Source organism: Ambystoma mexicanum, chromosome 14 (assembly GCF_040938575.1).
Source record: "Ambystoma mexicanum isolate Mex_15411 chromosome 14, UKY_AmexF1_1, whole genome shotgun sequence".
In the NCBI taxonomy this organism is placed as follows: domain Eukaryota; kingdom Metazoa; phylum Chordata; class Amphibia; order Caudata; family Ambystomatidae; genus Ambystoma; species Ambystoma mexicanum.
In genome coordinates, this window is record NC_090940.1 from 529,709,279 (window position 1) to 529,997,636 (window position 288,358).

At 45.3% G+C, this 288,358-nt stretch overlaps 1 protein-coding gene across 2 annotated transcripts; it reads right to left on the reverse strand.

Annotated features, from left to right (window-relative positions):
- Positions 1–54,642: 54,642 nt before the first annotated feature.
- Positions 54,643–192,242, reverse strand: DLK1 (delta like non-canonical Notch ligand 1). 2 transcript variants are annotated; one of them, XM_069637767.1, is made up of 5 exons: positions 191,970–192,242; positions 164,174–164,240; positions 93,007–93,137; positions 58,558–58,699; positions 54,643–55,644 (listed from the first exon to the last, which is right to left on the reverse strand). In XM_069637767.1, the coding sequence occupies exons 1-5, from the start codon at positions 192,043–192,045 to the stop codon at positions 54,900–54,902; spliced, it is 1,161 nt and encodes a 386-aa protein (XP_069493868.1). In that variant the 5' UTR covers positions 192,046–192,242; the 3' UTR covers positions 54,643–54,899. The 2 variants fall into 2 exon arrangements, with proteins under 2 accessions (XP_069493868.1, XP_069493869.1); XM_069637768.1 differs by having other exon boundaries at positions 164,174–164,237; positions 191,970–192,237.
- Between the last annotated feature and the right edge of the window lie 96,116 nt (positions 192,243–288,358).

Below are 288,358 nucleotides of genomic sequence, written 5' to 3' on the forward strand. Positions count from 1 at the left end.
AAAAAGACTGCAGAAGGTGAAGTTACATGAGGGTATATGGTCTCACTTTCTCCAGATTGTTTTGTACCTCTGAGTTGTATGATGCAGGACCTAATGTAAAGCACGGCTTGTGGGGGCGGGGGTGATGGGGACCACGCATTGCCGCTAAAATGATGTATATTCAAATGCCTGCTGTCTTATTATGTTACAAAATAACACTACAATGTAGACACATAAAACAATAAGCACATCTACTTAAGTACTGCACAAATAACTGCCATATGATGCAATTATCAGAGCATGTCGTGCCACGGTGTACATGGTGATAGTAGCCTGGCGTATGATGTACATAAACCGCCAGAAGTGTGAGTAGTACCTGGCAAATGCCAACACAAGAGGCTTGTTTCAAGTATGCGATGTAACTCCATGTACAGCAATGTCAGCCTCAGGTGTGTGGCGGTTCCTAGGTTGTGGGCTCCTGACTGTGGATTGTGCAGGGTGCTTGCTACAGGCTGATCTGATGGCAACACCCCGGAATCAGAGCACGATGACAGCTGCTAATTGAACACAGCACTTGGGTTTTCATTTCCAGAATTATGAGAAGTGGGAGAGTGGCATCAAAAAGAGGTACATGGAATCAAAGTCAACCTGTGTTCTGTGATGCAATACTTCTTAAATGAAACGTAAATTCACGGCACTAAAGCTATGGATTAAAAAAACGAATATATGTATATTTTTTGCCTTACTTACTTTCATGTGACATTGGCGCCATCCAGTGGAAAAATAACAAACTGCTTTTATTTCGTAAACTGATGGCGCGAAATGTGTGTTACCATTGCTTTGTTTTTTTTATCACCTTGTACAAATTCATGACATAAGTCCTGGATACAGCCAGACACCTGGAGTTCCATTTTGTTTTCTCAAAAAAATCAGTCACAGTGTAATTGGAGCGATGGCCGGCAGATTGAAGAGAACCTATTTATTCGTTTCATACTGACTCAAGAGTATCCCGTCAAAACTGATTTTCCAACATATTAGTAAAAAAAAGTCACAGATTCGACTTTCCAAAAACACATAATTTAAAAACCATGTCATTTATGGTTGTTCGCCAGATATATATAATACATGTACTCATTGAAAGGCGGCTTCTCCCAAGTAAATGGTTTCTTCATACTTTGAGCGATTCGTCATATGCAGGGGAACATTTGCAGATGGCGTCAGGTGGAGTGTACATTCCTGCATACAATTGCACTGAAGGGGCGTGATTGCGCCGTATATATGGCATGTTCCAATACTCTCTAGAGCAGAGGTCTGCAAACTGTGGCTGCTTGACTAGTGCCGATGGAAGATAATTGGAGTTGCAGACCAAAACAACAGGAGAGGCGCAGGTTGCAGACCGGCGATGTGCGGGCGTTTCTTAAAATGCCATATCATCTAATATGAGTCCGAGTTTGCTTTGATAGCCCTTCTCTCGAGAGCTCTGGCATTTGCATTATATATGACCTTATTTTCTTGTATTCATCGTCTTTGTTGTTCGCCGCCCTCTCTCAGCTTGCATGGCAATATGTTTAATAAAGTCAGCCCCTCATTGGGCCAGTTTCAACAATCATAAGTCGCCCTAAGAACATTTATTTTTAAAAGCCTCAAATGATTCACGTTTAACCTCGATTTTCTATACAATGTTATAACTTTGTTGCCCAACGCCCTGTTTTGGGTAACAATGAGTCCCTTCCGCTAGACTGCATGTCCTGTGTCCTCTTTGGGAAGAACCCGTTTCCTCCCTGATTGCTGAGTCTAGAAGTGGCTGCCAATTGGATCCTGTCCCGTCAAGATCTGCAACGGCCATTCCCCCCTTTATCTGCCCATCATTCCCAATATCATCAGTTAATCACTGGGCCAAAGTCTGGTGCCCCAAGTCCTCAAGGCGGCAAGACCTGTGCCTTTATTAATAAAAACGCTGAGTCCTGCCAATCTCACTAACCTGCGCCTTATACTTCACCTTGCCCTAGAAGAAAAAAAGACTAACACGGATGAGCGAACAGTGACATTTCAGCATCTGAGGTGAGCGCAGATGAACCAGAACTGCAGCAGATTCAGCAGGAAAGTGGCAATATAGGATATTCAGTAACTCTATTAAGTCTGAGTCGATTTGAGGTTTTAGAAAAGTTAGAGGAGGAGAGTGGTCCTTTTCTATAAGGTCTGGCTATGATGTGAATTCTCAGTAAACTTTACAGATGGATACGGTGTAACCGAAGAATAGCGTTTTTTCATTTCTTCTTAGTGCTTAAGCCGCTACAGGTAGTTTGTTTGAATGTCAGAAGTGCATGCCGTTGGACTAGAAGTAGCACAGTTTACATATCTTTGAGACTATGGCAACACGCATTTATTGTCTGTGGGAAGCTTTATTTTAAGGAAGATTACAGTGAGTGGTGTAGACAGTGGAGGCATGGTTTGGGTTTTTGGTAATGTCATAACAGGACTATGAGCAGTTCAGTCCCATTTTATTTTGAAATCCACAGATCAAGGTATTGTCTAAAGCTGTAGATGAAGATCTGAGAACGATGGGTTTTAATGTTTTATTTGATGAGTTTTTTTTTAATAAATGCTGATGCATTCCCACATAAGGAAGGGAAGTTAGAGTTGTTTTTAAAGTTAAGAGAACATAAAGAATAAATGTCTGTCCACATGCTCTGGGATTGTTGATGTGCAAAGGCAGTCTGGACAAGAGCCAGTGGTTTTCTGCTGAAACATGCTGACTTATCGAAAACTGAAAAAGAATTTGGTAATTCAGAGTCTGCATAACAAGTCTTGGCTGAAAAGAAAATGGATTGTGATCGGGAATGTGCTCTTTTGTCTTAAGATGAACATTTGGAAAGCCAGGAACTTTCTAGGATTGCCCAATTTGCTGTTGCCAAGAGGACAGTGTGGAAAGTAGACAAAATTGAAATACATGGCTATGTCAATCGACATTTGAAGTTACATGTCGGCTCATGAGAAGCAACACATGCAAAATGGAAATGACATGACAGTGTCCACTGTATGGTGGTGAATTATAGGAGTAAGGATGTCGGATGAATTTCCCAGGCTGCAACCTGGGGCTGTGCTCAAGGCTTTGAAAGAATTGCTTCCACGGACTAGATTTTCTGAGGCTTGCCTCAAGGTACAGAAGACCGGGATAACATTCACTATTTCTGTATGGCTTTCCCGATGAAGTCTCGATGAAGATGCATTTCATTAGAGGGATAGAAGGTGTTTTTTTTAAAACTAGTAATGCTGAGAAAAAATGTCACGTTCATATTCACTTTTTAAGAACGTTCTTATTTATAGTAGTTTTACTTATTTTTAGCATATGCTTGTTTTAGATGACTTGTAGAATTTGTGAATGTTAAGTTTTTCAATACATCATGGCAGTTGTGTGTTTATCTTCTGATACATATTTTCTTTAAGAAAATGTATGTCCTACTTGCTTGCTGGCTTGTAGCTAGAGCAAGCTGTGGTTCGATGGAGTTCACTGGCTCGATCGGTGGTCGAGGGAGGAGCAGTGATGTTCTGCTTCTGCCCGGAAGGTCTGGCTTGACCGTGCACCAGAGCTGGGGCTGACACGGGCAGGCTGGGAAAGGGATCACTTTATCAGACCTTTAAGTTCAGGTATTAAAATGGTGGCTCAGGTATGTGTGTGACCGCTCCTTTTTTATTGGCGGCTAGGTTGCCTAACAAAGTCACGGATGCCCTATACTCTAGCAAGTTCCTGTGCCCAAAGGTACAGAAGCCTGTTCGCTGGTTTCTCTTGCTGAGTGTGTGTGGGAGCACGACTTGTGGGAGTGTTGATTCTTTTCACATGATGTTGCTTTCCTGTTGCACAGCCACTCGCTCTACAGTAAGATTTTCCTTGTGTTTTGTTTTACCATAGTCGTTCCATCTTTTGTAAACATTCTTTGCAATTGCTGGGATGGTTTCAGCATGCTTTGGTGTCAAGCAGAACTTGTTTGTGCATTTTGCTTTGCATTCAAGGTGCATGCCTAGAGACTGCCCTTGGGTGGTAGCAGTGAACGGTATAAATCAACATAACATAACATAACAATATTGATGAAAATTATTTTGTGGTATCTAGTTTAGAATTTAGTTCAAGGATGCTGCTGTGTGGTTTGAAACTTGAAGTGAGTGATGTTTTCTGCTTGCTTGCTTTGTCAACTGGAAGAGCATAGAGTGTAGGTTGTGTTGGTTGGACTGCATTCAATCCATTTTGTTATGTCTTCAGCGGAAGAAAGGATTTGGAATTGTGTTATTTCAATGTTCAATCTTTGCTTGAAGCGTGAATGAAAAAGTTTTGATTTGGAATGACATGGTTTCAGAGCATGAACTAGTAGCACGGTTATAAAGACATGTGGAGAGTGTTGTGAATGTTGATGGCGTTTGCCATTGTACTATGGGAGCGTATCTGAATTTGGCAATAGATGAGAAAGGTCAGGGTGGTGTGAATTTTTCCCTTCTCCCCAGGGGGGAGCCACCCCCTTTGAGGCCAGGGAGTTGGGCCAGCTCCGCAAGACCCAAGGCCCTGCATAGGGGTCTGGGCAAAGGGGAGCTCACTGGGAGTGAGTCCCTTCTAGGGGACAAGGACTCTCATTCCCCCCTAGGAACTCCCCGTGCAGGCAACACTATCTGCCTATATGGGATTGCCTTCAATCACAAGTGATGTGTCTTCCTCTTCTTTGGCTTCCGGTAATGGTGTATCAAATACAACACCTGAAGGAAACCGTACGGCTCCTTTGAATGCAAGCCCGTATGCACCAGGGACGAACCAAGAGAGGGGAGAGAGAGAGAGACATACACAGGGGAAGCCTTATGACGTAGCAATGTCTTGGATTGGTGGAGCAGTGTGGGGCCACGGAGTCTGCAGCAGCTCCCGAAGGAGAGAATGCGGGGGACAGGTGCTGGAGACCTGGCGCAACGTACAGTGGAGAAACCGCTGCCAGAGCGGAAGGTTGAAGACCGACCTAACCAGTGGCCTGGCCATGGAAAAGCTGTGGTGGGCCTGGGGCTCGACCAACAACGCTGAAACCAGAGCAAGCGGATGAAATGAAATGTTCCATCGCCAGCCATATGCTGAGCACACCGACACAGTGAGATGCCGATAGGGAGTCGGCACAGGCGAACAGAAAGAGGAGACCAGCAGTGGAGAAAATTGACCTGTGCCAATGTCGAGCCTTGAAAATCCACCCATCAGAAGTGAACGTACCGGGGTGTAACAGAGAAGGGGGTGGCAACTGGGACCACATAAATTGAGTGGAACTGCAAGGGGCACTGTAAATCATTGAGAAAGCACAATGTAAATTTGGGGAAACCATAAGCTAGTTACCAAGGTATAACTGTGGAGAAAACACAGAAGCCACTATTGAGATACTTTGAAAACTGCTCTGACTTAATTGCAGGCAATAATCTGTGAAAGCAAAATGAGTGAAAGGGGAACCCAATAGAGAGGCCCTAGTACTGGTGGTGCCACACCAACATTAAGGGTGTATGAAAACCCAACAGGCAGAGGGTCAACTTTAAAGAGTCCAAAGGACTAATAATAAGAGGAAGGAACGTACAAGTCTATATCCAGAAGGATATTGCTAGCTCTCGCACAGTCTGGGAAAGCCAACTTATAAATGTACAGCAAGAACTACAGAAAACTATGAAAGAGACACTGAGCACCAGGACCAATAATTTCCATAAACTTGTTTTCAGTAAATGGCAAAATCAGACCTGTTGCTATTGAAAATCCTGAAGCTCTGAGAGAGACAGTGAATGGGAAGGTGCCAGAAGATAAATATTTTGGCAAACTTTAGCTATTAGTTCTAATGGTGGGGTCAGATAGAAGCAGGTTTTGGACTAAAGACATTTTTCTTTGGACCTTTAAAAACAAATGAGCACCCTTAGTTTGGGAATATTGTAAGGGAGGAAGGGTCTCCCAGGCCCCCCTTAATTCCTAATGACTCACATGATATGCTAATTCCGCGGTTGACAGCGCATCTCTGGCCAAGGTGTGAGGTAGCCATTGAATGACACATAACTGTGTATGGCCTATGAGCCACGAGACTCCATTTTGTGTAAACTATCAACTCCATTTTCTACTAGGCCGCATACACGTAAACACTGAATGCAAGCCTGCACCTCTCCCCTTGATTCTCCTCGCACAGCCAGCGTGCCAGCCCCCATCTCCTCCCATCTGCCGTCTCCATGGCTGTCCTGTTCTCACAGAAGCTTGGACGTGAAGTGTAACGAGCTAAACACTGTATCTCTCTTCTTCCTTTTACATCATTGCCCTGTGTGTGACCGGGCCGAAGCCTGGTCCTGGAAAAAACCATCCATCTCCACAAATCTGCCTCTGCACTAGCAGACTCCTTCTAAAGAAATATAGACCACAAGCCCCCTAACACCACACCGTTTTGACGTAACAGTTGCATGCCCCTAGCCGGTGTGCCACTCCAGTTCACTCCCTATCACTAATCCCATGTGGCCATGTATTCTTCTCGTACTAACAAAGAGTAAAACATCTGCAGTAGATCCAAGGAGATTCTTGATTAATGTTCTTTTGAAATACTGTGTCAGATAAGACACCTTGTACCCTCACTTTTTATTGTTCAGGTCAAAAGTCTAAATGCTATAAATTGTATGTTGAGATTTATGAGTAATACTAAAATATGTGTGGGCAAAAGGCCAAAAGTTAGATAGAAGGAATTACAGCAACGTGGACATCGCCTGACCCCACATCCCTCCCAGATGAGCCCAGCTGACCTGCGTGCTCCAAGGAGATACAATCTGAAGCCGACCAATCCTGAAGCAACATCCCTACATGAATAATACTGTCCAGTCCCCTTTGCCCAATGAACATAACTTATTGTATCCCCTATAGTAACGATCATAGATGATGTGTTTTTGTAATATAATGTGTACTTTTCGTTGTTTGGGCAGAGCGCTCTCGGAGTAGCAGAGTCCTCTGCGTGCCCCATTCTAGGCTTATCTTTTGCATCAATCGCAATTGGTCCTGGTCTCATTCCCTACTGGGGTGTGTCCATTAGTGTCTCTTATTTGGTTATTACATTGTAATTGTGGGGAATGCCAGCTTTCAATATTCCCATAGCAATAGAGTGAATTAGGCCTTTTTTCTAATTATTTAAATTTAAGCATGTTCAACGTGCGTCTGGGTCCTTCTTCTGGCCCTCCACAATGGGTTGAAACATCTTCCATCTTGCTTTAGCTTGATAGCTAAAAGTGCCATTTTGTTTTATAATGGTCATCCAAAGTTATTTCATAGGTGCAGAGAGGGAGGACATCTTGTTGCGGAATGAGAAAAACAGGTGGAGGGTATGGTAAACGATGACTGTAAAGTAGGATGACTGCCCATTCATATGAAGATTGTCCAGATTTCTTTTCAAATGCTTTGCTGAGAACGAGCGATCAAACAAACAAGAGAATACATTGTGAAAGAGGAGTCTGGAAAGGAAATGAATGAAACAGTTGCAGACACTGTTCATGTGAATGTGTATGCCAGTGCAATGTGTGAGGAACTAGAAAACCAGAATGCAGTTGTTGTTGAACTAATGTTGGTGTGGAAGAGGAGTTGCTTGAAAGGGAAGAAAGAGGAATCACATTCTGAGGGTATGTCAATTTGGGATTTGCCATCAGGTTTGGATGAAGTTGAAATTGCTGGGCACTACCATATAATAAAGACAAAACAACTCACTTTTGTATTTCATCACTATCCTTTGGGTGTATTTGGCCTCAGCCAATGTGATGTCGAGTATCCAGCCCCACCCTGGAGGCCATCTTCAAATTCTAACCCCGTAGTAGATACTGATACTGTTGGCTTTCTCTCCCTGAGGTTGACGGTGAGTGCATGTGAATGCATGAAAGATACGAATGCTGGAGAACGGGAGTTACAGATAAGAAACATGCTCTTTTTATGGATTCACATGCTTAGAATAGAATATTCAGCAGCTTAACCCTCCTACACAGATGGGGCTTGGATCAATGTCTCCCTCTAGTGGGATTCAATTTACCAAAACACAGCACCTAAAGGAGACCAAACAAGTTACTTACCCCTGGTAACGTTGTTTTGACTGGATGTACCTCCCACATATTCCTCATCTTTCGATATACCCATAGTTAGCTTTAGCTGCCTCGGAATTATTCTTTTTCAGCAGTGGGCACTGCGCATGAATGCCCGTCAACTCAATGTCCCTCGAGGGCCTCCGTCCGATGTCGATGTCACCACTGGTACATACAGCGCGTGCAGGGACCGTTAGCTTTAGCTCCATTTTGATACATTCCCGCAATTCTTTATGTTGTTATCTTGTGTAAGACTGTATTCTGCCTGGAAAGAATGTAAAGTGTAACAACATGGAAATTCTACTGCGGGGTAGTTTGAGAGGGGCGAGGAGGAATATGTGGGAGGAACATTCAGTCAAAAGACCATTACCAGGGGTAAATAACTTGTTCTTCGAATGGATTGTGTTCTCCTACGTATTCCTCATCCTTTGATAGACCCCAAGAGCAGTATTTATTTTGGATGAGGGAGTAAGAATTTAGAAGTTCCTTATGGGTTTGTATGAACATTATGTAACACCACCTTCCCAAATCCTCCTTCCTGGCCTGAGGAAGAGACCAGAAAACAATGCTTTGTAAAAGTATGAACGGAGGGCCATTCGCTACCGCACAAATATCTTGAATTGGGACTCCTCTTTGTGAAGCAGAGGATGTAGCCACGCCCCTGGTCAAATGCGCTCTGAGAGCCTCAGGAGGATCTTTTCCAGCTAGTTTATAATGGCCAGAATTGCCTAAAATAACCCACCTAGTTTGTTATGTCACTGCCATCCCCAATTTTTGGCCTGTATAACCAATGACGAGTTGATCATCCTGTCGCATGTTGACATTATAGAAATATAAAAATGAAGCGCTCGACTAGGGACAAGCCTGTGCAATCTCTCCTCCTCCTTTCCAGAATGGGGAGTTGGACAAAAAGAAGATAGGACAATTTTCTGAGTTAAAGGAAAATTCAACACAATTTATGGCAAAAATGTGGGTTTAACTTTAAGGACCACCTTGAAGAAAATTGTATGAGGAGACTTGCAAGACAAGGCTTGGGGTTCACTCACCCTACAGGCTGATTTGAGATCCACTAAAAGAATGGTTTTGATGGTTAACAACCTTGAAGGACAAGAATGAATTGGTTCAAAGGGAGTGCACTTGAGAAATTTTAGAACCAGATTACGGTCCCAAACTGGAACCTGTAAAGGTATCGGAGGGAACATATTTGCCAGTCCCTTCAGAAATTGTATCACTAGTGGCTTTATGGAGAAAGATATCTCTTCAGACGAGTCTTAAACATTCACAGTGCTGCCAGATATCCTTTAATTGTGCTAACCTGGAGCCCGAGATTAGCCAGATGCTACAAGAACGATAACACCATAGGTGTTATGCACATAAAAGGGTCCACATTATTTTCCCTGCACAAGCTGCACAAAATGATCCAACTGCAGCAGTAATCTCCATTACTTCATCCGGGTGACCCCAATCCTTATATCTCAACCTCTCAGATACCATGCATGAACGTTGAATGTCTTGACGTTTGGATGGAGAATCTAAACTTATTCCCACGTGAGAAGATCCTCTCTTTTGCAGAAGATGTATTAGAGGGCAGATGAACACGTCCAGAGGGTACAGGTACCACATCCTCCTGGCCCAATCTGGAGCAATTAGGATCATGGATCTCCCAAACTTTTTCAACCTCCTGTGCATGTGAGGAATGACTGGGACAGGAGGAAACGTGTACAGGGGTGGAAACTCCCAGTCCACTATGAACGCGTTCCCTAGAGCTCCACTTGGGGGAAATTCCCTAGAGCAGAACAGCTCACACTTCTGGTTGGAACTGGTCATGAACAGATCTACTGAGGGGTTCCCCAAAGGGTGAAGATCTCTTGAAGGACTTCCTGAGCAAGTTCCAACTCGTGGAGCGTCTGCCGCCGCGCTCTCCTCTACGGCTAGGTGAACTGCTGATAGGGAGATTCCCTCTTGAATTGCCCAGAACCAGAGCTGCTTTGCTTCTCTGCACAGTCGCAGTGACCCTACACCTCCTCTCTTGTTGAGGTAGTACATGCCACCATATTGTCTGTCATTATTAGGACCATCTTTCCCCATACAGAGGACAGAAAAGCCTTCAGAGCTGGTATGATTGCTCTCAGCTCCAAAAGATTGATATGTAGTTTGGACTCCGATGGAGACCAACGATCGCTGATTGTCAGATCTTAGCAGTGGGCTCCCCACCCAGCGAGTGAGACATCTGTAACTACTGTTATCTCTGGCCAGGGTTGACAAAAAGGTTCTCCCTTCAGAATGTTGTCCTCGTAGGCCCACCACAGAAGATCCTGTGCGACTCTGCTTGGAACCTGAAGAAGGTCTGACATTCTGCCTGAGAATTGGGATCATTGAGTCCGGAGAGCCCATTGGAGGAATCTCATTCTCAGGCGAGCCACTGGCACCAGGAAAATGCAGGATGCCATGAGGCTGAGCAAACCTCAAAAAGTCAAAGGCCGGGAAACGTTGGGCACTCTGGAATTTCCATTATGAAAGTTTCCATCCCAAAGCACTCAAAGAGAATCTTCCTTTTGGACAGTTTCTCCGCATCAGAAGGAATTGCTCAAAAAAGTCTCATTATGTGGTTGAAGCTGCTAAACTAGAATCCAATCTACTCTCAACGGGCTACCCCAAGAAAATTGTCAACCAGGGCCTTTAGAGGGCTTTAAACACCAACAGAGTTGACAGCCTGGAACAGCGCCAGAGAACAGCACAGGAGAAACTAGTGTGTGTTACCACTTATAATCCATTAAGCATCTTTATAAGAAAAAAGTGTGAACACATGGGCGCATACTCCAGACCTCGGATTTCGAGCTGGATAAACTCATTTTTGCTTTTAGAAAAAGCCAAAACATCAACCAAAAACTGATCAAGGCAAAACAGGTTAAGGCAAAACATGAGAGACCTAGCGTAGTGAACAGAGAACAGACCCTCTGGGGCCTGCCGCCAGTTATAGGCCATTTCAAATGTGGCCAGTGTTCAGCGTGTAGTCACACGAAAAACATTAAAAGCATAGAGTTCAATGGTATCCTCTGGAAATGTAATAAATTCAGCAATTGCAAGACTAAATATGCAATCTATGAGAGTAAGTGCCCTTGCAATTTGGTGTATTTCTGGAAGACAAAGAGAGCGGTTCGACAGAGGTGTTATGATGTATTATAGTTTGCATGATGTAAATAGTTCTATGTTCTGATGCATACGCATCAGTGTGTGATTCTGGAATGCCCTTTCCAGAATCATACACGAAGGTGGTGAGAAGTCTGCCTACCTGAGGACTTCCTTGTTACAATAAACTAGATCATATATCCATAATCTATTGAGTCGGTGAACGGTTCATTTATTACAAATTGTCGACGAGGAGCTGTTCGCCTTTACAAGGGAGTCCCTGGCCGTGACCGAACATCTCTGTATCAACGAACCCAACCGCGAGTGAACAGGGGCCGACTGCGGAATCTCAAACATCACGTTGAATAAGATAACAGAAGTCAGGACTATAATCTAAGTGCGGCACCGGGAAAAGAAAAAAAAAGGTGATTCTGGAACGCCCATTCCAGAATCATACACGAAGCGTAGCTGGTGGTGAGAAGTGTGCCTACCTGGGGACTTCCTTGTTACAACAAACTAGATCATATATCCATAATCTACTGAGTTGGTGAACTGTTTATTTATTACAAGAGGATATGAGAGCACCGCTCGTGTGCCAAAGACAAGGTGTCGGACAAACCTCTAGTGGAACACTTTGTCTAAAAAGCACACACTATAGAAGACATATTCTGGTTGATCATTTGCATAGCTCTCAACCTTTTTCGATGCAAAGGCGGGTGAAATCACCCGATTTTGTGTTTGGCGGGTGAGAGGCCCATTGAAATGAATGGGCGTGCACGAGGCTTGGCGGGTGACTCACCTGTTTACAAGGCGGGTGACACCCGCCAAAAGCGGGTGAGTTGAGAGCTATGTCATTTGGCAGGTGAAAGAAACCCCAGTGGGGAAGAGCGATGAGCTGTTACAAAAGATGACCAGAGATTAATACAGAAAAGTGATACTGTCAGGACTGAGTTAAACGTGTGCCTTGAGTGGGGCCCTTTACTAACTAGGAAATACACATTTCTTAGGTTTGATCTTTAAAAAGCCCATATCTGAAAAGAGTTCCTTTGAGCCTCAAAATGTTGTGTCCATATTGAAAGATGACTAAGCCTGCACTATCTGACCAGGCCGACCTAAAAAGTATTAAATAAGATTTTTTTTTGGAACACATAGAATATGAGATCTCTTACAAACCGTAACACAAGTTTTTTTGTGTTGTGACGTCTTAAACACAAACACACATCAGATTGTTAATATGCAAAACGCGGTTCATTAACATGGGATCTGCTTCGGCGCAACATACAAAATGGAGGCTTTGTCCTTTGTTGTGTGGTAAGGGAGCAAACCATTAACAATGTGCAGCGGTCTAGTTACTCACGAGCGCCTGTAGCGACATCCTTAGGAGACACGCGAAATGTCCCATGAGTGAAAGAACTTACCTCCGTTACGGCTCACGGCGCAGTAACCCACGGACACGTTCTTTCAGGCACAAAGCGAGAAGCGATATGGTAAGTGAACTATAGAACTGTGATCTATACCTTTGGTATCATTAAGATGCTGCAGAAATTATGTGAAAGTGGTAACCAGGTCTTTTTGAATATCTTTGTGCTACGTATACAGAAACTACAAAACATTTTGCAGAACACTCGAAAGAAGTAAAAAGTGAACTAGGTGCCGGGTGTAGTAGCTACACATTGTGAATCGGGTTCGGCACAACAAAATCTAGAAGATATAAAAAAAAACAGTTCAACACGAGCATGTTGGACAATACGACACAGGTTTGATTGTGATTATGATTGGTCATTTATAACATGCTTAATGGCCAGAGGTTCCTAAGCGCGGACCCAGGGATCGAAACTGTGTTGCTCCGCGAGCCTTGCTTCCAAGGGGAGCGCATCACCCCTGAGCTATCCTCCCGAGGTTGTGTTTTTGTTCTGAATAGGTTAAAATAGAATGGAAAGTTTCCCATGTGGGTGAGAAGAGATGATTATATTGGACAGTGAGGCTTTTTTTGCAGGAGGCAGTGGCATGCCGTGATTGAGCCGATATAACTATTATGAGCTCTGCAAAAGAGTGCTATTGAGTGTAAAAGCATGAACAATAATAGTGCACATTGTAAAGCTTTCTAAAGAGGCAAGAGAGAGAAGGACAGATAATCTTCTTTTTTTCCCCTCTGGAGTGCACCGCTCAGAGTGTGTCTTTGATTGTCCCTCTAGAATGCACCGCTCAGAGTGTGTCTTTGATTGTCCCTCTAGAATGCACCGCTCAGAGTGTGTCTTTGATTGTCCTTCTGGAGTGCACCGCTCAGAGTGTGTCTTTGACTGTCCCTCTAGAATGCACCGCTCAGAGTGTGTCTTTGATTTCCCCTCTGGAGTGCACCCCTCAGAGTGTGTCTTTGATTGTCCCTCTAGAATGCACCGCTCAGAGTGTGTCTTTGATTGTCCCTCTAGAATGCACCGCTCAGAGTGTGTCTTTGATTTTCCCTCTAGAGTGCACCGCTCAGAGTGTGTCATTGATTTTCCCTCTAGAGTGCACCGCTCAGAGTGTGTCATGGATTTTCCCTCTGGAGTGCACTGCCCAGAGTGTGTCATTGAATGGAAGAATACACAGAATTTAGAGTGGGGATCCTAACAGCCGGAAGAGAAAGTACAAAAGCACATTTTTGTGCCAGTTGTTATGAGTAAATGCTGGCATTTAAATAATGGCACGGGACTAACAGAAGGATCCTGGTTTGTTGCAGGTTGTCTGCTGCAAAGAATGATACATTCAAGTGTCGAACTTATATGTGACACGGAAGCAAAATGAAGATTTGTGGGAACATCATTATTTGCAATTAGAGGGACTATAATGTCAGGTCCTAAGTAAGTGATTTGAACTTGTGCTATTATTCTCTGTGTGAAATTTTACACTTTGCAGTGAATGTAATGGTCGATTTTGCTGTTTGACTGATTGTATGTATTACTTATACGAGTTCTGAAAAGAAAAAAGAAGGCTTTTCGAGTCTACTTTCAGAAGCAGTGTTGATATCCAATGAGCTAGGGCAAACATAATGTATGTCCTGATGAAGACCTGAATAGAGAATGACAGGGGCACTCCATGAAGAGATTAGACCATGAATCTATAGGCTGAAACATGTCAGTGTCGACATTTTGTTGTTTTATAAATTGCATTGTATCACTAATTCAATTTTGTCTGAGACGAAAATCACAGATGCCAGCATCACATTGGGTTTTCCATGTATGACATTGAGATTTGGCTAAATAGATTACTCAGGTGACTGTCTGGTATTTGAATGGGCAGACTTTGAGTATAAAAGGTAACTATAGTCGAGACCAGTGCATTGTGCTGCAAGTGAAATTGCGCCAAAGTACGAATTAGAGCAATATGTATCTAATAGCGGTGCATATACTAACCCGCACCACCTAGCTTCTGCCTAACTATTAGTTTCATTGCAAGAGGTGTGTCTACATCTTGTCTTGAGTTGTATATTTCTATGTGTGTGTTTTTAATAGTATTATGAATCGATGAAATGTATATTTTTGAATGAAAGGTTAGCTTGCTCCTGAACAAACGGCATGTTGAAATTGAGAATGATCTGAATGGTAGCAGAGGAATGGCAGGCCACACTGAGAACTCATTGTCTCCTTTACGTGCTGTATTTTGGTGGCAGTTTAATGGAGATAGTAAGGCGGTGTAACAGGAGAAAGGACTACCTTATTGAAAAATGCGTTGTAGGACTGTTCTTCTAACTCTTGCTTCTTTGTTGTTCTGCCCTTCTAGGCAGTAATGTTTCACAAAGGTGTGCAGCACCACCCAGGTAGCTGCTCTGCAAATGACAGCCAGCGGGATGCCAGCCCACATTGCTGCCAATCCCCCTACTGCTCTGGCGAAATGAGCACGAAGTAGCCCATGCAGTGGTCTCTTCGCTTCCGCCTGACCTCTGGAGATAGCAGACGTCGCCCAGAGCACGAAGTAGCCCATGCAGTGGTCTCTTCGCTTCCGCCTGACCTCTGGAGATAGCAGACGTCGCCCAGAGCACAAAGTAGCCCATGCAGTGGTCTCTTCGCTTCCGCCTGACCTCTGGAGATAGCAGACATCGCCCAGAGCACAAAGTAGCCCATGCAGTGGTCTCTTCGCTACCGCCTGACCTCTGGAGATAGCAGACATCGCCCAGAGCACAAAGTAGCCCATGCAGTGGTCTCTTCGCTTCCACATGATCTCTGGAGACAGCAGACGTCACCCAGAGCACGAAGTAGCCCATGCAGTGGTCTCTTCGCTTCCGCCTGACCTCTGGAGACAGCAGACGTCGCCCAGTGCATGAAGTAGCCCATGCAGTGGTCTCTTCGCTTGCGCCTGACCTCTGGAGATAGCAGACGACGCCCAGAGCACGAAGTAGCCCATGCAGTGGTCTCTTCGCTTCCGCATGACCTCTGGAGATAGCAGACGTCGCCCAGAGCACGAAGTAGCCCATGCAGTGGTCTTCGCTTCCGCCTGACCTCTGGAGATAGCAGACGTCGCCCAGAGCACGAGGTAGCCCATGCAGTGGTCTCTTCGCTTCCGCCTGACCTCTGGAGATAGCAGACGTCGCCCAGAGCACGACGTAGCCCATGCAGTGGTCTCTTCGCTTCCGCATGACCTCTGGAGATAGTAGCAGACGTCGCCCAGAGCACGAAGTAGCCCATGCAGTGGTCTCTTTGCTTCCGCCTGACCTCTGGAGCTAGCAGACGTCGCCCAGAGCATAAAGTAGCCCATGCAGTGGTCTCTTCGCTTCCGCCTGACCTCTGGAGATAGCAGACGTCGCCCAGAGCACGAAGTAGCCCATGCAGTTGTCTCTTCGCTTCCGCCTGACCTCTGGAGATAGCAGACGTCGCCCAGAGCACGAAGTAGCCCATGCAGTGGTCTCTTCGCTTCCACATGATCTCTGGAGACAGCAGACGTCGCCCAGAGCACGAAGTAGCCCATGCAGTGGTCTCTTCGCTTCCGCCTGACCTCTGGAGACAGCAGACGTCGCCCAGTGCACGAAGTAGCCCATGCAGTGGTCTCTTCGCTTGCGCCTGACCTCTGGAGATAGCAGACGTCGCCCAGAGCACAAAGTAGCCCATGCAGTGGTCTCTTCGCTTCCACATGACCTCTGGAGACAGCAGACGTCGCCCAGAGCACGAAGTAGCCCATGCAGTGGTCTCTTCGCTTCCGCCTGACCTCTGGAGATAGCAGACGTCGCCCAGAGCATAAAGTAGCCCATGCAGTGGTCTCTTCGCTTCCGCCTGACCTCTGGAGATAGCAGACGTCGCCCAGAGCACGAAGTAGCCCATGCAGTTGTCTCTTTGCTTCCGCCTGACCTCTGGAGATAGCAGACGTCGCCCAGAGCACAAAGTAGCCCATGCAGTGGTCTCTTCGCTTCCACATGATCTCTGGAGACAGCAGACGTCGCCCAGAGCACGAAGTAGCCCATGCAGTGGTCTCTTCGCTTCCGCCTGACCTCTGGAGATAGCAGACGTCGCCCAGTGCACGAAGTAGCCCATGCAGTGGTCTCTTCGCTTGCGCCTGACCTCTGGAGATAGCAGACGACGCCCAGAGCACGAAGTAGCCCATGCAGGGGTCTCTTCGCTTCCGCATGACCTCTGGAGATAGCAGACGACGCCCAGAGCACGAAGTAGCCCATGCAGGGGTCTCTTCGCTTCCGCCTGACCTCTGGAGATTGCAGACGACGCCCAGAGCACGAAGTAGCCCATGCAGGGGTCTCTTCGCTTCCGCATGACCTCTGGAGATAGCAGACGACGCCCAGAGCACGAAGTAGCCCATGCAGGGGTCTCTTCGCTTCCGCCTGACCTCTGGAGATAGCAGACGACGCCCAGAGCACGAAGTAGCCCATGCAGGGGTCTCTTCGCTTCCGCATGACTTCTGGAGATAGCAGACGTCGCCCATCTAGCGATGCCTTGCTTGGACATGCTCCTGGAGGACCGAAAGCTACAAACAATGGCGAAGAAAGCGGAAACTGTTTTGTTCTGTCTATATTAAATTGTATGGCTTTACAGAGACGTACAACATAATATCGGTAAAGAGCCTCTTTTTTGATATTGGGGGCCTGATTCATGAGGGACTGGTCAATTGAGAAACATACACAAGTGAGTGCAGGTCACCCCACCCTTTAGCACAATAAGGTAATGGTAGTAATAATAAGGTAATAAGGTAATGACCAACAGGAGGACCTGCGTATAAATCCCTCTGTCGTTTTTGATCAGGCAACAATCTAGTGGACTGATAAAACAAAGACTATTCACAATTAATAATGCACTAATTTTAAAACAACACATAAACATATATCCACTGGCATAACTAAAATGCTCAGTATAAATATCACAACATGGAACAGAATGAACAGAGATCAAGTGTGGTTAGTAGCTGATGTGATTTCATGTACTGTATTCATTATCAGCACATTTCATTAATGACCAATGAAATGTGCTGATCCATGTTGTGATATTTATACTGAGCATTTTAGTTATGCCAGTGGATATATGTTTATGTGTTGTTTTAACATTGGTGCATTATTAATGGTGAATACATTTTGTTTTTATCAGTCCACTAGATTGTTGCCTCATCAAAAACGACGGAGGGATTTATACCTCAGTCCTCCTGTTGATCACTGCCATTACGGTATTGTGTTAAAGGGTGGGGTACGCTGCACTCACTTGTGTATGGCTCTACAGGGATCCAGTGAAGGAAGGGCTGGCTCCGCTGGTGTCGTTGGATTTGAGAGCAATTCTGGTAAGGCTATCTGCGAGTGCAAGTTGATGAGCACCTTGATGTGATATGGTAGGTTATTTATAACGCGCTTAATACCCAGAGGTTTCTAAGCGAGGACCCGGGGATCGAACCTGTGGTGCTCCGTGTCGTCTTGCTTGGATGAATCACAGATTAGTGCGCAGGATGACTTTATGTTTTGTGTTAAAAAGATAAGGTTGTTTTATAGACTGCGCTTACATTTCTGGTGTTCTCCTGAATGAAGTTATTGCTACGAGAAAGGCCACTTTCCACGACACGTATCAAACGTGCCTTCGTAAGCACTGCTTACACTGTGCTTAAACGCCATTGTGCTGCCATTTTGTTTTTGGGCAGATGCGTACGGAAAAGTGCCTTCATGAAGAGTTTTACCGCCCTAGCACCATAGAGCATCGTTTGGCCTTCCCTTCTATCAGACCTGGAGATTGCGACCAGATGCACTTTAATTGACGAGTGCAATAGGCCTAGCTTAGTAAGTATGGCAACAGTCAGTTGGGAGCGATCTTTATAGGGTCCAGCTGTTGCTGCACGCACGACGTGCAGAAATGAGTCCATTGGCACTCGTAAGTCCCGTTTGTGGACTTCTCTCTAGCCGCGTTTAGAATGTCTCTACAATCTTGAGGCATTGGTATATGGCCACATTTTATGAAGTCAGGAGCCATGCGTTGAGGCAAAGGGATCCTGAATCATGATGGAAGACTTTGTTGTGTTGGGATAGCAAGTCTATCGCTCTGCCCAGGGGAATTGGTTGGTCTCTCAAGTACCAGGTATGTCTCGGCCACACTGGGGCGATAAGGATCATTGTCAGCATGTGAACCACTCTGCACATTAGTGGGAGAGGGGGGGAAATGCGCATGTGAACATCCAATCCGAGGACAACTTGAAAGCTCCTGCCAGCGAACCTTCCTGCAGGTACTCACTAGCGTATTTGCACACTTCTTGTGCTATCGAGTTGCTAAAAGGGCTATTGGTGGCCTGCCCCACCACCTGAACACCTTTTTCAGCTGTCCGTCTGATAGCTGGCATTCGTTGCATTGGTTCACTGCCCTGAGGGCTGGTCTGCTATTTGGATTGGTTTTCTTGGCACATGGAAGACTTGTAACGAAATGCTTTTGCTGTTTGCCCATTGCCACAATGCCTTTTCCTCTCATGACAATGGGCTTCATTACGAGTTTGCCGATCCGGAAACAAGGGTGCTGGTAAGCTCACTGTCACCCTTGTTTCCGGGTCGGCAAACTCCGAGTCTGCCTGCCGTGGCCGCTTTGCCAGACAGGTCTGACCCTGGCGAGTGCTGCGGCCACAGTAGGCAGACTGCTCACGGGAGCACCAGCACCGTTGCTAATGGTGCCGCTGCTTCTTTGTCACCACACCCATACAGTCCCATAGGACTCTATGGGAATGGGGATTTATAATTTGCCAGGCACCTGAATTCCCGGGTTCGCCGGACTCAAAATGAGCCAGTGCCCCGGAAAGTTAGGCGCCGGTAAAATATTACGGGTCTGGTGGCCACCTGTGGTTAGCATCGGCAGGGTTACTGCCGGACACGTAATGAGGCCGAATTGCATGGACTGGGTCCCTCCTTGTTTCTGTATGTAGTACATGGTGGTGGTGTTGTCTGTAGACATCCTCACCACTGCCCCTTTGAATGTTTACTAGAAGGAACGATGTGCTTGAAACACTGCCGTTAGTTCCAGAACATCTATACCTTCTGCACTCCATTCCCCTTTTATGGATAAGTTGCCCACATGGGCCTCCCTATCCCGTCAAGGATGCATCGGTTACCACCATCTGTGCTGGAACGGGGTATCCTGTAAAGGCATTCCTTTGATTACGTGAGCAGGATTGGCCCACCGCTGTAGCTGGTATGCGAGATGTGTTGTGACTTTCACCTTGTCGCTCCATGTACTGCTTGTTTGCCACCATTTGACTGATAGACATTGCTGTAGTGGTCTCACATGAAGTGGAATGCATGATGACATTGTGGCCGGTAACTGCATGCATTTTCTCATTGTTAGGGTGTGTCGTGGCTGGAACACCGTTGGGAGGCGGGGGATCATCTACCTCCTTCCCTGTGACGGGTGTTCCCAGATCCTGTTGGTGTCGAATTGCACCCCCAAGAAGACCAAAGTGTTTGAGGGCTTTATGTAAGACTTATAATTGATGGCGAATCCTAGCTGTTTGAGGGTTCTAAAGTCGAAGATAGGTCTCCACTTTTTGTCTGGATTTTTCATTACAAAAAAGGGGGGAGTACACTCTTTTTCCGCTTTCGCCCATTGGGAAACTTTCGGTGGCCCTTTTGACAAGCAGCTTTTGTAGTTCTTCCATCAGGACGCGCAGATGATGGTACTGCTGACTGTCAGGTGGTATTTGCGGTGGAGTTTTCTTGAATTCGAGAATGTGACTTTTTTGAATTATGTCTAATACCCATTTGTCTGTGGTTATTATCCTCCAATGGTCGAGATGATGCTGGCGGTTGCATCACACCCTCTGTTGTTTTGTGGGGGCTTGATGGTCAATTGAGTCAGGCTGGTTTCTGCTGCCTCGTTTTTTGGGAGGTTGTACTTTGTCTTTTTCTTTAAGGTTCTTTGTAATCCTTTAGCCTGCACATGTGTTCAAAAATCCATGCATTTGCGTTAACATTGTAGCATTCTCTATCTGCTTAAATCCTGTTTCTGCAATGTCAACCTACCTCATCATTAATTGTGTGGTTGGATGCTTCTTCGCCCTTGTGGAGTACTGCCTGTGCTTCCTTCTTCCTTCCGCTTATCCTCCAGCAGATGTTCAGGTATTGGTGCCATTCTGTTCCACATTCTGCAATCATACATCGGTGTGACTGCTAACAAATTAACTGCTTGAACAGTCGTTGTTCCAATAGCCAGTACCTTTTTTCCAAAAGCATTTATCTTCCTGCTTTCATTCTCTGGTGGGACAGAGTATTCAGAACCTTGTGTGTGCACGTTTCGCCCCGCCGCAGCATAAAACACAGATTCTGGATTCGGTGGTGATGTTAAACATTTTGGGAAAATATCTGGCACCCTAAATGTTAGGGAGAATTCTCTGTTTAGGCTGAATTTCCTAACCTAGTGAGTCCCCCAGCAGCTTTGCTGGATTTCTGGAGTTTGTTGTTTCCATCCTGCCAAGAGTGAGACTCTTTTTCTCCCACTCTTGGACATGAATGTGTGTAATTCCTTTGAGTGTCAATGTGTTCTATGGGCTATGGGGTCTTTTACTCCATAGGGTCTCATATGTTTTACTATGTATGTTACCCCGCACCCTCCGTGTCGTAACACTGGGGCGTCCTAGAGGATCCCCACCATAGACTCCATACCCGGGGACTGACTACTGTCTCCCCGGGCATGTAAAGTCACCATTGGCTTTACTAGACCTAAATTTACTAACAGAACTAGTACAAACCATCCTATTGTGGACGTACTAGTAGGGGTAATTCGATTACTCCTGGGTCTGTTATTCGAGGGGGCACTGTCCTGTCCCCCCTCGTCGGGTTTTGGCTGGTGGCAGTGGAAACTACTTGTTATATTCGACCCCGAATATAACCCTATGGGATTCTTCCCATTGTTGGAGGTTAATACTTTTTCTCGTTAATCTCTAACATACCACCGGTTTATTTGTCTTAAACAAATCTATCGGTTGGTATTTTCTGCCAGAACTCGGTTTTTAAAATGGCGTCTGTGTTCGTCTCTGTGACTCCTAAACCAAAGGTTGAGCCCTTTGTTCCACTTTTGGCGGGCTTCTACACAGAAGTCCTCCAAAGTGGTGCCATTCTGTCTAGGTACCACAGGGGGTGTGGGAGGGGGTTTAGGCACCCTGGACTGAGTTGCCTTGCCAACTCAAGTCGCACTCTGGTGTGATTGTCCCAAGTGGTGAGCCACCCCGCTCACCACTTAGCGTGTTTTGAGTGACAGCTAGGCTGAATGAATGGGGGTTTTCTGCATAAAAGCAGGGCTTTTGGGACTGGATCTTCAGAAGTCGCCACAGGACCTAAGGATCCGACGAGGGTAAAGCTGAGCCGACCTGCAACGACGACACCTCTGGTGGATCCCTGCGGAACCGACTCACCACTTCCCGACGACAGAGGAGATCTCCCTGCCGGAGAGTCTCTTCCCCGGACTGGTGGGAACAACCAGTCCCCTTTGCTTTTTCTTCGTTCCAGGACGTAGTGGTCGAATTGCCCGTGCAGAGCACCCCAGCAACCGGATAGCCACTAACCCCTGTACCACGACCAAAAGGTGGTGCCTTGTGCCGGAGCACTCCGCGGCTGGTCTCCTCCCTGGTGGTGCAACGATCTTCAACTTTCCTTGGACGACGAGATAATCTCTTCTCTTGGCAAAGCCCCGACCTGCACCCACCACCAGGAACAACTGCCCCCGCCGGAGCTGTCTCTCCACAAACAAGGTACCGTGTCCACCTGGCTTCCCTTGTGTCGGTGAGCGTGAGGTGTCTTAATCCTCGCCTCTCCATTGGGTCGCCTCCAAGCTTTCTTAACTTTCTGTCCTGAACTGGTCCAACCTTTCTGTGACAATTTGCGCCAAAGACTCGAAGTGCATTTACACTGTGATACTTTTTGGAACATTTCGCCTTGCCTCTCTCCGAGCGGGCCTGGCCTCTGGACTTTGCGATCTACAGTAGACCCTGCCTTACTTGCCTTGCATTTGTTCGTAAAAGTGTTGATACTGAGTTGATTTCATACCCTACCTTTTCTCTCCCGTCCTAACGATTACTAGAGTGCCATCTAGGTTAAAGCATTCACCTCTGCTGCAAATAAGTGGTGCCGTTGAACCTAGACTTGTCGAATTATTGTTAGGGGGATTGATTTACTTATAGTAATTGTGATTGAAGTGTTTACCGTACTAGTGCCAGAGTGTTTTCCATAGATGTGTTTTTATAAATAAACAACTATATATCTTTACACCAAAGCCTTGTTCCGTGTTTGCTTGTTCTACTGTGTGAATTGCCCTATTTTGTATACTCCACATACTGCCTAACTCTTCTTGAGGGAAGTCTGACTGCTCAGCCACAGCTACCAAGTGAATCTGTGTGGTACAGACTGCTACCAAGTGGCTTTACTGCCAAACACTTGTAGTCCTAAGCCTTTTGCAGTGGTCCCAGAGGGAACTGCACAGGTTTCCGCCTAACATTAAATTTCTTTTCTAACCTGCTTTTGAGTGCTGGCTCGGAGAATGTTTTTTTCATGAGGTGGAGGCCCTCCTCCCACACGTGGTCCAAGATGGGGATGGGCATGACCGACTTGCATTTTCTTTTGCTTTAGATCAAAGAGAAAACAACCTTTCTTCTGCTCGGTAGGTGTCACACCAGATTCCTCACAGGCTTTTGAAATCGTATTGTGAAAAGCTCCCGCCTCATCTGGACAGGACTGTTTGGTTCCTCCTCTGGTACCAGGTCTATACATGTGTCGCCTTCGTCCCATTGGTGTCATGTCAGAGAATGGGTTAAGGTTGAGTCAGTATCTGCCACGTCTCCCTCGGTATCTGTTGTGAGTACCTCATCTTCTTCCTGTTCTCTATATGAAGAGTAAGGTTTTCTGACCAGTGAACTGTGCAGAGAATATTGCGGTTGCTCCGTAGAGCCACAGGACTTTGTTGTAGATCTTTTATCTATAGTATTTATTTATTTTTATATCCCGCCATTCACCCGTAGGCCTTAAGGCGCTCACATAGACAAGACAGGAACGAAAAACATAAAGCAGTGAGAAACCAGTGTCCTAGAGTGAGGTTACAGTCGGGGGACTAGTCTGTCCCTCCATCAATCAACAATGTCATAAGTTGTATTTTGGAGATAAAGATAGACGCGCAGTTCTTAAGGTCCGGCGGGAGAGACTTCCAAATAGTAGGAGCCCAAAAAGTGAGATTTGTTCCACCAATTTATTTAACTTCAATCGTGGCTGATGCAACATTCGATTTCCATTAGAGCGGAGGGTTCTTCTTATCAGAGCTTTTTTTTTATCTTGTTGAGAAGGTAATTTGGTGCATTTCCTTCTAGGCATTTGAACACCAATACGGCTCCTGTTCAGCTGGGAGCCAGTGCAATTTTCTCCTCGCGAACAAGATCTTAGAACACTGTGTTTCGGCCAAAGACAGCCCGAACAGCTCCATTTTGTATTGTTTGCATTTTCTTAATGTTGGTTTTGGAGGTACCCATCAAAAGGCCTGTTACAGTAGTCTAATTTTGCATTAATGATCGCCCCAGCATCATAGCCATGTTTTGTTCTGTCAGATAGGGGTGAACTTGACATAGTAGATTAGAGTAGAAAGCACAAGATTTCAAGTATGAGGTGTGCCTCTTGAAAGACAAATGGGAGTCAAAGTAGAGTCCTAAGATTTTTACATGCTCTGATAGTAGAATGTTATTGTTATTTATCTTAAAACTAGTGTACTTCTCATCTAGATTTTTTTAAATGTATTTTTATTTTTTTATTTGGTTTTTACAAAAACATTACAAATTACATTTTCATTACAAAAAACTTAAAGGAAAGAAAACTTAAAATACCTAACAAGATTACAAACAACATCATTTTGTAACGCTGAAAACGCTCTCTTAACACAGAAATGACTACCATGATTATCAGAAATGAGTTAGGCCAATTAGAGTTAAAGAATTTCATCCCGGCTCGTCTTGCGTTTCTAGGAATTTAACCATTGTTCCTAAAAAGAAAGTTAGTGCTATGGTTAGTTTGCGATCTGACTCATCGAACATTATTTGCCACCAGTCTTTGGCGCTTATTGTTGGCCTTTCCGTCATACATTTACCAAAATGAAGCTTTCTTTCCTCTCTAAAAACGGTACAGAATACAACAAGGTGTTTTAATGTTTCTTTAGCAGCGTTACACAGACGGCATTGGTTTGATACTGTCTTGTCTGTTGGCCACAAGTATGCTTTTTCTCTTGTTTTAAAAATATTCAGCCGAAACATCATGTAAAGACGCCTTCTCTTCCAATTAGGAAATAGTTTCCAGGCACTATGGATCTCGTTTTGGCCTCTTTTTTCGCAGGGGACATTTTCCATAAGAGTGTACATCCTTCTGCGGTCACTTGTCTCACACCAGTCTCTTCTCCATAGTCTTTTTTTCGCACAGTCAGGGTTAGTGTGTAGCATATCGATATCGGAGTTCAGGTCCGCTACTATGGATTTACTTGGTTGTACCCATAGGGCCTTAAAGGAATGGTTCACCCAAAACATTTTATTGCAAAAAAAGATGACCAATAATAAAAAAAATAGATTGGCACTTTTTTTTAAGTCCCTATGTAAAATTTTGAGCAAATGAAGCTCAAAATTTACAAAAGGAAGCACATGGGGGCATCCATTTTGTGAAATCAATGCCCGCCTGTGCTTGCTTTTGCTTTTGCGGCACTAATGAAGGAAAAGCCAGCCAGCTGTAGTAAACAAAAGCTACCACTGGGTGTCTTTTCCTTCATTGCTGCCGGGACTCGGAGGACACAGACCGGAGACTACAGGCAGAAAAGCTGCAGCTGCATCTCGGTAAGTGCTATTTCTTTTTTTAAAAATAAGCACTCGCTTTGGTTTTTTTTCTAAGTTTTCCGGGCTGGAGGAGCCCGGAAAACTTAGAAATAAAACCGCAGCTTTAAAAATGCTTTTGAAGCTACCGCAAACATAAATACAACGTTATTGTGTTTGAAAACGCTGCGGTTTTTCTTTCTAAGTTTCTCAGGCTCCTCTGGCTCGGAGGAGCCTGAGAAACTTAGAAAGAAAAACTGCAGCGTTTTTGAAACACAACCGCGTTGTGTTTCTGCGTGCCGTGGCTATCACTTTGGGTCTCCGGCGCTCCCACAGGGGAGCACCGGAGACCCAAAGTGAAAGCCAAGGCAGGCGAAAACACAACGTGGTTGTGTTTCCATGCCGCAGTGTTTCTGCCTAAAGCTGTTTTCCCATTTGGGGGCTCTCTGGCTCCCCGTGAGGAGCCCGAAAGCCCCAAATGGGAAAGCAGCTTTAGGCAGAAACACAACACGATTGTTTTCTGAAATGCTAAATGCTGCAGTGTTTCTGCCTAAAGCTGTTTTCCCATTTGGGGCTCTCGGGCTCCCTGTGGAGAGCCCGAAAGCCCCAAATGGGAAAGCAGCTTTATGCAGAAACACAACGCGGTTTTTTTCTGAAATGCTAAATGCTGCAGTGTTTCTGGCTACAGCTGTTTTCCCATTTGGGGCTCTCGGGCTCCCCGTGGGGAGCCCAAAAACCCCAAATGGGAAAGCAGCTTTAGGCAGAAACACAACGCGGTTGTGTTTCGAAAACGCTGTGGTTTTTCTTTCTAGGTTTCTCAGACTCCTCCGGCTCGGAGAAGCCTGAGAAACTTAGAAAGAAAAACTGCAGCGTTTTCAAACACAGTAACGTTGTATTTATGTTTGCAGTAGCTTCAAAAGCTACCGCAAACATAAATACTTTTTTAAAGCTGCGGTTTTATTTCTAGGTTTTCCGGGCTCCTCCAGCCTGGAAAACTTAGAAAACAAAACACAGCTAGTGCTTATTTTAAAAAATAAATAAATAGCACTTACCGAGATGCAGCTGCAGCTTTTCTGCCTGTAGTCTCCGGTCTGTGTCCTCCGAGTCCCAGCACCAATGAAGGAAAAGCCACCCAGTGGTAGCTTTTGTTTACTACAGATGGCTGGCTTTTCCTTCATTAGTGCAGTAAAAGCAAGCAGAGGCGGGCATCGATTTCAAAAAATGGATGCCCCCATGTGCTTCCTTTTGTAAATTTGATCTTCATCTGCTCAATGTTTTACACAGGGACTTAAAAAAAAAAGTGGCAATCTATTTTTTGTATTATTTCCCATCTTTTTTTTGCAATAAAATGTTTTGGGCGAACCATTCCTTTAACAAAACAGAAAGGTGATGGCTGGAAGGTTTTGAATTAATCATAACCACGGGCAAAGCTCTGGGCAACCCTCCAGACCATCATTTTTCAGCCTGCCAAGCCATTACAGTTCGGGCTGGGCTGCTACCATTGGTAGTATCAGACTGATTTGCATATAGCTGGACCCCTTTTGCAATGGTGCAGACGGGCTAAAAAACGGTGGTGTCAAAGGTTGAACAGAGCAACGCCAGTGGTACAGATTCATTCAAACCTTCCACCCATCACTTTTGTGGTCACTGTTTGTCTCACTATGTGAGAGAGGGTATGCCCAGACGTGGGTCCCTTGCTCGCTGCGCCATAGGGAACCAAGCTGCACCTCACTGAGGAGGCCCAACAAGGCCAAAACATGTCTGTGGTTGCTTGTGTTTCCGTGCAGAGGGGACCTGGCCTAGCAGTTCGGACTGGGCTGCTACCATTGGTGGCAGTATCAGACTGATTTGCATATGGCAGGGCCCCTTTTGCAATGGCGCAGACGGGCTCAAAAACGGTGGTGTGAAAGGTTGCCCAGAGCAACGCCAGTGGTACAGATTAATTTGAAACCTTCCACCCATCACTTTTGTGGTCACTGTACCCATAGGGCCAACATCGAATTCTGGTTTTTACTTCCTGGGTTTTCCAGGATCTTATCGCAAGATAGCTTCCATAGTCATTTTCCGGAAAAGCGAGAGCGTGTTCCAACACACTCTTGCGTTAATGGAAATCAAGCTGAATTCATATCATATACATACTGACGGAATGCCTCTTGGTAAACCAAGTACTCTGGACCAGAAACTATTTTCCAGTGTGTCCCATAGCTCAAAGGGACAACCAAGGACACATTATGCGCCGTATATCAAGGCTGGAACCGCTTTTTGTTTGAAAAAAGCCAAGACAGGAAGTAATGAATATTTCCCATATTTTTTGTTTAGCACTGTTTTTTGGCTAGCGAGCTGTCGACATTTCTGTTTTGTGCTTTCGACCCAGGGAGCGTCATTCAGGCTAACACTAATTTGCCCCCAGGTACCTCGTGTTCATTGTAGATTTTAGATGTATTTTGTCTATGTGCCAGTGGAAGCTCAACAACTTAGCTCGTTTTGAACCTCGCAGGTCCCGAAGCACTAATATTTCAGATTTAGCTACAATAATGCTTAGGCCATTCATGTTGATATACTCTGCAAAGGCATTTAGTTTTCTCTGTAGGCCAACTGGTGTTAAGTCTAACAAAATTAGATCGTCGGCATAGAGCAAATGACTTACATGCGAGCCATTGATTTTAGGTGAGAAGGATACCGTGCAGTTGATTGTTTGGTCAATGTCTGAAAGGAATAAACTGAAGATAACGGCAGTGAGAAGGCAGCCTTGCTTGACTCCGCACTGCGTTTGTATTGGGGCAGAAAGTTTTCCAGATCTGATTCTAATAGCCGTATTGGTGTGCAGTTCTTTTATTGCAGCAAAAAGACTCGGCGGACACTTCCAGTTGATTAGTTTAGCCCACAGCAGTTCACGATCTATGCTGTCAAAAGGGCGTGACAGGTCAATTATTGCTAGGTAAATCTTCTGCCCAGATCTTATTGCTTCCATTTTAAAAATGTTAACAATAAAAAGATTCAGACTACAGCCTACTCCCTTGACAAAACCGGTTTGTTTGTCTCTGGTCGACGTAGTTGTTGTTAGCACTCCAGCTTATCAATTTGTTTTTCAAAAGTGTAGCGTAAACCTTACTCAAGACATCGAGTACTGCAATTGGTCAAAAGTCTTTAGGATTTTACCTATTACCCATTTTAAACACCGGAACAATGACTGCATTTTTCCAAATCTTCGGTGTTGCACATTCAGTGGTAATTTTCTTAAACAATGCATAACAGAAGTCTGCCCATATTTCAGGGCTTTCTTTAAGAGTAAAGTTTGTAAAACCGTCCGGCCCAGGAGCTCGAGATGTGCCTAATTTGTTGCTTATCTCGTGAATGTCTTCTTTTGAGAATGTCAAGTCCTAGCGCTCCAGTAGTGGTATTGGCTGATCTTGTAAGGAGCTTCCTTTCGTGTATAACAACTTAAAGTGAGTAACCCAGTCTTTTTCCGTTACCATATTTACCTGCAAAGCGGTTTATGAGCCTGATAAGTTATTTATTAGGGACCAAAACTTGCGTGTATTATTGTATCTTTGAGAGCATTACTTCAGCGTCTCTCTGCACAATCATGATTTTATGTATTTTAAGCCAGTTTTTATAGGTTTGTTGTATAGCTTTGATCTTGTGGATGTGTTCACACCCAACTTTTTTGCAGCATGCTCTAACGTCGCTTCTCATTTTATGCTTTTTTTGAAGTACCTCGAGATCAAACACATGATTATTTGAAAAATGCCCGTTTTTGAGCCCCTGTTTTTTTTCCTTATAGCTTTCCAAGATATGTTGCTTTTCAAATTGGCAGTTTCCATTTTGGAAGACAGAGTTTATCGTTTTGATCTCTTCCTCAGTTAATCTTAGACATACTCGATTTGATTCAACAACTGAGTCATGAGACCATTTCTCTTGTTCTTTCCAAACTGAAACAGCAATGGAAACAGTTACCAAATTATGATCACTTTCAGACATATGTTTCACTTGTAGCTTCTGTACATGAGTGTGCACACTCTCGGAAACAAAAAAATAGTCTAAAATAGACTCCTGGTTTGCTCTCTTCCAGGTCGTTCGTGCTGGTATGTCTCCGATAGTGTTCCCATTAAGTATATACATATTTCTGCACTCCATCTCTGTGGACCATTGTTCAACAGTCATAGACAGGGCTGAGGTGTTATGTTGGTTTTTTGAAGTTACAGCGAGGCAGGTTATGTTTAAATCACCACATAACACGATTTTAGCCGCCTCTTCCCTTTCATAAATGCTGTCTATGATGTTTGTTATTTGGTCAATAACCACCGAGCCACTATTGGCTTTATGTTGCCAATAGATGTTGATGATGTAAAGGTGTTCCTTTTTTTTGTTTGTTGGTGGTTTCTGCCTGCCACAAGGTTGTCTGCATATATGGCGTGGGATTGTGTTTTTCACTGATTGCGTAAACAGAAATTTTACTCACTAGCGTCATGAGGCCCACCATCCTTCTACCCTTGGCTTTTTTAATAGCCGGGTTAAAAGCAATTTCAAAACCGACTATGGTCGGGCAGTTTTCCTGTACACACATAATGTCCAGATTTTCTAACCATTTAGGATGTCACAAGTGAACGTGCCCACGAGTGTTCCAACAGGCGACGTTGATGCAGTCCTTGCAGTTTGTATTTTGGCATTAGCTTTTAGTTTGTTCAGCCAATGCTTTTAATAACCAACTTCAATCCCTTTCTCTCATGCTCGAGGTTGCAATGGTTGCAGTTTTTGAGTCATTCACAGAAGATCTGAATTTGTGAGCAAAAGTTATTTTGATTGGGACAATTGGCTGAATCAAAGGTGTTTTGAATACTAAGAGGTTTTTTCCTGCTGAATCCTCGGTGGTAGATTTTCCTGAATATGCATGTTGAGTGTTGTTTTTTACACAAGGCTGAACATAGGAATCTGTTCTTTCAGGGACGATTCGGTCTGTCATCAGTGCTTCTTTCTGTTTAGTTTCAGTAATCTCAGTTGCAGGTGCTTTCCTCAAGTATGTTTCAAGTATGTTTCACTAATGTCAAAGCCCATTGAGATTAACACCGGAGCAGCTGTATAATCTTACAGTGTCATTCCGTTTTTCTTTATTGAAATTCACGACTTTTATTTCGTTTGACTCGATCTTTCACAAAGTTGGTACATAATGTAGAAGTTGCAGAACGTTTTGCTGATTTAAGGCTAGCTCATCGTTGCTATGTTAAATTCGTTTTAATACTAAGCAATATTTTGCATATGATTTTTCAGTGACCACAGCTGTGGAGCAAACCACTGGTCGGCTACTCCCCTGTCCGTCCAGTACAGTATTCTTTTGAAAATGGTCAGGTTTCATCCTTTCTGGTAATTCCTTAGAGTGTGTCCTGGCCTGAGAAGTACTCGCCGTAGTTTGTTCTTCTGCCAGTTTTCCCATTTTTGGGCCATCGTCATGAACACGGAGCTACCGGGCCCCAACGGCCTGAGTTCCATAGGTGGGACAGCCACAACTAAGGTACACACATGGGACCTCCCGTCTGCATCAGACAATAAAGGTACTATCGGCGGTATAAACTTGTCGGTCAAGTCTATTGGTGTGTCTTAAGCTGGAAGAGTGTCCACTCCTTCCTCGTCCTCATACGTTGACAAGTCAAGTAGGTTGATTGGGTTTTCGGTATTGAGGGGTGGTGAGTCGACACAGTCTGTGAGGTTCAAGGGGGTAGTTTCATTTTACGAAGTGTCTACACCTCAATATTGACCGTGTGGTTGCTTCACAGTTTCCAATTCTTTGGGAGGAAGGCTTGCATTAAGATCTCTGGGCAACTCTGCCTGTAGAGTCATGCAAGAACTTCCGTGAGTTGTTACTCAAGAGTCCTTTCTTCATTTTCACATTTTTAGTTTCCTTTGCTTGTGCTACTTTCACTTCGACTGACTTTACCGCATGATTAGGTTTGCAGTTAAATATAGGGAATGCTCCAGTCTTTGCAGTGTCTGTTCCAATGACTCCGAGCCGCGGGCTTGTCGACCTGTCAGTTATACCTTTTGAAGAAGATGTAATTTGCACATCTGTGTTTGCGCAATTGCTTGCAGATTTTTCGCTCTTTAGAGCGTCAACGAACGACCCTATTTCGTCTTCACCGATCAATTGTTTTGGTTTTTCATTAGAGACTTTCTCAGCTTGGTGTATTTGCATAGTGGGTCTCTGAGTGATCGCTTTTTGATTGTTCATGTCATGCTCCGACTCTGGGTCAGACAGCCGAATTTCGTTGAAAGGTGAAACTATCAAGGGGGCCATCTCACAGTTAGTTGTTTGTTGTTTTTGTAGCACTATGTTTACCTATTTTATCGAGGAGCCTTTCCTCATCTCTCTTGCAGGGTAAGCACTATTTGTCTCAAAATTACAGACTGCCGGTCTGACAAAACAGTTATGCGGTTTTAACAGAGCAAGGGCTTCTTTAGCAACCTCTGCCAGGAGCCTTTTGTCCTCGCTGTTGTTCCATTTTTGGTCTACTAAAGCAGCAAGCGAACAGTCAATTTTATTTGTCGATTCGTAAATCGTCTGTTAAAAAGGTTATTATCACCTTCAAAGTTGATCATTTTAGAGTTCATCAGGGCGACCAATGTATACAGGTTATGGACGCTGTCCTTTAGTTGTTCATACATCTTAATGAATGGACAAGGTCCATATTAGGATTGGTTTAAATTCCTGAATTATTTTATTTACAGAATCTTCTAAAATTGAGCACACCGCAGACTTGCGAAGGGGTATTTTATGTTGTAACCGTCATATTTTAGGAAAGTCTCTTTCCATGATCGATGATTCAGTAGATGAGGTGTCTGTTGAGGATTCAGTGGCACAGATTGACCGAGGGCGTATGACTGTTTTAGGTCCATTTGTGCCGCTTTTCACAGCCACACTTGAGTTTTGGCTGATGTTCAGCTGTTTTGTTCTGTTTTTTTACCACTCTTTGTTGTGAGCAGTTGATCCCGGTGGAGTCACTGTCATCTGGACGCCAACGTTTAGTGGAGCCAGTGTAGGGCATGTTGCACTATGATTTTTAAATTCCACCACCCGCTGGTATACGACGCTCTGTCACAATTGGGTCTGTAGTTTTTTTCTCAGATCTTGATTGATTTAGGTTGGTTAAGACCTGTAATAGTTTGTCAACGACCTCAAGTGAGTTTTTCTTTGTAGGTGGTTTTATTTTTGCGGCACATTCATGTTAGTTGGCGTTAAACATGCCAGTATTGTCCGCTGCGTAGCCAGACTTCATCTGGCTTAACCCTGCAGGATACACCACCGGACCTGAGGTGTCAGGCACTGCGGTCTCATCAGGCTGTGTTCATCCTGTTGTGAGGTATGTGGGTTCTGAGCGTTTGGTATATATCCACACCCCTGTGGTCTAAAACTTGATTGCATGTTTCATTTGGACAAGGGGACTCTTCCGTATTTTCAAACACGTCGTCCAGCTCCATATCTTGTTGCAGGCTCAGGATCATAGCAGAGTTTGGTTTCATTGCAGGGAGTACATTGCACGTCACCAGGTCCTTTTCCTCGTTTTGTGATGCAAATGTACAAGGAACCGCGACATTAGTACGGTTCTTTGTGAAGCCTCCGGCTGCAAATATTGAGAACATATCCCCCTCGAACGTCGGTGTTTCCGAAGCCGAAAAAAATTGTGAGTTGCAAGTTGATGGCACATTTATTTTGTGAGCTGTTTTCAACTGACCAGGCTGGCCAGGCTGTGACGGCGACGCGAGCACCCGCAGTGAGAGGACACTTGGGCTTTCAGATGCACCGGGCTCCCTCCAACATACATCTACATTCAAGTCCAGGGTAGATTGTGAAGACAAGGGCAGTCCTAAAACATCCGCTTCTTGAGCCTGGACCTGGACAGCCCTAGGTGATGTTGGGACTGTGCATGCTATGGTTTCCGTGAGCGTGACGCCAGGGTGAGCTCTAGGCTTTTCGCTGAACATCGTGATGACTCATGAGGCAAGAGTGTCTGCAAAATCGTTAAATAATCTGACAGGAAATATGTGCCCTTTACATGAGGTGGGTTTTAGGCTATGGATGACTTCAAGTACTTCATTCTCTGACCCTTTTTCAAATGCAAAAGATGTGAGGCAATTTTGCTCTACAGTGACAGATGACTTCGGCCCATTTTTGATGTCAGGGAACATGTTCACTTGGGCTTTGATGGCCTGTTGGTGTTTCTGCGTTTTTTGAGTGAAACCATCGTGTATAGCCTGGCACCAGGCATTGTCTTCTTGGTTCTGAGTGTCGGTTGGCACGCTTTTTAATTCCTGCAGGATTGTAAAAAGTTCTTTTGACTGTGATTTTGCCTGCGGTATTCTTTCGTTAAGGTATTTAGCTTTGGCTTTAAAGATTGTCTGTTTATAATCATTGGCAGCCTGTTTATATATGTTGGCTGATTCGGCTGTGGGCACTTTCCTCCAACCTCACTCTGCTTTCCACTTAGTTCTTCTAGCGTTCCAGATTTCGGAGAAGAACCAGTTATTCGGGTCTCTGGATTTATTTGTTTTAACCATTTTTAAAGGGGTTAGAGAATCAAAAGCCTCTCTAATGGAGAGGGTGAGCTTTCCTAGAAAGATGCAACCTTCTAAGGCTGACAATAGTGGTACTACTTGCGCTTTGAAAGTCTCCTTGGTTACGTTCCTACAATTCCGGGAGTGTATAGATGGTTTGGCCTTTGTTGTAAGAATGCTTTAGAGGATGGTATAACACAATCGAAGGTTACATGCAAGTGGTCTAACCAGGCACATTCCTCGATTGTGATAACGGTTGCTTTTATATTTTTTTACTATGAGCCAGTCTAAAATATTACCACCGCTATGAGTTGCAGATAGTACCAACTGCTGTAATCCAATGGACTCATGCGATAGCTTTAAGTCCTTTGCTTCTTCATCCGATGGGTTATTCTCCCAGAGATCAAAAACTCCCAGGATGATGAAAGCAGTGGATTCTTTGGAGGCATTGCCTATAAGAGCTAACAACTGTTCTTCAAACAATGGAGTTGCTCTCAGAGAACAATATAATAATAGCATGGTAAGGGAGAAAGTGGGATTAATATTTGATTTTTCTAGCATTGCTTCACAGTTGTCCATTTCTGGGATGCTAGAGGTATAATGCTTCAAGGTTTGTTTAAAGAGAATGGCCACCCCTCCCCTGCTACCCCTTCCCGATCAGCATGAAGAGCAGAGTGACCTACTGGAGTAGCCATTTTCATGGCATGATACCTTGTTTTGGTCATCCAGGTCTCTGTGAGAAATAGTATATCAAGGTCTTGTTCAAGGACAAGTGGCATGTTTGACTAATGATCGAGTATTTAGCAGGCAGCATTTAAGCTTTCCATTTGCAGTTTTTTGGTATGTCTGTACATGCCGAATTATGTAAGTTATATGAGAATGATCGGTTGCCTCCCATCTGATTGAGGGAGCTCCTCATTTACTTTATAATTGTGTAGAGATTGTGTGTAGCTTTTATTTGGGACATTAATATTGTTAAACTTCTTGGCCATAGCCAAGGGAACGGCTTTTTCCTGAACTGCTGTCTCTCCTGCCCCATGGGCCTTGTAAGAAAGTTCATGGAGCAGGTTATAGTAAGCCCTTTCAGGTATTGTGGAAAGAGCAGTGACTGGGTGGATTTGGCTTGGAGAAAGGCTGTGTGACTATTTATTTTCATAGTTGTCCACTCTTTCTAATTGACCAATTTCTTCTGCATGTTCTGCTGGATTGCCCTCCCCATGGGCCTTTAATTGCAACTCAAGGACTACATTTGTAGGCTTGGCATAGATGCTTGTGATGAACAAGTCCTTGCAGGAGATGGTCTTCTTGGCTTTATGTTCGACTTGTGTGGTGACTGAGATCTTCCCTGTTGAGAACATGATGTTGTGGCGGAGTTATTCTTATTCAGTTAATCTTATTCACACCCCCCCCCAATCTGCCTAGTGATGTTGGGAGTGTGCTCTTTGTACCTGCTTGGCTCTGAACTGCAGATGGTCCTCCCAGGAATAACAGCTGCTGCATCTCAGGTGCTGTGTGTTCTTGTGCGGGTGGCAGCTTCTTAGCAAATTTGCTACGAATGATTGTAGTAAGGCCAACGCTTGTAGTGACAATAGCATCTGTAGATTTATAATATCCAGGTTTTCGTAAATCCTAGGCCTTAGACGTGCTACTGGTTCTGAGTGTGACCTTATTGCGAGGCTATTAGCCTAGGTGATAGAGGAGGATCCAAATAATGGTCCTCCGAAAAACCTGGTGAATACCCTTGCTCGAACTCAGAGTCTATCTGATGTCCTGACATTTGCTGTGGAAGGATTGAAAAAACAGTTGTCAGCAAAGGGGATTTCTTGGCTTCTGGTGCTAATTCTTTTTGAGATGGTTGTGGGATTGATTTTAGTGGAATCTTAATAATTATAGGTTCCTCGTGTTTGAGTGGTTTTCCCCTTTTAGAAGAATTTTCTTTCAAATGATTTGTATTTATTTGTATTTGTTTGAAATGTACATAGCGCCTTAAACGAAAGCATTGTACATAGCATTAAAACGGTACAATAAAAGGAAGTTTAACAAAAGCAGTCAGTTATGTCAACCATGCCAGAGTAGATGATATTTCAATGATTTATGAAAGACAGAGATAGAACGAAGAGGAAGAGCATTCCAGTGCAAAGGGGCAAGAAGAGAAAATGTGCAAAAACGTGACTGCGCACATGGAGGACAAGGAAGTACAAGGAGAAATTGAGAACTAGAGTGGAGAGAACGAGGCGGGGAATAGAACAAAACCAGAGAGGAGAGATAGTCAGGTGCAAGACCATAAAGAGATTTGAAGATGAGACACAAGAAAGTGAATTTCAGTTGAGCTTGGAAAGAGAGCCAGCCAAGAGTGAGAAGAGCAGAAGAAATAGAATCACGTAGAGCCAAATGAAGAAGTATACAAATAGAGGCATTAAAAACAGATTTCAAAGGAGCAAGTCGAGTAAGGTGAAGACCAAAGAGTGCAGAAGAACAGTAAAAAGGCATAAGAAAATTAAGGGAGATATCAGTAGCTTAGTAGCATCAAAAGTAAAGAAGGATCAGCCTTTTCAAACGTTATATAAGCCAGATAAGGTTTGCGACAGGTGCCCGAAGATACAGAAATTTGATGTTTTAAAGATTGAGCAGTGGCAAAGTAAAGTCCCAGATTACCAGCAGTAGATGAAATAGAAAGCTGTGAGGGGTGAATAAAATAAAAGGAGGAGATAGAGGAGAAGGAATGATATTAGAAGGAAAGAAAAGAAGGATGTTCTTTAGGCTATGTTTTGTTGGTTTTTCCTTCTTTTTTGCAGTCTTGGGATGAGACAGCTACTTTTTTGTCGCATTACAGTAGAGACAGATCTGTCTTTATTAGTTTTCTTGCTTGATGTGACTCCCAATGATGATTTTGAGGTTTTCTTGAGTGTCGTCGATGGGGCAGCCAACAAGGGTTTCATAGCGTCTGAGAGTGGAGTCGTTGATGAGCGTTTAGCTACGATGCATGTACTGTGGATGGGGCTGGTGTAGACAACGTCAATGGTGTTTTCATTGACAGTGCTGCCGTCAACAGGATTGTTCTTGTCGTCGACAGGGTTGGTGCTGTCGTCGACAGGGCCATGAGGCCTGACGCCACCGTCGACCGGTATGAAGCTGCTGGCGACGAGTCCTTGTCCAATGTGTGCATCGTAAATGGGTTCTTTGATGTCGGCAGTAACTTCATGGACAATATTTTGGCTGATCCGCTGTGTGGCTTATCGCCCATCATTGAGGTCATCGTCAATTCTGTCGTCGATGAACAGACACCTTGCAGAGCCAAATTTTTTAATATCCTTTGCTTTTTAGAGGTGGGTGGAAGTCATTCCTCAGACCTAAGCCATAAGCAAAGGGTTAATCTTCCCCCTGATAGCCAGGCTTTTAGAAGATTCTGCCTCTGAGGGAGGGTACTTTCTCTCATTCAGCCAACAAACAAGGCATCTGTGCCTGTCTCTCAATGTTTCAGCTGTGAAAGTACGGCAAATTTCGCAATCTTCCAGTGTATTGTTGGGCTAAAGGCAATAAATACACTCTGATTGTCTGTCACCCTCATAAATATTTTTAATGCCACACGTTTCACATGGCTTAAAAAGGGATTTTTTTGGACTTTCCCTCCATCTCCATCCCTTCCCACTTATCTGTTGTAAGAAGAATTAGCAAAAACAAAGAGGTGATGGCTGGAAGGTTTAGAATAAATCTTAACCACTGGCATTGCTCTGGGCAACCCTCCAGACCATCGTTCTTCGCCTGCCAACCTATTACAGAAGGGGAAAGACCATATGCAAATCAGGCTTGGTCCCACCCCAAAAGGGGCAGTCCAGTCCGAACTGCTAGATCACATCCCTTCTGCACGAGACCACAAGCATCCCCAAACATGTTTCGGCCTTGTTGGGCCTCATCAGTGAGGAGTAGCTTGGGTCTCTAGGCCCAGCAGTCACGGGACCCACGTCTGGGCAGGACAAAGACTGATATGTTTTCGATATTTCCCCTCTGTGAAAGATAGTGAGCTAAAGACTCTGGGTATGTCTCTAGTAACCAGGAATAATGTCTGGAAGAGGGACTCCCAGGACCCCCCCCCTTGATTTTTGCGTAAGAGGAATTAGACCAGGATGAAGAATGTTGAAGTTTCCTGCTGAATCAGAGGAAATATAGAAAATAACAGTTCACTCGCAGGAGAGAAATGGCTAGAGACTCGACATCATGATATGTGGTTACAATCTGAAGATGGCCTCCAGGGTGGGGCTGGATATTCGATGTCCTATTGGCTGAGGCGAAATACACACAAAAGGACAGTGATGGAATACAAAAGTGAGCTGTTTTTTTCTGTATTATATAACGTAACACTGAGGTTACTGAGGATTCCCAGCCTGATGACGGGGAATATTCGAAGCACGTGAATCCATAAAAGATCCAATGCTGGAGACCAGAGTATGGTAATGGGGAGATAAAGGTGCTTAAAGGTGATTTCAAAGTGCAGTCAAGCACAGACTAGCAGACTGGGCTGCTAAACCCGGGATACTAAACGGCAGGGATATCAGAGAAAACTGCTGCAGGAGAAGCTGCTCACCTAGAGAAAAGCCTCATTATACCCAGGTGGTGAAGTGTGGTCATGCACAGACTTGCAGACTGGGCTGCTACACGGGCTACTTAGCGGCAAGGGAGGCAAAACAAGGCCGTGCAGGAGAGGCTGCTCACCGAGAGAAAACCCTCATTTGCCCAGGCGCCAGCAAAGCGCGGTCAAGCACAGACTTGCAGACTGGGCTGCTACTTGTGATGCTAAGCGACTGGGGAGGCAGAGCGAAGCACTGCAGTAGGGACTGCTCACCTGGAGAAACTCCTCATTATCCCCAGGCACCGGTCAAGTGCACACCAGCAGACTGGGCTGCTGGGAAGTGGAAGAAGTAACCAGTGAATGGTGAGCAGTACCATCTACTTGTCTAAGAAATATTTACATCGGACTCCAGTCTCCCTTTGTGCTATTGAATTATCAAGTAATTTGGCTTAAATTCTCTTATCTGACTTCCTGTTGAGATGTGCTTATATAGCCGGATTGTAGATGGGCCTTAGGAATATCTACTTTGAAAAGACAAGAAGGGTGAATATAGGAAGCACCTAAACTGGAATTGCTTCTCTCCTCTTCCCTTGGTTTCCTTTTGATATGAGTCTACTCCATTCACCTACCCATGGGTCCCTGGGTTGGGGCAAGCTCTGTGCTAACTCTCGAACAGGTGGAGGGGACGGTGGGCAATGCCTTTGGGCCTCCAGCAGTAAGCCCCTTGAGAAACAAACTGATTTTTCATTGTTCAGATTTGTATATTTTATATTGTAAGAGGCTCTTAAAGGGTTTTTATTCTTTGTATATGAAGTGTCTTGTTTTGGTGGTGTATTTCAGCTGGATTAGCTTTATTGTTTATTGTGGCTTTATATTATTTTATATTTTCCTTTTTTGGACTTTGCTTTCTGAGTGATAATGGCAAAACCTGCAAGGCCATAATACAGCTGAATCCCAACGCAGGTAAAACCTTTAAAAAAAATACCTAGTAAGGGGCCTTGTCAGAATCCACCAAAGACATCGCTAGATGCTTATGTCAAGGTTATTTCTGAGAGACCAGACGTGAAGATTTAAAGTTAAAAAAAAGTATTAAAAAATGGTATGGGGACTGTGGGTTATTCAGCTGTGTCTCCCCCCCCCCCCCCATGCCAGGGACCGCCGCATTGTGTTCCAATCCGAACCTTCACCTGCCAGCCCTATGCTCTATCGCAACCCTCTTTTCTATCAAATAACCTTGCACAAGGACACGCCTTGCCCCAATCAAAGCTGAATATTTCTTCCTCTTCCTCTGAGAAGACATTCAATGCTTGCCATTCATTGCTACGTTTTGTCCTACTAAAACAGCCGTGGTACCCTCACCCCGTGGTTTTGCCACCACTTTTCTCAGTTTCCTCATTCCAGACCTGTTAACTTTCCTTTCTAAGTCCCAAGACCTATTCTCTTCCCCTGCCATCCTGATCACTTCTTCATCGAAGGTACAAGGGTCCTGTGCCCTCATCACTCCCAGTCCTCACACCCTGCTGTACTACGTACCCCCACAGTTATAGGCGGTGGCTGTGCTCCCTGTATGGCTGCCACCAATGACCTGCATGCAACTCCACACCGTTTTTCTCTCCTTTCCACTCTTTCTGTCTACTGCAGTATCAACATCTCCACTGCACCCTCTTTCCCATCCTCTTCCTTTGTTCACTGCCACTGTTTGGTCCATCCTCACATCATTTAACTTTTTCTTCCCTTTCATCTTTCGCAATTTAACAAGGGACCTTATTTCGGGGACACCAGGGGTCGCAACTGCAACCTCTGCGGTCTCCCTCGCTACCCCTGTGGTCTCCCTTTCTACACCTAAAAAAAGAATGTAAAAAAGCTGGTTTTCTTGTTCAGGCCTCTTAAAAAAAACTGGGGTTCCAGTAGTTTAACACTTTGAGCAGTGACCCTAAATAAGAAACAATGGGAATACCAATTTGTCTTTCTGGAATTCAAAACAATAATTGCTAGACTTATTAAAGTTTTATTTTAGGCACACTTCAGGGGTGAGTCACTGATTTAGTCTGCTCTTAAACACCTCAAATTCGCAACGCAGACACAAACGTCCAAAAAGCATTTAGAGGAGAATAAGCATCCATTTCATATGTATTTCGCTTTTTTTTGCAAGTTGCAGTTATAGCATGTTTTTTCCAGAGGTTGTCTCTGTTACGATAATCATAAGACATTCCATCTCGATCGCGTGACAAAATCCTTGTGCCTAAAGGCTTGTGTTCAGTGTAGAAATGTTTGACCATAGTACATAAAGTGGCCCTTGATTTCATTGAGCCACAATGAATGCTTTGTTGTAATGTGTCTACCTTTCCTATCTCCGTGTCATGCTGTTCAGGATGTTTGTTTGCATGTATGAGGTAACGAGTGCCCAGTGTATGGGATGCAGAGTGAGTGCGCTACTTTTCTTGCGCTACTCTAAATTCTTTAATACACAGTTATGAACCCCCCTAATGGTATGTATTTTGGCAATTCTGAAGCCTGAAACGTAGATCCACGCAGTCTTCACCATGTGGTCAACTTTGCAGCAGACCTGCAGATGAACTGGCCTGCTGTTCAATCTCAGTTACCAGTTTAGTGGAATCCACTACAGAGTGTAATTTGCTTTCTGACTTTGAGAACATTCAGACTTGTAATTGCTTTACCATAGCCGGTAAGATAGCTATAGCCAGTAAGATAGATCAGTGGGTTGAGCAGTCACTGCTGCATTGTGTGTCTGATCTGAAGGTTGCAGGTTTGAATTCCTGCAAGACCAACTCAGCCTTTCATTCTTCTGAGGTCGTTAAATGAGTACCAACACAGGTTGGGTGATATTGTATGTATATTTGTTTTATATTAGTGCTTAAACGTAAGTGCTATATAATAACACATCATTATTGTGTGCTTGCATTCGCAGTACTTTGGTGATATGGGCCTATACACTCTGATATTAATGGTACATAAGGTGATCTATTGCTGTATGAAATGTGTATCACATTACAGTGATAGAGTAGCCATAGTTTTCACAGTATACTTAGTTTACAATGCTATGTGATGCCACTTCCTGTTTTGTCAAGGGGTGAAAGGATGTGTTCCATCGCTTCCTGTGATGTCACTTCAGGGTGTGGTCAAATGACATCACTTCCTGTGATGTCAGAGGTCAAGGGTTGTGTGATGTCACTTCCACTACCCCAGGCATTTTGGTGAAATGACGTTCCTGAATTTAACCCTAATGGCTCTTATCGCTACCTGGGGGCCAGCCACGTTACTACTTCTAGAAGTATTACCCTACCTTTCTTTCAGAATACCAAATAACCTCACCCTCATCCCACTCAGCACCCTCAGATGCTGGCTCTCGCCATCAGCCTCCCCTGCCTATCATTGCCGTACCCACCCTCTTTCTCTCAATCATTGCCTCAGTCAAATTAGGTGCCCCCACCCACATATTTTCTCTCACTCTTCTTCTTCTCCCTGGGCAGATTGGGCAACATACAGGTTAATACCACTGCCTGAACCCCAGCTAGAGCAGCCCTTTTTCCAGCCTGCCATTACTCTTCCACTGCTCCTACCTGCACTCTCCTACCTGCTGCCTTAAATAATGCTATAGTGGCTGCAATCTCCTCTCTTTATGGAAATGCTCGGTGCGCCACCATCACTTGCAAATTCTCCTGGTAAAGGCTGTCTCTGCTTGGACACTGAGCTTTTGGTGGGAGGAGGTGACAGCCCATTGACCAATCAGCAGGATCAGGGCGTCCTTGTCATTGGGTCTTTCCCCGCACCCAGTCTGTCCAGGTGCTCCGCCTCTGTTTTTGCTAACACCAGGGTGTTTGTAACGCTCACCTGATTCCCGTAGAGGCGCCGGGCTTGACTGGGCGTATACCGTATCTTCAAAGGTGATGTGTAACACATGGCTGGCTCTTTGGGCTGGACCTCTGTGCACTGTATGTCTGACTCGAAGGGTAAGATGTCTTAGGTAAGGGAACGCCGTGCTCTCCATCTGCCTCGGGGCAGGGTGCTGTAACCAGTTTCTTCACTGGATAAGGGGAGCAGGCCTCTTGACTTCAGAGGACTGCTGTCCGTCGTTTACTGCACGAACGGTAAGTTTCGAGTAATTCTAATGTCTTTAAAAGTCTTTTGTAATGATGTCTCTTGTTTTGCAGGGTTCCGGCGATGGCGGATGACGGGCTGAAGTGAGTTGAAGATGGAGCCCGTGTGATGAATAGAAGCGCCCGGAAGCACGTAAGTAAGCGCTTGTTGCCTGCTTCACGATGCGCTCTAACTGTCTTTTTATTTTGCAGGTACAAGTTCGGAGCGGCTGCAGGGTGCCGGAATACCCACTGGGTTAGATGTGGAAAGGAGTAATGGCACGTGAGTATTAAAGGTCCCCAATGTCTTTAAACGCACCTTGTTTTGTCTTTCAGATGCGGGATGCAGCGCCGAAGGCCTCCGGAGCGTGCGAAGAGTTGGTAAGCTTTTGTCTTTCAGATGCCGGAATGCAGTGCGAAGACCCCCGGAGCGTACGAAGAGTAGGTAAGCCTTTGTCTTTTAGATGCCGGAATGCAGCGCGAGGCGTTGGTGACAGCCGATGGACCAGGTAAGTGAAGCGCTGTCACTTAAGACCGTAATGCTAACCTGTTCTTTCTTGTCTTTATAGGTGTTGCTGAAGACTGGATTCAGGATGGTAAGCCTTTTTCCTTAGGCCCAGGATCAGATGCAGAAGACACGATGAGCGTTCTGCTGCAGAGGATGCAGAATAACGCAAAGCAAGATTCATCCATCGGGTGTGGTTTAAATAGCCTCCTGTAGTGCTTAGGTGTCTCCTTCCACAGCCACGCCTAGGTAAGAAAAGAGTTCCTGCTTTCCAGAAGAGTTCCAGTGTTCTGAACCTAGGGAGTGGCTCCTGCCCCACCCAACAGGAAAAGTAGTTCCAAACAGAAGAGGATCAGAGGCTCAACTGGCAGGCAAGTAAGCAGCATGGTCTGCTGCAGGTAAGTCCACCCAAGCATTATGAGCCCGGCGCTTCCAGCGCTGGGACTGGGCATATTTATGAGCCTGGTGCCACTGGCGCCAGGACTGGGTCCAAAAGGTCCCAATTGGGACTGGTTGGCACTCGGAACCTGGGTTATGGATCTGCTTCCAAGGGAGTTGGGAAAACCCTGACCTTTTGGAAGCAGAAATCATGACAGTACCCCCCCTCAAGGCCCCTCCCTAACCGGGCTTCTCCGGGGGTTTTGGCTTGTCAGGAAATGTTCGGTGAAATCTTTTGATTAGGCGAGGAGCTTGGACATATTCAGCAGGTTCCCAGGATCTCTCTTGGGGGCCGTAGCCTTTCCAGTCAATTAGGTAAAATAGTTGAGATTTGGAGATCTTGGAGTCCAGAATGCTTTTGACTTCAAACTCGAGTTCTCCATCAACTAGGATGGGTTTTGGAGATTTAGTTAGTCGGGTTTGAGGTTGCACGGGTTTTAATAGAGAGACGTGGAAGACCGGATGTATCTTCATGTGCGGGGGCAAGTCCAACTTGACCGCTACTGGGTTCACTGTGGTAGTGATGGAATAGGGACCAAGGTATCTTGGGTTGAATGTGCGTGGCCCTTTTAGAGGTAGATATTTGGTGGATAACCAGACTTGATCCCCTACTTGATATTGAGGGGCTTCCTTCCGATGTTGATCTGCTCTTTCTTGTATTGTTCTTTAGCCCTTTGAAGGTGAGAAACAGCTTCCTTAAAGGCTTGGGTGATTGTAGAATGCAGGTAGTCTACTGCTGGTGTTTCAAGATCTTGGAGGGGATCCAACTCCGAGGTTCGAGGGTGACTGCCGTATAAAAGAAAAAACAGGGTTTTCCCAGTTCCCGAATGGACAGAGTTATTGTAGGCATATTCGGCTATCCAAAGGATGTCTTTCCAAGTTTTTTCAGTTTGTTGCAGCATGCAGCGTAAATACTGTTCCAGCGTTTGATTGGTCCCCTCGATTTGTCCGTCGGTCTGAGGGTGGTGACTGGTCGATAGTCTCACATCAATTTGAGCCGACCGACAGCAACTTCGCCAAAAATGAGAAATAAATTGACTACCTCGATCCGAAATTAGAACCGAAGGAAAACCGTGCAGTCGGACGATGTTTTCGAGAAATTCTCGGGCCAGAGTTGCTGCTGTTGGCAAGCCTTTGAGCAGAATGAAATGCGCCATCTTGGAGAATAAGTCCACGATTACTAGAATCGTATTGTATCCGGAGCATGGAGGTAGATCGGTGATGAAGTCCATAGAAAGCGTATGCCAAGGGCGAGGTGGGATGTCAATAGGGCGTAAGAGGCCTGCTGGTCTTTCCTTTTGACTCTTGTTTTGGGCGCATACTCCACAGGACATTATAAAGTCTCTGATATCTTTTTTCCAAGACGGCCACCAGAAGTAGCGCTTGATCTTTTCTGAGGTCTTGGCCATACCGGGATGTCCTTCCATTAAAGAATCGTGATAACAAGAGATTACTTTTTTCTGTAAATCTGTGCTGGGCAGGTATAATCGTTCTTGGAAATACAATAAGTTGTCCTTTACTGCAAAGTCCTTTCCCTGCAGATGCCAATTCTGTATGTCTGCTGGAGTTACAAGTTGCCTGGCTTTATCCTTAACTTCCTCTATGGATTGTGTGGCGATTACACCCAGAATTCTTTGTTCGGGAATGATTGGTACAGGTTTAGGGTTGATCAAGTGTTCTTCCACTCCCATCCGAGAAAGGGCATCAGCTTTACCGTTTTTTGTACCAGGTCGATAGGTAATTATGAAGTCAAACTCGGCAAAGAATAATGCCCAACGGAGTTGTCTAGAGGATTGGGCTTTTGCGGTTTTCAAATATTGCAGGTTTCGGTGATCCGTAATCACAGTAACGGTGTGTCGGGCCCCCAGCAGATAATGCCGCCAAGCCTTAAAGGCAGACTTGATAGCCAGAAGTTCCTTGTCAGTAATCGTGTAATTGATTTCAGGAGGCGAGAATTTGCGGGACCAAAATGCCACGGGATGCAACTGATTGGTTACCGGGTCCTTTTGTAATAGAACTGCCCCCATGGCAAGGCTTGAAGCATCAGTTTCCACGATGTAGGGGAGTTCGGGGCGAGGGTGTTTTAAGATTGGTGCAGAGATGAATTTAGTCTTCAAATCCTGGAAAGCTTGTTCCGCCTCGGTAGACCATTCAAAACGTTTGTTTTTCTTTAACAAGGCAGTGATGGGCTGGACTATTCGAGAAAATTCGGGGATAAACCTGCGGTAAAAGTTAGCGAAGCCTAACATGCTTTGCACACCTTTTACGGAGGATGGTGATGGCCATTTGAGAACTGCATCGACCTTCTTTGAATCCATACGCACTCCGCTAGGTGATAATATGAATCCCAAGAATTCAACTTCAGTCACGTTGAAAACACATTTTTCCAACTTAGCGAAAAGTTTGTGTTGACGCAATCTTTCGAGGACCATTTTCACGTGTTTCCGATGTTCAGATTCCGATGAAGAATAAACGAGGATGTCGTCAATGTAAACAACAACACACACATCTATGAGCTCTCTGAGGACATCGTTCATAAAATATTGAAAGGCGGCCGGGGCATTGCAAAGCCCGAAGGGCATGACCTGATATTCAAATAGCCCATATTTGGTGCGGAAGGCCGTCTTCCATTCATCGCCCTCTTTTACTCGTACCAAGTGGTAGGCTCCTCTAAGATCCAGCTTTGTATATATGCATGCTTTTCTGACTTGGTCCAGCAGTTCAGGGCTCAAAGCTAACGGATATCTATTCTTGACGGTGATCTGGTTCAGGGAGCGATAATCTATACAAGTTCTAAGGTATCCTTCCTTTTTTGGAACGAAGAACAAAGCTGAAGAAGCAGGGGACTTGGAAGGACGAATAAACCCATTTGCCAGGTATTGATCCAGGTATTGTCGAAGGTGAAGGTTCTCAGGCTCGGTGAGGGCATAAATTCTACTACAAGGAGGAGAAGATCCAGGTATCAGGTCTATCTGACAGTCATAAGACCTATGAGGAGGTAGAGAGTTAGCCTGATCCTTCCGGAAAACATCTTGGTATTCTAGGTATTCGGGAGGTAACTGGGGAGTCTCTGAAGAAATTGCTGCCAGTGCAACACCAGGTGGAGGGTGACAAGTAGAGACACATTCTGGAAACTGGACCGTTCTTGCTCGCCAATCGATCAGAGGATTGTGATTCTCTAACCAAGGTATTCCTAGAATAATCTGAAACTGAGGAGCCTTGATCACATCGAACACGATCTTCTCATGGTGTCCATCTTGACTTACTAGCGTCACTTCTTGAGTGGTATGCGTTACTGGTCCGGAGGCTATCTCCGTTCCATCCACCGTAGTAATGACATCCTTTACAGCCTTGGGACAAAGAGTTAGATTCATCCTCAAAACCATTTCATGATCCACATAATTGCCGATGGCACCGCTGTCGACGTAAGCTTCAATTGCATGTAATCGAGACGGATTGTCAGGGCTAATGAGGACCATAGGTATCACGAAATGCGAGGTCACGGAACTGGTTTTCACGCTCGGCAAGAGGACCCCTATTCTTGTCGGGCGAGGTTGTTTCCCTGCTCAGAGTTTGTAACTTTGGTAACTGCAGCTCCTACTGCCTTCTTGGCAGGTTTCACCGGACAGTCTCGAAGAAAGTGCCCTGAGTTTCCGCAATAGAGGCATAATTGCAATTGTTTTCTCCTTTCCCGCTCGTTTTGTGTTAGAGGACCTTTCAGGCCCCCTATTTGCATGGGTTCCCCGGAGTCTACTCCTTTGGAAGGAGTCGGCGGTTTGGAAAATACTCGAGCATCAAACTTGGAACGATCGGCCTTCCTGTTCTGCAGTCTGTGATCTATTTGAATGACTAAGTCTATATAGTCCGAACAATCTTGTGGGGGATTCACTACTTGGGCTAACACATCTTTGAGCTCTCCACGTAGACCTCTATAAAACAGCGTAATCCTTTTGTCCTCAGGCCATTGAGTTTCCACTATCAGTCTGTTGAAAGACGCAATATAAGCCAAAAGGTCTTGATTACCTTGTCGCAACGAAAGAAGCTCATTGTCCAAGGCCTGCCCCTGTGAATGTCTTGCGAACAGTTTTTCCATACTGAGCTGAAAAGCTTGAAAATCATGGAGGACCGGATCATCTTGATTTACTAGAGGGATCGACCAGTCTGCCGCATTGCCACTAAGGTACGAAAGCACGAAAGCTACTTTAGCTTGATCAATTGGAAAGGCTGCTGGCCGGCATAAGAAATGCAACCGGCACTGATTGATAAATACTGCAAACCTCTTTGGGTCACCAGAAAATCGTTCGGGCGGAGCCAGAGGTACATTCCCAGGTAGGTTGATCTGCACTGGATTCATAGAGGATGTAGAAGGAAGATTTCCCCCAGATGCGGGTAACGGGGTCTGTCTGGCTTGTGACTGTAGCAATTGTCTAGCGAGATCATCTGTTCGCTCCTTGGAAATAATCAGTTCCCTTCTTAGAGCGTTCGTTTCCTGACGGGCTGCATGCACTTCTGCCCTTAGTTCCCCAAGTAACTGGGCTAGCTGGTCGGTATCCGAGGTTTCCATAGCGCCTGGACGGGAGTTTTGCGGTAGGCTTTGCGTTCTGTAACGCTCACCTGATTCCCGTAGAGGCGCCGGTCTTGACTGGGCATATACCGTATCTTCAAAGGTGATGTGTAACACACGGCTGGCTCTTTGGGCTGGACCTCTGTGCACTGTATGTCTGACTCGAAGGGTAAGATGTCTTAGGTAAGTGAACGCCGTGCTCTCCATCTGCCTCGGGGCAGGGTGCTGTAACCAGTTTCTTCACTGGATAAGGGGAGCAGGCCTCTTGACTTCAGAGGACTGCTGTCCGTCGTTTACTGCACGAACGGTAAGTTTCGAGTAATTCTAATGTCTTTAAAAGTCTTTTGTAATGATGTCTCTTGTTTTGCAGGGTTCCGGCGATGGCGGATGACGGGCTGAAGTGAGTTGAAGATGGAGCCCGTGTGATGAATAGAAGCGCCTGGAAGCACGTAAGTAAGCGCTTGTTGCCTGCTTCACGATGCGCTCTAACTGTCTTTTTATTTTGCAGGTACAAGTTCGGAGCGGCTGCAGGGTGCCGGAATACCCACTGGGTTAGATGTGGAAAGGAGTAATGGCACGTGAGTATTAAAGGTCCCCAATGTCTTTAAACGCACCTTGTTTTGTCTTTCAGATGCGGGATGCAGCGCCGAAGGCCTCCGGAGCGTGCGAAGAGTTGGTAAGCTTTTGTCTTTCAGATGCCGGAATGCAGTGCGAAGACCTCCGGAGCGCACGAAGAGTAGGTAAGCCTTTGTCTTTTAGATGCCGGAATGCAGCGCGAGGCGTTGGTGACAGCCGATGGACCCGGTAAGTGAAGCGCTGTCACTTAAGACCGTAATGCTAACCTGTTCTTTCTTGTCTTTATAGGTGTTGCTGAAGACTGGATTCAGGATGGTAAGCCTTTTTCCTTAGGCCCAGGATCAGATGCAGAAGACACGATGAGCGTTCTGCTGCAGAGGATGCAGAATAACGCAAAGCAAGATTCATCCATCGGGTGTGGTTTAAATAGCCTCCTGTAGTGCTTAGGTGTCTCCTTCCACAGCCACGCCTAGGTAAGAAAAGAGTTCCTGCTTTCCAGAAGAGTTCCAGTGGTCTGAACCTAGGGAGTGGCTCCTGCCCCACCCAACAGGAAAAGTAGTTCCAAACAGAAGAGGTTCAGAGGCTCAACTGGCAGGCAAGTAAGCAGCATGGTCTGCTGCAGGTAAGTCCACCCAAGCATTATGAGCCCGGCGCTTCCAGCGCTGGGACTGGGCATATTTATGAGCCTGGTGCCACTGGCGCCAGGACTGGGTCCAAAAGGTCCCAATTGGGACTGGTTGGCACTCGGAACCTGGGTTATGGATCTGCTTCCAAGGGAGTTGGGAAAACCCTGACCTTTTGGAAGCAGAGATCATGACAGTGTTGTCACTAATGTTGAGGATGCCATCCAAGTCAGCCAGGGCCACACAAATGATATTCAGGAATACCTCTGCCACAGATGATACATGAAAACTCAGGCGTTTGTATCTATAGAGGACTCGGTGTGTGGTGAAGGTGGTTATGTACCGAGAATCCGGATGCAACACCACTTGATGCTACACAGACGGAAGGTCCAGTTTTGAGAAGAAACGCGCCCCCTGCAATTCTGCAATGATGTCATCAATCGTGGTGGTGATGTGTCTTTCGCGTTTAATGGCCTTATTTGGAAGCCTCATGTCCACACAAATCCACACAGAGTCGGGTTGCTTGGGCATCCTTGCAATGATAATCTGAGACACCCAGGAGGTCGGGCCATCAACGTTCTCGATTATGACTAGTTCCACCAGGCTGTCCAACTCTTTATCAATGAGATCCCACAGATCAAATGGGACTTGGCAGTGTTTCAGCGCAATCGGTTGTATCGATTTGTCGATATGCAGCCTTCACCGGGTCGCCCGCCATGCAGCCCATTCCCTCAAAGAGCTGGCTGTATTTTGCTAGCAGCCCCTGCACGTCCTCCACATACACCGAGTATGCAAAACTCACAATGCCAGGTGCGTCAGCTGCCACACAACTCAGGAGGGTGTTGCTGCTGACGCTTGTTACGTAGAAATGGGCCTTGATGGATGACCCTCCATGCTCTATATTGGCTACAAACGCCCCAGCCTGCGGGATCGGCTGCTCGCTGCCAAAGGTAAATATGCACATCCTCGGCTTCTGTAATTTGGTCAACACCACCATGGCATCATAGTGCACCCTCGCCGTTACATTAACAGATGCCCCTGTGTCAACCAGGAACGGTACTGTTGATTCATTAACTCTCACCAGGCACCGTGGCTGTCTCCTCTTAGTGGTACGCAGAGCACTGATGCTCAAGTTGAAAAAGATCTTATCCTCCTCTTCTTCACCATCTTTCTCGTGAGGGGCGCCGTCCTCCACCTGGTCTATCTGGAAGACATTGGGCGGGTGCTGTGGCCTTAAGAATCCTGACTGCACTGGCCCCCTTGGTATCACCACCAGCACCAGAGCCCTGCACATGCAGGCATAGTGGTCAAAAGCCCTCCAACATACACAGGGTTCCCCTGCACCGGGCATTGTGCGGGGTTCGGCAGGCCATACCCACACTTTGTACATGATTTGAGGGCCCTTGCTCCCCTGTCCAGCTGGCCTCCGCTTGGACGTCTGGCTCCTCTACTGCCTTGACCGCGGCCCACAGCACATACCTCCTCCACCTTCCTTGGACGCACAGCCACATCCATCCTTGAAGCACGCACCTCTGACACCTCTTGGCAGCACCCGAGTTCCAATATGTGAGGAAGCGTGAGTCCAGGCTCTTGCACCACCTGCCTGCGCAGTTTGCCAGACGAACATCCCTGTATGAGTTGGTTTCTAACCATTGTATCAGGATTATCCCAGGCACACGACAGGGATATACAGCGCAGCCGTCCATAGAAATTGTTCACGGACTCATCGTCCTTCTGTCTGGCACTGTACATCACAAAGCGCTCATAACCCGCGTTGGCAATCAGCATGAAATGCTCGCATAGTGCGCCTTTGGCTGCCGCATACGTTGCATTCGCAGTTGTCAGGGACTAAAAATCTTCATGCACTGCCCGTCCCGCTGAGTAGAGGAGCATAGCCACCTTGCTGTCCTCATCCGTCTCCCCAGTGGCCCGGAAGTACATGTGTAGCCTATCAATCCAGAGTCTCCATCTTGGTCCAATGCTGGATAGGGCCCCTGAGATATCAAACTTGAGCATTGGTGTGAGTACCCTCTGTTGTCTTAGTACATACGCAGCGACTGGGCTAGCTCGTCCTGGCAATGGTGCTTGGGCTCCTGCACCGACAGCAACCTGGCCCTCCATGGCAGCGAGTGCACAGGCACCCCACCAGGGTACTGGGGCCACAACTCACCAATGTGCTGCTCCAGACAAAACTGCATTAAGATGTTGAGTGCGATGATGTTGGTCCTACACACCCCTTACAGCTACTTCTAATGATCACCTTCCACCACCAAACAGCCACCAATTGCTCTGCCTGGCCACTTCTCCAAATGTCCAAATATTGGGCATATAGCCACTTGCCACTATAACACCCTAGGGCTACAAACATATTAGCCCCCTCCACCAATGTCAAAACAGCCAGGAAGAACAGATTGGATCTCCTAGTCCAAAGATTGTGTTTCCAAGAATTGAGAGGGTTGGGCCCAGGGGACAAAGAATAAAGGATAGTAGGCCTCCCCCAGCTCCTCACCTCACACTGGATGCATCAGAAGTGTTAAAAACACTTCGGAACGAAGAATGTACAGCACAATGCTGACCCCTATGCAGGGATTCCAAAAATGTATGTGGGGGGCACACTAGAACTCCTGGTAGGAGCCACATCCCTCGCCACTGCGCGCCCAAAATGGCGGCCAAACTGCATGGTCACTGCCGGCTGTGCAGCATGAAAACCAGAGGAAGATTTTCTGCGTTTCTCACCGCCTGGGTCCGCAACGGTTCCCTCGCATCGTCGCCACTGTTGCGTGTGGCCCGGCCTCTCTCAGGTCCCCATGGGCCCCCCTGTGATGGAGCACACGCAGAGTTGTGCTTACAGTCCGGGCTCCACGGTCGCTCTGACGCGGCCGTGGAACACCCTGTTTATTTAAAGCACATGCGGCCGAGTTAGGTCACTCTGCCACGTGTGTATTTCCTTAACGGGGCAGCCACCTTAATATAGACCCACAAAAGCAAACAGGATGTGCTCCCTGGCAGGCCCGTTTATCGTGCAATCACTGCCTCAGCTCTAGGTCTCTCCCTATAAATGCAAAGAAAACACACACATTAGATCCAACCAGTGTTTCCACCGAGATGAAAGCAGATTATCTAGATACGGTTTTTACCAACTTTATCGCATGGAGACTAACCGGAAACCCTAGGAATGATGCAATTTGGGAAGCTGTGATAACCTGCAGAAAATAAATGTGGTAAGTCTATGCTAACTAGTATGGTGGCCCAGTCTGTACCAGCAGATCCTAATGGAAGCATGTGTTAAAGCTCTAACTGGGCTCCAATTAATCTGTGCAGCTAGCACACTATGACTTGCTGTGCTAAATGGGCATTAGGGAAACAGGCATTGGTCGCTTATTGTGTATGATATAGCATGGCATGCGGTGCTAATTAGGCATAATAGACCTCATTACAAGTTTCGTGGTAATTCCGCTGTAATCTGCCAAAGTTATCACCAAACACAATTATTGTTAGCGCTCTGCAGTCTACCAGATTCACTGCGAGATTACAAGTGGTGGCAGGGCGGTGCAATTCTGAAAATATGAAATGGGGGCACCACTATACCTTTCTCAATTTTAGAACAATTAGGTATCATTTAGTCACAGGACACCCAGTTCACACCAGAGCTCCTCTTAACTTGGAGGGAACAAAAGGCACAAGACTACTTGCTGGCATATGTCTGCTAAAAACTGGTTGACCCCATGCAGTGATGGCTTCCTCCATTTATTTTTGTTCAATAGGTGTTAACATATTCTTGAAGTGAATATACTACACACCATGTACATAAAAAAGTTATTTATTTGCAGACACAGGTACTAGTCCAGTAATGAAATACATCCTGAGGGACATCTCTGTGATTAGCAATGTGTACAAAGTAAGTTACTTAATGGAAATCTCTACCCATCAAAACATATCCACATGTATCCATTAGGAGGTGTAATTCACTTACCTCAACTGTGCCTTGTTTTTTTTAAAATAACACCTAAAAAGGAATGAGTTAAAAAAAAGTTTTGGTGTAACAAACAAGGGGATGTTTTTGGCAAAATATGTTGCAAATAATGCATTTGAAAACATACTTGCTTAAAATTGGTGCAATAAGAAAGTAGGTTGTGTACTTAAGAAATGCCAATAAAAAGAAAATAAATAAATAAATAAATGAGTGTAGTAACTTATGATTACCGGCCCACAGAGGTCGATAAAGTGGTCCATTCTATCAAAGGAAGTGGCAGATTGGAACCATGGGCTGGCACTGCGGGCGTTACCTTATAGTCCTATAGGCCAGCCTGAGCCTGATTGCGACATTGATATTTTGGTTGGGGGAAGAATTCAGGGAAGGGGCTGGCAGAACATCATTGGAGGTTTGAGACAGTGTTTTAAAGGAGGAGGTGAAATAAGTGAGGAGGCTGGCAGAACACTAATGGAGAGAGGAGGCAAAGTCTTTCAAGGGTTGGGGGCGAGGTTCTATGTCATTTCATCAACGGGTTTTATTTTGATGGGTTTTTTTCCAAGTATTTTTTTAACAAAAAAACTCATCGAAATTGATTTTTATTTTATTTTGGGGGTGGTTCTCCCTCCATACCCCCATCCCCTATTTTTTTTTACTTATTCCCGACCACCTACCCCTTATATATACCTTTACAGCGCCTCCCCCTCATATATTTTGATGAGATATTTCGAAAAATGTACTTGGTAAACAACCATCGAAATGACATCCGTTGATGAAAGAACGCTATACCGGGGGCGAGAGGAGGTGGTGAGACCATTGGAAAAAGTGGAGGGGAAAGCCTGGAGAACGATACTCCTGCGAGTAAGCGGGTGTCCCAGCAAATCCCTGAAGAGGCTGTGGACCCAGACCAGAAGGACATCCCGAGGAGAAGCCTGAGCCCCACCAGGAACGGGGTTTAGGGGGAAAAAGGTGGTTGGAGGGATATGTCGTGGTAGTGGTAAGGATAAACGGGGGCCTCCATTTACAGAAGGCCAGGAGACGGTCCTGAGGCTACGGCACTCCAAACCCAACCTCCCCGGCTCAAAGACTGTGGAATGTCCTCAGTCAACTCGATTGCGACACATATTGGACTATTCCAGCATGGGTGGACAAATGTGATGAGAGCTATGAGAGCACTTGATACAACTTCCCCCAAGACCCTCTGGAGTCCATGCCTCTTTGCATAACCACCATCAGTTTAATCCTGACAGCACAATGAAAGTTAGGCATTTTGGCATAATGCACAGCCTAAGGAAAGCAAAACGACTCCTTAGCACAAACATATTTTTAATTTACAAAAAATAGCTGATTTTTGTTAGCAAATTGAAATCATCTCTAATAACGAGTTTATTTGGGGGATGAGAAGTGTAACTTTAGCATCACAAAATACGTGTATCGTCATCATCTAAACACAGCACGGACATTCACAAATATTTGCGCAGAATAATGAGAAACTGCAAAGCTGCAAGGTACAGTAGCTGTGCATTGAGTGTTGGCGAGCTGTCGCCGCGCTGCCGGGCAAGCTCAAATCGCTATGAAGCTTTTGCTGTGGTTGCTCGTGTTGATCTTCTCCGGGTAAATGACTTTGACGGACAGCTCCTCGCCGCTGCTGGATTTCGTCTGGCATTTCTTCTGCTTCTGCAGTAAGTGGCTGTACTTGGCATTGGCCAACCAAGTCTCACATTTGGAGAAAAACACTATCCCAGTGGTCACCAGCACAACGAGGCAAGTGAGCAAGCCCAGGACAATGAAGCAGATGACTTGGCTTTTGTTGAGAAAGGGGTGGGCGTGTTGAATTGTCTCTTTCACGGTTATCTTCAGCACTTCGTGCTCCTTGTGGTGCTTTACGTTGTGATTTGTGTTTGGGGGCAAGTGGTGACTCTGTCCATGTTTAGGGCCCGCATTTACAGGTTTCAGGCCTGTGTTGTTGTTGTAGCGCGTGCACGTTTCCCCGGTGAAATCTGGTGGACAGGTACAGACAAATCCTCTCACTGGATGCTCGTGGCAAGTTCCTTCGTTTCGGCATGGATTGCTAACACAGAACAGCCTAGGACTTCTGCAGGACTCGCCGGTGAAATGGGACGGACATTGACACCGGAAACCAGGCCCAGCGTTGCTACAAATTCCCCCGTTCTTACACGGATTGGGTTCACAATGGTCTTCGCCGATTTCACAGAAGTTGCCGGAAAAGCCTGAAAGACATTGGCAAGAGGCATATGGCGCGAAGCCGTTGGCGTCGACGCAGGTTCCTCCGTTTTGGCAGGGAGAGCTTGAGTTGAATATGCAAATAGAAAAGAGATGGGTAAGAATAGTTAAAACAAAGTCACAGGTGACCTGTGGTCTATTGTTGCTGTACAATATCAAATACATTTGAGCAAGATTAACTACTGAAAAGCGTCAATGTTTCACATATCGAGGAATATATACTAGAGGTTGCAATGAATGGAGAATATTTGTAATCTTATTTTGTAAAGCTTATTTTGAATTTGATTTTATATTGAATAACAATGCAGATGATGCAGCAGGCAAAGCATCTTGGGCTCTCTAGAGTTAAGCACACCTTTTGCTTAGTGATTCAGGACATTATAAAGTGCGATTTTACTGATGGCTGAGTTTTCAGAGTATGGCTGCAGATCCATACTTCAGTTCAGAAGTGAGATGACGAGTCCTCTCCCTCTCCACTCTCTGAGGTGAGGGGACAGTCCTAGAGACATCTTCTTAGGAACCAGCTCCATAAGGAAGCACCAAGCAAGTGCCGCATACAATGCATCTTCAAGGTGCAGAGTTTCACCTCTCTCTAGCTTGATCCCAGAGTACAAATGCAACCTGAATACAATTTGTGACAAATCACGGCACGCGTTGGCCTGTACTGACTAGTCAAACTTACACCTGGCACCCGCATCACCATTTGTCAGTAGTGACATACAGGAAATAATGAGGAGCAGTCCATTGATGACCTTTGGAAAAAGAGCTACTCTTGTGATACTGTCATGTCTCTGGGCCAGTGGTAAAGAATGTTTTTCCCCACAAAATGGTAAAGCAGTCCAGCTACACACTCCATCTGGCCCTCTTCCAACACCAGTTTGAAACCAATGGCCACCCAAAGGCAGACAAAATTGCTTCAACTTCATGACCCCAATTGCATAGGATTGGGCAAGTCGGATTGCCTTCCTCAATTGGAATGCGTGTCTCTAAAATCGGCTAAGCCTCCTTGTGCAACTTCCCGGAGCTATAGCTGGCAACTGCCTCGATGCCACTAGAAGGTCATTCCTCAGATTTCCCCTTAGTGATGGTGGTGGAGAAACCTGCTGCTTCCCTATTTAAAAGGACAGGATTTCCTCTTCGCGGTCGCGCAGCGGTGGCTCTGTTATGCTGTCCACTTCACCTGGTGAGATTATACTCTGGTCAGGATCCTAGTGCTTAATGCTTGCATTCTTGTGTTTCATCCCCACACAGTGATCCTGATGTAAAGCCACTCCATGCCATCATTTAATCCGTTACTGTTTTCATTCCTTTCCACTATATATACTTTATCCCTTCTTTTTCTGGCACCAAGCCCATTCTATTCCTGTGGTCATGGTGTGGGAAAACTGCACAACCACTTTGCCGGACCGTAAGCCATCTGATACCTAGAGGTTTCTCAGGAAGGTGATGAAGGCCTTTGAAACTGTCTATGGCTCGGGTGGTAGGATGGCCCTGGCAGGTCTTTGCAGGCTAGTCTTATTGGTGTACATGGTTCTTACGGAGATGCATGTTCATATTGAGATTTGTTGAGATTATTGCTGTTCCGCGGCACGGTGACACGGGGCCTATCTGCATCAGGGTATTCCCACTGACTAGAGGCATTGGCATGGAGGAATGGAACCATGATAGATTATCACGATATGATATGATAACCCATCATATCATATAACGGGTGGGGTCTAGGAGTTTCAAGGTGCAAAGACTCTTTCAGTCCTCCTGGTACTTCTCCCCTGGTGGCAAACCATCAAACACTCTTGACTGGAGGGGCTCAGGTACTAATACTACAGGTATTTTTTTATTAAAGGATTCCATGCATTAGGCTTCCAGCGGACAGACCAGATGGGTGGCGTCACCAATGAACCAGAAGGACCATAATATTCCCTCTGAGAGGTCAGAAAATAGAGGCACTCTGAGAAAATCTACTTCAGTACTAGAAAGGACTTTTGGAATGGTATGCTCTTTTCTGACAAGGAGGTCCTGCACCGCAGACAAAGTATAAAGTCATTCTTTGATGGTATCCAGTGATTCCCTCGAATATAAAGCATCGAATGCAAAAGCCAATATTGGCTTTGGCACACAACAGAATAAGCACATGAAAAAGTGGTTCCTACAGGAGACTTGGGGAAATCCTTTTGGAATTACTGGAAGGAGAACTTCAGTTTCTACACTGCACTGCATCATGGGATCTGTGCTCACTAGTCCCCTTGTGTGCAAAATCAGTGTCTCCGAAATCTCCCATGGCACTGGCACAGAGATGAACTGGACTGGCAGTGGCTGCATTCTCTGAGGCAAAGAATTCATGACACCCTGGCAGCGGTCAGCCCTTGCTCGATGCCTGTCCTCTCCAGTTAACAACATAGACAAGGCTCGCCCCTGCAGAAGGCCGGGCTGACCCGGTGAGCACAAATATTTATGAAAAAATTATATTTTATATTTCATCACCACTTGGTTATAGAATTATTTCCCGAAGGTTCATGTAGCAGTGTGAGTTGTATTTTGTTCTATACCAGGGCACCCAATTTGGGACTTGTATTTTGAAGTTCTCCACCTGGAATTATACTGAAACAAGTTGAATGTCTTTTGGTTGAGGAGCTTTTTAAACAGAAAAGTTGCACTGGTTTATTAAAGGGATATAATGCTATGGGTATCCAGTCAATTGCACTGTGACGGGATCTTCCAAAATACAGGTCCCTCGCCTTCCATGGGAGGTGAATGTTAATAGGGTTTGACCTTGACCATTAAACTTATACACTTTACAATCTGGCTTCTCTCCATCAACAAGTAGGTTATTCAAAGGAGCTGGCTCTAACAGAAGCAGAAGCAAAGGATTATGTATACAACATGCACACCTGTGTGTGCATAAATCAGAGGAAAAAAGCAATTGAAGCTAGCGAACATAAGCACAACAATAACACAAATATGCTGCAGTGACATTTACCCATTTGTAAGACACGGTCCTTTTTTTACATGGCATCTTTTCCCGGTAAAGCCCGGGGCACACAGGCATATATGCCCACCGTCTCCTGTCTCAATGCACGTGGAGTTATTCTCGCATGGCGTTGCTGCACATGGGTGAATATCTGAAAGGAATACACACACAACATACCAAGAGGCATTATTTTAAAGACAGTTTGTACTTATTTGCAGTAGATTTAAGGACGCTCGACAAACTAAAAACAGAAATTCAAAACAATACCTCATTTCTATAAACTGTGCATAAGGTCATTGGTTTTGTTTTGGAGAAATACATGGACCTTCATTTCAAGCCTGTGTATCCTATTACATGTGGTTGCAAGAGTCTGGTTGGTTCCCAGTGGTGCTAGAAGCATCTCTCTGGTGCTATATCACGTGGCCTGGTGTATCTCCAAGCCAGCCTTGCAGATACTTGCCCGTAGCTCTGCTTTGCTGACAGGAGACTGGTGGGCGCCCTGCATAAACGGTGTTAGAAGTCAATGCAAGTTCAGGTTTGATGTTAGTCAGTTCTTTCGGGTGTCTCCAGACTCCTGGCAGCAGGTAACAAAGATTTGGGAAGGCACCTCAGACCCAATGAAAGATAGTAAGAGCTTAGGGAAATGAATTGATGGGCGTTTCCAGAAAAGCAGCAAGAGCGTAAGATATCCGAGTGGATATCGGAAAGAGACGCAGAACCCGTGCTGAGTTCCAGTCTGCAGCAGACTCGCGCTCTTACCTATCCCTTGCTGTTTGCCGCTGTAACGGAAGCTGGTTCCATTGAGGAGGCAGGCTTTTTGTTAAAACCCCTTCCCAGGAGCGGAGCGCCGCAGAATCAGTGCTGAGTGGCAGTCAGCGGCAGAGGAGTGGAGTGGAGAAGACCAGACTACCCCGTTGCTTGCCAGCAGGGGGTATTTTTAACCACACTTGTAACTGAAACAGTATCTGCATGGTGGCGTTTGGAGTGGGAGGAGCAAGTTATATTAAGGCTTCCTTGCTCCTATGCCCATCTGCCTGTATTTCCCCTCATAAATCTTTCTATTGCTGGTGGGACTTGTGTTGCCGCAAGGCAGGGCGGCAACTGTTGGGCCGTGAACCACCTCGGCAGTAATTTCCAGTTCTTGCCCACGGACAGAACGCCGAAGCGGCGGGCAAGCAGTGCAACTACGATGCACGCTGAAAAACACGTCACTGTCACCCCGATAGTTGCTGTGGGAGATGAGGTGGTAGTGATGGAGTCCATCTGTGAGGAGGACAAAGCTTTGTTGTTATTGATAGCTCCGGTGTGACAGGAGGTGAGGGATTCCGTGTTGAAAAGCGCGGCGAAGGATTTTGAAGAAAACAGCGCAACCCTCCTCCAAAGTTCTACACACACTTGTCCACAGAAGACCTTTAGAGTCTCTGGTGTGGAATCTGCTGACAGGAACAGGGCAAAAATGACTAGTTCCTTCTCCATCCTTGAGGAGCCACTTGTAAACATTGAAGGCCTGCGTGCCGAGCTTGTGTCTGAGCTCACGGCTTCAGTGACCTGTCTGGGCCGCAAGATAATTGAATCTGTAGCTAATTCCTTATTTCCTTGCCACCCGGCTCAAACCATCTAGCCTATCAACCCCGAACTTCATGCCAGGGGGCACTCACCAGTTCAGGGCCTGGGTGAGAAAGGTCTACCCGGCGCTTTATCTGGCGCCATTATGTTGACTTCTACAGACACACAAGTGGACATACCCGTTCCTTTTTGGACTTACTATGGCATTTCTTCTCAAGTAGCCCCTTAATTTGACTTCGACGAATATTACCATTGCCTCGATTGGGGACCTCAAAAATTCTCTGAATGATATTGTGGCCACCTGTGCTGCGGCCGCAATGTTTGGCATTTTAGAAAATGTGTTATTATTCTTATGTGCAAAATGTAATGACTTGGTGAATAGACTTTCTAGGCATGATATTATACTGAGTGAGGTGGCTGGCTCCCTTGGCCGGATTATTACAACTGCTGAGGTGCAAGCCACCACTTTAGCTTGTCAGCTCTGTCTGCTTTGCCGAGCTGCTCCAAGGCCATTTAACCTGTGGCATGGGGGATCAACCAAACCCTAACCCGCAGGGTGTTGCATCTGCTGTTGCGTGGTACAGACGTAAGCCTAAAAGAGCCATTAGGGAGCCAGTACAGTGGGAGGACTTGTATACCTAAAAGAAAACGAAAGGGCGACCCAACACGCCTGTTAAGTCAACCGCCACGACGCCGGTGGCAATTGAACACCAGTCGTTGTCGATGTCGGCTAGGAAATCGAGCAGGGTTACTTCCTCTAAAGCTGGCGTTATGGGGTCTTGTAATGAAAGGAACAATAAGAAGTCTAGGGCTGCATCTTTCGGCCACTGTGTGATTAATGTTTCTTTATTGAAGAGGGGAATGAGGATGAGGTGATTTTTCTCGCTAGTAAGGACAAGGGAGACAAACGTTCCTATGTGAATGTGGTGCTGGGTTGCTCCAAAGAAAATCGGCAACCTAAAGTCAAGCTGCGTAAGGTCACAAGAGATCAGGTGCCAAATCTGAGGACCAGCAGCGATGATTGTGATGAGGTGGTGTAGTGTTGAGTGGCTCGTTTGCATGGTAGAGCCTGAGTCACGTGGCGCCGCCATTAGTTTCGCGGTGCAGGCTGAGCACAGCAAAGCTGTATCCAGCTTGCATCATGGTCCCCTCGTGTGTGAGAACTCGAGCAAGCCAAAGGTCCTTCGAATCTGTAGCCTTTCTGTAAGGGGGAAATGTTTCGCTTCAATCGATCTAGATTGATGGAATTGTTTCAGGGCATCGGACCTTTGCGTTAAATTAGCAGTGAGGGCGTGCATATTGTTGACGGGAAAATGCTAAACACGCTAGCTCGTACATTCACTTCCAGGCAGAAAACAATAGTGATTATATTTTACAACATTCTGTCTTGCTTTCAAAAAAGGGATATGAATGTGCTATAATTGAGCTTGAGGAAGGTAGGAATATGACCACTAGTGCTTCTGACACAATGACATGCACTCAAAGGTATGACAACTCTTTGGGGGTGGGGAACTTGTTACAAATGCCAGGTGGTGAATTGAACTTTAGTAATGATTTTCGTTGACCTGCGCACTCTGTCAAGGATGACTTCTGAGGGCCTGTGTGATGGAGCGGGTAGCAAAAACATGGCACAAATGGAGTCTGAGGCGGGGTTCCACTGGGTAGGTCTAGCCAACCTTGTTTGGGGAGAGATGGTTGGCTGGCTCCTAGTCCTTCGTTTATGTTGGCTTCATGGAACACATGGGGAAAGTCACATCTGCAGGAGCAGGATGGCCACCTAGCAGTCATTAACACCGTTTGTGTTATTGCCCTACAAGAAACTGGGCATACTGTGCCAATCGGCATTGATGGGTGGTGCATTATATCCAAATTAGCCAGTCAGGGCGCGAGGGGCAGACCTGAAGGAGGATTGATGAAATATCCCCTGCAACTGGTGGAAGTGCCCTGTGTGTCCAATTGTGTTCTGATGGGCAGAATCCTGAGAATCAGAGACATTCAGCCTGGGGAGGTGAGGGAATGTATTGTCATAAATGTGTACGACCCTCCGTACAAATTGCCTCATTGTGAAATTCTCAAGGAGGTGGAGACCAGAATGAATAATATTGATGGTGATGTGCCCATACTTGTGTGTGGCGATTTTAACTCCAGGGTTCCGCGTGACACACTACAGGAGCGGTGCGAGATTATGACTCCAGGGAAGCCATTTCCCCCTCTGACAAACTTGATAAAGACTGTAACCGGGGAATTGGCTGGGCGAGTTTGCTTTACTCCCTTGGCTTCTTTGTGGCTAATGGAGATTGCCCCATCCGACTGTCCACCTCAATTCGCTAGGACAGGTAACAACTCTGCCATTATTATTGACTACATGTTTGCCACAAAGTCCCATCCTTGATAGCAGATGTGTGTTTTTCACATACATAACAGCGATCGCTGCCCAACCATAGTAAATCTTGCAATGAAAGGAGTCCAAATCAGCTTGGAAATCCAAGGGTCCTTCACAGTGGTTTTGAAACTTAATCGAATTTCCTGGAGTACAAACAAGATAGGGGAGGTTTCTTTAGTGGCACAAGAACTTCTGAGAACATTCTCCCTGGAGAGTGCACACGTCCTCTTCAGATAATACCGAATCTGCCCGAATATCGAATCTGCCCGATTAGCCCTAGGGTACTGTGAGCTGTGTGTTGAGAAGATTAAAACTAGCATCACCACCAATATTAGTGGCTTCTCCAGGAAAGGAGCGGGCTTCCAATCTTGTCATCAACACTCATTCAATAAAGTGATCAGGGATAGGAAAGGGCTTCTCCAGAGAGACCTTCTGAAGACGGCTAAGCTACAACTTAAGGCGGTAGACGATGCCCACACAGTAAAAAAAAATCAAAGGCCAACTACCACACTTGGGTAAAGATGTGGATTAGGTCCTGAGTTTGTGCTACCCCCATTGGTCTATACTGGAGAGTCAATGTTGGAAGACATCTTCCACCAGATTGTGTTATGAGTGTGAGGGAAGACTTATGCCACACGTATGTCCTGAAGAAGGTCGGAACTATGTCAGGCTGAATTTGAAAGCCCTATTTGCCGATTGAAGCATATGTAGACTTTGTCAATAAGCCTGGGTTTCTATTGTACAGAAACACACACCATTAGGGCATATGGGTGTGGAAAAACAAAATACTGTGTGGATATATAAAAAGGGTTCTACGCAAGGGTTGACTTTTAGTATTGTTCAAGTTTACATTGGTTGTGTGATTGTGAGTATGGGTATGAAAGGTGGAATGAATTTGTGATTGATTTTTATAAATTGCATGGTTTTAGTAGCTTTGTGTATTTTGTAATACATTTATTTTTTGTATTGAAATAATTTGTTAGTTGTATCTTTCCAACCTCATCACATAGGTCCATTTCTTGTATATCACTATATTGCTTACCCGGAGGACCTTCAGGAGTACAGGTACCCTTATAATTTATATAACGACATAATGAGAGACTGTGTTGTCTTTGTGGAGATGAATGCTTAGGAACTGCGAAGCATCTCTTGATGAAACGTACCTCTCTACATAAGTTGGGACAGCAAGTGTTGAGGTCAGCAGACTGGTGGGGAACTATACCGCTGATGAAATATATGGTCAACTGTAATGTGCTGCAATAATGATGATGCCTGTACTTCATATCTGGTAAAATTGTGGAAGCAACCTAAACAAATAGTTGGGGATACAACAGATGGTATCTATGCATATATAAGTGAGAAATAGACCGTGATGTTCTTCGCCTGATATTCTTTCTCTTAATTAGTAGGTCTCTTGTATGTGACTGTTTTATCCTTTTTCTACAAATAATGTGTCTTTGTTGTGTACAGTATTAAAAGGTAGACTTTCGTTAACAGTATAACACATGCAATAAAAAAATAAAAAAACGAAAGGGAAGCCTGAGTGTGCAGGTGTCTAACAGAGGCGATATGTGTCTCGTTGCACTGAAGGATGGACCACAACTCAACACCAAGGGGCAAGCTCTCCGAAGGATGTTTCCTTCTTGTGCTTATTTCATGCTGTTATTGTGTGTTCTCTGGGTTTCTCTCACCCTGTTATTGTACCCTCGATCTAAACACCATCTTTCTTGGAATGGGCACACTTTCATGCCAATCAGCGTAAACCTGGATCATACAAACAGATTATACGCAGGCTGTGCTCATTTGCACCACAGTGCCTCTTTTCAGAGATACAAGAACACTTGCTTTGCCATTTCGGTAAAGGAACCTATTTTGGTTGGTTGTACATTGGTTTTGGTGTACCTGGTGCTGTCAACATTTTATAAGTAGTCGTAAATGGCCCTGCATGCCTTCCATGCCGTAATATTCAGTTATAGTTCTTCTGTTTTAAATCCTGGACTACCCTCTGATTAAAGCTGGACCGTTCATTCTCATATCATAATGCTCATTTGGTGCATTGAGTTGGACCCTGGACTTTGACCCACAGGAACCCTGGTTCTCTGAAACTGACAGAGTGCTGACTCCATTGTTGTCATGGAGTCGTGACAGGAGGAAGTGGGATGGAAAGCAGGTGGGCACGGAAGATGACAGGATTGGTGTTTTAGTTCATTTTTTGGGATGGTGCGAGGTCAAACATCAGGCCGGTGAGTATTTGTCAGGTAGTAAGGTATTTAGGTATTCTTGTGATTTTGGGAGTTGAGGAGCAGTTGAGGGAGGTGTCTATGGCAGTGGCATTCAAACTTGGGGGCCTGACGGATGTCTGGGAGAGAGGGGGTAATGAGGGAGTACAGCCACTTCTTTTAATTAAGCTTTATAGACCTAGCTGGAGGGCCGTACCAAGAGTTATGAGCCCTGAAGACCATGTTAAAGGCTGGAGCAAAGCAAGGGCATTTAACGAGGTCTTCAGGGTCCATTACTCCCAGTACAGCCTGGTGGCATGGTCTATAAAGCTATTATGGCCCTTGAAAAAAAAAAAGAAATCGAAAAAATGATCTGCCTGGTGTCATTTCTGGGACCTGTCTAGATCCCAGCAACCATTTAATTGGAGGGAGGGGCAAAGCTTAGAAAAAGCCGGGCTGCATCTGCCAGGCTGTGGCACGGTGAAGACTAAAGGCAGTAAGGGGGGTGGAGAGCTGCCCCCCAACCTAACCCGGCAAAGAGTGGGGAGAATGTTTTTACATGTGCCTGGGCCTCATCTGTCAGGTGCAGCCACAGCGCGCAGAAGAGCGGCGATGTCAAGGGGGCCTCCGCCCCCCCACCCGATGAAGATAAGGAGTGGGGAATGGGGTGGGCCGGTCCACATCTTTCAGGTGCGGTCTGGGCAAGGAGGAGATCCACATTGGCAGCCTGGCTGTCAGAGCTGCACCCCCATGAAGAGAGTGAGAGACTACATGGCTCTCAACGCAGCGCTCCTGTGAGGACAGGAAGTGATGCCCTGAATGCCACGTAGCACTGGCAAAATGGTTGTCAGCGCGGTGCTCCCTCTCGTCACGAGAATGCTGTGTTAAGAGCCATATAGTGCTGGCAGCATGGCTGTCAAACGCGTTCCCGTGATCAGGTAGCACCGTGCTGAGAACCATGCTTTATTTGCAGCGAGCCGGGAGGATGGTGAGACCTTCCCTCATTGGCTAATCTCCCTTTAGACAGATTTTTGGAGCTATAACGACTTGTGTAGTCCGGAAATTGACCAATGCAGCAGACCAATGTTCCCGGAACATAATATAAAATACATTGAATAGAAAATATAATCAGTTATAGCTTGGGGGGGAGGGCAGAGACAATATTATTATTCCAGGAAGGGCTAAGTTTATAAAAGTTTCAATACCACTGATCTAGGGTATGTATGCTACTCGCCTTCCACCCCTTCTTCACCCTCTGCAATGCTGGCTCATGGGTACACTGCATGCGGTGGGGTCATAAAAAACTTAAAATTGTAGATGGGCAACATCTTGGTGAATTTCACCTCCGGGCTCTTTCAAACATCACAGACAACTCAAGCTTCACTCTAGTTGGCAATTAGATGCCAGTCGAAAGCTCTTTTCTGAGTATATTTCCAATGTTGGTAGTTATCCATGCACATTTATAATACGGAAAACTGGGCAGCGCAACTCTTTGCCCTCATGAAACAATTAAAGGAAATGTGTGTAGTCCGATACGCGCAGTAAAGACAGGGTGCATAGGGTACAAAGGCTGGCAATGTAACAAGGGAGACGCGCATAACTTCTCCCTGGTTTGGAGCGCCCCAGGTTGTGGTGACTTTCTTCAGAACTCCACCGCTTGCCTGCATGGGCCAGACCCATTACTTCCACGTCCACTCTTCCTCGTCCCAGTACTTACCTCATGAGGCACCCGCCTCCGACACAGGACCTTCTTCTATTTCTTCTTATTTCTATAACTCCTCCCCCACACCCACGTCACTTAGTTTAATTTTTCCTGCCTCTGGCAGGTTGGGCTTGTTTTCTTCCCTGCGTGGGGCGCTGGGGAGCTCCGAATGCTGGCCCCCTGGTGGGGCTGTGTGGCGGGGCCTTCGGCTCCCTCAGGTGTGGCAAGACTCCTGGGTTCCCTGCGGGGCTTGGGACCCGGTCGATTCAGGCTGCCTTTCCTGGTTTCTGCTGGGCTTTGGCCAGCGTAGGGCATCGTGGCCCGGGTTAAGGTAAGGAGGGGCATGTTTTCCTGTTGCATGGCCATGCTGCATGGGCGGCTGAGTGCGGATTGGCGGCTCCTTTTTCTTGTTTGATCCACGTGCTCCGGAGGTGGGTGGGCTCCACCTCTGGTGCTGCAAGCAGTGTTACCATAGGAATTAATTGATGTTATTCCTATTGGTTGTTGTTCTTTCTGGCCTCTATTTGAATGTGGGAGAGGCACGTTGGCAATTGTTTGTATGTGGAGCCTTGGTTCAGTGTGCAGGGGTCTTTGGTGGAGCAGGCTTCCTTGGTCACTGTTTTTGGGCTTACTCAAAATGGGAAAACATTCTGCAAAGAGCAGGCATCTGGTCCTGTCTTCTTCTTCTTCGTCTTCCTCTTCTCCTGAGTTACACAGAAAGAGATAGAAGAAGGCTAAGCGTATTTCCCTGACCAGAAAGGAGTTGAAGAAGCTGCTTAAGCATCATAGAGGGAGTCGCACACATGCTCATGGACACAAGGGCAGGCGTCTGTCTTCCTCATCCTCCTCTTCTTATGGCTCTGAGTCATCGACCTCTTCTTGTTCCTCTTCGGCTGATGCTGAAGGGAAGTATCTGGACAGAGAGGGAGTGGAGGAGGTGCTGGCTCGAGTTGGGGATTGCATGGGATTTTCAGAGCCCCTGGTGCCGGTGGAGGGGGCCGACCCTTCTATTCGCCAGTATAGGCATACACCTAGGAAGGGATTGCCATTGGTTTCCGATATCGGGGATAAAATCCTCCGGGAATGGAATGACCCGGAGAAGATTGCAAAGCCCCGCTTCATGTCCAAACTTTACCCATTGAAGGGCAAGACTTTGCTGTCTGATCTAGTTGAGGTCGACGATATCCTCGCCAGCCTGGTGGGTAGCTCCTCTATGTCGGCCAAGGAGGTGGCCGTCTGGGATCCAGTGGACCGCTGAGTTAATTCAGGCCTTAAGAAGGTTCATGCAGGGGCGCATCTGGCCCTTCGAGCAAATATCTATGGTTCCTACACAGCTGAAACAGTGTTGAATGGTTTCAGGGGGTTGAAAAAGGCTGTCAATGAAGGCTCTGATTGTGCCCCTTTGCTTACAGACATGCAGAGACAGGTTGAGCTTTTGGCCGATCTGGCTTTTGATGGGGTGCGTGGCTCAGCCTTGGCCATGGGGGCTGGTGTATCTGCCCGGAGGCATTTGCACCTAAGGGACTGGAAGACTGATGGGTCTCAGAAGGCGGCTGCCCTGAAACTTCCTTTCACTGGGTCCAGGCTTTTTGGTGATTGCCTTGAGGATAAGGTGCACAAAGTTTTTAGGGCGGACAAACATGCTGACAAATTTCGACGCAAGCCTCCTTCAACGACCAAGCAGTCTTCCTCTGGGGCTGGTCCAGTGACCAGCAGGTCTTTTCCTGGCTCCTCATCACATTCTTTTCGGAGAGCTAGGGGGGGTCGGGGTCCTCCACGCTCTTCACATCCTGGGCCGGCACCTAAGTCCTGATGGTTTGGAATTGCCAGTGGGCGGGCGGCTCTGGCAGTTTTTTCCAGTATGGGAAAGGTGGTGTTCCGACTCATGGGTTCTGGACACAGTGCACTGGGGGTATCGAGTGCATTTCCTGTCTCCTACTGTCCAGCATTGCATGGTTCGGACTGTGGTTTCCAGGTCTCGGCTCAAGAGGTTGGCCATGGACGCCGATCTCTCCGAATTAGTGTTGAAGGCGGCCATCATGCCCGTTCCTCTCCCTGTTCAGGGTCAGGGGTTCTACTCATGGGTGTTCCTGGTCCCCAAACCTTCGGGGAAGTACTGTCTAATTCTGGACCTCAAAGCCCTGAACTGCTTCGTCCAAAAGGAACACTTCAAGATGGAGAGTTTACAGAACATTCTTCCGATGTTATTAAAGGGGGATTGGATGACATCTCTGGATCTCCAGGACGCTTATTACCATGTGACTCTCCGTCCCTGGCACATGCAGTTCTTCCGCTTTGCAGTGGGATCCCGACATTTTCAGTTCAGGGTGCTCCCGTTCGGACTGCGATCTGCCCCCAGAGTTTTCACCAAGCTGGTAGCTCCCCTGGTGGCGCACTTACATCTGCGGGGCATTCAGATATTTCCCTACCTGGACGATTGGTTGATCAAAGCGTCCTGCCGGCAGACTGTCATTTCTCATCTCCGATTGGTCTGCCAGGCATTGCAGGACTTGGGTTTCCTGGTGAACTGGCATAAGTCTCAACTGGAGGCTTCTCAGGATCTAGTTTTCATTGGTGCACAGGTTTGCACCAGGATGGGGAGGGTGTTCCTGTCCCTGGAGAGTGTCCGTCGCTTGCTGGCTGTGGGTTCTCAGGAGGCAGTATGTCCCGGCCCGCCTATTGCTGAAATTGCAGGGGCAGATGGCTTTTTGCGTGTTTCTAGTTCCCTGGGCCCATCTTCATCTACGCCCCCTGGTGTCCTACCTTCTCTCCCACTGGCTCTCTTCATCTCAAGCCTTCGAGGCCTTGATTCCGGTGTCCCCAGCGCTGCTGGTCTCCCTGCAGTGGTGGTTGGGGGTTCCGAAACTACGGGCTGGGGTGTCCCTGATCATTCCTCCTGTGACCACACTTACTACCGACGCCAGTGGAAGGGGCTGGGGAGCTACGTTCGGGGGTCCTCTCTGCTCAGGGGTTGTGGGATCCAGAAGAGAGCCATCGAACATCCAATTGGCGAGAGTTGTGTGCCATTCTCTGGGCTCTGGTGTGCTTCAGGAGGTTGCTGGTGGGCCGGGCAGTTTTGGTCCGGACGGACAATACGACAGCTTTGGCTTACGTCAACCGCCAAGGGGGTTCCGGCCGCTCCTTGAATGCCCTGGCAGCTCAGATAGGGGCATGGGGAGAATCACATCTGGTGTCCCTGGTGGCTTCGCATATCAGGGGGGTGGACAATGTTCGTGCGGATCTTCTCAGCCGCCGGTTTCCCTCCTTGGTGGAACTGGTCCTGTCGACTCAGGTTTTTGCGGAGATCTGTTTCAGGTTCGGGACCCCTGTTCTGGACTTGTTTGCATCTCCAGCCTCAACAAAAGTTCCCCTCTTCTGCTCTCGTTTTCAGGCAGAGGGTGCGAGGGGGGTGGACGCCCTCTCTGTGCAGTGGCTTCAGGGTCTCCTTTATGCCTTTCCACCTATTCCTCTTCTGCCCCGGGTGGTTCAGCGCATCAGAGTGTCCAGGGTGACTGTATTGTTGTTGGCTCCGTTCTGGCCCCGCCGGAGTTGGTTCCCCTCTCTGTTGGAGCTTTGGTGCCGGGAGCCTTGGCTGGTTCCAAAGTGGCCTTGTCCCCTTCTGGGGGAGCTGCGGTTGGGGGTCCGCCAGATACAATGGGCAGTGTGGATATTGCGCAGGCTAGGCTGATATCTCAGGGGTTTTCTGGTCCTGTGGTGGTGTCCATAATGAATGCTCTTAGACCCTCCACTCTGAAGGCTTATGGCAGACATTGGAGCCATTTCCGGGACTGGTGAGGGCGGTCTGGGATACCTCCCCTGCGTTCTGGCCTCCCTGCTATCCTTCAATTCCTCCGGGATGGGTTTGACAAGGGCCTGGCGGTTTCCACGCTTCGCTCTCAGCGTAAAAAAAAATTCCCCTCAAAATTCCTTTTGGGGGACTCTGATGGGCACTTGGATGGTGAGGTGTTGGTGGGGAAGTTGCTCAGGGGTTTTTCTTCTTCCCGTCCTTGTACTTATAAGGGGCTTCCTCCTTGGGGTCTCCCTCTTGTCTTAAAGTTTCTTCAAGGGCCTCCCTTTGAGCCCATTTCCGAGATTGATATGAAACATCTGACGCTGAAGACTGCCTTTCTAATTGCCATAACTTCTGCCCGTAGGCTTGGGGAGATTGGGGCTCTGTAATGTCACCCCCCTTTCCTGAGGGTTCTGCCGGACTCGGTGGTGCTGAGGTGTGATCCGAAGTTTCTCCCTAAAGTTGTTTCTAGTTTTCACACCTCTCAGGATCTGGTTCTCCCTGCCTTTTTTCAAAATCCGCAAACGCCAGAGGAAGTGGCTTGGCATAACATTGATGTGCGGCGGGAGGTGTTGGAGTACTTGGCTAGAACTGCCCCTTTCTGCCACTCTGACAGTCTTTTGATTACTTTTGGCCCGGCTGGGGCTGGGCGTAAGGCATCTGTAGTGTCCATTAGCCGATGGATTCGTGTTGTGGTCTCCATGGCCTATGTGGCTTCTGGCCTGCCTGTGCCTGCGCACGTTCAGGGGCGGTCCACCAGAGGTTTGGCAGCCTCATGGGCCGATGCAAGGGGGGTTTCTCTACAGGAGATATGTAGAGCTGCCACTTGGGCTGATCAGAGCACCTTCATCAACCACTGTAGGTTGAATGTCTCCCACTCGGGGATTGGTTCCTTCGGGGCTGGAGTTTTGTCTGTGGGGATGTAAATTTGGAGTTATTAAAGGTGTGTGTTTCTGCACTGTTTTGACTCTGTATCTCATTGGGACCCTTTTCCCCGTTTGTTGCTTTGGTATACCTCATGAGGTAAGTACTGGGACGAGGAAGAGTGGACGTGGAGGTAATGTTCTGATTACTGACCAGTAATCTTCATTACTCCTAGTCCTACTCTTCCTCGTCACAGTACTGACGACCCTCCCTGCGGGGAAGGTCCCATGCTACGGCTTGGTAATATGAAACTAAGTGACATGGGTGTGGGGGAGGAGTTATAGAAATAAGAAGAAATAGAAGAAGGTCCTGTGTCGGAGGCGAGTGCCTCATGAGGTAAGTACTGTGACGAGGAAGAATAGGACTAGGAGTAATGAAGATTACCAGTAAGTAATCAGAACATTATCTTTCCTTAACCAGGCAGCGTGGAGTCTGCGTGATGACACGTACACGCTAATGAACGGCTAGAGATGCGTGTAGGAAACCCCAGCCGCACCCCTCTGCCCCTGGGATCAGACTGGGCATTTGGTGCTGTGCTGTGATGTGAATTCATGTTTTACAAAAAAAACGCTGCCTTTGGGCTTCCACTCAATGGCCAACTGGGCTGCATTTCACGCAGTGCTACCTGCACAGAAAACTGATAACATACAAGTGTATCCTGTGCTTAAAGTGGGCCGGGGCCTGCTGGGGCTGGGCCCCGGCAGTCTCCAAAAAGTGGGACTGAGCCGGGGCCCTGCCGGGGCCCCCGTCCTACCGCAACATTGGCGGGATGCATTATCCCGTCGCGGCCGCAGCCGTGACGGGAGATGCTCCTGCCATGAAGTCAGGCGAGCTGACAGAAGTGGCAGCCGGCCACAGCGACACTGTGACTGACTGCAACTTCCGGCAGTCATAGTTACTGCCTTTGGTGACCCCTCGCGCGAGAGGTCACCAGAGGCAGTTACTGTCCCTTTGTTTCCCCAGGACGCCGAGGCGTCTTTAACCCTCGGCGAACCTGGGGATTCCTCGACATATTTCGAGGTTTATAAAAGGTGGCTTGGAAAGTACACATTTCAAGCCATTTTTTATAAAGCTTTGCCAACGGACAATTTTGTCCGTAGTCAAAGCTTTATAAAAGATGGCTTGAATTGTGTACTTTCAGGGCCATCTTTTATAAACCCGAAAACATGGCCTGAAAACTAGGCAAACCGTAAGGTACGCACACAAATATATATACATGTTATATATCTGAGTGCGTACCTTACCATGGTGTGTGTATTTTGCAAGCCATCTTTTATAAACGTAGAAATATGTTACAGAAAAGATGGCTTAGAAAAGTCATGTTTAGAAAAGATGGCTTGCATAGTACACAAACCATAGTAAGGTACGCACACAAATATATAACATTTATATATATTTGTGTGTATACCCTACGATTTGCATACTTTTTTAGGCCACGCCCCTCTCGATTTCTTACCCCACTTAAAGCCCTGAGTGTATCCCATGTAATGCCACATGACTTGCTGCTGGGATCTTTTTAAAAGGGTGTTCAACACTCTTGCAGGATGCCAGCTGTGCCGAGGGGTTCTCTCTACCGCCTATGTCAGTCTAGATCTGTTGCTGACCTCACCAGAGATGATGGCGCTATAAACGCGCGCACATTTTCTGCAGGTGGTAAGATGAAAAACAGCCAGACCCCCTTAAACAGTATTCGCAATGCAAAACAACTGCAGATTTAGAAATTAAAGTACTAGGCATGCCGGTTTTATCACCAGACAGGCCCACTTGAGAGTAAGTGCCGCGCTGTTACTTTAAAATGAAATGCTAAGTTTAAATAACGGAAGTACTCTCTGAGGGCAGGGTTTGAAAACCCTGCTTAATGCCACTTTCTTGATATCCATGGTGCACTGCTTTTGCCAGCCGCTATGGAGCGCCCCTTCTCTGCTACGCCAATGTGTGTGTGTTATTGGTGTAATTGCAAACCTGTTTCTGCGCATAATAGTCTATGCGCCGGATTTACAAAATGTTTTCCAATGGGATTGTGACATTGTAAAATGCTCCGATTTACTCTCGATGGGCCGGATTTACCAAATGTTTTCCAATGGGATTGTGACATTGTAAAATGCTCCGATTTACTCTCGATGGGCCGGATTTACCAAATGTTTTCCAATGGGATTGTGACATTGTAAAATGCTCCGATTTCCTCTCGATGGGCCGGATTTACAAAATGTTTTCCAATGGGATTGTGACATTGTAAAATGCTCCGATTCACTCTCTATGGGCCGAATTTACCAAATGTTTTTCAATGGGCCGGTGCCATTGTAAAATGCTTTAGTAAACCAGGCCGTGTCTGCAGATCCTGGGAGGATCCAGAGGGCGACACGCGCTATTGAATCTGCGCAGCGCAGCTTTGGTGCACGTAATGCACGTGGTAATGGGTCTATGGATTTTTCCTAAACTGCAGCCCAGTTCTTCTCACAAAATTCGATTTGGGAGAATACCTTGGCTGGAATATGCAAAGAGCAAATTAGGCGCCACTGGTGCTAAATATGACGCTTCACGCCAGAATCTTTTCCTAATAATGCCAAAAACTAAACCCGTCGTACCCTGCTAAGACATTATGCTCTAGGATGGGAAACAATAGAATAATTGCAGTGCAGCAGCAGGTTACGCGTCTTAGACTTCATCTGTTGCCATTAGCAACTACTGGTGGAAAGGCTTACAATATTCTGCCATTGACCCTCATCCCCCTCGTATGTGGAGACATTGATGCCTGGGTGGGAATTCCTTATTCCTCTGTCAAAGGCAAAGATTTTGGTTCAATGGCCGCAGCTTATTTGCTTCTTCGATTGATCCCAAATAAGCTTTTATTTCATTTCCCTGGTGTTTTGTATCACGCCACGGGCAAAGTAAGATGCTTCAGAGCACTGTGAAAGGAGGCAAGAGGGATGATGAAAAGGGGGTTGGTGGAATGTCTGGGCGAAAAGAGCAAATTACTTACCCCTGGTAATATTCTTTCTGATGGATGTTCCTCCCACAGATTCCTCATCTTTGATATATACAATATCCTGCTTGCAGCTTTGGAAATTTTCCGACAGTAGAGGGCACTGTGTGGGTGTGCAAGAAGAGGTTAAAAACTTGAACTCGAGGTCCCTCAGCGGCATCTATTCCACTCTCTACACTGGAATAAATGACACGCACCACACCGGTTGCCTTAGTTCAAGTTTTTAACCTCTTCTTGCACACCCGTCTCAAAAATGACACAAATACCCAGACGTTGAAATAGAGGATGATTTAAACAATAGAAATTCACTGAAGGATAAAGTGGCAGGTTGGGAGGGTGATGAGGAATCGATGGGAGGAACATCCATCAGAAAGAACATTACCAGGGGTAAGTAATTTGTTCTTCTAATGCATTGTGTCTTCCCACGGACTCCTCATCTTTGATAGACTACCATAGCAGTTTGAATATGGAGGTGGGATCAAGAAATTGCTATTGATTTACACTATGAATAACAGCTTTGCTAAATTTAGCTTCCTCACCCGACACAGAATCAAGGCAGTAATGTTTAGTAAAGGTGTGCAGCAAAGACCACGTTACAGCATTGCAGCTATACCGCAACCGGCACTACTCTTTGAAGGGCTGAAGTTGTAGCCACACCTCTTGTAAAATGCACTCACCCCCTTAAGTGCCAGGCTATTATGCAAGTCTATGCAAAAAGGATGAGAATACTCGTCCTTGGCACTTAATGAGGGAAGTCCTTGCCAGCTAAAGTGTAAACCTCAGAGATTTGATATATGATATGTTATTTATAACGCGTTTAATACCTAGAGGTTTCTAAGCGCGGACCTGGGGATCGAACCTGTGTTGCTCTTTGTTGTCTTGCTTCCAAGGCGAGCATGTTGCCCCTGAGCTATCCTCCCAAGACGTAAAATGATCCATCAAGATAGGGTATGTTTGGTTTCAGCCCGTCCAATCTATGACCCATATAGCCAACAAAACGTTGGTCATCTTGTTGGACTTCAGTAAGCCTGCTAATATAAAAGCTTAATGCTCTCTTGGGATTTAATCGATGTAGTCTCTCCTTATCTTTGGAAGGATTAGGAGGCAGATAAAAGGCTGGCAGAGCTATTCTCTGTGGCAGGTGACATTCCACCGCTATTTTAGGCAGAAATTAAGGGCAAACCCTCAAAGCCACCTCATCCTTATCAAAAGGAGTAAATGGTGGTTTGCATGACAAAGCCTGAAGTTCGCTCACCCTGCGAGCAGAAGTGATTGCTACAAGTAAAATAGACTTCAAAGTTAACATCATAAGCGGGCATGAAATGAAGAGGATCAAAAGGGGCTCCCCTTAAGAAATGTTATACTAACTTAAGATCCCAAACCGGGACTATGAACGGTACTGGTGGGAAGATATTAGTCAGTTCCTTTAGGAATTGGATAACAATGGGAATCTTAAAGTAAGAGCCTGTTCAGGTGAGTGCTTATACATGTATCGCACAGCTAAATAACCTTTTGCAGTAGACATCTGAAGCCCCTGATTGGCCAGATGAAACAAGAAAGTTAATGCAGAAGGTGTGTCACACGTGAAAGGGTAAATATTTTTAGCCCTATACCAGCTGCACACATTGTTTCAACAGCAACGGTAAAGGGCTTTCATTGCTGGCCTCCTGAATGAAAGTAACACCTCTATCACGTCTTCCCAGGAGGTCCCAATCCCTATACCATACCTTAACCTTTCAGAAACCAGGCATGTAGGTTCAGGGTCCTGATTTCTGAGTGAAGAAGACAGCCTCCCTCTTGTGAGAGCAAGTTCACTCTCTGGGGAAGATGAATTGGAGGGCAGCTGGACATGTCTACAAGGCCTGGGGACCATATCCTCCTGGCACAATCGGGAGCAATCAGGATCATGGATTTCCTGAACCTCCTGACAGGGACCTGCATCCCCCAGAGCTCCACCTATGGGGACATTCCCTGAAGCAGAACGGGTCACTTTTCCTTTTGATACTGGACACAAACAGATTCACTTGAGGGGTTCCCCAAAGGGCGAAGATCTCTAGAAGGACTTCCTGAGCTCACTTCCACTTCAGAGTGCCTGCAATTGTGTTTTCTTCTCCGAGTACGTGAACAGCTGGTAGAGAGATTCCTTCCTGCAGTGCCCAACACCAGAGCTGCATTGCCTCTCTGCACAGAGGTAGTGACCGGACACCTCCTCTCATGTTGAGGTGATGCATGGCCACTTAGTTGTCCATCATTATCAGGATGCTCTTTCCGTGCACAGAAGGTGGAAAGTCCATTAGCGCCAGTCTGATTGCCCTCAGCTCCAACAGATTTATGCAAAGTTTAGACTCAAATGGAGACCAACGACCGCTGTCACCAGATTGTTCATACAAGCTCCCAAACCCATGAGGGAGGCATCCGTAACTATTGTCACTTCTGGCCATGGTTGCCACAAATATTGCCTTTTCATCACATTCTCCTCACAGGCCCACCACAGGAGATCTTGTGCGAGCTTGCTTGGTAGCTAAAGAGGGTCTGTCATCCTGCCTGAGAATTGTGACCATTGGGATCTGACGGCCCATTGAAGGGAGCTCATCCTTAGACGGGCCTCTGGCACCAGGAAAATGCAGGATGGCATGAGGCCAAGCAACCTCAAAAAATGGAAGGCTGGGATATGTTGGCCACTCTGAAATTTCTTTACCTTCTGCAAGATATGCTGAGCCCTTACTTCCAGTGGCAAAGCTTTCCCCAATGAAGAATCCAGGACCGCGTCAACAAATTGGAGCTTTGAGAAGGTGTCATGTGGAACTTCTTGAAGTTGAGGGAGAAGTCCAGTTTATGGAGGGAGTGGCAGGTGCTACAGAGATGTTCTAGAGCCTGTTCGGGAGACTGAGCTCTGAGGCCCTCCTTAGATTCGCTGCCACCACCGCCATCATCTTGGTGAAGACCCTCGGGCAGAGAGGAGCCTGAAAGGCAGAAAGAACTGCCGATGGTGAGCCTCAGGTACTTCCTGTGCTTGGGATGTATGGGCACATCAAAGTAAGCATACTGAAGATCAAGTGACGCCATCCAATCCTGGAACTGAAGGGCCTGGAGGATCTGGTCGATGATGGGTCACAGCCCCCCATCCCTAGTTCCTCTCCGCTACAGGTATCCTATCTAGTGCACCTTTATCCAACATGCAGAGAATCTCCTGCAGAAGGCATGGATCTGTTTCCCGTAAAGGACTGGCTACTTGGTAGACAACCAGGGGCCTTTTTAAGAACGGGAGACAGTAAACATGGGCTACTGTTTGCAGTGTCCAAGCATCCGAAGTGATACTTCGCCATTCTTCTAGATGCTGTGTTAATATGCCTGTCACTACAGTCATGTGCACCAAGGACTTAAAGAGGTTTTGTTGCTGTGGCTGCAGTGGAGAGCAAAGAGGCCCAGGTTGTGTGGGTTGTTTTACCTCCATGTCCTCATGCACCATGAGGCAGTCTTCTCTGTCCTCTTTGACCCTTTTGTCCCCTTGTTCTGCCAACTGATGAATAGAACCAAATGGAGTGACCCCTCCAACTCTAAGGTCGAATGGCCCTGATGTGGCTGGCAAATTGCCGCTCCTAGCGACTTAGCAGTTGCTTTGGATGCCTGCATCTTCTCCAAACTCTCAATGGCCTTAGAGCCAAATAGTTGAGAAGCATAAAACTGCATATCCTGTAGCCTAATCTAGTCATCTGGGGCAAAACAAGATTTGCATAGCCACGCAAACCTTCTAGCCACGTGCTCGCCGCAATAATTCGACTCACACAATCAGAAGAGTCTAACCCCGATTGTAATGACTGGAACATTGCATTTTTACCATCCTGGACAATATTGAGGAATCCTTCCCTCATTTCCCTTTCAGGGATATGCTCTGCAGCTTGAGCTAACACATCCCACCCAGTGTGCAAGTATTTTGCCAGAGTGCATGTAGTGTTAATTGCATTTAACGCCATGCTCCCCGCGGAAAACACCCTCTTACCCGGTGCATAACATTTGTTATCGTCCCTTTCAAGAGGAATTGTCAGGTAGCCTGTCGAGGAAGATGTAGCCGCTTGCATGACTAGACTTTCTGGAGTAGGATGTCTGGATATAAACTCTAGATCTATAGCTGAATGCCTGTCCTTTCTAGCCAGATCCTTATTGACTTCTGGTGTAGTTTCTGGATTCTTCCAATTGTCAGGGATTCTGTTCTCCAAAGCCAAATGAAATGGCAAAACAGGATCCTTGGGAGGACGCTTATCTAGGATGACCAATAGATCATCCTGCTCAATGTTTCTAACAGGATGACCCCAGCCCAAATATTCCGTCCCCTTATCCATTACAGACCTATAAGAAGCATCTGCACGACCTGTAGAATCAGGGGTGGCAAAATCCACTTCAGGTGAAGTGTGAAAACCACTGACATCTTTTAAGCAGTCAGCCAGGTGCTGCACCCTAGAGTCCTCAGATATAAGCCCTTCAGACACATTTGGAGTACCAAACTCCAACCCAAAAGGAATACTTTCCTCCTCCTCTTTTTCTTCCTCATAAAACCTTTGAGGGGTCTGAAAAAGAAGATGGTGATGGCTCGACGCCAACTCCTTCGATGGAACAGAAGAGTGAGGTCATGGCTTCGACTTCCCTCGAATCATTGAATCATATGACGCCTCTTCCGGACGCCTCTTGAACTCACTGCCCGGGCTCTTAGGTGCGTGAGTAGCAGTCCTCAATGACTCCCTATCATCCTTACTAGGTCCAATGGGGTCAGAAGCCTTTTTATGATGTTCCTTTAAAGGGCCTTGAGGGGCCGCATTCGTGAACACCTCTAGCATTTGGAGGCAAAATTCCTGCCAATCAGCTTTGGAAGCTGAGTTGCTAGGAACATTTACCCTTTTTTTCGGTCAGGTGAGGATTTCGACGATGAGGGAGAGCAATGGCGTCTCTTCTGCGATTTTTTTGTGAGAAGACGACGACTAATGTCAGGAATCACTCCTCAATCTAGAGCGCTTGGAATGTATGCATCGCTTCTTAGCTCACTGAGGTGAGCTATTCCTCATGCCTATTTTATTGGACAATCACTTTTTTGACGGGGTTTATCAAAGGAGATTTGGATTGTGGCCTGCCTAGGGCGAGCTTCTCCTTCCACTCCTTCAAGGCCTTAACGGTCAAAACTGGCTAGACCCACAGTCATTGACCCTATGGTCCACCACTATACACCAGAGTCATATCCTGTGCAGATCAGTAATTGACATTTTTAATCCACAGTCTGCACAACTCTTGAATCCGATCTTCGGAGTTGAGAAAAACACAGTTGAAAATTGAAGAGGTGATCAAACAGTTTGAAGTGTGCTCTGTGTGGAAAAACAGAACTGACAAAATGGACAAGGTGCATGCTATTTATTCCGGCATGAATGTCACGACCGAGAGTGGGATGGAAGCTGCTGTGGGACCTTGAGTCAACGATGCATGGTGCCTTCTGCTGTCGAAAGGTTTCCAAAGCTGCAAGCAGGATATCAGATATATCAAAGATGAGGGATCCCTCATAGCACACAATCCATTAGAAAGGCAGGATTGGTAGAATCAGAGACCATACAAACACTGTCACGGATGGTGCGTACAGCCTCTGGAGGCAGACCTTATTCATTTGGATAGGGAACATTTAAAACGTGCAAGGTTAACCAGCAGAGAGGGTGATTAGTGGTTCTATGTGATTAAACTGTAAGGGAACATTATTGAGCCTGGGGAAAGGCCTTTCAGAACTGATGGCCTCTTAGTTTTTTTTTTAGTTTGCATTTTCTATTTCTTAGTGGATCCCAGAACTTCAGGTGGTTCCAGTGTTAATTCCTTGGGATGGGTATTTCAAGGTTCAGGGCCCTCTGTGACTATTCATTTATTTCCTATCCTTTTGGGGTCAGTGGGCTGGATGGGTGTGTTTATTATATGTACCCGACTGCAGTGTTCTGAAAGGGGAAGAGGCTGGAGAGAAGTTACATATACCCTCAGGATCCCAGCACTTTTACTGAGATGGGTTTTCACATTTGGGATAGGATCACCACATTTTAAATTGAGAAAGTTGATTTCAATACTGCTCTTTTAAGTAGTAATAAAGTGTGCACCCCAAAAAATAACAGTGAGAAAGACGAAACAAGTGTCCTGGGTTTGTGTGGTCCTGTGCTGGCGACGTGGCTTGTGAAGTGCCAGGACTGATGTTGAATTTGCATTTGGTTGGCTCACTTCGGTAATGTCGCAGACAGGACAAAAATGCGTTGGAATGGACGCTGCTCAGAAGAATTGCCAGTGGTTATGAATGCAGTCATTCAAAGCTTTCCATGTCTCAATTTGTGATATGAATTCTAAATAGAACCCATTGGAGTCAACAGTGCATAATCATGCATTAGCTCTGCACGTGCCGATTCACCCTCGTGAATCTCAGTCTTCCAGTCAGTCTCCTTTGTTCTCTCAGGGTAAACCCATAACAGTAATATAAGTTGACTAAATATCTATATTATGCATAATAGTGTCCTGCACATCTGACATTGCTTTTTTTATAGCCTGCTTACTTTGATTTTAATATTCTTATGTGGTCCTCTGCATCAACACCGGTATGCTGCAGAGGACGAATTATAAAAACACAAATAACTGAATACATTATTTTGTTGCTTAATCTCGTTGTATATGTTTGTCGATTTATCAGCGGTCCCTTTTTTCTGCTTCTCAATATTTGAAGCATAAAAATCACTGAATGACTAAGTGTTAGATCTCTCTATGGCCGATGGTCTTGGTGCCGCCGCAGCCGTGTTCGATTTGCTGCCGCAACTGGGGTTTCCAACATGGCTGCCGGCTTGCGCCATCATTCTTTGCTTCCTGATTCCTCTCCTGCTCCTCTGGGTGTCGCGCCCACCTTGGGCTATGTGACCCTTCTTATGCCGACAGTTCCTGATTGCCCCTGCATCGCTACTCCCTTAGAAGACGCTCCGTCAGTTTGTGGTCCAAGGTACTGTGCATTTTGATCCTACTTTACTTCCCACTTTCATCAATCTGTTCTTACCTTGAGATTCCAGCCTTCCACGGGTTTCTCTGCTACTGTTCTACGAAGCCATCACCTTCGCAGTTCTGCGTCTCAGTACACGGCGTCGGATGTGAGTCCGGGCGTTCATTCTTATCGGAAGGGGAATCCCTTTCCTGCTTACAGCAAACTCTAACTCTGTGTCTACTTTCAGAATCAGCACCCAGCAAACAAAATCCCTGCTCTCTCACTCAACGTCTCTGACATGGAAACTTCTAGTCAAGGCTGCGGCTCTCCCGCAGTAAGTAGGATAAAGAAGGAATTAGCAAAGGATCTTTTCTCACTCTTTCTTTGAATTCCAGGGAACTATCCTTTTCTTTGACCAAAACGTCCTGTCATCTAAGCCAGAATCATATCCTCAGATGGGGGAGCTTGTTACACTATTTACAAGTGCCATTTCCATTTCTTATCGCTTCCCATACCTCTACCTTTCATCTGATTTATACTTACGATCTGTGCTTTCTTTCTATTAAACAAAGCACACAGTCAGCCCATTGGGATCCAAGGTTGAAGTTATCTGAGGAAAGAAGACAACAGTTCCAACGTTCTCAATTCCAGACCAGGGGTTTATTACCAATGCTCTCCACTCCCGACCAGGGCTTTCTTCCCCAGAGGATTTCCCTAGGCAGTTTTCCTCTATCCGTTACCTGTTCCATAACAGGCGGAGGGAGGTAAAGTGCCGAGGGGAATTTTCCTGTTGTCAAGGGCGATCTGCTGACGAGGTTAGTGTCACTGCTGTGTACCTTGGTTATAGACGTAACAGATAACAGATATTAACAGATTGAACACTAAGGCAAGTGTGCGGTTTGGCAGCAGACACTAGTCCTGAGAAGTGTATTGCAAGGCTAATTGTTTGGACACACCTACCTACTTTGAAAATATGAATTATTCACCCCTTGCATGTTCATGCGTGCGCGTCCAGCAAGTGAGCAGAAGTGTGTGGTTTGGCGGCAGACGGCGGTCATGGAAAGCAGATTGCAAGGCTAATTGTTTGGACACACCTACCTACTTTGAAAATACTATTTATTCACCCCCTGCACGCTCATGCCCACGCGCTCACAGCCCGAAGTGTGCAGTTTGGCGGCAGACGCTGGTCCTGAGAAGCGGATTGCAAGGCTATATATTTGGACACACCTACCCACTTTGAAAATACTATTGTTTCACCCTCTGCGCGCTCATAGCAAGTGAGCTCAAGCGTGTAGTTTGGTGGTCCGGTGGTCGAGCGGCCATGGGGCTGGTAAGATTTTTATGCTTTATCTGTTGGGGTGTTTTATTTTTTCAAGAGAATATCAAACTGAAATCAACAAGTTGCTCAGCAGAGTGTGGTAGTGTTGACCTCAGACTACCGTTATTGTGAAAATCCACCGAATATTTTGGTAAATTTATACTGTCACTTGCATCGCTGTTTCACCGCCCTGGGGAGCAGAGACTACAGTTTGTTTTGTTACATCAGTGTTGTGCAGAAAGAAACTTGCTACCTCTGTGTGTTAGAAATAGGACAGACATTTTCATCTTCATATTATACGATATATAACTGTTCTGGGCTAAGGGAGGGTGTCTGTGGTTTTATAACTTTGAACCCTCCTTGCTATTACTGCCTACATTGCACTGCTGTCCACGTGCTGTGAGTCATGTGCTGTGTGCTTCATGTTCTCCGGCGGGTGTATAGCATGTACATCACTCATGTAGAGTGTATGTATGATCTGCGAAGCAGGAAGCAGCAGGATGGTGGTCAAAGGGAAATCCATTAATGTGATTTTAGAACACCTGGCTCCCACCCCTATGGAGGAACGAGTGGCTGAGGTAGGGGTGAGTGTCTTGCTGTCGCCTGGATTATTAACCAGCGAAAGGTCGCCAGATTACCAACCAGAGAGGTCTGACATGCTGTCCTCCTCCTCAAGTTAAAAAATAGAAGGTTTAAAACAAGCTACACAAATGAAGTTGCCGTTGGATAAAAGATCAAGCACTAAGAGGAAAACCTCTACCTCCACAGTAACACCAAAGGGAACTTTGCTGAATCCAGCAAAACCAGCAATTGACTTAACTGATGGATCAGCTGATACAGGTGAGGTATTTAAGGCATCCAAAGCAGTAACTACTGAAACTACTGTCCAAATTAAAGCCCAAGCGCATCATAAATCCAATGATCAACCACCACAATCTTTGACTTCAATGTTTAACCATTTTGATATAGATGCTTTAGGTGTAAAAACCCAGAAAAAATGAAAGATTTCTTTATAAAACTGGGAACAACGTCGCCTAGTAGAAACAACATTCTTTTGGAAAGACAATTTGAAGCCTGGTCTGTGAATCTCAGACAGAAGTCTCCAGGAAGCATTGCCAGGAGTGGAGAGAGAATTGCCTTCACAGGAGGAACAGAATTCTGTTGTGATTGATATCAGTGAAATAAAGTCTTTGGGGGAGGTCGGGATCGACTTGATCAGTGACCCGGCCTCTGTCTTAACAGAACACTTCACATTTCATTCAATTGACTTCGCTGAGTCTGAGTTGCGGGGTGATCTACATGACACCTTAAAAGACATGGGTGATGGGGTGAAATTGAGCACCATATCTATATCGGCACTGAATCGTGTGTTGAGCTCTTTTCTACATTTATATGAGAATACCAAAGAATGTAAAATACACTCTATCCGCAAATGCCTTGCAGTCGAGTGCGATACACTTGGCTGTCCACATGTTAAGAGATGTGCTGGAGAAACAGAGAAATAAGAGCTCAATGCAACCAACTAAAACATCTGTGTCTTTGGAAGTCTTAAATCAGAAAATGGAATTGATTGCAAACTCTTTGGACATCCATCAAAGCCTTATCAAGAATCATCTTCAAGTGATTGCGGTAAAGGATGAACGGGCAGAGGAAGTTAATAAGGCTCAATAAATGAGATTGTCAGTTGGTAAAGCCTTAACATCAGTGCAATTTTGGAGAAGAAGGACTTCAGTTGAAGATCCAGCTCTAGTCGGCTCAGAGACTTTGATGGGCCAAGCTACAAGTGTTCATTTGGTAAATGAAACCATAATATACTTTACTACGGACTAAAGTCAAAATCTTGGTGATAATGTGCAACGAAATGGGAAGAAAAAGAAAAAGTGTAGAAAGAAAACCAGGAAAAAAACTCAAAAGGATCAAGAAAATATTTGAGATTCCTGAACTTATCTCAAAATGTATGGTTGTTGAAGAGCAAGAATTCAACCATTGTGAAAAGGGGGAATAAATGCGGCGCGTGCCTCAGGAGAGTGATGTTACGAATAAATCACAGACTCTTGATACTCAGGAGGTATTCAATTGTGACACATCTGTACAAACCACTGAGTTTCAAATCATTCAGACTCTAAATGACAACAATTTGAATATAACTAAAAATATGGCGCTTCAAACAGATATTGGGAAAGAGAAAAGTGATGCAAATTATGATAAGACTGCATGTTGCAAACTCAAGTGGATTTGAGAAAGGTTGACCCACAATCTGAGCTGACTAGAGACCTTTCAGTGATCTCCCATAAACTACTACCAGAGGGATGGGCTCTGATATTTCATAAAGGAAAAAATAAACTCAAGGCAGTAAAGGTTCTGCCACCATCTCATATTGTTCCATCACCAAATCAGGTAGAGGTGGAGAGATCAGTGTGCACATCGACACAACTATAAGTTGCCCAAACAACACATCTACAGCCCCATGTTCCAAAAAAGGGTGCTCTAATGTCTTGTTAAGGGGAAAAAGGCAATCCAGAGGAAGATCTCCAAGGAATGAGGAGTTCTCCAAATTTTTCTTTGCACGCCCGCATGCCTGGTTGGAACATATGGTTGACCAGTGAGAAGAGATGGTCCTAAACAGACAATCAATTTTAAGGATAATGAAAGATGTGTCTGGCCTACATCTATTATCCACACATGACATAGAGTATATTCACTTTCCCTATGGAAATCTAACTAAGATAGTGGAAACGGTCTTCACCCTCATAAATTCTCTGTTGGCGGCGAAAAAGGATTGTTAAAGTTGGGATTTAAATTTCAGTGAACAAACCCAAAGAGAGAAGAAGTGTGGTAAAAGATAGGTTTTATAACAAGCAGAATGAGGCTCCCAGCTGGACCCATGAGCATGATTCGGTGAGGTCGCAGGTAACTGAGAATGGAGGAGGGGGAATAATAAGAGTAATGTTTGGTCTTTGTTGCCAGGGATTTTGAAGCAGGTCTTTCAGAGTCAGCAAGAAAATAATGCGTTGCTTTAGTGAAAGGTGAACTCAATGTACTAAGTTGGAACTCAAGGGGATAAAGGAGATTTGTAAATGAGATTACCAGCAGTGCCATTTTTGGCTCTTTCGATCTGGTAATGCTGCAAGAAACTTGGTTGCAAACTGAATTAAACATTGAGGTTTTACTATATTGGGCCAATTGGCGGTAAGTAGTTAAGGGGGACATCCCTCTGGTGGTCTCAGAGCTGCTTTGCTCAACGCAAAAATTACGAAGATGGTGAAAATAACAAATTTTCCTTATGGTATTCTAGCAAACAAGCTTAGTCACTAATTTAATAATCTACTGAAGAGTATGGTTGTTATGAATCTCTACTATAACTCTGTCTGCTCCACCTTGGATAAGTTCTTGGAGGGTATTGTTGAAGTGTTGTCAGACACAATGGGCCTCCGGGATGTCCCTGGTATTTTAAAGCAGGAGATCGGAATTCATATTGCCTAGCCCCGTTGTATACTCAGAAGAGAAAGGCATGAATGTGGAAAATTGAAAGAAGTGGGCTAACTTCTTTGAGGAGTGGGATTTGGTTGTTTACAATGGGGGTGTGGAGGGTGATCTAAGCGCTGCTTTTATGTGGGAAGTGACAGAGCTAAATCTCTTATTGACTACATTTATCTGTTCAAAGATCTGTTTGATTGCTGTGTTAGGATGCAGATTAGATCTACACAAAAAAGTGACCACAAAATGCTAACTGCCAGGTTGCTTGGAGGGAGAAATGTGGTGGTTAGGGGTCAGCACACAGAACTACTGGTTAATGAGGGATGTAACATATTGGCAAGTTTCAGTAAAAAATGTCCGTCGACAGAACACAAATTTGAACAAGTATGTGCAGTTTTTAACAACTGCCCAATTGATCTTAGACTGCACTCTAGATCATTTTCGAAGTTTTCTGTGGGAAACCCGGATAAACCTCAGATGGGCAGGAACATAATAGAGAACTTCTAATAAATCTTAGAGACTTGAATGGTTCTGTGTTTTTGAAGCAGGAGAAATAAATGTTTGCAGTCTACCGGAATTGTAATAGGTCCAATAGGTATTTAAAATTCCAAGGGGAAGTAATGCTTGAAACCCTTATTACAAAAAACTCCCAAAATGTTTGGTCTCTAGTGAATAATGGGAAAGCATTGCAATCAAACTGTCAGAGCAATTGCGTTTCGGAAGATCAATGGTGCACACATTTTAAGAAACATTTTAGTAAAATGAATCATGAAGTGACCAGCAAATCTTTAAATGTCCCATTGGTCCAATTGTTTTTCTCTGGGAGTTGTGGGAAACCTCATAAAAAGATTGTCCGGCTTGAGGGCATCAGGTCCAAATGGACTGCCCAAATCCATCTTGAAAGTAGATCCGGCTACTTGGACCATGATTCTACATCTTCTCTTTAAAAACATCATTGAAACTAGGTAATGCACAGATAGCTGGAAAACAACTGTAATTATACCAAACTATAAGAAGGGGGATTGAGCTGATTCAAACAACTATCGCCCGGTCGCCCTTTTGGATGGGGACAGCAAGATTTTTGATGATATCTTGAACAAAGCACAAATTGGCTTCAGAATAGGTATGTCAACCACCTTAAATGGCCTAATAGTGAATATGCTGAGGTACAATTCCTGCAAGGTGGGCAACCCCCTGCAACCCCTCTATGTGGCCATGATTGACCTCTCTAAAGCCTTCAATACTATTAATAGAAATTGCTTGTGGGGTAAACTGAGAACTTGTGTTATCCCGGCTGGCCTTTTAGCAATCTTGGTGAACCTGCATCAAAACACAACTGTTCTGGTGAGATTGGATGCTTAGGGGGATCTCTCAAGACCACTAAGTACGGAGAGGGGAGTGAGGCAGGGATGCTTCCTGGCTCCCTACCTCTTTAATTCGTATCTGACGGATCTAACTGAGACGTTATGTAGACATGCCTTTACTAGCCCTAAGATAGGTAGGCGTAAGAACAGCTGGATCGCATACCCTGATGATATTCTACTCTTAGATCTCGCCACTCGTGGAATTCACCCACTGTTAAGGGTGATGAGTAGATATGCATCCGAAATTGAGCTTGTGATCAACCCTGAAAAAACGAACATAATGAGGTTTTGTAATTTGACTAGGAAAGTGACCCAACTTAAATTGTCCATTGATGCTCAATCCATCTCTTCATTGTTGGAAACCATCTTACTTGGTTTGAGACTTGCGGCTCATCCTAATGTGATGATGCTGGACAGCAGGATTAAAACCAAGATAGATCAATTGGATGCTCAGAGGAAGAGTATTAATGGTGCTTATAGCAAATTTTCATTGATTCCATTGATACATTTTATAAGGGCAAAGCCATTCCTACTTTGACCTTTGGTATGGACATTGAATCTCAGGCCTGGAATCCTGTTTGGGAGTGAAGCCTGCCCTCTACTCACCCACGGGCAATCGCCCCGAACCATGAAATTTCGCATCCCAAGGCAAAAATGCCCCCAAGGGGCAATTGCGCCCCGGGCAGCTGCCCGCTTCGCCCGGGCCAAGACACGGGCCTGCTGACAACCTTCGATCACCTAGACACTGTGCTGTTTGTGTGCATTTTTCACTTTGGTAGGCGTGGCTCATGCGTTCCTGTTGTGTGTGGCAGCATGCTCAAGGTTTTTGTGGGAACACACCATTTGCATCCGTTTTTCCTTGGTGTACGTGCTTCTTTCCCGTTTTACGTCACCTCCTCTTAATTCTCATTGGGGTTATTCATGAATGTTCACCTAATGTGCATGCCAGTTTAGCAAATGTGAATGCCATGCTTTTCAACACATTTGCGGGTGTAATCTTGCATATGCCCAATACAGCTTTAATAGAATCGGGACCAACGCATGCTTTTTCAGTTAGCTTGTTTCATCAATATGTGTCTAATAATGCCCAGTGTCGCTGCCGTCACCACAGATTGCTGGATTGTTTCTCTCCGCAGATTTTTAGTATTTGTTTTTCTTCAGAAATATGAAAACACCTTTCTGCAGGTTTGCACCTACATTTCGCAGGGGTGGACTGCCTCTACTGTGAAAGCAACTCTGAATATCCCTGTGGATCACGAGGTACACTCCAGCTCGTGCAGTTTGCAGCAGTGCCGAATCTGTGAGTTGGGGTGGGGGGCGCATGGCCAACATGTCGCCAGTGCAAAAAAAAAACCTGAGAAATTAGATATGGCAATATTGCATTTTATTTTATTTAACCATGTAGAAATATGCGGCAGGCCGCTTTAATGTCACAATTTCAACAAATACCAGAACTGAATAAAAGCATTTAATTTATGAGCTCACTAATTGGGATGCAAGCCTGGGTACAGGGAAGTTTCTAGTCCATAGGCCGCGGCGCGGAGCCCATGACAGTTTGCAGCAGTGCTCAGCAAGGGAGCCGATTTATGAATTTCCCAGGGGGGGGGAGGGGGCAAATACAGGAAGTGACATCACTGGCAGTTATAGAACCGCAAATTTGCATGTATTCGCCAAATTGGTGCAACGGCGCACAGGGGGTGGTGGCGCACGCAGTGCAGAACAGTGGGAACATTGGCTAGCATGTACTGCATATACTAAAGTCTAGTAAGAGGGAGATTTAAGCCTTCGAGTTGCATTCCAGTAGCCCATCACTGCGCCTACTCCACCCGTCTATAATCATCCAGGTTGTAGTAGCCATCAAACGGCAGAGCAACACAACTAGGATGGGAGAATGAAATGCCGTCCCATCCTGTGAGTGTGTCAAACGTCAGAGCAAAGACTGTGCGTGTGCCTCCTACCTTGGAGCACAATCTCACTAATTTGGTGCAAAACTCACAAGTGGGAGCATGGGAATCCCCTGCGTGTTGTGGGCTGCAGACGCTGCATCACATGCTCACTTCTTCAGTGTGAAACTCTGGCCAAGGCTCTTTGGGCACGCATTCAGGATGGGTCTCACACCTATAAACAGTGTGATATATTTAGTGGGCACCTCACTCCTTGGAGCATAGTATCAACCGTTGCTGGTAATCTCACAACTGAACGTACAGTTTCACTCTTGCTCATCTCAGTGACCCCATGTATATTAATGGAGCCAGTCTCCCATCTGGGAAGACAATTATATTTCTGTTAAAAAGACTCTGAATTCTAACTCTAGTTTTCTCGATCTATAGATCCATACCATATTCATTCAATGTGTGTGCAGGGGTGATAACTTGTGTCTGAGAGAGCTCATTCTTTCATTCAGGAGAGATAAAGGGGTAACAACTCCCTGTATGTGGGATCAGGCTCATTTTGCCCCATGGCCCCTCCGGAGGGAGTGAGCAGGTTTTAAGACCCTGCTGATTCGGCTATCTGACAGGCTCGAGCCTTCTATCCCTTGCCCCATCACGGCTCCCAACATCCTGAGCGGCAGCTTATGGACAGCAGGCAGCTCCGGACATGCCTGTTGCCAATTGAATGTAGACAGATCTACTATTTAGACACTGGGAGAGCGCCATGAATCCACATTGGTGATGAAGAAGCACTCAACGTACAGAACACAATGGTATAGTGTTGCAGTCCTGCTGAGAAATAACAATTCTGAGCATGTGAGCAGTAGGCTGGATCAGTGCTGCCCCATAAAAGGTGTAGAAGCCTCTGTGAGAAGTGGCAGTACTGTCCCAAAGGTGAGAAGTGTAGTATTTCACATTAACTATGCTTAAGTACTTTGGTTTATTGAATAGTGCTGCTACATTCTGAGTAATTCCATTCCTTTAAATATATGAGCTCTTGTATAACCACGACAGTGTTGAGTTATTCTGATGATGACAGACTTGCTCAATAGTTCTGGTTCTGTATCATTAAATGTACTTCAGATCTTTAGAGTATCGGAAAGGATACCTCAGGGGCAACGTGCTCGCCTTGGAAGCAAGACGACACAGAGCAACACAGGTTCGATCCCTCTGTCCGCGCAACACAGGTTCGCTCCCACGATCCGTGCAACACAGGTTCACTCCCTCAGTCCGCGCTTAGAAACCTCTAGGTAGTACACGCATTATAAATAACCAATTAAAATAAAAAGAAATACATCTGTTGAGAAGTGCTGGGGCCTTGTCAATAAGAGTGTAGCAGCTCAACTGAGAGGTGCTGATGTTGTCCCATCAAAAGTATAGCAGCCCCACTAAGATGAACTAGCATTGCCTCAACAAAAGCATAGTATTATCGCTGAGAAGATTCAACAATTATAGAAGCCCTGTTACAGCAGTACTATCCCATCAAGAGTATAGCGAGCTAACTGAGGAGTACCAGCATTGCCCCATTTCAAATATGGCAGCTCTACTAGAAAGGGCTGGCTCATAGGCCTCCGCTCACCACCCATAGCATTCACCCTCAACACGTGTACACCCAGAGACATGCAAACAGTCTCATTTGCCCTCTCCCTGCCCCTGCTCCCTGCCCCCTCCCTCGCTTTGCATCTGTGCCTCCATTTCTAAAAATCCTTCTGGGTTGGGTGTACCTCTAAAAATCCTTCTGGGTTGGGTGTACCTCTACATCTGTGCCCCCCTCTTGCTAAGAGGGGGGCACAGATGTACAAATACACCAAACCCAAAACGATTTTTAGAAATTGAGGGACAGACTTGTTTTGCATCTGTGCCTCCATTTCTAAAAATCCTTCTGGGTTGGGTGTACCTCTACATCTGTTCACCCCTCTTGCCAAGAGGGGTGCACAGATGTACAAATGCACCCAACCCAAAATGATTTTTAGAAATTGAGGGACAGACTTGTTTTGCATCTGTGCCTCCATTTCTAAACATCGTTTTGGGTTGGGTGTACCTCTACATCTGTGCACCCCTCTTGCCAACAGGGGTGCAAAGATATACAAATACACCAAACCCAAAACGATTTTTAGACATTGAGGGGCAGACTTGCTTTGCATCTGTGCCTCCATTTCTAAAAATCGTTTTGGGTTGGGTGTACCTCTACATCTGTGCAGCCCGGTGCACAGATGTAGAAGAATACCCAACCCAAAACGATTTTTAGAAATTGAGGGACAGATACAAAGCAAGAGCATCTTGCTTTGCATCTGTCCCACAATTTCTAAACATCGTTTTTCCCCGGCTTTTACCAGGGCCGCCAGAGAGAGACACAGTATGGATGGAACAAAGGGCCCTCTATACTGCGTCTCTTCTCTCCGGCCTGGGGGTTGGTTTGGGGGGGCTCAGCCCCGACTCCTGCAACCCCCCCGTACTCGACGCCTCTGGTGCTCAGCGCTGCCAATTACACACTGGGAAGTTAACTCCTAACATGATTGAAAAAGGAGTTAACTTCCCTGTGGCTTATTGTTTATTGACCCCTGCTGCTTATGAAATTTAGCAGCAGGGGTCCCGCCGCCGCTGCAGGGATTGAAAGGAAGAAGGCTGAAGGGCCGGGGATGTCAATTGGAGGTCGTTTGTGCGCGATTGCTTGAGTAGCTGATGTGCTCACGTTAGGACCCGGGGCAGGCACCTAACATGAGCACAACAGAGGCAGCGCCAGCACCTGCTACCTCTACTCGAGCAATCGTGCACAGCCCAAGGCAATTTAGCTCGCCCAACGGCGAATGCGCCCCCATGGCAAGTCGAGCCCTCACCAGTCTGGGCTATTTTGCGCCCTGGGCAGTCGCCCGCCTCACCCGGGCCGCCGAGAAACAGGCCTGCCTACTGGGGACATTTTGTCTAGCCGGACTCTGGTCAGGGCTCCAAAGGAGGTGCGTTCTGCATGTCAAGCTGAGGTTAGACAATCGCTGCGACATGTTATGAATGAGTGTCCAGGAACAAGAGAACTGACAATTTCTTTGTTTAGCCGCTTTGTACATGATCAGGAATGGCTGCAGACCGAAGATTTCTGGTATAGACTGTCCTCAGGCCATGAACTATTCTTATCAATTGAACTCATAAAAGTGTTGAAATTACTGGACCTTTATAAAGATGCTGGGTCACATTGAACTAGTAACCCTCAGGACTGGTTAGAAACGGCTATCTTGTTTTATGTAAATCTGGGTTAGTACATTACGGTCTATTTAAGATGGTGATTTATTTTGCATTTTGTGAAAAGTCAAATGAATGAGTGTAACACATTAATAATAAAAATAAAAAATATATAAAAAATCACTACATGACTGATGCACTCTTTGGGAAGGAAGCACGGCACACCAAGTTGGCACCTGTACATTGTTAATACTCCATCTCGTGTTTTATCCAAAGCCTAAAAACCGCAAGCAGGAATACATGTATGAAGGCAGGTGTGACATTTTGCGACCCATTCTATTACATGAAATTGCAGCGCTGTTCATTTATCTTTGACAAAGCCATAACCTCGCGGAGATATTTCCTGCAGTCAGCAGGGACTACTTACGGGGATCCGTGGAGGGCACTGTTTCGTTTCCTAGAAAAGCTTCACAGTAAATTGCAGGTTGCATGTCATGCTCAATTGGACGAAATGCACTCGCTGCGATTCGTTTTATTATCTGTGCAGTTTGATTGCAGACACTCCGCTGAACCGTTCCCCTTCGCTACCACTAGATGCCACTCTTGCACTTTCAAAGGCAACAAAGGCGCGCAATACTAAAAGCAGTTGCAAACCTCTGTCGCAGAGGATCCCCACCCATCCTTCTTGACAGACGCACTGCCACGGGCTGGCGCACGTGCCGTGTAGGCAGCCGGGAAAAGGCACGCACTGCTCGCAGAGTTCCCCCTGCCACCCGGGATGACACCTGCAAAAACCAACACAAAGAAAAATACTTTCAATATAAACAAGGAAGCACTGATTCGGAAAGAAAGAAAACGATTGCTGTGTTGCAAATTGTGATGGCAAACGAGTGTTTTGGAAAACCCAACCGGAAATATTAATGAGCACGTCAGTCAGTTAATTCATTGGTCATTATTGGGCGACCTCAGTCGTTGAAACATTAATATGTAAGACAGGCCTCTTGCCAAATGAGGTGGTGTATTGCCAAAACGCACCTGACCATTAGAGAATTGCCCTCGGTAAAACTCTCGTTCCCCGAAACTGCCTCAGTTACCATCCACATCACCTACAGCCCACCATGCCCACCCCAATCCTTCGATGAGGACATATCCTTCCTTCTCGCTGACAACTCTAAACCATCCTCCAGAACTATTATTTTTCTGGGTGACTTCAACCTAGGTCTCAATGACCCTGCAGAAGCTCATGCCTTGGCCATAAACAGCACGATCGCATCGCTAGGACTCACGCAGCGCATCACCCACCCCACACACAACAAAGGTTGCACACTAGACAGGTTTGCGGATATGAACGTTAGGACCAATATCAAAGCCAAATATCTATGCCCCTGGTCTGATCACAATGTCCATCCCCAAAATACACCACGTCCACAGCCCAACCGCAATTGGCTCCAGCCTCGCGATCGAGAAACACGTGCAACGTCACCCTTGAGAACATGCTCCCGATGCTACGTCCTATCTACACACAGCATGGGACCCCTAACCTTATGGTAGAGCTCTACAATCATACTCTCCATCTTGCGATAGACAAAGTCGCTCCCCTGAGCACACGCAAACCAAAACCAACAGCTCACCTAAACTCCTGGTATACACCCAACCTCAAAACACTACGGTCCACCAAGCGAACCGCCGAGGCCACGTGCAAAACCACACCTTCAAAAGCTAATGAAGACCAGTTTCTCATAGCAGCAAAATCCTGCAAACAGGCCATTCTCCAAGCGAAGAACCTCGCCTACAACGAGCGTATATCGAACGCCAAAACAGGCAGAATCTCACATCAATCCCTCAGAAAGTTGCTTATGCACACCTCATGTTGCACCAACATCCAAAAGGCACTCGTGGACAAAATCATCCAATTACAAAATACAATTGCCTACAAAAAACGACTCCTGCCAGATACCATGTCTGACACCAACATCCCACTCAGACCCAACACATTATTTGAGTTTAGACCAGTCTTGATAGCGGAAGTCACCAAAATCATTAAAGGTATGAAACCTTCGAGATGCCAAGGCGACATCTGCCCTGCCCCCTTTATTAAAGACCGTGTGGCAGAACTCGCCCCTTTCCTCACATCACTCATAAATCACTCCTTCACTGAAGGTATCGTCCTGAATAATCTTAAAGATGCCTGGGTCCTCTAGCTCATAAAAATACCCTCACTAGAATCTAACATTCCCACAAACTACCATCCCATCACTACCGTCCCTTTTCTCCTCAAAATCCTAGACAGAGCAGCATACTTGTAAATACATGAACACCTTGATCGGACAACCTCCTTGGCCTACGCCAATCTGGCTTCTGCCCAAAACATGGCACCAAGACAACACTCCAAGAACTGAAAATACAAACGGATGAGATCATAGGTAATGGGAATCTAGCCATCTTACTCCTGCTCGACACCTTTCATGCCCTCCACACTCCTCTGGTCCCCCATGATGTTGTGCCATGCCCCCCACCACCCTCTGGTCCTTTGTGATGTTGTTTCATGCCTCCCTCCCCCTTCTAGTCCCCCGTGATGTTGTTTCTTGCCCCCCTCACCCTATGGTCAGTGTAATGTTGTTTCATGCTCCCCCTCGCGTCCCCCGTGATGTTATTTCATGCCCCTCATCCCCTCTGGTCCCCTGTGATGTTATTTCATGCCCCTCACCCCCTCTGGTCCCCCGTGATGTTATTTCATGCCCCTTACCCCCTCTGGTCCCCTGTGATGTTGTTTCATGCCCCTCACCCCCTCTGGTCCCCAGTTATGTTGGTTCATGCCCCCCTCCCCCTCTGGTCCCCTGTGATGTTGTGGGTAATTAAGGTCGCTGTCGCACCCCTCATAGCATAAGAACCTTCCGCCCCGTTATCCAGAATCACCACGCCCGGGTCCATGGGCAGTTGTCTGCCCATTACATCTTTAATATGCCCCAATATTTATTTCCAAAAGATTTGAGACTTACAACGAGTCTGCCACCTGTGCCCCAAGCTCCCCACTTCCCCTCATCCCCTCCAGAAGCGAGGGGAGGCAAGGGGAGATATCTTATTTGTTCTGTCAGGGGTGAGATGCCACTGGAAACACATTTTGTACCCAGATTCCTTTATTGTACTACATTTGGATGCTTATGTACTCTTTCCCAGATATGCTTCCAATTCTCTGTGCGATAGATACCGCAAGTTCTCTTTCCCATCTTCCTATAGAAGGTAATTTATCGGCAGGAGTGTCACCATCGAACAGTTTACACAACTTTGAAATCATCATCCTCTCTATCCCATCGTCAGTGATATCTCTAATCCTGTGGGTACTCTATCCCCCGGCCCCGCCTGTCGCACCATCCTGTTTATAATCCAGTGTTGGATTAGTTAAACGGAAACGTTCCGGTTCCCCCAGCATGTCATATGTCAATGGTCTACCTTCCTTATAGAGATCCATGAGATGGGTTATCCCCTTACATTCCCAACTGGCTAGATAAGTTCCGCTCATCCCTGGTGTGAAGTCTGGATTGTGACTGATTGGTGAAAAGGGTCCCAACGCCAGTTTTATCTTTCTTAGTCTTTAGGATCTGTGACAGTGGAATAATGAGTCTTCTGTCGAGGCCAATAAACGTCCTCTTGCATGACGTGCAGTCCCCTCCAGAAAGGGAAGCTTATAGAGTGGGATCGACATAGCTCCCTGCTCCAAATCCTTCCTCCCTGTAATTCCCCGTGTGAATGATCACTCGAGCATGGGTGCGAGCTGTGCACCTAGCAGATAGCTCTGGACAATAGGGATACCCAATCCCCAATAAAGGAGTTCTTGTCAGGATCGTTGTAGCTATTCTTGGACATTTCCTGTTGCAAATAAAGGTAAATATTTCCCCCTGCTATCTTCTACCCCATTAATACCTAAGGGCAATCCCCAACTCTGGACGGGACCGGGGAGAAACATACGATACAACTGGTTTTATTTTATCTTCTAACCATTGCCATCAGAATTGTTACTGGGATGGTATTAACCACATAGCAATCTCTTGGCAGTGACAACTCCTGCAGGCCCACCTCTTTACATCTTCACTTGTCAGCTTCCATAGTCCGGCATATTAGCATTGTAGAGACCGTTGTAAGATGACGGTAGCTTTACCCCCATGTAATCTATTTTCTCAGTTTCCCTACCCAACGGGAATTTCCTAGCCGGTTCCTCCACTATTATGGGGTTTTCATTCACATTAAGCCCCATAGATTTTGCATAATTTGTTGTGAACCTTGACCCCAGTCTGAATCATTGCAAACTCATAAATGCTAAGGGCAACGTTCATTGTATCTTTCAGGAACAGTAGAACGTCATCGGCACAAAGTGCAATCTTCTACTGTAGTCCCCCACTCCCTACATCCACAATTACCTCGTCTGCTCTAATCAAACAGGCTAAGGACTCCATGGCAATTGCAAAGACCAAACGGGATATAGAGGGCTGACTTGAAGGGTGCCTCTTGATATTGTATTGAGGGATGTTAGAACTCCATTATCATTTATCTTTGTCAAAGGGATTTGAAAATTAGCCAACACCATGTCTCTGAATCTGGGACCCAACCTAAATGCCGCTAATGTATAAGCCAGGATTTGTCAGTCTATTCTTTCGAACACCCACTGTTCATCCAAAGCGATCACCGTAACCCTTTGTCCCAATCTTCTTCCCCAATCTATGAAATGTCCCTCTCTATGTATATTATTGTGGGTAGATCTGTTATTAATAAATCCCGTCTGGTCTGGGTGTGTCACGTCCTGGAGAATCGGCATCAATCAAATCATCAATATTTTAGCATATCACTTTGCATCCCTATTGAGGAGTGATATTAGGTGTTATCTTGAACTTTCACTTGGCCCCTTTCCCGGTTTAAGCGCCAATACCTTTGTTGACTGAGCAATATCCTGTGACATTGTCTAGTTTTCAGAATAAATAACTTCATCAAAGGTTGCGTCAGGACTCCTTTAAACACTTTATGGTAGGCATTCGTAAAGATGTCCGGGCCAGGGGTCTTATTACGGGGCAAAGCATCAATTCCCTACCAACTTCCTCCTGGGATATGTGTCTCTCTAGTGATTCTCGATCCAGCCCTGATATTTTAAGTAGCCTTGCCTCAAAAACTAGGTCTCTCTGGAAAACCGGATCCAGATCTTCCCTCCTCATTACCCTCCCATGGCATTCTTCCATATGTTTTGCTTTAGCTGCCTCACCACGCTGCAGTACACCCCGATCATCTTACAACTCAGCCAAATAGTTTCTTGTTCTCTGCTCACGCAGCTTAGCTGCTAAGAAATCGTTTGCCTTATTACCCAGCACGAAATATGACTGTTTAGTGTGCAGAATCATCTGCACAGACCGATCAGCCAAATGCTCCTTGAGTTGGCATCGTGCCCTAGACAGTGGCCTCATAGCCTTCTGTTTGTGTTCCTTTTCTGCTAATTGGACTATCCATTCCAGTTCTATCCTCAAACCTTCCATTGCTTTCCTATATGCTGCCATTTCACAAAGAATTCTCCCCTAATTGCTGCTTTACTTGCATCCCATATTAGTCTTCAATCCACCCCTCCACCTCAACCTCCCTAAAATCGTTCTGGAGTGCTTAACATATATGTGTCCGAATTGCTAGATCGTTCAGTATGAACCAATCAGATGCCATGCCTTTCTACTCAATACCGGAGCGGTACGTGCCAGTATTCTCACTCTGACCGGGGTGTGATTTGATGATAACTAACCCCAATATTGACCAACAATGCCTTTGGTACTATGGTAGCAGAGATCAAAATCATGTCTATTCTGGAATAACTGCCGAGAAGAATGTATATTCTCGGTCGTCTTGGTGGAAGAAGGGATAGGTCTCAATCAGCCAGAGTTCCCTGAACAATCTACCCAACGCACTACTATTCTGTTGGTCTGCTGTCATTGGGGGGGGGGCATTTTATCTGTTGTAGGGTCCATCACACAATTAAAGTCCATGCCCCCAATCACTACCTGCCCTCACAGAGTCCACCCAACCTTCCCAGCAGAGTATGCACATGTTGATCCTGGTGTTCATTTGGGGCATAAGCTGCTACCAATGTGAACATGTGCCCCTCTAACAGACCTTTAACAATTAACCCTCTATCCTCGGGTTCCCTATATATGCGCTTTCTAACCCATTGTATTCCCCTCCCATCAATAGGAGCAAAATACTATGTAGGGAATTATTTAGGTCGCTCATCCCGTTTCAGTAAATGTGTTTCCTGAAGGAACACTATGGATGTTCTCATTTCAATTAATCTACATAGAATCAAATGCCTTTTCTGGGGGGAGTTAAGACCCCGAACATTCAGGGTCACAAAGCCAAGGTCCCCCATTAGGCTTCAGAAATGCTATATTGCTTCTGCCCTTTGTGTGGTATCTGAAACATAATTCCTTTTTGCCATTGCCTGTTTCTCTATGTCTATGACCAAAAATTCAACCAAACCACCAACATGGTACCACTAAACTTACTCATGTGAAGCACAACCCAGATCTAGGGGCAATTTCCTTGTCCCAAGCCCAGCCGAGAACCCACCCCCCCAGAACCCCATGCTCAATAACACTATTTGAGTATACTACTACCGAACTCCAAAACTCCAAAGAAACCCCCTGTTACCCCTCCATATAGCTTCAGGGTTCCCATTTTCATGTGAAGCGCGCCATTCTCCGCTAACATCCAATCCCATCCCGCCACTAGTGATCCAACCTTCCCATCCACCGGAAAGTTAACTTTTCACAGAACGTCAAGTTCCCACCTGAAGTTGCTCTTCTCTACACTGCACTCCATGCTCTGCACATTCTTTTCTTTCTCGACTTCTTCTCGGCACTCTCTTCCATCTTGTTACATCTCCTCTATTTGGGGGAGCATTCATTTTTGGGCTGGGCACCGTCAAGTCAATTAAGTCTGCAATCTTCTCTTTCTTTGCGATGCTATATGACTTTCCTTCATATTCAAATATAACTCTACACAAATGTACCCACAATATCTCACACCTTTATCTCTAAGCCAGACCATAACTAGTTGCAGACTCTTCCTCTTCTCGAGTGTCGCTTGAGCTAGTTCCTGGAAACTTTAAATGGAGGCCTCTCTAAAATGGATCGTCTCCTGTGTTCTGGCTTTTCTCTTATTCTGTTCTTTAATCTAGAAGAAGTTGACCCGCGTACGAACATCATGGATCAAGTTGTTCTTTTGTTGCAGCTTAGAAAATACTCGGTGTGTCCAATCCAGAACCATGTCGACAGCCTCAGAACCATCTAAGGTGTGGCGGAATAACGTGGTCATATAATCCTCTAGCTTTGTCTGTGATCCTCTTTTGGAACTCCCGAATCCGAATATTACTCCGCCTCATCTGGTTTTCCGCATTTTCCTGTATAATAAGAATAAAGTCCATCTGGTGTTGAGCCTCTTTACTATTTCAGTTAGCTCTGCATGTTCATGTGCCTGATCACAAAGGGCTGATTCCACCTCCTTCAACCTGTTTTCAGACTCTCTCGTGCCTATCTGGGTATGACATTGACTTGGCCAAGCAAGTTGCGTTCTCTTTCATATCTTTTTTGATCTCTGAAAGCATGGCTTGCAAGTCTGTTTTTGTGGTAGGGGGAACCTCACTACTCGGCTGAGCCTGCAGGGAATGTATCTGCACCATTGCCGGTTGTTGATTCTTCTTCACACTTTCTTGTGCCTACCTGAGGCTTTCTATGTCTCCTGACTGTGCGTCCTTCTGTTTCGTGAGGCTTTGGCCATTGCGATATCGATGCAGGATCCCCACGAGCCAGTAGAGTCTTTGATCCCTCACACAGGGGTAGATGGGTGCAGACCTCTCTCTCCCTTCCTGGTGGTCAAGTTGACCCCCCCCGTCCGATGCTCGAGCCCTTATCAGCGGGTGCTGTCTAACTTCATAGTACCCACATGTAACTTCAGAGCCAAATACCATCAGATTCTAAGGGGCCTCCCCAAGTCGCTGTAGTGCTAACTGCATCAGGCATCATTCATCTCATTCGCTGCAAGTTCACTAGTTTGTATTCTCAACTAAGAAATCAAAAGGAATCACGCGGTCGGCCACCCCGTTCTTCCCCGCAGTCACAGCCCCAAGCAATCACTCCACCATAACTCCTCTGACCTCTGCTCCCTGTTAGAGGACTGGCCGCTCTCTCTTGTCGTAATCGATAAACCTCCATCATAGAGCCAGCGCATCATGAGTCTGTGTCCTTTTGTCGCTTCAATATTACTAGGGGCTAGACCTCTCCCCTGCCATACTCTTTCTGGACCTACAGAAACTCCATATCCACACGCTCAAACATCTAAACCTTCCAATAATAGCAGTTTCCATTGACATATCCTCCGGCGCTCCGGTGCAATCCACCATCCACGTCAGATCTTCTCGTTCTTCTGAGCAGGTTTGCTCACCACCGTTCTGGAGAGCTTACAAAGATCTGAAGCACTCGCTGCTGCCTCTCAGCTGGCAGGCGATGGTCCTCCTTCAGTTGTCCCCCTCATCTCCACTCTTCATGCTCAGTGCTCCAGGACCCGGGTGCCATCTTGGCTTTCCCTCTCGCCTCATCGCTCATACGAACACCGCAAAAGCTTAATGAAATGTGCATTCAATTTCTCTTATCAGGATCTCAGCCGCATCCTGGGGGTCTCATCAGGGTCCACAGTCAGTTCATCATTCAACAGTGTATGGGGCTCTGGTAAGTCCCGGGCTCATGGAGCACACAAGGAGTGCATCTTCATGGCCTCCATAGTTGGCCACGCCCGACAAACTCCATTTGTACTACCTCTTTGTTCTTTGCCAGTGAGTTGTCAACCAGTTTATTCAATACGTCACCCCTATTTTTCCACAGCTGTTTGGGAGATAAGCCATCGCTTCCTCTGATCTGGGGGCAATGCTATTAAATCTGGCCCACTGAATGTGAGACAAAACATGTGCAGAGTTATTTCCTAGCTTCAGACAGCAGTGAAACTATTTCCATCCCCAGCAATGTCAGTTCCTCAAGAGAACCCATGTGTGTCTCGTTAGCTAGAGTTATGCCCAACTCTTCACGCTTCTAACATCTCTAATGCATTCTTACACGCATCACTGTTCTTTACACCCACAAAGAGAAAATAGGCAAAGTAATGGGCCTCCCTTCTTGTGGCCAGGATTCTTCTCAATTCCTACTCCACACATGAGATAAACAGTTTAAAGGTTCTGCTGAGGTGGGACTTTATCTCTGACTTGATGAGAATCTGCTTCTCGGTCTTCTGTTTCTCCTGATTTATGACTTTGGTTTTTATGTCGTTTGTATTGTATGTTGTTGTTGGCACCACTGTGCCTCCAGGCCTCTCTTCGGAGCCTTATAAATACATATAAATAAATAAAATAAAAAAGTAAGATACAGAACACAGCATTAGCGTACATTTGACAAGGAAAAATTGATACTTCAATACAAATCCCAGGGGTTGGAAACTTTCTGGGCACCCTGGGAGAGGCCTGAAGGTGGATTGGAAATATGGCTTCCCCAACAATGCTCCGCTTCCAGCCGCCCCCACTAGGCCCTTTGCATTCTCAAATGACATGTATGGACTGAACCTTCATTCCGGTCTAACAAAACATTTACTGAATTATCTTCATGGAATAGCAAGTGAAATATCAATCTGTATTGACTATTGATCACTCTCCTTCCTAGAAACCACAGCAATGGGCACACGACAATGAATCCTAATGTAGCTTAAGGGTCCATCCACTCTGCCCATTGTGAACTCTTTACCTATCACCAGTTTCACTACTTTAAGCATGTTCACCAATTCCTCTACAACCTATCAACCAAAGGGCTGCAGCTCCCATGGGGAAACTTCGTGCAACACTGTAGATGCTTCTTTTTTACGGTGGGCATTGAGAAAAGCTGGTTTAAATTGTCTAATCTGATCTAATGGAGGAATGAACCCTGTTAAATGTGAGCTGGTCTCCAACACATCCCCCATTAAACTTACTTGAAAGGATTGTGGGTCAAGGGGCAGGAGATTTTGCTTTCTGCACGCAGTGAGTGGCTGCATTGCCCAACGTCCTTTGCAGCATGAATGCAGCATCAGCAGTTAGCTCCCCATGTACACAGTCCTTTCCGAAGCTTCAAAGAAATAGCTGAAATTCAGGTATGGGTTGGTGGTCTTGAGTCTCACCTAACCTTCCCCTAATAGGACCACCTACTCCTGGCAGTGTTAAATGACTGAATGTTGGACTTGACTGCGCTACACTGCTGGCTTGCAGGCTGCACTTCACCAGCCTGCTGCCGCGGTTTTCCTTTGCTGCTACCATACTGTGTATATATCCTGAGATTCCCTCAACACTCGAGCCCATAGAAGGCCACGCCTGCATATTTAATCTGAAATCCTCTTTGTACTGAAACCATGCAACCTTCGCCCCTGTACTGCTTGGAAGCCTTGTTTATACATGAACAAAGGGGCAGCATCCCATGGGTACTTTTCCGCCATTATGATATGATATGATAGGTTATTTATAACGCACTTAATACCCAGAGGTTTCTAAGAGTGGACCGGGGATCGAACCTGTGTTACTCCGTGTCATCTTGCTTCCAAGGTGAGCATGTTGCCCCTGAGCTATCCTCCTAAGACGACGGAGGATGTACACATTATGGTGGACATCCTCCAAAAACTCTACAGCTACTTTGTTATGTTAATTTTCTTCCTGACCCACTTGTCATTCTTCCTACCATCATCTGTTTAGCCTCCTTAATCAGGTCAATTCCCACCTGTTCCAATTCAAATCGTGAAAACATATCATGAGCATCTGTGAAAGGAGAAGGTGCGTTCTCTGAAACAGACGTTTTTTCTAAAGTGATTCCTTCATTTTTCGTGGAAAGCAGCATTGTGAGCAGGAGCTCTTGCTGCCCCCTGCTTCCTGGAGGAGGCGGGGCCTATCTCGCACACGTGACAGATCACGTGTCTACAGGCGAGCATTAACTGCCGCCACAACCGCCCTCGCGGCGTAAGCCCTGGTGGCAGAAGGGCTGGTGCTGTTAGGCTGTTTGGCGGCTTTGGTGCTAGAGCTAGTAACAGAGTTATTTCTCAGTACATACACAAATAAGTGAAAGAACTTACACTGATCGCCAGAAAGTGGAGACTGTGGGCCACTGGCCTTTGATCCACTTAGTACCGCTCCTACTGAATATTATCTTTCTGCTCCAATTCTCGTAAGCCTGATGATTTTAGCAATCAGCAGTTGAGGAGAGCGGAGTATTCCAGGTTCTACATTGCCCTGAAACCGGTCACGCCAACGGATTCACGTGACCATATTGTGGCAATACCGACAGGAAGAACTCCTGATAATCATCAAAGTGCGACCCTTGCGGCGTAAAGGACGCTGCTATTTGTGCGAGAGGTGCAGTTGTGGCCGGCAATAGGCGTGGTAAGTGCACAAGTTTATAGGAAATTCATTACTTACTTAAGATCGACAAACTTAAATGGAAATCACTAAACCACGCACTAGATTACAGGGTAAACTAGAGGAATCCTTAATGCCTATAAATAAAATGACAAACCACCAAGTACCCCATGGTACTTTATTGAATAGCTTGAAAACAACAAATTCCCATAATATGATCAATGGGAAACCGCTGGATCAGGCGCACATGGACAATCTAAAGCATGGATCGCAATATATTGGTTGCGATAAAGGAGACATAAAGACCATACGATCGGACGCTGTTCCGAAGACTGTCACTGATCACAATTGTCCAGCACGTCACGATACTAATTCACTTACTCATCAAAATATGTTGGGTCCCATCCAGAGAAACGATGATAGCCACCTAACGCCCCTTCAAGACCGTGCGAGAGCAGCCAAACAGCAATGGCAAGCAATATACTTGCCTATTGGCACAAAAAGTGATGAGCCCAAAAAAACGCTCCAAATCCGAATTGCACGTCTTTCACTTGACATCACCGAAATTGATGCAATTATGGACTCACAAGAAAAAAGAAATGAAGTAATTGGGGGAATGTACACGCCAAAGCAAATCGGACAAATTGATACTTCGACCCCGATTGGCCCAACAGGATTCGTTGCTCCTATCAAAGAACCTTTGACTTCTGCAGCGAAAGAATTGCCTAAGTATAAAGCGGATGAAATGACTTCCTCTTCTACAAATATGAAAACTGGAAATATAAGTTATTTTCCGGAATACCAACAAAGATTGCCAACGACGATGCTAGATTTACAGAATACATTGGTAGCGGTTCTATCTACAGCTATGATCCCGTTTCTAAAGATCGAAGAAGCTATGGTGGATTCAATCAAAGATCAAGCAACACTGTTGGCAATGATACTGACCAAGCAAACCCAGTTTGAATCCCTCATAAGTACTATTCAAGAACGATTAAAATATGAAGCAGAATCATCAAGAACATGGCAAAATAGATTAGCGGAAGTGGCAAGGGCTGATAGAGTTGACAAACTGACTTTAATGGACACAGATCCAACAATCACTAAAAAAATGGTTGATGACAAAGTAAAAAAACATGCCCAAGTGATGAAGCACCCTATCTGTGCATCTACACAAACTCAGACAGAGAACCTACCAAATGTGGAGATGAGGAAAATGGATCAAACGACACAATATGAAAATCAATTACGCTCAGTTGCATCACAGAACTCTCAAGTATTTGCAATGCAAGACAAAAGTGAGCCACCCCCTTGTAGCCCATTCGATATCTTTGATCTCTCGAAACGGGGACTAATAGGTCAAGATGTATCGATCAAATCGGAGAGCAAAAAGACTACTAAAAATCCACAAAATGGGTCACGTGCCTTTCTGAGAAAATTACAAACTACCCTGAAAACGAATAATGAAAGGACAAAGAAAAATACAAAACTGGTGGGCACTAATCAGACCACTATCCAACAACCTATCCCGAAAACAGGAAAAATGAACAAATTACAAAAGGATCGGCCACAAGGCAATCAAACAGTGCCTGAACCGTTAGATGCACTCATAGATGTAATTAATCAAGAAACATGCATCAATTCTACAAACTCAACCAAACCGATAGATATATCGACGGAAGATGAGTTAAACGACTGCAACTCTATTTCTATAAACTCACAAGACGAGTCCCTCATTGTAATAGATGAATGTCAAGATTCCTTAACAGATTGCTCAAATAGCGAAAGCACCGAAGACGAACAGCAAACTAATATCTCCCTGGCATACTCAATAGTTTATAATGAAGAAATATGGCCATCAGAAGAATCAGAAAGCCCAACTAAAACCAGTAGAAACGTGGCGGCTCAATTAAGTCCTAAACTGGTCAGACCAATCTTCAAAAACCCGTCAAATGCCTCCTGTGCATACAGAATAGCTATATACCCGATGAGTTCAAGTACAGAAGAACCGGTTATATTAAACAGATATAACTTTCTGCGACTATTTAAAGCCATTCCGGAATTGACTAAAATTGAAACTGGACATATTGAGTTAGTTCTATTTCCAAACAAGCAATACCTGGAAGAAGCCCACATTGATTTTTACACTCACGACATCATGCAACGTGTCCTTGACACTAAACACCAATTGGCTATTTTGGGATTTCAAATAGAAGAAATCATGGTCTCACGATCGAGGGCGGAAAAAAAATCAAGAACGCTAGAGCTATTCAGCAAAAATATATTTAAAAATCGAAGCATACAGAACAAAACTCAAAAACCCCCAAATTATTTGAATGACTCAAATCCTAGGTCTCATAACCAAGATAAATTACAACGGGTGGTGTGCAAGCAATCTGAAACAACAAGAAACATCTCCAATGCTAATGTGAACCAGAGTGCAAAGACAACATACTTATAACAACGAAAAGAGGTACCTGAAACCACCACAACCTTATGTTCTTGGAATACGAGAGGTCATAGACATCTGTTTGATAATGAGTCGTCTTTACTTGAACAGTCCGACATCATTTGTTTACAAGAAAACTGGCTGAAAGAGGAAGTACTATGTGATGGTTATAGAACGTTCATGAACCCAGCTATATCCTCACAACAGGGAAGACCGGCGTCAGGAATGTTGGTATTAACAAAAGTCAACCCTTTGTGGCGAATAATAGAAAGTAAAAATATTCACCCTTGGGCCCAATATCTTTCCATCAAGATGCCATCAATCCATAACACCATTGTACCTAACACTGTAGAATATACTTGCCTATCGATTTTCAATATATATATTGGAACCCTACTGCTATGGCTGATAATAAATTCATCGATTCCATATGTGAAGAAATTTATCATTTGAACAGCAGTAACAGCGGGAATGAAATCATCATAGCAGGAGACTTCAATTTTCATCTCTTCGACAAAGAAGGAAACCAATTAGTTACCAACGAAATGACATCGAGAGCTAGAAAATGGATTAAGGAAACAAGGCTGCGTAACATTTTCTTGAGTGCTCAACCAATGAATGATAAAGGTATCCCGTTGTCGACTTGGTCACGGGAGAACTCAAATTCAATAATTGATTACATCTTTATAACAGAAGGAATTCGGAAAATTACAAACTCGACTACGAATTCTCCACACCCAGACAGCGATCACCATCAAATTTTTATTTCCTGGTTATCAGAAGTATCAAGTGATCAATGTTTGATTCTACCTGAACTTGAAATAAATAATAGGTTGAACCGACTGCGAATTAAAGAACAACAAACTCAAGAAATAGCAGTCCGATTTGAAGAGGCCCAGCTTAAGGATCATGTGAAACTAAATTACAGATGGATCTTAGAGAAATACCAACAAACAACATCAAGAAATCTAAAAAGATGCAAGCAATCGCATACTCATTATTTTAATTTAGAAATTCATCTAGAAAAAAAGAAACACTATAAAAGTCTGCGACAAATAAAGAAAAACAGAAGAAACTATGAAGCCGAAATAAAAAAGGAAAAACAAAAATACTCCAACTTAATGAAATCTTATAAAATGGCAATAAAGCAACACGACGCAGAAGAACTTTTGAAAGCGTTAAATCATAAAAACACACGGCACCTGTGGTCTTTGATGAATGATTCATCGAAAAAACAATCCATGATTCAAGAAGTTGAATCTCATACATGGGTTAAGCACTTCGAAAATCTATACAAAAAACCTAAATACCATCGAACAACAGACCCACAAGATGATACTGACGACTGGAGCTTGAAATGGGACTTAGAGGACATTACCAACACTATCAGGTGCCTGAATTCATCTAGAGCTCCTGGACCTGATGGGCTAGCCAACAGCAACCTTAAAGCAGATCCAGAACACTGGGCCAAATTCTTTTTCCATCTTTTACATCTGATAGAAAAATCTAAAGAGATTCCACGCACATCGTCTGTAGCTGTTTTAATACCAATCTACAAAGCAGGTGATCGGAAAAATCCGGCCAACTACAGACCAATTGCCCTGCTGGATCCGTTAGGAAAATTATTTGCCGGATATCTACAAAAAAAATTAAACTGTTGGGCCATACAGCACGGAAGACAAGCAAAAAGGCAAACTGGCTTTGTCACAAAAATAAGTACCAATGTCAATCTGTTGCTATTGAATATGCTAAAATACGAAGGGTTGACGAAAGCACATCAGGTCTATGCAATCTTCATAGATCTAAAAATGGCCTTTGATTCAGTTAATAGACAACTTCTCTGGTCCAAATTGGCTGCGTGGGGCTGTCCATCTACTATTCTGAACCCAATACAACAGCTGTATTCGAATACCTCCATCCGAGTTCGACTTACAAACAACGGAAAGGTAACAGAATCAATTCTTACTTGGAATGGGCTCAAACAGGGATGCCCCTTGGCTGCTTGTCTTTATAATCTCTTCACCCACAATTTTGAAGAAAAAATTTCACCATCCGATGGCGAATCCTCCTAAGATCAACAGTGAAAATGTTCAAACCCTAATCTTTGCTGATGACATTATCATCTTGGACAAAACTGTGAAAGGTCTGAATATACATTGAACAAAACTCAAAATTTCATGAAAGAAAATGATTTACAAATCAACATCAACAAAACCAAGATAATGAAACTTATAACTGAAAAATCCAAGAAGCAATGAACTCCAAAATTCTATCTGGAAGACAAAGTGATTAAGCTAACCAAAACAATAAAATACTTAGGTGCAATAATCAATCCATCGGCGAACGAAAAAGAATGGCAAGAGAACATTGAAGAAAAAGCAGCATCGTTAGCAAGGCAAGGCCGTTTTTTTCATCGCAAATATGGCACTTACTCTGCAAAAGCTACAACTCTACTATATAAACAAAAGGTCATACCAATCTTGACTTATGCGAGTGAATCCCTGATAAACCAACATCTATTGAAATGGTCCAAATATGAAGCTATTTTCTGGAGAAAAACCCTTGCCTTGCCAAAGTCATTTCCGATTGCCAGAATCAGATATGAACTTGCCTTGCAATCTATTCAGTCCATAGTGCTATGGAAACAAATGGACCTCCACAGAAAATCATTTCAGAGGAAAATATACCATTGTCGGAAATTTTTAAAGAAAAAAAAAAACAAGCATTCCAAGTTGCATCTCTAATAAAGTGGACAAGTTAAATTAAGCAAAAAATGCAAGAAGAAGAAATCACAGAGGAAATGTTAAGAAATAGACCTCAATATGCAAAACAAAAAATTCAGAAGAATGATTGGATAAGAACGATCGAAGAACAAACAACTTATAAATGCCATTTAACCAGCTACATGGAAGCAAGAGCACTCAACCAGTTGCCTTCTTATCTCGTCCAATTCCCAAGTGTGAAAATTCGTGATTTATTCTTGCGCTTTCGGCTGAACATTTTACCCACATGTGAATACTTGGCTTTAACAGACCGAGCCAAAAATATTTCTCCTGTCTGTCGATACTGTAAAGATCCAATGGGGAAAGAAACTTTATTCCATCTAATCATGGTGTGCCCAGAACTAAAAAAATAAACGAGATCTATTTAGAGATTTTTTTTAAATCTCAGAGCAACAAATGACAGCAGAGGAGAGATGGGCAACACTGCTCCAAGGAAACCATCAGTGGCTGATCATCACAGTGATCAACTTCTGGATTGAGATCGATAAAGAATTATAAAAGAAAAGCCGATTTGAATCACAGTTTTAAAAACCTTTTTGTTATGAAGACTCAAAAAAATGGAAAAATGAAAAGTTTGACAAATCAAACAAAACATTAAAAAAAAAAAAAAAAAAAAGAAAACATATCATTGACCTCCTTGTTCCCTATTTTCTCCTTTATAGCCAAAAGGCTGCGCTGAAAAATCTAGATGACTTTGTTACCATGGGTGCTGCCCCCAGACCTATGCACACTCAAGTTGTACTTATATGCAGTCCTGTTGAATTCTGTACCCACACTTATGTTGATGCCCCAACATACTGGTCCCGACACAGTGCTGCCAACTGCTATCGCCTGTGCTATACTCCACAAATGTTTGGGATCTGTTGAGTCTACTCAATCCTCATCTGCAGGGGCTGCACCAGGCCTCATCGTCTGCTTGTGCTGTGTACCTAGTTGTAGACCTCCACTAAGGTGGCCCATCATTGGTGGGGGGGCATTGGCAGTCAGCACCTTTGTAGGGATGACACATGGACACTGACACCAGGACTTGGGTTATTTTACTCTTGTATTGAATTAGGCATACAATGATTACTTCTGTAAAGGGTTTCTTCACCCTTACAGCTTTTCCCAGTTCTTCATTCTATTCTGTTTGATTAGGGGTTTCTTCCTTCCTTCCTCTTGGCTCTTCCTCTTCCTCTTGGCTCTCAGCTCTCATAGGCCCCTCATGTAATGTTCTTTCTGGTCGTGGGCCAATCATCTTTGATCCTGTATCGATGGTCAGCTCGCCCTTTAACTAAGGAAGCCCCGCTCCCTGCCATGGCCACCATCCTGTTGCTATATGCCGCCTACATCTCTACCCACCTACATAGGCTTCCCAGACTGGGAGACACCGCCAACCGAGACGTCCAGCCTCTGTCCTTGCAACACTGTGCTCTATGCCAGGAAGGTACCCCAGGTAAGTTGGCTGAGACTGGAAAGTATAGGGCTTTTTGTGCATCATGTGTGTTGGGTTCGCAGTCCCTGCGGTGCTTGTCGCGGCCGATTCCGAGGTGATGTCTACAGCGGATCTCCTGGCTTCTCCTGCAGAGTCCATGAAGGATGCTGTGGCTTCACACCCTCTATTTCCTACTTTATTTACAGCCCACCCAGTGCAGTTGGATGAGGAACACTGCTAAGCCAGCCCATTGTTGGTGTTGTTTTGGGGCTATAACGGACATTCTGTAAAGGAGGTTTGCTACCTAGTGCCACGTACTAGGACTGTAAGAGAGGATTTGGGAAGGAAGATTTTGCTTGGTGGTTGCTGTACTATGGTTGAAAGGGTCCACTTGTGTCACTGCGATTGCAGTCTAACCCCTGCAATCCACCCAACGCTGTCACATATCCAGCACCGGTTGCTTGCTGTACTGCCTGTACCGACACTTGATTGGTCCTCTCAGTACTATCTGCATCGCCCCACCCCCGACGTCCCTTGGCTATCATTACAGCCTAGAGAGCCACACCTCTAACTGAGTCTGGCCTCTGTAAGCTGCAAGCCCCTTCCGACCTTCTTTTAACAGCCAACATGGCCGCCATTTGAAAGTCCTTTTTGGTCTAAGGTGACATAATCTTGAAGTGGGTTTTCTCTCCGTTATCTCCGTTATCCACAGCCTGGCTATCAGAGGGAGTAGACTACTGCCAGTCAGCTGCCGCCTTTATGTTTGATGTCTGATAGTCTAGAACCTTATCATCAGTAGCATAAGTAGCGGATGTGCATGCGTGCAACCACTGCTGTTGATTCCATGCTGAGCAGCTCTGAGACTGTCAGTTTCAGCATTTCTAGAGCATTTTCAAGACCTCCGGAAACTGTTGAGTTGAGACGTCACGTGTACGCACCAAATGTTTCCTCATTCTCGGTAAACGGAGAGGAGATTTATCAGGATGTCTTTGCTTTGTTTGTTAAAGAGAGTTCAGCTGTAAGGGAGATGTGTGTCCATCAGGGATTGAAGGCTTTGGGGGAAGGGTGCCTTAAAGGTCAGCTACACAAGGTACTCCTTCCGTCTTCCAACATAATTTAACAGTTGATAGAGACATAGCAGGGTATTATTTATTCTTGGTTTTTAGATTTCCATTTTCGAACACTCACGAATATAAAAAGAAAACGGCTTTTAAGTAATCATTGTTTAAACATCCGCGCTTCATTTCTTTCAGCAAAAGTGCACTGTCTCGACGAATTCATTGAACTCTTCTAGTTAACCGAGCTTCCTAAGATCAATATTTTAAAATCAGAATTTTAAAACATCAGTTTTGGAAACCTACTTATGAACACGTTTTGGATACATGTCATTTAATGCTGTTGAAGCATCAATATTTTGTCTCTAACAGCTAAGGTATTTGGAGGTATTTTGCCTCAAAAGCTGGCCAACATTGTGATAAATAATAATTTGCGAACTTTTGAAGCATTTCCTGCTCGATTTAGCCTGCTTCTTTAAAAAAAATATGTATTTCTACATTTTTATTAAAAATAACAAGTGATACAAACCTCATAAACAGATGAAGAAGAGGAAGTGAAAAAATGCACAACTGCTTTGCACAAAATGCGCTAGGTCAGCGGGTGCCTGCAAAGGGCATGGCTACACCGGAGTGCATCATTAAAGCGGACCGTGTGTATGGCAGCCAGTGCCTTAAGTGGCACTACAAACCGAGCCGGGGCTCATCGAGGGGGCGTGGCCTAACAGCGGGGGCCTTGATGGCCCGTTAGGCCACGCCCCCTTGACGATCCCCGGCTCAATGGGCTACTGGCACCCCTGCTAGGTAGCCTGTTGTAGAGATTAGGGGAGAGGGTGCTGATCTCTGCATTTATATTCTATAGGCTTGCCTGGCAGGGGATAGCGGCTCCCTATTCAGCCTTAATGGTGGTACTGCCCCTCGCCAGCTGGGGAGGGGCAGCGTCACCATCAAGGCTGAAAGGGTGAGGCCACTGGAAGCAGAGCCTTTTTCCTAAAGACGGAAACTCCCGCGAATCCGCGGGAGCTTCAGTATTTAGAAAGCAAGGCCTCTGCTTCCAGCGGCCTCACGTTTTCCCCATAATGGTGGTGCCGGCCCACGTGCATTGCTTGATTAAAGGGATGCCTCGCAGGTGCGGCGCCACCATTATGGCTGAAAGGCATTTTTTTCAGCTCTCGCACACGAGCGAGAGCTTCAGGCTGTAGAAAAAAATGCCTTTTTGTGTAGTGGCCGGGGCTGCCAGGGGAAATTAGTGGGCCCTGGCAGGGCCTGCCTCAAAACGAAATTTCAGAGCCTGCCGGGGCCCCGGCAGGCCCCGGCCCACTTAAACATTGGCAGCGTTCATTATCAGGGCACTCAGACATGAATGCCCTAATGAGTGGATGGCTGACTGCACCTCCAGCCCACCCTGCTGCAAACATGCGACATAGCGATGGCAGGTGGAGGGGTGAGCAGTCACACTGTGCATGCTGTAGTCATGTTTTTCTGCCTGGGACTGCGGCACTTTCAAGGCCCAGTTCCAACCCACCGTTGCGATGCTACTAAAGTGGCCCTACCTCGTCCCCATTTAAGTCAGAAACATACCTCAATATTTTTTCGATAATTCTGCCCCATAAATGTGCGCTCTGAGGCCGTTATAAAATGTGTGGCGCGTTCTAAAAATTAAAATAAATAAATAAATGTGCATGGGAAACTTTTAATGGTATTCCCCCCACGCCCCCTTCCAAGCACTGTAGTAACCGATGATAACAATTCCCAATTAAATTGTAACCAATGTGTCGCCCTCGGAAGAATGAAGGGCTGAGTCAGCCTGGCACTGGAGTTGACGACTTTCAGACTTTTCTTCACGACTTTGGTTTTAGATTCTGAGCGCTTCAAATATTTCAAACTATGCTTCAAAGTAAAAAAAAAAAATAGTGTAGGATTTGCAGTCACTCGAATGGGTAAGGACCTTATTTCATGCAACATAAAAGCAGATGTGAATCTGTTCCTACTAACTTCTCTCTTCGCTGCTTCGGTCATTAATATTGTGAGAATTACATCAAAATTCTGTTAATACCTTTGCAGTCAGCATCTTTCAGTTCGGTTGTACAGTTTAAATCACTGTATAAGCTAGCAATTTAAGAGAACATGAAATGATATCCAATAAACAATTTCATCAGAGAAGCAAATGTGTACAAAATGTGAAGAGAAAACATATGAGACTCGTTGACAATATTCTTTTTGGATACGAGATAATCCGCTGCTCCAAACGTTTCCTGCCTGATGTATCTCGCAGGAGTGAAATGGGAGGGCCTAACATATTATGTAGCTGCAAATGCGGTTCCAGTTCTCTCGATTGGCTGCCCTAGAGTGAGTAACCCCTAAACTAAAAAAGGTCTTGAGGACCAATTTGATTTCATCCGGGGGAAATTCTTTGAAATATACCAGTGATAGCCGATCACCCAACCCACCAGAGTCCCTTGGAGCGTAACCGCACAGAACCCTGCGTCTTTCCAAATGTTTTGGACTACGACTCCCATGATCACTCACCTTTGACTATGCTGGTTAGGACTGATGATAGATGTTCCCCAAAACATCTGGTGAGCTGAAGGTTGCAGACGCCAGAGATAGGACGAGAACAGCGCTGTGTATCTTCAGATTAGTTAGTGACTTCCTTGTATGTACTGAATTTGTCCTATGTGATGGGTGCACTTCCGGTTGTATGATGTGTATCTCAGTTTACCATTTGTGCATTCCCCTTGTTATCGATTTGTGACTTTCTGTGCCTAAATGGATAAATCCCAATAAAGAGATTTTGAAAAAAGAAAATAAAAACAGACCTTTCTACTCGATGTATGACACTCACACAAACATCACTGATCTCGAATTGTTGGACATAAAGTACGATATGCAAATACCCTGCCACGGCAGTCGGGGAAAGGGAGGCCAGAAAGGCATTTAACCTATCGATGTGAGAGGCCACAAGCGCCTGCACTATGGTCTGGAGGTCCTGCGGCGGGATGAAGGCTTTGGTTTTGCCAAGAGTGGAGATTTGGAGCCAAGCAGTTTGGGCCTTAAAATAGAATAGAAAATATTTATTAAGCAAAACTTCCTACCAGCAAAACCAGTTTCAAGGGGCACATAAATACACATGTAATCACACACATTAAATTAAAGACATAATCAACATAGAATTACATTATACCATAAACACTGTTCCAGCCTCCACTCAATGCAGCAGTGTTCTGCGATCTTAGCGATTCATGGAATAAAAAAGAAGAAGGCAACAGATACTTTTTTGATCTGTTCTTAAAGCTTGGCATGGTAGAACCGTTGCCCATTAGGATTGGCAGAGCATTCCAAAGGTGCTAATCATTTTGCCTCAGAAGCTTTTTTTGTTGCAGATTTAGCCTTCTGCAGTAGATCTTTCCAGCTTGATCTGAGCACCTTACTGGGAACATAAGGCTTTACAAATCTGGCCAAATATGTAGGCGCCAGTCCCTGGGTGACTTTCCAAATGAGAGTTAGAACTCTGATTTGAATGTGGGCTTCCATTTTCAGACAGTATAGTAAAGTGCGGGCTTCAACGATGTGCTCACACTTTTTGAGCCCGTAGGTCACTCCTACTGCACCATTTGTGAACCGCCTGCGATTTTGCTGTACCCAGTATTGAATTCTGGAAAGAACCACTGCTTGAACCACAATCTTTCAGTACTTCATTTCTAGGAAGAAGCCACATTTACTTATGTGAAAGTGGGCAATCCAAGCTATAGCGCCCACCTGCGGAGCAAAGGACAATTTACTATCCATTAGCACTTAGCTATATTTGTATGGAAGGACAGGCTGTTGTTAAAGGTAAATCCTAACGATTTTGCTGAATCCAAGAGTTGTGGATCACATCCTTCTATGTGCATATCACTGAGCCCATATGCTACATGCTTAAAGTGCTTTCCTCATATTTGTACATAGTTGAAAATGAAGTTCTCTCAAACCTGCTATGCATTTGTAGGGACATGGACGGTGCTGCACATTCCATATTGGAATGGATACCCTGACTGGAATGTGGTGATGTGTTAGGATTTGGATCTTAGGCAGTTGATGTGAGGGAGGCATTGAGTGAGAGCCATCTCAACCGGGGGGCTCATGCATAAGAAGCCGCACACCTGTACACACCAATCAGTGGTATATCTTCCATCCAGGCCTTTGTCATCCTTATAACACTGTTGATGAGCTAGTTGAGTTACCTGAGCGAGAAAAGTGCTGGTCCAGTGTCCTTGATTTGAGCTCCACATTGGAGTTCCCATCTCAGAGCAGTGGCAGAGGTAGTTTTTGATGCTGGGGTGCTGATAATAGGGTGCCAGTGGGAAGGTGAGTGACGGACTGGGCACAAGAGAGATAAAAGGGGGGGCAGTTACCCCCTGCCATCACCCTGGCTCTGCCACTGTCCGTGAGCTTGTCACAGGGTGCTCTTCAGCACCAAGGCTGCCCAAGTGGACTGTGCATTCAGGGCCCTCTTGGTAACTGTGTGGCTGGGTGGAGTGGGACCATGAGAGGATCCCTAAAGAGGGGCGGACTGGGACCTCCTGAAGCCTCGGTACCTTAAGTGCTCCCAGTGTGTATTTGGCACACTGTGAACACCAACCGCAGAGGCACCCAAGGTAGGGTGACCAGATTTTAAAATAAAAAAACCTGGATGGACCATTGAAATAGAAGTAGGACTAAAGTAAATGCACATATAACTTTAGCCCTACTTCTATGTTGCTGGCCAGTTGCGGGAGGCGGGGACTGGGTGTGCAAACATGCACACTCCTCTCATTGGAGGAGAGTGCCGGGGAGGGAATGGGGGAGGAAATTGGTGTGCGAAAAGCATTTCACTCCCCCATTTACACAGGAAGAGGACCGCCGGGACCCGATTTCGGGATTCCGAAATCGGGTCCTGGCAAAAAAAGGCACCATGACCAAAACCCTGGATGGGGTTTATCAAATAAAAAAACTCTTGTGGACCCCAGGACTTCCAGTGATTTCCCCAGAGTGTCCCGGGAAAACCCGGACGTCTGGTCACCCTTAACCCAAGAGCACCTTTCCCAGCACAAGCCTGGGTGCACCACTAAGCTCACAGAGAATTCACTACTAGAGGAAAGGACCTCTAAGTGCAATGTACCATGACCCAAGAACAACAGAAATGGTTTCCGAGCACGGAGATGGGAGCCACACAACATGCAGCAGGGATCGGGCACTGCATGCAAAGATTATAAAGGTACTTAAGAGCTCCAATTTTTATGTGCAGGGAAAAGGAAATGTTGGGCTGTGTACAAAGTAATTTACATAACTGGAACACAAAATCTGGAGCTCACTCTTGAAACAAATAAAAAGGGGGGAACTTTATTCTTGGTAAACCTAAACACACTAATGTCCATATAGAAGGTAAAGTTTATGTAAAAGCAGAGAATAGGAGGAGTTGTCACTGATTAGCCTACCCCCTCAATTTTCTGGATAATCTCTGCGAGCAGACAGTGAAATGGGAGACATGGAAAGAGGACTTCCAAGACTATGTTTTAGCAATACATGGCCCTTTCTACATGTGGAGCGGTGTTGCGCTCTGCTCATGCACAGTCTGGGGTTTGAACGTAGGAGGATTTTGAGGAGCCTGCCAGAACTACACTGACTGGTTGCAGGTTAAGCTGGGAGTGAATCTAGCGGGGCAGTGTTGCTCAATGCCTATGAAATGATTCTCTGCAAAATAGACAAACACTTTGAAAAGAAGTCCAGTATTGTCTTATTGAGAAATTACATCAGAACTAGAGAACAAGGGAAAGGACAATCTATAGAGGTTATCATCACAAACCTATGAGAATTGGCCAAGAAATGTAACTTTGGGATATCCTTTTATCGAACGTCTAAGAAACCAGTTTATGATTAAAGTGAGGGAAAGCAAAATAAGAGTAGAGCCATGGACAAAGGGATATCCTAGCTCAGATGATGTTTTCTAGATTGCAAAAATTATGGAAGACTTGATGGGCTGTGTGCATGAACTTGACAAAAATGAAAGTGGCGAGAGAAGGTGGGTGTGGTTGAGGGTGATTTTAAAGACATCAAAAAAAGGGGGGTAAACTAAAACGGGGACTGATTCACTCAAAAAAGGTGGGGTGCCCAAGGCCTGTAGCTTGAGTGGCGACTGCAAAGGTGCTGATAGTAACAAAGGGTTTTATAACAGCCAATGTAAGAGGTGCTTCAGCTGTGGGAGCACGTTCCATTTTACAGAAACCTGCGATGCTGGGTGCAGTCTTGTTCATTAATTGCTCAAACAGAATCTCCTTTTAACAATTTCTCATGGATTTCTTACATTTCAGGTTCATGGGTATAATCAAGGTCTTCTAGCCAGGACGTCCTAAATAACAGTGTACACATAATATTACATGCACTCTACTCTAGAATCATGTCTTTAATTATTCTATCAAAACAGAATTGGCAACATTTAAACAATTTCCTAAATCATTTTTTGTAAATAAAACATTAACTCCTGTTACATTTAATGCATTTCCATTTTTCTCATGTTTAATGTTTTCACAATTCACACTTGTTAACAATATCTAAAAAACACATTCATTATAAACATGTGTTTTTTTTAGATATTGTTAAGAAGTGATCTCATGAGCTATAATCACACGGGGAGACCAATAAGTGATTTTACTTCAAGTTTAAGAAAACCAAATTAAGGAGATACTCTATATGGTTCCTGGCAGATGACTAAAGCACAGAAATAGTTTATTAAAACAATTAGAATACTTATTTACTATATATGGCAATATTTGTGCAGGTAATCAAACTGGATTGGCCCATGAGAAAGGATAAGAATATCCTAAACGCTTTGGGAACTTGGAGAAATTTCTCAATCCTAAAAGAGAAAACACAATTTTGAAAATGGGTATTGTGGATTGTTAACTAATTATTAATAACCCAATTGCATGAATTGGTGTTACTTTAAAGTTTTTGGATGCATGATTTATAAGAATTGAGGAAGTGCAATTATCTTTGTTAGGTGAATTGTGCACAAATTAAAAATGAGAAAAATGGAAATGCATGAATTGTAACAGGATTTACTGTTTTATCCATAACATATTATTTAGTAAATTGTTTATAAGTTGCACATTTTGTTTTGATTGAATAACTAAAGAGATGATTCTCGAGTGGAATACATAGGACTAACACTGAGTTACATTGCTGTTAATATTAATTTTAGCACGTTCCACTTTGACAACTCGGGTACCTGTCCTGACTTTAGGGCCGAGTGCCACAGATGTGGGGAAGAAAGGGTGCTTTGTAAAATCTTTTCGTGGAAGAGATTTGTGAAATTAACATGGAATAAGAAGAAGACATGTGTGAAGATCCCTTGAAGGAAGAGAGCGAAGGGTTTGTGAGTCAGGTGTATCCCAAGCCAAGGAAGGATGAAAAATTGTATGCTGTGGCGATGGTCAATGGCCCAGGGGTGCCAATACCGATTCCGACTACACCATTATTGATCAAGCAGTATGGTGGTGCAATACTAAAGGATAAAACATGACACCTCCCTATGTGAGGTACAATGCATATGGAGGGGCATTCAGAGATCATGGGAGTGTTTCAAGCAGAACTGAAAGTTAAGGGCAAGAAGACAAAGGCCAGGGTGTGTGTGTCAAAGAAGGGAAGTAGTATGCTCGGTTGGTATGAACAAAGTGAGATGGGATCATAATTGACCCTAGTGTTCCAGGGCATGTTGCTGTAGTGGAGTGGGTTAATTAAGGTAATCCATAGGAGTTATATGGCGAGGGTTTTAAAGATTCCCTTGGATGCTTGACTTTCACCATAGGCTAAAACTCAGTAAGAGTGAGGAATGTACCAATAGAGCTGAAAGAAGAGGTATTGCTGGGGCTCAAAAAGCTAGTGAGAGGAGCAGCAATAGAAGTTGTGGAGGTATCAAAATGGGTGTCGCCTGTAGTCGTCAACAGGAAGGCCAATGGTCAGGCCAGGCTGTGTTTGGACCTTATGGGGGTAAATCGATGCATGGTGGTTGACACATCTCCACTCCCCAACATGGGAGAGCTAGTAAGTATGGGGGCAGATGCTAAAAAGTTTAGCGCACTAGATTTGGCGTTAGCGTATCATCAAACGAACCTCCATCCCAACTAAAGGGACTGCACTGCGTTCATTACACATGAAGGAACATACAGGCTCAAGAAGATCCCTTTTGGGCTAGATTCGTTCTTCCAAAGGGTCATGCATAACTTACTGGGAGCTATTGAAGGAGTGGTATATTTTCAAGATGATTTCTTGGTGACTGGTTCCAATGGTAAAGAGCATAATCAAAGGTGTATGGAAGCACTTCTGATCCTTGCTAGGGCAGGACTTACTTTGAGGATTTGGGCAGTCGATGTGAAGGAGGCATTTCGGGAGCACCATCTCAGCCGGGGCCCTCATGCATAAGAAGCCACATACCTGTATATACCGATAAAGTGGTATAGCTTCATCCAGTCCTTTGTCATCCTTACAACACTATTGTTAGTCAAGTTGTTGTTTAACGGAAGGACCAATAAGGATGAATTACGTTTTCGTTGTGTTACATTTGAGGTAGGCTGAAGACATCCAGGACCGGTTGATGTCAGGTAATCACAGAGACGACATATATCCTGTGGGCTTTCTACGCTCATGTACAACTGAGTCTTGTGGTTGAAAAATTGGAGTATGGTTAGCAAACACCAGAAAACCTATGGTTGGTTTATTAACATCTGCAAAACCTTCCACTGATCAAACCGAAATGTGAAAGGTAAATAAGCCATGTCAGCTAACTCACCCAGGCCGCAATGCCACCCAGTAGCCCTTGCTGGTAGTACAGCCCCATTTTAGAGCCACACGAGCAAGTCATTGGAGAAGGAAAGGAAAATTAGACTAAAGCAGCAGAAGTGAACAGATGAGTATTAAGAAGCTGATGGAAGATGAGCACATCTTCCATCAGTAAAAGAAACAAAGTTGATGGAGATGTGGTTCCATTCATGAGCAGACAGACAAGAAATGGACTGGCTTCTACGACCACCATGAAACCGCAGGAATACACGCAAGCAAATCATGGGTTGATATTAGAGCGCAAAGATGTTTAACCACCAAGAGGAAGAGAGGGGAGGAAGACTAGAGGATTTAATATAGTTTTAAACTACTCTAGTCAAGAATAGAAAGTACTTGTTTCTTCCATAAAATGAACCTATGCTCCCAACTTCCACAGGTTAAGTATAATGCTCCTGCCTCAAACACCTATTTGGACCGCCAAGGACAAACTCTGTAGGAAATTCTGATGCAAACATTCTGCAATACCAAGCACACACTGATTCACTGCAACCCTCCATGGCCCATTCTGATATCAGTGGAGTGAGTTCAAATTTCCAACAGTACTACCAACCAATGATACTATTACCTTAGCATATGATAGCGATGTGTAGAATGTCAGTTACATTCAATGCAAATCTTTTGTGTGTATGGGCTTTCTCAGAATGCCACCAAGCACTTAAAAGTAACCACTGCAACATTATGTCATCACATTGTCGATCTGACACTTAAAAATCTGAAAACTTGAATCCATGTCACAAGTTTATATCATATGCTCAGAATGTGGCACATTTTATATTGGCAGGCTGGTGTAAAATTGGCAGGTTGCAGGAAAGAGACAGTGTATGAGACTGCGAGGAGTCAGGTTGTCATTAATTGCACCGTTTGTGTTATACATTTGATAGGGAGAGTCCCAGATGTTACTCACTTGACAAAACAGTGTTTGTTCTGCTCTTCTTTTTTGGTTTAATGCACATGTCCATTTAATATCATTAACTTTATTGATCATTATCAATTGAATTGCGATGTTGAAAATATTCCACTACTCTTTATTTTAGCATTTATTTACAGCGCACATAACCCGCTAGTTGCATTGCAGGTTATTTATAACACGCTTGTTATTTTATTTTTTTCAAGCATGGGTCCGGGATTCAAACCTGCGTATGCTCAGCAGGGTCTTGCATCCAAGAACCCGCACGTTGCCACAGAGCTATCTCCCCGTCCCTGTTTTCCAGATCTCCAAGTACCCACACACCCCACACACCAACACTCCACACTCACCATTTCCTCATCACAAGTTACACTCCAAGACCTCTCACTCTGCCAGTCACTCGCACACTCACATGCTCTGTCTCGCTGCCAAGTCAAAACTCGTACTTCTCAGTCCCACCTACAATCCCAACCATTTCCTCCTGCAGTCTACAGTCCTTCAGTCTATCTCACTCTGTCTACATTTTGCATCCTTTCTCCCATTCTATCACACTTTACCCCATCCTTTCTCCCATTCTATCACAGTTTACCCCCATCCTTTCTCCCATTCTGCAACTCGCTACCTCCTTACGGCCATATGCTCCCTCTCTGCTTTCTTGCCCACCGTTCTCCCTCGAGCCCCCTGCTGCCCTTCCACTCCCCCTCTGCTTTCTGGCCTGCCACTCCCCTTATGCTTTCCGGTCAGCCTGCCCATCTCTGGCCCACCGTTCTCTCTGCTCTCTTGCCCACTGCTCTCCCTCTGCTTTCTTGCCCATCACTCCCCATCTGGCACATTGCATGCCCCCTCTCTCTCTCTCTCTCTCTCTCTCTTTCTCTCTCATTTACTCTCATATTGTGACTATTTTTAGAAATGTAGTTTTTGGGACAAATCCTCCAAAAATAGGTCAACCATTTAACCGAGGACATGCTGTTTTTAAAAGACCCGTTTTTTAAACTGAGCGGGTCACCATATTCTCAAAGGTGACCAGCATATTTCCAGGAGGCTGAGCTGTAGCGCAAATGACGTGCTGTTCAACTGCTTTGAATACATTTGTGTTGTGAGTGCTCTCCTATCACTAATGTACTAAAGGCTTGCTGCACCCACGTGGGTACTGGGAGCACATTTCACAGCGACAGGTTCATAAAGGGCCTATCACTGTGAATGTGTGATCCAAAAGAATATTTCTAATCCTGCTTGAGGACTGGAAACGCAAGTGAGACTGCAGCAGTTCATACCAGGTCAGGAAAGACCCTCCTGCGCCTATTCCAAACAGGTGCATGGGGTTGATATTGATATTGATATTTTATTTCTATTGCGCTCGTACACAAGTGTTTCAGAGCGCGACAAGGCACGGGAGGGGAACAGGGGAGAACAAAACAGCGATCTTACTAGGCCCGGTGACATTGAGAACGTGCAAGTGCATGGGACAGGGGGAGGGGAAAAGTGCATGGAAGTGGGGAGAAGTGGAAAGTGCGGAGAAAAGGAGAAACAGATCAATAATAATAAATAAATAATAAAGGCAACAAACAGTGGTAGTGCAGCCAGCAAGTGGTAAGTGCTGGGTTAAAGCAGCAGACAGGGTGGGTCTGATAAGTGTAGGAAGTAAAAAGGGGGGACTGTATGGGTGCAGATACCAACCCCAGTGCAAGGGGTGGCCCACAGGCAGTGCGGGAGGGTGACAGGGTGAGCAGGTACCTGGGTCCGGAGGGCAGAGGGTGGCCAGGTGCATGGTGCCAAGAGAGAACAGATCAGCAGGGGATAGGGGGGCGAAGGCAGAAGCAAAGAGGAAGGTCTTGAGGTGCTTCCGGACCCGGAGATGGTTCTCCTCAAGTTTTAGAGTGGCAGGGAGGCTGTTCCAGAGGGAGGACCCAGCCTCCATTTGCCTTCATTTTCTGCGCATTTAAAAGCACATTGTGTTTGTGAATTTGGGATGCGCCTATACGCAGAGGGAGGAAAGGCCATCTGCATGGCTGCATAATGGATGCACCAATTCCGGTGTTCTTTATGTCTTGGGCTACTACATTTTTGGCGCAAGCGTTATTATGCTCTTCTGCAACTGATCGCTTGCGCCAAAAGAAGTTTTGAGAACCTGGCCTTTTGTGTCTTTTTTTTTAACTGCTGTTTTCGCAGCATTTCTGCGCCAGCCCGAAAACGCAACAAGCTGAAGGGTCTGCATGTTGACTATATGGGCCAAGTGCAGCCTCGAGCATCTTTACATGAATTCAAATCATATTGCAAAGATTGTGTTTTTAAAAATAGCTGCCTCTGGTTCATTGCGAAGAGGAACACAAAATCACAAGTAAAATTGCCTTGAACTGAAAATGGGCACAGGGCGCCACGTATTTCTTCATAGAAGTCCCTACCAATGCAGCTTTTACAAAGCGAAGGAGCAAATTGCCTAATTTAAATGAGAGCTAAAAATGCCAGACTTCAGGGGTGTGAATCTTTGCATTTCGCTGAGAATGGCTGCCATGGTTACTCTTTGCAGCCTTGGCTTGGCAGTGCAATGTTCTAGGTCTGCTGTGAAACTACAGACTTCAACATTTCTTTTGTTCCTGATTCTATTTATTGCAGTTCCTCTAGTTCAGACATTGCAATCTACACCAGATCAATATAGTGAGGGTCCTGTTGTAGGCTACAGTCAGCATTCATTTACAGTAGTGTGTCTTGCACAGCATGCAGGGGTGTGAGCTTGGCCTGGTGTGTGCTAGCCATTCCTGCAACTAGAGGTGCCATTTGATAGGAAGGCCTAGGTGCCAAATGATGGTTCTACCTGGCCATAAGGTGGCAACAGCTGGCAAATTCTGAGAGTACAGGGCATATGATGGCAGTGCCCTGTCGAATGCCTATCTAACAGCCAAAACTGTTGGTTTTGCCAATGGTTTATTTTTGTTCTTGGTGCATTTGGATGGTGCTATAGCGCCACCTATGTGGCAAAACATTCCTAACACAAAAGAGAGACATAAAGAGGTTGTAGAAGCAGGATATTTGGTTGGCATGGTAACTGGGAATGGCAGGCATGAATTTGCGCCATCACAGAATGCAATTTTCTTGGGTCCATCCGCCCTTTAAACCAACCATTTGCCTTAAAATGGTTGTGCCAATCAGGGGTCCTGTTGCAAAGCATGTGCTTTCATTGGCCAGGCAGCTCAGTGATATTTCTGTTGCTGGCTGCTCCGCCAGCCTGTGGGCCACCTGCCTTCTCTGCATGTCTCCTCTCCTGTGAGCACCACCCTTTCCCTGTTCCTGCCTCTCTTCCCCGCAGTGATAACTCCATCCCACTAACACATGCTGCCCGGTCCCGTATTGTCAAGTCCACGTAATAGAAATGCCATTACGTTTGTTTTTGCCCAAAGTTGCTTATAATATTTGGAGGTTGCTTGTCTGCTGATTGCAGCAGATGTGTGAGTGCAATTGGGACTCTTGACTCTACAAGTAATCCCGTTACCACATTGCTTCGGCTAAGCAGAGCGTCCTGGGCTGCCGGCAGCCCCCTTAATGAGCTAAGATTAAACAGTTCCTGCCATCTCGTGTTATCAGCCCGCCCTTAGTTTGCATATGTTTAGGCCTTCAGCACTGGTGACTCCTCCACAGCGTTGCCCAGACAATCATTTAAAGTAACTTGACACACCTTCCTTTAAAAGGGTAGTCATGATGAATGAATGGTGAAAAAGGAAACGATTTTTCAGGCTTGCATTATTTTTGCATTCTGGGACTTGTAATTTTCCATTCAGGACGAGAAAAATAAAGCTCCAAAATATTAGTTTGTCTGAAATGTTTGTCTTAAGATTTTCACTTTGGAAGGTTACATTAATATGAGATGTGTCTTTTTTCAAGTAAACTCTGTTACACCGCTCAAGTTTCCCATGGCCAGGCATGTACAGATCATCAACTCCTACTTTTTCCCATTGGATTCTGTCATTTTTCCCCCATTTGAAATTTTAGGAAAGCTACAAGTCCCAGAATTCCAAGCAAAAACAGAATGGATGGCCTTCTCACGTATGGCCGTGGGAGACTTGAGGGCGCTGCTCTATAAGTATTTTTTCTAGGCCTTGACATCCAAAATGTTTATATTTCTAGCAAGTGGGGCTTGGAAGGTATGTGTTCAAGTGCCTAAACTGTAGAGTGGGTACATATCCCTCCCTCACTGCAGAGGCGTTGCTATGGGAGACTGGGGGGCCATAGCCCCAAGTTTTATGGTTGTAGCCCCGGATAGAAGCTCAGGGATTACAGCAAAAAGGGCTAGCTAGCCCCCAGTCCCAACCGTCCCAAAATTAGCGTAGCCCGGGATCTTTTCCCAGACCTAGCAACACCCCTGCCTCACTGTTTAGCCAAAGTGTGTAATCATGGGAGAATATTTCAATCTCTTCTAGTATGGGGGACTGACCACAGCTGAGCCAATGTTCATTTCCTCCAATATTGCTGCCAGTCACCAAAGTTAGATGGGCTGTCCAGAGTACTGCCCCACAGAAGCAACATTGCAACTCTTTGCTTTACGCTGCTATGTTATGTTAATGAGTCTACCATTTTTATGGTGTCTTGAAGTTTCAGGATATGACGAAAAGGCTATGGGGCTAATTTTCTTTTTTTATTTTTTTAAAAATGTTATTTAGTTTCTTACAAAACTTTTCAAAACAGAGAAAATAATGTCCAAGCAAGGGTTCATATTTCCATCCTTGTCTTCTTGCTCAGATCACAGAGTAATTTCTAGCAGTTATATTCATTATCTTTCCTGCCATACAAGTTTTTTTATCCATTTCTTTCAGGAATGATATTAACGCAAAAGTTATTTTGTTGTTAGAACCATCATAGAAGGCACTCCACCATTCTTCGGGTTGCCATGTTGTTCGTTTCAAAATCTCTGTTCCCAGGAATTTCTGTCTCTCTGGCTAAGGGGCTTATTTAGGAGCAGCCTAAGGTTGCTTTGTTAATATGTTGATGCGTGAAGATCTGAACAAACAGCGCTCTCAGTAGCGCGTACTTTTAATATATTTTGTGAGTTGTCTGGAGCAGTGGTTCATGTGTGCTCCAGGTTGGTAACATACATTGTTTGTATTCTTGTGGTATGTCAGAGTGGTGTATAAGGAGTGTGGAGAATTGTGCTGATATATTTGTGGCGGGTTAAGGTAATATTTAGCGAAATTTTGTTTGGCATGTTCCATTGTGTGACCTGTGTTGTTTTGGTAGGAAAGTTGTGTGTAGAGATGTGTTGTTGGTTAGGGACGGTGTCCAAGGATTGTCAGGTGGTTACTGTTAACATATTGTGCCCAGCAAACCACCTAGCAAATGCAAACAACCTTTTTCGCTTATCAGTTCTGCACATTTATTTGCTTATATCAATGCAAAACAGACTTTCACCATCTTTTATGCCTTGTTGTACCATATTATGACATGTTAGGCTAAGTGTTGCCAAATGAAGTGATACTATGCCATGGCAGAAGTATAGGGCCTGTGGTTTCCAAACAGTTTCCCAGGACCTCTCTTAAGACTGACTTCCCTAACTGTAGCACCTCTCAGTTTACATGGGATTATGATGCAACGCAGATGGACATGCACTATCAACAAGCAAGTGACAAAGCCAATCAGGCCCCACATGCTAAGCATCATAGAAATGATGGACCAGAGGAGCAGCTCACAAGGGAGCCAATGATCAGACGGCTGATGGACCAGATAAGGACAGCAACCTACCAGGGAGCCAAGGACCAGGGAGGCGACGAACCAGAGGAGAGGGACTCACCGGAGAGCAAAGGACCAGAGGAATGATGGACCAGATAAGGACAGCAACCTACCAGAGAGCCAAGAACCCGAGGAGAGCAACCCACAAGGGAGCCAAGGACCAGGGAGGCGACGAACCAGAGGAGAGGGACACACCGGGGAGCAAAGGACCACAAACATTTTCACTGTTTAACGTTGTTTCGTGCCTGTCTACCGCTGGGATACCAGCTAACACGTGATGAGGCCTTAGTCTTATATAAATGTGGCCAGCGATGTAGGAGGAATCCTGGTGCACCTCATGTGCAGGTCCCATTAGCACGGATCTCCCCAGACATTAAGTTGGCCTATCTCCGCACCCCCTACATTTGTTCCCACAAATTCAGCGAGGCAGGGATTTTAGGGTGCGTTGCTGGGTGGCGGGCCTTTAGTAAAGGCCAGTATGATTAAGAATATTTGGATTTTAGTTTTCATCCTCGGTATCATGGTATAGACCTTGCCCTGGAAAGTTCTGTAGTCTTTTAGCGTCACTGTGGGTGGCGGAAGCAGGCTCAGTGTGCCACTTTGATAGTATTGCAGTGTTGTGGTGTACACAGGTAAATTCATTAGCGCTTCACCCTGTTCAATAAAGAGGGTGCTTTATTCCCATGATCAAAGCGAACTTCTGCGGGCAGCTGCAAATGCCCACAGAGCTAGGATGGGAATAACGAGTAAAATGAAGTGGGGGGAAAAAAGCACAGATTCCTGCCGAGCTCTGCCTGTTACCAGCACCTCACCCAAGTATCACATCAAGAGCTGGGACAGAACTTAGAAAAAATGCTTTTAGAACCATGTTCTTACGGGCCGGGTTACTAATAGCAATAAACCTCTCACAAGGGGGGCATTAACAATTCAAGTAATGCCCCAGGGACTTCATTAAGGCCCTCGGTTCTCTCGGGCCTGTAACTATAGGCCCCTGGGCAGTACCTGAAGTGGTAATGCCCCCCCTTCTCGGGGTGTATTGCTTAAGTGGTACATTTAAGCCTGGAGGCATTTTAGGGTCTCCGAACTGCTGTATGATGGAGGCGAAGCAGCCATCAACACACGTTAGCTTATCGGCTGGCAAGGGGGTTGAGGTCAAACAAACGTGTGCACACTTGTGCAATGTGACTGAATTGTACCACGGCCCCAGTTATGTGACAAATTGATGTCAATTTTTCAGTGGATATTGCAGTGGTTCATGGTTGTGGTTGAAGTGATCTTGGTTTTCTAAGTGCAGTAGTGTCAAATCCTCAGTACCGGTCTTAAAGTACGCGATTTTGGCCGCTTCAAGTAGGAAGGGCATGTTTTTGTGCTTGCAGTACCCATAGAATAACCCATAGAATAACCATTCATAAAACAACTAGGGGCGTAAGCTAGGAAGAATGCAGAGATGACCTGTTTGGTTTTGGTGAATTTTTGTGGCGCAGGCCACACATTTGCCAAAACCATTGTTACAAAAGAGCAAAGAAAGAGAGAAACAGGCTTTTGAACTGAGAAAATCTGATTGGCATAGCAACCAGCAATGCCAAGGAATAAAATGGCCAACTCAATAAAATATCTTTTTACAATCTCCGGCGCTGCATTACCAAAGGAGGAGCTCCCTAACAACATTTGCTCCAATCAGCAACTTTGTGAGTTGCAAGTCGGCTGGCCTTTCCATTTCCCAGCTGCGTGGTGATTTGACTTTTTGGGCTATTTTTGATCTACTTTCGGCTGCAATCTTTTTTTCTGTTTACTAGTCATACTCGTCCACTTTTTCTTTCAAGTTCAGTTGTCTCAGATACTTTTAAGGGTTGACTCAACCCAAAAAACCTTTTTCATCTTCTCTTCCTCCTTTGTTCAAACAGTCCCACCATTCAATTATTCCAACATTACCAACATTGCTAATTTCTTCTCCATGTTATCCCTTGACTGAGCATACATCTCCATCCTCACCCAAGGAATGTTCTCCTTTCCTGTTCCTTCACACCCTATTTAGCTCTTGGTAAACTAAGTATCCTCTACTTATCAAACTCCACTTATAGTTTTTGATTTCCCATGGAGCGGACTCGTTCTTTTGGTTTGGCTTGTCCTTGTGTGTGGTATTGTGGCCGAGCGGCCTCAGGCACTGGATTAAGGTTCCAGCCTCTATAACAGTATGGGTTCGAATCACACCGCTGTCAGCTGTTTTTTCGCATAATGTTGCCATTGCTTCGGTGAGTGTACCGTGTTGAATTATATAATGTTCCTCTGAACAAAAGCAAGCTTGATGGGGACTTTTAAGTGCCACAAAGTAAGATGCCATCTTGCACAGAAACTAAAAGGAGGGTATTGGGGCTTCTTCCCCTGAAGGGGGGAGGGGTCTGTTTCCACGGTCCTTTACATGGGCAACCAAGCTCCAAGCCCCGTATCAGTAATTCACCGGATGGGTGGGTCTGAGCTTTGCAGCACCAGCGCCAGGTGGGCTGAGGCAGAACTGTGGACCGAACCCTCTTTGAAGGGGGAGGTGGTGTCATTTTTCAATCGCCATGTTCTCAGGGGTGTGTATTGGAGCTGTATAGAATCCTGAAGCTGCAACATTCAAGTTACATTCAAGTTACAGATCACCTGTAAAATACCTCATTTTCGCTGCTTGAAACACTTGTGTATAGGCACGTTATAAATGCCATATCATATCATGCCTAGGAAAGTAGGAGTAGACACATTCTGCCCACTCAAATACGTTGTGTGCCTAACAGTTCGTGAGGGTAGGAAGTTGGTGGCATATGATGGGGTGTGAAGTGATGGCAAAACCTCAAAGTACTTGGATGCTGACAAAGGGGCAAGTATGGGCTGTCACTGCTATGGAGCTTTGCAAGCAGGAGACACAGCTCTAGCTCGAGTGTGGAGCTGAGTTGTTCAGCCTCAGGCTTCCTGTGGCTCTGCATTGAGGCTCCCTCACTGGGCTCCTGCAACCGCAGGGCCTGACTCAACGGGACATGTGTTTCTTCCTGGTTCTCGCCTCCGGCGTTGAATCTGGCTTCTCTTGAGGGGTGAACATAATCAGTAAGGGGCTCTGTGGCCGCCATGAGTTCTCTTGGCTTGGCTCCCACACCATCGCCATACGCCACTTTGCTCTGTGCAGGGCTGGCTAGATTTTCCAAGTATAAAGCAACACGTGATACAGTGACGATTGTTTAATGGGGCAAAACCACTGCACCCCTTTGAGGGGTTAGTATGAATAAGTGAAAACACCAATTTAAACGTGAACAGCAGAATGATTTCTGAGGGTTAAAGGGTTACCTTGTAACCAAAGGAGGGGATCATGGGATGTAACTTGGGTAGGGCAATTGTTAAAAACCGATAGATCTCCCCTTTTTCTCCTCTCTTGTCTCTCACTCACTTCGACTCTCACACAGTCACCTGCTCACTGTCTCTCGCTCTCACCTTTCCATGCACCCCTACTCTCGCTACCATCTTTCCTCTCACACCCTCGCTCTCTTACCTATCAGCTTCCAGCCTCTACCCAACACCGCCTCTTGCTCTCCTTTGCTAGCACCATCTCCTGACTCTCTTCACCCTCTTCTCTCTCCCTCCTCACAAGCTGTCTCTCGCCTTACGCTCACTCTTTTCTCACACTCTTGCTCTCTCTCCTCACATCCCTTCCCTTGTCTGTCTCCCATCTTTCACCTCTCTCTCACTGCCACCCTCGCATTCTCGCCCTCTCACTGAGACCCTGGCATGCACCCTCAGCACACCTCTCTCTCGCTCTCACCTTTCCTTGTAACAAGACTTTTCTACCACCCTTCCTCTCAAACCCTCACTCTGACTGTCTTGCTTTCAGCCTCTCACTCACACGTCTTGCTCGACCCCTTGCTGGCGCCCTCTCTCTTGCTCTCCTCACACTCTCCTCTCTCCCAACTCACACACAGTCTCTCTACACAAACCCAGTCTCTTCTCACCCTCCAGTTCTCTCTCTCCCCGTCGGTCTCCTCTTTTCTTCCTCACTAGCTTGCACCCTCAAACTCCCACACGTTCAGTTGCCCCTTGCATATACCCTCATCACATTGTCTCGCCCTCTCGCCTTTCCTTGCACCTCCACTTTCTCTCTCATCCTTCCTCTCGCACCCTCGCTCTCTTACTATCCCGCTACCTGATTCTCTCACTCACACTTCCTGTCGCCTCTGTGAGCAACATCGTTCTCTCTCTTGCCGTTTCCACTGCTTGGCAGTTCTCCTGTTGAGTCCTTTCAGGCGCCCTCAGCTTTATTCGAACATATATCCACAACATCCAACTATCTTCTAGAAATTTGACATGCCCTACTTTTGTATCTATCGCCATTAACTGCCATTGTTTCAGCAAATGTCTAAATACTTAGCACTGTTAAAGGGTCCCCGGGCGTCTTCACTCTTTTGTGCTCCGACAGATGTCTGAGCTTGGACATATTACTGTGGCCAGATTCCAGTAGAGGACGATGGATTCATTACAGAGCAGAAGGAAAGGCCTGGGCAGTCTGGAGCATTGCCTTTCGGCAGGCTGCCACATTCCATTCATTATGATATTTTTAACATTGCATCTTTTATATATTACTATAAAATTAATACTATGTTACTACTGGTATTTTCCTTTTTGGTACAAAGCAATGATACCATATGACTACTAGTCTTTACATGTGCATGAACGAGACAAGGTAAGCGCTTTAATGCATGGCTATATGTTGGGATGTTGTATTGATTAGAAGTTAGGTGGTTGAAGGCACACTTGCTTAATACGTTTTTATTACACCAGCAGTGGCTTGATATCGTCAATTCATCTATTTCATTTCAGAAAGAAGCTTTGGCTTCTTGGCTTAGGCAGAAATGACACTTTATAGAATAGAGGGAAACTTCAGCTGAGGCTGAAAGCTTGGTGTCTGTTAACTCGCCCAACGTTCTCCAAATCCCCCCAAAAGACCCCATTCATGATCTGTAATGCTTGCATTGCGCTCTGCTGCCTGCTCTGGCACGTGCCCTCAATGGGGAGGGCCCTGGCGACCGTGTGAGGTCAGAGACCACAGTCTCTGTGCAGTGTTTCTGAGGAGCTCCTGAAGCCTGGCAATTATGCTGAGCAACACCATGGAACTCTGCTTCGGGAGTTGCAATTCGATAAGGAATCAGACTTCAATACTGGACAAAGCACAGGGTTGTGGTTCTCCCATGTTCTTTCCTAAAATCTGCCCAGAGAATACGGCGTTACTTGTGCATGGTGGCGGCACATACATATTGGTCCTAAGCCACACGGGCTCTCCTACTCAGCGCCGGATGCCTCGGGCTTACCTGAGTGTGAATAGTTCAGAGAGCTTGCAGCTGGGAGACCTCAATTAGAGGGTTTGCTGCTCAGATGCCCCCATTCATGCAACGTCACTGCCTCAAAGAGTTCCACGTGAGGGGAAGGTGGTGGAGTGTGTGCTGAACAGTGGTGTGGGGGTGGAGAGCAGCCTTTAGGATCCCCTGCCACCTCATCAGTCCCCCCACTTAATCTGTCGATTGACTAGTGAGCCCCCTTCGAGTTCACCAGAAGACATGGGGGACTCAGAATGCCCCGGGCAAGCTGAAGCGAGCGATTCCTGGTAGTTTGGAGGCAGTCCTTTTTAAATCACATAAGGAGCCATATGGATACCCTCCACAAAGCGGTTCTAAGAGATATTAGGAATGGGAAAGCCCTTCTTAGGGGGAAGACACCATTGTAAAAGGCATCTCCACTTCACGTGTTGCCTAACGCTGGAGACCCCTGTTCAACACTCATGTAATCTCTCAGAAACATACTGGAGGGCACAGAGCATACCCTGAGGACAACAGTTCAGCCGTTCTGCCAGTGGTGGGCCGGACTGTAGGGAACTCTGGAGATTTCCCGGTGGGCGGCTACCCCATGGGCCTCTTCTGCATGGGGGCCTTGATGTCCTGCTCCTCTTACCTTCTCGACCAGTCACTAAAGTCCTTTCCTTTCATGTCTCCACGTGCCCCACAAATTGTTATCAATCTTCCAGTATGGTTGTTCATCAATTTTAACAAATGCTTTATATATATATATATATATATATATATATATATATATATATATATATATATGGAAGTTCTTTTTAATACCTATTTAGGAACACATGTGCTTTAAATGCACTATTTGGAGCCATTTTGAAAACGTTTTTGCACAGGTAACACCCAAGCTCTGATTGGTGGGTTTTGGTTCCTCGCACAGTGTAATCTGTTTCCAGTTTTGTGTCTAGACCACCCCTGAGAGCTCCAATCTTTGTGTACAGCGCAACGAGAACTTGTCGGATAAAATCATTAACAAAGCAACTTTTCTAGAACAGGTGGCACTTCGAGGACTTTTGCAAAAGGCTTATCAAAGTGCTAGAATAAAGAAGATATACAGCTAGAAATAAATCATCTACTGCGAAAGAAAAATAGATCTAAACAAATGTCCTCTGGCATTCATGTTCAATGAGGTCTTACATGGGAAACACATGGTTTCTTAGAAGATAGTTCAAAACGCAGCAGTACAAATACTAAGTCACTCTTTTGACTCTCTTGAATGGTGTTCTACACCAGGGGGTCTGCAACATTTGACTCTCTAGGCGTTTTGGACTACACATCCCATCATCCCCAGACAGCAGAGTCAATGGTGAGGGATCATGTGATTTGTAGTCCACAACGGCTGACGGGCCACAGGTTGCACCCGGGATGTAACATTATTTGAGATGGCCCTGAAACGTCGGGCAGAGGGTGAGGCTGCCCACTTTACCGTTAGAAGGTACAGCTATGGCCTCCTCAACAGATGATGCAGTACACTCTCTCAGTCGGTTACTAAGGCCGGCTCAGACTTACACGTCCCACTCTGACTTTTTTGTCAGCCATAAACAAATCAAATAGGGCATTTGGCTCTGGGTCACTCAAAGATATTCCTTTGGAAAACCGGTTTCTCTTATTAGCCGGAATTCGTGTGAAACAGATGGTTGGGGGCGATGGCAGTGGGGCTAGAGGGGCTCCAATGCAGGATGATCCACAGGGAGAGAGCTGGTGATTCAATGTGGCCAAGGCGAGGGGGTGCAGGAATATCAAATACTAAGAGTCTTTTTATCCCTGCAAAAGGCATGGATGTTTGCCATCAAACCACAGCAGCCGACTTTTTTCCTCGCCTGCAGCCTCAGTTTCTATTCCGGTCGGTTCAGGAGCAGAAGTTACCTACAATGAAGGCTACTTCTTGCACCCTCTCCACTAAGCTGTCTCAGCGCAACGGTAGGTGTATGATCTGGGACTTCAAGTTGAGAACATTGAAAAAAAAGCCCAAAGAAATAATGTTTATATATTCGGAGCACAACAGGAGAATGAAGGACTTTCTACCATCCTGATGGATTTGATCAAAAACTACTTCTAGGAACTCTTTCAGGATGTGATTTCTGTGTCCACAACAATAGAGACTTTAGCTGCACAACGGTTTCCCCATAAGGAGAATCCCAGGATTATTTTAGTGAACATTGTCAACTACTCATTGTGGGGGGCGCTCACGAGCTTGCGACCAAGATGGCCACTGGCCTCTGAGCTCCATGTTTGGGAAACTGGAGAAGGAGGCCCGAGGCCATTGATTTCGACCTGTATAACTATGGAACGGTGGGGGAGGACGTGCGATACTTCGGAGTCTGCATCGGTTAAATTCCTGCGATCCAAACACACCATTCTTGGGAACGTCGAGAGGCCGGGGTATGTGACGAGACGCACCGGGCCTGCCGCCGAGTTGCTCCCACCCCGCTCCTCATTGAATGCGCTGGCTGATCCCCGAGCGAGGCGGCGGTTGGGAAAAAGGTGAGCTCAAGCCGGCTGCCTGTTGGAGCGAGGGAATTTGAGGTTCCTCCTGAAGATACGAACACCTGTTGGCCCTTGCGAATAATTATATCTGGCGCTCTCCACGAGTGCTCGAGTGGCCTGAACCATTGCCTGCGAGCGGGGCGTCTCGGAGGCCCGACACCTTTTCGGGAAATTGGTGGAACTGGCGTGAATGGCTGTGGATACATCAGCAATGGAGGCTGGTGGCTTCATCACGATCTCAGGTGGGTTGGCAAGTGGGGAGATCTCATGCACACGAACATTGGTTGTTTCCGCAAGCAGCAGCATTATAGCCTAGTTGCTGAGAGAAGGGTGGAAGCCCCGGACACAGGAATAACTATTGAATCCGGGTATCATTGAGTATCTTGCCAGAGATGTTGACCCTCGCAGTGGCTTTGACTCAGTTACTTTTACCCTCTGTGCGCTTGATGAAACCTATAACTGTGCTGCCAGCGGGGTTGTAAAATTGGTCCGCGTGCTACTTGAGAGGGTGAGGTGTGCCATTGATCCCAATAACTTCTTGCATTTGCTTGGTGATACAAGCCCACCTTGTTGCTGGTTACGCCTATGTCCCTTTGTGCTGATTGGCTGGGGACCGTTAATCATCCAAGGCAAAGGGGAATAAACTACTCATTGTGTAAGAAGGGGGTGGCTGCTTAAAGGGCTTAGTCTAACATCCCTACTGGGGCATTCTCCTACTTAGTGCTGGCTCAGGAGCCCCCTTATACCTATAAGCGACATAAGGAAAACAGAAATGGATGCTTCAAAGAAGAAAGGCTGTGAAATGTATTCCCATTGCAGATTGAGAGGCAGAATAAGACATTCTTTTTTTCAGGACGAATTGCTTTTTCGGCCACTTAGTGTCTGGCCTGATGCCTTTGATGCAATATGGTTTAACAAGGTCTAAAATACGAATAAACTGATATCATTATGTTGTACTTGCTCTTTCTAATGGACTTACTCTGAACGTTTATTCATTAGTGAAAGATTGGGGCTGAATTAATGAATGTTAGGGCTCTGTACATTGTAATACTTTTCTTTGCCGTGCCCCTGTACCAAAGACCATAGTGGACCCTGTTTTTATCACACACCAGAACCCTCTATGGGTTTGTGGGACATTATGATACCAATACAATGATGGTGTACATTCACACACTGACTTTCTGCTGGAGTTTACTGTACTGTTTCATATTGTCACCTGGATTCAAAGAAGGCATCTGGAGTCAATGTAAGTCGTGGGTAAGAGTTATCAATGGGCACCCATGTTTATTTTATTTTAATTGTATTTTTTAGAGCACAGACCTAGCTTGAGAACAGCCGAGTACCCTACATGATGTTTGTAGACAGAGTTTGGGCTGGCATCTTTTTCCAATAGCTCAGTACTGTCAGTTGTGCTGTGTGTGTTGGTCTGTGTGTCCATTGGAATTAGTTATTTGTCTGGTGTTGTTGAAAGAATTGGGGAATTGTGGGGGGGGGGGGCACTGTGAACTGATTGAGTTCCAGAAGGTGGGTGTTTGCACGACAAGAGAAGGATTGTTTGTGCGTCCTGACTTTGTGGGCGATTTGAGGTTTGGGCCAGTTGGTCGATTTGCTGGGTGAGGAGCGTTTGCCACCAGAAATATGGAGATAAACCACCAGATACCCTGATGTGCTACTCCTGACGGCTTTGTAGATGACACATGCAGTCTTGAACAGTATCCTGGGATGAGAGGGAGCCAATGTAGATTGCACAGGATGAGGGTGATTCTGTCAAATTTACATGTACTGTAATAAAACGTGCTGCGGCATGGTGGACTGCTTTTAGAGAAGCCAAGTGAGTAGCTGGCAACCTTGTTAGGAGAGCATTTCCCTCGGTGATGCGTAAAGCCAAAACAGCCTGCACTACGTTCAGGAAGTTCTGGGGCAGCACTGAAAGCCTCTTCTTGGATATTTGGATCCCAAAAAAGAGATTTTATTCTTGCGGAGTGTGTTTTCCAGGATGGTTGGGTGGTGGCTTGCGGCAGTGGTGTCACTGTGTGGGAGTTTAAAGCAAAAATGGAGTGTGCATTTCTAAAGAAACCCATTATTACAACTGATGTACTGTAATTTTTTTTTTATCAAAATAGGTTTGTAAAAGAAATGCCAAATGCTAGTGGATCGGATTAAAGTAGTGGCCTTGAAAGTCAATGGGCTGGAGATTGAGGTGAAAGACAGATGTCTTAATTAGGGCGTTAAAGAAAAGTAAAGATGATGTTTGTTTGCCCATATCCCTGTGGAGGAAGGATAAACATTTTATTTCCAAAATTATCTTGGGTTAGCAAAGGAATGTATTCTTTTGGGTCAACTGCTTCTCATCGTGTCACAATATTATTAAGGATTACCGCCGGTTCGACATGAACAAGATCGACTGAGCGGTGGATTATTATTCAAGTGAAGGTCTTGGAGTAACCCTTCATGGTGGACTCTTTATGGACCAGTGTTGGATGATCCCACTGCCCTGTCTCTTTCAGTCTCTTTATTCCCTCAGCCCTGTAATATCAGAAGTCTTTAATGTGGCCCTTACTAGTTTTGATAGCTCTGAGTAAACACCCTTAAAATTCCCCAGCAACGATCGAGGTTTATCCAAATCTTGACCCTGATGATATGCAGTCACTCCAGCAGCTTCCTACGCTTTACTAGCAGACATTGATGCAGTGCAAGGTTGCATTACTATATGACTTGAAGCAGTCTACATTATACACTTTCCGATATCTACCCAACCTTTCTCTAGAATCACGTTGCCATGGGTATCAAGATAAAGTCAAAAGGAAGTGAAGTTGCTGACAGGAATAGGGGACATTTTAGCCTTCCACTGATGTAGGAAGAGTATCTAGCAAAAATGGTGTAAGTCTTTTCAGAGCTCATTTAACACTGATTCTGCCTCCCTTAAGGTGGCCAGGGGTGCATTTCATTCCACCCTTTAGGATAGATTCCGTTCAATGGGACTTCAGTAGAGGAGAGCCATGCAAGCAGTACCAATAGTTCTAAAGAACATGTTCATACAGATGCAACATATCTTGAATAGAACTCACAGTTCTGTGGGTCTAATGAACTAGGAGTAAGTAGGGGTGGAGTTGAAAGCCACCTTGCTCCAAAGAGAGATCATGCATAATATAAAGCTTATGCACAGCAAGCATATGGGAATGGTCTGAACGTTTGCAGAATATTGGCTAAACAAACTAAAGGAAACATCACAGCTAATAATGTTCAAGTGATCGGGGCCTCTGATACTGCATGCGTAATTACCGCACCTGAGGAAATATATAGGTTCTCCTGAATTTGCATAACTCCTTATATAATCCTACTTCCCACAACATTATAATAACGTCATAGGAGCCATTGACCGTATTCCAGAGGTGGCAGCTGTCAGCGTCACTGCTACTTTATAGAATTAGGAGGTGGCTGCAAATATGCAGATTTCAGTGGGGAAATCTCCAGGTCTGGATTCTCTCAGCTTTGAGATGTACAAAAAATGTGTGTCGTAGGGTAAACTATACCAATATGTTTCATTTTGCTTAGCAGGGTGAGCATCCTCTGGTGGGCTTGAAATAGGCTCTTATTTTGACTTTACCAAAACCAGGAAAAGATATAAGAATGTGATATTCCTATCGCCTTCCGTGAGTGGGCAGAGAGTGTGAAAGTACTGCTGGCTGTCCTCTGACTCGATCCTGAAAAGGCCTTTGACCTGGTGAACTGGGATTTTTCTCTGGCCAGTTCTGGATCTGCTGAACAGATATTCTCTCCCTGTTGACAAGGTGTATTCAGAATGTATTTGTGAGTGCTAACTTTGATCTAGTTTCTTGGTGTAGTTTGGCAGTTTATGTAGCAGGAGTGAGGCAGAGTTGCCCTGTCTGCAGTATTTTCATGTGGCTTTTATTCAACTCTTGGATATACCGGAAGAGATTTTCCTAAATTTCCTACCCCAACCTGTACCTAACATTAGGCTGTATGCTGATGATGTAGTCCCAGTACTAAAGCCAGGAATATTGAATATTCAAAGGACCTTGCAAGGGATTGAAGATTGCCTTGGGTACCAGGGAAAAACATCTAAACCTTAAAGACAGAGGTAATTTGAACACATGCAAACAGCTCTTATCTTCCGGACAAATTTAAGATTGGGGGTTACCTGGTACCCAAAATAACCCGTATCTAATGATTTTCTCTTCAAATAGCACATTATTTGTCTTAATTATAGCCCATGGCAGAAATGTCTTCTATTGTTTCTCAGTTCTATTAATTGGATCAAGATAACAGTCCTGCCTTTGTGTTTCTTTTTTATGTCTTTAATGTTTCATAGAGATATTTTTTTATTAAGTAAATAGTGCAAATGCAAAATTGATCTGGGGAGGAAAACAGAGTTTCATTTGCCTCAACAGGTTATGTGAATCAACACAGGGTGTGGGGATGCATGGCTCTCCTTGATTTTAAAGTGTTACTTCTTGGCATTAGCAGTTCAGTACTTACAGCAAAATATTAATCGAGAGCAATGTGGACCATTTGGTGTCAAAACATTTGACTGTCTGATTTTGCCAGAAGGTGGAAACATTTTATATATATATATATCAAGCCCTGCCAACATAGAATTAAAAATAAATATAGGCTGATCGAAAAAATGCGCAGAATCTGGCAAGCAATAAGATTAAAATTTGTGTGCGTCTGTAGAATTCTTTTATTTTTCCTTATTGTGACCCCAAGTGGAAATGGCAGGAATAATACTCAGTGTGCCTATGATGGGTGTATTTTTTAATATTTCTCCAAATTATGAGACGTTATCAGGTGAAATTTCAATACAGTTTTTTTTTAAAACATTTGCAATTGCAAAATTTCATGATGGAATAACATCTTACATTTTGGAATTCCCTCAGGTTTGAAATACACAAAAAGGTGTAGCATATGGTAAACTATTGCCAATTTGTTTAATTTTGTTTTGCAGGGTGGGTATTCTCTGGAGTCTTTGAAATAGACTTGTGCTGGGATCATCAGGTTTAATGATAAAAAGGTGGGTATTTTGGTTGGGTGTACCGAACTTCAGCTTCAAGTAATTAGTCAGCCGAAGTTCAGCTTAAAACTAGGTACTCGTCTTCGGCCGAATACTTACTCAACCCCCACTCGAAGCCAAAGTTACACCCCTATTTGAAAATAGTAATCTTTTCAAAATCTGTTGCAGTGTAATCATCGTGAGGTTACAAATAAACAATTTTGCAAAATGAGTATGGAGTATCAGGTGGTTTTAAGCAACACAATGTGCACACACACACACACACACGCACACACAAACGCACGTACACACACACACGCGCGTGCCAAGTAAAATTGCCCTGACACCTGCAGCATGGTTTAATAGTGTGTTGTGACTTTTTCTGCAGCGTGTTCTGTTCCTGAGAGAAGGCAGGAGACAGTTGTCAGGTTTCATAATGCTTTTGTGATTTTAGGGTATGACTGGGAGATTGCATTTGTGAGAGCAGTTTTAGCTGCTGGAATGAGCAGTACCTGTGATTGTCGTCCCCTTTTCCTAGCCCTGACGGGGCTCATTTGCCTCCCCCCATTGGTGTGCAGGCAGAGAGGGCAGGGAGAGGCCTATTCAGGCGGCTATTCCCATACAGCATCCCTAATGTCGGCTTGTGGTCACGTGGCCTGCGGCAGGCTCAGCTATTATCCTGTGTAAAGGGAGCAGCCACAGACACAAAAGTGTAGGGAGGGGTGCAGAGCACAATAGAATTTTCCAGAGCCTGTTTGCTGTGCCGCCTGTTAAAAGAAGGATGGGAGTGAGGAGGAGGGGGGTCCATCTGATCAGCAGCTATGGAAGTGGATTTGCTGGCAGGTTTGTCAGTTGTCATTAGGAGCAGATGACAGGGGCGATAAGCCGCTGTGTGTGCACGTCCTCCCCGCTATGGGCATGTTGGTGCTGCCGGCTGCTGTGCAGGAGGGCCCTCGTCTGTAAGACGGCCTGTGGAGCGCTCCCAGAGGTGCCATGCTATAGAGGACCTATCCACTGGCCGAGGCTGTTCTCGATGGCAGAGATATGTGTTCATGAATTGCCCGGGCTGTCCTCCGCGTCTGCATGGATCGCTCATCTGTTTGTTGCAGAATTGCCTCTCCCTTATTTAATTTAATACAGATGAAAGCATTTATCTTTCTCCTAGTTACCCGGATGTTTTGTCACTCTGTTTTTCCAATGAGTCATATAATACTTTTTATTTCCATTTTCTCATCAATCTAAAGAAATCAATCTTTTCATGCAACAAATTGCTGCTATGTTGTGGCACGAAAGAAAGTTACGTTCGAATGTGGATCATTGATGTGTGGATTTATTAACCACTAGGTCTTTCTTGTAGCACCCAACATTTTTGTTGGATTTTTTCTTTTTCCCTCTTCTGATCTGTCTTGGTCTAAAAAAGAGACGTGTCTGGTCGTCGTGGAACCCGATGCTGTAGATAGCCCACGCTTTCTTTGTTGGTCTAATTCAAAAATGTCCGAACCTGCATCTAGGACTGCTTATAGCTCAGTGCTTGAAGCATCAGACGATGCTGTGTCTGATGCTCCTTCCATTGGCTCTGTGGGTTTTCTTGCTTCCTGGTTATCAAATCTCAGGGTTCTTTGTTGGTAATATTCCTACCAACTATAGACTATATCCAACTTATAGTCTTGTGTATCTTTGCTACATTTTCTCATTTTCTTGGCCTCCAGCTCCTTTTTGTATTTATCCAATATGTTGTTAGTGTCATCCAAAATGGTAGATATGTGTTCTTATGTCAAACCTGTGCTGAGAGTAGCTTTAATAGTGTTGATTTCTTCATCAAGAATACTATGATTCTGTGCTAGCTCTTCAATTGTTAGTAATAATAGGTCCAACAAGCAGTTATTCTGTATTTATCGCCATCGTTTACCAAAAAGAGGAATTTCTTTACAATGGGAAGGTTCTAGAGACACTCTCAGACCCGGGGGATCCACTGTGCTTGTAGGTATTGGGCTAATGTCGTGGCATGCAGTTTGAGATTAATTCCCCTGTGTATTGCCCACTCTAGTTATTTAATAAGTGCTTCAGCTGTATCTGATGATACAAGTTCATCACCGTTTGTTTTGATCAGTCCGAGAATCCTCCGAGCCTCGTCTTCGCTAAACCCCAATTCTTCTGCTCGATTAGCTGTAGTAGAATCCATTTGTGCAAATTACATGATCTTTTTTATTCGATGATTATCAATCGGATTGTATTCCTTTAGGGAGTGTGTACTGCCTCCAAAAAGGGTCTGAAGTAAAAACATAAACACTAAACGGTGAGGTGCACTACGTATAGATTACTCTTAATTATAGTTTCTACTTTTTATTTTTGTTTGGTTCTATCAATTTCAGGTGCAATTTGGTAAGCAATGGGTCCCACCTGCCACGTAGGTTGCATTACACCCCGTTTCTCTGGTTTCTCATAACACCTAACTGGACCAGTAGCTTGCCAAGAACATTAACAGAATTGAAAAAGCAGATGAAATCAGTAATGAAGCCCTAAAAGGGCTTTCATTATAAGAAGAAGCAGCATGAGGAATTTATGAAGTTATGCCATACGTGACTCGTGTATTTTCTTGCTATCACTTGAAGCCATATGTGACTCGTGTATTTTCTTGCTATCACTTGAACTATTTATTGGAATGTAAATAATGGATCCCTTATGCTCCTTAAAATCATGATTCTGTTATGCACTGCTAATAAAAAAGAATTATATTGTCATCATGCTATAAGTCTTTTTTTATTTTTTATTTGTAATCTGGGTTGTACTCAGACAACCTTGCACAACAATAAATAAACTTTCATTAGTCAAATAGGGACATTACAAAACATCACAAGACCATACTAGATTATCAACAATGTAGAAATTGAGCATTATCTAAAACACACATAACATCATCAGAATCAAATTATCGATATTTCAAAAGTATCAAATTTGCTTCTTGTAAAATTTTCATCACAGCGATTGTGACTAAAGTCTCTTCCCGTCTAGAAATCCTATTACAAAAATTACTCGCCATCTAAAACTACAGAATTATGTATAAAACGACTCAAATATTGGGATTGCAGTCTTTGTGTATAGTGTGTACTGGATGCTGTCACCAAATTGTGATATAGATTTTATGTACAAGGTTCCGACAGGGAACTATCTCATAAGTATTAGCCAAAGGCGGCATGTGCGGCTCGGGAGCTGGTCCATTTTGTAAGTAGTATTTAACATGCTGTATACATTGAGAGGTTGGAGAACTCAATAAAGCCTGTCTGGTGCTCAAACTGCCAGGGAAATCTATGTAAAAAAAAATGTGGGACTTTGACTGTAGCCCAAGTGAGGCCATATTATAGAAAGGATTGTAAAACACCAAGTTACACATGCATCTCCATGCACAGTATTGATGCACTGTATTGTTTGCAGGGTATGCTGTTACTGCCTCCCATTTCCACTCTGCAAAGATCTTGCATGCTGCTTTGGGAAAAATATACGGCAGGGACCTTCCATCACTCACTGGCAATGCAAAGGCCAGAGATCGTGTTGTTGCTATGCCCAACGAAACATTTATTCTACTGCCTTATTTTTTTTTTAAAAAAATCTAAAAATAAGTGTATTTCAAACAAATGTGTGCACAAAGTTGCAGCTTGCACAAAAAAACAAAGCCGTATAATCCAAGATATTGTTTTCACACAACGCGTGCACAGGACAGTTTACAACGAGAGGTAGTGGGTGGCTGTCCATGTCAGTGCTGGTCTCCTCGTATGGGGCTGGATATAAAGAAACGACTGCTGCCTGTGACTGAGAACTGAAATGAAGGAAATGAAACTGACAGAACGTGGAAGGTTCCTTCCCTTTTGTGACCATGGGACGGGCTCTGAGCTGCTGCGCTTCAAGTAGCAAGTGAGATGAGAGATCAAAGCGTTTTCAGCATGTGAGGTGGGGGGGGGGCTGCTGAGAGCATGCAGCGAGAAATCCTGGAATTCTGACAGGTTGAGGACCTAATGAGCACACGCCGAGCTGGAATGGAAACCACTGTGGGGCCACCCCAGAGAACCATTAAGGGAAAAGATGAAGGTGAAACCATATTCTGAACAGGCTGGCGATATGCCATGGCATGAAAGCCAAGAGCTGTCTTCTTAATCAGGAATTCTTGGATCGCTCTTGAATCGCGAGATAATGATTTGTCAGCGAGAGAGAGGTTTGCCATAGAGACTCCTGCTGTCTGCATGCAGGGCTGGGACAGAGAAGCGTGGAAGGAGGAGGAAGCATTCAAGTCAAAATATTCCTCTTTGCCAAGCTTGATCAGCGCCACCAGTTTGCTTTGACACAGCTTGGGAAGGCAAAAAACACAGTGACATTTGGTCTGATTCTGTATTTTTGCTTTAGGATAGCTCAGAGGCCACACACTTGTCTTGGAAGACAATGAGGAGCAGCACAGGTTGGAAACCCAGTCCTGGCCTTAGCGACTGGACTCCGGCATGAAGTGTGATATAATAAACAGATTTTGAAGTTGAATATACAGTGGTTTGTTGAATACAGGATTGAGAAATAGATGAGCTGGGGGGCTTTTTTTTTATTCATCAGGCAAGTTATCCTGATATGGAAACAAAAACCATTGGTATATTTGCATAATGTACTAATTGTGAGCTTGTAGCCATGTAATGGAGATCTCAGGTGATAACGTAGTGAGATACCTCAGCAAGCTGAGTGGCTGCTACAGAGATTGTGTGTGTGGGGGGAACTTTGAGGGACCTAACTATGGAGCAACAGAGCACTGTACTACAAGGGGCTTCAGTACTAGTGCACACCCATACGTACACTATAGAAAGACATCTTTTTCAGGGTACATTTGGCGGCCATGGATAGCGAGGGACTAACCCAACTAATGGTTATACGTTCAAACCGGCCACTCTTGAAAACAAATTCTGAAAGGTGCTACAAAAATATATGACTTATTCATAAAAAAAGCAAAATATACGGTATCACACAAAACACACACAATGGGGGTCAATCCAACCCTGGCTGTAAGGGGTTAACAGCGCCGGTAAAGGTGACGGAGCCGTCAACCCTTTACCGCCTCATTACGAGTTCTGCTTGCAGGACCCGCTGAGGACACCTGATTTTACGAGGTGGCCTTAGCGGGTCCCGCAAGCAGCCCAGCATGCTAACAGCGGGCCGGTCATTAACGGGCCCGTTGTTAGCATGCTCCCCATTCCCATTGAGCCCTATGGGGGCTCGAATGGGAATGAGGATGTACCGGGTCCGGGTTCCTTGAATGAGGAATTACCGGGCCCTCCAAGGTCGGAATGGCCCGGTAATTCCTCATTCAAGGAACCCGGAGCCGGTACCCGGTAAGGGGGTAGCCATGCCGCTATAGAGGCATGGTTACCTCCTACCTCGTAATGACCCCCAATGTATAGCTATGTGAAATTCTTCATTAATCACACAACATATGAACAACAGGGAAACCGTGCATGGGCGGGAAGTATAGTGCTGTGCCCAAACAAGACATTCCTGCCTTTTTATGGTGAGGGTAAGTGAAGGAAAAGTCAAAACGTTTAAAAAGATAATTACAAAAACAGTAAAAAAAAAAATAAACCTGGATGTAGCCTTTTCATTTGAAAGGTTTTGACTAGTGCCCTCCCTTCTTGTTACTTCACTCGCCCAGGAATTCATGATCTAGGCTGGGCACTGCACCTCCCGCACATCCTATAGTTTCCCCTTTCGTGGTGGTGATTTGGGATTTATGATGGATTGTACGTCTCTGGTGTGACTCCCCACATCTTTCTTGTTTTAAGAATAATCAAATGATATAGATATTCGTAACACATTTGAGAATTGTTTTTCAAGACATGCTAGTTTGAATTTATACCCATTAGTTGGGCTCGGCTCCGTTAAAATAGATAGGGTTCGTCCCCTACATGTATGCATTCCAGGAGGGTAGCTCAGCGGGCGAGGTGAACGCAGAGCAACTCAGATTCAAATCCTGATCCTGTGCTTAGATACTGGTTTTCCCTTATTAAGCACGTTATAAAAGTTTAATTAATTAATGGGGTCATTTTATGATGGAGGGTTTGGTAAACCAAAATTTAAAAACAACAAGGCTTAAAGCATTTACTCCTTGGTTTACGGCTCCAGGACATTTTTATTCCATTTGAAGGCAGAGTATGGACCAATTCGTAGTGACCGCTTCAGCCTTGCTTTCCTACTCAGTCTTCAAAGTTCACTTTGTTTTTTTTACCTTTATGAGATGCAGATGCAAAATGAAAGGATTCTATGGAATCCGGCCCTATTTAGCACATGCTTAAAGCAGGCAGATTCCATAGGAATCCCTTGTAAATATGGTGTGCAGTAATAAAATCACAGCAAAAAAGTCACCTGTAAAAATAATCGTGGCCATGGTTTGACCCGATAAAGGTGTACCGATTATACCATTTAAGGGGAGCAGGGGTTTTGGGAGTGTCCCCCCACTTCCCTTAGATGGTATAATGGGTACGGGGGTGTCCCCCACATCCATTACATGGATTGTGATGCCAAAACCACCACTTTTTTGCCGCCATTTATTGTATAAACATCCATTTTTGCTGCGATTTTAACACATGGAACCGTAAATATGGCCTGCAAAGCATAATTTGCAGGGAGCATCCAGGCCTTTTTACAAAAAGAAAGGATAAAACCAAATAGTAACGCTGATTGCCCTAGTTTCTCCTAGTTCATTTGAAAACGTTTAAACTTGCATGCCAGGGACCCAGAAGCACCTAAATTCTATGTTCCTGTTTCCCTGCATGCAATTAACACTTTACATAAAATGATCCCCTTAATATCTTCAAAGGAAGTAAGAACGCTTGTGTTGCTCCTTAGAGAGCCTGGAAGAGTACACTGGTTCAGGCTTCCCTTGTGGCGTCTATGAAGACACGGGGTAAGAGGGTGACGGAGAGGACACACTGGCTAGGGAGTGGCAAGTGGATCCTGTCTTAATGCATTTGATGGTAGATCTGGGGCTGTGGCCTGGAAGCTTTCTCCCTGTGAGTTTCACACAATCTGATCTTCCTAACTCCACTTTGGAGGCGCTGAGTCTGCATCAGTGGTTCTCTCCCTTGAAAGCAAAGTCTGGTCTCTTGTAAAACTCATACAAGGCCCGAAGGCGGCAAGTCACATCCTTCTACATTAACAGCCCCTTTCAAGGAAGATCTTCCCAGAAGATGCTAGAGATGGCAAGACGTTAAGGACATGTGCCTTTCATGCCGATTTCAGATGGTGGTGGTCATTTCCGGGGGGGGGGCTCCAAGCGGAGCCGGCTTTGGCTTCTACATCTGGCTGGCAAGAAGAGGAAAACGCTGTCTCGTGGGAAACTGGACTGCCCTGAATAACCAAAGCTACCCGGAGGATAAACGGTGGAGATGGGACACAGAACTAATTAAGCTTTACCACTCACTTTCCTGGTTCATGCTCTGAACCGTAACACACTAATGTGGCCTGATAGCACTGTATAAGCTGCACTTAGCAAGGACATTCTCCATAACCAAACATTTTAGTGTGTAGATCTCTGAAACGGTCCTATGAGACATACATGCGAACAGACTGCATGCCATTCAGAAGATGCTTCACGGGTCATCTTTTTTCTTTGGCTTTTGGGAGTTGTAGTCCTGGATTTGTAATGGTTAGAAAAACACCGCAAATCGAGGATCATAAGGAAAAAAGCAGGACATGAAAAGTAGGTCCTGAATGACATGGGCATCTTGGCATGTGGGCTGGTATTCATTTCGATAACTATTTGCCAGCAGAAAGTGTTGTTGCCACGCTGATATCTTTCTACTCCCCTTACATGTACATGGATGCTGAAGGACTGTAGGAGCATGAGGGAAGGGAAGACAAAGGGAGATGTATGTACCCTGTGCGTGATCCAGGAAAGACTAGCATAGACTGAGAAACTTCTTAGTGGAGTGCATTGATATGCCTGGAGTCTCATGTGGGAAGGGCAGACTCTGTTGAGCTTGTGCATGCAAGCCATGGAGCTCCAACTACTACTGAACTCTTATGCGAGATCTGCGACTGTGAAAAGACCCCTCGGCAAGGCCATCCACTGCTGACCTAGGAATTTCTGGTCAATTTCCTTTAGTTTTGGCACTGGAGGGCATCTTGTCAGTGGCTATTACCCCACACTTGGGAAAGACAAGGTGGGGGCCAGGCTGGAAGAGATTAAGCAGTGCCTTTCCTCTTCCACTAGAGCACTTGGGCGAATGGTCTGCCTTGGAGCCCATCTTGGTGGCTGGGCATACCTAGGCAAGCCAGACAGAGGGTAGATAACTGTCCTATTTCCGGACGCTTAACTCTCTTCCTGACCCAATGGGTCACTATGATGCTCTCGTCAATTCCCTTGAGAGGATGGCCCGTGGGAGGTTTGAAGTTCTTGTATATATCAACCTCTGCAGAGACTTCACCCCGATAAATATCTCCCTCCCTCTCTCGCTCGCTGAGAATGGAGCGGTTTTCCTGTGACACTGTACTCCTACGTTCCTACCTGTGGCAGTCAGGAGTTTCTCGGTAGGCTGATTTGGCTGCTGCCGTGTGGACGCAGACTCGCCTAAAGATTGCAGCGTTCTTTGAATTTGCTCGTTGCTCCCCTGTCCTTAGTATCCTAATGTTCCAAGTCTGTAATGCTCTTGTTTGTGATATTTATGTAACTCATTGGTGGTTGTAAATGCAGGTATATTTTTGAATAACTGTAGTTTAAAGGAACATCGGAGCCTCTGCAAGGGTTGATAGTGTGTTTGCCGAATGCTATGTATGCACCCATCACTCAGGGGCTCTTACACCACAAATGTAGCTCCATGAATCCTTTCTTCAGTCTCATGTTGAAAGATCTCTAGCATTTCATTTACTCTGAAAAATGTCCCCCAGTTGCACTGTGCTTATTCTCTCCCCAGTTGCACTGTGCATATTCTTTTCCCAGTTACACTGTGCTTATTCTCTTCCCAGTTGCACTGTGCTTATTCTTGTTGCACTGCGCGTATTTTCTCCCCAGTTGCACTGTGCTTGTTCTCTCCCCAGTTGCACTGTGCCTATTCTCTCCCCAGTTGCACTGTGCTTATTCTCGTTGCACTGTGCTTTTTCTCTCCCCAGTTGCACTGTGCTTATTCTCTCCCTAGTTGCACTGTGTTTATTCTCTACCCAGTTGCACTGTGCTTATTCTCTCCCCAGTTGCGCTGTGCCTATTCTCTCCCCAGTTGCACTGTGTTATTCTCTCCCCAGTTGCACTGTGCTTATTCTCTCCCCAGTTGCACTGTGCATATTCTCTCCCCAGTTGCACTGTGCGTATTCTCTCCCCAGTTGCACTGTGCTTATTTTCTTCCCAGTTACACTGTGCTTATTTTCTCCCCAGTTGCACTGTGCTTCATCTCTCCGCAAGTTGCACTGTGCTTATTCTCTTCCCAGTTGCACTGTACTTATTCTCTCCCCAGTTTCACTGTGCTTATTCTCTCCCCAGTTGCACTGTGCTTATTCTTGTTGCACTGTGCATTTTCTCTCCCCAGTTGCACTGTGCTTATTCTCTCCCCAGTTGCACTGTGCCTATTCTCTCCCCAGTTGCACTGTGCTTATTCTCTCCCCAGTTGCACTGTGCTTATTCTCTTCCTAGTTGCACTGTGCTCATTCTCTTCCAAGTTGCACTGTGCTTATTATCTTCCCAGTTGCACTGTGCTTATTCTCTCCCCAGTTGCAATGTGCTTATTCTCGTTGCACTGTGCTTATTCTCTCCCCAGTTGCACTGTGCTTTTTCTCTCCCTAGTTGCACTGTGCTTATTCTCTCCCCAGTTACACTGTGCTTATTCTCTCCCCAGTTGCACTGTGCTTATTCTCTCCCCAGTTGCCCTATGCTTATTCTCGTTGCACTGTGCTTTTTCTCTCCCCAGTTGCACTGTGCTTATTCTCTCCCTAGTTGCACTGTGCTTATTCTCTTCCCAGTTGCACTGTGGTTATTCTCTCCCCAGTTGCACTATGCTTATTCTCGTTGCACTGTGCTTATTCTCTCCCCAGTTGCACTGTGCATATTCTCTCCCCAGTTGCACTGTGCGTATTCTCTCCCCAGTTGCACTGTGCTTATTTTCTTCCCAGTTACACTGTGCTTATTTTCTCCCCAGTTGCACTGTGCTTCATCTCTCCGCAAGTTGCACTGTGCTTATTCTCTTCCCAGTTGCACTGTACTTATTCTCTCCCCAGTTTCACTGTGCTTATTCTCTCCCCAGTTGCACTGTGCTTATTTTCTTCCCAGTTACACTGTGCTTATTTTCTCCCCAGTTGCACTGTGCTTCATCTCTCCGCAAGTTGCACTGTGCTTATTCTCTTCCCAGTTGCACTGTACTTATTCTCTCCCCAGATGCGCTGTGCTTCTTCTCTCCCCAGTTGCGCTGTGCATATTCTCTCCCCAGTTGCATGTGCTTATTCTCTCCCCAGTTACGCTGTGCTTATTCTCTCCCCAGTTGCACTGTGCATATTCTCTCCTCAGTTGCACTGTGCTTCTTCTCTCCCCAGTTGCACTGTGCTTCTTCTCTCCCCAGTTGCACTGTGCTTCTTCTCTCCCCAGTTGCACTGTGCCTATTCTCTCCCCAGTTGCACTGTGCTTCTTCTCTCCCCAGTTGCACTGTGCTTCCTCTCTCCCCAGTTGCACTGTGCTTCTTCTCTCCCCAGTTGCACTGTGCGTATTCTCTCCCCAGTTGCACTGTGCTTAATCTCTCCCCAGTTGCACTTTGCGTATTCTCTCCCCAGTTGCACTGTGCTTATTCTCTCCCCAGTTGCACTGTGCTTATTCTCTCCCCAGTTGCACTGTGCCTATGCTCTCCTCAGTTGCACTGTGCTTATTCTCTCCCCAGTTGCACTGTGCCTATTCTCTCCCCAGTTGCACTGTGCCTATTCTCTCCCCAGTTGCACTGTGCTTATTCTCTCCCCAGTTGCGCTGTGCTTATTCTCTCCCCAGTTGCACTGTGCGTATTCTCTCCCCAGTTGCGCTGTGCTTATTCTCTTCCCAGTTGCACTGTGCGTATTCTCTCCCCAGTTGCGCTGTGCTTATTCTCTCCCCAGTTGCGCTGTGCTTCTTCTCTCCCCAGTTGCACTGTGCTTATTCTCTCCCCAGTTGCACTGTGCTTCTTCTCTCCCCAGTTGCACCGCGCCTATTCTCTCCCCAGTTGCACTGTGCTTCTTCTCTCCCCAGTTGCACTGTGCTTCTTCACTCCCCAGGTGCACTGTGCTTATTCTCTCCCAGTTGCACTGTGCTTATTCTCTCCCCAGTTGCACTGTGCTTATTCTCTCCCCAGTTGCACTGTGCCTGTTCTCTCCCCAGTTGCACTGCGCTTCTTCTCTCCCCAGTTGCACTGTGCCTGTTCTCTCCCCAGTTGCACTGCGCTTCTTCTCTCCCCAGTTGCACTGTGCCTGTTCTCTCCCCAGTTGCACTGCATTTCTTCTCTCCCCAGTTGCACTGTGCCTATTCTCTCCCCAGTTGCACTGCGCTTCTTCTCTCCCCAGTTGCACTGTGCTTCTTCTCTCCCCAGTTGCACTGTGCTTATTCTCTCCCCAGTTGCGCTGTGCATATTCTCTCCCCTGTTGCACTGTGCGTATTCTCTCCCCTGTTGCACTGTGCGTATTCTCTCCCCAGTTGCACTGTGCGTATTCTCTCCCCAGTTGCACTGTGCTTATTCTCTCCCCAGTTGCACTTTGCGTATTCTCTCCCCAGTTGCACTGTGCTAATTCTCTCCCCAGTTGCGCTGTGCTTATTCTCTCCCCAGTTGCACTTTGCGTATTCTCTCCCCAGTTGCGCTGTTCTTATTCTCTCCCCAGTTGCACTGTGCGTATTCTCTCCCCAGTTACGCTGTGCTTATTCTCTCCCCAGTTGTGCTGTGCTTATTCTCTCCCCAGTTGCACTGTGCTTCTTCTCTCCCCAGTTGCACCGCGCCTATTCTCTCCCCAGTTGCACTGTGCTTCTTCTCTCCCCAGTTGCACTGTGCTTCTTCTCTCCCCAGTTGCACCGCGCCTATTCTCTCCCCAGTTGCACTGTGCTTCTTCTCTCCCCAGTTGCACTGTGCTTCTTCTCTCCCCAGTTGCACTGTGCCTATTCTCTCCCCAGTTGCACTTTGCGTATTCTCTCCCCAGTTGCACTGTGCTTATTCTCTCCCCAGTTGCACTGTGCTTATTCTCTCCCCAGTTGCACTGTGCCTATTCTCTCCTCAGTTGCACTGTGCTTATTCTCTCCCCAGTTGCACTGTGCCTATTCTCTCCCCAGTTGCACTGTGCGTATTCTCTCCCCAGTTGCACTGTGCTTATTCTCTCCCCAGTTGCACTTTGCGTATTCTCTCCCCAGTTGCACTGTGCTTATTCTCTCCCCAGTTGCGCTGTGCTTATTCTCTCCCCAGTTGCACTTTGCGTATTCTCTCCCCAGTTGCGCTGTTCTTATTCTCTCCCCAGTTGCACTGTGCGTATTCTCTCCCCAGTTACGCTGTGCTTATTCTCTCCCCAGTTGTGCTGTGCTTCTTCTCTCCCCAGTTGCACTGTGCTTCTTCTCTCCCCAGTTGCACCGCACCTATTCTCTCCCCAGTTGCACTGTGCTTCTTCTCTCCCCAGTTGCACTGTGCTTCTTCTCTCCCCAGTTGCACCGCGCCTATTTTCTCCCCAGTTGCACTGTGCCTATTCTCTCCCCAGTTGCACTGTGCTTCTTCTCTCCCCAGTTGCACTGTGCCTATTCTCTCCCCAGTTGCACTGTGCTTATTCTCTCCCCAGTTGCACTGTGCCTATTATCTCCCCAGTTGCACTGTGCTTATTCTCTCCCCATTTGCACTGTGCTTATTCTCTCCCCAGTTGCACTGTGCTTCTTCTCTCCCCAGTTGCACTGTGCTTATTCTCTCCCCAGTTGCACTGTGCGTATTCTCTCCCCAGTTGCACCGTGCTTATTCTCTCCCCAGTTGCACTGTGCGTATTCTCTCCCCAGTTGCACCGTGCTTATTCTCTCCCCAGTTGCACTTTGCTTATTCTCTCCCCAGTTGCACTGTGCTTATTCTCTCCCCAGTTGCACTGTGCCTATTCTCTCCCCAGTTGCACTGTGCTTATTCTCTCCCCAGTTGCACTGTGCCTATTATCTCCCCAGTTGCACTGTGCGTATTCTCTCCCCAGTTGCACTGTGCTTCTTCTCTCCCCAGTTGCACTGTGCCTATTATCTCCCCAGTTGAACTGTGCTTCTTCTCTCCCCAGTTGCACTGTGCTTATTCTCTCCCCAGTTGCACTGTGCTTCTTCTCTCCCCAGTTGCACTGTGCGTATTCTCTCCCCAGTTGCACTGTGCTTATTCTCTCCCCAGTTGCACTGTGCGTATTCTCTCCCCAGTTGCACTGTGCCTGTTCTCTCCCCAGTTGCACTGTGCTTATTCTCTCCCCAGTTGCACTGTGCCTATTCTCTCCTCGGTTGCGCTGTGTTTATTCTCTCCCCAGTTGCACTGTGCCTATTCTCTCCCCAGTTGCACTGTGCCTATTCTCTCCCCAGTTGCACTGTGCTTATTCTCTCCCCAGTTGCGCTGTGCTTATTCTCTCCCCAGTTGCGCTGTGCTTATTCTCTCCCCAGTTGCGCTGTGCGTATTCTCTTCCCAGTTGCGCTGTGCGTATTCTCTCCCCAGTTGCGCTGTGCTTATTCTCTCCCCAGTTGCGCTGTGCTTCTTCTCTCCCCAGTTGCACTGTGCTTATTCTCTCCCCAGTTGCACTGTGCTTCTTCTCTCCCCAGTTACACCGCGCCTATTCTCTCCCCAGTTGCACTGTGCCTATTCTCTCCCCAGTTGCACTGTGCCTATTCTCTCCCCAGTTGCACTGTGCTTATTCTCTCCCCAGTTGCACCGTGCTTATTCTCTCCCCAGTTGCACTGTGCCTATTCTCTCCCCAGTTGCACTGTGCTTCTTCTCTCCCCAGTTGCACTGTGCTTCTTCTCTCCCCAGTTGCACTGCGCTTCTTCTCTCCCCAGTTGCACTGTGCCTGTTCTCTCCCCAGTTGCACTGCGCTTCTTCTCTCCCCAGTTGCACTGTGCCTGTTCTCTCCCCAGTTGCACTGCATTTCTTCTCTCCCCAGTTGCACTGTGCCTATTCTCTCCCCAGTTGCACTGCGCTTCTTCTCTCCCCAGTTGCACTGTGCATATTCTCTCCCCAGTTGCATTGCGCTTCTTCTCTCCCCAGTTGCACTGTGCTTATTCTCTCCCCAGTTGCACTGTGCTTATTCTCTCCCCAGTTGCACTGTACTTATTCTCTCCCCAGTTGCGCTGTGCATATTCTCTCCCCTGTTGCACTGTGCGTATTCTCTCCCCAGTTGCACTGTGCGTATTCTCTCCCCAGTAGCACTGTGCTTATTCTCTCCCCAGTTGCACTTTGCGTATTCTCTCCCCAGTTGCACTGTGCTTATTCTCTCCCCAGTTGCGCTGTGCTTATTCTCTCCCCAGTTGCACTTTGCGTAATCTCTCCCCAGTTGCGCTGTTCTTCTTCTCTCCCCAGTTGCACCGCGCCTATTCTCTCCCCAGTTGCACTGTGCTTCTTCTCTCCCCAGTTGCACTGTGCTTCTTCTCTCCCCAGTTGCACCACGCCTATTCTCTCCCCAGTTGCACTGTGCTTCTTCTCTCCCCAGTTGCACTGTGCTTCTTCTCTCCCCAGTTGCACTGTGCTTATTCTCTCCCCAGTTGCACTCTGCTTATTCTCTCCCCAGTTGCACTGTGCCTATTCTCTCCCCAGTTGCACTGTATTCTCTCCCCAGTTGCACTGTGCGTATTCTCTCCCCAGTTGCACCGTGCTTATTCTCTCCCCAGTTGCACTGTGCATATTCTCTCCCCAGTTGCACCGTGCTTATTCTCTCCCCAGTTGCACTTTGCTTATTCTCTCCCCAGTTGCACTGTGCTTATTCTCTCCCCAGTTGCACTGTGCCTATTCTCTCCCCAGTTGCACTGTGCTTATTCTCTCCCCAGTTGCACTGTGCCTATTATCTCCCCAGTTGCACTGTGCTTATTCTCTCACCAGTTGCACTGTGCTTATTCTCTCCCCAGTTGCACTGTGCCTATTATCTCCCCAGTTGCACTGTGCTTCTTCTCTCCCCAGTTGCACTGTGCTTATTCTCTCCCCAGTTGCACTGTGCTTATTCTCTCCCCAGTTGCACTGTGCGTATTCTCTCCAGTTGCACTGTGCTTATTCTCTCCCCAGTTGCACTTTCCGTATTCTCTCCCCAGTTGCACTGTGCTTATTCTCTCCCAAGTTGCCCTGTGCTTATTCTCTCCCCAGTTGCACTGTGCCTATTATCTCCCCAGTTGCACTGTGCTTATCCTCTCCCCAGTTGCACTGTGCCTATTCTCTCCGCAGTTGCACTGTGCTTATTCTCTCCCCAGTTGCACTGTGCTTATTCTCTCCCCAGTTGCACCGTGCGTATTCTCTCTCCAGTTGCACTGTGCTTATTCTCCCCCAAGTTGCACCGTGCCTATTCTCTCCCCAGTTGCACTGTGCGTCTTCTCTCCCCAGTTGCACTGTGCTTCTTCTCTCCCCAGTTGCACTGTGCTTATTCTCTCCCCAGTTGCACTGTGCGTATTCTCTCCCCAGTTGCACTGTGCTTATTCTCTCCCCAGTTGCACTGTGCTTCTTCTCTCCCCAGTTGCACTGTGCTTATTGTCTCCCCAATTGCACTGTGCTTCTTCTCTCCCCAGTTGCACCGCGCCTATTCTCTCCCCAGTTGCACCGTGCTTATTCTCTCTCCAGTTGCACTGTGCTTATTCTCTCCCCAGTTGCACTGTGCCTATTCTCTCCCCAGTTGCACTGTGCCTATTCTCTCCCCAGTTGCACTGTGCTTTTTCCCTCCCCAGTTGCACTGTGCTTCTTCTCTCCCCAGTTGCACTGTGCCTCTTCTCTCCCCAGTTGCACTGTGCCTATTCTCTCCCCAGTTGTGCTGTGCTTCTTCTCTCCCCAGTTGCACTGTGCTTCTTCTCTCCCCAGTTGCACTGTGCTTATTCTCTCCCCAGTTGCACTGTGCGTATTCTCTCCCCAGTTGCGCTTTGCTTATTCTCTCCCCAGTTGCACTGTGCTTATTGCACTGTGCTTCTTCTCTCCCCAGTTGCACTGTGCCTATTCTCTCCCCAGTTGCACTGTGCGTATTCTCTCCCCAGTTGCACTGTACTTATTCTCTCCCCAGTTGCACTGTGCTTATTCTCTCCCCAGTTGCACTGTGCTTATTCTCTCCCCAGTTGCACTGTGCCTATTCTCTCCCAGTTGCACTGTGCTTCTTCTCTCCCCAGTTGCACTGTGCTTCTTCTCTCCCCAGCTGCACTTTGCGTATTCTCTCCCCAGTTTCACTGTGCTTATTCTCTCCCCAGTTGCACTGTGCTTATTCTTGTTGCACTGTGCGTTTTCTCTCCCCAGTTGCACTGTGCCTATTCTCTCCCCAGTTGCACTGTGCCTATTCTCTCCCCAGTTGCACTGTGCTTCTTCTCTCCCCAGTTGCACTGTGCTTATTCTCTCCCCAGTTGCACTGTGCCTATTCTCTCCCCAGTTGCACTGTGCTTCTTCTCTCCCCAGTTGCACTGTGCTTCTTCTCTCCCCAGTTGCACTGTGCCTATTCTCTCCCCAGTTGCACTGTGCTTCTTCTCTACCCAGTTGCACTGTACTTATTCTCTCCCCAGTTGCACTGTGCTTCTTCTCTACCCAGTTGCACTGTACTTATTCTCTCCCCAGTTGCACTGTACTTATTCTCTCCCCAGTTGCACTGTGCCTATTCTCTCCCCAGTTGCACTGTGCCTATTCTCTCCCCAGTTGCACTGCGCCTATTCTCTTTAGCAATCGGAATGCCCACCGTTTCTGGATCTAGCGCTTCCCTACAATCTTACAGCAAAGCGGGTGGAGAGCGGCACACTCCTGAATGATCTTATTCATTGTAAACGAAGCGCTGGGTGGACCCCTTTTCAGCCAGAGACAGAGGAACAGCTGGTTTGCTGTTTAAGCAGGACCCAGTTCCTTTGTGCCGGTTACAGATTGGATTATATTTGCTGCAAACTGCATTGAGATATGTTCTCCGCCTACCTTCTTTCTCAACAACCCGGCTTACATTGTCTCCTGCCCTCTGACAGTTGTATAGAAAATAGGGCAAGTGTAAATATTGCCCTGACTAGAAGAAGCCAAAAGCACTAGCTTGTCAAAGAGTGCATACACAGCAGTTCTGTGCAGAATAGTGCACTATACCTGAATGGAAACCGTGGGCTTATATGAGGGCGAAACGTGAAGTTTTAAGTGGGGCAGAGGTGTGAAAAGTGAGAAAGAGGAGACATCTTGGACACACAAGCCTTCACATGATAACGCTTTCAACTTGGAGTGCAGTGTGCGGGCAGGATGCCACTTAGCACATACGTTTTTAGATTTTGCATTTCCTGGATAACACCCCATAATATGCGCCTGTTGCTCATGAAATATTAACCCATTACTCGCAGACATGACAGACAGAATGCAGCCTGTGCAACCGAGGTCAAGGTGGGTACCATTTCACCCCTTTTCAACATAAAGGTGTAGTTGCTCTGTATCACGGCACCCATTCCAAAGGTGTGCTGGGAGGTGGAGGGCTGATGGACACCCGCCCCTTACTGCAGCCTTGCTGAATCAGCAGTGCCATAGCTCCCTTCTCTGTAGCTCAATCACTGGGATTTATATAAAGACTGGGCACAGGGGGCTGCCTCTGGCAACGCAACGCAACCCGACCAGAACGACCAGCGTTGCCCGCACAGCGGCTCCTCCTCCTCCCGTGCTGCTTACATCCCGCATCAGCCAATGAGATGGTGGTGGCACTCTGGTGATCACAGTGAGGGGGGCTGAAGAAGAGTAAAGCCTTATAAACCATACACTGCAGGACCCTCATGGTGGTTGCAACACGTGCTGTACTGTGGTGATTACGGTGAGGGGGGCCGAAAATGAGAAGCCTGATAAGCCATACCCTGCAGTACTCTCATGGTGGTTGCAACACGTGCTGCGCTGTGGTGATCATGGTAAGGGGGGGCTGAAGATGACTTAAGCCTTATAGGCCATAGACCGCCGGACCTCGTGGTGGTTGCAACACGTGCTGCACTCTGATGATCACAGTGAGTGGGGCTGAAGATGAGTTACGCCTGATAAGCCATACACTGCAGTACCCTCATGGTGCGTGTCGTAAAGCCTTATAAGCCATTCACTGCAGGACCCTCATGGTGGTTGCAACACGTGCTGCACTGTGGTGTTCACAGTGAGGGGGGCTGAAGATGAGTAAAGCCTTATAAGCCATTCACTGCAGGACCCTCATGGTGGTTGCAACACGTGCTGCACTGTGGTGTTCACAGTGAGGGGGGCTGAAGATGAGTAAAGCCTTATAAGCCATTCACTGCAGGACCCTCATGGTGGTTGCAACACGTGCTGCACTGTGGTGTTCACAGTGAGGGGGGCTGAAGATGAGTAAAGCCTTATAAGACATACACTGCAGGACCCTCATGGTGGTTGCAACAAGTGCTGCATCGTGGTGATAACAGTGACGGGGGCTGAAGATGAGTAAAGCTTTATAAGAAATACACTGCAAGACCCTCATGGTGGTTGCAACAAGTGCTGCATCGTGATGATAACAGTGACAGGGGGCTGACTGAAGATGAGTAAAGCCTTATAAGCCATTCAGTGCAGGACCCTCATGGGGTTGCAGCACGTGCTGCATGGTGGTGATCACTTTGAGGGGGGCTGAAGATGAGTAAAGCCTTATAAGCCATTCACTGCAGGGCCCTCATGGTGGTTGCAGCATGTGCTGCGCCGTGGTGATCACAGTGAGGGGGGCTTAAGATGAGTAAAGCCTTATAAGACATACACTGCAGGACCCTCATGGTGGTTGCAACAAGTGCTGCATCGTAGTGATAACAGTGAGGGGGGCTGAAGATGAGTAAAGCCTTATAAGCCTTTCACTGCAGGACCCTCATGGTGGTTGCAACACGTGCTGCACTGTGGTGTTCACAGTGAGGGGGGCTGAAGATGAGTTCAGCCTTATAAGCCATTCACTGCAGGACCCTCACGGTGGTTGCAACTCGTGCTGCAGGGCCGATGGAGGAAGCAACACCAACACAGATCTGGCTACTGAGAGGTTAAAGGCAAGTACTTGGAAAAAGTCAGCATGCACGCCCCTCGCCCCCTAGTTATGAACCAGCTTTGACTGTTGCAATGTGGCCGACTCATTGGCATGGTGGTCTAGAGAAGGTACAGAAAGGGTTGATGAGGAAATAATATGGGCCAGCAAGCAATGGAGCAACCTGACGTACTGCCTGATACTCAAAGCATCTACGTGGGCGAAGTCTCCATGCAATAGTCAAATGGCATAGACTTACCAAAGAATGAAAGCACTTTCACTGGCGAGACCCAACAGGGGCCCTTGTTGAAGGAGAGGTTTTCACCCACTCTCCCGATGAGCCATTGCAAAAGCGATGCGAGGCCCCAAAACCGACCTGGGACGTGCTGTGTGAAAGAGGATTCTGTTCACCCTGTGTTCATGGTGTGTGGAGGTTTGCAAAAACAAGGACATTGGTTCCTTAAGCTAGTCTACGAATAGGCACTCGGTGGCCCGGGTCGTGGTGGCGCGCGAGTGGTCAGGCTAAAACCTCAAGGGGCATCAGAGTAGACTAAAATATATGCTAACACAACATATCCAATGTCCTTGCACAGGTATTATGGAAATATAATAGTGTAACTCACATAATAAGTAAGCATTGCAAACACACAGGCTCTAAGAACATGTGTTACAAGCTGTCGGTGAGATGTGTGTCCTCTGTGGCCTGGTGCAGGTTCCATGATGTTGACGGAAATACCTCTAGGAAGGGTGTACGAGCTTGGGTGTGATAGACCAAGCCTGTGCTCTCTGGTTCCAGTGGCAACAGGACGTCCTGTAGTCCGGCTGGCGATGTCAGGTTACGGGTGCGAAGCAGTCCTTTACGGTACAGCACAGAGCGGGCTCTGGTGATGGATGCAGTGCAGGCGGTCCAACAGTGATGTACACAAACGCAGGTGCATTCAACCCAGTGCAGGCAACACAGCAATGTCACCAGGTGCCTCACATGCTTTGAGTTGGGGAATAGGTAGTCCTCACTATTTCTGCACTGAGTTTAGATCCTAGGAGCACAATGAATAAAGCATCTATCTTAGAAATCTCCCTATCACCATGGTAAGTGCATTGAGCAGGTCAAGGCTTCCAGAATGCACAAGAGTTGGTGCACGTGGCTCAGATGTAGCTTGATTCTTGGTGCTATTGTGTAACTGCAGGCCTGGGGCTGTGCTGGATGCCAGTGCCATGGTGCCCTGTGCCCGGCTCTTCATGTCAGGTCTGTGCAGGCATGGGTAGCAAGAAAGAACTTTTAGGGAGGAGGGTATTGGTGACAGCTTACAAGTCGGATGGTCATACCATGAAAAAAGTCTTTCGGTTGATAAAAGTTTTTCTGATGATAAGAGTCTAAAGATGGAAGATACTGTGCGTGGCTTCAGCATTGGAGCAGTAAATGAAACAGTGCATTGGCCAGCAGACTCTCTTCATGCTACCTCTTCAGGTTGGCATCTTCTGCGTTTTGGGGCTCGCTCCCAGGTTTGACAAGGTAAAGATGCAGACACTTGAGTTGTATGCCAAATTGACGCTGAGGAGGAATATCAACTCTGTCCACTGGTTTGCATCCATTCTCACATGTTATAATCGGTCAATCACTGGGGAGTGCCATAGGCAACGGTTACTGACTCCTACCCAGGCTTCTCTTCATATTTATATCCAAAGACAAGCAGTAACCACGACCATATATGTCATAGAGACAATGGCCCTCATTACAAGTTTGCCGGTCCGGAAACAACAGTACCAGTAAGCTTGCCGGTACCGTTGTTTCCGGACTGGCAAGCTACGAGATCTGCGAGCGGGTGCCTTTCAGTCCGCCAGGTCTGACTTGACGAGTGGAACGGCACCCGCTTGCAGACCTACACGGTAGCACCGGAACCATTGTTAACAGTGCCAGTGCTTCCGGCCTCCCCAGTCCCATGGAGCCCTATGGGGCTCAAATGGGAATGGGGTTTAATTATTTCCGGAACCCGGCAATGGGGATTTATTGGGTCTGTCGGGGCTGGAATCCCCCGGTAAGTCCCCATTGCCAGGTGCTGGTAATTTCACGACTCCGGCGTCGGACGTGCCGGTTTTACCAGCGCAGTTACTGCCAAATTCGTAATTAGGCCCAATGTATGGCTAAAAGACCCCATACTGGATATACACAAGTGTTCCCTATAGCGACACTCAAGGGGATCAGTATGCTGTTTGCTCTGCAATTCATGTATACAAGGAGGGGGTGTCCTGGCTGTTGAAGTCAAAGCTATTTGCAACCAATTTTGTTGCAAATCAACATAGTGTGATGGCTACCCTTCAGCGGCGTTATTTAAGCATGCCCCAGGGTAGGTGTACAGTGTAGGTCAATGCCTAAAACACATTTGAGCAAGAAAATGCTGCATGGTAGCTTAGCCAGGCTATAGGGTGACCAGAATGTGATCTACATTCTGGTCACCCTAAAGCCTGGCTAAGCTAGCCCTCTCCAAGGTCTCTTTTTCTTAAAGGAACAAGAGGTGTTGTGTGTTTTGTGCTACTTAGGTTAGGGTTACACACCCCTCCGTTTTTATCCTGTTGCATCTTTATGGTTAACAATGAGAAATTCAAAATGTATTAGAAATTCAAAATGTATTAGAAACAATGAGATGTCTTGTACAGATGTGTCTCACGCTCTCTGATTGTTACCATGCAGCATTTTCTTGCTCGAATGTGTTTTAGGCATTGACCTACACTGACCGCATACATGTTTCTCTATTGTGGTTTGTTATATGGGTTAAATTAATGCACCCTTTCATTTACAAGAAAACGTTTTTTTTTCAGAAAATGTTATAAAGGATGAGGACAGCTACTTAATAACAACGGTACCTCCTTGCACTCATCAGTTTACACATGTGTATTATTTTCCTCCTGCATGTACACCTACCCTAGGGCATGCTTAAATAACGCCGCCGAAGGGTAGCCATCACACTACGTTGATTTGCAACAAAATTGGTTGCAAATAGCTTTGACTTCAACAGCCAGGACACCCCCTCTTTGTATACATTTATCTATAGCCCTTCTGTCCTGGGTTTGTTTAGGGCTCTCCCTCCTGTGTATATTGCTCAGCAATTCATAACAGTTACCGTGAAGTCCACAAAGCCATCTTTGTGAAGAAACTTTCAACAGAGTCCTTTGGGTTGCCCTACCCCTAAGAGACGTAAGCTCTATCAGGGAGCACAGCTCGTATGCATTTCACTCATGAGTAGACTAGGTCAGGGAAAATCAAAAAATACTCCGTGACTCAAGTGCAGGAATGAACAATCATTTTCACACCCTGTAAACATGTTGATCGGCAGAGAACATGTCATTACAAAAGTTTTGCTGCAGAGGCTCTGTTCCCTCGTGCCTGTTGTATTGCTGTATGTGGTCTAATCTTAGCGGATGATCTTTGTTCGTCCTCAAGTATGACATTTGGCACAATATAAAAAGGTGAAATAAGTTACGTATTTTTTTTCAGTGTCCTGATGCTAGGGCACTGCAACCTTTGTCTTGCCAGAGTTTTGAACTCTAAGTCCCATCAGCCCAAGTCCTCCTACTCACTGGTGAGCACAATGGAGTTGCAGTCAAAAGCATCGGGGAGCTGAAGGATGCAGACATGTGTGTTAAACCAATGCATGATAGGAAACTCAGTTTCAGTAGATCACCGGTATAGCCTATGGCACGCCTCATCTCCTCCTTACCCCCCAACTTTCAGTGTTATATAGACGACACACAACTCTTTTTCAAACTTCCTGCTGACCCACTTGCACCTTCCATCATCCCTGACTGCCTATCTGCCATCAAGTCCTGGTGCACCTCCAATGATCTCTGCCTCAACGCCTGTAAAACTGAGATCCTTCCCATTGGGACCTGTGCTCCCTCTGTATTCCCTTCACTCTGGCCTTCCTCCATGGGCTCTCCCCCTGCTCCTTCTTCTGAAGCTAGAAGCCTTGGAGTCATCTTCGACTCCTCTTTCTCCTTCCTCTTTCACACTCAGGACATTGCCAAGAAATCCCACTTTCAGCTCTTCCTTCTCAAAGGAATTCTCCCTTTTCTCACTTTCCCCTCAGTGGCTCAATATTAGACGAGCACTGGTTCTCGCTAGGCTTGACTATTGCAGTAGCCTCCTCCTGAATCTACATTCTTCCACTCTATGACCACTTCAGCTAATCCAGAATATGGCAGCGAGATGTATCCTTGGCCTTAAGCCCAGGGACTGCATATCTCCTGCACTAAAAAGTCTTCCCTGGCTCCTGCACAGATTAAATTCAAATCCCTCTGCAACATCCACAAGGCTGTCTGGGCCCAGGGACCACATCAACTTTATCTTTCTAAATACTCTCCCTCTAGACCTCTATGTTCCTCTGGCACCAACTCTTTGTGTGTAAAGTGTTTTTCTAAACAGAGGGCAGGAGGATGGTTGCTTTCCTCAGCTGGCCCCCTCCTATGGAACAGCCTCCTGCTCCCTGTGAGCCTGGGGCAGGGCTTTTTCAAATTCCGGAATCTCCTCAAGACTTTCCTCTTTACCTCCTCCTTCCCATCCTCTCTCCTCTGCTCATCTCACAGTTGCTGTGATTGGTGTCCTGGGCCCACATGCATCCTCGGGGCCCCTGCCTTCCAACACACAATCGGCCATCTTCTGTCTTCCCCAGCACTTACCTTGGCACACCCTCCACACTGGAGGCTCGCACTTAAACCTGACATAGCTCTGGCTGTGTAGCACTCACCACACAATGCATTTCTTCTGTTGCTTACCCACGGGCACAGACACTCTAGAACTTAGCCTCTCTTCCCTGCTGCATTTGCACGTTCTGAGCACTCACAATGCAGGGTAGGGTTGCCCTTTTTTCCTTTCTCTTCATTGAGTTTTTATATTTTTCTGTAATTTGTTTCCCTCTCTTGTTCCCTCCGTTGCCCTGTGGGCGCTTTGAAACGGTATGCACTTGCTGTGTAAGCACCTAACAAGCGAACAATGCATAAAATAAATGATGTTCTGGTCAGGGTTTGAATCTCAATCCAAATGTATACTAATAATGTCAGTTTGCTCTTTTACCCTTGGTTTAAACTTGCACAAATGCACTTACCTCTGTGTGCTTTTTTTGCAGAAGAGTAAACCAGAGCTCTTTAGAGCAACGTCAACTCACGTACATACCTTCTTCCTACAAACATCAATATTTCACACAAAAAAGACTTTGTGTAGTTCAGTTCACCTGCATTCTCCAGGAGCTTCACAAAATCCATGTACATCGTTGCATCCAGGTTTACAATCGATCCCTGCTAGGAAGAAAAACAGATTCAGAAAATAATCTATCATTACAATGTCATCAATACAATTTGTGGAGCATTTGAACAGCTGGAAAACAGATCTGTTAAAAAAATATCTATGTCCAGGTTTTCTTAGCATTCTGGCCACTTATCGCACAGTAAATTTACCCAGCTTGAAATTTCAAATATGATGATATGCAAAGTGACAGTTTTAAGTGAAGACTATCTAATAATTAATCTTATAAATTGGCACGAGTCAAAAAAGAGTTTACTAGCTGCAGGTTGACCTTAGTCTGCAAAGAAATTGTACAGTGCAATGCAAAAGTACACATTTTTCTAATCCGAACTGGGAGTATTTGCAATTAGGACTGCGGTTTAAGGGTTCAACTACAAATTCAACCCATTTGCATATGCGAAATTGGAGGTTCAGGGCATAGGAGACACCCCAAATCTGGCTGAGGGTTGCAGGGAACACTTTGGAGACGTTGCTACAGACGCAATCCTAACTGCAGTAGGGTCAAGTGATATAGCGTTAACATCTACATAAACATATGGCTGTTAATTTTTTTGTCAAAACAGAAATAAAGTATGTGTGCACTACTAAAACAAATGTTTCAACATTTTAAATCTAATGACAGGGATTTTAAGGAAACAAAGTTCTCTTAATATCTTTGAAGATCTCAATGTAGTTGTAGTGGGGGCGATTTGATATTGTTATATTGTTCAACTGATGGGTTGGACTTGAATATTTTATAGAAAGGCACAATAATTGGGTGTCTTTTATGCAAAAAAGGTAAACATCTATATTTGGATGAAGTTCCTCCAAATGAGGAAATAAAGTTCAGAGTTATGTGTTTGCACTGCTGGACTCCAGTAATATTGGGCATAGGCAGGAGAAGCTTACGGTTGTCTCAAAAAATCAATTTTGGATTTAACAATCAAATACTCCAGATGCGTTTTTAAAATGTACTTTTGTAGCTATTGCTACAAAAAGTGCTTTGTAGCCTTATATGACTGACAATACATTGGTGGAGAAAGCCACACTGATGGTTTCCTATAGCACTAAGGTGGCATGATTGCAAGGAACTCAAACAGTGCGATTTCTGGGGCATAGACCCCTGAGCACTAATAGGTCACTATTGGTGGAAGTTCACTCAAAATGTTGTCGATAACACATGGTAGGTGAGAGTAGATCACGACAGACCCATACTCATACCATTCACATGCACAAACCATTGCCACTATCACACAACACTGAAAGGCAGCATTATGGGTAAGGTGTGTGCTGATCTGGTTATTGATAAAACATCTCACCTACACATAAACCACAAAATAGGTTGTGTTTCACAACATATATTTTGTTTTCATACATGTGTAACACACGCTGGTTCATTTAAAAAGGAATAAAAAAAAGTCAGAAATACAATTATATAAAATACAATATGACAAATAGGATACAATATGTCAAATTCCATCTAGACTGATCAGCCACTTCTCCTTGGCTGTTGTTTGACTTCTCTTTCACCGTCTCTCTTTGGAAGAATAGCCACACAGTAAAAAAGGGGCGATTATTTCATAGTCACTAAGGACGGTGAACATATGTTATTTTATTGTGGGATTCAGTAGGTATAATACATTCTTTTTTGATTTCTTATTTTTCTAACAGATCCAGGTAGTCTTTATTTTTATTGCACACAGCAACATGATTCAGTCTCTCCTGAGACATAGTTGAAGGTAGCAATAGTTGCAGGCATTACAAAGCACTGAAGCTTCTATCAGCCTCACAGAACGAAGATGGAACAGTCAATGGGATATGCAGGGGCTTTACCTGTGTAAAGAATACTCTTTCTGTGGGAAGGATCCTTCCAAAAAATGGCTACCAGTTCTGAGACTGAAGGATACTTGTTGATATTTGATAAGTTTTTTAATTCTCAAGAGAGAAGGAAATATTTAATTTCTGGATATTTAACAATCATGTCAGTGCCTCTCACTGGTTGGTGGAAGATTTTATGGAAGATAACGAAAGTCATGTGCGGTTTGTTATGTGGTCACACTGATCCTGTGCTGTGGCAACACAACAAAAATGACTTCCGTAATGGCACCAACACAGAGATAATATTAAGATACGCAGTCACGATTTCCCACAGATTTCTTTTCAAATCACCCACCAATACAGAAAAAGAACAATCCAAAACACACAGTGATTGCTGATTTGCCTATAATATGTGTTCTCGAGCAACCCAGACCCTTCAAACATCAATTAGACTTGACCCCTCTGAATTGAAGGCAAGTGGCAGATTGTGGGAATACAATGGGAAAATCTTTTTGGGTTCTGATAGAAAAGTGCACTCTTCAGAAAAAGGGATTCAAGGTGAAACATACTTATTGCCACAGATGAAATAAGGAGGGAAAGAAAAACAATGGGAAAATTAGTTTTGTCACACCTAAAAAGAACATGCATGGCTTTGTGGCTTGGATCAGAGCAGAATGGGAACAGTGGGGCAATTTTGTTTTTCCCACCTCACATGCATAGGAAATTTAAGGCTTCACATTGAAGGGGATTAATGGGGAATTTCGCTTGCACCCTGCACGCTCACTTGGAAACAGGGTTTTGGGATTCATTCTTTTGGATTCAGGACCCCTCCTTTCTGTAGCAAAGTCAGGGGTTTTCTTACAAATAGTCACTCAAATCTTTACGTCTATACCGGCTTGAAAAACACTGGGAGGAGCTTGTTAGTTTCAAATGCTAACAAAACACAGCCCGTGATTTCTAGAGGGGAATTTATTGATTTACTTTAATTAAATATGCTAAGGATCTGCACAGTCAAACAGGGTATTTTGCTATGGGGAAATATTAGAACAATACTTGAGAAATGCAGGGCCTACACAATCTATGGCTTTGGAATAGTTTTACTTACAGGAGAGGCTTTGTTGTAGGCAGCAGGGAACAGCAGAGCACCTCTGGGACAGCAAGGGTGTCAGTCAAGGATAGTCCCCTCTGGCTCCTCCAAGGGGTCCCAGTCGGCTTCTATGTCTCCTGGTCCCTGTCTCCAATGCAAGATTTGGGGCCTCTCTGCTTGGGTGTTTCTCGCAAGAGTTCAGCAGCAGGTTAACTTGCGGAATAAGTGAAAAAGCCCAGTTCTGATGCAAACCGGTTTACTTATAGGGAAAATGACATCACAGACTTGTCATGATTCCCACAGAAGGGATTGGTTGTTTTTCTCTACCCACCTCCCACCTGTGTGCTAATAGGACAAGGAGATGAGAGGTGTGAGTTAGGAAAGCTTTGGGAGGAGAAAGCTTTGTCATCCCAAACTGACATGTGGGTTTGGCATGTTTAAACTGAAAATCTATCAACATGGCAAGTACTCTTATTTTTCAAACCTTTACATGTATGGATATATTTTTAAGGACTACATTTTAAGGCAAATCGGTTGATGCTAATCTGAAGTCGGCACACCCTTCCTATGCAGAGATATGGTTTTTCTTCATTTACTCAGGAGCCGCATCAATGAAAAATATGGCATTTCTTAGTTGCCATGTTAATTGTGTCCTTCACCCTCACACCAACTTTCAAATCTCTCGGAATCATGGGAAGGCCCAAATCAAGTTTTCCTTAATAACTGCTTTTATGTTTATCCCACAAAACTAGTTTTAGCATGGTTCAAAAGGGGTTGCTGTCACCTTTAACAAATGTCTGAAATGAGCATTGTGGCATATGCGCTGCCGTTTTTATGCAATACAATGTATTTTTCTATTAACTAAACTACAGCCTTGCATGCCTCTCTCACTCTGACTCCCACTTTTTTTCTCTTAAGTTTCATTTCCCCTTAAGCATGTGACCAGCCAGATGCTGGCTCATGTTTATCTTAGCCTATCCCTTCTTGGCCTGGTTATGGTCCTGGCTGCAGCTATAATGCACATTTTATGGGAGTTGTGACCTCAAGGTCACTTCTGCTGAAAAGACAAGCAGGGCTTTATCTATTTACACCATGATTTCCATCAATGGCAGTGTATTTATTTGTATTTTTAAGCAATGCATCTGATTGATTATTGACAACCAGACTTCCCTCTCCGGGACAAGCAGACGAAAGGTCTTTGAGGTTAAAGTTTAAATTCAGGAGAAATGCCCGGCTGCAGGTATCATTCTGCAAGAAACGGCTTTTAACTCACACATAATGCATTTTACATGAAGCATTTTATAAGGAATCTGGGCCTTATACCCATGTGTAATGTACTTTTTAATCTTACAGTTGCCAAAGACATGAGTATTACTTCTCGATTGTCCATATGTATAGGGCAGTTACATGAGAAAACCATGTTCACCTTGAAACCAAGTAGGCAGTTCTCTCTGCGTAATGTCATTTGGGATGAGGAAAAATAAATGCAATAGGCTTAGTTTCACTTGCGATTTCTGGATCACACTCTGGTATTACATTGAAGACAATGTACACACTGTTATCTGTCTCTTCAGTAGAAACTGTAGCTTTCCATGCATTTAGAAAAACAGCATTGTCAGCCACATGTCTTTCTTTTCCTTGCTGAAATGCACTGCGAATATCTTTGCACTTTTGAGATGAAGGCCTGTTTTTGGTTCAATAAGCCTCATGTCTGACATCACCATTTCAGTGCCGGCTTTAGACTTCAATGGGACTTTATAAATCACCCTGGCCTCTTTATTTCTGGCATTCAGGGGCATTTTTACCCCACAGTCAGTAGTGGAGGAGAGTGAAAGAAGGGAGTAGACAGGAGGGGAGGAATGTTGACAGAAGTGAGAGTGGTGGTAAAAGAAGATGACCTGGGTAGAGGAGCATTTGAAAGAGGGAGAGGAGTCAAAGATACCAGAGCTGGGAAGATAGCTCAGGAGCAAAACATTTATCTTGGAAAGAAGACACCTCCAAGCAGCATGGGTTTGAATCCCGGTCCTGTGCTTAGAGGCTGGCCTCCAGCATGAAGCGCAATATAAGAACACCATTTTATATAGTGAACACAATAACGGACGTCTGATCCAATTACTCATTTGCCTATTACCATGCCTGCTGTCACACTGTAGACACCATTTATAACAATTATTGATGAAGCCAACCAATTTGGCTCATCTTTAAGCATTTTATAGGCATTGTCATCAGAACTCTAGGCACTAATGCAAATTATCTGCTATTTTTCTTATGAGCCCAGAGCATACCATAATTTGTCAGATATTGTCACGACGTGCTCTGTTACTCACATCATGTACCATATCTTGCTACCCTATATGAGGTAATGACATCAAAACCATGGCACTCACTGTTTCAAGGTTTTCTTCTCAAAATTCAAAGTAATCAGACTAGTGTAGGTTAACTCCCCAGCATTCAGACCAAGAAAATACAACCCACTATGGGAAAAGGCTAGGTACACCCTTTTTCGAGAAAGACAAGAGCTTTATTTTGTATACAAAAGGAAAATGGTGACAATGGTATTACAAGTCCACTGCCACAGAGCTCTCCTGTTCTCCGTACAAGACTCTGGATATAAACACAAAAATCATCACATATGACACACTCAGAATACAGCGTTAATCCCCACCCGCATTTGCTACCGCCTATGTACATGCTAATGATTATGTAGCCCATTTTCCAATTGGCTCTGCGGTTTTCTCACCACACATGGGTAGCGTCCCTGTTCATCTTGAAATACTACCAGATAATTGGTTACTTTAAACTGGCACCACCCTACCTTTAATCCTAATCACATGATGTACACCTGGTCATCACCATTAACTCAGCCGTCAACTTCAAGATCATCCTGGTCCAGGCAAACAAAGCAGCCCTTTTCTCATCCCAGACACATTCACGCAGCATTGTGCACTCCCCACTGAATGGGCATCATTCTTTGTTCTCCCTTGCACAAAGCATAGATCATGTTATTCTCCAGTTTCCCACTAATCAATCCAGTTCCTGAAGGAATTAGGAGCCATGTTCCTTTGCATCTGGTAGTTCAAATCGAATGGCCATCACTCTGCGGGGTGCTACTGTCTTAAACCGTGGTTCATGTTTTGGCATTCTAGGACCTTTGCCTCGCTTCCCAAGAATATGACTTTTGTGCTAGGCCACAGCCCATAGCCTGCTGAGCTACACACATTCCTGTCTAATTGTTCAAAAGCCTAGCTGATGTGGGTGTACGTGCGTGTTTCTCACCACACCTGGGAATCAAAATGTAATGTTCAGAGAAAGGATGAAGGCTCGTTCTGTGTTTTTGTTAGGTAAAATGTTCATAGTAATGATAAACCTTCCGGACCTGTGTCAACCCCAGAGCTTTTTGCTTTATTGGTGGATTATTATTCCTTATGCCTCAATGAGTGGGAACCCTTTTCCACCCTCACAGAATATTTTACTCTTTTTATGGGTGTCATTTTTAAGGCTATCCATAGTGTCTTTTAAATTGTATCCTGTATTGGCACATACTGCCTATTGGTTCTGAGTTGCCCATGAGGCTCCCCTTTTTAACTTTCTCTGGCTAACCTTGTGAGAACTACAGTTCCCAAGGGTAGAAAGGATCTTTGAATCCATTTTACATTTTATAGGGGAGAACAGCACCCCCCCAGGCCCTCACCTTATGTTGAGTGCTGGGGAGATACTGTGTATGCCTTTACAAGGACAAGCTTACCTTTATTGGTTGGTGGCAGTGAACCTTTTTATTCATTTGGTGCACCTTTATCGCAGGCTGTTTCCACAGCCCCAGTAAAGGCACCCATGGGCAGGGGTGTTGCTAGGTCTGGAAAAGATCAGGGGCTAAACTAATGTCGGGACTGGCGGGACTCAGGGCTAGCTAGAATTTTGGTTGTAGCACCTGAGCTTCTATCCGGGGCTACAACCAAAAGACCCTGGGCTATAACCCCCTAAACCCCACCTAGCAACACCTCTGCCCATGGGTGCTTATTTTTACCAAAATGGCCCATGTCTTCTTTTTTCTTCATTTCAGTTCCTTGTCCTTTCTTGCCCCTTCCCCTGACCTCCAGGGTGGGAAAATCCTTTGTGTCAATTGTATCTTTGGCACAAATCCTATGGATTCGAAGCCCAGGCTCCAGAGTGTCTGTGAAAGCAGAAAGCAAGAGAGGAATTCACAACTCTGCAGTCATTTGTCTTACAGCCTGACTACAATCATCCAGTTCAAACTGGCAGGCTGACTGTTCTGAAAAGACTGACAACTCCCCATGTTTTAATGTTGCAAGTCTGTATGAATAGCTGGGTTCCTGCATAAAAGTCCGATCCTGGAAGCTGAAGAGGTAGTTAACCACTGTAACCAAATCCAAAGAGGAAGATGAAGTAAACATGGCAGAGACAATTTCCAACAACCGAAGAGCTTGCTGTGTAAACAGAGCCTGCTGTTACCCTTCCTTTCAATCGACCTGGGCACTCTGAAAAGGACGACTCTAGCCCACAGCCTAGTGGGACCACTAGACTCAAGAGGACCTGTATTTTGAGCCATCCCAAATTGTGCTGTGACCTTGCAGGGCTGCAATACCCAAATACCCTTGGACTTCAATCCCTTGCGTGGCGCACAGTCTTCTGAATTGCAAATCGTGCTACAATTTTGTGGGCATCCTGCTGGACCTCCAGAGACATGAAACAAGTCTAACAAGTCCCTTCAACAGACTGATGGACCTTGCAAATAACAAGAATCCAACCAGTGATATTCAGTCTTCTATTGGCTCTTGAAAAGGGCACCAAAACCACAGAACTGCAAGCAGCCACAAAGAAACTCTTGCCTGTAGCCTTCCCCATTGATCCTTGTGTCAAATGTCCTTCCAGGGCCCTGTCTTCAGTCTTCATGAAAAGGAATCCAGTGACTGGGTTTTTGGGCTGCAGATTCTGAGGTTCTCCTGCTTCAAACTGTTCTTCTGTGCTGAGGTACTGTGTTGGCTTGGGTATTATTACCTTAAGTCTCTCGTGATGTGTGTGCAGTTTTGGGGTGTTTTCTGTGATTGGGATTCCTCTCGTCCAGTTCACCCATACCCCTTCTGGAATCCTCCTAGGGTTTCTTCTCTGAAGTCCCTGCACCTTCAACTAACTTTTAAAGTAGAATACTTCCTTGTTTGAACAGTCTTCTCCTGTTACTCTGACTTGGCCTGCAACTGACCCCTATCTCACCCTGCCTACAGATGGCTCCTAGATCACTAGGGTCCCTCTTCTGCCTCTGAAAGAACTCATGTATAGAAATGGGAAGGGCTGGATAACTTAAGGGGTCTGTCTTGAAAAGTAAAACAAGTGTTGGAAAGTTTACTTACTTGTAAAAGAGTTGGTTCGTAACTACCTCTGAGAGTGAGCAGTTACAAAAGTTCTTACTTACCTTGAAAGTGTTCTGCCACTTGCAAAGGTATATGTAAGGTTATTTTACGTATCATGGACATATTCTGCCATTCTGAAAAGTATATGTACATTCTTTCTTTCCTTAGAAACAGATTCACCATTCTAACTGAGTGTAGCTAGAAGGTTACTTTACTCACCTGTGATTTGGGTCCCCCTATTCCCAAAACTAATGCTGTTGGTTCCACTGTACTATACCTGTTAGGATATCAATGTATGAGTGTCCCTTATTGGGTCTTGCTTCCCCTGACTTGCTATAGGCCTGTCCAGAATAAGTCTACCTTAGTTTATTCTGATCCTTAAGATGCTGATAAATCCTTTTAAAATGATATAGGTTTACCTGCCTAAAATATCTGTGTGCCATTAGTGAAAAGTGTTTTTTAGGTGTAACTGACCTTGGTATGCATGGTGCAATACTCAGTGTAAAATGGTTTTACTGATCTTAGACTGTGTTCAACTGAGCGGAAAAGTAAGTGTAATTGTATATTATACCCCAAGGTCCAACTCCCCTAGAATAACTGTGTTATCCTGAATCAAAGTTATCGTTTTTAACTCTTCCTAGAATATGTGTTCCACTATTCAGAAATGTATTTTGTCCAGTTTATTTACTAAGTGATTTATTACTGAGAGTCACATACAACTGCTAGTGCCCACTACCATTGTATTACTGAAGGAAATCTAAAAGTAATAATTGGTTTTTACTCCCCAAGAATAGGTGTGACCTATACTGAATGTGTATGAAAAGGTTTGACTTACCTAGACTACTGTTAGTTTTATAAATAAGGCCTTTTGCTTCCAAAGTATACAAGCTGAACTAGCTAAGAGAGGCAAGGCACTAGGCTCACTATGAGAAAGCTCTTGCAGAATGCTTCTTGACACAATTGAGGACTCACCAGAAGAGCTCTTCACCAACCCGGATAATACTAAAAAGAGGCTTTGGGGAAAAGACTGGATATCGACTTGGCAAGAAGCCAACAACTACAAAATCCACAAACAGCTCTGACTCGAGTCGAGAGCCTATGGTCAGTCGCAAGAGGTACATAACGATATTCCCAGACCCAGAATACAGAAACCAGCGGATGAGAATCATATTTAGCATCCTTCCGACTATGGAGATCATGGCAGCTAGATCAAAATATCACTTGATTGTTCAGACTGGCAGGTTCTGTAAGACTGCATCATCTTGGGAAACCCTTCAACACCTTGCAAAAACATGCACATCTTTAACAGAACTGAGATCGAAACACCAGGCCAAGTACATCAAAAACGTGGAGTCCTTATCTGCAGATGAATGGCACTGAGAGGTGACAATGTGGGGCTTATCATCGCCATGATTGATTTTATTAGAGAGTGCTTAGGCTCGAAAGGTCATACATGTTAAATCCCTGCTAACCGACGGGGGTGCAATCTGACAGATCGTAAAGACAATCGTCAGGAAAACTAGGAAATATACCTAATCTTCCTTCATTCCTCGGTTGGGACTAGATTATGATGCAACCCAAAGTGTTCTGTCTAAAGCGACATAACTTAAAGGCTTTTCAAAACATTTTGTAATCAACTAATGTGCAATAAATAAAATCATTTACAAAAATAAATAAATACGGTCTATGCTTTGGTCTGTATACTTTCAAGCATAGTGTTGTGGTTTTTATAATGTGTTATATGATATGTGATAGTATGTATTGCTCCCAAGATTTATCTGGGCCTACTTCTATTTAAATAAACCATTTATATTTACAATACACAGTATTTCAGTGTTTCTTTGGACCATATTTGTTTTACAATGTCTTTGTACTGATTCTACAGCCCTCTCTCCCGCCTAAGAAAAACATGGTTGCTCTGTTGTAAATGTACCCTTACCTGTATTTAATCTATCTCCATGTAAATTTGAGTAATACGGAAACGTCAATATTACAACAAAGCCTTTAATTTGTACCCACGCAAACCAAGAGTGCCATGCAATTGACCATTGAGATTAAACAATTATTGCTCAAAGAAAGACTAAAAACCTTCTTTGCCAACAAGGACATTGATCTTGAACGGGACACTCCTGGCCTGGCTTTATCGTCCATCTTCACTCCAAATGTCTCAGATGTGCCAGGCAGCTGAAGTAATGACATTTGAACATCTGGTCCCAAAGGATCTTGACAAAATTGTCTCCTCTTATCATCATGCTTTTTATCCTAATTTATCTCGTGATGATTTCAAGGCCATTGAGACACTGGTCCGAGATCAGTCAATAGTGATAAAAGCTGCTGATAAAGGTGGAGGGATCATGGTGACCAAGAGATTTATAGACTGTTGGCCATTCCTGGCCACTATCTAAAACTTAGCAAAAACCATTCAGAATCCATTAGATTTAAAATATTAAGATTGAGTGAAAAGGGTCTAGATAAGGGGTTTCTATCAGAAAAAGAATATGAGTTAATTAATTACTCAACTTTTAAAACAATTTCATTGTTTTAAAAGTTCCTTAAAATCCATAAAGATACTCAAAACGCCCCGGGATGGCTCATTGTTTCTGGGTGTGGCTCCATTCTTGAGCCACTGTACAATTATATTGATTTCTTCCTCAAGCCAATTGCCATGACAACCCCAACTTTTTTGCTAGACTCCAGAGATGTCATCAATAGAGTGGAAGGTTTTACATTTGATCCATTGAAACAACTTTTGGTCACTATGGATGAAGAGGCATTATACACCAATATTCCTCAAGAAGAAACAATATGCAGTATAGAGACCATGTTAAATAGACACCCAATACCCCACAAAGTTCCAACAGGCTTTTTGTCTGCATGTGTAGTGCTAGAGTTGAAAAATAGCTTCTTTATGTATAAGGATGATTATTTTTTGCAGTGCAAAGCTAAGGCTATGGGCTGCACTGTTGCTCCCAATTAGGCCATTATTTGTATGGCTTTGATCGAAGAACAGCTGATCCTTAATGATGTAAACCCTTTTCTCCAATTGATTCATTTGTATCGTCACTAGATCGACAATATCTTAATTATCTGTAACAACAATACAGATAATTTAAGTCAATTTGTGGAGTGGATGAACCAGATTAATTTGAACCTATACTTCACACATGACTACTCTCCACTGAGAATATCCTTTTTGGCTTTGTCAATTTTTCATAAGGAAGGTACCCTCCAGGTCGAATTATTCAAGAAAGCTACTGAGAGAAACACCACTTTACATTTTGGTAGTCAACATCCTAAATGTTTGTTGCACAATCAACCTTATGGCATGGTTTTGCAGTTGCAACAGAATTGCACAAACATTTCAAAATCAATGCCTATGCAGATATACTACAGAGATGATTGGTGGAACAGGGATACCTTAAAAAATTGGTCCGACACTGCAGGAAAAGGGTGAGATTTACAGATCGAGACAGTTTGCTTCTGCCTAAAACCAATGCCACTTCGATCGACCGGTTGGTCTGCTCATCCACCTTTTGCCAACATAGTAAGGCAATCCAGGGAACAATCTTAAAAAACTGGAGAGTGTTGAGTACAATAGGAATCAAGATGGATAAACCTTTGTTTGCTTTCAGAAAAAGCAAAACCTAAAACAGAACCTCACAAAGGCATGCTGTCTACCTGTCAGAAGAGCAACCACCCTCAATGTCAATCACACCCAAGTGATTGGACACAGCCCTTGTACCTGATGTGTAGCATGTATCTACTCAATGAAAATAAAATCTTTTGAACATGAGGGCAAAGTGCGGCAACTACGTACTCTCACGACCCGTAAAAGTAAGAATGTGGTGTATGCTGTCTTATGTCCAGGTAAAAAGATCTATATTGACGAGACATCAAGAGAAGTCCACCTAAGAATCAACAAACATTGTTCTAAAATCTGCACAAGGACATTAAGTGCCCCTTTGGTTATTCATTTTCTGGAAATGGGGCAAAAACTAGAGGACTTGAGGTGGTTCTGTGAGGATAAAATCCAAGAGACAACTGTGACTCAAGAAACGCAAGAATTGGCCTTCAAAGTACAACTTTGGATCTTTAACCTCAAAACATTTAAGCGAGGCTTAAACTCCATAGAGGAATGGGAATTTAAAACATAACTTTCTCCAGCAACCACTTTGTTGAGTGCAGTCAAAAATGGGCTGTTTGGCAGCCCTGTTTAGTGGTCTTTTCAGAATCATCAATATTCTTTGGTATAATGGGAGTATAGAACGTCCTTGTGCATTCAATTAGTCCCTCCTGGTTGAACCTCATTGAAAGATGAAATGGCTGAGATTGCAACATGTGCAGAGGAGACTTTGGCATTAGAATTCTCCTTTTCACCATAACTATAAATCGTAGTACGTAGATTGTTGCATGGACACATCAGCCACTGGTAATCACAATATGCAGCATTCGTAATGAGCAGTGGTTTGTGTTCTGCATCTGCATCATCCTGGCAGCACATTACGATTTACCATTATATAACTTAATACATGAGGCACCGGTAACAATAATACACATTTCTTTTTACAATGATTATATGCTTAGCCTTGTGTATGCGAATCATCCTTGTAGTGTAACACGGTTTACTACAATGTACATTAATATATGTTGTGGATTTGCTTACACCAACATGGCTGCCATAATAATTGGTGGGTGTCTTTAAAAGTATCGTTTTCGTCTCTCACATGCCGGAGAGACTCGATGACGCAACTCAGTACTAGGTCATATAACCCATACGTCCACAAAATATGATGGTCTTGAAAATGCATACTAGACATGGCAAAAACAGGTAGAATCAGGAGGCAGGAAGAACCGTAGGAGTGATACGAGTCGCCCGTAGCAATGGGTAAGTGGCTTCCATGAATTGCAAACAGTCTTGCCGTTAAGCCTTGCAGTATGGATTTGTGCCACCATAGAACAGCTCAAAGCTGCTACTGAGCAGCTTTAATTCTGTTGCCCAAATTACGACTGTTTTTACTCACTGAATATCGAGGTTCGCCATACATGATACCGCTAGGAATGTACATCACTGTAATTCTGTTGTCTAGATCACAACGTACACTTACACAATTGAATACTGAGTACTGCCGTGCATGACTCCACTGAGAGTTCACATTCAATGAATGATGAGCGCCATACTCCACGGTTGTGCCGCTAGGCATCAATTGAAATTGTGTGGCCTGTAACATGTTTATGCTCATTGTGTGGGCCATAACAAGTCAATGAATAAAATATAATTAACAGCTATTCGGTCAGCTAAAACAAGCTTTGCTTTATTATTTCAGAAATGTGACCTGGAACTTCTCCAAATGCCCCTGTGTGAATTCTACACTGCTTGCACTGTTTGGCTATTCAGTTTGATTCAGGAGCAGCAGTCATGACTGCCGTGTAAATTGAAAACACATAATCTAGCAAGTCAGAATTTATGGTGAGTGCTTAAAACAATACTACAATTATAAATACCATTTACTAATATATTGAGAAGGGCCAAAGATGATGTTCTCTGTCTAGGTGGCATTAGATATACTACCTCAGTGACAGATTTACGATTGAAAACAGAAGCCCCCCCCATGCTGGATGAACAAACTTTTTCTTCAACTTCTTTCACCAAATAGGCCTGGTGAGATTACACAATGGGTTGCGGTGTCGAGGCAGCTGTTGACTGTGTGATCGCTCTGTAGGGCACGGCTTGGTTTCTGTGGCACCTTAGGTTTTCTCAGGCACTCCGGTAACGCACCAGATGCTTCCTGAGCGCGTGGATTAAGGTTGATAAATGGTATGCATGTGCTATAAATGATTGTAGTATATATGCTGTATGCAGGATTATGACCTATTTTATATATCAATGTTTTAGGACTATTGTGTGTTCCCTGATGAAGACGTGGCTACATTTCCGCCAATACGTTGAAACCGGTCGATCTTGTTCCAAAAGGCTGGAAATGGAATCATGAAAATTAACTAATATCCACTCCAGGGAGAGAAGAAAAATAGTTATTAATTGCGATGATTTTCAAAAATACTTTTTATGTGAGTGAATGTGATAAATGAATGCAGATATGGATATACCTGTTCAGATTGAAGCATTATGCCCAGTGTAGATTTAAGAGATTATTGGTTGTGATTATCCTGCATTAAATTGTTGTCCTTTGATTTATTCTTGATTTATTCAATATTTCTATAAAAGTAAATGAAATTAACCACTTTTGTAAATTGTATCCTCTGGATTCCCTTTTTCTGTTAAAAAGGAGCTCTGTCTGTGCTACCACATACTCAGGTGGTACAACCTTATACTAAGAGTTGAGTCTTGTACTGTCTCAGTTCAATGGTTTTACAAAGCCCTTAGTTGGACTTCAGAAAAACGGTCATAACGGTTTTCAACACGGCCTGCGAGGATTCAGGCCTACTCCTAAAAGCAATGCTACTTTAGGTTATAACTACCATGTGTATGCATGTTCTGTATCTTATGTGATTCTATTACAAGACCTACTGGTTATTTCCCCCCATGTGATACCCCGCCCTCACCAGGTAGTCCCACCCATGAAACATCCCCCCCATACTGCACCTATTCTCAATTTTTATATATATTTTTCACAATCTAAATGGTCTGAGGGGGGGACACCAATCTGCACATGCATACCCAGCACCAGCTACTGCCTTCAATAAACCAGGTTCTTGCACCATGATCATTCAATACCCAGCACCCACCCAATTGTCAAGGCTGTGCACAATTTCCATGATTCCCATTAGGAGGCAGTGCCAGGTTCCCCGATGTCTAGATAGCATAGCAGTGAAAGATTCTATTACATGCAACTTGGACATCAAAGTCAGATTCCATTATGCCCACTTTGCACAGAAAGGCCATATAGCAATATGCCAAGTTATCAAAAGCCATGGCAGATTCAAATGTGCCAGGTTAGCACAGTGAGATCAAATGCCCTTATTTTCATTCATCACATGACCACCATTAGAGTAAACCCAGACCTCAGTGTGTCTGTTAGCCTGCAAAGACATATCATGTAATTGTGTGTGTGTGTGTGTGTGTGTGTGTGCGCGTGCGTGCGTGCGTGCGTGCATGCGTGTGTGTGTGTGTGTGTGTGTGTGTGTGTGCATTGATGTGGCAGGATTGCTATGCTAGGCTATGTTGTGCAATGCTAGGCTAGGTTATTCTATGCTATGTTATGCTTGGTATGCTACATTAGGGTCTCCCATACAGTTATATCTCAGACCCTCCATGTCACCTCCCTCTGCCTCCCTCTGCTTCCTCTGCACGCAGCACTCCAGATTGGCTCAAACCCCTCCTAGGGCAGAGGACATCACAGACCTTCCTGTTGGCTTATTCTCTAATATAGCATTATCCACATATGTGGTAGATAACAGTAGGGTTTCTATGAATGCTGCTTATTCATAATACAACACAATGTCCCTGAAGGGCTGCGTCACAAGGTCACAAGTGAGATGTCGACAGTTCTTGCCCAATGTCTGAAATATTGTGCCAAATAACACCCCCATTGTGAAAGTACAGAAATATATTAGTATTTGCCTATGATAATTATAAAACTGGAACTCCAGGAGTGGGCCCCTAGAGAGAGATATGTGTGCCAACTGCCTGAACACTTATCCTGCTGTGTTCCTGCTTCTCTGCTGATAATGTCTCTGTATGCCATGTATTTGCTATATAATACAAGAAGCTTGGTTTAGCATCAGTCTGTGTCTCTCCCCTTATGTGCTGCAAGCTGAGGCCGGCCCTTGGGAATGTGCCCGCTCTTGGCCACCACAGAAATGGTGCTCTGGTCTCTGGCCAAGACTGCACAGGAGTTTTTCTGGGGGCTGCCATATACCATGACTGCATGCCGACTACATCAGGTCCTCAGCATACCAAAGGGTGCTGTTAAAAGCGTGGCACGCGAGTTATCTGCGAAGTTGCCAAACTCAGCGGTGTGATTGAGAAGTGGCAATTGGGAAATCTCTGTCACAGTGCACGACCGTGAACTTGTTTGAATCCTTCAGACTGAGCGGCAAATACAACCTTCCTCTTATGTTGTGGCACAGTGTTTTTCTCTGCACTGTTTGTATTTTGACTAAAGTTGATTTGCAATGTTGCATATGCTCTCTCTCTCTCCAGACAGGTACTGGTGTTTTGAGTTTTGTATTTGTATGTAACTACGTAGATAGCTGCATGGTGGAAATCATTGTGTTTGTCTATGATCTGTCTGTTTTGGCTACTATACGCTAGTTACTGCCTTCGGTGTAGAGCTCAAATTAAATACCCATGAATTAGTGCAGCAAGCTATCTTGCGTGTAAGCCGTTTGCTGAGAGATCCTTAAGATTACAAGTCAGTGTACAGTTCTTGGCATACAAAAAAAAAATCATAGGTGTCCCATAGTGTCGCAGAGGCACCGCCAGCCCACAACCCCCTCTTCCCTGTATCAGTGCAGCATGATCCAGACGTAAAAAAGCACTGGCAGGCTGTCACAGCTCAACATTGAAGCCAATATTAAATGTATAATGTTCAATGTTTACTGTTTTCGCAAATATTCTCGACAAACATAAAACACTGATAAAGTTTGGCTCTGAACTACAGAATGCAGGAGGTGTGTAGTGCTCTTTGCAAGGGCCTTTCTGGCAAACAGCTGATGTTTCCTGTAATGTCATTACTGCCTAAGTGTCATGTTCTGATTAAAAAAAAACTCCTTTTTATTTCTATGACTGTTACATTTTGTGTCGCTTGTTGCATTGGATGTTTGGATTCTCAATTGGTGAGGTTAGGTAACAGTTTGGGTTAGTGCTCATTTTGCTTATTGCACTGGCCAAAGAGGAAGTTTAGATCCTCATTGCATTTTCTTCTGATTTAGGCATAGAGCCACTGTGTGATGTCAAAGTCTATTTTGTGTCTATTTTGTTATTTTGTGTTTTCGAGCTATGGAAACATGATGCTGTCTCCGGTTCAGTGAGATTCAGAGTCGCTGTGCCCGTGGTCTGTGTGTGCTAGCACATAGTCATAGTTTATGAGTAGGGGGTACAGCTGTGCTTTCACATGGCCCCCAGGATTGGACGTAGGTTCTGATGCATTTGCCGAAGATTTTCTATTTAGAGTTGTTTTGCAGCATGCCATCGCTGTAGGTTTTGTTATGCATTCCTGGGGCTGCCATTTCTATGACTGCAGCTGATAGGTTTGTCTTGTGTTTTTTTTTTCTCTGTCGCTGTGTTATTCAGCTGTGGCTTGCCTTGCCACGCAATCAGAGGATTGCTGTGGTATGCCACTACCACACATATCCTTGGTCTATGCCATTCTCTTTAAAATTGCTTCCTGCAGGCTAGCCATGTTAGGGAATTGCCTTATTCCACTTGGTGTTTCGTGTCATTGGGATTTTTTTGGGTTGATGGATTGACTTTGTGTTTATTTTCCGGATATATTGTGGGCACTGTCAACATTTATTTTGATATGTTTCACTGACGCCCCGTCCATGCTACAGACAATTTACTGCTACAGAAATACCTACATTCTTTTCTTCCATGCATGGGGAGTCCTTGATTTGACAAGAAAAAGTTTCTGCTTAACTGCATTTTCGTGTTTGGCTCTAACCTTCATTGCTTTACCTACCGCAACACTTAGAGCCTTGCAGTCTTTATCTGTGTTCTAGCTTCTGCTAAAAAGGCGATGTGGATGGACTTCAGTCATTTGATAGTTAATTGTCATATTTTATTTCTGAGGCACCCTGAAGCGGTTGCTTTGGTCCATCTTGTCTTAAATATCTCTATATTCAGCCAACTCTATCAATCCTTGCTTGCTCCTGTCTCCCCTTTCATACCACCTCTCCAGTCTGTCTTTCAGCTGTCACCACTGGTAAATACCAATTGCCGAGAGGTTGTTTGCACTACCACTCTTGATTTGCAGTACCTGTGGGCCTATCTCCCTTTGTGTCTGAACACTTGTCCTGCTGTGTTCCTGCTTCTCCGCTGATAATGTCTCTGTATGCGGTGTATTTGCTATATAATACAAGATGCTTGGTTTACCATCAGTATGTGTCTCTCTCCTTATTTGTTGCAAGCTGAGGCCGGCCCTTGGGAAGGGGCCTGCTCTTGGCAACCACAGCATGAAGGTTAGTGCTGAAGGTCCTGTTGAAGCAGTGTTATGAATGCAATCAATGATGGGGAAGTTTGTTTATGCAGTGCTGGGGGCAGTAATGTTGTGCACAATGCTGGGGTTGGTGTGTCTTTGTACACTACATTGAAGTGCTGGTGACACTGTGTGCTGGTGAGGTTAATTTGTGTGTACAGTACAATACAGTGGGCAGTGTGTGAGCATGTATGCAGTGAAATAGCCTGTATATGAGGGTATACAGTGCTGGATGCAATGTGTGCCAAGCGGTTGTGGGCCTGTGACACTGCATGCAATTTGGGGATGGTGTGCGCGAAGGGTGGAAGTAATTTCCATTTTCATTTCTGGCATGTTTATTGCCAAAGTACACTTGGGCAAACAATGTACCTGCTTTATGATTTTTAATTAGAGGAGGTCCTAATGATGAACACATCTCAGAACACATTACCTAATAATTCAAAAGAAAAGCCTTTCTCATAATTTTTAAAGAGGTTTTGCATTGCCAACTTTCAGTCAAAATTCAAAATAAAAGTATGTATATTCAAACAATGACATTGTTATTATTAATTCCTGACACAATCGTGCAGCTTCCAAGCACTCTAGTGATCAATAAATGTTTCTAAGAACCACTCAATTGCACTCATTTGATCACTTTCAGTCGGATGAAAGTCCGAGTTGGGTATGATGGAATGGGATGCAGCTGGTGCATCAACCCACTGAGCTATTTTAACACTTACATTATGTAAATGTAGTAAATGTCCAGCAAAAGTATACAAGCACATTTACTGAGTGTATTTACATGTGTTCATGAGCAAAGCAGCAAAGCTGGGTTCTGTATAATTTGGGACAGTCTGGTAGGTGGCTCTGGGGCAGGGCCAGCTCAAGGTGTTTGTAGGCTGGTGGGGAGCCCCCTGTGCCTTACAACTGGTAAAACCAGTCAGATGAGCAAGTGGAGTGTTTAAATTATAAAAAAAGTTAAACAACTGGAGTGAGGTGGTTAATAGCTGAACATTTTGAATGGGATAGCCAGCCAGCAAGGGGCTGAAACACTTGTCGCCTGAAATGCTACGAATTGCTATTTGGCAGGATGGTACAAATGATGTGAAATTATGAATATAAAGGCAAAAGCGGTGCTAAGAGCATTTCCAGAGACTGCTAGAAGCGGGTGACGCCTGGAGTGTGGGCAATGCACACATGTAATGTCCCAAATTAAAGGGGTTTATTTCCGTTTCATAATACTTCCAACCTAGGGCACCTGCTCCTGGCCCCCAAAGTTCCATGACACCTTTCAACTGAACAAATGTAAAGGCTCTGACACAATTCCTGCTCTGGGGTGTTAAAGGTGGGTGCCGCAAAGGGACCTCAGAGCTAATTACGGTACCAAAATTTGCGGTACCGTAATCAGCACCTCCCCATTCGCATTATGCCCTATGGGGGCAAAAATGGGAATGGGGAAGAGCCTTGGTGAATGGGGAATTACCGCCCCCGCTCACCTTGGAGTAGGGCGGTAATTCCGCCATCCACCAAGGCAGACACGGTAAAATACCGGCGGCAACCATGGCGCTAATAAAGCCATGGTTACCGCCTACCGTGTAATGAGGCCCATTGTTGCTAACTGCCCACGTGTATGTCTAATTATCTGTATTTATTAACATCGTCTATGCCGGCACGGCCACAAGATTTTTCCAAGATGGCGGCGTCAGGTAATCTAAATGCATTGTGCACTTCTCATAAAACAATCATCTTATCCCACTTAAAGCACTGCCTCTACTCCACAGGACAGTGACCTTAATGTGCAATACAAAGGAAGGAAATCACTGTTTACATTTCTTGCACTTGGGAAAAGAAAGGCTGGTTTCTACAACCAGGGCCATGCTTCCCAATTAGAAAAATAAACAGACTTTCTTTTCACTTGCTCCAGATTCTTGGGGGGGGGATAGATCATATTGTGTCCCCATGCTTACAATTGTGTGGGGGGGTTATCACCCCTGCCCCCCATTTCCTACACCCATGGGGAGGGTCTAGTGAGTGGCCAAGAGTAGGCACTGAATGTCAGGCCTAAAGCCCCAAAGGAGGATATCTAATGTTAAATACTGCTACATCACAAAGTTCGTAAAAGCTGGCTTGCAAACTTCTCATGCACCTAAACTGCCTCTGCCCAGGACAGATGCAAGCAAGGAAAATATGCTGTCAAAATAATCCAAGATTTATACTTTTATTATAGTAAGTGATTTATATTGCACTTAATGCCAAACTCCTCGGATCTTGCCGGACTGGGGATTGCCATGTCGAACGACATTGTCTTGAACCCCCATGTTGCACAGTGTTGTCTTGTTCCAAGGCCATCCATCACTTTGCCCTGAGCTAGATCCCTACCTTCTACATGTGACTTGTGTTGTAGAAGAATATTTTTGTAGTAAGAAAATTGCAACATACCAAGATCCGCACAAGAACTTCTTTTAGATGTGTCACATGCACTTCCATGTGCACCATGTATTGCGTGCATTGTTGGCGCGATGAACGTGGAATTGTCTGTGCATCGCCAAAGCATGGCCATTTCACACGAGCGAAAATTGTCTGTCTCATATTTCAATAAATGATTGGATGTCTGTGAACTGAGCCTTGATCATCACAGCTCATCATCTGCAATCCAAAATTGAACTGACACCGTCTGATCAAGAGGACTAGGATTGATCTCCCCACTCTTTGATATTGTCAGGTTATCCTAAAATGCATAGAACATTACCAAATTACTCATGTGCCACATGCATCCATGAATCCCAATCTCATACAGATTGCCCTCATGCCCTTACCCCGTTCACTCTTTCCATTACCCACCTTATTCATTGCCCCTTGTCTCTGCCTCTTAGCCATTTCTCTCTTCCCTTCACTCTCCTCTCCTTCTCGATTTTCTAAATACTTCCACACAAGAGTATCGTTGTGCACAGACCACCTAAATTGCTTTGCTTTGCAAGGGCCCTCATTCGGAGTAGGGCGGTAGGGGATACCGGGCACCGGTAAGAAGACTGGTGCCGGTAATCCATTACCGCCCTACTACGAGGTCCCTTAGCAGGTCCCTTCCTTAACTCCTGGCCTGACCAGGTGTTCAGAACGGGACCCGTTAAGGGACCTGGGTGCAAATAACGGGCTTGGCATATGCCGGCCCGTTATTTGCACTCTCCCCATTCCCATTGAGCCCTATGGGGGCTTAAATGGGAATGGGGAATGGTTTGGTAAATGGGGACTTACGGGTCCCTCCAAGGTCGGAATGGACCGCTAAGTCCCCATTGAACCAAACCGGAGTCGGTACCGGTATGGGAGGCAGTCATGGCGCAAATAGCGCCATGACTACCACCATACTCGGATTGAGGGCCAACGTCATTGTATTTCTTGTGCATTATAAAGCTCAGTGTGTGGAAACTAAACGGGCGGGTCATTATTGCAGAAAATGTGCACCAGTGCAATTATGCTAGCACTAGGCAAAATAACAACCATGGGAAAGCAACGTATTCTTTCATTTTTGCATTACATCAGCATTTACCCTTGTGTAATTGCGACAAAATGACTACTGCTCTGAAAGAATACAGGGATGAGTAGTGGCTAAACGACCTCAGCCCCACACTACTTCTACACCAGCAGTGATCTCAATCATAAAGGTAAACAGTCCAACAGGTATGCTTCTTTTGCCTTTTGTGGTAATGTGTACCGAGGGCAGGCTATATGCTTCAGGGGGTTATGAGGTGATAGCAGCAGACAACCAAACATCAATAGTACAAAGGCTCCTAAAAAAAGAATGTCCACTCAAGGTTATAAAAATAAAGTCTTTTAATTAAACAGTAAGGATTCAAATAACTAAAAAGCAAAAGCCCACTCCTGTAAAGAAACAAAATGCAAGCTGCTGTACAATAGCACTCTGGGTAGATTAACACTGATGTTCAGGCACTCAGGTGGCACAAGATCATGTTCAAGAAGGTGCCTTGTAAGAAAAGGGCAGTTTAGCAGTCTTAAAAGTTACTTTGAACCAAAAGGTTGACTGGGGTATAGGACATTGTCACAGTACCTTTATTTCATTGTATTTGAGGCGCAACAACATTTGATTCAGGTGTTTCAGAGTCGAACCACGAGTCTGCACATTTTCTGTGTAGAGTCGGAGTTGAGTCTTGGAGCAGTGATGACAGTTCCTTATGATGTGGGGCCATTAAGTAGTGGCTTTGACTTGCGTGTTCTATTAAGCTGGCAGTGCTGTAAGACTCATCTCAGGGACAGAAAAGCGGAGACTTGACTTAGGTGCAAGTGGCTCGACTGACTCAACACAACATTCAGGGACTGCAGTGATGCCAGCTTGGAGCTCGAAAAAAGCTGGAGACCACGTGACAGTATCGAGTTGGGGATACTTGAAGAGTCAGCAGATCACAGATCTGAGACGGTGGAGCTTTGGCATTGGCGCTGAACGAACTTGGAGATCGAGAGACAGTTAATCATTGAGTCATGGTGTTTAGACTGTGCTGAAGGTGCCCAAACTGGCATAGAGGCGGTTCAGAGATGGTGGGGAGCCAGGCGTCAACTCCTTAATTCTGCAGCTACTCAGAGTACCAATCCACATGCTCTGGGGCAAGAATGGTCCTTCTATTGTGCTCCCAATCCATTCTGCTTGGCTGGTACCTACCGAGGTTCCTTTACCTACAGTGACAGATCTTGGTTCCAGTGCAGACACAGTAAGGCCTTGTTCCAACAGCAGGTTACCCACACTGTTTCCTGTGGATGGCTAGTGGGCTAAGTTCTCTGCCTTGGATGCCTTGTTCCTTCACCTCTCTGTCAAAGGACTTTGGGATAGACTGTATGCCCAACAGAGGTCCAGATGAATACTTACTTGACCTTATGGAAGTCTGGAGATTAACCAAAGAATGAGCAGGTTAACCATCTAATTTATGAGTACACAGCCCCAGGGGATTAAGCCTGCTGTGAAGGCTCCAATCCCTTTTGTTGAAACAGGTGCCCTATTCCTTACGACATCACACCCGGAGTACTTTGCTTGCAAGAAGTGGAGGGCACAGGAAAAGATAACCCTTACAGAAAACAAAATGGTGGAACCCTTCTCCAGGCCTACTTTCCCTCTATGGCTACTCTAACCTCTCCTCCTTCCCATGCATGCTACTATCAAAGGAACTGCAGTGACCAGCACCCAGGTGTATGGCTGGTTTTGTTATGTCAGTGCGCCTCTGAAGCACCATTCCCAGGAGACATTCTGGGGGAAGGGTCTATGCCCTGGGAGAAGGTTTGACCCTTCCTGCTTGGAGAATCAAAGGGGCAGCATCATGTCTATTGTTCCACGGGGCAGCTGTGGAGACGGTAAGCCTAGATGTCAATAAGCAACAGTACTGTCAAACAGTACTGTCATAGTTAGCCCTGCTCACAGAGTTGACACTAGTCTGATATAACATTGATGGAGCTTAATAATTGTATGTCCTTAGAAGTCATCATGCCATGACTCGGCATGGCTTATATTTAAAGATGTACCTGCCACCAGACTCTTTAAGGTAGAAAAATATTATACTTTAACTCAGTGGTGCAGAGGTTAAATTGTTACCTCTGCCTGTAGTGACTTTGTATCCCTGCAGCTGTCAGCGATGCAAAGGTGGCCTTTGAACCTGATCTGCGCCACAGCAGAGCTGGCACTGTAATTGTCTGTAAACTAGCTAGAGCAAGGCACCTTTGTGCATTATAATTTTGGCATGGAGCATTTTGAAAGGGGCAGAGGTCTGATTAGTAGTCCTCGCTTCTAGAAACAGTATTTACCTGCAACTCTTTATATTAATACAAATCTAGGGCTTTCACACCCATGCCAGATGGCATTCTGTAACAGCAACAGGGAATGGTATTAGCACTACGGGCAACCTTGCCCTGATGCAACAATGCTTTAGAAGAATGTAGGTCCGTAGCTTAAAAAAGTGAGGCATCAAACCAAGTTGTAATACATTTACACAACTCTTTTACACTCCAGGGGATTTTCTTGTCTTTTTGAAGCTGAAGTAGGAGCACTAATCGAAAATACCCTTTCCACTGTGCATTCCTCCTCCGTCTCCAGGAGGAGCACATGGTTTCACAGCTGCATTAGATTTGTATCCAGGCATAAAACTAAAGGATTACATAAGAATCGACTGTAAACGCCGTCAACCAAGGGTAGAGGTCAGGCTGCATTTACTGTTTTGCAATCTGGAGTGTAAAATCAAGGCGTAAAGGCAGTCTCAGACTGGCCTATAGGGCAATGCCGGAACCAAAAACACAAAATGCTGGTGTGGGCCCGTTTTTTTGTTCAAAGTGGGCCACTTTTTGAGCAGCCATTCTGATGAGTTACTTCACTATGCAGATAGTAGTTTTGAGCAGTGTTGCTGAATAAATACCTTTAAAATATACAATTTGCATCAGATGTTTGTTAAAAAAAAGAATGAATTGCCATTTGCAAAACGTGGGCCACTTTTTCCAAGGGTGCCCGAGACAATTTAATTTAAAGGCAATTTTGCCTGTTTTTGCAATTCACTTTTGCACTCCGTTTTAAAAATATGGATAATTGCAGGAAGGATCCAACAGCACGTAAGTGCTAATGTTGGCTGTCGCCTACATACAATTCCCACTTCAAATGAAATTGTCCCAAACACATATGTTTTTGCAATAAGGCAACGCTAATAAGGTACAATTGCTCTTGCACACATGCAAAGTTTTTGTAAGACGGCCACAGGAGAGGAGCTGCGTGTACTTACAGCCCCCGCGTCACGTGTCGCACTCGCGATCACTGAAATGGTGTTATGCATTGCCATGCTGCAGTGCTCTGTGCCCAAATTGCAACACTGGGTATGTTTGAAGTATTTTTTCGTGAAAAAACTGCATGCAGCTCCTCGCGATGCTCAGTTAATTAAGGCATTCACCTGGGAATATAGTATGTGTAAGCCCATGGTCGCTTCTAGAAACTAATATTGACCCTCGCCAGGTGCCCAACTAGGTCCTAATGTGTGCCCTGCATATGCAATTGTGCATTGGGTTCTTTTAATGGCGTTATTTTATGCAGCACCGTGAAAAGTCCCATATTCAACAGAATGGACGAGTGCTGTCAGATATCTTTACCCTTGATGCCAAGAACGTACACTCTCATCTGGTAGGAACCCAGATATCTGCCAGTTCTACCCAAGCGGTACAGGCTCAGTACCTGAAAAACAGGGGGAAATAAGGATGGCGCCCCCTAGTGCTGAAGAGCAATGGGGCACACACACACATCTCTGCCAGTGGGTGAATCTGCAATTACACATTCCAATGGGTTGTGCGCTCAGATGTGACTAATTACTGGCGGGAGCATAATGCAACGTGTTTGTTAACATATGAGCTGTCAGTTTTTATGGAGGATGTGAGAATCGTTTCGAGCAAGGTGGGCTATTTTGGAAAACAAAAACAATCCCAAATTGCAGGTGAGGAAGCATGCACTTGTATAATAATAGAGATCACGTTCTTAACAACAAAATATTGCACTTATCAAGTGTAATGTACACCAAATTCAAAATAACGTTCAGTGGGCTGATGCCAGAAAGCAATGTATTGATAAGGAAATGTGTAAATGTGCAGTTTCTGATGTAATAATTGAAGTTGAAAAAATCACATAACTTATTTCATGCAAAACGATAAGCTTAAGAAATTCTGAAGATGTTGAAAGCATGATGGTGTTTGTGAAGAGAGGGTGTGTGTGTGTGTGTGTGCAGGGACGGTAGCAAAGGTTATCTCTTATCCACACAGCCAAATCTCCAAGGTTAGACTCTTTGCAGAGATTATCAACACTTTCGGGCAGAAAATGCCTGATATCACTTTAAAAGAATGCAATGCCATCTTCCCTGTACCTTTAAACTAAGGCTGCTGCATCAAAGTATTACAAATGGCACTAACAGGAAGGGCAACGAGAAAACAGCCATGTTCAGCTAGAGACGACTTGAAGAAAATGAAATCAAAATAGCACAAAACAGCACCAGATAGCAGCCGCTTGGGGCTACGTGGGCGCTTTAGGGAGAAAACAAATAGCACTTGCTTTTTGGTAGCTTGTTCTTAGAGTGCCCGTCAGTACTCTGGGTACACAGGAAAAGTCGTACTATATTACGTGTCCCAGGTGCTGAAGAGCAAGGATGTGATATGTTCCCGAAGCCATTTGTGAGGCTTGTGCTACTGCTTTCTCCCAGGTATTGCGCCCAGATGAACTGACTTCAGGGCACTTCCCCGTGCAGAATGCTACACGCGCGCGCGCGCACAAACAGCATAGATTAATCAAAAATAGGCGGATGCAAGGGGCCAATTTCACGTTCATAGTAAACTATTAACAATGGAAAGGCAGGCAAACTTGTGGACATACAAAGGATCGAGGGGGGCAAGAGAGAACGAGAACAGATGCAATGAGAATGCGAGAGCACAACAAGGGAGAACGGGGTGGATTGTTAGGGGCTGCGATGAACTGAGAAAAGAGAACACTTTGCCAAGTGGAATAATGGCCCTTGAGATACTGACAGAGGGGTTGCAATCCAAGAGCAAAATAGATGCATGGATTAAGATGGCCAGATAGATAGATAGATAGATAGATAGATAGATAGATAGATAGATAGATAGATAGACGGACAGACAGAGAGACAGAGAGACAGATAGATAGATAGATAGACAGACAGACAGACAGACAGACAGACAGACAGACAGACAGACAGACAGATAGATAGATAGATAGATAGATAGATAGATAGATAGATAGATAGACTGAGTGTAGCCAAAGATAAGCAAGATTGAGGTCAAGCTAGGAAGATGGAAGACAGAAAGCATGGGGGCAATGATGGAGAAGATGTTTAGTTCAGGGCAGGCAGATAGATATGCAGACGGATAGACCGGCAGGACAGGGAAGATATGTACTTCTAGAGAGACAGAGGCATAGACAGATCAATATGGAGATAAAGAGAGGGAGACTTTAGGCCAGGAAAGCTACATTCATAGAAATATAGTTAGGCAGTATGGAGCAAAGATGTGGAGGATGTTTCGTTTTCTATAGCTAGAAAACACCGTGGAGACCTAGATAAGCATGATGTTTAGTTCTAGATAGAGCGAGTCGGACAGCATCGAAACGGGGACAGGAAAGCATTCTAGATAGCTACAGATAGTTCGGCAGTGTGCAGCAAAGCGAGGGAAGCATTCAGTGCAAGTGAAGAAGTATCATTACTGGAGTGATCTGCCTGGAGGATTGGCTGCATGCACGGGCAGGCGATAAGGAGCGTGCACGGCGGAGCTCTGCACGGGCGCCACCCGTGCAAGTCGCCCCGCACTCACCTCGGGCGGCGGGCACAGATCCCGGCGGCAGCAGCAGCAGCAGGAGGCAGAGGAGGCTGAGCGTGCGCACGTCCATGGTCGCTGCCGAGCGTGTGCCCCTGGAGTGCGGCGGCGGGGGGCGCAGCGCATGCTGCCCTGGGCACCAGTGGAGGAGCCCCGCGCGGTGCTGCTGCCAGCCCTGCTGCAGAGGCTGAGCGAGTGAGGGGGCTCTCGGCAGCGCCCCCAGCGGCCGCCCTCTGCCACGCCCCCGGAGAGCGTGGATATATTCATGCGCCGCGGGAGATAGGAGGGGGAAGATTAGGAAGAGAGGGGGAATATATCTATATATAATCATCTACACAGAATGTGTGACAGGGGAAACAGCGGCATGGGCATAGAGGAAGCCATCGAGGGGAATAATAGCAGTAGAGCGAATGAAGAGCAAGACACATGAGATGGCATGTGAGAGATTAAGAGTATGCGGGGGAGATAGGAGGGAGAAGAGTAAAAAGAGAGGGGGGAATATATCTATATATGATTATCTGCACAGAGTGTGACAGGGGAAACAGCGGCATAGAGGTGAATAATAGTAGGAGGCATGCAGGGGGGCGAAAGAAGAGCAAGACATATGAGATGGAATGTGAGAGATTAAGAGTATCTGGGGGAGATAGGAGGGAGAAGAGTAGAAAGAGAGGGGGAATATATCTATATATGATTATCTGCACAGAGTGTGACATGGGAAATAGCGGCATAGAGGTGAATAATAGTAGGAGGCGTGCAGGGGGGCGAAAGAAAAGCAAGACATATGAGATGGAATGTGAGAGATTAAGAGTATGCGGGGGAGATAGGAGGGAGAAGAGTAAAAAGAGAGGGGGGAATATATCTATATATGATTATCTGCACAGAGTGTGACAGGGGAAACAGCGGCATAGAGGTGAATAATAGTAGGAGGCATGCAGGGGGGCGAAAGAAGAGCAAGACATATGAGATGGAATGTGAGAGATTAAGAGTATCTGGGGGAGATAGGAGGGAGAAGAGTAGAAAGAGAGGGGGAATATATCTATATATGATTATCTGCACAGAGTGTGACATGGGAAATAGCGGCATAGAGGTGAATAATAGTAGGAGGCGTGCAGGGGGGCGAAAGAAAAGCAAGACATATGAGATGGAATGTGAGAGATTAAGAGTATGCGGGGGAGATAGGAGGGAGAAGAGTAAAAAGAGAGGGGGGAATATATCTATATATGATTATCTGCACAGAGTGTGACAGGGGAAATAGCGGCATAGAAGTGAATAATAGTAGGGGGCATGCAGGGGGGCGAAAGAAGAGCAAGACATATGAGATGGCATGTGAGAGATTAAGAGTATGTGGGGGAGATAGGAGGGCGAAGAGTAGAAAGAGAGGGGGCATATATCTATATATGATTATCTGCACAGAGTGTGACAGGGGGAAATAGTGGCATAGAGGAAGCCATCGAGGTGAATAATAGCAGGAGGCGTGCGGGGGGGGCGAAAGAAGAGCAAGATTTATGAGATGGAATGTGAGAGATTAAGAGTATATGGGGGAGATAGGAGGGAGAAGAGTAGAAAGAGAGGGGGGAATATATCTATATATGATTATCTGCACAGAGTGTGACAGGGGAAACAGCGGCATAGAGGTGAATAATGGTAGGCGGCGTGCAGGGGGGCGAAAGAAAAGCAAGACATATGAGATGGAATGTGAGAGATTAAGAGTATGCGGGGGAGATAGGAGGGAGAAGATTAGAAACAGAGGGGCCATATATCTATATATGATTATCTGCACAGAGTGTGACAGGGGAAACAGCGGCATAGAGGTGAATAATAGTAGGAGGCGTGCAGGGGGGCGAAAGAAGAGCAAGACATATGAGATGGAATGTGAGAGAATAAGAGTATGTGGGGGAGATAGGAGGGAGAAGAGTAGAAAGAGAGGGGGCATATATCTATATATGATTATCTGCACAGAGTGTGACAGGGTACACAGCGGCATAGAGGTGAATAATAGTAGGAGGCATGCAGGGGGGCGAAAGAAGAGCAAGACATATGAGATGGCATGTGAGAGATTAAGAGTATCTGGGGGAGATAGGAGGGAGAAGAGTAGAAAGAGAGGGGGAATATATCTATATATGATTATCTGCACAGAGTGTGACTTGGGAAATAGCGGCATAGAGGTGAATAATAGTAGGAGGCGTGCAGGGGGGCGAAAGAAAAGCAAGACATATGAGATGGAATGTGAGAGATTAAGAGTATGTTGGGGAGATTGGTCTGCATACACTACGCGCTTGCATTGTCTTTGGCAAAACCCCTCTCAGAACATCGAATACGCACTGAATGCCCAGATACGGAGAGTTGTAGAGAAAGTACGTCCCCAACTTCCCATGAATTAAACTTCACTTTCTCAGGCTGCTGTGCGATAGCGAGTGGGGGGCCGGCCGGCCATCACCACATTGCAAACACAGTCGCCCCCCCCCCCCCCGCGTTCACAGTGCTTCACGCCTCCTTGAACAGCTGACGGAAAGAAGGGGCCGCAGAGACCGTTAGATAAGAGGTAAAAACACGGCAAGGGCTCGGCAGTCCGAGCTTCTCGCACAGAAAACCAGCAGTCTCCACTCGCCGAGTTGCCCCTCAGCGGCAGATTTCAGCGCCCCCTTGCGCGCACATAGCCCGGGAGGGCTGACTTGCGTGCGCTCGCTGACGCCGCCTCACCTGCGCTGGCCCGAGCGCGAGCCGTCGGCGGTTGGAGCGCGAGCCGTCGGCGGTTGGCGACCGCCAACGGCACCTGCGGCAGGCGGCGCGCGCGCCAGATTCAAAGCCAGAGGGGGGGCAGGGGGAGGGACGGGAGAGTGAAAGCGCGCGCGGCACCTGCCACCTCAGCTCGCAGCGGGGAGCTGTCCGCACCTGAACAGAGACTCCCTGACTAGAAGTTCGCCGCAGTGCACTCGCCCCTGAGAGAGGGCCGCATTTACACAGAGAGAGGTACAGGGCGGTGGTCGCAATTTATAGACACCTAACTGCTCGAAAGATACGACCTCGACCCAGTGGTTCCTTGGACGCTATCCTATCCGTATATCTTGGTGTACTGAGCCATCAAAAGGATATATACTTCAGTACTTGGCTCCTCTGTTCACCCTACCCAGGTTTCCAGGATATTGTGTAAAACATGCCATTTCATGTGCTCCATCTGTGTACGTTTGTGACCGAATCTGAGCACACTCTTTGCCATTCCACTCTGTTTGCTAATTCCTTTTTACCTATCTTCAATAAACTAGTTATATCATCTGTAACTTTGAAATATTTCTGAGTCGTTGCAGAAAGTGTTCTCCATTTTATAGCCACAGTTCGGCCAAAGCTTCTTCAACACCGAGAATTAGTCTTGCAACAGTATTAATGCATACACATGTTTGTAGCTTTTGCCTCATAGGTGGCACTCTGGCGCCACTTACTGCCCTGATTGCTTACTCGTAGTCTTCACTACTCATAGTCCAACCCATAATCGGCATACTACTTACTCATGAAGGCCACCTGATTTCGACAGAACCCTTAATCTAGATCCTACTCTACTGTATCCCATTGATTACTTATAAAAGGAGGTTCAACCCTATGACAGGCATTTTCCCTGTATCCTCAGAATGCTTTCCCTTTAAGTCAAAACACAGCGTCCTCAAGCCCCACAGCCTATCCCCTAGGACCTCCAAGGACTTCCCACTCTGTACACTACCTGTATTTTGCCAAGACATCTTCCTAGAAGCAGTTCAATGGCCGTACCCTGTGGAGTGTGAGGGTGGCAGCATGACTATGATGAAGAGTAGGACTCGGAGTAATGACGTTTACCATACGTAACTGGGGCATTACCTACTTGTCCTAACTCCCTCATCCCATTCATTACTTATGGAAGGAAGACCAAAGCTTAGATACAACGAGTCACATTTTTATGAACCAGACGGCAAAGAACCGACACGACTACACCAAATCCTATTCCATTGAAACATAGGTGTTCCATGAACATGTAACACAGGTCTGAATTCAGTAAGTCCCCCCAATTGCCGACATTGTCCATGGACTCCAAGAGGCAGCACAAAACAAAAAGCACACTTTGGTGAATTTACAAGCCATTATGTAGATAGGTTATTTCCATTACGACCCATTTGTGGAAACTCAATCCATTGACTTCGGAAGAATTAAGGGCATAGTCGTTCCTGACAGAGGTTATGCACCCTGGTCACGTGGAATCATTCCGTCCCTGAGAAGGGCACATTGGGTTTGAGCTATCCATCCCACCATACAACTATCCAACTGGATTCGCAGTTACCAGCAAAAAATCAGGGAAGCTGAACTTTGGCACTCTGTCAATGTATCTGACATTTCCACTGTGGTGATCTCGAGAATACAGCAATACGTCTACCCCCGAGGAGAGAGAAACACAGGGGCGAAGGGGCAGGTAAAGCCAAGTGATCCAAACAGAAAGATCCGATATCTATGAATCAGGAAGGAACAAAAACATCTCATGTCACAGAGATGACAGGAAGATGTAACCGCCACAAGGGATGTTACCACCCTGGAAAACCCATGCATAGGACCTTCTACAACGTATGCAAGAGTGCGAAGTGGAGTTCTGTTAGCACTAACACCTTAACAGTGATATGCAGGAAAGACCAAAAAGGTGCATTTGCTAGCTTCTAACTGTGTGAGACGGTATATGCATAACTAGTCCTCCTAGAAAACTCTGCCAATGCTCATTAACAACCGATTTGAAAGCTGCCTCAAATAAAAAAAAACGCAAGGGTTCACATTGTAATGCTGAGAATGTAATTTGCATTGTACCATGTTTGGAAAATCAGTCAGTGTAACATGAAACACTGTAATGTAGCTGGATGTAAACACCTATCCTACCACTGAAAACACATACCCTGAGCAACCCAACCCGAAGAGGGTGCATGGTGGAAACTGATTTAAAAGGAGGGAAATTCAGAACGTGAGCAAAAGTGGGAGGAGCAGGCCACTATTAAACCTCAGAAAATTGGCCATCCTGGGTCCAACTGGGATCATCATGATGACACAGGCTAATTCTATGGTATTTGTTCTGGTCAGGAAAAAAGAACCCACCAACCATTGATACAACACCTACTTACTCAAGGGAGCCAATCTGGGTACTGTTTCAACCAATCGGTGGAGCAGTGATGCACATTTCAAGCTGCATGCTACTAGCCATGTATAGAACATCATTTGCTACCTCATATTCTCCATATGCACAGAGCACACCATTTCACGTGGGCCATGAGTCAATTTGCATTTGTCAATTCGGAGTGCCAAATCTGAGGGTTGCTGTAGAGACACACAGTTCTAAATCCCTAAACAAGAAAAAGCCCTTTTGGGGAAGACCAGACTGGGTTAAAGGAAATCCCATGCATTCGGAAGTCCAGCTCCTCGTCCTGTATGCTGTGTAACAAGAGCAAATGGACATATGCTCATATACATGAGTACTACACTAGACAGGCATGTGACGGGGATCTGAGTCACCCCTGAAATGCTTTGTCACAAATGACATTACTGGAGGGAGGGAAATAGCTAAATGATGGGTTGGCCTCAGTTCACACCCATTGATGTCCCATTTCACCCCAACCTCGAGCACCTTCAGTGGGCAGAAGACTGGCATTTCCAAGAAGGAACTGTGCAGCCTCCTCCACATAACCATCATGATGGGGAGCCAATGTCTCGGTGAGTGACCAAGGTCTGAAGGCACTGGAACCTGAAGAGTAGATGCCCAGAGGAGTCAAACAGAGGGTGTGTAATGTTCTTATGTTTACACAATATATCTGCATTTCTAGCCTATGATTCATTTTTACAGAGAAATATCCCTAATCTGATACCCCCACCACCACAATCCCATCCAACAATCTGGGACAGGAAACAGGCTGTTTTTTCAATCTTAATATTCTGTTTTATTTATAATCTTTACATAAATACACACAGCTTGTCTACGGAAAAGAAAGGGACCTGCCTGCTACTGTCTCACAAACATGTTCATGCCAATTCAAACATTAATTCATATAAAAGCAAATATGAGTGACTATTCTAGACAAAAAAATAACACCCTCCCCAACATAAACATACATATTGACGTTGGGTCTTTTGATGCAAAGGAGAAAACCATTCTTAGAATGCTTGAAACAACATAATTCACTTAGTTTTCTCAGAAAACATTGCCAAGTGTTACCATCAGGGAATGATATTGGCTCAACATAATACATTTTTACTCTAGGAGTGAGTCAACTCTAAAACATTGGACAATATCTATGGCAGACTATTGGTTTATAGCTTGGGCACAGATATAAGAATGGCCACAGGGTTGACTTGATTACAATTTTCTAAAGACGTGGGATCAATAATTCTATTTCTTTTAAGAATGCTCAGACAGTAACACTTAACACCCTCATTATTCTCTAAGGATCAGGTCCCCCTCTCAACACTGCAGTTCAATATGTTAGTTAAGAAACCGTTTTCAATTACTGTATATATTGACTAGGGCACACACCAATCACAAAGGCTTATCCTTCCACATTTCAATCAAGGGTGTCTAAGTTCTCCAGAATTCCTGTCTTGATGGAGATGAGCATTAAAGGGCAAGTTTGCTCATAAATGTTATTGTCCCAATCGATCGGGCATGTATTTTTGAGCATACATGCGTCTTACCTTCGTTTTTCTCACATTTAAACTCGGGAAACCAACAGGTCGGGTACCACCATCTTGTTCTAATCTTATCCGTTGATCCATCGCCCTGAAGTTCAAGTGCCCTAGTGGCAGTAATACAGATCACCCGCCCCTAAAGCTGACATCACTAGAAACTGACGCCCTTTTTCACAATGGCAATGCACAGCTCATGTCATTGTCATCCATGCGCAATCTATTGACGTGTGAAATGCCAAGATGCCTATTTCCTCAACAAGTATAAATAAACCCTTTTTGATCATAAAACATTGGAGTTTATTTTTTCCTTCTTGTCAGTGTATTTAATTTCAAGCCTCCCTAACTTGTTTCTGCTCTGTTCAGCTATTTTACAGGTACAACACACAGAGAACAGGTCCTTATATAGCCTAAAATGAATTAACTCAGTAGTCGCTTTTCATTTAAATATTTCTTATACGAAGTACAAATGTCTTTACCAAACCATATTTAAATTGTACTTTAACATGGCATGTTGTTTACATGTTTCTTAGTGAACTTTCATAGGTTGTGCCTATTATTCTTGTCTTTACACCATAGGTTTTTGTAAACATGGCTGTTTCTTCTCTTGTATATCTTCAACATTGAATTTTAATGTAAAACCTCATTTCATTATTGAAAACAAACAAAAACCTTTTTATTTTCCTCACTGTTGGTTTTGTGCTTCTTGAATATTCAGGACCTATGCCAACAATTCACCACTACCAGTACAAACCCAAATATTCAGAAGAGGAAATCCTTGAAAGAGAAAGAAGCGAAAAAATGATCGGGAATCATATAAAAGTTGTGATGATCAATCACTGGAGCCTGAACCCAGTCACATGGAAGACGTTTGGAGTGCTTGCCATCGTTGTGAGGTTATGCCAAGTGTGGTGGAGAACTGCTGTTGCAGAGAAAACTCTTGCTGCTTGTTCTACGTTGCAGAAGAAGACACACCAATGCTATGCATTACTGAGCTCCATGACTTCAGGGCAGCCTGCCATACAAGATCTGTGTTGTGAATGATGATTGTTTCTTATGGACGAAGTTCGAGCTACAGTTCACCCTAGTAATCCAAGTAAGAAGTATGTTTACTCTATATATGTTGTATGCTTGACAACTTAGACAGCTAACATTTTCAGGGTAATTCATGGGATAAATGTGCGCTGAAAAGGGGAGTGCAAGCGTGAAAATCGCAGCGCACGTGTGCTAAAGCCGCGCACGCAGCTGTTCGTCGATTCATGGAATGCACTGCGCGTGTAAACCCTGGGATGTGTGCCAAATCCGTGGGTGGTGCACGTGGGTGCACACGTCACCAAACGCTATGCGTGACGCACACAGGGAAAGCGCACAGCGTGAAGTGCACACAAGAAAAGTGGGTGGAACACGGGGCATAAAATGCGGAATGGGGAACAACGCATGAAAATGTGGGCGTTACGGGGGAAGTACGGGAGGTAAATGGTTGCAACGCTCACACGCGCGCTAACAACATGTATTTATGGAATCGAACAGGAGAAACCCGTGTGCCAAAAAATATGCACTAATCCGGAATCACGTACGCCAGCAGGAAGCAGGCATAAGCGGCCCCGCACAGCATAAAGTGCGCGCAAACAACAAAGAAGCACATACGCTGCAATTAATATACCGTTCCTCGCAGCCGTGGTCGTGGGATACTGCAGGAGGAGGAGGATAGCCAGGCCCCGCATTTTTTTACCCAGGACCAGGCTTTTTGGTCCCAGGAGCGGATGACCAGGTCTCTGGGAGGTACAGGTTTCCACCACTAATAATCCTAGAACTGGTCAGGGAGTGGGAGGATGACCTCACATCACCCACCCTTTGCTCCCAAGCATTGAGCCCCTTGGAAAAGGTCCTCAATGTACTGCACTTCTTGGCAACTGGATCATTTCAGCGAACAAGTGCTATAGTTGGGGGTGTCTCACAGGCCAGGCAGTCACGCTGCCTACACCAGGTGTTGGCGATCATGACTGCACGCCCCTCAGTCCGCAGGCACATATACATGCCCAGAACACCTGCAGAAAGGCAGGCTGTCGTCCAGGACTTTTACGGGGTGGCACATTTCCCCAAAGTGCTAGGTGCCATTGATTGCACCCATGTGGCTCTACGTCCTACCAGGGCCACTGAGCACATCTATCGAAACTGCAAGCACTGGCATTCCATCAACGTGCAGGTTGTATGTGATGCCAAGGGAATCATCACCTCAGTATATGCCAACTATCCGGGGTCCAGCCATGATAGTTTCATATTCCGAATGTCACCCCTAAACCGGGACCTGGAAGCTGGGATGCATGGCGACACATGGCTAATTGGTGAGTATAAATGCCTCTGCACATGCATGCATGTCAGACACTGAGAAATGGGAAAACCCCACTAATGACAACCATTGTCATCTCCCCAGGGGACAGTGCCTACCCTCTGAGCACCTACATGATGACGCCAATACGGAACTCCACCACACCACCCGAGATAAGATACAACACAGCCCATATTGCAACCCTGGGCATAGTGGAGCGCACATTCGGAGTGCTGAAGTTACGCTTTCGCTCCCTTGACCGCTCTGGTGGGCAGCTGCTATATGCACCCCCAGTAGTGTGCAGGATCATAGTGGCAGCATGTGTCCTGCACAACGTTGCAACCCGGCGGGGTGTGCCGGTGGACATGGTGGTGCCCCCACATCGCCAACCACATGCACGGCCGCTGCGCATGGGAGGTGAAAGGGCACGTGGTGAGGCAGCCCATACCCAGCTTGTGGCAAATTTCTTCACCTAAAATCCCACCCCTGTGGAGTGCACACAGGCCTGGCACATACCAGCTGACAATTTACGATGATGACACAAGGGACAGTCAACTGTCACAACCATACCACCCTGAGATTGTTTACCTGGAAGTGCTACATTGTGTGCATCCCTAGCTACTTAAACACACCCAATTCTGTGTCAGTAAAAGGCACACATTCATGCAGCATGAAGGACTACCCCCTTGCAAAACACTACAACCAAATAGTGGCATGTCACCCAACCCCTCCCTAACCCCATCTCAGCTACCCAACACACCATGACATGGAATGTGACGTGAAAGCAACCAAATGAATGCACGTCACATGACACAAGTGTCATAAAGTGCACCGTCCCAAATGGAAACAGGCCACAGACAATTGCCTCTCACTAATGAAAAAAAAAACAGCACACATGAACAAATACCAGCAAGACAAAACATCAGTACAGGATCCAACAGTGGCAACATACGACAGTAAAAAATGAAAGTAGTGCAAGTGTCACAACCTGACAAAGGCAGCACATCAACCCCTTTTAACTGCAGTGTGTTGCTGGTAGGCAAATGTGGCAGTGTACTGCATACAACATGAACTGCATCTGCAATGGAGACGGGCTTGTTAAGACATGAAGAAGCTACATGTATATATGCAAAAATTCCTGTATGTAAAACCATATACAAATCCACCATGCAGTGGAGAAATGAACAATAATCCCCACTAGGGATGTATACACAGTTTGGAATACAGACTGCCCACACAACTTATGGGAGCCCAATGCCTCTGTGTAAGTTACTGTCACTTGGTCACACCCTTTGCGAGCCCATGGAAAGGGGAAGCAGGAGGGGTGTGTGTGTCAGGAACCCAAGTTTCTAACCCAAAGACAGGACAAGCCTGCATGTGCCCAACTGGAATACACAGTGGATGCCTACGGGAGCAACACAAAGCAACACACTGTAACATGAATTCACAATCTGAAAGAAAATGGTTATGAACAAAAAAGTAAATGCAAATCAAATAACGAAAAATAAAAAGTAAATGTAAACTAAACTAAATAAATTAAATAATAAAGTAAAAATCAGAATAAAAATCAAATAAAAAAATGTAAGAACATTAAAATAACAAATTATAATACAATGAAAATAATAACTAGAAAAAAGAGGATGAAATAAAGAAAACAAATTAATTAAATACCAATTCAATTTTGCAATTCGGAATGAAATATGAAAAAACCAAAAGAAAAACTAAAATAAAAATAAAAAATGGCCATGTGTGGACCGGGGGGCAACCAGGAGGGAGGAGGTACGGGGTGCACCACAGCACCCACTTGCGTGGATGTTAAGAAAATAAACTAAAAAACCCTCCATGGGCTCATGGCCTGCACGGCTACCCTACAGTGGGAGAACTGCCGTCGCTGTCATCACCCTCGGGTCGTACATCAGAAGGTGCATGTGATATGGGAGGCAGACCACGCAAAGCCCTGGCATGCACCTCCATGGCAGCAAGCATGCAGTCTGAAAGGTTTGGTTCTGCAGGATGATGGTACAGAGATCCCCATGCAGCACCTCACGGGTAGCACACATTTCTGCCTGCAAGACTTCGCGTGATGCCCGGATCGCCTCACGGGTTGCCTGGAGCTCAGCTGAGAGTGTGTGTGTCAGCTGCTCCAGCTGCTGTTCTGACCTTGTACTCTGGGACACATCAAGTGCACCCAGAGTATCTCTGAGGGACCTGTGTTCTAACCTCAGGACATCCCTGTGGGCCTGTGACTCTGCAGATATGGCTTTGCGCAGAGTCTCCAGTCCAGCCTGTCGGTCCCTGTTGGACGCCAACATGTCCTCCCTGTGTGAGCGGCACATGGACCCTGTTTCCTGCTGCTCGAGCACCACCTGCCTTTCAGGGGGGAGAATGGAAGTGGCCACCCTATCCACGGCCTGAACCATCATCTCACACAATGTCCCCTGTTGAGCTGCAATAGTGTACATGGAGTTCTCCCACACAGTATTGCCTGGTGGCGCACGGCCACCGCGTTGGCGGGCACCACACCTGTTTGGGGCAAGGTGATGTGCACCTTGATGTGCTGGCACTGCCTGAGGCTGCAGGACTGCATTGCTCCTTTGATCTGCTGGCCCAGGAACAGGAGCAAATATTGTGGAGTGTGACCATGCATCCGTAACTGCCACAGACAGACTTTCCAACATTGAATGCCCCTAAGAGGGGTCTACCCCCAGTGCAGGTGGGTTGGACAGAACAGAATCCCTGCCAGAAACACTCACCTGCAATGGGACATATGTCTCAATGTCAGATTCAGCACCTGATTCATAGAGGTCTCCGGAGGTGTACCCAGAGACACCAGTGGACAGGATGGTCTGTAGGAGTAATGGATTTTCACCCACCACCACCCCATTTCCTCCACTGGTGCATGGTTGTGGCTGTGAGTACTCCTGCCTCTGCGCCATCTCCTGCTCCTCAACAGCATCTAGTGCCTCATCACCTGCAAAAACATAAAAGAAAAGTCATGAAAACAGGCATGAGCAGCATAGCCCATACACATAAGCATGACGAGGTAGACATCAAATACATAAATGACACATGTCACACATGACAATAACTCTAGCATGCATGCACTGGCAATGAGGTGGAAGGGGAGCCTAAAAGCAGCCACTGAGGACTCCAAGATGGGAAAGCAACACATGTGCTGCAGCTGCATAGCACCGGCATCACACATTAACCTGTGAGTGGCATGGACAATCCACATACATGACACATGTCAGCACACAGATGGCACGTAGCATAGCCATGGCAGATTTGACAAGGTCACCCAGATGGTAGCAAATCAGTACTGTCACCATCCATGTGAGATGGACATCATGAAATAGAACATGCAAAAGAGTGTGACAAAACGTGCATTGGCCACACACGGCAACAAAGCCAGTGTTCACTAATGCAGTGATGGCAGGCACATGGATACATCAATGGTTGGTGACTTGAACATGACAAAAGACAATTGTCATGTTGAACATTCAAACAGGGCCACAAACTGATTGTGTGCAGGCCATGTGTAGATGCACATTACTCAATCAGCCTAATTGATGAAACCATTTCCATAATAAGTAAACAAATGTGGGGCATTGTGGGGTATAATCTATATCTCAAGTATGTTACATTTGGGGCAGAACGGCACAGAAATGTGTGGTAAATATGCAAAGGATTACATCAATCAGGCAGAATGAACAGGAAAACAGTATGAACAATGTTGTGTCATGATGGCAGTTGAAGGGCAAGTGCAGTAATCAGGTGCAAATTGTCAACTGCGGTCAGAAGGGATACTGTAAAACCCAACCCCAAGGCCGGGGGATGGTTTGGATGTACCACATGGGTGACCCATAGCAGTCATGACTACACAGCCTCACCTGGCACTCAATCAGAACACATCACCCAAGCAACATATACATGGTTTGCACACACATGCATGGCCACTCACTGGACATTGCCTCAAGATCTGGTAGGTCTCCCACGCCTTGGATCTGATCCTCTGTGATGAAGTCTCCAGCGATTGACTCATGTTCTGTAAGTACTTCCTCCTCTGATGGAGACCGACTGCCAGTCACCAGAGTAGAGGCATGATTGGAAGCCAGCTTGTTCTTTGCTCTGCGTTTCAGGTCATTCCACCGCTTAGAGCAATCATCAGCTGTGCGCCTCACAAAGCCAAGGGAACTAATGTGGTCCGCGATGCACTGCCAGTGGGCCCTACGTTGAGCAGTTGTAGTCTTGCACCCTGCAGTTACCAGCATTTCACGGCCATGGGCCGACACTTAGTCCACAAGTGCGTCTAGTTCCATATCATTGAAACTACGCTTCATTGATGTGCCGGAGGGGGGAGCCATGTCTGGGGTCCCAGCCTGTAACGCAAGAGCTACCTTCTTCCTCTTGAAAGGTGGTGCGGACCCTGAGTGGCTTACGCTGCTCTGGTTGGTAGGGGCTGAAGCGCAGGTGGACTGGGCACTGGAAGTAGCCAAAGTCATGATGACCAAAGGTTTCACTGCAGGCATTGGCTGCTGGGTGATGTTGGCAGGACCAACATCGGTGTGATGGACTTGGACAAACACTGTCCCGGCTGGGTGACTCGGAACTGGGGAGGATTGAGCTGCAGTTGCCCCTGCAGCCTCCTCACCCTGGCTACTTGGGGCAGCAGATGACATTGCTGCCCCAGATCCACGTGGCCTGGTGACAGCAACTTTCAACGCAACACCTTGGCTTTGAATTGGTGACACGGAAGTCAGCCTGAGAGTCATCCTGTGCCGGTTCAGTTGACAATATGGGCTGGGTTAACAAGGCCTGAGCTGGGATGGTGTCAGCTGCATCTCCCCAACCCATTGGGGTGGGGGGCATAGGTGTCCCTGATTGGTCCTCCACACACTGGCCTCTTGGGCCACCCAGCACATCCTGGCCACGTCCCCTACAGCGGCCACCTCTTGAAGGCCGGCCACCTTTGCCTCCCTTACCACTTGGTCGCCTCCCAACCATGGCACTGATGTTCTTGTGCGAATGGGAGGTGCAGTAAACAATTGTCCTGGGCAATTGGGGTGAAAGGGGCAGGGTACTAGATGGAATACGTACCCTAGTGCTCTAGCAAGGCTGTCTGTGACCCGGAAGATGATGGGTCACGCAATGCTCAGGTACCCCAAAAACAAAACTTGACGTGCACGTGACCCCTGGTAGCCCACGTGCGTGCAATAAAGAACCCGCACTACGCTGTGGCACCCCGAAACACACAAATAAGCTTACGCATGGTACACGTAGGCTACAATGACCTCGGAATGGGTACGTGACACACAGGGGCAACCACAGTTGAAAAATATGTGCGCGACTCACCGTCTGCCTGGGAAAAGAACGTGAAAAAGACGCACGTGTGTGCGTTGGCAACACCCCCACCAAAAGAAAAATTGAACGCTGTCTGAGTATACAAGGAGTACAACCTGGAACCGTTGTGAAGTAATTGCGTGTGAACCGACAAGAAGTACAAGAATCACCCGTCCGCTCTCTACAAAAAGCACGTACAAGAAAATGGCATCCTACGTGTACCTTTAAACCCAGCCCACACGTGCAACGTCAATTACGTGCATACGCGCTAAGGGCCTTTCCTCCAATTACACGCAGTGACACCCGGACATGCAGTTTTTCCACGTGTACAATCAACATTCACCCGTGTGGAGGGAAACGTCCGTGTGTGTTACATCAAGACGCGCTTACACACTAAGGGCCTTTCCTCCAATTACACGCAGTGACACCCAGACATGCAGTTTTTCCAAGTGTACAATCAACATTCACCTGTGTGGAGGGAAACGTCCGTGTGTGTTACATCAAGACGCGCTTACACGCTAAGGGCCTTTCCTCGAATTACACGCTGACGTGCTATTTTTTCACGTGACAATTCACTCTGTATCAAGCTGGCCATGCGACAACACACGGAAGACCATGCTCCTGCCCAGAAGGCCATTTTCCTGCCCCCCAGAGCCCCAAGCACGCTCCCACCTGCCATCTGCTGCTGCCTGCCTACTGGCCACGTGCCCTGCTATTTGGTGCCTGCACGTCAGCCATCTGCAGGGGTCCAGTTGCTGTGACCCCCCCCCTGCTGGAACAGAAGACTCCCAACTGGTATTCCATCGCTCCACAGCCCAGCCCCAGGACCCAGTTACCCACCCACACCTGCCTCGGGGGTTGCCATGTCCAACACAACACCATCTGGCACCAGTGGCAACCCCCCAGCAGAGAGGCAGAGGGCTGCCAGCTTCACTGCCAATGAAGTTGGCATCCTGGTGGAGCAAGTCCTGGGGCATTATGATGCCCTCTTTGGAAGTTCACGCACCGACAATGAAGGACGGAAGAGGATCTGGAAGGACATTGTGGCTGCCATGAACGTGGAGGGGGTGGCAGCCCGCGACATGCAACACGTCTGGAAGCGCTGGGAGGACTTCAGGTCCAGGACCCTCAGCAAGGCCCGGCGCCTCTTGAAGGCAGCGCATGCAGAGTGGTGCTGGGTCCGCCTTACCAACATCCAGATGAGGGTCCTGGAATGCATACACCCAGCGCTCCACCTCTAGATCCTTCAGAGGCAGACCCATCCGGAGTCGAGCAGTAAGTGTCCATGCATACTGATTGGACGCTGTGCATGTTGAGGTGTGGCAGGAGTGTGCAGGTTGGACATATGTCTTGGAAGGCCCATGTATGGATGTGTATGTACAGGGACATGAGCCTGCCGCATGTGAGTCCGTCATGTGTGAGGCACATCAATGGTGTATGTGTTCAAATGCATGGTGCCCAAATGCATGTGTGGGTGCACACATGTTTAAATGTATGTGTTTGTACTGTGGCATGGTTGTGGTGTGACACATGGATGGTGGTTCCACCTTCATGTATGTGCACACTGTACATGTGCGTGTGTGTGTATTTGACATGTGTGCCACTGTGATACACCATGGATGCATGTGACACCGACATGTAGGAGGCTGATTGGCAGATGTGACATGGATGCAGATGATTTCATTGCAACAGGTGGTGGAGATGTACAGATGCATGTATGGCTGGTGGCATGTGTGCAAGTGTTTGGCACTCCCCGTGTTGCATGTGATGTCAGGCTAACATTCGGTTGCTCATGCTGTTGTATGTGTATGGATGGTGCTGCCTGCTGCAACATTCCTGTTAATTTGCGCATGTGTGTGGGTTCAAATGATATGTGTGTTGGGGAGTGTGATGGCATGTGTTAAGTTTGACACTGCCACTCATGTGCAACTGCCATGTGTGTATCAGAACATTGTACAGTGCCCTGATGATTGTGTTCTATCTCTCCCTGTCTGCAGCGTCAACTGATGAAGAGGGCGGAGACAGTGCTGTGGAGCACAGCGGCAGGAATCCCACTGCCAGCCAGAGACGCAAGTCCCAGCTCCCCTCCCATGTTGTCTTCTCGTCGGGGAGTGAGGAGTCTGGTGCCGCATCCATGGCCGCAGCTGCCGAGGGTAAGTCCAAGAGGCGGAGGTCGTAGGTGGACTCCTCGGCAGTAGAAGGGGCAGCTGAGACCCCACAGGAGACCATGGAGGAAGATGGCACGGAGTCATCCAGGTTGGTGGGGGGTTTGGTTGAGGGGGAGGCCGTGGAAGGCCCACGCACGGGGTCTGAAGGGGGGATTCCACTGGTGCTAGTGGTGCAGTCCAGGGGCAGGGACAGGAGGCAGCACAGGTGGCCGCGGAGGTGCCTGTGTGTAATCCTGTCCCCGATCCTGTGACTGAATCATCCAGCACCAGAAGGGATGCCTTCGTCCAGACCCGTTTTCAGGGAGGGGTTGCACAAACAACAAGCGGCCTTCCTCTCCCTGCGGACGTGGCAATCCGGGACCGTGTTGAGCCTGTCCTGGCTGGGGTGGCATTGCGTTAACATGGCATTCGGGATGACGTGCAGGGTTCTCTTGAGAACCATCAACATCAGAGAGGCAGCCATTGGCCGGAGGGCAGCAGGACCCTGGATTGCTGGATTGGGAGTGTCTTCCGTGTGGCAGTGGTTGGGCCGGCAAATAGATGCGGAGGGCGGCGGGCGGGAAGGCACGGCTCACTATGGTCAGGGCGGAGAACTCCATGTGCAGGACGTTGAGGCGGGCTGAGTGCCTCGAGGCAACTCGCAGGGAGTTGGAGGAGGCCATGGCTGCATCCCTGCGAGACGTCGGGTCCAGGGAAGAGGCCTGCCTCCGGGACATTGAAGAGGAGTTCGATGATGCCCTGGCCCAGAACATCAACAAGTGAGCGTTGGACTTGCACGCCGCCTTTGTAAATAATTCTGTAGGTGTAAGTTTCCTTTCAATTTTTTTTTCCTTTGGGGCGCATGGACTGTGCCCCGCCTTTTTGTATATAGTTATTTATTAGGTAGGATTTAGGTTAGGTTTCCTTTGGATTGTTGGGCACATGGACCCTTGGATGTTCTTTTGTAAATAGTTTTGGACCTGGATTTCATTTTCTTGGACCCATGGTGGAAGACTTTGCTTTTTTTAAACTCTGATATTTTTTTGACGACGGACCCATTGGAGCCATTTCTTTAATCATTTTGGACTTCCGTACTTGGAATCTTTCTTTTTTATTATTGTGTGCTTTTGTTTCATTCATTTTGTTAATTCTTCAAAACACTTTTTTTTCTATACTTTACTTGTGTGGTTTTCTCTCATTTGTTTTGTGCATGTGTCAGGCTTCAGATCTTCCTCCCCCTCCTCCTCACCTGATTCCTCAGAGGTGAACTCCCTAGGAGCAGCTTCTGTCTTCTTACGGTTCTTCTTCTTCTTAGGAGTCTTGTCCTTGGGTGTTCGAACCTTCCGTTCGTGTAAATAAGGTCTGGCCCCTCCGGAGGCCACCTTGGCAGAGATGAACCCCTGCCCTCGGGGAACCCCGGGGTGCCAGCCCTAAATCCAGGGAAAAAGCTCGAAGGCAGAATAAATCCTGGTTCCAAGATGGGTTCAATGATCTGGTGCAGGTTTCCAAGCACAATGTTTCAAGAGAAATGGAAGGTGCAGGTTTTCCAAGCACAATGTCCAAAGAGAGAGGGGATGATGTCGGCTTCCCAAACACTATGTCCAAAAGGTTAAATATACACAGTCCTGATGGACTCTAAACTCCAGATAAGATAGAAAGAAACAAAGAACAGAAAGGTAGGAATACAGAGAGGGAGGAGTCAGGAAGGGAGAGAGGAAGAACGAGTAAGAGAAAAGTATAAAGACAGTTTATGGATATGGAGATCAGGAATATAAGGTGGAACCAGTAACAGTAAGTTCCGAGCGTAGTCAAGGAAAAATAGAAACTATGATTGCCAAACAAGCGAAAGCTCGGGCAAGCTTATGAGCGGCAGGCGCCTCATAGGAGGAAGCAGAAAATAGCAGGAGGAGTGCAATAGCCGCCCAAGATACCGGCGAGAAAACAGTACAGCAGAAGAAAGGGAACGCGGCTATGCGATAAAGGTGTCGCCAGCCGCAGAGGAAGGAAAGGCAGACGTCGGAAAAAATTACGTAAACAAAGATACTAATAGAACGAATGTGCCACCAGAGAAGCGGAACACGGGATTCTACAGGGAGAGGGAAGGATGACCAACATGGGCTGAACAAGAGGGAAGGAAAGCACGGTTCAGAAGGAAGATTCACAGGAGGAAACTGGTACGAACTATACACAGTATACGGAGCGCTGAAGCTGGCGAAAACAGATACAACGCACCGGCTTGTGGGCGGAGTCGGAACTTAAAGGGACCACCGCCATGTTGAGTGAGGACTAGAATGCGCACTGATCAAGTCAATGCCTTCAACGATTCCAGATCTTCAACTCGCCGTTCCTGACAGCATGTCACAGTGTGGTTTTTCACAGTCATTTGTCGCCATTGTGTGGGTCTAAGGGACATGTATTCATGGCCTTGTTGGTTATTTATTTTCTATCATGACATTGGGAATTCAATGTGGGGTTTTTGGACTGGGGTGGCGTGGGGTGGGATTTGGGTGGCCATAAGGGCCATGGGTCTGGAGTGTGATGACGTGTCAGGTGGGGGGACATGAGTCGGGGCATGCTGGCAGTTGCCCGTCAATGGTGGGTGGGTGTACGGGGGACATGAGTCGGGCCCTGCTAGCAGGTGCCCGTCAATGGTGGGTGGGTGGGGGGACATGAGTCGGGCCCTGCTGGCAGGTCCCCATCAACGGTGGGTGGGTGGGGGGACATGAGTCGGCCCTGCTGGCAGGTGCCCGTCAATGGTGGGTGGGTGGGGGGACATGAGTCGGCCCTGCTGGCAGGTGCCCGTCAATGGTGGGTGGGTGGGGGACATGAGTCGGGGCTCACAAGTGCATGGTTTCATGTGGGCTGCCTACAGGGCATGGTCAGGGGTGTTGGGTAGTCCCCTGTGGTGTGGGCTGCCTGCAGGGCATGGTCAGGGGTGTAGGGTAGTCTCCTGTGGTGTGGGCTGCCTGCAGGCCATGGGAAGGGGGGAAAAGACACACCCAGGAGGGGCCACAATGCCAAATTGCATGTAAAACTTCCTGTGCACCACTGAAATACACGTACCCCACTCTCGCCAGGACTATCGCGTGTGAAACTTCCTGCGTACCCCCCAAATACACGTTTCCTGCTCACCCAAGGCCTATCACGTGTGAAACTTCATTGCAACCCTGAAATACACGTACCCCGCTCGCCCAAGGCCTATCGCGTGTGAAACTTCATGTACACCCCCGAAATACATGTACCCTACTCTCGCCAGGACTATCGCGTGTGAAACTTCCCACGCAGCCCCCAAATACACGGATCCCGCTCGCCCAAGGCCTATCGCGTGTGAAACTCCACGCGTACCCCCCCAAATTCACGTACCCCGTTCACCCAAGGCCTATCGTGTGTGAAACTCCCCGTATACCCCTGTAATACACGTTCTCCGCTTGCCCTAGGCCTATCGCGTGTGAAACTTCACCCACACCCCCGAAATACACGTACCCCGCTCTCGCCAGGACTATCGCGTGTGAAACTTTATGCGTAGCCCCCAAATACATGTGTCCCGCTCGCCCAAGGCCTATTGCGCGTGAAACTTCACGCGCACCCCCGAAATACACGTACCCCGCTCGCCCAAGGCCTATCGCGTGTGAAACTTCATGTGCACCCCCAAAATACACGTACCCCACTCTCGCCAGGACTATCGCGTGTGAAACTTCCCGCGCAGCCCCCAAATACACGTACCCCGCTCACCCAAGGCCTATCGCACGTGAAACTCCATGCGTACCCCCCCAAATACACGTACCCCACTCACCCAAGGCCTATCGCGTGTGAAACTCCCCGCATACCCCCGTAATACACGTTCCCCGCTCGCCCAAGGCCTAACGCGTGTGAAACTTCCCACGCAGCCCCCAAATACACAGACCCCGCTCGCCCAAGGCCTATCGCGTGTGAAACTCCATGCGTACCCCCCCAAATACACGTACCCCGCTCACCCAAGGCCTATCGTGTGTGAAACTCCCCGCATACCCCCGTAATACACGCTCCCCGCTCGGCCAAGGCCTATCATGTGTGAAACTTCCCACGCACCCCCGAAATACACACAGGCACCCCATCCACCCTGGGCATGCCCCACAGGCAGTCCACTCACCTTCCCCATGCCCCGCAGGCAAGCCATCCACAGTGGCATTGCCCCACAGGCAGCACACACCACAGAGGGTACATTTTTCAACGCAAGCGGGGTACACGTATTTCGTGGGGTGTGCGAGTACATTTTTACATGTTTTGGCTGCCGTGAGCGGGGTACGCGTAGTATTTTCACGCGATTACAGTGCAGCGGCCCTGTAAGCTGGTCCAGGGTTAGCGCAGCCCTTTACGCTGCATTGGGAATTTCAATGGCTTTTCCTTGCGCAAGGGGTGTTCTTGTGGGCGTAACTGGCACTGCGGGATGTTCACTGCGCCAGCGCTTAAAATGGCTTTAAAATTCCATGAATATGTGGTGCGCCAGAATGCTGTTTAGCGCACATGGCTGGCGCACGCTGGTGCATGCTCCCTCTCTGCGCTGTTCGCGTGCGCTGCCTCTGCACTGAAATCTATGAATTACCCCCTCTATGTTGTTCACCTACATCATTTCAACTTTGATGGATCACTGATGAAATATTTGTTTCTGTAAATTGAATACATTTCTTGTACTAATCGGAAACCAAAGTATTTATCACTCGATTTAACGTCTGAACAATTACATTTCTTTCACTTTGAAGTTAAGCACAATATTTCCCTATGTACAAAACAGTTTTTTGCTGAAATGGGGGCTCACATTTCTAATTGATCCCTACTTAAAATCACAAGGACTTTACTCGGAAAGGGACTTTTTTAAGCATAACAATGCCTTACATGTTAGAAGGTAGTGAATACAAAATAAATGCAATTATCGGGTTCATTCAAGTAAACTATTTCTGTATCTCTTACACATGGTGGATTCATGGAAGACTGTGATTCAGCATTTAAGGAGTAATACCTGCCTGTGTGGTTCGATCCATTTGTGAGAAATTCCCCAGTGACTACAGACAAAATGGGGGATTTATACAGATGTCCCTACCCCGCAGCAGTACAATTTATAGTTTGTTATTGCCATCCACCTGACGTCCCACAAAAATGCAGTAATACATCCCACAGGAGAGTCAGTAATGGACACACCCCAGGAGGGAATGAGACCAATCAAGTGCGGGTGAAGTTAGAAATGAAAGTTTATCCAAAATCAAATAGGGCAAGCAGAGAACTCTGCAAACTCTGAGAGCGCTCTGCCAGACAACAGTAAAACATTCATGTTTATTACAAAATCGCATCATAGATGACTTAAGCTATAGGGGGCACATAACATAAGTTGTGGGGATTGGGTGGTGAAGACTAGATACTTTGTGATCCTTATGTCCAGTGCTCCAGGATTGATGGAGGTCCACGTGGTGCCAGTGTGGGGTGGACAGGTCAGCTGGGCTCTTCAGGGTGCAGCGCAGGGTCGGGTGATGTCTGAGCTGTTACAATTTATACTACATAGCGGTGCCCTTGTGCCTAACCTATTCACGAGATTATGTTGTCACATTCATCAGCTGTTTCTTTAGATCTCATAAGACACTTATTTGGTGTTTGTTATTATGAAGTGAATACATTGCCACACATGGGTTCAAGGGTCTTGGGTGAGCTAGGGTGGTACGTTGATGGAGGGCATGCAATCTTACTTCAAAAGGCGTTGGGGTGAGGGGCTTACTGGCCATATTTCTTTAACCAGAGTCAGGGGGTGTAAAGCAAGTTCATAGTGACATCATGAGCCAGAGGGCTGAGGGGAGGGTGGATACTTGGTGCAGGCTCAGCGGAAGGGTGAGAGGTTACATTTGTAGCATCAGAGCATCAGTGTGAAAAAGGCCTTCAGCCATCAGCCCAGCTTGAGGGGGAAGTGTACTGGAGGACAAAGCGATCTCTGAACGGGCCCATGAGATTCAAAGCTTACCCCCGGCACCTTTAAACAAGATAGCCGCACCATTAAAAGGATGGGGTGCAGGATTCACTTACTCCATCACCAATCAATGAGGACAGATCAACGGTTTGGCAAAGGGAAGTCTGTTTAATGACAAGTACAAAAAACGGGGAAACAAATGGTAATCAACAGTGATGCGATCGCCTGTCTCGCTTCACTTCCAAATTCTTCATCCAGACAGCAATAGTTATACCCAAAAATTGTCATCATTGACGTGTAACACTCATAAGTTTATCATGCAATTCTATTGGTTGGAAAAGGTAACTTAAGTATAGGCGCTATATCTGTGTATGGTAACAAAGAGTAGGGATTGGATAACTCTTATTGGGCGGGCGTCTACGCCCATCCCTCTACATCACTGTGATAGACGTCACTAAAAGCACAGCGTCTAATTGGTTCTACAGCTATAGGACCCTAGATTATTTGGTCCATTGTGATTGGGTGGGTTACACCCCTAGGCATAAATCTCTACTTTAATTAGCAGCATGCAGAATAGACAGACAGGTGCCTTGTGCCCCAAGATTCACCCTGCCTCCCTTCCATCAATCAGAACTTTAGGGCTATGTGTCAATTAGTTGGCTGAGGATGGCCTCGAAACTGTAGCTTCTTATCTGGGAAAGTTATGGCATCCTCTGGTTCTGGGTGACATCAGACATTGGTACCTCTTCTCCCTTGGCTGGTCACGTGTCTGTTCACCGTGAATCTGCTTCATTTTCCTTGTATTCGTGTATTTGATTCTCTCGTAGCCTCGCCACCTGCCTGGAGCCTCTTTATCTCGACCTTCACTGGCTGGCTGCTATGCTCTGAAGTCTCGATTCTACGGAGCTGCCGCTCTCCTCCCTTCCTTAGGTTGACCTCGAATTCCCAAGCATGAGCTACTTCTCACTAAGTTTCGATTCCGCTTTTCCCTTTGGCTTTGGCTGGAATATCGATCTTGGCCTTGCTATCCCTTTGCAGCCGGGGCTTAATTCTGCTTTTACGAAATGGAGTTGCACATGTATAGTGTGCTTTATTGAAGTAGATATATAGTTGGCGCATGCCGCTCTATTCTTCTACTAAGCATTGCAAGCAGTATCGTTCTCTTAGCTTCTTGCGTTCCAAGACTATTGACAGGCACTTTAGTCAGTTACGTGTGTTTATTTCACTTATTGGTTACGTTTCTTTATATTAATGTCTTTTCTCTTACACGTCCATTACAACTTTATTCCTAACATTTCACCCTTGTGTGTCAATTTTCGTTAGTCGTTTATATTCATCTGTACGACTCTCCAGGTTCTTATGTTGTCACCATTTGCATCCATTAAGGCTCTTTGGGTCTCTTCGGGGACAGTCTGTAAGTAGTCTTCATTGCGTGTTAACTGCTGGTACGGTTGTCTCAGTGGGTACCGGGCTGCCCAAGGGTGTCTGGTTATAGGCACTTCAACAGGTATTGCTCTTCAGATGTGCACTGGGCAGAGTCCTAGAGCTGCTCTCTGTTGGCTCATTTGCTCCTCATACGTCACATACTTTGGCGAGTATGATCCTGGTACCTCACTCTGTGAGGTTGGGGTGTAGGCCATGTCTGGGACCTCCTCTACACTCCCCCCTCTGGTCGGTTCATCGACCACTTCTGCAACCTCCTTTGGGTTCGTCTTACTTGGTTCTTCAGTATCTTGATCATTGTTTTCTGTGTTTGTACATGATGGTGTGAACGTGTGTGTCTTTGGAGTACATGGCCCTCATTACGAGTTCGGTGGTAACCATGCCGCTATTGGCGGCATGGCTGCCGCCGTAATTGCATCGGGGTCTGGGTCCTCCGAATGAGGACTTACCGGGCCATTCCGAGGTTGGAAGGCACGGTAATTCCTCGCTCCAAGGACCCGGGCCCGGTTCTTCCCCATTCCCATTTCAGCACCCATAGGGCTGAATGGGAATGGGAGAGGGAGCAAACAATGGGCCAATACGAGTTGACCGTTGTTTGCTCCCTCTTCCCCTCGTGGGACCCGCTCTGCACGTCTGGTGATACCAGACGTGCAGAGCGGGTCCCGCGAGGGGAACTCGGAGTCGGGCGGTACGGGGTTGACAGCACCGGCACCTTTCCCGGTGCCGTTAACCCTGTACTGTCCGACTCATAATAAGGGCCCATATCTTTATCACTCCTTTTAGACTTCCTGCTGTTTTTACACGTTCGTCTTTGTTCCAGGTCATAAGCTGACATTGTCCATTTGGGCTGCAATTGATGAATTTTCCTTCGTACCTTCGTAGTTTTCTGGGATACACAAACTTTGATCCTTCTGGCGCAAATTCACTGGCCTTCACAAAGTTTCTTATTTCTTCATCAGTTAGGTCTCTGGGCTTCGATCCTGGTTCAACATCGACTATGACCTTCATCCCAATGGCTTCCTTCGCAGTTTTTCTGGCATTGTGTGATGATTATTTTGAAAACACAAAATCCCAATTGTATCATCAGTAGCAGGGCTCCCAGAAGCTTGAGTATGTCCGCCATCCATTGTGGGACCCAAGAGAATAATGCTCTGAACCAGATGTCGTCATCTACTCCATCTGTTTCGTCAGTCATCTGGTTCTGCAGGTTTGTTAGCATGCTTATGGCTTCTGCTAAGGTTCAATTTTCTTCATCATGTGAAGGTATAAATGTGCAGCATGATTGTCCGATTTTTGCGCAAACACCTCCATCCATCGCTGTGATCATGTCAAGTACATATCTGTTCTGTAGGGTCATCAATCGGATTGCTCTTAATTCTTCTTTGATTGCGTTAAATCCTTTTATGGTGCTGTTAATGGTCTGCAATAACTCCCATCTGGTTATCTGCAACCATTTTGTATTTACTCCTACTTGGATGTGTGGCAAGAGTAGTGTTGTCAATACTGTTGAGGTGAGGCTAAACAGCCTGTGTTCATATGGGATTGCATAAAATGCTTATTCTGATTTGGCAGAAAAGTAATTTTCCCTCTTTATTTGGGACACCAGTTCCACAGACCTCCTTTTACTTAGGTGCGCATCTGCTTTCGGGAAACTGTCTATACTCAGGTCACTTTTCGGGATCACTAGTACAGGAACGTGGACGTTCACTAGTGTGCATATGCCCCCCCAGTCTCTCGGCAGTCTTATGTATGCTTTGGATATGCACGCCCAATAATGGTCCATAATAACTGCGGTCCCCTGAGTCATACCGGGGGTCTTCAAAGATTCGTCCGCAGTTTTGATTCTCTCCCACCTTCCCTGTGCCATTGCTTCTGAAGCACAATTTCGGGTCATACCGGGAGTCTTCAAAGATTCGTCCGCAGTTTTGATTCTCTCCCACCTTCCCTGTGCCATTGCTTCTGAAGCACAATTTCGGGCTTTCCAGTGGTACTATTTACAAGGGTCCTCCTCTGTCTTCGACCCATGTCAATAACTTTACCAATTTCGGCCATAGAGGTTTGCATAATCTCTATGAGTTCTCTATTGCTTCCTTGCAGGCTCCAAGGACCATCCATGTTCGGCATATCACCACTCCTGCTTCCCATCCGTCTGGGGATGGCACTGTTCCCCAAATCTGCATTTGGCCTCTATTCTTCCAATTTTGGGATTCTTCTGGAGTGTCACCTTAGACGTTCAGTCTCGGGTTAATTTCCCATCTTGTGCCTGCTCTTTTCGCTTCTGGCTTTGCATACCTGATCACGTGATTTTCACAGGTTTCCCCCCTTCTCACCTGTCTATGCTGCCTGATGTCCTCCTTAGGTGGAGTCTTCTTTCGTATGGTTCGGGACTTAAATAAGCCCGCTCGGCCGTCCTCGGCTTCAAGATTACGTTCAGCTTCGATGTCCAGGATCACGGAAACTCCAGGAGTATTCAAGAAGGTGTTGGGGGCACGCGGAAGCGGCACAGGGATTCCGGGAAGTAGGAAAGAGGGAAGAAGTCGGGAGAAGGGAATCCAGGGACCAGGGGATAGCAAGTAGCACTAGAGAAGGTTCGGAACACACGTCCGATCACAGCTAGTAGCAGCGTTGAGACGCGCAGGGCTGCGGGGGTGTGGCTTCTTTATAGAGGACGCCGCGTAGAACGTGAAGACTGGCAAGCAACGTTCTGAGCTTGCCGCCATGTTGGTAGTATTATGGAGTGTAAGACCCGACGTGCCAGGGACCAGGAGGTCCAGAAGCGGCGAATTCGATGGTTCATGACAGTGATTATGGTATGAGCTCTGTTTCTTGTCTTAATTTCCTGGATATAGTCATCTTCATCGGGATATGCTGTTTCTGTTGCCCACATTAGTGAGCCATCTTTTCCCGTGAACTGTCCTCTGGTGTTGCACATTGCTACGTGTGACAAGCAGTGTGCTGTCGGGACATCAATTTCTACAGCTGCGAAGATCTTGGATTTTCCCATGCTGTACGATATGAGTGCGCAGACGTAGCATTCTCCTACAGCTTATCTTCTTCCAACCTTTTTCATGTGTTGGTACCAAATGTTATTTCCTAGATGTGCTGTGCTGTCCAGGTAATCGTTCAATTCATTGTTGTCTTCATGTGGGCTTCTCTTTATTCTTAGTATCTTTCTGTAGTCTGCCATAACTACATCTCTAAACGCGTTGGTGTGGGTTTTCCTTGCTGGAGGACTCTTGGGCATGCTTGTCGGTGAGGCAGGTTTCATTGGCTGTATCGCTGTGATAAGAGGCTGTTTTGCTATTTTCTTCCTCTTCTCTTGTGCCCTTTCGTGGGGCTCCTTCAACCACCTGTGTATCATTTGTCCGATGTATGACTGCGTCTTGGGCCTGGTGCTTGTTTCCTGTGTTGGAACTGGCATACTTGTCACTCTAGTCTCTATAGTTTTATTTTCCAGCTCCTCATGTAGTTTCTTTGCTTTAGCTATAAATGGGAATAAATGATCTATCAGCATTTGTGTCTCTGCAGTGAATTCTCTCGTAGGCGCTTCTGTCTTCTCGAGGGTATTTATGTATGCTGTATCTTCTTTAGTTGGTCTTTCATTTGCTTCTTTTCAGTCACCCTTATTATTTTCAGGGACTGGTTGTTTGGTGGAAGTCTCGTAATTTCTGTTGCCATTGTTCGAGGTTCTGTAGCCATTGACACGTGCCCTTGTTCGTGTGCATTCAGTGCATGTGCGTGTCTAGTGGTGAGTGCTACATTTTCATTCATTCCGTGCTGACCCTGTCTCCAGCTTTTCTCTTCATTCGTTACCTCAAGTGTGTGTGAATCTCTGCTAATTACATTCAATTTCAGTTTGTTTACCTCACAATCAGATTATCTTGGAACCAGAATGACTATATAGGGTCTGGGTGATTTTGTAGGATTCATGTGTACATTATCTGGTGGGTGCACTGAAATTGGAACACTTCGTGAACCAATAAAGAATGCAGTTCTGATAGCTAAAGACAGAAAAACAATAATAATCACTATGCATATACACATAACTGTGCGATACGACAATTTGCAACACTTTTTTCCAGGAAAGTGGGGTTGCCCCTCTGTTTGTGGGAGGACCACGTTACTGTTCTGGGCCCCCATCTCAATGATGTCACTGTCAGTGTTTACTACCTCTTTACTTCCTTTCACTTTACTCATTATTGTCTCTCGGAAAGTTTGCAACATAAAGTGTCTTGTGCTTTGTGAGTGTCCCCCCTCTCGAGAGTTGTGATTGAACCTGGTTATGGGATACAGTTCCCTTGCTAGACTGTGGAAAAAGATTAGACTATCCCCTTTGGTGAGTCACATTCATTATACATATTCAAAATAGGTAAGCTCCCAAAGCACTCCCCGAATCTGCTTTACTCCTGAGGACATGCTGGAACCTGTTCAATGCGGAAAAGATGGAAAAGGTGGTAACACTCGAAATTAAACAAAAATAAAAATAAAATAAGAATAAAAAATAAAACACAAGGGTGAAGTTCTCTTCTCTGCTCTTCTCGATCTGTCCCTCTGCAAAAGATAAAGAACTGTGTCTCTGTCTCTTGGATCTGTCCCTCGGCGGAAGGTTTCATTGGAATCTGCGTAAATATTCGCTTTGAAAGTTGGACAGCTCCACCTGGAGCATGATCCCATGGAGGAGTGTTCCCATGTGTGCAACATTAGCTGGATCTCTGATGAAGGTGATGACGTCAACCTTGGCAGATCTCCCCACCATTTCTGGATTGTCAGTGACTAGACGGAATAGGACATTGTGGGCCAGCCTGCTGACCTCGGGTGACAGGGACATTGTCCTGCTTTGCTGGTTTCGAGATTATAGGCCTTTACACTTTCCTGCTGCGTGGATTGCCACTATGTAGTTGAGCTTGATCCACAGTTGGTTCAAATGTTCAGTGTTTCTTGGGTCTCTAATGTAGGTTAGTGTGTCCGTGGTTCTCCCGACTAGTCCTGGGCACTCCTCTATGATACGAAAGAAAAGCTTTATCACTGTGTTTGGGTAATTCTGCGAAGGCTTCCGCGATGACAGTCAGTAGTTGCCAGATTATTTTTTTGTTGGAAGGATCTTGAATAAAGTCTGTGACACTGGTGACTCTCCCTACGAGTGACGGATATGAAATTACCCCTAACTGGAAGTAGGTGAGTACATCCCATGTCAGATTTCTGCAGGGAGATACCATGGGATCTGCACCCAAAGTCTTGGTGTCAGCTGCTCTAGGATACTGTTGTATGCTCTTAAATGAAAAATCTTTGCTCTCATTCGCGCCTTGAAAAACTTGTGTATAGGCGCGTTATAAGTGCCATATCATATCATTCTATCAAAGTCTTATTTTCCAATAATGCTCAAATATGGTTTGATTCAAAAGTTCGTATTGTATGTGCGTTGTGGCTTAGATTGCAAGATTCTCTTCTTTACCCTGCAATTACGAGTGTCCATTATGTCCTTATCCCCTTTTCTGCTTAGAGGAAATGTCCAGTTTAGAGCCACAGTTTTTTAAACAGAGTTCATTTTGTCTTGGCTTTGCTACTTATGCGTCCTTCTTCCTCGTCATGGCTCTCGTTTGCACATGCTGAGGTTCCTCCCCGTTGTCTGTATGTTCTTCGCGGTGGGGTGCAGCTAGAGGGATCTTGCCAATATAGGGTTTAATGTCATTAAGGAAGATCCATGCTTTCCTGCCCTGCAGTTTGACGGCTGAGGGAATGCAGTCCTCTACGATAAACGGGCCATTGAATCTTGGCTTGTCCCACCTTTTCCTTGTGTGGTTTCTTTCCAGCACTGCATCACCAGGGAAGATGATTGGCACACATAGACCTTGAACTGTGTCTTGGTCTGTAACGATAAGAAGGATTGATGTCATGCAGCTCAGATACTCCGATAATTCGGTCCCCAGGACCTCTCGGGTTGGCTGGGCATCACATCTAGCTCTATCTTGAGGGGTTAGTGGGGTCCTCATTCTCCTTCCCGTGACTATCTCGTGCGGTGTAAAATGATGGTCGGAGCCTGGTTGGTTCCGAAGAGCATAAAATGCCAGTGGTAGACAGTGCAGCCATCCCTTTTTTAGAGTAAGCTTCAACTTGGCTATCCTCTCTTTTAACAAGCCATTGAGCCTCTCACAAAGACTGTTACCTTCCGGATGATATGCAGATGAGAACTTGTGCTTCTCCAGCATTGGATCTTTCATAGATTCAGATGCTTGAATATTCCCCGTCGTCAGACTGGGAATCCTCGGTGATAAATTAAATAATAATAATAATATATATTTTTTTTAAATATATATATATATATATATATATATATATATATATATATATATATATATATATATATATATATATATACACTGCCACCTAGCAGTGCATGTACATAGCCCATTATAGCCTATGAGCCACTTCATTGTGTATTCCCTCCACCTCACTTTGGTCCTTTATGGCCCCAGCCAATGAGGTGGCAGGGCTTAAACTCCGCTCCCGGCAGCCATCTTCAGATTTTTCACCGCAGTCTATCAGACACAGGGAATCCTCAAGCTCTCTGAGCTTTCTCAAATTCTTTCTACTTTTGTGTGGAATATATTTGTAAAATATATTCCATCTTGTTCCCCTTCTTAGGGGCTTTCTTTCCAATTAACCTTGGTGGCAAAACTTGTTGTTTTCCTCTCAAAATCGTCGACTGAACTTCTCTTCAGAAATGGAGGCACCTCAGGCTGTCAGGAAGCCTTCCCTGTTCAGGGACTGCACGAGGTGCAAGAAGAAATTGGTTTACTACAAGGACCCTCACGAGCATTGCATTTATTGTCTGTACCCACATGACATTAAAAAATGCGAGATTTGTAAAACCTTTTCCACCAAGACCCTTCATGACAGGCATAGAAGACTCCTTTCATACCTGGAATCCAGGGATCAATCTTCGGACGAAGAGTCTGTCAGAACAGCTCCTGTCCAATCCGGCATTCCATCTGAGAGGCAAACTTCAAAGAGAAGGGCCTCTTCAGTGGAAAGGGGTTCCTCTCCCAAATCCAAAAAGAGGAAGCTGGAATTGATACCCTTTCTGCCTCCAGTTGACCTATCAAGCCAGAAAAAGTCAGCAAAATCTGCCTCCAGAGGTAAGGAGGAGTTTGCAAAAAATGAGGGGGGGCAGTCGTCGGCGGGTAAACCGCCCACGAATGAAGGGAAAGGTAAAGGCCCGTCATCGGCCATACCATCGACGAAACCAGCATCGACGACGACGACGCTTAAGACATCGTCGACAGTTAGATCATCGTCATCGGACATGTCGACCGCGAAGCAATCGTCGACGAGCAAGAAACACCACTCGTCCACGAAGCATTCCTCCATGACGCAGTCGTCCACGGAACACACTCCACATTCGTCAACGAAGCCCTCGTCGACGGGAAAAGGTCAGTCGTCGACGACGAATCCCTCGTCGACGGGAAAATCTCAGTCGTCGACGGGACAATCTCTGTCGTCGACGGGAGCGAAGCCTTCGTCGACGGGACAATCTCAGTCGTCGACGGGAAAATCTCCGTCGGCGGCGAAGCCCTCGTCGACGGGAAAATCTCAGTCGTCGATGAGGATAACATCATCCATAACGCCTTCAGAGGCAACACAAATTTCGGCAGTTACAGAGGAATTACTGCCTCTCACTCTTGAAGCTCCTGTCATTACAAGCAATATCATTGAGAAGAATACTGTAACTGAACCTCCGGTGCAGCAATTTTCACCTTTGGGGCACATGGCAGAACTTCCGGATATAATTCTTCAGGAAGAATTCTCTGATGCGGAAGTGGTGGAAGAGTCCATCGGTCCCTTACCGAAACAACACAGCCCTCCTTGGCACCCGTCCACGGGAGAATCCGAATATCCTCATGACCCGGTGCTCATGTTATCCGTGCAGAGGATTGTAGAAGAATTTTACAAACGGCAAAGGGAGAAGCAAATTCCGATTAATCCCATTCCTAGAGAGTCATCCCCGATTCCAGGCACATCGGGTTGCTCTCCTTACAGGAGTAGACCGCAAAAACGGATGAGATCACCTGCTCGAAGACCGAGGAGCAGCACCCACAGTGCTTCACCTACAAGAGTCCCATCACCACAGTCATCGCACAGACCGCGATCGCCGGACGTAGATCCCACCATGGTACCGTCCACCATCTCGGTATCAGACTGGCAGGAGGATCCTTTTGGTGAATTTTCGGAACCAGAAGAAGGAGAAATAACTCAGGAGCCAGATGCACCCAGTGATTGGGATGACTACGTCGTCGAGAAGCCCAGGAGGAGAGACTCGCCGGGCAAGGCCTCACCACCGGATGATCTCGTCTCTTTCCACACCATAATAGGTAAAGCCGCAGAACTGTTTAAAATTCAGGTTTCTTCGGAGGAAAGGCAATCAGTGCTCTATGAGCACAGGGACAAACGAAGGAGGACAGTGACCACAATTCCCCTCCTCGATACCATCTGGGATTCCGGATCCAAGATCCTATCTACGCCCTTATCGACTCCGGCGTTGGTGTCCAGGCCAGAAAAGAAATATAAAGCTCCGGATTCGGCACCGCTTTGTTTAAGGGGTCATACGAAACCGGACTCAGTTATTACAGTGGCGGCCAGAAAGAAACTCGCCAACCCCTCCTCACCGTTGTCGGCCCCACCGGATAAGGACGGACATAAATTGGAAGCCATGGGCAGGAAAGTGTCATCTTCTGCATCACTTACAATCTGAGCCGGTAACGCACTGGCCATGACCGCAAGATTCGATCGCGAGCTTTGGCTCCGCATGTCTAACTTGGCGAAACAATTACCACCGGAGTTCCAGGAGGAGGCAAAATCCATAATCGCGGATGGTGAAGCAACATCGGATCACATGATCGACGCAGCAGTTGATGTGGCCGAATCAGGCTTCAGGCAGATGGCGCACGGCACAGTGCTCAGAAGGCAGGCCTGGATGAAGGCTATTAACTTTAGACCTGAAGTTCAGGCGCAGATACTAGACATGCCATTTGATGGCCAAGATCTCTTTGGGAAAAAGATAGACGACCATTTGAAGGCAATCAAGACAGACACTGACACAGCCAGAGCCATCAGTTCTTTAAAGGACAAAAGTAAGGACCATCGGTCTTTTCGTCCCTTTAGAGGTTCATCTTCCAAGTTCAGGGGATACAGTCGTTCCTCCTATGGTCAAAAAGCACAAGGCGGCACGTACCAAGCCAATAAATATCAGTCATCCAACAGATACGCCCATAGAGGCAGACGTGGCTCCGCCCAAGGGAAGTCGCAAGACAAGCAGAACTGACGACCAATCTCCCCCCCCCTTCGCCACGCCCCGGTGGGGGGAAGGGTGAGCCAGTTTTTCCAGCGCTGGCGGTCAATTACATCGGACAAATGGGTGTTACAGGTGATCCGAAAGGGTCACACCTTGGAATTTCTGGACCAACCTCCTTCCCTGCCTCCAACTCCCCGCAGAGTGCATATGCTAAGACAGGTCATGTCCGAAGTGCAAAAACTGCTCCAGAAGGCAGCAGTAGAACCAGTACCCTATTCTCAGAGGGGAAAAGGTTTCTACTCCCGATTCTTCCTCGTCAGAAAGAAAAACGGTCAATGGAGGCCCATCTTGGACCTGAGGGCTCTCAACAAGTTCATCAAGCGCATACGTTTCAAGATGGTAGCTCTATAAGGGGTGCTACCTTGGTTAAACAAGCATGACTTCTTGGCCACTTTAGACTTGGAGGATGCATACTTCCACATTCCGATCCATCCAGCACACAGGCAGTTCCTCAGGTTCACAGTGGGAGGGCTCCACTTTCAGTTTCAAGTGCTTCCGTTCGGTCTAAAATCGGCGCCAAGAGTTTTCACGAAATGCCTGGCACCGGTAGCGGCAAGTCTCAGGAGAGCAGGAACGGACGTTTTTCCATACCTGGACGATTGGCTGATAAAGGCAAGTTCAGCTGCAAAGGCTCGTTCGGCAGTGTCGAGGACGGTCAACCTCCTAAAAGAGTTAGGTTTCTCCATCAACCAGACGAAGTCCTGCCTCGTTCCCAGCAAGGTAGCTCTCTTCCTGGGAGCCAAGCTCGACTCCAGCATTCCCAGAGTGAGACCATCCACAGAGAGAATAGCAGCGATTCTACGCTTAACTTCGAACTTCCTACAGAAAGAGACAACATCTGTACGCTCTTACAAATCCCTATTGGGCATGATGTCATCATGCATATTCCTCATACCGAACTGCAGGCTTCGCATTCAGGAAGCTCTGGACCACCAATGGAAACAAGCTTTCGGATGCTGGGAAGACATTGTCCAGATTCCATCGACGTTGCACAAGGCCCTTCGATGGTGGAACGCTCCGAGGAATCTTCTACAGGGAATGCCGTTTCAAGCACCGACATCGACCCTCCTGCTGCGGACGGACGCTTCCTTATCAGGCTGGGGCGCTCATCTTGCGGACCTCCAAACCAAGGGATCTTGGTCGGCACAAGAGTCCCAGCTCCACATCAACGTGTTGGAGCTCAGGGCCGTAAGGTTGGCGCTGAAAGCCTTCCTACCGGTTATAGCTGGTCAAGTTCTTACGGTCCAGACAGACAACACGACCTCCATGCACTATACAAACAAGCAGGGAGGCACGAGGTCTCGGATTCTGTCGCAAGAAGCCCAACAGCTATGGGCATGGGCCTTGCGCTACGGGATACAGATCAGGGCAGAGCACCTTCCAGGAGTAGACAATGTCCTAGCGGACAGATTAAGCAGAGAATACACAGCGTCACACAAGTGGGAGTTGGACGACAGAGAAACCCGACGGATATTTGCCTTATGGGGCCATCCGCAGATCGACCTTTTTGCCACCAGGAACAACAAAAAATGCAAGAGATTTGCGTCAAGATACCCCGAGCACCAATCGCTGGGAGACGCGTTCTCAGTGGATTGGTCGGGGAAGCTCCTCTACGCCTTCCCACCCATTCCCCTCATGTCGAGGGTACTTCGCAGGGTGAAAGAACAGGATTGTTCCTTGATTCTTATTGCACCCGATTGGGCACGGCAAGTCTGGAACCCGACGCTGAGACATCTATCCTGCAAAACCCTGATTCGTCTCAAATCACATCAATATCTACTGACACAACAGAACCGCAAGGTCCTCCACCACGACCCGAGGGGCCTGTCCCTCAAAGCATGGTTCCTGAGCAGCGTAAACTGATGCACCTAAAGTTACCATCAGAATGCTGGGATATCATCAGGGCCGCTAGAGGCCCGTCCACGCAACTCACCTACACCAGAAAATGGACCAGGTTTTCCAAATGGTGCGAGACCTCTGCGATCGATCCCCTCACGGCCTCGGTTGATCAAATTCTGCCTTACTTGTTGCACCTGGCTAAATCAGGGCTCTCACTGTCCTCTATCAAGGTCCATCTGTCAGCCATAGCGGCCTACACAGTAACCGCGGAGATGCAAGCCTTACTCTCCTTACCAGCGATCAAGATCTTCCTGAAAGGACTGATGCGTACTTATCCGCCTACACCTACACCAGTTCCAGACTGGAGCCTCAACACCGTCTTAACAGCCCTCATGCAACCTCCCTTCGAGCCCATACATAGATGCGATATGAAATTCTTGTCCTGGAAGACATCCTTCCTCGTAGCCATCACATCGGCCAGAAGGATCAGTGAGTTGCAAGCTTTGTCTTCGGAACCTCCGTTTACCTTGTTCCAGAAGGACCGCGTCATCTTAAGGCCTCACCCGAAGTTCCTCCCCAAGGTACTTTCGGAGATGTCCTTCACTGAGCGCATTGTTTTACCAACCTTATTCCAGAATCACGCTTCGGAAGCGGAAAGGACTTTACACTCTCTAGACGTTTCTAGGGTGTTGAAGTTTTACTTGCAAAGAACCAAGGAGTTCCGCTCCTCAAACCGGCTATTCATTTCCTTCTCTGGCCGTACCAAGGGCCAACATATATCCAAACAAAGCCTGGCACGCTGGGTATCGTCCTGCATCACCCACTGTCATCAGTTGAAAGGCGACCCTTTAACTAGACCGCCGTCTGCGCACTCCACCAGAGGAAGGGCGGCGTCAACAGCATTCCACGCAGGGGTGGCCTTGAAAGACATATGCAGAGCCGCCACGTGGAGCACTCTGCATACTTTCGCGAAACACTACTGCCTGACTGAAGATACCAACAAAGAAACTGCAGTTGGACAGGCAGTGCTCTGCCATCTCTTTGTATAAGGTAGGACCAGCCTCCTTTCCCACCTTTCCAGAAGTATGTAACCGTTGTGTTGCTGCATGGTAAAGGTTTGATCAGAAATATGTTTTTCTGTAATTATGCATATCTGTTTATAATGGTGGCATGTTTTAACTGCTTGGTATTCTATTCAAGCATCTGAATCTATGAAAGATCCAATGCTGGAGAAGTCTTAGTTACTTACCTGTAACTGTATTTCTCCAGCATTGGTATCTTTCATAGATTCACATGCGCCCGCCCGCCTCCCCTGAGAGGCTGCTCCTATGCTCGGCATCCATCATACTGTAATCTCTACGGTTCAAAATCTGAAGATGGCTGCCGGGGGCGGAGCTTAAGCCCTGCCACCTCATTGGCTGGGGCCATAAAGGACCAAAGTGAGGTGGAGGGAATACACAATGAAGTGGCTCATAGGCTATAATGGGCTATGTACATGCACTGCTAGGTGGCAGTGTATATATATATATATATATATATATATATATATATATATATATATATATATATATATATTTAAAAAAAAAAATATTATTATTATTATTTAATTTATCACCGAGGATTCCCAGTCTGACGACGGGGAATATTCAAGCATGTGAATCTATGAAAGATACCAATGCTGGAGAAATACAGTTACAGGTAAGTAACTAAGACTTTATTCCAAGCAACAAGCTGATCTGTTCGAAGACTGTGTTAACAAATTGAGCCCCATTATCTGACCTCATAACCTCACACACCCCCCCATCTAGGGAACACTACCCTCACCAGAAATTTGGCAGCACAGGTTGAGTCTGGGTGTGTACAGGGACCTGTTTCTATCCATCTAGAGAATGGACACACCTCTACAATTAAGTACCTGTACCTGTTACATAGTTGAATCATGTCGACATAATTGACATGCAGGTGCTGAAAAGGCCCATTTGGCTGGGGGATGACTCCTCTCACTACTTTTAATGTGTGCCCAGCGGTGAATTGCTGGCAGACTATGCAGTTCACCATGAAGAATGCAACATACTCTGCTAAATTCGGTATAAACCAGTCTTCTGCGAGCGTTGCAGCAAGATTTCCTTTTGTCATATGAAATGGGTAGTCCAGCTGTTCCAATGCTATCTTCAATAGGGCTACCGGCATGACTGGTTTACCAGTTATGACTTGCCGCCACAACCCATCTGAGGGGTTTAAAGAACACCGTTGAAGCTTCCACAGGTTCTTTTCGTCCTACGGTGCCTCCCCTTGAAGCTCCATCAGTTGAGTCTGCCCAATTTTCCTATAGGCCTCTGGTGTGGCTCGAGCTACCATCATCCGTTCATGGTTGTGTGCCACTTCTACTTCCATGATCGTCTCATTTTTGGATGCCGTACGCTTGGCTTCCGTGTCTGCTGCGTGATTTCTGCGCGACACAAAATCTGTCCCGTGAGTATGGGTGGCGCATTTCACGACCGCTACGCCCACTGGAAGTTGTAGTGCATTAATCAGCCTGTCTTGTAAGGCTGCATGCTGCACTGGCGTGCCGTCTGCTCAGAGGTAGCCCCTCCTTTCCCAGTGCGCTAAACCTGCGTGCCCTGTTGACGTCACTATACACCATTACTTCCTGGTCTGCGTGATTCTCAATGGCGAGTATCAATGCCAATAGCTCTGCAGCCTGTGCTGAGTAATGAGATGGCATTTGTGCACTGACGAGTACTTGAAATTCTCTGTTTGCTATGTGTTTAATTACGGCAATGCCTGTATATCTTTGTCCGTCTTCTTAGTCGATTCTCGAAGAACCGTCAATGAAGATGATCTCACCACCCGCCAGGGCATTCTCTCTCACCCTGGGGATTTCATCATAGAATTCTTCGTAGTTTGTGCAGTCATGTATCGGCTCACCATGAATGACTGGTTCAGCTATGAACGTGACTGGGTTTACTGTTTTACATCAAAATATTTTGATTGATGGCTTTGATATGATCACCTCATAGGCAGAGGCCCTTTGAGATGTCAATGTAGCTTTTGGTTTCTCCAAGATGGCGAACAATGAGTGCTCGACGTATAATGTCATGGAACAACCCATTACAATGGTTGTCGCCTTCTCTATGGCAAATGCTGTGGCGGCTAAACTTTGTTTGCATGGGAACTGGCCTCTCATTACTGGGTCCAGATTCCCACTGTAATACGCCAGGGGCTTGTACCCCAACAAGGTTTTTTGAGCAAGTACTGCTGTCATAACATTGCCATTCGTGTGCGAGAACAGGTAGAATTCCTCTGCATAATTAGGAATCCCGAGAACTGGAGACGCGCAAATTGCTCTTTTGAGTTCTGTGAACCCCTTTTCCTTTGCTTCAGTCCATTCAATTCTTTCCTTTGTCGTCTGGGCCTTCTTTAGGGCCTGGAGCAAGGGCTTGGTATACGAGCTTTAGTCGAAAACCCATGCTCTAACATAATTGCACAGGCCTAGGAAGCTCTGCATTTGCTTTATCGTGAGCGGCTTAGCCGTGCTCATGATAGCTTCAGCCCTTTCTGGGGTAACCTTTTTCCCCTCGTGTGAGATTAACTGGCCTATGTATAGTACCTCTTGTTGACAGTATTGTAACTTTTCTTTGTCAACCTTGTAACCTTTCTCAGCCAGTATGGTCAGTAGCTGGATAGAATCGCGCCTGCATTGCTCTTCAGTGGTGCTGCAGATCAGAATGTCATCCACATATTGCAAGACAACACTGTCTACTGCAATATTGCTTAGGTCCATTTGCAGGACTCTGTTGAAAATGGACGGGGACTCACAATATCCCTGTGGAAATCTTGTGCTTTTCAGGCGCATTTGTCTGAATGAAATGACGTCAGATCTTGCGAGTCACTGAGTAGCGGGATTGAGAAAAAAGGCATTTTTCAAATCAATCACTGTGAAGTATTTTGCCTCGATCGGTATGTTACACAAGATCGTAGATGGATTAGGGACTATAGGGAACTCCGCTTCAACAATATTGTTTAATGCTCTTTAATCTTGGATTAAAAACCACGACCCTGCCTTTGATTTCTTGATGGGGTAAATCACTGTATTACAGGCTGATTCTGACGTCACTAGGATGCCCTGATCCATCATGGCGGAAATTGTCTGTGCGATCCCTTCATCTTCTTCTCTGGACATGGGATATTGTCACGCTCTTGGTAGAATCACTCCTGGTTTCAGTTTAATTTTCACTTCTCCTACCCCTTTCAGGAGGCCTACGTCATAGGGTCCTGTAGTTCATACTGAGACAGGCACCTGGGCCATATCGTCGTCAAAGTATGCGGGGCAAATCAGCGCCAACATCATTCTCTGAGGCACTTCTCGTTTGATCATTTTGACCCAAAATATGAGATTTACTTCCACCCTGGTCTCTTCCAAGTCAGGGTGCTCTTCGAACAGAGCATCATCTGGAAATACTTGTCCCTCTTCTTCATCCATAGGTATTCTGGGCCTGAACAGGAACTCATCAGGGGTTCTCGTAGTTCTATCTGCGAGGTCTGGCAATCCCGCCATTAGCACTAGCACGCCATATGCGAAGACTTCTGGTTGTAATGGTATAGCCCTCATGGCTAAACGTCCCGATTATGCTCTGATCATTTTGCAGGTGGTCAGTCAAAATCTCAAAAAAATAATCTCGATTTTTTTTTAAATTATATATTTATTTTGGGGTCCGGGATTAAAAAGAAAATGGTAAAAAAAAAGAAAATAAAGGGGGGTTAGGGGGAACCCCCCCATTTCGAATAAAAAACGTCATTAAAAAAAATTCAACCTTTTTTTTTCGGCCTTTTTTTTTCGAGATTTATTTTTTCGAGATTTGTAAATTCGGTATTATGACCATAAACCCATTTTGCACACGTTAGAATAATGCATTCCTGAAGTAGAGCATACTATGCCCTCCTCTGTGACCGATATAGTCATATTCAAATTTGTCATCAAGTCTCGACCCAAAATGTTTACTGGGGTCTGACGTGAATATAGTAAAGGCACACCCATCTCACGATCTCCTACAGAGACTGGGAGATTATCTGTAAAGGGAACTCTGCTGTGAGCTCCTGTAAAACTCTGAGTATCTATGGCCTGGCCGGACAAGGAAAACTTGCCTTCTCGTATGCATGAGCGTTTTGCACCTGTGTCAACTATGAAGGAATATTCTTTCCCCCCTATGACGACATTTACCCTTGGTTCCCTGTTAGGGTCTGGTGTCACTGATAGGATAGAACACTTCAGGGTCCCCAGCGAGCTGTCCTATTTCATGTATAAGTTAGGTACACTGTATGCTTGTGTCTTTTCTCTATTCCCAGGGTTGCCTCCCCTCCCGGGGTTAGTGCCCTGAGACATTTGCAGTGGTACCTGTTGGGATTGCCCTTGTGGCAGGGTTCCCCATGTTTGAGGGTTGAACCCCTTGCTGCGCACCTGCTACAAGCCCAGCACTTGCTGCTGCCCTGTGTGATTTGGTGCACTGCCCTGTTGTGGGATAGCAGGCGAATTTACCGTGCCTGCTCCCATTCCTTGTCCAGTTTGCCACGTGCCTTGACTTCTGCATGCGTGTGCCACATGCCCTGTCAGACCACATAGCCAACATACTGGCGGTGGTCAGGCTATCTGTCTATATGGCATATCTGGATTGGCCATCTGTATGTTTTGAAAGCCTCCTTGATTATTTTGGAAACCTCCCTGATTACTCTGCCATCCTCTTCCTATGAATCCCCTTCCCCTCGGGTAAAATCCTGCATTACCCTGGCTATTCTGTGATGGGTTAGTCGCCTGTTGTACATTCGATTCAGCTGGGCTGGTCAGCATAGCTCCTTCAAGAGCATACTTTGAGAGTTTCTTTTGCACCAGCTTTGCTTCCGCACCCTTACGAGTTGCCTCCTTTTTCTGATTCTTTTCTTGCAGCAATCTACAGTAATGTGCAATTGTCACCTGTGTTTCGGTCCAAGGTTTAGCTTCTACTCCCACCAATTTCTTGAGCTGTATTTTACCGCTTCCGGCAACCTTTGGCACAGTACATGGTAGAATACAGAGATAGATTTTATCCAAGATTCATATGTTTCGAGCACTCATGCGTCTTGAAAATTCTGGATATAAATCAACAGATCCTCTGACTCTTTCATTTTTCGAGTCATTATGGCTCCCATATCGAAAGTGTCTGGGTACAATACTCGTAGCGCTTTCCACACCGCTGCTGTACAATTAATAAATGGCGCTCCGTCATGGGTAGTGTTAATTATGGTTACACCAGGGTACCCAGCTCGTTTCCATACATCGTCTGCTCTCTCACCAAGTATGGCGATCAGGAAGCCATTAATGCCCCCTATAGCTAACGTGACACCGACTGTCATTTTTTCTAACTCGTGTATCCATTTCCCGGCTCCCGATGTCAGCATTGGAAGCTTGTTTTTCAGGTTTTCTCTGTCCATGTGTGGCCATGGATAAATTGTGGTCTTAGTCCCCCCTTTTCTAGTAGCAGGAATTAGAATGCACAGTCCTCCTTTTCTTTCCCCATGGTTCTCCTTTCAATTGATGGAGTAGCATTCCTGCATCGCCGTCTACCTGGCAATGTCCTCAATCTGTCTACATAGGCAGGTGCTGACATCCCCCTCTGACCTGACCCTGGGGTGTTACTTCATGTCGGTCAGGCTGCGTGGCAGACTCTGATGCCCTAGATGCAGAATCACTGGCGTCTGACAATCGTACCCCTTTGTCCCTTGGGAGACACTTCTCGCGCCGTCTCCCTTCTTCGTGTGCCTCATCCTCCGTCTCCTTACCGGAGTCGGACGCTGATTGTTCCCATTTCACGCAACTTCTTGCGTCATCATCAGTTTTGCTGATTTCTAGTCTGTCCAAAGAAAGTCTCCTGCTCCCGCTACTTCGAGTGATATCCTCGGTGTCATACAGCTGAGTGCATTCCAAGTGCTCGTCTTCTCCCTCTCCTTGAGATATTCGCTCTAACTCCATCTCATCATATATCTTATCAATCGTTTCTCCGATGCTTCTAGTGTCAAAGTCATCTTCAATATTGGCCCTACTTGAGCCTGGTACTGAGTAGTATGCAGTAAAGAATTCTTCAATATCTCCCCATTCTACAACAGGATTGGGTTTTTTAACTTCTTGCTCCAAATATTCAAGATCGCATGCCCTCTGTCCACGCTTACGTTCTATATCATTGTCAGTTTATTTGCGCTTTCTTGCTTCTTCTCTAGTCTTGTCTTCTCTTCTCCTTTCATTTCCAAGATTGCTTGCCCTTCTAACTCCCTCACCTTCCTGATTCCTTATTCTCTTTTCACGTAGTCTTTGCTCTTCTTCTAAACTTCCCTGATTCTGTCTGTACTGGTCATAGGCTGCCTTCTGTTTGCAAACAAGCTGTTTTTCTTTCTCTTCGCGATATAGCTGTTCTCGCCTCAGCCTATCTTCTCTTTTTATTCTTTCGTCCCTTACTTTCTTTTCTTTCTCCTTATCCCTTCTCTGTACCTCATCAGACCTCTCTCTCGGTCTCACATCATCACTTCCTTTACCATCGAGTTTCAATAATATCTATCCTCCCATCCATTCGTCCATTGCAAATGCTAACTCATCAGTTCCGTCTTCACTTCCTTTCTGTTTCTTTCCCTCTCTCTCTTTATCGAGAGGTGCACTAATCTGTGCCTGGTCCTTCCTTTCATCATCGTGTCTCTCTCTGTCCCTTGGGACTGCGGAGGTAAGATTAATTTCCTGCCCCTTCTCCTTGATTTTGTCACTACTGTACGTAGGTGACTCATACGCAGGGTTACTATATCCCGTAGCTGCCTTTATCTCTCTTAGTGGGTAGAGACCCTCTGACTTACTTCCCTCGATCTCTGGCTCAGGCGGGGCTGGTGGCACGGTAAGCGTCTCTGCCTTCTAATCAATACCCCGACATGGAGTTTAAACAGAGCCTAATGGTCCCCTATTATATGGGCTCTGAGTTCACGTTTCTTCTGACCGCTATATTAAAGCGCAGGAACAAGGCGAATCTTCTTACTTTTTTCTCTCGGGTGCCCTCCCGGTAACCTACTTTTTCTCTCGGGTGTCCTCCCGGTAACCACTGTTTTCTCTCGGGTGTCCTCCCGGTAACCACTGTTTTCTCTCGGGTGTCTATCCCGTTAACCTACTTTTTCTCTCGGGTGTCTATCCCGGTAACCTACTTTTTCTCTCGGGTGTCCTCCCGGTAACCACTGTTTTCCTCTATTAAACTAGTCATTATCCCCTTATATACCTACAGTCTTCTCTACTTCTGATTATTTTATTATCCGTCACCCTCCGTTACCTTTTCCCTTACTTGTTCTAATGTCTACAAAATGTTGCCAAAGTATTGAGTCTTCTCGTTCACTCACCGCTCGCATGGTTCCTCTCTGGATCTTCGGGATCACCAGCCCCTCTGTCGTTACCGCCTCTCCGGTTTTTTCGTCCGATCGGCTGCCCGTAGGAATGAGAAGGGTTATGCTCTGTAAGGCAGGTTCCTTCAGACCCACTTCAAATTTTATGGGTTTATACTATCATTGTCCACGACAAGCTTCTCAGTCTACTCAGCCGAATGGTGAAGGACTTGTGATATTACCGAAGACCCAGAGTTACTTCATGTCGACGGGTCAATAGGTATCTAAGTAATAATTATTCAATAGTTGATGGTCTAACCATCCTCTGCTACCAAATGTACTGGAGGACAAAGCGATCTTTGAACGTGCCCATGAGATTCAGAGCTTACCCCCCGGCAACTTTAAACAAGATAGCAGCACCATGAAGAGGATGGGGTGCAGGATTCACTTACTCCATCACCAATCAATGAGGACAGATGAACGGTTTGGCAAAGGGAAGTCTGTTTAATGACAAGTACAAAAAACGGGGAAACAAATAGTAATCAACAGTGATGCGATCGCCTGTCTCGCTTTACTTCCAAATTCTTCATTCAGACAGCAATAGGTATACCCAAAAATCATCATCATTGACGTGTAACACTCATAAGTTTATCATGCAATTCTATTGGTTGGAAAAGGTAACATAAGTATAGGTGCTATATCTGTATATGGTAACAAAGCATAGGGATGGGATAACTCTTATTGGGTGGGCGTCTACGCCCATCCCTCTACATAACTCCTGATAGACGTCACTACAAGCACGACGTATAATTGGTTCTACAGCTATAGGACCCTAGATTATTAGGTCCATTGTGATTGGGTGGGTTACACCCCTAGGCATAAATCTCTACTTTAATTAGCAGCATGCAGAATAGACAGCCAGGTGCCTTGTGCCCCAAGATTCACCCAGCCTCCCTTCCATCAATCAGTACTTTAGGGTTATGTGTCAATTAGTCGGCTGAGGATGGCCTCAAAACTGTACCTTCTTATCTGGGAAAGTTATGCCATCCTCGGGTTCTGGGTGACATCAGACGTTGGTACCTCTTCGCCCTTGGCTGGTCACGTGTCTGTTCACTGTGAATCTGCTTCATTTTCCTTGTATTCATGTATTTGATTCTCCTATAGCCTCGCCACCTGCCTGGGTCCTCTTTATCTTGACCTTCACTGGCTGGCTGCTATGCTCTGAAGTCTCGATTCGCCGGAGCTGCTGCTCTCCTCCCTTCCTTAGGTTGACCTTGAATTCCCAACCATGAGCTACTTCTCACTAAGTTTTGATTCCGCTTTTTCCCTTTGACTTTGGCTGAAATATGAATGTTGGCCTTGCTGGGCCTTGCAGCCTGGGCTTTATTCTGCTTTTACAAAATGGAGTCGCAGTTGTATAGTGTGCTTTATTGAGGTAGATATGTAGTTGGCGCATGCCGCTCTATTCTTCTACTAAGCATTGCAAGCAGTATCGTTCACTTAGCTTCTTGTGTTCCAAGCCTATTTACAGGCACTTTAGTCAGTTACGTGTGTTTATTTCACTTATTGGTTACGTTTCTTTACATTAACGTCTTTTCTCTTACATGTCCATTACAACTTTATTCCTAACGTTTCACCCTTGTGTGTCAATTTTCGTTCGTCGTTTATGTTCATCTGTACGACTGTCCAGGTTGTTATTCCGTCACCATTTGCCTTCCATTAAGGCTTTTTGGGTCTCGTCGGGTACAGTCTGTATGTAGTCTTCATTGCGTGTTAACTGCTGGTACGGTTGTCTCAGTGGTTGCCGGGCTGCCCAAGGTTGTCTGGTTTTAGGCATTTTACCAGGTATTGCTCTTCTGATGTGCACTGGGCAGAGTCCTAGAGCTGCTCTCTGTCGGCTCATTTGTTCCTCATACGTCACATACTTTGGCGAGTATGATCCTGGTACCTCACTCTGTGGGGTTGGGGTGTAGGGCATGTCTGGGACCTCCTCTACAGGAGGATGGTGGGGGCTGAGTGTGCGGCGCTGCGGGACGAGGGGAGAGGGCTCTGAGGCCTGTTGAGCTGGGTTTTGTTCACTCTGTGGGGTTATATGTATGTTAGTAGAATGAGGTGAAACTAGATCATTGTGATTGCAAGTACATTAGATAGTACGTGAGTTCTGATTACAATATAGGTTATACCATTATGGTTACCATTATCATCATGCTACCAAAAATGAATCTATTTACACTAGCCTTATGGCTTCACTGTGCTATATTATACATAACATACAATGTATGCTAGTTAAACATGTAGTAAACATATATAGCATTAGAAAACCAACGAGCATCTGGACTTTATACATTGCATCTTATCGAATAAGTGAATTAACATATACATCAGTGTAAGTTTCTGTAAAAGGACAGTCTTGAACCAACAGCACAGGACCTGGACATGTATCATAGCTTTATGTGCATCGAAGTAGGTAAAGATCGTCTTGTTTTATTACATAAAATCAGCCCCTAAGTACACAACTACAGAAAGGGATTTATAGCCTTCACAGAGGGGTTAGCAGTGTGGGTGAGACAGAGCAGCACACAGGCGTGGGGTGTGTATCTGCTACTTCAAAACGGGAGCAAGGTTGGGGCGTTATCCACAGCATATGCCATGCATGTAGGGTCTGCAAGGGGACAGGACATGTTTGTGGAGATAAATTGTTTTTCTCATACCCCAGCTTCGGCCCGGTCATTCGCAGGTCAGTGATGGACTGCAGAAGGTGAAGGATACAGTGTTTGTCTTGTAGCTTGTTCGCGCCTAGTCTCCCGTGAGAACAGGCCCGCTGCAGGGACACAGAGGGGAGGAGGGTGAGGGAAGTGACTGGTCCGCTGTGCGCGATAGTGGTGGGGAGAGCTGCAGCCCTGCAGGCTGCCTGTGCCCATGAGGCCTAATTTGTCATATAAATAATGGAGTCTGAGTGTGGAACAAAATGGAGTCTGTGATCAGCCTTCTGGCTGAGTTTTGCATCCATATGGGTCGGCCCACAGCCATCCCACATCCCTGGCCACAGGCACATGGGTGGTCGCTTGACGACTCATAATCTGCAAGTTGGTAAGAATGGAGGGGAGGGGGGCCTTGAAGGCCTTTCCTCCCATACAAACCTTACAATACTAAATAAATAACTACATATTTTATATTAAAAAGTTGTTTAATAAGTTTACTGGCATATTCTGCTGGCCTCATCCACATCCATACCCCTCAAGTCACTTCCCACATGTGGCCGTGCACTTGCAAGGGGACTGGGTGGATGGGAACGATGAAGGTGCCAAATACCATGTACACCTCAAAGGGTTCTTTCACATAGGACCATTGGCCACATGGCCACTGTTGTATCCTGTCTCCCTCCCTGTCTGTGTGAGCTGATGTCATGAGAGTATGTTTGGAGTGTGCATGGAATGTTTGTATTTTGGACCTATGTAGCCTGGGTAGTGGGAGCCAGTGGACTTGTCTCCATCGTGGAGACAAAGTGCAGATGGGGAGACAGAGATGATATAGCAGGAGGTTTGATATAATAACATTCTGTCTCCCTATCGGTTCAAGAGTCATGCATGTTTTGTGTATTTAAGAATTACTCTTTCTGCTCTGTGACAGGCTGGGCTGTTGTCAGCAGGAGAGGTTTTCTGTATACATGTTTTACTTCAGGTGTGCATTTGGGGCAAATCTTAAATGCACTTTGTAAAAGTACTAAACATCTAACTAGGGTCAGAGAATTACTGTGTGTTATGGGCATCAGCCCATGAAACTGTGTTTTACATATTTTGGTTACCGGCAGCGTAACTGTAAGATAAGAGGAGTGAGTTCACCTATTGACTTGTGCACCACTACTGTCATGTTTCTGGTTTGTTTTGTCGGATCAACGTTTATGGAGATTTAAAAGAATTTTCAAACCTATAGCTGCTTTTAAATCACCTCAATATTTACAAAATGTTATATGCGTTGGTTTGTTTATGCCTTGGGAGTGTGATGAATTATTTGTTGGGGCTGACAAAGTCAAGGTTATAGGCTTAAGCTGCCCGGAACCAGCATGCATTTAAATATCTGTTTGCGTATGGTTAGAGTTCTTGAACGTATTTGTATATTAACCAATTTTGTAGGATTTGCATGAATCAGCTGCTTTTAGCAGCAAGGACTATTAGCCAAGTGGTTTGAATTAATGCATGAATCTGAGGTTTTTTCAGGTTTAAAGTTGCGGATTGGAACACGAATTTTTTGCATGTTTCATGTAATACATGCAACATTAACCACTTTGGAGGATTTGCAGGTTGATGATGATAATATGTTGTGTGTTGCTAAGTGTTTATAACAATGCCACTAATGGAGATGTGTTCTGTTGTATGCTCTGTCACGCCATGCAAGATGTGGTCAGCATGACACTGTCAAAGGAGTTACACTGTCAATGGAGAGTTTTACTGTTAGAGATACGGAGTGAATGTTTTACTGGTAGAATTTGAATATGATCACTTTTAAATGACAGTTTCTAAGTGATTTGTTTTGTCATTAGGGTTTTGCATGCGTGAATGGGAAGAGTTATGGCTGTTTGGTTGGGGACGTCTTGTCTGTAAGGTTGTTTCTATAATTTGTATTTGATCCCCTTCTCTGCTTCCCACTATGTTTTTTCAGTTAGGTAGTTTTAGTGTCCATCTTAGGTTTGTCAGAATGGTAACATTTCATCGTAGTCAGCTGCAATCGTTCTCAGTGGTTTGTGCTGAGTATTTCGTTTGGTTCTCAAATTGCCTGGCCAGCTTTTTGAGTCTGGTGAATGTGTTGGTTATTTTCTTGAAAGGGATTCTTGCTGGCTGTGTTGCCGCCCGTGTGAGTGTGTTGCATGGAGAGTGACTGTGCTGTATCTCTGTCTGAGTGATTGGTGTGCTGTGTATGTGCTCGCAGTTCATGTCCTGTTGGTATGGTTCTTGTTTCAGGTTTGGGATCATTGTGGGATGTTTCAGTTGCACATTGTGTTTGCCTTTTAAATGTTAGCAGATATTTTAAAATGCACCAGCAGGTTTGCGTGCCAGCCCAAGGAGGGGCCCTATTTTGTGCTCAGGTGTGGCAGTGCACTCCCCGTACATTAAACGGTGCATGGTGCTATTGTGGTTTATGGAGGTAGTCAGTTGCCCAAGTAGGGGCTGGTATGCGCTCACCTGTGGCAGGCTGAAGGCCCACTGGTGGCAGCAGGGGGTGGGAGGTGATGTGTAGGTTATAATGGTTATGGTATGTAGATTTGTGGTGTGACCTGTTGGTTGGATATGAGTTGTGCCTTACTGGGACAACCAGACTCCTTGGTTTACGCAGGTGATGATGGTACTAGATGACGTCTAGTGTGGTCAGTCCCATGTGTGTGAGGTGCTCCATTTGAGTGTTACTGGTGGTTATCTTGGTGCCTGGTGTTGTATTCTTAGCATACCTGGATGTGTGGGTGTGCTGTGTCCTGCTTACTGGGTGTATGTGATTTCCTAGTCTGTAAGTACAAGGTGGGGAGGTGTGTTTTATCTTGCCTCCTGCTCATTTGTGTGTGCGTGTGTGTGTGTCATGTCATTAGCACAAGGAAACAGGTGTTGTATCTTGTCTCCCTGCCTGTCTGTGTGAAATGATGTCATGAAAGGATGTTTGGAGTCTGTGTGGAAAGTTTGAATTTGATTGGATGTTCCACCCACGCAGTTGGAACGATGTAGCCTGGGTGGTGGGAGCCAGTCGGCACATCTCCCTATCATTAGCTCCTATTCTAAATGGATGTTTACCTGATGTCACCTGATTAGCGAAGATGCTTATTATATCAACGAATGGAACTTATCTGCTGGCTCCAAGGTTTCATCCTTTACAATAGCCACCCTGGAGAGGGTGTATGCAGATCCCCTTTGAAGACCCTGTCCCTGCAATCAACATTTGTATGTGTCCTTTGACCATGTTGTGGTCCTATCACTTTCCCCTCAAGCACATTCTTCTCTCTAACCGGTATGCATGGCAGTTCAAACCTTTGGCGATCGCTTGCAAGGGGGTCTGGGTGGATGGGAATGATCATGGTGCTGAATACCATATAAATATCAAAGGATACCATTGGCCACATGGCCACCCCAGGCCCGGTATCTCCAAACTCCCCATTGAAGACCCCACCCATGCAATCAACATTTGTATGTGTCCGTTGACTATGTTTTGGGCCTATCATGCTCCACTCAAGTACATTCATACCTCCAACCGGCACCTAAGGCAGTTTGTACCTGTGGCTGTGCGCTCGTAAGGTGGCTGCATTGGCAGGAATGAGGATGTGAAACATTGATATCGAGGCTGGATGGGTGTGAACGAACACGACAGACATTCAGATACACACCCGCTTTTGTAAACCTTAATAAACACCTTGAAAGCTACCAAGAAAACATCTCTGCGATCTGCAACAGATATCGAAATATATCCACTTGTTACCTGACTTGTTGAATCAGCTCATCTGTTTTTCCAGGTAAGGGTTAGTCAACTATTGGTTACTGGAGTGCCATACTTTTCTGCTCAGCAACTTTCTATTGCCGTACACTCAATGTACCCCATATTCACATTTGAATTTATCTCCCATTCTATGTATTGTTATCTATGGATTTAGCACATATCATTACAGAGTATTATTTCCAAATGTAATTTTTCACTGTCCATGTTTTCAATGCTTATTTTCTTTAGGTGGCTCAGAATTTGTTCAATGTACAAGTAATACATTTCTGCTTGTGGTGGAACAATGATTTCTGACTAATTAGATTGCCATGATGATTAGACCCGGTTACAGGGAATTCTTTTGAAATATAAGTACTATCAAAGCTATGTGATGGTTGATTTACTCACTGTGATACTTTATTAATTGTAATATTTATATATTTTTAACCGATCCTAAGGGCAATCCAAGAATACCTTCATGTATCATTTTTGGTTGCCCTAATATGAGCCATGTCAAAACTCATGGCACCGTGATGCATGTATTTCCAAGGGGTTTCAATTTAATAACAACATTGCTGTTGAATTGCAAATTTCCAGTGTCTGAGATTGAAAGCAGAGCCAAGGATGTCTTGGAAGATGTGAGGGGCAATTGATTCTGTGTCTGCTGCATGCACTTCTCAGAAGATATGTACACTAAAAAGCGTCTACCAGACTCCTTTGCAAATTACTTCCCAAAGCAGTTCCAACTGAATTTCAGCACACACTGGCTCAGGTGAGTAGTATGTATGTTGCTATGTACTAAATTGGTCTGTATACATATGTCTTCTAAATGATCACTCAATCTATTGAAATGGTGTGTGAAAAAATAGTGTGTGAAAAGATAACATGATGAATGGTTTTGAGTTTTAGGGGAATATTTCCATCAATATTTTATTACACAAGTTTCCTTCGTGACACAATCTAATGGAGTTTATAAATGTTTCACATAAGACTATTTTGTGTATCCCTACTTTAGGGATTCTCTAATAATTCAGTGCAATGGGAGCCTTTCTAAACAGTTTGGGTCTATTTGACCTAAAACATTTGACCTAATCACATTTGATCGAATTTATTTGACCTTTTGTATCTAAAATGCAGAGGGAGACCCCTGCAACCCCTCAACACTTACCTCAACCGAATCTATACCCATACCCACCCCATATATATATTTAATTAAATTTGACCGAAAAAAAGTAAAAAAAAATGTGATTAAATGTTTTAGGTCAAATGTTTTAGGTCCGTTATGCTAATATTAAACACTTACATAGAGTCCTTTAAAAATAGGTTATGGTGTTAAATCTGTTAATTATCATGTCTGTCTTTACGTAGACCACGCTGATGAAAGTACAGACCGTTACCACAGAAGTATCCACAGACACGTCAGATATGCAGACGGCGAGGCCAAGGCGACATGCACATAAACCTATATTAGAGAGTTTGATGTGGTCAACATTATAATACTAATATACATTTTCTATTGAACACTGCTATGAATATTTATATTGAATAAAGGGCCGGGATTCAACATCGACCACTATTCCGGAGTCAACCGCAACCTCACTCACATTTCAAGTCATTCTTTTATACTAAATCCTTCACATATGACTACACAATACATGTATATTGTCAAGTTCAACTTTAAACATATTGATCATTTTATGTATAAAATTAGCTATTGATACAAAGTGGCAGTTAGGATTGTATCTCGATATCGACCATCTTTTGCATGTAATGTTTTTTTTAAATGTTGCTTTTACAACCTTATTATAACCGTTACTTTGAAATAGGAGGATGCTGGAACTTCATCAAGGCAGTATTATTCTATTGCAACCAGTCTGGAGGATGAGGCATGAGAAGTGAGAATGTATTGAGTTATGTTAGTAGTTGTTAATTAATAATATTTTGTTTGAATTTAAGAAAGTGTTAATGTTTTGACAATTTACAATACTGTCTGCAAATTGCATAACATTCAATTAACCACCTTGCTGTATTTATCACCCATACACATGCAACAATACAAGTAAACCATCCCAAAAAACTCTTTAACTGAAATCCATGTAACCTTTCACTATATGAAAGGTTTATGTTTTTGTTAATAACCTTTAGCTATCTACCCAGCGCTGAATAGATTAAAAACAACATTACAACGCAAAGTACTTTAGGCAGCAACAATTTATTCACTATGTTTTGCAGGACGATCTCACACCAACTCAGTGTGACATCTCGGAAGGTTATCAGGTACAATTTAATATGCACACCTACACAGTGTTCAACTTTATCTTAATAAGAATGTAAACATTGTATTACAGTGATTAACCTGTCTTTCTTCAACATTTAACTGATATTGGAAGGTCGACAATTATTAAAACAACTTTCTCAAGATGTACTTTGTGAGATCAAAGATTTTAACATTAAATTGTTTAAACATTGAACTATTTTTGTTGAATTTATTATGTACAAAGAATGTACTACTGAAGCGGTCGAAATTGTAGAGACACATGGAACAGAGGTATACATAAGATATTGTAAAATATCAGTTATCATCACTTTTTATTTTCATGTAATTTTTAATATGTTTTAAGGTTTTACACACAGAACCTAGGTTCTATTTGTAGATTTGTATATCTGTTTCTTGAAGTGGAAGAGTAAATTGCTTGGTTAATATATTTCAGGCAGTCAAAAAAGGTTTATTCGGATGCAAAGATCCATTAAACATACAAATACGAATACAAATACAAATAGAACAACATCACAATTTCCCAAATATACAGTTTCATATTTTAAAAGATTCTCCTTAAAAATCATGTACAAAAATCCATGAAAATACAATGATGAATCTATTCATAGTAAAATATGACATTAATAAAAACCACTGTGCCAATAATCCCTTCCCTGATAGGAAATATAACAATTAATTAGTCGCTGAGGAAGCACGGCCCCATTTATTCCATCGTTACATTAAGAGCGTCCATCTCCCTGGAGCCTCATCGGCCCCTTTCTAAAGTACATTGCTCTTTTCAGAAAGAGAGCAATGCCCAGGCAGTGTAAATGGTATCTGCACTCAAAAGAAAGATGAGTGCTGCCTTATAATTACAGATATCTGCCTTCTTTAGGGCCGGTAACAATGTGGCTCTACGTATCCCAGCATAAGCAATACAAAACAATAATACATGTGCCAGATCTTCACGCTGGTGTCCACACACTGGGCAACTAGCAGAGTCTGGAAACCCTTTCCATTTTGCTGTATTTCCTTGCAGAAGGAGGGAGTCAAACCTTGCCCTTGTGATTAACCACCAGTCTTTTTTACAGGAACCCCAGATTAGGTATGGTTGAATCACAAAGGGCCTACTGATTAACGAGTGTAATTGACCGGATTTGATTCCATACTCCAATAATATTCTTTTCCTTGTAACAGCCTCACTCAGCACCAATTTATGGCTTTTCCCCTCTACCTTTTTTATTAATGCCTCAGGCGGGAAAAGAGTGCCAAGGTTGGCCTCCTCAAGGGCTTTGGAAATATAGTCCAGCCAAGGAATTTTTTGCCACCCCCCCTTTCCCAATACAGATCGAATGATGAAATGGCAAAGGGAGGCCAATTCATTTGCGCATAGCCGGACCCAGAACAAAATCGGGGCCAACGGCCACAGGTCTTCCCAAAACTCCATTACCATTTTGCAGTGAATTGCAATACTTGCAGCCGAGTTTGGGAGCCCCAACAGTCTCCTAATAAATTTGTTCTCTTTTATTTGCATTTCGTCAGACCTCTGGAAGCCCCATATTGGGGCGTCATACATGGTAACGGCCATTGTTTGGGCACTATAAATCTTAGATATCACTTCAAGTGGTTCTCCCTCACACCGTGACATAAAACGGAAAATGCCCCCAATTTGCTGGCTCATTTTCTTAGATTGTTCAGCCAAATGTGCCTTTCCAGATAAAGCTTCCGAGAAGCTTATCCCCAGGTAATCGAATACCTTTACCCTGGGTATCACCTCTCCCACACATAGCATCGGTGTCATAGCCACAGGCCGCTTCCTGCCCATGCACGCCATCACAGCAGATTTTTTGGTGTTGATTCTTAGACCCAATTCGCACATGAATGTTGTATATGCATTGATCAGGGTCTGTAAAGCTCTTGGTGTTCTGGCAATCAATAGTGTGTCATCGGCGTATTGTAAGAGGATTCAATTCAACACTACAGCTAAGTCAACGCCTAGTCTATAATACTGAATGAAAACCCTTATTGATATATCTTTATGTCCAGTTCATGCGTTCTGGATGACTACCCCTATATAACACCCCTCTGTTGGAATCCTCCTGACCCCACTGAACCAAGAAGTAGTTCTGTTTTGCAAGTTAAAAGGTTTATTTGAGAATTTAAACCATATAGATATATATATCACACTTTATAATAAATTAATAATTGAATATCACACTTAATCTGATATGATAAAGATTAACAACGGAGAATCTGGCACTAGCACACTTCTTTATAATCACTAAGGAGATGACATGAAATGGATAAGGTAGCACACTGGTAAATAGGGACAGAAGAATAATGTGATAGAGAATGCTTTATAGAGTTCAAATGGATGCAATGTTGAATGAAAGGCAGTACAGAAAATACTCAATATGATTTCAACAAAACAATGTAATCACTTTTCTCTGGCAATCCACTCCCCCCCTTTATGCAATGCAAGGAAATGGAAGGAAGCACACAGTTCTCAGAAATGCAATCAAATGTGATTCAGTTCACCCCAGCAAGCTTGGACTACAGAAGTTTAAAACACAGGCCCAAAATGCTTTTATATGTGCTGGCAATGAAGTGAAAAATATGCTAAAATGCTTTTAATTCCCTCTAGAGGTTTAGGGTGAGTGGTATATGCTTTGAATAAGTTCAGGATCACTTTAGCAATGCTCTATAATGGTTGTCAGGTTGCAAACGAATTTTTGCAACGGAAGGCAAGAAAACTGCTGTTTTCACACGTGAAGAAATTTTGCAAATCGCGGCAAATTTGCGAGTGCGCCGGGCACGATTACAGAGGAACTACAAGGACTATCACTATTAGTCCAGGCTCACTTTAGCAAGGATACAGGGATGGTTCTTAAGAGGCAAACAAATTTTTAGCAAGGAAAGCAAAGAATCTTCTGTTTTCACACGTGGAGAAATTTGCAAATCGCAGCAAAATTCGCGAGTGCGTTTTTCGCGATTACAGAGGAACTACAAGGACTAGCACTATCGTTTTCGGGTCCTAGGACAGCCTAGGATCTCAGCTTCCAGATGAAAGTTACTGCAAGTCTCTAAGACAAACGGTCGCGGAGATATGAGCGATTTTGTAAAGGTCGTTTTTCAGATTTGAAATTGTAAAGTTCAGAAAGACAAGTGACAGCTAGCAACTGGAAAATGACAAGTGACAGTTAGGAGGCAGTTCTACTTAGGTTAAAATAGATTGAATTATATTATTTTAACTAAGAGATTGGTTCTTCACAGTCTGCTAGGTACTCACAATATATTTTTTAATTAAATGGGCCTCGCCACGGATCTGGTCAGGTTTTAGACTGGACTCTGGTCTCTGCACTTCACAGTGATCTGGGTCAGCTCTCTCTCTCTCTGGATTCTGGAGACTGATGGATTTAAAGTCTGGATCTCTGGATGTGGTATGGTCCGGCAGAGCGCGTTGCAGCAAATGGAATTGAAGGTCCCTATCTGTCCTGTCTGTCTGCTTTTATCTGTTTTTAAAATGGGTGTGTGTGCAGCATCACTAGACCCTACCCCTCTACACTTGCCATTGGCCCAGTTCTCCCCTCTCCCATGATTGGGGAAGGAACTGTGAATCAGAGCGATGTCATTTTATGGCTTGCAGAGAGGACACTCCCCTGTCAAATTGCACATAATCTATATTTGATAAAAAAAGACATATTTGCACAGGTACACATTTGTTTAAAATTACATGCACCCCTCACATATCACAGGAGGTATCCCCTGTTCAAACTCTGCTCTTCCTGGGGGCTTGCATTCAGAAATGGCAATATTTTGCACTTTTTAACTGGTTTGCAATACCGGACATTACCCCAAATTTACACACATGTGCGCAAGGAGTATGGACATTAGTTGATGAAGTGTCAGATTTTTCACATGCACACATTTTGAGTAATATCCTCTTTTCCGCTAAAACCCCCCTGAACATACCACCGGGTCCTAACACGTCTTAAAATGTGGGCAGAAAAATCACAAGAATTATGGTGTCATTTAAATAATTTTCACAAGTCCGTACTATGAATGATCCATCTTTTTAGAGTTATGTTCTGGCCCCAAAGGGGTGTGGTTTCCCCCCAGCACAAGGTTGAATTTCTGGTTTTTCCAGTTCTGCCAAGCCAGCTTGCTCTCACAGGCAGTGCCCCTCCCCTTTCCTTCCAGGAGGAAGCTCCATTTACGACTCCCGCCAATAAAACATTTGCCTGAGTCAGGACAGGGCTTTGTTCAGAGCTCCTGCATTCTGTGGGGGCTCCCCTTAATTCAATTATCAGAGAGATGGCATATCCTTAGTGTGGCCAGCAAAAGGCAGATGGGCCTGGGAACACAGCTGTGACTCAAGTTTCACTCCTGATGGGGGGTAGTTGCCAGGCAAAATTGGAATCTCTTTAAGCCAGTTTTTAGCTACATGTCATTTCTGTTCCCCAGTTTTCTGCATTCAAATAAAACTAAACATTTTTACATATGCAGCTAGAATGCTGATTCTAAGTTTAAAACTATGACATTTAAACAATTGAAACCTATGTGACACTCAAAAGTAGGTCACTCAGTCAATTTAAACATTTAGATTTTTAGTGTCTTTCAGTCCAAATTTACTTAAACTGCTGAAATCCACAGCTCAGCCAGTCTTGTTATAAACCTTCAAGTCACTTCAGAATATAACTTTACATTGGATCCACCTCTCAGTAAGTCTTTCTTTGGCTTGCCTTGGGTTCATTTATTCAGTTTTACACAAAAAAAATAAAATCTGGTGTTGTTTTAAAACGCCGGCTTTTGGATAGTGGTGAGTACTGGTACTGCACCCCTTTTTGGGATTTAAGAAAATGAATTCCCAACCGTTATGGGTTTGCTTTTGGCAATCAGCATTGCCATTCCCAATGGTTTCAGACTACTGTATGGGTAGTCCAATGGTGGTTTTAGGCAGTGTCCTTCTGTGCCCATAACATCGGCAAAAATGAGTGGCAGCCTATTCTTCATGCATTTCCCTGTGCATTTTCTGGGAAGCTCTGGCCATCATGATGTTTTCCATGTCAGTACTGCACAGTTTTGAGGTAGGGCTTGGATGCGTGGATAAAAACATCCCACAAGCCCCCCTCTTGCGATGGCCATTCTATTTCACTAATGGGACTCGCAAGACCTGGGATGTTTCCTCATCTTCTTCCAATAGATGGCACAGTTCAGCATCTTTTTCTCCATCCGGTCGGATCAATCGGTTCTCCTTGCCGGTCCTGATGGGAATATTGGGTGGTACTCTGGGCCCGTCGCGTCTCTGCTCCCGGTCTCCGGATCGTCCTCCTTGTCCCGTCTCCAGGTTTTCTTTCTCCTAGGACGACAAAGGAAGAGCGGCAATACCTATTCATAGACATTTTCCCACCACTGTTGAGATAGTGGGGCAGCATCTGCATTTCATCATAACGAAACATTACATTCTTATTTTGAAGAAAAAAAAACAGTATAACTAAGAGACAGTTTCATGCAAATCACAATATTTTAGAGACTAGATGTGGTATGTTTTATGGTTGGAACTGAATTAGTCTGAGACAGTACCCGCTAGGATTCCAGAGGATTCCTCCAGTTGTTGCAGAGTGTGCCTGGGATGGCAACACTTCAACTGGTTAATGTGGACCCACTTGTCTTCCCCCACTGCCAAAGGACCTTTGGGGATGTGGATTTTGTAGGCTACAGGGGAGATCTTGTCGATGATCTCAAAGGGTCCCTTCCATGTAGGCAAGAATTTGCGCTGCTTGGCCTGGTTCCTTTGGAAGTTGTATAGATAGACCCGGTCTCCCACCTGATATTCCTTCCTGGAAGTTTTCAGGTCATAATGGGTCTTCATGCTATCAGCCGATCTTTCTAGATTCCGCTGAGCGTAAGCAAAAGCATGTTGAAGGTGTTTCCTTAAATTCTCCACATACTCATGAGTAGTGGAGGCATTTATCAGTGTCTGCTCTTGGGTCCTGTAGAGCAAATGCTGCGGAAGCACCATCTTGCGCCCAGTCATCAACTCAAATGGTGACATTTTGGTTGCAGATGAAGGGGTAGATCTGATGGCCATTAGGACCAGAGGTAATTGGATATCCCAACTTGGCCCAGAATCTGCCACAAACTTTTTTAAGATGCTCACAATTGTCCAGTTGTAGCGTTCCACTGCTCCAGAAGAAGCTGGCCTGTAAGCAATATGTAACTTCCTTTTGACCCCCAGTATCTCCCACATCTTTGTCATTACTTCACTGGTGAAGTGGCTACCTCTGTCTGACTCAATCCTTTGAGGTAGACCGAAACGGGAAAAGATGTGGTTAATCATCAGGGCATCTGCAGTTTCTGCCTTGCAATTTGGGGCTCGGAGACATTCCACCCACTTGGTAAACAAGCATGTCACAGTCAACATGTACTTATTCCCCATAGCCGAGCGAATCACGGGGCCTACGAAGTCGATTTGTAAATCTGACCATGGCAGGGTCATCCCCCTCTTTTGGAGAGGCGCACGGTGCGTGAGGGATGATGGCTGAAATTGTGCACACACAAGACACCCCTTCAAGTATTGGTCAAGGTCTTGCCCCATGTGTGGCCAGTATGCAACCTCTCTTAAGATTTCCAATGTTGTGTGAAACCCCCTATGACCGGCGGTGGCCGCATCATGGGCGTGACTTAACATCAGGCTTCGGAATGAGGTAGGAACCACCCACTGATCATGGCCAGCTTTGGATTTCCTTACCAATAAACCGTCTTGGATTCGGAACATTTTTGGACATTTCATCAACACTCTTAGGTCCTCTTTCCCAATGTAATCGGTATCCGTCAGGGGAAAGTTCTCAGGGTCCTCAAGGTGTTGGTAAAACTTACCAATAATTGGATCCCCCTTCTGAGCTGTAATCAAATCAGCATCAGGGGTCTCCTTACTCCATTGGGCAATTGAAAGGTCGTTGTGAGCATTTGTCTGGGACCTAGTGATAGCAGTGACCTGGATTTCCCCCAACAGGGACTCAATCTCAATTAGATCCCCTTGGATGGCCCCGGTTTTGGCCAGCTGATCAGCTAAGTCATTTCCTGTTTTGTCTGGTCCCTCTACTTTGGAATGACCCTTGATCTTTTTCCAGTAGATGGTCATCCCATTCGAGGTGACCAGATCATCAATGTTTTGGATCAACTTCCCATGTTTCAAGGGTTTGTTGTTAGCACATAACATGCCTCTAGCTTTCCAATTAACCAGGTGCTCCACGAACCCGTTCCGTACATAATCCGAATCTGTGATTATGACCAGTTTGTGGAGTTGATGCTGGATAGCAGTGAGGATGGCCTGATGCACAGCCATCAATTCTGCCACCTGACTTCTTCGGGGACCAATTTTGTATCCAGCGGAGGGTTCTGGGGACTCATTCACCCATGCATTCCCTACGCCGGCCACCAGTTCTTTTTCCCCGTTGTTGTCAACATGGTACGAGCATCCATCCACATAGACAGTGGGCATTCCCTCACACTTGTCCTCTTCAAAGACTTTGTGGGGGGAATTAAGGTATGCCTCCGTGTTGTCCTTGATTTTTAGACTTTCGTCCTCGAGACAGTTTTCTCTGGCCCAATCATGCAAGTCAGCCAGACCTTGCGCGAGGGGACTCTTCTTGTTTTGGCCATATCTGACCTCCACAGGAAAGCCTTGCATTGACAGAATCCAGGAAGTAATTCGGGAATTACTCACATTTCCGGCCCGGATTCTGTCACTTTGGAGATATTGCAGAGGCTGCTGTGGAGTCTCCACTATGATGTGTTCCCCCTGGATGAACGGGCGGTAATTCTTCAATGCCCACACCGTTGCCAGGAGTGCCTTCTCACAATCGTTGAATTTTTCCTCCACAGAGGATAAAGTTTTGCTCGCATAGGAGATTACTTTATTGACCTTGTCATGCTTTTGGTATAATACTGCCGTCAAGCACGTATTAGAGAACCCCGTCTCCAGGAAGAACTCCTTGTTTCTGACAGGGTAAGCTAGGCAAGGCGCTTGTGAGAGGCTTCTTTTGAGTTGTTTTACTGCCTCGGCTTGTTCTGGACCCCATTCCCACTTGACCCCCCCCTTCAGGAGATGAATTAGGGGTCTGGTGATCTCTGCGTAGCCCTCAATGAACTTTCTGCTGTAATTAGTCAGTCCAAGGAGGCTCCTTAGTTCTCGCAGAGTTGTGGGGTCTTTCAGTTTCAGAAGTGCTTCCACTTTCTTTTCCTGGGGACAGAGACCCTGAGGAGTAATCTCATGCCCCAAGAAATTAACACGGGTTCTGCACCCCTGTGCTTTTTGAAAGGAAAGTTTTGCTCCGGCAGCCCTCAACTGGGTCAGAACATAACGGATCTCCGCTATGTGTTCCTCCACAGATGAACTTTTGATGAGGACATCATCTACATAAGCCAGGTTACCCCTCGCACCCAAGTCGGGCATGGCCTTGTGTAGAAAAATGTTGAATTCATTGCCGGAGTTGAGGTATCCGAAGGGAGTCCGGGTCCATGTGTACTGCTGGCCCCCAAAGGTAAAAGCCAGTTTGTATTGGTCCTCCCTACTGACAGGCACAGTCCAGTATCCATTGGTCAGGTCTATTGCAGTGAATACCTGTGACCCCTGGATCTGGGCCAGCCCTTGGTCTATGTAGGGAAGAGGCCATCGGGAAGTATGGACCCGTTTGTTGAGCTCCCTAAGGTCAGCGCAGAGTCTCCACTGGCCGTTTGGCTTCAATATTCCCAGCACCGGATTATTGAAGGTGCTGTGGACTGGACGGATTATTCCCCGGGACTCAAGGTTCTTAATTATTTCAGTAAGGGACTCCATTGATGCGAGAGGCAAGCGATATTGCTTCACAAACACAGGAGTCATGCCAGGGTCCGTGGGGATTGTTGTTGTGTGGATGTCAGTGCGACCACAGTCATATGAGTCTACCGCAAAGAGATCTTGGAAATCCAAGAAAACTTGTTTCAACTTTTGCTTTTGTTCCAGAGTCACACAGGCATCAGCTAGGTTGACTCTCTCTTCCACCATCTGCCTGAAGCCTGGAAAGACTTCTGGTTTGGCTATCTCCGCGGCCTCCTCCAGCTGGGTGGAGAAGTCCCTGGTCAGAGTGCTGATTTGGACTGGAGGCTTCAGGTGGGAAAGGCAGCCCTCATGGACCTGGAAAATCACCTCATCCCTCCTGAAGTCACAAGTCACATCTTCCTTACCATAGGGGCAGGAAGTGTACACCAGGAAGTTCCCCCCATGCCGGGTAAAAATCCTGTCTGGTGTTGTATTGTCCTCACTGTCACTGTCAACGCAGTCCTTGGGGATTGGCCCTAACAGTTCATTACCTAAATCAATGGAAAAATGTTGGTCATCAACCGCCATTCCAATAATGGTGCCTGCGGCTAGAGTAATACTCTTTAAGTCGCTGTTATCCACCTCTATTAGAATGGTGTCATGTTCTATGTTGACTAATGGCGTTGGATTTACCCCCAACCCTTGCTGTTGGAGAGAAGCGTTTAGATGTATGTAAGCATCAGGGTTTTGCAAATATTGTCCTCTTTTAACTTTCACTTCCAGGGAGAATTGTCGGGTCCTTTCTGGGATGGTGACTTCCTCTTTAACCTGAATTTCAACTGCATAAGGTAGCAATTGAGCTGACCTAAATGCTTTTTCTGGATCATCAAAGCCCATGGGATTATCCGCTAATCGGGACCAAGCTTTGAAGTTTATTAGGTCCAAACTAAAGGCAAAGCGATTGAGAATGTCACTGCCTAAGTAAAAGGCGGCAGGGACATCTCGCACGACCCAACAATTGTGGACTATGCTCTTGTTGCCAATGGAGATTTTGAGCATACACCTGCTTGGCAGGAGATGTTTGGAATTAGGTGCTTCCAGGTCCATTTCCCACTTGTCTATCAGTTTGAAGGTGGGAATGGCTGGATCTTTTGGGAGTTGGCGAAACATGGCTTCGCTGATGAAGCTCTTACCATTGTTCACGCACACTCGAGCGAGAACAGAGTCCTTCCCCTCATTTAACTGAACAGGGATGAACAACTGCTCTCCAATTTGCTGAATATCAGCCAGGCTCTGAGCTGATTTCACATCTTTCTGGACTATAGGAGTGGGAGTTTCTGATTGTGGATTAGTAAAGAATTTCAGGGTGTTTCCTTCCAGTGTGGAATACCACCTTAAACTGGAAGGAAGGTTGATTTTCAGAAATAGGGAGGACCCCCCATCACCAGTCTGTTGTCCTACTGCTATTACTGTCACGTCTGGAATTTGGCTATTCTGGAAGTGAAATTCTACTTGGTCAGATTTTTGTTCAATCATGTGGCAGGTGCCGTTTAAACTAACATGGTTGACACTCTGTTTTAATTTTATTGGTCGGCTAGTCTGGGTCCAGAGGACCTTGTTTACACAATCTATTAGGGGTGACAACCTCCTCAGGAGGTCATTCCCCAGTAAACAAGGGGTGCCCTCTGGAGTCACTACTATGACCGGGTGTTTCACCTTGTGGCTCCCGATCTTAATGTCCAAGTCTGCCGTCCCCTCGACGGGAATTTCCTTCCCGTCAAAGTTCTGGAGTTGTCCAGGAAGTGAGGTGAGAGGAATTTGGTAATTCTCTCCCCTTCCTGCATTCAGTTCGTCAAAGGCCCTTCTGGACAGAAGGGTAGCTTGAGATCCCGTGTCACCCAGCGCTGAAATCATACCCTGCCCCTGTACTTGTACCGGGGCATAATATCTTCCCTCCTTCTCCTCAAGGGTGCACAGATAATGCACATTTTTGGACAACTGGTGGGCTAACTTTCTGGTTTTGGACATCGCTAGCGAAGAGATTTTGGCAGAATTCTGTGGAGAGCCTTGGGAATCTGAAAGAAAAATTTGGCAACTGGAGATCAGAGCCATTGTGGGTTCCCCTGGCTCTGGTTCTGGGCCGCCCCCCCCCTTTTTGGAGGCAGTCACCAGGATGGGTTTGAACCAGGGGATTTTCTTGCTGTTGGTTCTGGGATGAGATCGTGGGCGGCGGTAGCTCAGTCTCCACATCTCCCCAGTCTGGATTTGCATCCCTAGGGACCCATTTTTCTTTGGGAGGAGTTCCCCCCTCTCTGAAGGAGAAGATCCTTTTCCCAGGATCCTCTGAGGATCCCTCTCCCTCAAATTGGAAGATCTGTACCTCCTCCTCAAACTGAGTCTGTTTGGGTCTTTTGTTTCTCCTACCCCCCCTCTGCTCCTTAGGAGGCAGACTTTCAGGGGCAAGAGATTTTGTTTCCGGTTCCTGGGTTTCCAGGGGCTGTTTACAAATGAGGAAGGAAGCTTCCTCCAAGGCTTTACACCCCCCTTCCCTTTGTGCCTCCTCCCTGGGAACCGGTGAGTTATCGGGGTGCTGCCCCCGTCATTGTTCTGGAGCACCAGGTCCAGAGTTGGGTGCGTTCTGCGCCGGCACGCCCATCTGAGGGTTCTGCTGAGCCCTCAGTATGTGACCCAGATCCCGCGCCATGTTTTGAACCTGGCGCTCTAACTGGGAAACCCGCTCAGGCTGATACGGGGCCCTGTTTTCTCCCCTGGGCTGATCCCGGGAAGGGTAGCTGTCCCTCCTCTGGTAATACCCCGGGTTGGGAAGATTTGGGTACCCCTCCACCCTTGGCCTCCCCTCTCCCGGATTCAGTGGTCTGGGCTCAGGGAATTGGGGAAAGAAGGATGGATGGTTTTGGGGCTGGAAATTGGGTGGATACCTGGGGAAAAAGTTCTGCCCAGGATTTGGAGAATTTCTGCCCTCCTGTGGGAAGTTAGGAGGGAAGTTCCCTGGGTTAGGTGCTTGGCTGGATCCCCCCCTTGGGCTGGAGGAGTCCACACATAACCCAGGATGGGTCTGTTTCCCTTGTAACGGGGGCTTACATAATCAGGAGAGCGAGGGACCCCATTTGTGGGGCTGCCTCCCTGGCTCCCTGTCTGTGACTGGCCCGAGGACCTTCTGGGCCTAGCATTATTAGGTGCAGGTAGGTTTTTAGGCCCCCCATCTCCAACTCTAAAACGGGGGTGACCTTTACCTCTGCCACCTTGGCAGCAGCAGGGGTGCTGTTAGTTTTGGGGTTTTTGGGCTGGTTTTTGTTTTCCACCGGTTTCTGCACCTCGTAGATGCGGGTGGCTTGTTCAATGACCCATTCTAAAGATCTTTTCTCATGAAAATCTCTCACGAGCTGGGTCATTATATATTTGGGCAAGGCATGGAAAAACGTATTAATAAATTCTCTGCTGTCTGTGCGCACCCTTCTGGTGGTCTGCGCAAAGGCACGTTTCAGTTCTTGCACAAACTCTTGTGGGGCCTGATCCTCCCCACACTGCAAATTGTAGGCTGCCTTGCGAGCCTCTTGAGGATTTCGGTGCACAGAGAAATGTTTCAAGATGGCTGCCTTATAGGTGGACCATCTTAAATGATTTTGGTCCTCCAGCCCCGCAAAGAAACTGGAGTATTCTGGGGAGAATGTCCATTTGGCGTACTGGATGCAGCTACTGCTGTCCTTCAAATGGAAAGTCTCCATCATTTGCTCATAGAGCTCCAAGTGTTCCCAAACAGAGTACTTGGCGTTCTTATGATAAGGCGTGATGACACTCCTGATTGCCTTAATCTGCTTCAATGGGTCCTTAAGCAAGGCCCTTTTTGCCTTATTGGCCTTTTTGGTCCGGGTAACCCTGGTCCATTCATCCTCTGACTCAGAGGCACTGCTCCCCGAGGTTCCTGTCTGATCTTCCAGGTTTTCCCGGATTCTGCGAGCCTGGGAATGGCTGGCAGAATGTGGGGACCTGGTCTCCTGTGTCCTGCACCGCTCAGAGGAGTCTTCAGATCCCTCCTTGCTGCCAGGATTTGATGGGTACCCCCCCACTGACCTAACTGGGCAGAGGTTTTCAGGATGCCCTTAATGGGCCTACTCTCCTGGGGTTCCCCATCAAATTGCACTGTGCTTGGGTGCCCATACCCGGATGCCCGCCCCTCCATTCCTGGGTGGTACTGGCCTATGAGCCCCATGCTTTTGGCTGAATAGTAATCTGCCATCCCTGTGGCCCGGTGCTCATGTGCGCCAGGGGACATGGGGGTGGCAGAGTCCAGGGACTGAGAGAGATAAAGGCCTCTGGTGCTAGGGCTCCTGAGGTTATGCTCAGGAGTTTCCCTTTCCCAGCGAACTTGGTCTCTATCCGCCCCTGCTCCCTGTTGCAATGCAAGAGCCTGCGCCTTCAGTTCCTCAGGTAAGGCCTTACTAGACTCTATCAGTCTCTCCTGCATCGCTACCTGTTGTTGGAGCCTATCATTGTGCTGGCAGAGAGCCTCATTCTCTCTCTGCGTTTCCTGATTGGTCCTGGAGCACTGGGCCAGTCTTTGCTGCAGGAGGGTTACCTCCTGAGCTGTGTCCCTATTGGCCTGCTCCTGTCTTGCCAGAGCATCCTCCACCCTCCTGGTGTGCTCTAGCAAGTCCTGGTGTTCTTTTTGGAGGTCACCCAGTCCCTGGTGGGCCAGGTGATTTTCTTCCAATTTCCTTTTTAAGTGGCAGACTTCCTGGCCTAAGGTATCCCTTTCCTGACTAAGAGCCTGCATCTGTGCCGCCAGGTCGTCCCTTTGCCTTTGGAAGGCACCAGCTTTCTGGCGCTCCTGGTCAAACTCTGCCTGGGTATCCAGGTCTTTCAAAATCAGTTTATTGCTCTCTGCCTTCTCCCTATCTAGGTGGCTTTGCAGGGTGACTACCTGCTCAGCACATGCCCTATTGAAGTCTAACTGTTGCTCCAGCTTTTTCTGGCTCTGCAGTAGGGAGTCCAAACCTTCTTGGTATTCCTTCTGCAAGGCCTGAAATCTGGTATCCTGGTCAGCCTTTTCCTGTTGCAGGATGTCCATATCCCTCTTTATTTTAATGATGTGCTGTCTACTCTCATTTTCTGACTTCTGGCTCCCCTGCAGCCTCTGCTCAGAAGAGACCAGGTCAGATTGGACCTTCTCTAACGCCATCTGTCGCTTATTCGCCAGATCTTGGCTTTCAGTACATTTATCCTGCATGACTCCCATATATAGGTACAGGTATGCCGCTATCCTAACCATCTTGTCTTGTTCATCCTTAGCTTTAGGAGCCATGTATAGTTCAGTCAGGGCCACATGTAGGGGACCCTGATCTCCCCATATATCTGACCCTGTTTCAGTGACCTGTTGCGTGATGGCCTGCAACCAGACCATGCGGTCCTGGTGAGTCCACTCACCTCTCACAAATAACTTATGTAAGAAGTGCTCTCTGGCTATTTTCATGTCTACTAAGGTCGTCATTCTAGAGATTGGTCTCTGTCCTGACTAAATTAGTATTTTATTTTTGCAAAACAGACCTTTTTCTTAGAGCGTTCCTTTGAGGAGTGCTTTACAGCGTAACACAGCGTGGTGATCTGACCGGATATGTGTATCTGGTCAGCTGGCACGCTGTATTAGTCTGCACAAGTGATAGATCTAATCCAAACGTCCGGCACGAGCCCCCAATTTGTAAGAGGATTCAATTCAACACTACAGCTAAGTCAACGCCTAGTCTATAATACTGAATGAAAACCCTTATTGATATATCTTTATGTCCAGTTCATGCGTTCTGGATGACTACCCCTATATAACACCCCTCTGTTGGAATCCTCCTGACCCCACTGAACCCAGAAGTAGTTCTGTTTTGCAAGTTAAAAGGTTTATTTGAGAATTTAAACCATATAGATATATATATCACACTTCATAATAAATTAATAATTGAATATCACACTTAATCTGATATGATAAAGATTAACAACGGAGAATCTGGCACTAGCACACTTCTTTATAATCACTAAGGAGATGACATGAAATGGATAAGGTAGCACACTGGTAAATAGGGACAGAAGAATAATGTGATAGAGAATGCTTTATAGAATTCAAATGGATGCAATGTTGAATGAAAGGCAGTACAGAAAATACTCAATATGATTTCAACAAAACAATGTAATCACTTTTCTCTGGCAATCCACTCCCCCCTTTATGCAATGCAAGGAAATGGAAGGAAGCACACAGTTCTCAGAAATGCAATCAAATGTGATTCAGTTCACCCCAGCAAGCTTGGACTACAGAAGTTTAAAACACAGGCCCAAAATGCTTTTATATGTGCTGGCAATGAAGTGAAAAATATGCTAAAATGCTTTTAATTCCCTCTAGAGGTTTAGGGTGAGTGGTATATGCTTTGAATAAGTTCAGGATCACTTTAGCAATGCTCTATAATGGTTGTCAGGTTGCAAACGAATTTTTGCAACGGAAGGCAAGAAAACTGCTGTTTTCACACGTGAAGAAATTTTGCAAATCGCGGCAAATTCGCGAGTGCGCCGGGCACGATTACAGAGGAACTACAAGGACTATCACTATCGTTTTGGGGTCCTAGGACAACCTAGGATCTCAGCTTCCAGATGAAAGTTACTGCAAGTCTCTAAGACAAACGGTCGCGGAGATATGAGCGATTTTGTAAAGGTCGTTTTTCAGATTTGAAATTTTAAAGTTCAGAAAGACAAGTGACAGCTAGCAACTGGAAAATGACAAGTGACAGTTAGGAGGCAGTTCTACTTAGGTTAAAATAGATTGAATTATATTATTTTAACTAAGAGATTGGTTCTTCACAGTCTGCTAGGTACTCACAATATATTTTTTAATTAAATGGGCCTCGCCACGGATCTGGTCAGGTTTTAGACTGGACTCTGGTCTCTGGACTTCACAGTGATCTGGGTCAGCTCTCTCTCTCTCTGGATTCTGGAGACTGATGGATTTAAAGTCTGGATCTCTGGATGTGGTATGGTCCGGTAGAGCGCGTTGCAGCAAATAGAATTGAAGGTCCCTATGTGTCCTGTCTGTCTGCTTTTATCTGTTTTTAAAATGGGTGTGTGTGCAGCATCACTAGACCCTACCCCTCTACACTTGCCATTGGCCCAATTCTCCCCTCTCCCATGATTGGGGAAGGAACTGTGAGTCAGAGCGATGTCATTTTATGGCTTGCAGAGAGGACACTCCCCTGTCAAATTGCACATAATCTATATTTGATAAAAAAAGACATATTTGCACAGGTACACATTTGTTTAAAATTACATGCACCCCTCACATATCACAGGAGGTATCCCCTGTTCAAACTCTGCTCTTCCTGGGGGCTTGCATTCAGAAATGGCAATATTTTGCACTTTTTAACTGGTTTGCAATACCGGACATTACCCCAAATTTACACACATGTGCGCAAGGAGTATGGACATTAGTTGATGAAGTGTCCGATTTTTCACATGCACACATTTTGAGTAATATCCTCTTTCCCGCTAAAACCCCCCTGAACATACCACCGGGTCCTAACACGTCTTAAAATGTGGGCAGAAAAATCACAAGAATTATGGTGTCATTTAAATAATTTTCACAAGTCCGTACTATGAATGATCCATCTTTTTAGAGTTATGTTCTGGCCCCAAAGGGGTGTGGTTTCCCCCCAGCACAAGGTTGAATTTCTGGTTTTTCCCGTTCTGCCAAGCCAGCTTGCTCTCACAGGCAGTGCCCCTCCCCTTTCCTTCCAGGAGGAAGCTCCATTTACGACTCCCGTCAATAAAACATTTGCCTGAGTCAGGACAGGGCTTTGTTCAGAGCTCCTGTATTCTGTGGGGGCTCCCCTTAATTCAATTATCAGAGAGATGGCATATCCTTAGTGTGGCCAGCAAAAGGCAGATAGGCCTGGGAACACAGCTGTGACTCAAGTTTCACTCCTGATGGGGGGTAGTTGCCAGGCAAAATTGGAATCTCTTTAAGCCAGTTTTTAGCTACATGTCATTTCTGTTCCCCAGTTTTCTGCATTCAAATAAAACTAAACATTTTTACATATGCAGCTAGAATGCTGATTCTAAGTTTAAAACTATGACATTTAAACAATTGAAACCTATGTGACACTCAAAAGTAGGTCACTCAGTCAATTTAAACATTTAGATTTTTAGTGTCTTTCAGTCCAAATTTACTTAAACTGCTGAAATCCACAGCTCAGCCAGTCTTGTTATAAACCTTCAAGTCACTTCAGAATATAACTTTACATTGGATCCACCTCTCAGTAAGTCTTTCTTTGGCTTGCCTTGGGTTCATTTATTCAGTTTTACACAAAAAAAATAAAATCTGGTGTTGTTTTAAAATGCCGGCTTTTGGATAGTGGTGAGTACTGATACTGCACCCCTTTTTGGGATTTAAGAAAATGAATTCCCAACAGTTATGGGTTTGCTTTTGGCAATCAGCATTGCCATTCCCAATGGTTTCAGACTACTGTGTGGGTAGTCCAATGGTGGTTTTAGGCAGTGTCCTTCTGTGCCCATAGCATCGGCAAAAATGAGTGGCAGCCTATTCTTCATGCATTTCCCTGTGCATTTTCTGGGAAGCTCTGGCCATCATGATGTTTTCCATGTCAGTACTGCACAGTTTTGAGGTAGGGCTTGGATGCGTGGATAAAAACATCCCACAGTATGCAAGGACAGGGAAAGCCATTCCCCCCAAAACTAAAAAGTCAGCAAAAATGTTGATGAGTACTCCAGAAAGACCATTTATGTACAAACAAAAACATATGGGGGACAGCACACAGCCCTGCTTTGCCCTGTCTACCTTGTCAAAGGCCGTGCTCAGGTCCATAAACGCCAAATACACCGCCTCACCCTTGCAGAAGACCAAATTGGTCACTAGCAGGTACAGGTTTAGACTCTGTTCCATAGTGCCGACTACTGGCTGGAACCCAAACTGAATGTCTGATAGAATGGATTGTTCAGTCAGCCAGGTTTCCATGCGGGCTAACAATACTCTTCCAAACATTTTAAAGTAAGAGCCCAAGAGTGAAATGGCCTATAAACCCCAGGGTCAGCCATATTCCCCTTTTTAAATATGGGGAAACGATAGCCCTTTTCCATGAACATGGATAGTTACCAGATTTCATGCAAGCATTTAACACTATTGTTAGAAGAGGAGCCCACAAATCCAAGGGGTCCTGAATCATATATGCAGGAATCATATCCGGGCCTGGTGCCCGATTATGGGCTTGTTGATAAATGGCCTTCCTGACTTCCTCCACTTCAAAATTTAGGGATGATACGGCTATATCTACAGGCCCCTCAGTGGGAGTAACCCCGAAAAGGCTCCCAAAGTGCTTTATCCATGCTCCTTCCTCCACATGGGTCCCACTACCCGCATGTGTTCCACAACCAACTTGACAACCCTTCACAAACTCCCAAAATGCCTTCTGGTCCCTTCTTTTAGCGGCATCCAGAAAGCCTTCTCAGGCCACCCCTTCAATTTCCTTTTTCCTTCGTCTGAGCTCACTCTGATAATGGGCTCTCGCCTAAGTTAATGATCTTCTACTGGATGCTGGGTCCTTGAGGATCAGTAGAAGTGCTCGCTTTGCCTCTTTACACGCCTCGTCAAACCATTTGCTTTGTAAATTTGATTGTTAGAGCCCCCTCTAGTTCCACAAATCTATCAACAATTACCTTCGCAGGTAGAGTATCCCCCAGAATATCCACCATAAGGGGTGCATTCTCCATAATCGATTTGTAGTGCAATTTCTCCTCTCCGATCGTCCCCCATTTAATTCTTCTGGATCCACTGGTCACCCCTTTTAATGGGCAGGGTGCCACATCTCGTGAGACCCCAACCCCCAACAGACCCACGAGAGACAAGGATATATGGTTAATATATTTTCAAAATGCTGTTTTTCAGCTTGGTCTTGTGGTTGGCAAATCAAAATGAACTGTTTCAAGGCAAATTAGGAAAACAAGGGTAAATAAAAAACATGTTTGTTTTAAGTAAGCGTAAGCTGTTTAGAAATTATTTAATTGATATTATATTTTGAGGTTGTAATTCATATATTCTGTGCATGCTATAACCTCATTAGTGCCACGGACGAGCTATGTCGTCCTTGGGATTCCCTCCCTGTTGCCAAGGATGAGATAGCTCGTCCTTTTTGACACTTTGTTTTGTGTGATCCCTACAAAGCAGGGATCACACAAAACTGTAATCCAACCCCCGGGCTATGTGATGGGGAGGTTCCCCCTCACTGCCAGGGGGCTGGATTACCTTCAGTTTCACGTTGGCGTGCGTAAAGTGTCGTAAACACGTCACTAACAACAGATGTCATAACTTCTTCTTGCTTTCCCACAGGGGACCCGACAAAAAAGGTACCTCACACGTGTGAGTGCACCTACTGAGGGCGCAAAAGGAAAAGGGTAACCCACTGGTAACCCTAAGTCTTTCGCCACAGCACAATTTGTTCATGTGGGCAACCTACAGATTTGGGCCTAGGGTGTCGAAGCCAGCAAGGAAAACAGGGAACCCCATGCATTTCCCAAAAGAGGACAACCGTGGGAATGCACAGAGGCCTATATCTATATGTTGTGCTTGTCTGGAGAAAGTGTCAAATTCAGGTGTGGAAACAGACTTGGGGTTACCTGTGTTTTAGGCTTTCCCCTTGGCGCCTAGGTAGGTGCACCCACACATGTGAGGTACCGTTTTCATCAGGACACCTGTGGGAACGCGGGGCGGCAGGCCATGTGTTGTTGGCGGCGTGTTTCTATGGGTGCACCAAGTGAAATAGTGAAATGTGCGTTTTTCCCCATATTTTGGAATTTGCGGGGATGTCTGGGTAATAAATTCTGGGGCGATTTGCGCAAATCATACCTCTGCGGATTCCCACGGGTATCCTCTTTTCGGAAATGCATGGGGGTCCCTTTTTTCCTTGGTGGCTTGGACACCCGAGGCCCATATCTGTATGTTGTGCTTGTCTGGAGAAAGTGTCAAATTCAGGTGTCGAAACAGACTTGTGGTTACCTGTGTTTTAGGCTTTCCCCTTGGCGCCTAGGTAGGTGCACCCACACATGTGAGGTACCGTTTGCATCGGGACACCTGTGGGAATGTGGGACGGTAGGCCATGTGTTGCTGGCGGGGTGTTTCGATGGGTGCACCGAGTGAAATGTGCGAAAAATGCGTTTTATTTCCCCACATTTCAGACTTTAAGGGTGTGTCTGGGTAATACATTCTGGTCCGATTTGCGCAAATCATACCTCTGCAGATTCCCATGGGTGTCCTCTTTTCGGAAATGCATGGGGTTCCCTGTTTTCCTTGGTGGCTTGGACACCTGAGGCCCATATCTGTATGTTGTGCTTGTCTGGAGAAAGTGTCAAATTCAGATGTCGAAACAGACTTGGGGTTACCTGTGTTTTAGGCTTTCCCCTTGGCGCCCAGGTAGGTGCACCCACACATGTGAGGTACCATTTTCATCGGGACACCTGTGGGAAAGGGGGACGGTAGGCCATATGTTGTTGGCGGTGTGTTTCGATGGGTGCGCTGAGTGAAATGTGCCCAAAATTGGTTTTTTTCCCCACATTTTGGATTTTGCGGGGGTATCTGGGTAATACATTCTGGGCCAATTCGCGCAAATCATACCTCTGCAGATTCCCACGGGTGTCATCTTTTCAGAAAAGCATGGGGTGTCCTGTTTTCCTTGGTGGCTTGGACACCCAAGGCCCATATCTGTATGTTGTGCGTGTCTGGAGAAAGTGTCCAATTCAGGTGTGGAAACAGACTTGGGGTTACCTGTGTTCTGGGTTTCCCCTCGGCGCCCAAGTAGGTGCACCCACACATGTGAGGTACCGTTTTCATCGGGACACCTGTGGGAACGCCGAACGGTAGGCCTTGTGCTGTTGGTGGCGTGTTTCGATGGGTGCGCCGAGTGAAATGTGCGTAAAATGCGTTTTTCCCCACATTTTGGACTTTGCGGGGGTGTATGGGTAATAAATTCTGGGCCGATTTGCACAAATCATACCTCTGTGATTCCCATGGGTGTCCTCTTTTTCAAAAATGCATGGGGTTTCCTGTTTTCCTTGGTGGCTTGGACACCCGAGGCCCATATCTGTATGTTGTGCTTATCTGGAGAAAGTGTCAAATTCAGGTGTCGAAACAGACTTGGGGTTACCTGTATTTTAGGCTTTTCCCTTGGCGCCCAGGTAGGTGTACCCACACATGTGAGGTACCGTTTTCATCGGGACACCTGTGGAAACGCAGGAAGGTATAACATTTGTTGTGTTTGTGTGGTTTTCATAACGTTTTGACCCATTTGCTGGTGCCCTTTGTCACACAGCCCTTTCATTTCCCAAATGTGACCTACATTTAGTCGCTGCTTTAGGCACCATACACTTTTGTAATCTGCACAAGTCACCTACCCTTGAAAAGGTCTGCCTGCGCTCTTTCAAAAAATTGATGCTTGCCATTCCTCACCACATTGGTTTTCCCAATTTACACATGCTAAGTGCGTCTGTTCAGGCCGTGAGCATAAAACTCCTGTGTACCATGGCTCAGTGTTTGGCTTGTGGTATTGCTTGTTTTGCAATACACTTCAAAAAATGTGTGCTTTCCTAACTGCAAGAGTCGGGGGAATGTAGTGGAACATTGCTTTTCATAGAAGCCATTGCCGCACCAAGCCAACCATGTCCAACACATACCTTTTTTTCGGTCATTTTCCCGCTTTTCCCCCAATCTCTGGCATTTTCCCCTACCTAGTTGTTGCTTGACCTACGCAAATCACCCCTTCCTAAACTTGGAATTTTGTCTACTTTTCAGAAATATATGCCTTTCTGTCCTCCAATTCGGCTTTCCTACCCTTTTTTTCCATTCCGTCCATGCATGTCCAATTGGCAAAAATGGCCAAAATCGCGTACCTCTCACAAAACAGTTGATAACCACATCAAAATATTTTTTTTCGTTTCCACTCAACCTGTTCCTGAGAGCCAGGACATTGGGGAACTCAGCATAGCAAACCATTTGTTCCTAGCTCTTACAAGGAAACAACCACAGGCTTCTTTCTTTGAAAAAAAACCAACATGTTCGCACTTTTTGCTTATTTTCTCTCACACCCCTACAGCAACCTAGGATTCCTGGGTGGTGTTACGACCGCCTACATGTGGGAAAAAAAGGAGCCAAATTTGGCCGAGATATCTCATGTAACAAAAAAGTAGCAAGGCATTGAATGGCCACATACCAAAATCACCAAAAAAGGCCTTGGCACCGGGGGAAATACCCATGGCAGTTAAAGGGTTAAATTAAGAATGTGTTTTTTTAATCAACTAGAAGTCTAGGAAGAAGAGGAGCAACAAGACTCAGACAACAACACAAACTAATGATGTTGCTTGTCAAACTGATGTCACTTTGAAGCAACTACATTTTGAGGCTCAGCATGGTCCTCTCAAGATTCAAAGTCGTGATGCAGATGTCCAGTGGCTGCAATCTGAATGGAATGTCACCAGTGACCCATGGAAAGTAACCATGGATCATTGTTACAGCACACAATGTCACTGTGAAGAGACAGACAGCACAGACACTGTTTCCGAATTGCTTGCAGACCCGCTCACACAATCTCCACCCTCATCGAAGAAACAGACAATGTTCCCTTCTTCCCCAACACATGCAGAAAATCCAGAAATATCACAGACTGAAGCATCTCCACAATTGATAGATGAATGTGCTCATGTTCTGGACTTCAATCTTCCTAATGCAGAGAACTTATCTACCACCATTGAATCACAAACCACTGTACTGCTGGACGATTGCCTATTAAGGGAGCCAAAATACATTGGGCCTCATTACGAGTTTGCCGGTCCCGTAACAACTGTACTGGTAAGCTTGCCGGTACCATTGTTACCGGACCAGCAATCTATGAGTTCTGCTGGCAGGTGCCTTCCTGCCCGCCAGGTCTGACTTGGCAGGCGTACCGGCACCCGCCAGCAGTCCTCGACGGATGCACCTGCACCATTCATGAATGGTGCCTGTGCATCTGGCCACCACACTCCCATTGGGCCCTATGGGGCTCAATGGGAATGGGGAGTAATGAATTCTGGCGCCTGGCAATGGGGAAATACAGGGTCCGCCAGGGTTGTAATGGCCCTGTATTTCCCCATTGCCAGGTGCGGGTAAAATTTGCAAGGCTACCGCCGAACTTCCAATGAGGCCCACTGTATTTGACTGCTGCCTGCTAGAGATGATCAAAATGATTAAATGTGATCATAAATAACATAGCAGTATTTGTGGGGAGCCGTTGGTGAAGTTTACACATGTAGCGAAAGGCATACAACTAAAGATCAAGGCTAGCTGTGTACACCATCTTAACACATTTTTATGGTCGACTGAACACATCATTGGAAAAGTGCCTGCTGGAAATTACTTAGTTCATCTGCTTTGCTGTTTAGCAGATCCACCTTAAGTAAAATTTCAAGTTTCTGTAAATATTTCTTGCTAAACCCCAATACTATAAATATCAGAAGAATTTCTTGTTCCCCGGTTCTACCCATCCCTGGAACCACAAACAGATATACATGGACAATGCTCTTGCTGGCAAAAGGCTCAGGCTTGCTACTGATGGACAGTGTGACTGTCCTGGTTTTTCTGCTAAATACTGCTCTTGCCACTTCCAAGACATGGAAGCAAAACATAGTGAGTTCAGTCGTTGTGCAAGTGCCTGAATGTACATCTTTGGTTGCCATGGAGAAATATGGTTTCATTAATTCCGTTAAACTTCCATTGAACTTTTGCAGTCCAGAGGAATGCAAATAGACTAGATAGCCACTGACAGACACATTGGAATAGCAAAGTCCATGCAAGAGCAGTACCCATACATACAGCATCAATATGGTATATGAACAATTGTAACAATCGAACTGCGCCACACACAAGAAATTTCTGCCACAAAGTACAGGTGTACAGTTATTTAATCCATTCCAAGAACAGCCTGACACGTGTTTCGAGTGTAGCTCTTCCTCTGAGGCTGTTAAAGTTCAGAATAGCAACCATTATTTCAAGTTGTACAAGATAATTTTGTAACACCATTCAAAATGCATGGGCCAAATATTAGTGGGCCACAGGTTGTCAGCATAGTGTATAATCCAGCAAATACACAATTATCAAGCATCAGATATCAACATTCATGATACAAAATTGAGAAAATAAATATGCATTTAGCAAATAGTTTTCATGTAACATTCAAAAAGAGAAACAATAAGTACTATTCATATTACCCAATCAGGGATGGCATCAGGATAGTCCAAAACAAAGAAAAAGAGAAAAAATAGAACAAAACCTGCAGTTAGCCAGATTGGTAGATAGGCAGTCGTGGAATAGGTCTGCGCGATAACCATTAGTCATTGTTCCAATAGCATATGCCAGAGAAAAAACATATTTACCACATATTCTTGTCCAAATTGAACCTTTAATTGTTAAGAGGAAAGGATATGTGTTAATAAAGAACCAAGGTAAAGCCAGCACCAGATGGTAAGTAGCACTACTGCACCAAAAAGTATCACTTACCAATTAATAAGTTGTGTAAATCACAAACGGAAATCAAAAAGCGGAACTAGATGAAAAAGAACACATATACACTAAATTAACGTCCTCTCCGCCAACCGGACTTATAATATTGATTATTAATCACAATACTATTACCTTGATTAACTTGAAGTTGTCAATGTAAATTAACTCTAGGGGCTGCAGCAATTCCGAAATGCCGGCATAATGTGAGAGGTTAGATGTCACCAGACCGTCAGCAAGGCACAAATAAGGGATTCCGTAAATCCAATGTGCATCAATTATAAAGACAAAATGAGATAAATGGCGATTGCCTAATTAGCTCAAAGGTTATTTTGTTGCCAATTAAAGCTAATAAGTGTAATCAGGGATCGTGTGCAGGTTCACGCGTCCTGCTTACCTGCCGGTCGACTGAAAAATGAGTCCAAGGGAAAGCGCACTGCTGCGTCTCCAGGACTCTATAACTTACAACTGTAGCGTCTCCAGGACTCTATAACTTACAACTGTAGTGTGTCGCTACAACGCGGGTGGTGAAACAAATACGCCGCCATCTTGGGAGGGTCGCGGTGCAGCCATATTGCACCCGATCCCATTTTAAAAGTAAGCTAAAATTATAAAACCTAGCTATTTTAATGGAAGATTGAGATATAATAACATAAAGGCAGATATAGTAGGTTGCCAGAGAATATTGGCATAAGTCATTATTAGAATAACAGGAAATAGGAAAAACCGGTGCCACCCAGCGGACATGTGGAACCGCTGCACTGATTATCTTGTATAATTATAAACAATTCTTGAAAATGCATGATCCTAAAGGACCATAGTCATTTGCACAGAGCTCGCCACGAGTGCCTAACCACTCAACTGAAAGTAATACATGCTGTATATAACTGAAACCTTAGTGTAGAGCAAACGGTCACTAACAATTCAGTCTTGTCACTGGCAGTACATTGTTGAGCACATCATGAGTATATCACCTATTCATTTTAACAATCCTGAGATAGACATTACATAAAGAACATAAAGAACATGTCCATAAATCACTTGATACTGAAACCAATAACATGCTGTAGTGATTACCTCAGGCACAAAGTCATGAAAGGTAAAGAGAAACAAAGAAAAAGTTGAAAGGAGGCAACATCATCTGTGTCAAACATTGGTATGTCACAAAAATACATGAAACTCATGATCTGAATTAAGGCCTCTAGTAACCATTCTATGTTTACAAATGAGGCGTGCTTCAAGTTGTCTAAGCTTAAGTTCAATATTGTCCCCTCTCTTGGGCAAAGAGACCTGATGTAGTCCTGTAAATCTAATATCCTTAGCATTATCCATTTGATGACAGGTCTGCCAATGACTGGCCAACGGATATTTAGAGTCTTGTTTTGACAGAGTAGAAAAGTGCTCACAAATGCAGATCTTAAGGGGCCTAATTGTACTGCCAATGTGCATTAGACCACAAATGCAGATAATACAATAAACTACAAATTTCGAATTGCAATTAAAAACTTGTATCGTAAAGCATGTTCTAGAGCACAAATTCCTCAATTTGACATCTTCTATGATGGTTCAGTTGGTAACTCCAATGTCATCACAATGTGGTCAAACAGGTGCGAAGAATTACTACAGAATTTTGACATCAAGAGCGAGTTGCTCCACGAAAATCCGGATGCGGCAAAGCTTAAAATCTGGCGCATCGACTGGGAGCTTACATTCACAAAGAGAGCGATGGCCAAATCGATGTGTGATGTGCCACTGGAAGCACGTGCCTTTAATACCCAGCAGCGTTACATTACTCTGTTTCCAGATCCACAAGCAAGAAAGCTGTTTTTACTGTTCAGGCTAAATCTGTTCAAAACTACTGAACGTCTTCGCTTATGGAAGAACAATGAGCACTTAAAACCCGAATGTCGACTTTGGCTGTTAGCCAAAGAGTCACTCAAACATTTAGTGCTATTTTGCCCTAAGCTGAAAGCTGAAAGATCAATCCACCTGGGCCCATGGAGTGTAATCCATCCATCCTTTTGTGCTGATGACTGGTGGAACCAGATGTACCAAGGAACCAACTTGAAACTGATACTTCCATCAACACGTTTTTTGGAGCAAATTGAAAAATGTCTGATGATGGCACCAGTAGGGGAAACAAATTAGTAAAACCTGTCACGGTATAACCTGTATAATAACTTTGTGAATGGAACTCGCACAAAAGTCTACTACTGATGATTGTTTGTTTGTATGTCTAAGTGTTGCTTTGTGTTTGTACATATGTCGTCACTTTTAAAGGTTTGAAAAAACCAATAAAATAAAAAAAATAAAAAAATAAATTAATAAATGCATTAATTACATGTTTGCCAGTTACTCCAAAATCAACAGTCTCTGTCTCCGAGGTATGCATGCACATATTGCAGCTCCCACAATTGTGGAAACCTTTAGCCCTGCCTTGTGAAAGCCATGTCCCCCCACTTGACGGTTGAGATAGAAAGGATGGGCATAAAATATTCTTTAGTGTCGGTGCTCTGCTAAATGTAATTGCAGGATTCGGTACAAGATATTTAGCCAAGTCCTGATCTAATTGAAGTAGATGCCAGTGGCGTTTAAGAATCGCATAGATGCTGTTTCTGTCACTGTTGTAACGTGTGATAAGTCTTATTTTATGAGGGTGCTCTTGAGCACAATTGGATTTGTTTTTAGGTGTCAGCAAATCAGCTCACTTCATACTCCACACTTCACGTTAAGCTTGGGTGAGTATGTGGGACTTGTATGCCCGTGTTTTGAATTGACCATGAATAAAATCTTTTTCCGCCTCAAAATCAACCTCCCTAGAACAATTTCTCTTGGCTCGAATATATTCCCCTTTCGGGATATTATTAATCTCTGAGTTTTTATGAGAACTTAAAGAATGTAAAACCGCATTGACAGATGTTGGTGTCCGGTATGTTCTACTCTGAAATCCATGTTTAGATACGCAAATTCTAAGGTCAAGAAAATCAATAGTACAGGTGCTGTGCTGGTATGTGAATTAGAGACCCCAGCTATTGGCATTGAGAAAATTAACAAATTGAGATAAATGGTCCTCGGTGCCTGTCCAAATCATAATAACATCATCAATATACCTTTTCCATAGGTATACTGATTGAACAAAGTCAGTGTTGGTGAACACATATAGCTGTTCAAAGTGGTGCATGAATATGTTGGCCACTGTTGGTGCAAAGCTAGCACCCATGGCTATGCCAATTAATTTCTTGTAATATGTGTTATTAAACAGGAAGATATTATTCTGCAAGGCACAAAGAAACAATTCTTTAATCATTTCGATTTGTAAATGATAGGATGCTGATTGTTATCGAAAAATAAAATTGATGCTTTCAATAGCTTTTAAATGATCAATAGACGTATAAAGAGCCTTAAAATCGAGTGTGACCAATATAACATTGGATGGTGGTGATAGATTTTCAAGTATATGGAGAATGTGCATGGTGTCACGAACATGAGTGGTTGTGGTACATACCAGAGGTGAAATGCATTCATTCACATATAACGATAAAGGCTCCACAATCCCACCCTGTCCACTGATAATAGGTCTAACTTCCGGTATCTTAGCAAACAGTTTGTGAATTTTTGGTAAAAAATAGGCCGTTGGCATGGTGGGATTTTTTTTTCTACATCTGTAATAATCCCTAACTTGAACCATTTGTCAACAATTCCTTGTACTTTTTTACATACTCTGTGTTGGATTTCCTTTCAAAATTTCATAGCAACCCGGCAAATTTAAATGGGATAGCGCCATGCTGATATAATCTGCTCTGTCCATGATTACCACGTTCCCTCCCTTGTCAGCTTCGTTGATAACAAGGGAGTCATCGGAAGGTAGCTTGTTCAGAGATAAAGCTTGTGCTTTCGATAAATTAAATGATTTATGTTGAGGTTGCTGAGCACTGCGGTCACAAAGTCTGTGGATGTCTTTGGTCACAGCACGGCGGAAGGTGTCGATAATATTGTCTTCTGCAAAAACAGGCGTAAACTTGGATTGTTTCGTAAATTCTTTAATTTCCAAATTATGTTGCTGTATGTCCAATTCTTTCAATGTGTCCAGAACATTAGATTCTCTGTCAGAAAGAACATCGTCAATAGACATCAGCAAATGTGTTGACAGCATAAGTTGTAAGGAAAGCTCAGATGGTTCAATAGTAGGTGATTTAGGAGAATATTTTTTTACTTGAGTGGCAAAATATTTTTTCAGTTTTAGCTTTCTAATGAATTTGAATACATCAATCTGAATCTGAACATAATCATTAGTGCTAGAAGGTGCAAATGAAAGCCCTTTATTGAGTAGGGAGTGTTCTTCTAAAGAGAGCTGGTATTTGCTCAGATTATGTACGAAATCTATCTGAATTGACTCTGCACATTCTGGTTCTGAAGAGATTTCTGATAGGAGGCTCTTGTTAGACGTTGGCCGAATGGAGCGGCACTGCCTACGCCTATGTTGGCCACCCCTGTTGACCCTTGGTTTGGCCCTGGAGTTGTAGTATTGGCAGCGGGAGGTAGACGGAACCTGACCTGTATTCTTATAGCTTCTTGTCTGTTGCCCTTTTTGAACCGTCTGATTTGTTCTTAAAAAGGCGCAGGAATAGGGGGTTCTGGTAATTCCACAGAATCTCCTTCTTCCCCATTAGCTTGCTCGTCTTCCAGTGGTGCAGCTTCATCTGATGCCTTCTTATTAGATCCTTCTGAGTCACTGTCTATATCTGAGCTGACAGGAGATGATGCTGCACTGCTTGAGCGAGATCGTGAGACATCATCAAATTTTGGCTGATAGGTGTACACACGATTATCTCTATAATCCCTATCATCTCTGGAAAATTCCCTGGATTTCCTCATTTTTACCTCATCTTGATGTTTCATAAGTATGTTATACATGGTTTTGAAATTCTTATCAATAGTAGTGCTAGGTACGTCATAGAGCTCAATTTCATGTTTGAGTTCATCAATCTGTTTAACAATACGAGCGTGCTCCCTTTCTGCATGTGTGATAAGTAGTTGCATCATTTTATTGGAACTGGAGGTCAGGTTAGTTTCCCACTCAACTGCTATGTCACTATCTTGAGGATCCTCAAAGTCAGGTAAGATAAGTATACGTAAAACCTGTGGTATTTTCTGTTCTTGTAGATAGTGTTTGAGCATTATCATCTCCCAGAATTTATTGATCTCCCTTATGCTTAACCTTTCTAATTTAATGAATTTAGATTTGAGGTCCTCATTTGCGCTAGTTAAGCATTTAAATGGATTGAGGGTAGACCCTTGAGGTGCAAATAATGCCTTAATATCCTCATCCCTTTGTGCCTTGCAGAATAATGTCTTCCTGTTTAATAACACATATTACAAGCAATTAATTGGCATAGCCATTGGTGTTAGCTTTGCACCAACAGTGGCCAACATATTCATGCACCACTTTGAACAGCTATATATGTTGACCAACACTGATTTTGTTCAATCAGTATGCCTATGGAAAAGGTTTATTGATGATGTTATTATGATTTGGACAGGCACCGAGGACCATTTATCTCAATTTGTTAATTTTCTCAATGCCAATAGCTGGGGTCTCCAATTCACATACCAGCACAGCACCTGTAATATTGATTTTCTTGACCTTAGTATTTCTGTATCTAAAGATGGATTTCAGACCAGAACATACCGGAAACCAACATCTGTCAATGCGGTTTTGCATTCTTTAAGTTCTCATAAAAACTCAGTGATTAATAATATCCCGAAAGGGGAATATATTCGAGCCAAGAGAAATTGTTCTAGGGATGTTGATTTTGAGGCGGAATAAGATTTTATTCATGGTCAATTCAAAAATTCAAAACACGGGGATACAAGTCCCACATACTCACCCAAGCTGAACGTGAAGTGTCGAGTATGAAGAGAGCTGATTTGCTGACACCTAAAAACAAATCCAATTGTGCTCAAGAGCGCCCTCATAAAATAAGACTTATCACACATTACAACAGTGACAGCAACCTCATCTATGCGATTCTTGAACGCCACTGGCATCTGCTTCAATTAGATCAGGACTTGGCTAAATTTCTTGAATCGAATCTGGAGAAAGTGTCAAATTCAGGTGTCAAAACAGACTTGGGGTTACCTGTGTTTTAGGCTTTCCCCTTGGCGCCCAGGTAGGGGCATCCACACATGTGAGGTACCCTTTTCAATGGGACACACGTGGGAACGTGGGACGGTAGGCCATGTGTTGTTGACGGCATGTTTCGAAGGGTGTACCGAGTGAAATGTACAGAAAATGCGTTTTATTCCCACATTTCGGACTTTGCGGGGTTGTCTGGGTAACACATTCTGGGCCGATTTGCGCAAATCATACCTCTGCAGATTTCCACGGGTGTCCTCTTTTCGGAAATGCATGGGGTTCCTTATTTTCCTTGGTGGCTTGGACACCCGAGGCCCATATCTGTATGTTGTGCTTGTCTGGAGAAAGTGTCAAATTCAGGTGTCGAAACATACTTGGGGTTATCTGGGTTTTAGGCTTTTCCCTTGGCGCCTAGGTAGGTGCACCCACACATGTGAGGTACCGTTTTCATCGGGACACCTGTGGGAATGCAGGAAGGTATAACATTTGTTGTGTTTGTGTGGTTTTCATAACGTTTTGACCCATTTGCTGGTGCCCTTTGTCACACAGCCCTTTCATTTCCCAAATTTGACCTACATTTAGTCGCTGCTTTAGGCACCATACACTTTTGTACTGCACAAGTCACCTACCCTTGAAAAGGTCTGCATGTGCTCTTTCAAAAAATGGATGCTTGCCATTCCTCACCACATTGGTTTACCCGATTTACACATGCTAAGTGCGTCTGTTCAGGCTGTGAGCATAAAACTCCTGTGTACCATGGCTCAGTGTTTGGCTTGTGGTATTGCGTGTTTTGCAAAACACTACAAAAAATGTGTGCTTTCCTAACTGCAAGAGTCGGGGGAATGTAGTGGAGCATTGCTTTTCTCTAAATGCATAGAAGCCATTGCCGTACCAAGCCAACCATGTCCAACACATACCTTTTTTTTCGGTCATTTTCCTGCTTTTCCCCCAATCACTGGCATTTTCCCCTACGTAGTTGTTGCCTGACCTATGCAAATCACCCCTTCCTAAACTTGGAATTTTGTCTACTTTTCAGAAATATATGCCTTTCTGTCCTCCAATTCGGCTTTCCTACCCTTTTTTTCCATTCCGTCCATTCATGTCCAATTGGCAAAAATGGCCAAAATCGCCTACCTCTCACAAAACAGTTGATAAGCACATCAAAATATTTTTTTTTCGTTTCCCCTCAACCTGTTCCTGAGAGCCAGGACATTGGGGAACTCAGCATAGCAAACCATTTGTTCCTAGCTCTTACAAGGAAAAAACCACAGGCTTCTTTGTACATCATTTTATTGGCATTTTTTGAAAAAACCCAAAATGTACGCACTTTTTTCTTATTTTTTCTCACACCCCTACAGCAACCTAGGATTCCTGGGTGGCATTACAACCGCCTACATGTGGGAAAAAAGGAGCCAAATTTGGCCGAGATATCTCATGTAACAAGAAAGTTACAAGGCATTGAATGACCACATACCGAAATCACCAAAAAAGGCCTTGGCACTGGGGGAAAATACCCATGGCAGTTAAAGGGTTACATTAAGAATGTGTTTTTTTAATCGACTAGAAGTCTAGGAAGAAGAGGAGCAGCAAGACTCAGACAACAACACAAACTAATGATGTTGCTTGTCAAACTGATGTCACTTTGAAGCAACTATATTTTGAGGCTCAGCATGGTCCTCTCAAGATTCAAAGTCGTGATGCAGATGTCCAGTGGCTGCAATCTGAATGGAATGTCACCAGTGACCCATGGAAAGTAACCATGGATCATTGTTACAGCACACAATGTCACTGTGAAGAGACAGACAGCACAGACACTGTTTCCGAATTGCTTGCAGACCCGCTCACACAATCTCCACCCTCATCGAAGAAACAGACAATGTTCCCTTCTTCCCCAACACATGCAGAAAATCCAGAAATATCACAGACTGAAGCATCTCCACAATTGATAGATGAATGTGCTCATGTTCTGGACTTCAATCTTCCTAATGCAGAGAACTTATCTACCACCATTGAATCACAAACCACTGTACTGCTGGACGATTGCCTATTAAGGGAGCCAAAATACATTGGGCCTCATTACGAGTTTGCGGGTCCCGTAACAACTGTACTGGTAAGCTTGCCGGTACCATTGTTACCGGACCAGCAATCTATGAGTTCTGCTGGCAGGTGTCTTCCTGCCCGCCAGGTCTGACTTGGCAGGCGTACCGGCACCCGCCAGCAGTCCTCGACGGATGCACCTGCACCATTCATGAATGGTGCCTGTGCATCTGGCCACCACACTCCCATTGAGCCCTATGGGGCTCAATGGGAATGGGGAGTAATGAATTCTGGCGCCTGGCAATGGGGAAATACAGGGTCCTCCAGGGTTGTAATGGCCCTGTATTTCCCCGTTGCCAGGTGCGGGTAAAATTTGCAAGGCTACCGCCGAACTTCCAATGAGCCCCACTGTATTTCACTGCTGCCTGCTAGAGATGATCAAAATGATTAAATGTGATCATAAATAACATAGCAGTATTTGTGGGGAGCCGTTGGTGAAGTTTACACATGTAGTGAAAGGCATACAACTAAAGATCAAGGCTAGCTGTGTACACCATCTTAACACATTTTTATGGTCGACTGAACACATCATTGGAAAAGTGCCTGCTGGAAATTACTTAGTTCATCTGCTTTGCTGTTTAGCAGATCCACCTTAAGTAAAATTTCAAGTTTCTGTAAATATTTCTTGCTAAACCCCAATACTACAAATATCAGAAGAATTTCTTGTTCCCCGGTTCTACCCATCCCTGGAACCACAAACAGATATACATGGACAATGCTCTTGCTGGCAAAAGGCTCAGGCTTGCTACTGATGGACAGTGTGACTGTCCTGGTTTTTCTGCTAAATACTGCTCTTGCCACTTCCAAGACATGGAAGCAAAACATAGTGAGTTCAGTCGTTGTGCAAGTGTCTGAATGTACATCTTTGGTTGCCATGGGGAAATATGGTTTCATTAATTCTGTTAAATTTCCATTGAACTTCTGCAGTCCAGAGGAATGCAAATAGACTAGATAGCCACTGACAGACACATTGGAATAGCAAAGTCCATGCAAGAGCAGTACCCATACATACAGCATCAATATGGTTTATGAACAATTGTAACAATCGAACTGCGCCACACACAAGAAATTCCTACCACAAAGTACAGGTGTACAGTTATTTAATCCATTCCAAGAACAGCCTGACACGTGTTTCGAGTGTAGCTCTTCCTCTGAGGCTGTTAAAGTTCAGAATAGCAACCATTATTTCAAGTTGTACAAGATAATTTTGTAACACCATTCAAAATGCATGGGCCAAATATTAGTGGGCCACAGGTTGTCAGCATAGTGTATAATCCAGCAAATACACAATTATCAAGCATCAGATATCAACATTCATGATACAAAATTGAGAAAATAAATATGCATTTAGCAAATAGTTTTCATGTAACATTCAAAAAGAGAAACAATAATTAATATTCATATTACCCAATTAGGGATGGCATCAGGATAGTCCAAAACAAAGAAAAAGAGAAAAAATAGAACAAAACCTGCAGTTAGCCACATTGGTAGATAGGCAGTCGTGGAATAGGTCTGCGCGATAACCATTAGTCATTGTTCCAATAGCATATGCCAGAGAAAAAACATATTTACCACATATTCTTGTCCAAATTGAACCTTTAATTGTTAAGAGGAAAGGATATGTGTTAATAAAGAACCAAGGTAAAGCCAGCACCAGATGGTAAGAAGCACTACTGCACCAAAAAGTATCACTTACCAATTAATAAGTTGTGTAAATCACAAACGGAAATCAAAAAGCGGAACTAGATGAAAAAGAACACATATACACTAAATTAACGTCCTCTCCGCCAACCGGACTTATAATATTGATTATTAATCACAATACTATTACCTTGATTAACTTAAAGTTGTCAATGTAAATTAACTCTAGGGGCTGCAGCAATTCCAAAATGCCGGCATAATGTGAGAGGTTAGATGTCACCAGACCGTCAGCAAGGCACAAATAAGGGATTCCGTAAATCCAATGTGCATCAATTGTAAAGACAAAATGAGATAAATGGCGATTGCCTAATTAGCTCAAAGGTTATATTGTTGCCAATTAAAGCTAATAAGTGTAATCAGGGATCGTGTTTAGGTTCACGCGTCCTGCTTACCTGCCGGTCGACTGAAAAATGAGTCCAAGGGAAAGCGCACTGCTGCGTCTCCAGGACTCTATAATTTACAACTGTAGCGTGTCGCTACAACGCGGGTGGTGAAACAAATACGCCGCCATCTTGGGAGGGTCGCGGTGCAGCCATATTGCACCCGATCCCATTTTAAAAGTAAGCTAAAATTATAAAACCTAGCTATTTTAATGGAAGATTGAGATATAATAACATAAAGGCAGATATAGTAGGTTGCCAGAGAATATTGGCATAAGTCATTATTAGAATAACAGGAAATAGGAAAAAACGGTGCCACCCAGCCGACATGTGGAACCGCTGCACTGATTATCTTGTATAATTATAAACAATTCTTGAAAATGCATGATCCTAAAGGACCATAGTCATTTGCACAGAGCTCGCCACGAGTGCCTAACCACTCAACTGTAAGTAATACATGCTGTGTATAACTGAAACCTTAGTGTAGAGCAAACGGTCACTAACAATTCCGTCTTGTCACTGGCAGTACATTGTTGAGCACATCATGAGTATATCACCTATTCATTTTAACAATCCTGAGATAGACATTACATAAAGAACATGTCCATAAATCACTTGATACCGAAACCAATAACATGCTGTAGTGATTACCTCAGGCACAAAGTCATGAAAGGTAAAGAAAAACAAAGAAAAAGTTGAAAGGAGGCAACATCATCTGTGTCAAACATCGGTATGTCACAAAAATACATGAAACTCATGATCTGAATTAAGGCCTCTAGTAACCATTCTATGTTTACAAATGAGGCGTGCTTCAAGTTGTCTAAGCTTAAGTTCAATATTGTCCCCTCTCTTGGGCAAAGAGACCTGATGTAGTCCTGTAAATCTAATATCCTTAGCATTATCCATTTGATGACAGGTCTGCCAATGACTGGCCAACGGATATTTAGAGTCTTGTTTTGACAGAGTAGAAAAGTGCTCACGAATGCAGATCTTAAGGGGCCTAATTGTACTGCCAATGTGCATTAGACCACAAATGCAGATAATACAATAAACTACAAATTTCGAATTGCAATTAAAAACTTGTATCGTAAAACATGTTCTAGAGCACAAATTCTTCAATTTGACATCTTCTATGATGGTTCAGTTGGTAACTCCAATGTCATCACAATGTGGTCAAGCAGGTGCGAAGAATTACTACAGAATTTTGACATCAAGAGCGAGTTGCTCCACGAAAATCCGGATGCGGCAAAGCTTAAAATCTGGCGCATCGACTGGGAGCTTACATGCACAAAGAGAGCGATGGCCAAATCGATGTGTGATGTGCCACTGGAAGCACGTGCCTTTAATACCCAGCAGCGTTACATTACTCTGTTTCCAGATCCACAAGCAAGAAAGCTGTTTTTACTGTTCAGGCTAAATCTGTTCAAAACTACTGAACGTCTTCGCTTATGGAAGAACAATGAGCACTTAAAACCTGAATGTCGACTTTGGCTGTTAGCCAAAGAGTCACTCAAACATTTAGTGCTATTTTGCCCTAAGCTGAAAGCTGAAAGATCAATCCATCTGGGGCCATGTAGTGTAATCCATCCATCCTTTTGTGCTGATGACTGGTGGAACCAGATGTTCCAAGGAACCGACTTGAAACTGATACTTCCATCAACACGTTTTTTGGAGCAAATTGAAAAATGTCTGATGATGGCACCAGTAGGGGAAACAAATTAGTAAAACCTGTCACGGTATAACCTGTATAATAACTTTGTGAATGGAACTCGCACAAAAGTCTACTACTGATGATTGTTTGTTTGTATGTCTAAGTGTTGCTTTGTGTTTGTACATATGTCGTCACTTTTAAAGGTTTGAAAAAACCAATAAAATAAAAAAAATAAAAAAATAAATTAATAAATGCATTAATTACATGTTTGCCAGTTACTCCAAAATCAACAGTCTCTGTCTCCGAGGTATGCATGCACATATTGCAGCTCCCACATTTGTGGAAACCTTTAGCCCTGCCTTGTGAAAGCCATGTCCCCCCACTTGACGGTTGAGACAGAAAGGATGGGCATAAAATATTCTTTAGTGAAGGTGCTCTGCTAAATGTAATTGGAGGATTCGGTTCAAGATATTTAGCCAAGTCCTGATCTAATTGAAGTAGATGCCAGTGGCGTTTAAGAATCGCATAGATGCTGTTTCTGTCACTGTTGTAACGTGTGATAAGTCTTATTTTATGAGGGTGCTCTTGAGCACAATTGGATTTGTTTTTAGGTGTCAGCAAATCAGCTCACTTCATACTCGACACTTCACGTTCAGCCTGGGTGAGTATGTGGGACTTGTATGCCCGTGTTTTGAATTAACCATGAATAAAATCTTTTTCCGCCTCAAAATCAACCTCCCTAGAACAATTTCTCTTGGCTCGAATATATTCCCCTTTCGGGATATTAATAATCTCTGAGTTTTTATGAGAACTTAAAGAATGTAAAACCGCATTGACAGATGTTGGTGTCCGGTATGTTCTACTCTGAAATCCATGTTTAGATACGCAAATACTAAGGTCAAGAAAATCAATAGTACAGGTGCTGTGTTGGTATGTGAATTAGAGACCCCAGCTATTGGCATTGAGAAAATTAACAAATTGAGATAAATGGTCCTCGGTGCCTGTCCAAATCATAAAAACATCATCAATATACCTTTTCCATAGGTATACTGATTGAACAAAGTCATTGTTGGTGAACACATATAGCTGTTCAAAGTGGTGCATGAATATGTTGGCCACTGTTGGTGCAAAGCTAGCACCCATGGCTATGCCAATTAATTTCTTGTAATATGTGTTATTAAACAGGAAGATATTATTCTGCAAGGTACAAAGAAACAATTCTTTAATCATTTCGATTTGTAAATGATAGGATGCTGATTGTTGTCGAAAAATAAAATTGATGCTTTCAATAGCTTTTAAATGATCAATAGACGTATAAAGAGCCTTAAAATCGAGTGTGACCAATATAACATTGGATGGTGGTGATAGATTTTCAAGTATATGGAGAATGTGCATGGTGTCACGAACATGAGTGGTTGTGGTACATACCAGAGGTGAAATGCATTCATTCATATATAACGATAAAGGCTCCACAATCCCACCCTGTCCACTGATAAGAGGTCTAACCTCCGGTATCTTAGCAAACAGTTTGTGAATTTTTGGTAAAAAATAGGCCGTTGGCATGGTGGGATTTTTTTTTCTACATCTGTAATAATCACGAACTTGAACCATTTGTCAACAATTCCCTGTACTTTTTTACATACTCTGTGTTGGATTTCCTTTCAAAATTTCATAGCAACCCGGCAAATTTAAATGGGATAGCGCCATGCTGATATAATCTGCTCTGTCCATGATTACCACGTTCCCTCCCTTGTCAGCTTCGTTGATAACAAGGGAGTCATCGGAAGGTAGCTTGTTCAGAGATAAAGCTTGTGCTTTCGATAAATTAAATGATTTATGTTGAGGTTGCTGAGCACTGCGGTCACAAAGTCTGTGGATGTCTTTGGTCACAGCACGGTGGAAGGTGTCGATAATATTGTCTTCTGCAAAAACAGGCGTAAACTTGGATTGTTTCGAAAATTCTTTAATTTCCAAATTACGTTGCTGTATGTCCAATTCTTTCAATGTGTCCAGAACATTAGATTCTCTGTCAGAAAGAACATCGCCAATAGACATCAGCAAATATGTTGAAAGCATAAGTTGTAAGGAAAGCTCAGATGGTTCAATAGTAGATGACTTAGGAGAATATTTTTTTACTTGAGTGGCAAAATATTTTTTCAGTTTTAGCTTTCTAATGAATTTGAATACATCAATCTGAATCTGAACATAATCATTAGTGCTAGAAGGTGCAAATGAAAGCCCTTTATTGAGTAGGGAGTGTTCTTCTAAAGAGAGCTGGTATTTGCTCAGATTATGTACGAAATCTATCTGAATTGACTCTGCACATTCTGGTTATGAAGAGATTTCTGATAGGAGGCTCTTGTTAGACGTTGGCCGAGTGGAGCGGCACTGCCTACGCCTATGTTGGCCACCCCTGTTGCCCCTTGGTTTGGCCCTGGAGTTGTAGTATTGGCAGCGGGAGGTAGACGGAACCTGACCTGTATTCTTATAGCTTCTTGTCTGTTGCCCTTTTTGAACCGTCTGATTTGTTCTAAAAAAAAGCGCAGGAATAGGGGGTTCTGGTAATTCCACAGAATCTCCTTCTTCCCCAATAGCTTGCTCGTCTTCCAGTGGTGCAGCTTCATCTGATGTCTTCTTATTAGATCCTTCTTAGTCACTGTCTATATCTGAGCTGACAGGAGATGATGCTGCACTGCTTGAGCGAGATCGTGAGACATCATCAAAATTTGGCTGATAGGTGTACACACGATTATCTCTATAATTCCTATCATATCTGGAAAATTCCCTGGATTTCCTAATTTTTACCTCATCTTGATGTTTCCTAAGTATGTTATACATGGTTTTGAAATTCTTATCAATAGTAGTGCTAGGTACGTCATAGAGCTCAATTTCATGTTTGAGTTCATCAATCTGTTTAACAATACGAGCGTGCTCCCTTTCTGCATGTGTGATAAGTAGTTGCATCATTTTATTGGAACTGGAGGTCAGGTTAGTTTCCCACTCAACTGCTATGTCACTATCTGGAGGATCCTCAAAGTCAGGTAAGATAAGTATACGTAAACCCCGTGGTATTTTCTGTTCTTGTAGATAGTGTTTGAGCATTATCATCTCCCAGAATTTATTGATCTCCCTTATGCTTACCCTTTCTAATTTAATGAATTTAGATTTGAGGTCCTCATTTGCGCTAGTTAAGCGTTTAAATTGATTGAGGGTAGACCCTTGAGGTGCAAATAATGCCTTAATATCCTCATCCCTTTGTGCCTTGCAGAATAATGTCTTCCTGTTTAATAACACATATTACAAGCAATTAATTGGCATAGCCATGGGTGCTAGCTTTGCACCAACAGTGGCCAACATATTCATGTATCACTTTGAACAGCTATATATGTTGACCAACACTGATTTTGTTCAATCAGTATGCCCATGGAAAAGGTTTATTGATGATGTTATTATGATTTGGACAGGCACCGAGGACCATTTATCTCAATTTATTAATTTTCTCAATGCCAATAGCTGGGGTCTCCAATTCACATACCAGCACAGCACCTGTAATATTGATTTTCTTGACCTTAGTATTTCCGTATCTAAAGATGGATTTCAGACCAGAACATACCGGAAACCAACATCTGTCAATGCGGTTTTACATTCTTTAAGTTCTCATAAAAACTCAGTGATTAATAATATCCCGAAAGGGGAATATATTCGAGCCAAGAGAAATTGTTCTATGGATGTTGATTTTGAGGCGGAATAAGATTTTATTCATGGTCAATTCAAAAATTCAAAACACGAGGATACAAGTCCCACATCCTCACCCAAGCTGAACGTGAAGTGTCGAGTATGAAGAGAGCTGATTTGCTGACACCTAAAAACAAATCCAATTGTGCTCAAGAGCGCCCTCATAAAATAAGACTTATCACACATTACAACAGTGACAGCAACCTCATCTATGCGATTCTTGAACGCCACTGGCATCTGCTTCAATTAGATCAGGACTTGGCTAAATATCTTGAATCGAATCTGGAGAAAGTAAAATTCAGGTGTCAAAACAGACTTGGGGTTACCTGTATTTTAGGCTTTCCCCTTGGCGCCCAGGTAGGGGCATCCACACATGTGAGGTACCCTTTTCATTGGGACACCCGTGGGAACGTGGGACGGTAGGCCATGTGTTGTTGACGGCGTGTTTAGAAGGGTGCACCGAGTGAAATGTACAGAAAATGCATTTTATTCCCACATTTCGGACTTTGCGGGGTTGTCTGGGTAACAAATTCTGGGCCGATTTGTGCAAATCATACCTCTGCGGATTCCCACGGGTGTCCTCTTTTCGGAAATGCATGGGGTTCCTTATTTTCGTTGGTGGCTTGGACACCCGAGGCCCATATCTGTATGTTGTGCTTGTCTGGAGAAAGTGTCAAATTCAGGTGTTGAAACAGACTTGGGGTTACCTGTATTTTAGGCTTTCCCCTTGGCGCCCAGGTAGGGGCATCCACACATGTGAGGTACCCTTTTCATTGGGACACCCGTGGGAACGTGGGACGGTAGGCCATGTGTTGTTGACGGCGTGTTTAGAAGGGTGCACCGAGTGAAATGTACAGAAAATGCGTTTTATTCCCACATTTCGGACTTTGCGGGGTTGTCTGGGTAACAAATTCCTGGCCGATTTGTGCAAATCATACCTCTGCGGATTCCCACGGGTGTCCTCTTTTCGGAAATGCATGGGGTTCCTTATTTTCCTTGGTGGCTTGGACACCCGAGGCCCATATCTGTATGTTGTGCTTGTCTGGAGAAAGTGTCAAATTCAGGTGTCGAAACATACTTGGGGTTATCTGGGTTTTAGGCTTTTCCCTTGGCGCCTAGGTAGGTGCACCCACACATGTGAGGTACCGTTTTCATCGGGACACCTGTGGGAACGCAGGAAGGTATAACATTTGTTGTGTTTGTGTGGTTTTCATAACGTTTTGACCCATTTGCTGGTGGCCTTTGTCACACAGCCCTTTCATTTCCCAAATTTGACCTACATTTAGTCGCTGCTTTAGGCACCATACACTTTTGTAATCTGCACAAGACACCTACCCTTGAAAAGGTGTGCCTGTGTTCTTTCAAAAAATGGATGCTTGCCATTCCTCACCACATTGGTTTACCCGATTTACACATGCTAAGTGCGTCTGTTCAGGCCGTGAGCATAAAACTCCTGTGTACCATGGCTCAGTGTTTGGCTTGTGGTATTGCTTGTTTTGCAAAACACTACAAAAAATGTGTGCTTTCCTAACTGCAAGAGTCGGGGGAATGTAGTGGAGCATTGCTTTTCTCTAAATTCATAGAAGCCATTGCCGTACCAAGCCAACCATGTCCAACACATACCTTTTTTTCTGTCATTTTCCAGCTTTTCCCCCAATCACTGGCATTTTCCCCTACGTAGTTGTTGCCTGACCTACGCAAATCACCCCTTCCTAAACTTGGAATTTTGTCTACTTTTCATAAATATATGCCTTTCTGTCCTCCAATTCGGCTTTCCTACCCTTTTTTTCCATTCCGTCCATTCATGTCCAATTGGCAAAAATGGCCAAAATCGCCTACCTCTCACAAAACAGTTGATAAGCACATCAAAATATTTTTTTTTCGTTTCCCCTCAACCTGTTCCTGAGAGCCAGGACATTGGGGAACTCAGCATAGCAAACCATTTGTTCCTAGCTCTTACAAGGAAAAAACCACAGGCTTCTTTGTACATCATTTTATTGGCATTTTTTGAAAAAACCCAAAATGTACGCACTTTTTTCTTATTTTCTCTCACACCCATACAGCAACCTAGGATTCCTGGGTGGCGTTACAACCGCCTACATGTGGGAAAAAAGGAGCCAAATTTGGCCGAGATATCTCATGTAACAAAAAAGTTACAAGGCATTGAATGACCACATACCGAAATCACCAAAAAAGGCCTTGGCACTGGGGGGAAATACCCATGGCAGTTAAAGAGTTAAATTAAGAATGTGTTTTTTTAATCTACTAGAAGTCTAGGAAGAAGAGGAGCAACAAGACTCAGACAACAACACAAACTAATGACGTTGCTTGTCAAACTGATGTCACTTTGAAGCAACTACATTTTGAGGCTCAGCATGGTCCTCTCAAGATTCAAAGTCGTGATGCATATGTACAGTGGCTGCAATCTGAATGGAATGTCACCAGTGACCCTTGGAAAGTAACCATGGATCATTGTTACAGCACACAATGTCACTGTGAAGAGACAGACAGCACAGACACTGTTTCCGAATTGCTTGCAGACCCGCTCACACAATCTCCACCCTCATCGAAGAAACAGACAATGTTCCCTTCTTCCCCAACACATGCAGAAAATCCAGAAATATCACAGACTGAAGCATCTCCACAATTGATAGATGAATGTGCTCATGATCTGGACTTCAATCTTCCTAATGCAGAGAACTTATCTACCACCATTGAATCACAAACCACTGTACTGCTGGACGATTGCCTATTAAGGGAGCCAAAATACATTGGGCCTCATTACGAGTTTGCCGGTCCCGTAACAACTGTACTGGTAAGCTTGCCGGTACCATTGCTACCGGACCAGCAATCTATGAGTTCTGCTCGCAGGTGCCTTCCTGCCCGCCAGGTCTGACTTGGCAGGCGTACCGCCACCCGCCAGCAGTCCTCGACGGATGCACCTGCACCATTCATGAATGGTGCCTGTGCATCTGGCCACCACACTCCCATGGGAATGGGGAGTAATGAATTCTGGCGCCTGGCAATGGGGAAATACAGGGTCCGCCAGGGTTGTAATGGCCCTGTATTTCCCCATTGCCAGGTGCGGGTAAAATTTGCAAGGCTACCGCCGAACTTCCAATGAGGCCCACTGTATTTGACTGCTGCCTGCTAGAGATGATCAAAATGATTAAATGTGATCATAAATAACATAGCAGTATTTGTGGGGAGCCGTTGGTGAAGTTTACACATGTAGCGAAAGGCATACAACTAAAGATCAAGGCTAGCTGTGTACACCATCTTAACACATTTTTATGGTCGACTGAACACATCATTGGAAAAGTGCCTGCTGGAAATTACTTAGTTCATCTGCTTTGCTGTTTAGCAGATCCACCTTAAGTAAAATTTCAAGTTTCTGTAAATATTTCTTGCTAAACCCCAATACTACAAATATCAGAAGAATTTCTTGTTCCCCGGTTCTACCCATCCCTGGAACCACAAACAGATATACATGGACAATGCTCTTGCTGGCAAAAGGCTCAGGCTTGCTACTGATGGACAGTGTGACTGTCCTGGTTTTTCTGCTAAATACTGCTCTTGCCACTTCCAAGACATGGAAGCAAAACATAGTGAGTTCAGTCGTTGTGCAAGTGTCTGAATGTACATCTTTGGTTGCCATGGAGAAATATGGTTTCATTAATTCCGTTAAACTTCCATTGAACTTCTGCAGTCCAGAGGAATGCAAATAGACTAGATAGCCACTGACAGACACATTGGAATAGCAAAGTCCATGCAAGAGCAGTACCCATACATACAGCATCAATATGGTATATGAACAATTGTAACAATCGAACTGCGCCACACACAAGAAATTTCTGCCACAAAGTACAGGTGTACAGTTATTTAATCCATTCCAAGAACAGCCTGACACGTGTTTCGAGTGTAGCTCTTCCTCTGAGGCTGTTAAAGTTCAGAATAGCAACCATTATTTCAAGTTGTACAAGATAATTTTGTAACACCATTCAAAATGCATGGGCCAAATATTAGTGGGCCACAGGTTGTCAGCATAGTGTATAATCCAGCAAATACACAATTATCAAGCATCAGATATCAACATTCATGATACAAAATTGAGAAAATAAATATGCATTTAGCAAATAGTTTTCATGTAACATTCAAAAAGA

Coding starts and splice junctions, on each gene's coding strand:
- DLK1 (XM_069637767.1), bottom strand. CDS start 192,045: ATGGACGTGCGCACGCTCAGCCTCCTCTGCCTCCTGCTGCTGCTGCTG. Junction 164,241..191,969: donor ATCTGTGCCCGCCGCCCGAG/GTGAGTGCGGGG, acceptor TTTTCTTCCTAG/CAGGGATCGATTGTAAACCT. Junction 93,138..164,173: donor GAAGCTCCTGGAGAATGCAG/GTGAACTGAACT, acceptor TGGTTTTTGCAG/GTGTCATCCCGGGTGGCAGG.